The following is a 288,358-nucleotide window of genomic DNA, read 5'->3' as shown; positions in this document are numbered from 1 at the left end:
TACTGCAATCGCTGAGCAGCAAATGATCTCACCTGTGATGTATTTCAGTTTTCTTGCAAACCTGGCCTGTTAGTGTGCCCTGAGGACCGGAGTTGGGAAACACTGATCTAAGGTATGCCTGCACAGCTCAGAACACATTTAGGGCACTTGCTCTGTGCCATAGTGATATTATTCCTGTGCGCATAACACCCGAACCTCCCAAAAGTTCGGCCCGGATTTCAGAACCCCATTGAAATCAATGGGACCCGAACTTTGGTAATCAAAAAACACCATTTTGAAGCCCTAAAACCCATTAAATGCCCCTAAAAAGTGCCTAGGGTTCTGGGTCATGCCCCAGGGACTATCAATCACACAAAAAAAAGTTCTTAAAAATTGTCATTTTTGATAGAGAGCCAATTATTGAAAAAATTAAAAAAAAAAACAAATAAAAAAAAAAAATTCTTTGGATTTAGTATCTGGGGGGTCTAAAAAGTGTACCTGTGAAGTTTCAGCTCTGTAGCATGTCCAGAACCATAAAAAAAAGATTGTTTGTATTTTGTCACTTATAGAACAGGTTAGTGGCTTCTCTCTTTTCACACCTTGCCGGTTTAGTAGCAAGCGTTTTTTTGGCATTTTTTTGGGTTCTTTGGAGGCAGGCAAAACATCTGAACTTCTGTATACGGGTATATATACACACATACTTATATGTGTATATACACCTAGACATATATAGGTGTGATAGTAGCAGAAATATATGCTTGCGCTAATGAAATAATTAACACCAATATAGTTACGCTCCTATCACACCTATATATGTCTAAGTGTAAAATACATATAAGTATGTGTGTATATATACCACTATACACAAGTTCAGATGTTTTGCCTGCCTCCAAAAACCCCCAAAAAATGCCTGCAACAACACACCTGGGCGTTTTATTTTTTTGGCACTAGCGTTTTTTTGGCATTTTTTTGGGTTCTTTGGAGGCAGGCAAAACATCGGAACTTGCGTATAGTGGTATATATACACACATACTTATATGTATTTTACACTTAGACATATATAGGTGTGATAGGAGCGTAACTATATTGGTGTTAATTATTTCATTACCGCAAGTAGTGTTTTCTGCTCCTTTCACACCTATATATGTGCAGGTGTATATATACATACATGGGTGTGTATATATACCCCCTATACACATGTTCAGATGTCATGCCTGACTCCAAACATGTGCTCAAAAAATCCCTATAGACGCCTGCAGCCAAAAAGAATGCTGACGGGGGCGAAGCCATATTACTGCAGCAAAAGTGACTTCAGAGAAACTAGCTTTTCTCTATAGCGGTCACCCTGATATGGAAGGGTTTGGTCACCCTGCCATAGCGGTCACTGTCAGTTCACCCTACACTACACTACGGTCACCCTGGCACTTAACACTTTCCCTACAGAAACTGAATAATTAAAGCTAACTAAAGTGTAAAAGAGCACCCTAACTACACTAGATATCCCTTTCCTCACACTAATAAATGGTAAATGACACTTTGAAGCAGAAGTCCACGAACTGCTTCCACTCTCTTCCATGTCCCTGTATAACAATGCTAGAAATTTGGCGGGGGCTATCTTATATACTGGGGGGCGTATTCACTAATGATTGGTCTATGGACCCCCTGGTCACTCCAATAACATTCCTAGCATTCTCCTGCCCCCTCAATTGGCTTTTGCTAATGGTTCTGGTCCAATCATGGGCTTTTAAAGCCCATTTCCTGTACCATTGCATTTTGGTCGGTTCTGGTTGCCGAATTCCGAACTTTTTGGGCAAAAAGTTCTAAATTCGGCCGAACCTCGAACAGCCAATGTTCGGGTCAAACCGATGGTCAACCCGAACCGTTCGATCATCCCTATTGACAAGTAAGTCTGTCATAATATGCTAGTATGCAGTGTATATAAGTACATTATTGCATATACCTGCAGGGGGGCCATTTTAAAAAAACATTTTGGCGGCGTTTATTACCACTTTAACAACCTTGACAGTGGAAGAAGAACGCTGCCATATAGCAGGAGCAAAACCTGTTACAATTTATGAAGTTCTATTGTCATACAACTGAAAGTCTGGCATTCGGACTAATATCTGAACAAGCAAAGTTGCTGCGTCCTCACAGACGCCCAGTGCAGAACAGGATATGGTAAGCCAGTAATGGGAAAAAACATCAGCTGCAGGGAAAGAGTTGCTTCTGCAATACAGGTCCCCCTTAAGCAGTTCAACCCACTGGAGTTGATCTTTTAAAGGCAAATAGGATGTTCACTTTGCAAAGGAAGTTTCTCTTTGTAAGGGAATTTACCTCAGAGCTTAGCTCACCTCAACGGTGTGCAGTGGCCCACTTAGGATAAAGTAGATGAAATGGGATAATTTAATTCTTGGAATAGACTGTAAAAAAAAAAAATGTTTGTGGAGGAGTATTGTCGAGACGGAGAATCCACTTGTCAGGCCAGAATTCTGGTATTTTCCTTTAAACAGATTCCCACAACCTTTTCAGGTTTTCCAAGTAACAAAGTTGGTTGACCATTGTACTATGTTCTATGAACTCGTAGAGAACTATCTCCTTGTGATAAAAAACACACCAGCATGAGCATACGAGGGTTCACACTCTGTCCTCATTTGTACCTTTGCATTTTTGACCTCACACTCGTGGACATCTTCCTACCCCTCCTTAAACTGTCTATGCCATTCAAAAACACTTGATTTCTTTATAGAATGTTCACCATAAGCCTGTTGTAACAGAGCTAAAGTTTCACTCACACTTTTACCAATTTTTACGCAAAATGTTATGTTAATCTGCTACTCCAAATTCCTAGCACTCATTTTCCGCTAACAGTGCAACACACACACATGTTATTTCTACTTCTACTAGTGTGAACTGGTCTGCAACCCGGGAGAATGCAAATTAGAGCATGTCAGAACACACTCGAGTGCGAATGGCTGTTTGACTTACCACCGTAATGCTACACCCCTGGCATTCTGGGAATTGAATTGTCACACCTTGTATGTAGTATAAATGTTTGGTGAACTTATCCTCCCTGGTATGTATTAGGACATGTTCCATTGCTTGAAATACAGCCACCTTATAGTGAATAAAGCTCATCTAGAAGAGTTCCTGTGCGGGATTAAAACATTCCATATCTTAGACATAACAATTGCAAGACATGGGGTTGATTTACTAAAACCATAGAGAATGAAATCTGGTGCAGCTCTGCATAGAAACAAATGAGCTTCGACCTTTTTTTTTGTCAAACCTTTATTGAACAAGCTGAAGTTAGAAGCTGATTGGCTACCATGCACAGTTGCACCAGATTTTGCACTCGCCATCTCCACTCTCATTTGAGCCTATAGCAGTGTTTTGCGAACCTTGGCACCCCTGATGTTTTAGAACTACATTTTCCATGATGCTCATGCACTCTGCAGTGTAGTTGAGCAAAACAAATGGGATGACAAGGTTCGCCATCACTGGCTTTTGGTATAATCTACACATGGGCATTAAAATGCTGCTGAAACTAGCTGCAATTTAATAAATATGCTATAGAGTAGATTGAATGAACGCTTTCACTTTAGCATAATTATGGTTCCTGAATAGAATTAGCAGACCCCTGTTAAAACCCAGACTTATTATGTTTATTAGTATTTCCATTTGCAATGACTTTACAGAATGTAGTTGTACTAGAATGAACCAAAGTCTCATTTTACCAAACTGAACGCCTAGATTATCACAGTAAGGAAGAAATTGATAAGAACACAAAAGACCATGTGTACAAGCTTGACATACCTTATTTACTTTTCCAATCAGAAGGAGAAAAACGGGCTTGCTCAAGGCCGAAAGGGAAATGTCACAGGTCATTCTACTGATAGATCACATGAATTGCATATTACTTGTAGCCTCGATCCTAGGTTGCCACTAACCTTTTTATTATAAAATTAATAAGGAAGTAGTTGCATGTCAACATAATTATTATTATTTTTTTATTCAATAAAATATTCAGGTGTGACTGCCTACTTAAAAGCACAAATTATTTATTAATTATTTACTGTAATTAGTTACAGAAGTTACACAAGATAATATTTAATTTTAGTAAAAATAATACGTGTCAAAACAAAGGATGAAAGAACATTATAGTGCATGTGACATGTGAATATGTTCAAGGTTTTGTGCAAATAAATGATATTCTGTACTTAAATTGGTCAGTCCACTCAAAACTGATATTTCACATTTGGAACATGCTGGAGAATAAATCATCTGACAGTACTTTTTATTATTTGCACTGCTACATTCTGTACACCATGCTCTACATTACATAATTTGGCTGCTACATGCCCTGTTGTACCTACTATACTCCAGACTGCTGCGTTATGCATGTTGTGTTGTGCATTACATAATCGGAAACCCCTGCACCCTGTATTTCATGCTTAATGTTACATACTCTGAATTGCACTCTGTATACAATTCTTAACATTAGATGCCTTGAATTACTGTCTCCTGTTTACTGTGCTATACATGGAATACTCTGTACTTCTACACTCTTTACATCATGTTGTACCAGAGGCGTAACTAGAACCTTCAGGGCTCCAGTGCAAGAAACCAAGAAGGGCCCCCGGACACCTGGCTGGGGCCCTTCCCTTCAAGCCTGGGGCTCTTCCCACTGATCCTGGGGCCCTTTACTCTCGTTGCGGGGCCCTTTATTATGGCCTTCAACGGGACCCTTTCACAAGTTCTGCAGTGGGCCCCCTTCCTGCCATCTTGGGGCCTCCCCACTGTGGTGGAATGCCAGGGCCTGGTCGCAAGTGTGACCTTTGCGATCCTGGAAGTACATCTACTGGTGTCAGTAGTTTTTATTTTTTGGTACTTTAATTGTATTATTTTTTATCATTTTATTTTATTTTTTTACAATGTCACTGACTATGACTTTGTCCATTCAGAAAAGAAAGGAGCTGGTAAATTACATAATTGTATTCTATCCAAATAATACGTGTATCCACCACCGAGTGAAATTCGTCCTTACCAAACGGAAAAAAATAAGGTGCAAATATATTTTCTTGTGCTGAAAACCATCCAATCTCCTTGTGAGCAAACACCACGTGTAAATCACCAAGAATTAGCCTCTTACCAGATGGTAATAGGTATACACTTATTCAGTGAAGCCACTGCCTTGCTTCCTCTTTAAAATCCTGAAGTGGGATGTAGTAGCCGCTCTACCTTTCTTTCTCCACTAGATGACAACGAGTAATGCTTGTACCAGCAAGACACACAGCTTCCTCCTTCCTCACAAGCTCACAGAACCACCGTGTATTAAAGGAAAAAGGAGGACTAATAGTGTATTACCCTTGAGATTTATTCAAAACAGTTGATATTGCACTTACAATTAGATGTCTTGTATTCAGCATAAAACATAGGCATACGAATTCCTGCAAAGGCTTGCGGCCGGCTGCAGCACGGACCGCAAGTTGTGTGTGACGTCTGCGCCTCCTAATCTGACCGGTTTCATCCTGTCTCAGTAGAAGTCCTATTGGAAGAAACCGGTCAGATTAGGAGGCGCAGACGTCACACACAACTTGCGGTCCGTGCTGCAGCCGGCCGCAAGCCTTTGCAGGAATTCGTATGCCTATGTTTTATGCTGAATACAAGACATCTAATTGTAAGTGCAATATCAACTGTTTTGAATAAATCTCAAGGGTAATACACTATTAGTCCTCCTTTTTCCTTTAATACACGGTGGTTCTGTGAGCTTGTGAGGAAGGAGGAAGCTGTGTGTCTTGCTGGTACAAGCGTTACTCGTTGCCATCTAGTGGAGAAAGAAAGGTAGAGCGGCTACTACATCCCACTTCAGGATTTTAAAGAGGAACCAAGGCGGTGGTTTCACTGAATAAGTGTATACCTATTACCATCTGGTAAGAGGCTAATTCTTGGTGATTTACACGTGGTGTTTGCTCACAAGGAGATTGGATGGTTTTCAGCACAAGAAAATATATTTGCACCTTATTTTTTTCCGTTTGGTAAGGACGAATTTCACTCGGTGGTGGATACACGTATTATTTGGATAGAATACAGTTCTACTCACCTGCACATATTATTTATGGACATTCATGAACTTTTATGTTTATGCACCATTTGATTTGTATCATTAATTGGCTTCACAGATTGTTATATGTTATCTATTCACCTTTAATTGATTTGTATCAATATTTGGTTTTACAGATTGATATATGTTATATATTCATTATTTATTTGTTGTTTAGCGCACCCCATACCACACATACATTCACTTATATTCAAAAGCACTGAATACCGGGAGCAGCTTCAACACACTATCAGCGCACCCATCTCCCCTTACAAAATTACATAATTACTGACCCCTTCTTGGTTCTCTATTGTGACACAACCCCTGCAGCAGCCAGCAGGAGAGGGAAGGGAGCACAATGAGGGGGGGAGACCAGGGGAGCACACAGGGGCCCAGAGACAGCAGAACACATGTGAACTGGATAGGAGGAGTGGCGGGGGCAGGATACAGAGAAACCAATCTCCTCCATTTTCCCCCCGCAGCTACAAGAGGAAAAAGAAGGACAGTGATTTACATGCTGCCCCCACCGCCCCTCCTATCCAGATGTACAGGGGAGCTGCACAGGACCCTTGAGCATGGGGCCCGGTTGTAATTGCAACCCCTGCAACCTCTGTAGTTACGGCCTGTGTTGTACAATGTACATTAAATATCCTGGGCCATTATACCCTGGACACTTTCCTATATATTAAATACTCTGACTCTGCGCTTCTCCACAAAGTATACTGAAGATGTCTTTGCGACGAAACGTACATCGAAGTGGAGGTTCAAGAAGTGACGTTGCTACCCTGGGGACATCTGGAAGTGGTGAGATACCTGTGCTGATTGGAAGAACAGGTCGAGCTTGCACTAGCTATAGTGGAGCCGGCTTGTAATACTTTAAAGCTGTATAACCCAGGTGCATGGCAGAATGTACATACAAATGTGAGCATATTAGGTAGTGGTTTTTATTGGGTATAATAATTAGTAATTTAAGTAAAAAGGGTTTTATGCTATTGGAGTCTTTCTCTCCTTTGATTTTATGACATTCCTGATGGTATAGTGAGGAAGCAGTCTAGTCCTGGATGTTTAACCCTTTGGGGGGGGGGGAAGGGCACACAGACCTACCCCATTGTGGGGGGCACATATGTTTGGTAAGTTCTCAAGTGTGGTGGTGGCACACAGAGGTGGAATGAAGCACAGAAGCATTATTAAACTGTAATAGAAACATTTTGCACAATTTGCACAGATCACTTTATGCAGTGTTGAAAATTAGTATATGCAAGAGGATAATTGAAAGTTTCACTTCAAATGGACACTTCTGGATCGGAAGGTTTTACTGCTTTAATGACCAGGTCATTGTTTGCGATACGGCACTGCATTACTTTAACTGACAATTGCGCGATCATGCGGCGCTGTATCCAAATAAAATTGATGTACTTTTTTTCCGCACAAATAGGGCTTTCTTTTGGTGGTATTTGAGGTATTTGATCACCTCTGTGCTTTTTTATTGTTTGCGCTATAAACAAAAAAAATATATACTTTTTACTTTCTGCTATGAAACACAGCCCATAAAAAAAAATAAAAAAAATCTAATTTTAACATTTTAGGCCAATATGTATTTTGCCATATATTTTTGGTAAAAAAAAATCCCAATAAGTGTATATTAATTGGTATGCGCAAAAGTTATTGCACCTACAAACTAGGGGATAGATTTATGGCATTTTTATTTATTTAATTTATACTTTACTAGTATTGGAGGCAATCAGCGATTTTTAGCAGGATTGCGACATTGCGGCAGACAAATTGGACACCTAACTGACACTTTTGAGGGGACCAGTGACATTACTATAGTAATCATTGCTAAAAATATGCACTGTTACTGCACTGACACTGGCAGGGAAGGGGTTAACACCAGGGGTGATGAAAGGGTTAAATGTGTGCCTAGGGGGTGCTTTCTAACTGAGCGGGGGATGGACTCACTAGATGAATGTAGAGATCTGTGTTCTTGAATAGCAGGAACAAAGGATCCCTGTGTTCATCCGTGACAGAATGGCGGTCTGCCTTGTTAACATAGGCAGGCCACCGTTCTGTCTCTATGGGGAGCAATCGCCTCCGCCGGACCCACTGATTGGCGCTCCCCCTCTGGCCAATCAGTGCATGCCCCCACTGGCTATTACGCAAAACAACGTATAGGTACGTATTTCGCGTAATAGAGCCGACCGGCCACATTATATGTGCGGCGGCTGGTCGGTAAGTGGTTAATGGACACTTATATTGATGTTGCAGTTAAATGGACATTTATATCATATTGTATTAATTGCACTTTATTTATAATTTTGTTTTTTGTTTTTTATTTATAGAGTGCTGTAAATTGAGAATATTTCAACTAAACACAGAGTGGTTTACATACAGCTGCTGCCATTTTAGTCACTTAGCACGGGTGTTAATAGGTTAAAATATAATACTGTGCTATAGGTTGCATATTGTGGACTGCTGCCCATGTATACTGAACCATATGTGAAATACACTGGGCCCTGCACTTTTGTACACCATGTTATGTGTTATATACTCTGCACTACTGCACCCTGTACACTGTGTTGTATGTGAAATACTTTGGGCCCTGCACTCCATGCACCATGCTATTCATTATACTCCGGGCCATTGCACCCTTTACATTTTGGAAATTTGGAACTTGGGAAAGAGTAGTACTTTTGAATTTTAAAGATAAGCAACATGCCAAAAATGGCCATAGCTAAATAACACTGAATATTGTGTGCAGCTTAAGGAATTGTCTTAGTTTACATACTGTATACACTATATACAGTCTGTGGTCCTTGTAACCACAAAGTATTCCATAATTAAATGGTATGAGTGAAAATTTAACATAGGTCTAAAGGATAAACAATTTATAAATTTAGAGTAATAACACTTTGTTTGAGACAACCTTAAAGTAGAACTATAGGCAAAACATTTTATTTTAATTTGAAACGAGAAAGGGAGGGTTATAACCCCTGTCAGATTTTTTTTCACCATCTGTGTCCCATTGTGGAGATTTCCCTTCACTTTCTGTCCCATAATAAAACAGGAAGTGAGAGGGAATCCAATACAAATTAGAGTCCCCATTGGAAGATTGCCCCTCTATTACTTTTCTGGGGATAACCCAAAATTTGGGATTAACTTTCTCTTTCAATGATAATGGTAAACAGGACATATAGAGAGGGTGAATCTCCCTAACAGGGGCACAGACAGCAAAAAAACTGATAGGGGTTCTAATCCACCTTAACTATATTCAAAACTGAAAAAAAAAAAATTTTGCCTTTAGTTATATTTTAAAGAAGAACTTCATTAGTTGAAAATTACACAGCAACTAAAATCTGTTGTTACATTCCCTGGACTGTTCCACAGAATTCGGGACTGTTGGGAGGTATGACTGTGCTATTAATAAAATACTCTGAACCCCCGTTATTCTTTACTTGTTCCAAACTGCTGTATGCTCTGTAATAGGTTACATTCGACTTATTCCTTCACTGTATCTGCTGTGCCGTATGTTATATACTCTGGACTGATGCACTCTGTACATTGTGCTGCAAATTACATACATTCTGTTTTGTATTTTGCATTTTGCAGATTGTTGCCTCTGTATACACAGGGGAAGGGGAATTTACTAAAACCGAAGCACACAGAATCTGGTGCAGTTGTACATAGTAACCAATCAGCTTATAACTTCTGCTTTTTCAGTTAAGCTTTGAAATGAACACTTTGAAGCTGATTGTTTTAAAGCTGCACTAGATTCTGTGTACTTCACTTTTAGCAAATCATCCCAACTGTCTATTATGTTACATTGTCTGCGCTTTTTAATTCTGTATGTTGTACTATAGATTGCAGATTGCAGAGCACTGCAATTGGTTTGCTATACTATGCAAGATGTACACCAAACTGCTCCATTATAAACACTGCGCTATACAAGCCCAGTTCCAAAAATGGTGGATGCAATGGTTTGCAAAACTCATAAACCCATATTTTATTCGTAATAGAAAACATATCAAACGTTTAAAGTAAGAGAATGTGCCATTTTAGGGAGAAAATAAGGTCATTTTGAAATTTATGGCAGCAACAGGTTTTAGAAATGTTCGGACATGGCCATTTTTACCACGGTGTAGCATCAGTCTTCTTCAGTCTTTAACAACACTCTCTAAACACCTGGAAACTGAGGGGACCAGTTGCTCAGTTGCTGGGGTTTTGGGAGAGGAATGTTGTCCCATTCTTGTCTGATATAGGATTCTAACTTCTCAATAGTCCTGGGTCTTCTTTGTCATATTTTTAGTTTCAAGATGCTGCAAATATTTTCATTTGGTGAAAGGTATGGACTGCAGGCAGGACAGTTAAGCACTTGGACTCCTCCACTACGAAGTCACACTGTTGCCGTAGATGTAGTTTGAGGTTTATCATTGTTCTGCTGAAATATGCAAGGCCTTCTCTGAAAAAGACATTGCCTGGATGGGAGCATGGATGGATATATTTCAGCATTGATGGTGCCCTCCCAGATGTGCAAGCTTCCCATTCCATATGCACTAATGCACCTCCATACCATCAGAGATGCAGGCTTTTGAACTGAGCACTGATAGCAAGTCGGAAGGTCCCTCTCCTCTTTAGTCTGAAAGGTGTGGTGCCCATGTTTGCCAAAAAGAATGCAAAAATTTCAGAACAGTTTTTCACCTTGCAACAGACGAGAGAAGAGAAGACAGCAGTGTTTCTGTGTCATATTCAGATATGGATTCTTTTTTGCATGAGAAAGCCATTTATGGGTGGCACAGGGAACTGTTTTCACAGACGGTGATTTTTGGAAGTACTCCTGAGCCCATACATTGATGTCCATTACAGAATTTTGCCTGTTTTTATAATTGCAGTGCCACCTGAGGGTCTGAAGATTACAGACATCCAAAATTGTGTTTCAGACTTGTCCCTTGTTCCTGAATCCTGTATCTTTTGATGATATTTTGTACTGTAGATTATGGTATATTTAAAGTTTTTGCAATTTTACATTGAGAAACATTTTTCTTAAACTGTACTTTTCACAGATTGGCGAACCTCTGCCCATCTTCAATTCTAAGACACTGACTCTTCAGCACTTCCTTGTTAGTACCACTTTTTTCTAGCTTTTTGTTGCCCTGTCTTACCTTTTTTGACATGTTGCTGCAAACAATTTCAAAATGACCTTATTTTTTCTTAAAATGGTACATTTTCTCAGTTTAAAGATTTGTTATGTTTTCTATTTTTTTATTGTGAATAAAATATGAGTTTATGAGATTTGCAAATCATTGCATTCTGCTTTTATGTTGATTTTACACAGCATCTCAATCTTTTTTGGAATTGGGGTTGCACATGTATAGTCATGCCAATAGATTTTAGTTTAGAAATTAGGCATTTGGATTCTTTCCACAATTGAGGAAATCTTTGCTAGATTTAAAGGATAAAGAATGAAATAGAAGATATTGAAATACAAAAAGGTAGGTGGGAACAGCCAACATTCCCAAGTGGACAGAAAGCAGCAAAGGCATTTTAGTGTTGGCATTTCCAAGACATATGACTTAGCTCACTAGGCTCCTCCTATAATTAAACATTTGAGTGGACTGACCGCTTAAATGCAAGCACTTTTTGGCATGTTTTTTTTTTAAGCTGCAACATGACATACTAGGCAATACATTTAACAATGAGTTCAGATTTTAGTTTCGCTGGAAAGGAAAAGACTAGGACATCTTTACTAGATAAATAATATTACAGTACTTAATTATGTTATTTAAGTTGCAGTTCTTTGGCTCATTGTGGCTCTGGCCTGCAGAGGTTACAATCTAAGGCAGTCATCATACTTGCCTAAGTAACTTTCTTCTTTTGAAGTTATCGGATGGGCTGTCATTCAAAACCTTAGCTGTAGTAATAACAAGTCTGAAGTGTTATTAAAATCTGTGATAAATCTTTTTTGACCAGCTCCTTTCAATATTTTTTCATAAAATTACCTACAAACAGTTCTTTTATAATAAGGTTTTCTCAGAGTCAAGTGAAACTGAAGTTCTTTCTTTTAAATGAAAGTTAACATATATTCCAGAAAACAGGTTCCACAGAATCAAATAGACAAGGCATTTTTTAATTGATATTGAAAAGTGATTTTCATTTCTTATTTGAATGAAATTTTTTTCATCAGGCTTTTTTTTTCGTGCTATAAATAGCTTATGCCCAGCATATTTTCTTTTTCAGATGCCCCTAGCTCCTCTGGTAGAGCATTTTGTGATGATGGTCCAACTTCCTGTGGCAGAGATTCTTCAACTCCAGCTCTCTGCCCATTTTCATCAGCTCTGTCAACTCTTGGACTTCTTCTGTCTTGGGAAATGCCACTAACTCTGCTAAGGTCTGCTTGTGCTGTCTCATTGGGTCCATTCATTCCTCCATCAGCCACCCTTACAGATGTCCTACAGAGAACACGTCTCAAGCCTCGCTGAAATGGACGAGCCAGAAGGGCATAAATAATAGGATTCAGGCAGCTGTTAGCATAGGAGAGAGCTACCACAAAGGAATAAAGTCCATACAACCTTGGTCCTGCAGGTAGAGGCCACAACAGATTGATAATGTTCAAGGCATAAAACGGCAGCCAACACAGGATGAAGGCAGTCACTGCAAGGGCCACCATCTTAGTTACCTTACGCTCAGGACCCTGTCGTCGAGTTGGAGCCACCCTAACCCGATTTCCAGATATTCTTAGCTCAGCCACAATAAGTATGTGGCATATGCAGATTACAAGCAATGGGCAGAAGAACCCAAGTGCAGCAGTGTACAAGATAAAGCCAGTCCTCCAGGCCTGCTGTGGTTCAGGCCAAGCGATATGACACATTCCGGACTCCTTTGGAACTCCAGCAAAGAAAACTACTGGTAGTACAACCAAGAAAGAAGCAATCCAAACAGTTATATTGACACATTTAGCCACTTTAGGTCTTCTCCATTTTACTGACTTGATGGGACGAACCACAGCAAGATATCGGTCTATACTTAGTACAGTTAGGCAGAAAATGCTTGTGAATTGATTGACGGCATCCAGAGCCATTACGATCGTGCATACTGGTGATCCAAATGGCCAATAGGACATGGCACTCTGGGCAGCAAGAAAGGGCAACCCCAACATGAAAAGGTCATCAGCCAGGGCCAAGTTCAGAATATAGAGAGCAGTGACAGAGTTCTGTCCAGCAGGACTTCGCCATGCCAAGTATATAACCAAGGTGTTACCCCATAATCCTACCGCACATACAACTAAGTATACCAGTGGAATGAGAAGCCCTGGGGCAGCCACGTTTGGAGTAGATGAAACATTGGCATATAGAGTTGTGTTAATGTCTGCATAGGAGCTTGGTAGAAGGCTAGTTGGAGATGTTGGTGTCATTTTTGAGCACACGTCAGAACATGGTTGTTTTTGGTGGTTATTATTCTTTCATGAATATTGTCCCTCCTTATTTCTGTAAACCTTTTATTTTAATAATTATTGCCATATTCTATTTCTCTCTTTTGAAAAAAAATAAGCGTAAGATTGTGCATCTTACGCAATGAAATATTACCAGTTTTTAGTAGATGCCTGAATTTATTTTGTAATCACAACTGTTTCTTCCAAAGCCCTTTGGTTGGCCTTTGTCATCTGCCTTTTTTTTACTTTTTTAATATGTTGACTTTTTGTTGTTACAAATCTAACTGTAGTGAGGAACAATGTGGTTTTCTAGCATATTTGTTGACTTAACAGCATGCTAAAACATGTATGAGTAAGTTTTTTTTCTTCTCAGCAATATACTGAAATAGGGGTCTGTGGCTGTGCAGGTTGTCCATTTTCTGTTATGTCTTCTTGGCAGAGCGTGAATGATTCTCTTCAAATAGGCTGCATCCTCAGTAGGCCAAGAATCTAGCTGTCGATAATCTGACAAGACAATGAAAGCAAATCATATTATTGCAAACCTATCACATAATATTAAAACCACTACAATTAACGTTTACCAAAACTGTAGACACTGTTCCCCAATCAAAGTGAATGTTTACAGAATAAAGCAAAAACCTGTGTACTTCAATATCCAGTCATGTGCGTGTTTATATTTATTTATAATTTTGTTTCCCTTGCAGATGACTGGGTATCTAAAATGGACACAGCTTCACCTTACTTAGCTAAATGAACATTTATGTTCCAGAGTAACCAGTCTCTACTCCTTTAGTAAACCAGTAGACCAGACATTAATTAAAGAATTGATATTTTATAAATAATATTTCTATATACCATGGTATCTAGTGGTAGTCGGTTAAAGGAGCGCCCAATCTCAACAATAAGAATCCCACTTGGATCAAAGATCATCATTTTATTAGTAGCAGAACATGTTAAAGCCAACGAGTTTGGGGAAACAGAGACTCCCCCTTCTTAAGGGCTATTAGAGACAAAATTAAAACACATACAAAAAAGTATACAATAACTTGAATACAAAACATGATATGCATATATTATGATATTGATAAAAGTCTATAAAAGTCCGATAATTGCATAAAAAATAAGAATTGAGATACTTGCATAACGAAAAAAAAATGTTTAGAAATTTGTGGTGTTTCAATATTTCTAAACATTTTTTTTTCTTTATGCAAGTATCTCAATTCTTATTTTTTATTCAATTGTCAGACATTTATAGATTTTTTATCAATATTATAATATATGCATATCATGTTTTATATACATGTTATTGTATACTTTTTTGTATGTGTTTTAATTTTGTCTCTAATAGCCCTGAAGAAGGGGGAGTCTCTGTTCCCCCCAAACGCGTTGGCTTTAACTTGTCCTGCTACTAATAAAATGACGATCTTTGATCCAAGTGGGATTCTTATTGTTGAGATTGGGTGCTCCTTTAACCAACTACCACTAGAAACTTTGGAAACCACCACTAGGCCATACCCTAAGGTAGCAGCCCAGACCATTCAACAAGGGTCCATTGCCATATTTTCATCTAGTCAGGCCAGATTGATTGGAAGTCAATCTCCCCACATGGCCCTCTCTTATCACCCACCCACAGACCCTCTATTGAGCAGGTCAGTCGAGTGCAGTCATCAACCTTTGAAAAATATATACCATGGTAAGAACTTCTACAAAACTGTGCATGAGTGTACATTGCCATTCTGGAGTTTCTGTTGAAAATTGGGACACTTCTTTGGGTCCTTGGATGCACAGTGAGAATACTTTATACCAGGCACTCATCACAGATCAGCAGGGGGCTCTGTACTAACCATGGGAAAAGCCAAGTTAAAATAATCCCATTGGATGTAAGTACAAAGATTGTTTCATAAACCAAGTGCAGTAAGGCACTCTGTACCAGGATATGAATGTACTGCTTTTTCATGAGTATTTGCTTATATTTTTATCTGCCAATACCATCAGTAGTGTTTAATTATATGTGATGTGTTCTCAGGCTTGGTGCAGTGGGGATAACAGGTCCAGCTAAAACTCACAATCCTGCTTTGATAAGCCTCCTTAAGAACTATAAAAAATAAGCCTGAATTGAACTGCTCAAAGCTATCAGTTAAATACACAATCTCAGCTAAATACACAAAGCATTTGTTTTCTTGATGTGTTTAGATCACAGGTTATGTTGCAGGGTATCAAGAGCAGGTTTTGGTATGTAGTGTGTAAATAAGAGCCTAACATATTGTTGGTATGAAATGAAAATTCCCGAAAGATATCTTGGATAATGGTCCAAGAGAAGGCAGTTGGCACCCTTATGGCCACCTCCAAAGCATTTGAGGTGGCATGGGAACTGTGGAGTGATATGTATAACTAGTCTTCAAGTTGTTACATTGGCAGTAGGTTTCCTCCTTTGTTAGTATGGTTAATCTAACAGTTAAGCTGTATTCTGATGTTACTGGTGTTTATTCCTGATACAATGTCCAATTCTGTGACCTTCTCTGGTTACCTCAATAAAAAAAAAAAACATTGAAAGAAATGAAAATCAGAACTTTTAGGCTATTTGAGCTGTTTTTCTTTTCAGGTAAACTGTGCCTGTATCAAAGTTTAACTTTTACAAACTTGTTCTTGAATGAAATAGTGGGTAATTCAGGTGGCCTTCTTTTCAAAGCATCACAAGATCCCTAAATTCCTAGGAGCTCTGTTATACACACCGACTTCAGCCACAGAGCCAAAAGTTTTTCATGCCCTCTATGCCTCTATGTGATCCACAAATGTGATGTCAAGAGTTATGTACAGTGAGTGGGAAGAGGCAGGCCAAACTTCAGACATCTGCTTTTCCACACAAGAGCCTCTTAGCTAGGATAAACTTGGTAAATTTAAATTTGAATTACTACATTTACAGAAAATCCTTGTTTTAATAAACATTTATGCTACTGTAGCACCCTCCTAGGTAGGTGCTAGTGAGAGAGTATAGTTTTTGGCTCTGTTTGCCTATCAGAGGAGCAGCAGGGTAATCTATATTGCTTTCGGCCTACCAGAGAGCAGGATCTGTGAGTTATGTCTGCTCAGTGTGTTCAGTGTGTGATTCATTGGGTCTAGATAGTGTTTTCACACTGGTCCAATAGGGAGGTATGTTAGACAGTGGGAGTAAACATGACCAATGAGTACACAGGCCTTGATACAGTCCCAGTGATTGGTAGAGACTGGCTGTCTCAGTGCATTATGGGATACTGTATAAAAGCAAGGAGCACATGTGCTGTGGGGTCTTTTGCTGGTGAGCAGAGTCCCGGAGGGAGGGTGGCGGCTGCCCCTCGTCTGTAGCAGTGGCACGTGGTCCCAGGCAGTCGGCCTGGGAACCAGAGGAAAGGAACTGAACCCAGAGGTCCAGGAGAACTGACTGGAGGGGTAGAGACACTGGAGATGCTCGAAAAACAGTCGTAAATACAGGGGATGGTGTCTAGGGGCCGGACCTGAGGGAGGCCCACCCCAGAGTAGATTAGTCAGGGGATGGGTGTCAGTCTGTGGAGTGAAAGAGGATACTAGGCAGGTTTTCTGAAGATAATCTACCCAACTAAGTCGTCTGTATAGAGACTTAACCTAAATTCCTCTAGTGGCAAGGTGAATCTGCAGCCGGGCTTCATCTTCAGACAGGAGTCCTCATCCATCGTGAATAGTTTAATTTGGAGTATTCCACTCTTCCCTTTTCCCATCCCTAATTTAAATAAAACATCAAAAACAACCACATACCCCTGGATTAATCAGTGACTGAGCCAAGAAGTAAAGTGTTAATCTATGAATGCCAGTGTTGCTAACGGTAACCCAGTGGGGCCCGAGAGTATATTATCCAGCAGTCCTCAAGAGGGCAGTGCTACACTACTATAATATAATGTTTTCAGTTAATATTAGGCTTTCTAATAGGAAGGCCTATACATGCCATTGCACTTGTTTGCTGCTCCTACATATTAGAATTCTAGATAGGTACCTCCTTAGCTAGCAGAGAGGGAGAGGTGCATCTCTCCTATGAGTTCTTCCTTGCATGCGTAAATTCTGATTTCTTTAGAACTATTTATTACAAAGTAGTTCACAAAGCTCCTAAAAGCCTATTATTGGCCTGTTATTTGCCTGTTATTTGTCCCCTGCAGAATGGAAGTGGTAAATATGCAATATTTATATATCTGACTAAAACATTTTTTAAAAGTCAAATATATATATGGAAACACTACACATTTCTTTTAAAATGTACATGTAGCAAATGCAGCCTTAGTAAACTTGCACCTGAATGCAAACACGTACACTTCCAGAAAAATGACCTTCAAATTAAGACTTTTTGCCAGTGTCCCAGGAGCGCTAAACTCTTCTGTTTCCCTATTGTTCCACTGCTGTAATTGGCAACTTCAATGTTGGGGGATGAGGCATGGGAGCTTCATATGCAAGTTAGACTAAGGGGCTATTTACTTAAACTAGAGAGTGCAAAATCTGGTGCAGCTTTTCATGGTAATCAACCAGCTTCTAAAAATTCAGCTTGTTCAAATAAGCTTTGACAAAATAAAAAATGGGAAGTTCATTGGTTTCTTTGCAGAGCTTCACCAGCTTTTGCACTCTCCAGTTTTAGTAAATCATCCTCTAAATCAGGGATCCTCAAACTACAGCCCTCCAGCTGTTGCGGAATTACACATCCCATGAGGCATTGTAAAACTCTGACATTCACAGACATGGCTAGGCATGATGGGAATTGTAGTTCCTGAACAACTGGAGGGCCATAGTTTGAAGACCCCTGCTCTAAATGTTTAGTGTAATTTCCATATGGGAAGACCAAATCCCCCAAAAATGCAATCCAGTAGGGAAAGGAATAAATCTGCAATAAAGATTGCTAAAATCCCTGCAATAGATATAGTTCTATAGTGGAATGCCCATTTTCTCACCATGCTCAGATATAGAATGTAGGTCCTTTTTTCCCACAACTACATGGGTTCCTGAATATGCCCAGAGAAAATAGGTTTCTCTGCCTCCCTCAGAAGCTCAGAGAGGCCACACCAGATGGGGTAAAGGCAGCTAGGCAAGTGATATGCAGCCAAATGAGAGACAGAACTGGCATGCCAGCAGCTGGACAGAAGCCTAAAAAACACAGTTCCTCTCCTCCACTTAAACTTCCCGCCTCTTCTTTGCTCTATCCGCGCCCTACTGGACAAATGGACAATGGACCTTCACTCGTGGTTTGGTCGATGCAACATAGTAAAGATGTTCATTCTTCCGAAACCTCTCTTCTTGTTCCAAACCCTACCAGTGTTTATCCCGGCGACCTTCTTCAGGCTAGTAGATGCCGCCTTTGCAAAATTCATCTGGGCGGGAAAGCGTCCTAGGATGAATAGACGTATCCTCACAATGCCCAAAGCTTATGGCGGTGTTACAGTCCCAAAACCAGGCGCTACTACCAGGCAGCCCATCTGAATAGGTGGGTGGACTGGTGCAGGCATGCTCAGTTGAAGCTGTGGACGGCTATGGAGCTGTCCCTCTTTCCGCTCCACCTTCCTGGAGCCCCATGGTGTTATCGAGCCATACCCGAGGCTGTCAAACAGCATCCGCTTATTGGTCCGACTCTCCACACTTGTGCGTTGGTTCTCTCTAGACAGGACACCTCAACTCCTCATTCACCCATGTTCCCAATCCTGGGCAATCCGGCCTTTCCCCCGGGTTGTGAGGGGGGCAGGTTCAGGGACCTCTTAGATGCGGGACAGTTCCAGGCCTCGCACTTCAGTATCTCTGGTGCATGGCCATCCCTCTCGCAGCTGACGACACCGGATGGTCCGTTCGCTCTCTCGGTGGCAAGCCTTGCAGCTGGTCCATTTTTTGCGAGAATTGGGCTCTCCTTCACTCTTTGAGAGGGCACAGACACCTCTTGAGGATCTCCTTTCGGGGAGCGGTCCCCTCCCTCATGCGCTCTCACAGGTGGAAGGACACGACTCCTCCTTCAGTCTCATTATGGCTGATTAAGGTGGAACTGATCAACGAATTTGAGGATCTGGTGTTATCTTCGCAGGGCAGGAGAGAACAATATTCTAAGATATGGGATTGCTAGAACATGTCTGTCTTCTCGGATGAGGGACAAGCTCTAAATGGCAGCTCCTCTGGGAGTATAGCCTGGGTGCCGATTCCCCACACGGGTTGCCTCCCTTCTTCTTGCATGGCTCTCTACCTTCTACCTTTTTCTGCTCACTTGCCCACTCTCACTCTTTTCCCCCCCTCCACTCCCTCCCTTATCTCCCATTATCTCCCACCTCCCCCCCCCCCACTCCCAGTTGTGACCCCTGACTGAATATTTGAAAACTTGAAAATAAATCATATCTAGTACTTCTCCTCTCCACACTCTGGATTACATCTCATTATTCTCCATGTTATATCTGTTGAATGCAATAGAACGGATGGTGACTGACCCATGATTTACTTGTTTTGGTTCGTGATATTATGATGCTGTTTCCATTTTGCTCTGATTTTGTGTAATGCTGCACTGCACTCCTTCTTTTTGCATTATTATCTTTAATGTGTACCTGTTTATGTTGGACCGTATCAAAGTCCCATTGAGTGTGAACTCTGTACCTTTTCTTTTTGACTTAATAAAACATTTGAAAAAAAAAATTAGGGTGTCTCTTCTGCAGACTTTGGATAGAAGTGACAGGTGCAGAAAATTTGGTCTTTGGGTGTCGAAGGTGCCTTCACACCGTAACTCTATAGAGGTACTCTTGATGAAAGCAAGAATTGCCTTGCTGTCAAAAATTTAAATGATATACACCTGTCAAATAGGTGGGGAAAAATGGTCTTTGGGTGTTGGAGATGCCTTCACACTGTAACCGTATAGCAGTACTGCTAATGAAAGCAAGAATTGGCCTTACTGTCAAAAAATAAAATGATATGCACCTGTCAAACAGGTGCAGAAAAATTGGTCTTTGGGTGTTAATTGTGCCCATGAAACCTACACCAAAAAAATTCTTACCCACAACACTAGGCAGCCTAGAAGTCTTGCAGAGATTTTACATCCCAAAAACACTTAATCAATGGCATCGGCATCAGGTGCTTCATAGCTGCTGGTAATCCAGGACTGATTCATTTTGATAAATGTCAGATGGTCCATGGAGTCTGTGGACAGACCCGTTCTATTATCAGCAAAAAAAACTTCCAGCAGCACTAAATGCTCATTTGGAAAGCACGCTGGTTGCAGGGCAGCGTAGCAGCTCAATTGCATACTGGGCAAGTTCTTGCCAGTGGTCTATAATCATGACCAAGTAACCCAGTGGATCACGTTCTATTATCAGTAATAAAACCTCCAGCAGCACTAAGTGCTCATTTGGAAATCACGCTGGTGGCAGGGCAGCCTAGCAGCTCAATTGCATACTGGGCAAGTTCTGGCCAGTGGTCTAAAATCATGACTAAGTAACCCAGTGGATCGTCAACTGGAAAGCTATCCGTCTCTTTTTTCGCCCCTAGATAATCATCCACCATATGATGCAGAGGCTGCCGATAGGATGTGGAAGCTGAGAGCCCTGGGCAGCTATGACTAAAAAAGCTGTGAAATGCATCACTTAGATGGCCCCTTCTCCACCGATGCTCTCTTTACCAAAATAAGCCCCAAAACTGCATTTTCCATGACTGTAACCTACCAGATTTGGGAAAAGCATTAGATAAACTCCTCTTTAAAGTGTCCTCAAGAGATTTCATCTTCTGCACCCTCTGTGGGGACGGTATAAGTTCTGAGACTTTCTCTTTGTAACAGTGGTCAAGGAGGGTTGCCAACTATTAGTGATCCTTCTCCTTGATGCCACATATTCTTGGGTCCTTTCGCAGGCTTTGAAGCATGAAGGAGCCCATGCACGGCAAGTTTGCAGAAGCATGAGAAGCAGACTCCTCAGGGTCACTGAGAAATACAATATTTGGAACTGCCTCCTCCCAGCCACGTACTACTTCCAAGGGTTCTGGGGATGGAAAGAGGGTTGACGTATATCTTCCTCTGCTTCAATGCCTCCAAAACTGACCAGAATCCTCCTCCTTCCTCTCCTCTTGTGCATTCTGTGGTGTAGGAAGAATGGTGTCTGCATAAAGCTGACCTTGAGAGGAAAGGAAGTCCTCCTTTTCCTCCCGCTGCTCTACTTCAAGTGCCCTGTCCATAATGCCCCACAAAGTCTGCTCCAGCAGGAATACAACAAAGATTGTGTCACTGATGCATGCATTGTCATGGCTCACCATCCTTGTGGCCTCCTCAGATGGTGACAGTAGAGTGCTTGCATCCTTTATCAGCAGCCAATGGCGTGGAGGAAAAAAAAAGCCAAGCCAGCCTGAGGCTGTCGTTGTGCCATACTCACACAAGTACTCGTTGATGGCCCTCTGCAGCATGTGCATCCGCTGCAGCATTGCCAATGTCGAGTTCCACCTGTCGGGCATGTCACAAATAAGGCGGTTTATGGGCAGGTGGAATTCCTGCTGAATTTCAGCCAGCTGATTTTTGGCTGTTTATGACCACCTGAAATGGCTATAGACTCTTATGGCCTGCTTTAGCAGATCTTCCAACCCTGGATACCTATTTAGGAAACACTGCAACACCAAATTGAGGACATGTGTCAGGCATGGCACGTGTGTCAACTTTCCCAGTCTAAGGGTGGACAGGAGGTTTGTGCCATTATCGTACACCATCATTCCTGGCTCAACCTGGCATGAAGTGAGCCAGGCCATATACGGGCAAGTGGAATACCCACTAAATTGACCACCTGAAATGGCTACAGACTCTTCTGGCCTGCCTTAGAAGATCTTGCAACCCTGGGTACCTGTTTAAAAAATGCTGCACCACCAAATTGAGAACGTGTGCCAGGCATGGTACATGTGTCAATTTTCCCTGTCAAGAGTGGAAAGAAGGTTAATGCCAATATCACACACAACCATTCCTGGCTCAAGCTGGCATGGCGTGAAACACCTCTGGGCCTGCCCCTGCAGAGCTACAAGAATCTCTGCTCTGGTGTGGTTCCTGTTCCCTAGACACATCAACTGAAGCACTGCATGGCACTTTTTAGCCTGACTCATTGAATAGCCCCTTGAACGCTTAGAGGGTACTTGTGGTTCATAGGACAATTCAGCAGAGGAGGGCATGGAGGAGGAGGGGGTAGAGTTGACAAATCTCGCATCATCGCCACTAGCTGTATGAAGACGCAGTGGCACAAAAAGCTTCAGCATTGAGCCCTGTCCTGCATTCTTCTAAATTGCAAGCAGAGTTACCCAGTGTGCTGTGAACGAAATATAGCGCCCCTGACCATGCTTGCATGACCACATGTCAGCACTAACGTGGACCATGTGTCAGCACTAACGTGGACTTTGCAGCTGACTGCCTTGCTCAATGATGCCAAAACATTGCCTTCTACGTGATGGTACAGAGCTGAAATGGCCTTATGTGAAAAGAAATACCGACTGGGAACCTGCTATTGTGGTACAGCACATTCTGAAAATACATGGAAGGTGGCAGAATCCCCCGGATGGAAAGACAGAAGTTGTAAAGCCAGCAGCTTTGAAAAGCTTGCATTTAGACGCTGGTCTAAATGTTTTTTCTGCAATAGATGGGGCCGAGAAATTTGCTGGCTATAGTCTACAGCTGGTGGTGTGCTGCTGGCAAATGTACTGCAAGGACCTGGGACACCCTGTGCTATACCATCATCCCTGTCAGTGGAGGCTGCTGAGAGGTCATGAGGTATAGCAGGGGTAAACTGAGGTGAGTAAGGAGGAGGAACAGAATTGGGTCCCTTTTGTGTGGCTTTCAGGTGCTCTTGCCAGCAGGCTGAGTTGTGGGAAGTTAAATGCCTTGGCAAGCATGTGGTACCCAAATAGCTGGTGTTTTTGCCACACTTGATGTGCTTGAGACCAAGTTTGCAAATTGCAACAGTGCGATCGGCTGCACATGTGTTAAAAAAGGCCCATACAGTTGAGTTGTGGGAAGGGTGGCAGATGATAACTCCACAACGTGATGGAATAAGGTGACTGCTCTCTACTCTTCCATGATGGCTGCCTCATTGGGGTTGTGCCTCACCCTCACTTTCCTTCTCTGATTTATCCGGCACCCAAGTCACGTCAGTGAAATCATCATCATCATCTCCTCCATCCACATTACCACTGGAGACAACGTGGCTGGGGGAACATGATTGCCAATTTGTGTACCAGTGTTCTCCCCTCTCTGTATGCTCATGTTCCTACCTTCCTCAACTTAAGAACAAACATCTCAATCAAGTAATGGCTGTGCATTGTCAAGGAGCAAGTGGCTGATGCTGTGTTCAAATAACTCAGCTGACTCCTCCATGCCTGATGCTGGGGCTATAGCGAGAAAAGCTATGGAGGAGGCAGATTCAGCCACTCTGGCAGCTGCAGTGGACTACGCACTAGTCTCTGATTGGGTGCCGAAGGATGGGGAGGATGAGGATGGTTTAGTAAGCCAGTCCACCACCTCCTCTGCTTGCTGTGGCTGGATAGCACGGGCAACATCACTAAACAGAGGAAATTATGCCCTGCTTGAGGACTGACCACGTCCACTTTTGCCTGTGGACACATACACTGGTGGCCCCCTTACAGTGCCATGGGAACATCTGCCTCTCCTTATTGGCCTCCCAAACATGATGGGGGGGGGGGGTGCTTATTAACAAACTGTAATAAAGATGTGAAAATGTATACGTGGATGCACTTTAATCAATGGAAAGTGGTGTTTGATGCACTTTAACCTGAGTACTCACTACACAGACACATTCCACCAACACACTACAATATACTGCACTAAAACTGCACTAACGCACAGAAATATACTGCGATAAAAGTGCACTAAGGCACAAAAATATACTGAGTTAAACATGCAGTAATGCACTGAAATGTACTGCGTTAAACGTGCACTAACGCACAGAAATATACTGAGTTAAACATGCAGTTACGCCCTGAAATATACTGCATTAAACAGCATGTAATGCACTGAAATATACTGCGTAAAACACTTGGACACGCAATCCTGCCTCAGAGAATGCAAAGCAGATATTGCTCATTTGGGAGAAAGGGTTAATCAGGTTGAAATACAAATGAGTGAAGTTACATCCTTATTCAACTCTCTAGTGGACTCTCACTCCTCACACCATGAGGTTATTTCCTCTATGCAAGTGAAAATAGCAGATTTAGAAGACAGGTCCCGCAGGAATAACCTGAAAATCCGTGGAATTCCAGAGGAAGTCCTGCCGCAACAACTCCCCCACTTTGCCAAAGACCTATTCCTGGCAGTTCTTCCTTCCATTACCAATGCTGATCTCACCATTGATAGGATCCACAGGGTTCCTAAACCCTCTTTCCTACCTAAAGAAACCCCACGTGATGTGCTGCTTCGCATTCATTTCTTTCAAGTTAAAGAAAACCTCCTCTCTGCCTTCCGCCAAAGAAAGGACCTTCCACCCCAGGCTGCCAACCTCCAAGTCCTGCCCGATTTCTCCCAATACACCCTCCAAAGACGCCGCAATCTATCTTCCATCACGAAGGCCCTATGCAATCACAAGCTGATATACCACTGGAAATACCCGGCCAAGTTGGAAATCTCTCGTGAGGACTCCAAGCATTTTGTCACCACCATGGAAGAGGGACTACATCTCCTCAGAACCTTGAACATTTTGCCTGAGGAACACGATGGGCACAACATGGCTGCCCCCCGCCCCCAGCTCACTTGCGCCAGGAGTGGCAAACTGTATCCTACAAGTGGTCCTCAAAGAAGAACAAGGAGGCCAAGGAGGCCCGTTTCCTCACATCTCCTCCTTTTGACCCCTGAGTGTACGGCAGGTACTCACTGATGTACCCGTTACCCCCTCCACCTTGCAGTATCAACTGCTCTGGCCCATCAAAGGCCACCTTTTTACCTTTCTCTTTTTTCTTTTTTTCTGTGGTTTTTGTGTTTTTGTTTTTGACCTGCTTTTTTCAATGGGTCTCAAGTGCTCTTATGGTCAAGCGAAAATCTGAACGTTTTTTGTACTTATTGTGCAATCCTCCTCTGTTATGGATCAACTAATTGGCTCTGCCCCTACCTTCTGGCTACTAATCTACGCACCTGTCTTCTCCTCCTTACTTCAGTCCCTGATGTTCATCGCCCGCAAGGGTACCGCCTGTATCTGCTCTTCAGGACAACGCCCCCCCCCCCCCCCCGTCTCCCTTGCCTCTTACTCCAACTAAGGTACTTTGACTCTCCTCCTACCCACGTGCCATGGGTATAAAGTTTGTATCAATTAATGCCCAGGGCCTAAACCACCCTGCCAAGAGACGATCGCTATGGCAGGAGGCTTTACACCTGAAAGCGGATGTTCTTACAGCCCAGGAGACACATTTTAGCGCCCAGGCTTCTCCAAAATGCTCGCACCCGGCCTTCCCTCATGTCTTCCAGGCTTCGGCTAGTGAAAAGAAAAGGGGTGTGTTGATCGCCATTCGTGATACTGTCACCTTCTCTCTTACAGACTCCATGATTGATTCTGATGGTCGGTATATAGTTTTAAAATGCATTATTAACAATCTACCGCTTACCCTTGTGTCTGCATATGCGCCTAATTTGAGACAGGCTAAATTTCTCTGCAAACTTTTGAAAAGGGTGTCACACTCCAGATATGGTAACCTTATTGTATGTGGGGATTTGAATGCGCCAGTCAACCCGAGCCTCGACACATCTTCCACTCGCGGCAGAGGTGTCCCCTCCCTGGCGGTTCTGCTTGAGTCGGAGGACCTGTACGATGCCTGGCGTTGCTTGCACTCTACTGACAGATCTTACACTTATTACTCTCCATGTCACAACTCCTATTCTCGCCTAGATTTCTTTTTAGTGGACAAATCTCTCCTGCAGAGAGTTTCTGAGGCCTCTATACATGATATTGTGTGGTCCGATCACACCCCGATATCCCTCCTTCTAGAAGAAGGGAATTCCTTTGCCACGGCGAGAGTATGGAGATGTAACACGTCCCTCTTCCAAGACCCTAACACTCACAACTCATCTCCCAACATCTCCAACAATATTTCTCACTAAACTTCCCTTCTGATACTACTGTGTTTAACCATTGGTGTGCCCACAAAGCCTTCATTAGGGGTATCCTGGTATCCTCCTCAAGCTTAATGCCCAAGTCCGTAAAACCTTCCGCTCTAAATTAGACAAAATCCTTGCAGATATCCGCACCCTTGATGTCCAGAACCAATCCTCCCCCTTCCAAACCCTAGCGCATGAGATAGCCACTCTTTGCCACTCCCTCAGAGAACTCCTGTCTTCCCAACATGATAACTATATGCGTAAATTGAAACTTGATCACTATGCCAATAATAACAAGGCAGGCAAACTTCTAGTCAACCGCCTTAAATCCCGTAGATTCAAATCTAAGATTTCCATACCCGTGATACTCTGACTAACCCCCAAGCAATAGCTGACGCATTTTCAGACTATTACGGCTCCCTGTGCAACTTATCCTCCTGTGCATCTACACCTCAGCCCACTGAAGCCAACATTGCTGACTTCCTCTCCAAAATTTGCTTGCCTTCCCTCTCATCCTCCCAACTCGAGTCTTTGAATCTCCCCTTCACTGAAGACGAGATTTCCACAGTGGTCCGTTTCTTGCCCAATGGCAAGTCCCCGGGCCCTGACGGTCTGTCCTCGGAATACTTCAAAACCTACCTCCCACTCTTGTCCCCCCACCTCCTTGCAGTGTTACAAGCGGCAGCTTCTAGTAGTTCCTTCCCCAAGGAAATGCTCCTGGCCCATGTTGTCACCATCCCTAAACCTGGAAAGCCCCCAGACACCCCATCAAATTTTCGCCCCATTTCACTCCTGAGTGTGGACGTGAAAATCTACGCCAAACTATTGGCAAACAGCCTCCACCTGGTACTTCCCTCCCTCATAGCCCTGGACAAATCTGGCTTTATGCTTGGCCGACAACCCTCGGACGCCACACGTCGTATTATCAACCTCACCCACAACGCCAAATCTAGTCAAACACCTTCTCTCCTTCTTTCAATAGATGCGGAGAAGGCGTTTGACCGAGTCCATTGGGGGTACCTTACAGCAACCTTGCGCAAATTTGGCTTCCAAGGACCGATTCTGTCCTCCATACTTGCATTGTACTCATGCCCATCTGCCAAGGTTCTGACCAATGGTATGCTCTCTAAACTGTTCGAGATAACGAATGGTACGCTTCAAGGTTGTCCCCTTTCACCGTCCATCTTCAACCTAGCCATAGAACCTTTAGCCGAATCAATTAGGTCGCATCCACACATCACAGGTTTTAAACTCAACCAATCCCACGTCATCAACCTATTTGCGGATGATATCATCCTCTCCCTCTCGAACCCCACTGTATCCCTCCTCTTTGCTCACGAGCTCCTCCAAGACTTTAGTGCTATCTCCATCTAAAAGGTGAATTTTTCTAAATCAGTTATTCTGGATCTAACGCCCACGCTAAACTGCACCTTACCTCCTCCCTTCCCTATCCATGGACCGATCATAGTATAACATATTTGGGAATCTCCCTAGCCCCCTCTATTACCAAAATGTCCTCTCTAAACTTAGACCACCTTCTCCTCCAACTTTCTAAAGACCTGGCAGCCTTGGCCAATCATGAACTTTCGTGGGTGGGCAGGGTTGCTACGTTCAAAATGCTCCTTTTACCTAAAATCCTCTATCTCTTCAGAACGCTCCCTATCCCCCTTTCTTCTGTCCAACTCAACAAATTGTCTGTTTGCATGAGACGCTTTTTGTGGCAGGGGAAGAAAGCCAGATGTGCCATCAAATACCTTACACTCCACAGGCGAGTGGGGGGCCTAGGACTACCTGACATAGGGGACTACTACTCAGCCTCCATTTTGGCTCAACTACCCCGCTGGTTTGCTGCCCACAGCCTCTCCTGCTGGGCTTCCCTGGAAGCCGCCTGTTCGTACACATGTGACCTCTCCCTTCTACTCTTAGCAGATTCCTGGAAACCACACACTCTCACTAACCTCTCCCCTCCCACACGTGCCTCTATCTTGGCTTGGAGAGGTCTACTCTCCCAGTCCTTGAATAATGTTAATAACACTAAAATCAGGCTCCCCCTCAAGGTATTGGAGTCTCTTATTCCCCATCTCTCCCTTACCATGTTTCAGTCGGCTGACATTCTATGGATTGACCAGCTCTACGCAGGTGACACTCTGTTGTCCTTTGAGACCTTTTCTTCGAGGCATGGACTACCAAGTAAGGCCCTCTACTCCTACACCCGCATTTCATCCTTTCTTCTCAAACATCCCCCTCCTACTATTAAACTGGACTTCCATGCTTGGAATCACATATCGAACCCTAAACCCCACACCAAAGGCATTACCCTCTTTTATTCCCTGCTCAACAACAAAACCCAATTGTCTAAGACTCCCCGCATGAAGGCTTGGGAGACTGACCTTACCAGGGAATTCTCCCTTCACCAATGGGCTTCGGCTTTTAAACGAGCCTATACCTCATCGCACTGCATCAACCATTGGGAGACCTTTCAAAAACTTCTGACACGGGGGTATAGGACCCCTATTGTATTATCCCGCTTTTACCCCTCATTGTCTCTGCTGTGCTGGAGGGAATGTGGGCAACAAGGGACCATCCTCCATACGTTCTGGTCTTGCAAATCACTCACTAGCTTCTGGAAGAAAGTGTTTTCAATAATAGCTTGCATCACAAACATGAGTGTAACACCAGATCCAGCCCTTGCTTTGCTACTCCTGGGGATTGACATCTTCCCAATGCCCTATCGGACACTAATTTCCCACATATTTCTGGCTTCCACCCTTGCCATAGCACGTCATTGGCGTAGCCCTTCGCCTCCCAACCCTTCGGAGGTTATTTCGCAGATTCAACTTAATTGCCAATATGAACGTCTACTGGCCATGCGATCTTCCTCATACCGCTCCTTTGAAACCATTTGGGACCCTTGGTGGAAGTGGCCTCCCTCCCGCTGCTTCCAACACGGATCCCCCTTCCTCAATCATGTCTCCCCCCTCCTCTCCCCCCCCCCCCCCAAGCTGGTGCTCTCTCTATTAGATTCTCTGATTATGTAGCCTGACCCTACCTTAATGGTAATACATATGTTCAGTCCCTGATGATTGTTTAGTATTCCATGTTGCACACTGTATGCAGAATCTACGCTTAGATCACATTTCTTGTTCATATACCATTTTTGTCTGTTGTAGCTGTTGTGACCCACACTATATATCTTACCAGTTGCGATGCGGCTGCGACCGTATCCTTGTTTTCTGTTGCTTGATGTTTGAAAACCTTAATAAAAATCATTTGAAATAAACATGCAGTAATGCACTTAAATAAACTGCATTAAACAGCACGTAACACACTGAAATATACTGTGTTAAACAGCACGTAATGCACTGAAATATACTGCATTAAACATGCACTAATACACAGAAATATACTGTGTTAAACGTGCAGTAACACACACACAGAAATATACTGCATTAAACGGCACGTAAGTCACTGAAATATACTGCGTTAAATGGCACATAATGCACAGAAATATACTGGGTTAAACGTGCACTATTGCACAGAAAAGTACTGTGTTAAACGTGCACCAACGTACAGAAATATACTGCGTTAAACATGCAGTAACACACTGAAATATACTGCGGTAAACGTGCACTAACGCACAGAAATTTACTGCGTTGAACGGCACATAACACACTAAAATAAACTGCGTTAAATGGCACGTAATGCACAGAAACATACTGCGTTAAATGTGCAGTAATGCAGAGAAATATACTTAGTTAAACATGTACTAACTCACTGAACTATAATGCAGTAAACCTGCCCTGACAAAATAAACTGACACTAAAGTAAAAATGAATGGTCACTACACTCACACTGACTGAACTCTCATTAGATTCACACTAAAGTGACACTAAAGTAAAAATTAACAGTTGCACTACACTCACACTGACCGAACTATCACTAGATTCACACTAAACTGATATTCTACACTGACAATATAATCTGAATAGCACACTATAGCACTCAAACCCTCTAGTAGCACTGAACAGAGCCCTGTTCTATCTCTCTCCACACAAATGGCCGCTTATAAGGGAATACTTTTATAGTGTGGGGTGGGACTAAGAGCAATGAGCCATTATTGAATAGAGTCATCATTACTTTCTCCAATCATGGCTCTGACAGTGCTCTGTGCCCTGATTGGGCAAAGCTTTATTTGCTTCAGCCAATCGGGGCTTCCAATGCACTGTGCGGCAGTGCATTGTGGTAATTCAGTGGGCCGACCAAATGGTCAAACGCCCCGATAATTTCGGTGTTCTTTAAACAGGTTAACAGCCAATGTTCAGCCCAAACTCATGCTTGGGTCAAACTGTTCGCTCATCCCTACCCCCAAGTTTAATTCTTTTAAGAGTTTTGGCAGTCTTGGAATATCATAGCACAACATAAAAATCTGAGTTTTCCTTTTAGTTGTATCTAAAGCTCAAATGTATTTTCTCATTTTGCTTGGTAAAACCCCTGTTGGGTTTATTTTTTTTGCCATCTGTGGCCCATTGTGAACACAACAGGAAGTGAATTGAGATCTCTGATAATAATCTCTGGAATAATTGATCTATCGTTGATAAGCCGTTCAATCAATATCCAACGCACAGGGAAGTCGATTTTGATTGATCATTGAGATACAGGATTAAGATACAATATTTCATAATCTGATCGATCATATTCATAAAAAAAATTGTATCTCATTGCTGCCAACTGATGTAAAACAATCAATAATTTTCTGCCTTGATAAACTCAGTTTGAATGAATTCAATCGAAATTGGGTCTAAATCGATCAGAAGGGAAATGATTTGAATATTTATAGATTTAAAATATGATCAAAGCGCACATTGATCATTAATAAAACCAAAGCATGTGAGTGGCCATCATTATTCAACAACTGAACTTTACGTTTTAAAGACTGTTTAGAACTTGGTCAGGATGAATTCTTTTTAGCCTTTTTTTTTTGCTTTGTCTAATACTTTGCCGCACAGTGGGGTTTCTTTTTAGTAACTTTATTTATATCAGATACTCATCTGTACCAGTTAGCCATGCCTTACAGTTTTAAATAGTAATGGGTCGATTTAAAACCTTTACCTTTCCACAGTGATATTAGTTTAACATTTCAGCCATTTACCATTAAATGTACAACACAGCTCACCCTTATAATAAATGACATTTGATAGTTCAATGGGGCAAGATCTGACACCTCGAATACGGCTTCACTCTGGGGCTTTGGATGTTGCTATAGTGATGATGTTAGTTGTTGAACTGAGGCCTTGTGTATTTCAACAGTAAATAATTAAAAAGATAAGTGTTGCAAAAGCAATAGGTTTGACTGAGGAAACGACTGCCAACTGTTCCTAAAGCTCTCTATTTTATTGATAATGATAATAATAATGATACAGGTTCTCTTTTCCGTAACATTTTTAGCAGCTTCTACTGCAGTTGAACAAATATGTGAAAATAGATTTGATTATAACTTAATGACATCAGCTGTAAACATACTTGGTTTGAAGTGTTGCATGGAAATCATACTGATAATATAATGCAATCGCTGGTGCTGCAAAGGAAGTATTGCGCTATGTTTTCAAACTACAGATATAATGTCACAGAGCCTTATATTGTGTAACTGTTTTTAGATGTATAAGACTGTAGCAAAAGCTTAACTCCCTAGGGCTCTTGCAGATGGGCACCATAAAAGCTATGTTTTTAGCGATTCAGGCATTTTCTTTTTACTGATCTGAATGCAGACCTTTGCTTTTAATGGGCCTGTACATGTAGGCGCCTAAATATCAGTAAACTAGCACCGCATTTAGATCAGTAAAAGAAAAAAAGCTGCATTACTGGTCAGTAATATATGTGTGTACACATGTAAGGCATTCCTATCCCATTGAATAGTAGAATATAATAGTATATATATATATATATATATATATATATATATATATATATATACACAGGCAGGCCCCGGTTTACAAAAATCCGACTTACAAACAACTCCTACTTACAAATGGAGGGAGATAACAGGAAGTGAGGAGAAATCAACCCCTGGGAAGGGAAATTCACTCCTGTAAGAGTTCTCATGGGAAAAAGGTGTCTCCACTGAAGCTTTATCACCAATCCACCAATTTTCAAAATACAGTTGTCACAGGGACAGAAAGTGAGGTAATATCCTCTGAACAAGAGTACAGATAGCAAAACAAATGGTACAGGGGTGTTACCCTTCCCTATGCTATCCAAAAAACGTAAAAATTATTCTTTTGGCTGGAGCTATACCTCAAAAATTCACCTGTTCCGCCTTACAAAACAAATTTGACTTAAGAACAAACCTACAGTCCCTATCTTGTTTGTAACCCGGGGACTGCCTGTATATATGAATATATATATATATATATATATATATATATATAATATATATATATGCGCATTTAAACACGTGCACTATACAGACCATACTCATTTTTTTTGCACAACCACCTCCTGCCTGCATTCAGTACCCTGTGCAAAGACCCTTAGTGGAGCAAACACAGCAATCGAAAATTTTCACAGGATTAATTGCGTGTATTTTTACTTCAGAGCAGTATTAAATGCAAAAGTAAACATTCATTATATTGCAGCTTGCCAATTTTTAGATGTGATGTCTTCATTAGTTTTATTTCCTTTTTTTTTAGGCTTCCTTTATTTTCACTTGGTGATCCAGCCAGTAAATCGTTTTTTTAACAGACCAAGCTGTTCTGCAGATGTATCCATTGAAGAGTTGAGATAAATCATTTACCACTGACAGTGGTGCCTACAATGATCAGCTTTTTTTTTTTTTTTTTTTTATTTATGTAAAATCTCTATCCCAAAGAGGAAAAAAAAAACTGTTGCTCTAACTGCTTATAAAGTGTTTGCTGGAGTTTGACTTCAATTTGTTTAGTATATCTAATTCTGCTAGTGCAGCTAACACTGCACTCCTCCTAGACTTACAATGTTGCTGTCCAAAGGTGCACCATGTGCTCCTTCATCCAGAGTGTAGGCACTCTAATACAGGAGGTGCGTTACTGGCTGGATCACCAAGTGAAAACAGAGGGAAAAAAAGCCTAAAAAAGGAAACCGATGCCACCTCATCGAATAATTGGCAAGCTGCAATATATTACATTTTTGGTTTGGGGTTTATTTCTTCTTTAATTATCATGCCATATAAAAATCACATTTTTGCTTATTATTTCATCTGCACCGACTGGATGATTAAAGTGAATAGTCATACAATGTATTGTGTAAAGATTCTCAACTTCTTGTGTTAGGTTTGCTTGACATAGCAGTATAAAACTGCAAGATATGTAAGTGCGCTATCTCTCGGCAACCAGTCACATTTTAGTTACTTGACAACATTAGTGACGAATGATTTCTAATTGCTTGGGTTATTGCACTTTGTGCATTGGCCTTTTTCTAAATTGAACAACACTGGATCATTGGGTTTTGGCACACAGAATTAGGTGCAGGGTTTTTAGCACCTATACCTGATGCTTGGTAAATAAGTGTCAAAGCTTTCATTGCATTTTCTGGTGTGATACACTTATTTTACAGGGGTGATAGATTAAAGGAGAACTCCAAGCGAACAGCTGAATACTGTACCTGCCTACTATTGTCCCTGACAAAGGTTTTGTAATTTTAGGCAGTCATTCTTGTGATACAAATACCTCCATTGGTTCGAAAGATCTCTTTGCTACTTCCTGGCTTACCCTTAGGCATTGTACACATGGGCATAAAGGATTAAAGTATATTTCAACGTTTGCAGTCAAATTTGAGAAGACCCTATTACACCCTGGTAACAAATAACATATTTGCTTTGCATTCCCATTCACACAGCATACCAAAAAAACAACAAAACCATATTTCTTACCTTTTAGATGTTTCTCAGGACAAGGTGTCATGCCTTTTTTTTGGACACTGTTAGAGTGAGCCCATCCCAAGTCTGTCCTCATTACCATACACGTTAAGAAGCCTAGCACCTAAACCCCTAAAGTGTTTGTAAACCTAGTTATGGTTAAGCAAATTTGATTTCGTGAAACGCGTCAACCATGTCTTGTCTCCTGTCTGATAATTTTGTCTACCATGGATGTTTGGATTTACCAAAAAATTATTACATTTTTCGAGTCGGAGTGCAGTCTTCTACTTCAAAAGTTTACAGCTGCCGGGATTGCGATGCTGGCTATCATTGGGGCCTTTTAATCATGGTTGGTGCACTTGATGATAGTCATTTTAAGCCTCCATGCAGTGATATGTGTAAAGGTTAAATACAGTTTTAGCTCAGAATGACATGAATGCAGGCCATAAGTGGTAATCGTTTGTGGTAACCGTGGCCCAGAGTTTGTAAAAGTGCAGTATATGTTTAGCAAAAGGGCAGTATAGGCTTGGTGGAAGTGTGGTATATGTTTGGTAGAGGGGTAGCCTGGATCTGGTACACTAGGTGTTTTGCTCTCAGTGATTTAGTCTCTGCTAACACTGATAAAGGTGAGCCAGTGGCCCTTTCATCAACTTCCAGTAGGTGGCAAAGGGCTCTAACGGTGGAACCCCCCCCCCCCCCCCCCCATCAGTCTTGTTCTGGAAATTCTACAGTTTAGTCTGCTAAAATGAAAAGTGAGACAAACGCTCTAGTCTCTCTTTGGCAACCAATCAAAGGTAGATGGGCTAGCGGTGCTGTTGAACCTCCTGTGTTTTCACTCCCAACCTTGTTCTCACGTCTAGCTGGCTTATCCTCCTACTCGCAGGTCGATGCACTGGCAGCTGTGAAGACATGGACTCCCATGGTGCAGAGAGAGGATTTTGAGTAGTAAACATGTATCTCATCTGTAAATTTAGCTGTTAGCCCAGATTGGCTTTAAATTTGGAGGTATTAAAATGTTTACCAAATTATAGTAAAATCTTCCTGCTGAAATTTTGTATACTGTAATTTCTGCTACCAAAAACAACAAAGACAATTTTAGGATCCAAAAATTAACACTACCAAGGTTGTTCAGCTCAAATGTATCAAAGAGTGATTAGCTCACAGCGCCTAATTTATGTCTGCTCAGTGACCACTGCTACCTACTCTCTGAACCAAGTGAGGTATGCATGATGTGTACATGTGTGCATGAGACTGCAATATCCAAAAGCGCCAAAGCTGTGTTTTGACTAATGTTGGTGTGTTCAGCTTTGTGGACCATATGTACACTCTCTGCTACCTCTATTCAACCTAATACAGTGCTGCTTGAAACATCGAAAATCGGTCACCCGTGGGATTGTTTCTAGTACATATCCTTACAACCTAATAATGCACATGATTGCAAGCTTTAAGTAACAATGGCCATTCTGTCTTGAGAGACTTTGCAGTCAGCATCAGATTTTAATCGCTGGAATCCAGAATTGATCTTGTAGAGTCCTGCAATTTAGTTGTGTAGAGAAACCTTTATACAATTAATCACCTGTATAAACCAAAATGGGTTTGGTGATTAATCACTCATTCAGGAGATAGATGGGCATTTTCCCCTTTGCTTTGCACCACCTCCTTGACATTAAAAGAGACTTTTTCCCCAGTCATACTGAGAACAAAGCTATCTAACACAGTTGTTAATTCGGTTCTCACAGCTCCGGAGCAGAAAGCTGGTGACTGTCAGTCACCGGCTCTCTGCTCTGCCCCCCTGCGCTCACAGGAGAACTGGACTGTGGAGGGGGCGGGACAGCTGGCTCAGGCTCTTGGTGGCTTGCTGAGAGGCTGAGCTGGGTGCCAGGCATGTGGATGGATTCAAACTCCATTGTCGCGATCTTGCCCGAGCTTGGAGTGGCTCAGTGATGTCAGCAGACAGTGGACTTCATCTCGCTGTCTGCTGAAAACAGGTCACAGGAGTGAAAAACTAACTGCACTCCTGCAATCTATAGGAGAAGTACAGCCAAACAAGCTTTGGCTGTACTTCTGCTTTAACTTACATCAAGCACCAGGCATACTTGGCACACCAGGGTTTATGACTGTCTCAGTGGACGGGGTCTACCGCAATGCACCCTGGGATTGGATATAAATCTGTGGGGAGCATGTGACAGAGTGTCTTTTGGCGGGAGCATCAGTGCCAGGAGGAGGTGACAGCGGTCTCTCCTCCTGTCAGAGAGTAAAGGTGGTCCAGGCAGTCGGCCTAAGGGGACCTAGCTAATGGCACACCAGGGTTTAGGACTGTCTCAGTGGGCGGGGTCTACCGCAATGCACCCTGGGATTGGATATAAATCTGTGGGGAGCATGTGACAGAGTGTCTTTTGGCGGGAGCAACAGTGCCAGGAGGAGGTGACAGCGGTCTCTCCTCCTGTCAGAGAGTAAAGGTGGTCCAGGCAGTTGGCCTAAGGGGACCAGAGGTTGAGCTGAGCTGCAGAGAGGGATCCAGAGTGTTGCTGACTGAGTGGAGCTGCTGGGCAGAAGTCTTCAGGAAAAACAGTATCGTGAGTACTCAAGATCTGCCCAGGGGTCTGCCTAGGAAAGGGGACCACTCCAGAAGGTCAAGGGGATCCAGGAGCCAGCTAACCAGTAGTTGTGGCAGTGAAAGGGGGTGCCAAGTGTTGAAAGCCCTGAAGATAGGGAAGTGAAAAGGGGTGCCAGTGTGGAGCCTGAAGTGTTCAGCAGTACAGTCAAAGTGTACAATCAGCTACCTTAGGAAGGAGTACCTCAGGGAGCTAAAAAGGACTTCATTAGTCAAAGGCAAAGTCATAGTGTCAAGTCAGCGTTAACAGGCATTCAGCCAGCGTTAACCAGCAGTAAGTCAGTGTTAACAGGCATCCGGCTAGCGTTAACCAGCATCAAGCAGCAATTTTCCAGAGTCCCTGCCTAATTGTGCATAGTTAAGTTGTTGGAGAATCCCACTCATCCCTTCTCCCATCCAAGTTCCTAAATAAACCTAAAAACCCAAAGATACTGGACTGTTTTTTGTCTCAGTGCTCACACTTGGAGAAACATGTTCAAAGGTACTTTTGTGGCACCCGGTGACCCAGGGGGGCCCACAGCCAGCACCTATGCTGGGAATTCTGCTATATATATATATATATATATATAATTGAAGTTCCAGTCCTTGGATGTGGATTTACTTCCTTATTAAGTTTTTTTTGTTTTTGCTTTATTTTCACCAGGTGATCCTACAAAATAAGATAATTAAAGAGCACTTGTAGCATACCACTCACTTTTTTAAAATTTTAAAAGCTGCAAAAGTTAACACATTTAAAAAAACGTCTGGCTGGACAGCTTTAAAATTTAGAGAATGGGATCTTCTTTTGGAATACATTGAAGTAAAGGATTTGAGCAAGTGAGCACTGGATTTGAGCAAGTGAGCACTGAGCACCTTGCATTCTGCAGAGTTACAACACAGTGGGATCACCCAGGGAAGCCTCCCTGAGCTCTAGTTACTGTCTTTCTTAAAAAAAAGAACCATCCTGTAGGGCGGCCAACAAAAGTGAGGGATTTATAAGCTGAATTGTCTCTCAGAAAAACAATATTTAATATAAAAATCCAAAGTTTATTTTTTATGACCCAACATCAACAGCAGGTTGGTTGTGTTAAAAACATGAAAAATAAGTGCTAAAAACATCCATGATATGAGACACATATAATTAAGTAGACAGACCCCATTATAGTGCTTCATACAGATCACAGGTGCAATTTTCCCACATTACAGATTCACATATATAGCATCTATAATATCAAAATGAAGTAGATGTCAAAAGCTGTGAAAAAGTTCCAGAATATCAACGCGTTTTGCAGATGTGCTTCTTCAGGAAAAGGGTTCTGGAAACTAATGAGAAAACAAACATACTGCATAGATATTATTACAAACATGCACATTATGGTCTGGGGTGGTCAATATAAACTGTCCGTATAAATATAATTACCTCCATGCAAAGGGTTACTGTTAGGGTCACAAAATAAAATATTTACCCATATGTCAAATCTAGGTGTTAATCCAAAAAGGTCACACAAGAAACCACATGCCGTAAGCACAGGAGATGTGCTTTTTGTCATTTTACCTTTTTGGTCACCCCAGACCATATTGTGAGTGTTTGAACTTTTTCTTGTTTGTTTTTTCTTTACTTTCCAGAACGCCCTTCTCCTGTAGAAGCACAACTTGAAATACTGGAAATATGCATTGAAATATGGGAACTCTTCCACAGCTTTTAACATCTACTTCAATTAGATGTTATAGATGCTACATATGTGAATCTCATATGTGGGCAAATTGAGCCTGTGATCTACATGAAGCACACAAATGTGATTTATATGTGATTTATACTATAAGGGGTTCTGTCTATCTAATTATATGACTTTTCATATCATATATGTTTTTAGCACTTATTTTTCATGTTTTTAACATGATCAACCTATTGATGTGGTTAATACATATAGTATAAACTTTAGATTGTTATATTAAATATTGTGTCAGTTATAATTTTCTAAGAGATAAATCACCTTAAAAATCCAAAATTTCTGTCTGTACTATGAGATGGATCTGTATATCGGATGTGGTAACAGTAGCAAGTAAATACTTGGCAACATATTCTCCCTCTTTGAAGAAATAATGGTGACTACCACATTTAACATTGTGCATTGTTACTGAGGATGCAGAACTCCACAAAATGGCAGACACCCTCCTGTTTCGGTTCGCACCAGAACTCTCGAAAATGGAACATAGGAAAAGTTTAGGCCCAAACCCCGAACCCTAACAAAGTCTATGGGACCCAAACTTGAAAAATCAAAAGTCCCCATTTTGAAGGCTTATATGCAAGTTATTAGATATAAAAAGGGTATGCGGGCCCAGGTACTGCCCTGAGGAACATGTACAATGCAATTTTTTTTTAAGATATTTTTTTAAAGGAGCAGTGATTTTAATGATGCTTAAACATTAAACACTGATTTTTTTTTTTAAATATAGTGCCTGGGGGGTCCCCTTATTCTGCCATAAAAGTGGCACATCCGTTCGGTGTATAGAACCTGCTGCAGCAAAACTGACATGTAAAAAGAAATTACATTTAAATTGATTTTCCCTGCCTCAGGGTGCCAGGAAACCAGACCACACAGGGATGCCGGTAAAATAAAGCAGTTTATTGGAGAAAACCACAATAATCACACATGAAGAGTGAGGAAGAGAGAGCAGGAACAAGCCGGGATCAAGTCCAGGAGTGGGTAGTCTTCCAAGCTGGGGTTGGGTCCAGAAGTGGGTAGTCTGCTGATGCCGGGTCGTCTGCCAATGCCAGGTCATCAGCCAATGCCGGGTCAAGAGCCAGGAGAGTCGTCAACCAAGCCAGGTCATACACAGAGGAACACAGAGAACAGAAGACTGCTAGCAGAGATGCACCTTGGACACAAACACAAGGGCAAGGTGTGCAGCATCATCAATGTGCGACGCCCAGGCTGCAGGAAGTGAGGATGAAATCAGAGTCTATAAGAGGCAGCAGTCTGCACATGTCCAAGATGGCTGCCAACAGGAGGGCAAGGTAAAACCTTGACACTCTGCTGGCTGTCTTTATTTTGTAAACAATGGTTTGGGGAGCCAGTCTGTATGATGAGGCCACAATTAAGTGCACTCGGAACAAGTTGAGAGATTTTTTGGATAAAGCCTGGTTTCTCTTTTGTAGACTTTGGATACAAGTAACAGGTGCAGAAAAATTGGGCTTTGGGTGTTGGTGGTTCCTTCACACCTTACCCCTATAGAGGTACTCTTGATAAAAGAGAGAACTGGCCTTTCTGTAAAAAATGTAAACTATATGCACGTGTCAAACAGGTGCAGAAAAATGATCCTTGGGTGTTAATTGTGTCTATTAAACCTATACCACAAAATTACTTCAAGATAAAATCAACACCTGTGAAGCTAGGCAGCTGAGATTTCAGATCCCAAACATGTGTAATCAATGACATCGGCATCAGTCAGGGGCTTGCTAGCTGCTGCTAATGCAGACTGATTCATTTTGATAAATGTCTGCCGGTCAACAGAGCCTGTGGACAGACACACTTTTTTATCTGTCATAAAAGCTGCCCATTTCGAATGTCCGTTCAGAAAGCATGCTGAATGCAGGGCAACCCAGCAGCTCAAGTGCATACTGGGCCAGTTCTGGCCAGTGGTCTATTCTCATGACCCAGTAACCCAGTGGATAATCTACTGGAAAGTTCTCCATCTCTGTTTTTGCCTCTAGATAATCTCCCATCAAATGATTCAGATGCTGCTGATGGGATGTTAAGGCTGACAGCCCAGGGCACTGAGGAGTAAAAAAAGTATTTAAATGCATCACTTAGGTGACTGCAGCAGAGTATATCATCCTCTGCTTCTATGCCTCCAGAATTGCCACAACCCCCCTCCTCCTCCCTCTCTTGTGTGTTCTGTGGCATCGCAAGAATGGTGTCTGCATAAAGGAGGCTTGAGAGGAAAGGAAGTCCAGCTCTTCCTTCCTTTGCTCTGTCTTGAGTGCCCTTTCCATAAAGCCAAGCACAGTATGCTCCAGTAGGAACACAAGAGGGACGTATCACTAATGCAGGCATTGTCATGGCTCACCATTCTTGCCGCCTCCTCAATGGTGACAGTACAGTGCATGCATCCTTTATCAGCAGTCATTGGCATGGGGTAAAAATATCCCCTGGGCCTGTCCTTGTGCCATACTCACACAGGTACTCATTGATGGCCTTCTGCTGCATGTGCAGCCCCTGCAGCATTGCCAAAGTTGAGTTACACCTGGTGGGCATGTCACAAATCAGGCGGTTTACGGGCAGGTGGAACACCCACTGAATTTCAGCCACTGGCTGTGTATGACCACCTGAAATGGCTACAGACTCTTCTGGCCTGCCTTTGAAGATCTTGCAACCCTGGGTACCTGTTTAAAAAATACTGCACCACCAAATTGGGGACATGTACCAGGCATGGTACATGTGTCAACTTTCCCTGTCAAAGGGTGGACAGAAGGATAGTGGCATTATCACACATCATCATTCCTGGCTAAAGCTGCCATGGCGTTAACCACTTCTGGGCTTGCCCCTGCAGAGATGAAAGAATCTCTGCTCCCATGTGGCTCCTGTCCCCTAGACAGACAAGCTGAAGCACTGCATGGCATCTTTTAGACTGGCTTGTTGAATAGTCCCTTGAAGGCTTAGGGGTGAAGGGGAAACCCCAAAACTCAAGGGGTTTCAGTAACTTTGACTGCTGAAGCCAAATTAAAAAAATGATTTTACAAGCATGCAGGGAGAGCAACAAGCAATGCAGAGTATTGTTTTCAAAAATGGCTGCTCTGACTAAGGATTTTCTATTACAATGTATACATTCTGAAGTGGGTGGCACCTGGCTAACTAAATTTCTTTGAAGTCCCTTTTGAGTCTCTGGTGACATTCATTGATATGCAGATGGTCATTTACATAGGCTTGTCACTTCCAACGCACGTTGGCTGAACATGTCTTCAAAGGCTGAGATAGAAATCTTGCAAATGAAGGGGTGAGAAACTAATGGGAAACTGGTGGTCTCACATAGAAAAGAAGAAATACAAGATGTTAGACCATCTGCTTTATTACCAATGCATTTTATATCAAATATATTTTATTTATAAATAAAATGGCTGTTCCTTTTTCTCCTTCAGGGGGTACTAGAGAAAAATTCAGCAGATTAGGGCATAGAGGAGGAGGAAGGGGAGGAGCTGAAAGATCTTACATTATCACCACCAGCTGTATGGAGACGTGGTGGCAAAACAAGCTCCAGCACTTAGCCCTGTCCTACATCCTTTCTAGTTGCAAGCAGAGTTACCCAGTGTGCTGTGAACTAAATATATAGTCCCTGACTTTGCTTGATGGATCACATGTCAGCAGTAATGTGGACCTTGCTGCTGACTGCCTTGCCCAACAATGCCAAAACTTGCCTTGCACATGATGGTACAGAGCTGAAATGGCCTTATGTGAAAAGAAATAGCGTATGGTAACCTTCCATTTTGGTAAAGCACATTCTGGTAATTTACAGAAGGGGCAGAATCCACCAGATGGAAAGGCAGGAGTTGTAAAGCCAGAAATTTGGACAGGCTGGAATTTAGACGCTGGACATGTGGGTGGCAGGAAATGTATTTGTTTTTTAGCTGCAGCAGCTGGGAAATGTTTAAAAAAGAAAAAAAGGCGTGGGGGGAGGGGACACCAGCATCAGAGTATAAAAAACTGCAGTTGACAATTAAAAAAAGGGGTCAGACAGGGGACAAAAAAGAAAAAAAAAGACGCAGCAACCGAAAAAATACAAAAATAAAAAAGGGGTATACAGCACTGTATACAGCACTAAATGTAATGTAATGCTGTTAAACACTGCACTACACTTACAGTACACTGACACACTACATTATACTCACACTACACTAACAGACTACACTATACTCACACTATACTGAGTGACACATTATACTCACATTATACTCACTCTACTGACACTACACTATACTCACACCACACTGACACTTTACACTCAGAGTCATAATAACACTAATTAGCTATCACTGAGCCCTGCTCTATCTATCGTCACTTCAAAAACACACTGCAAAAGGTTCCTGTGGGAAGAAACCTTTTATAGTGTGGGGTGGGACTATGAGCACTGAGCCATGATTGGGCAAAGTCATCAAGACTTTGTCCAATCAGGGCTCTGACAGTGCTCTATGCCCTGATTGGGCAAAGCCTTGCACCTGACCAGTTCTTCCTCCAATTAGGACCCTAGAATGCATTGTGCAGCATGCAGTGCTTTGCGGGGCACTTGGTGGGTGAACATCCCGTTGAGTGCCTTGTAAATTTGGGTCTTCGCCGAATGGGTGATGCTCAGTCCGAACTGCTCGCCCAACACTATGCCTCACCATAGCCTTAAAGTGGATCTAACGGCTGAAGGTTTTTTACCTTCATGCATTCTATGCATAAAAGTAAAAAAACTTCTGTGTGCAGCAGCCCTCCCAATCCTTACCTGAGCTCCCCATCCGATCCAGCAATGTTCACAATAGCCTCGGCTGTCCCAGGACTCTGCCTCCTCATTGGTTGAGACAGAACCTGAGACACCAACTGATGTCAATCACAGTCAGTGAGCCAATGAGGAGAGAGCGGGGGAGGGGGGGCGAGCCACGTCTCTATATGTTCTATGCATGTGTCCCCAGGGCAAACTGCTTTCTCTGTCGGCAGTGCTCATGGGGGAGGAGCCAGGAGCAGCAGCAGGGAACCCGAAAGGAAGAGGATCAGATCTGTTCTGTGCAAAACCTTTGCACAGAGCAGGTAAGTATACTGTAACATGTTTGTTATTTAAAAAAAAAACAAAAAAAAAAACAAAAATGTAATACCACTTGACCTCTGGAAGATTTACCACCATTCATGACCAGGCCCTTTTTTTGTAATACAGCACTGCCTTATTTTAACTGAAAATTGCGCAGTCGTGCGACACTGTATCCAAAGAAAATGTATGTAACTTTTTTCCCCACAAATAAAGCTTTCTTTTGGGGTCTTTGATCACCACAGCATTTTTTATTTTTGTACCCCTACTCATTTACCAATAAAAGTGTCAATAGGAAATAAAAACATACACACACACAGTTTCTGACAATTCCTTTATTAAAAACAAAAAAAAAATGTCCCCCATTTAGATCCATCGTCGATCACGCCACCCGCCACCCCACCACCCCTTAACTATTTAAGAACTGTCAAACAGCGGAGCAAGCAGTTGGCGGTTAGCCCTCACGTAGCTTTTTTATTTTATTTTTTTCAGTGCGGCGGGCGTCGTGATGAAGATGGATCTACATCGGGGGACATTGTTTTTTTATGTTTAATAAAGGAATTATCAAAAACTGTGCGTGTGTGTGTGTGTTTTTATTTCTTTTTGACACTTTTTTACAATGTACAAAAACCCACAATGTAGTATACTGGAGCGCTAAAAGACAGGCTTGAAAGGGAATAAATCCACTGATGATCCTGAAACGAACTGAACAGGGACTGGAAGGAACTCCTCAATAGGTGTATTTATAAATCCATGTTTATTGAAGAAAGCTTCAAAATATACAGTTCAATTACAGTTCAATTAAAACTGTGGGGTAGTAACTTCAAGTAACCTTACTGTGTCCTCTGTATCCTCTGTGGTTTTGTCTGCATCCTTGCCCAAAACATTGGAGATGGATGGCCACACTTGTTGGTAGAAGGGCTCTGGCCGGGGGGACCCACCAGTCCTGGTGAGGGAGCCCGGATGGCCGATGGACAGGTGTCTGGGGTTGGATGGCAGGAGATTGCGTTCCACGTCCGTGGAACGCACTGGACAGCCGGCGGTAGACAGGGCACTTGGTGATGACGTCAATCACCGTGCCTGGAAACCGAAAGAACCAGAGGACAGAGGCACTGGATAGCAAGCTTTGGAAGATTGGTCCCGTCACTATGGCAACATGTTTCGCGCGCCTGCCCCTTGTCAAGCCATGTGACAGGATGGACCAATCCTCCTTAAATGTTGGACCTGGGAGGGGAAAGGAGAAGAAAATCACACCCCTGGGCCGGGCTAGAATTTTGGCAATTTACCCCTAAGCTTTCACATGGGGGAGGCCAGGATTTGGGGGCTTCCAGATTCAGATAAGCCCCCTGCTCTCAGACCCCCACTACCACCGCCCAGAGTTGTGAGAAAGACGCCCTTGTCTTGGGGACAAGGTGCTTTGGGTTGGGGACAGAGCCCCCCCTGCCTCAAAGCACTTCCCCATGTTGAGGGCAGGTGGTCTGGTATGGTTCAGGAGGGGGGCGCTCGTTAGCCCCCCCTTTATTGGCTTGCATGCTCGGATAAGGGTCTGGTATGGATTTTAGAAGGGACCCCACACCACTTTTTAAAAAAAAATTGGCATGGGAAAAAAATTTTCCCACATTTTTGTATTGCTGGCAATGTTTTCTTTTTTTTTTTTTCTTTCAGCTGTCAGCGGGGAAGGTAGGGAAGATTACCATGAGTAATGCCTACAATTCTTTAGTCATCTTAAAATAGAAAAATAACATAACATGCTAAATTTATTGCCCAGTAAAAAAAATTGGCTAACATCCAATTCAGAAATTGATTTTCTAGGCAGGTATCATTCACATAGGATGATTTGCTGAACCACCTTTATTATCCTTGTACGAACTTATTGAACCAATGGTACAAGCAACCAATCGTTCACTATTTCAACTAAATCTAGCAAATATCAATAGTTCTTAATCATTTTTATTAAAATATTGTGTGCAAATTCTGGTCAAATATTTAAACTGACGCACAAAATCTGCTTCACAGTAGCAGAACCTGGTTTTTCGATTAGCTTTCATTATTAAAGTGTTCATATTGCACAATCATTCCCTGCAACTGATCAGTTAAATGATTTGATCAAACAGTCAACTTGATAAAATAAACGATGAGTGTATGGTCAGCATTAACATAAAGAAATTGTGCAGTGCCACAACATAAAATAAGGTGTAAATAAACTACAATAGTTGTATGTGTACTCTTAGAATATACTGTATATAAACACTTGTGTGACAGTACAGTGATAACAATTATGCTGTAAATGTTTTGATATATTTTGCACCAAAGAACAAAGTCCATTTAATGTCAAAATGAAGATCATGTTGTATATAGAAAAACCATGTCTGTGTGTGTCTTCCACCAGCCTGGAATCTATTACACTGCGTGTTTCACTGCCTTCACCTCTAAAACACTCACCAACTTATAAGCTGTAAGAAAAGCAGCAAGCAGCATATACTGTATATTAAAGATGGTCACTCAGCTCAACCGCCTCTGGTCGTGATACTTCTCACCAGCAGCGGGTGAAAACATCCAGACCTAAGCACTACATAAAAGCGAAATGCTCGCTGTATGGAGCAACAAAGAAGCTGTATATAGTGTAGTATTTATTGATAAAATGGATCAAAAAGCTCATATACATTACTTAGGGCCAAACCTCTTTAATTCTAGTGTAGCACTACACCCGTAGAAGACCCTGGATGGGCCTTTTGTCCTTGCCTCAACCTCCTCAAGAACCTGAGCCCCTCTGACACAATATGTTGAATGTATAAACTTACAATAGCACAGAAAATCACTGAAAATAGCACTCAGCACTAATACCTTGTCAAAGAAGCAGACATTAAGCAAGTTAATAAAAGCATACTTGCTATTGAAGTGGGAAAGTCACCTCTCTGCAGTTCTATTATCACTAAACAAAGTTTGTTACAAAGCAAGAATAAAGTTGAATCAATGGTGGTAGTAAAACCTTTTAGTATATAGAATGATGAGTGACAAAGACTAAGCATAGGAGATGTTTGGTGTCCAGATCAACAATAACAGCAGCATGGCCACCTTAGGTGTACCAGTGAGCAGTAGTAAAATCTAAGCTACCAGAGTGCATTATTGGAGGTTATGCTAGGCCTAGACTGACTGGTTCACACTGTTCATGAAGAAATTATAGAAATGGATTTGTGGGAAGATTTAACAGGAGGGGCCGTCTTTTAAATTGTTCTTCATTCGGCTATAATTGGGGCCTTTTAAAAAGCGGTGGCGCACTTTTCGGTCATCCTAACAAATCAGCATACAGTATAGGGTGGTAATGGTGCAACAGTACTGTACAAACATGATCATGTCCATTTAGACCAGCCAGTGCCTTTAGAATGTGGCGGCTGGTGTGTGGTGCGATCCAGTGGGAATCACTGCTCTGTACCTCTTTGTTACTTTTTTTTTTTAACAAACTAACTTGACATGTCACACATTTCATAAAGTTCAATTGGCTGCCAAGTGGAGCGAGGCGTTGCCTCACACTGCACTGAAAAAAAATAGTGCTTACACTACTCTTTTTCAGCACACTATGCTGCATACCACTGCAACATAGCGGTGTATATCAGGCACACTGGGACAACGCATTTTGCCTTTTCATGCAGTGGGACTGCAATGGGTGGTTATGCATTCAGATAGCAAACAATTGAGCTGCAAGTTTGAAAATGACTTGCTAGACTTGCCAGGATTCAAAAGTTTCTTTATAAACATTCTGCAAGTCTGCTGCAAGTTCTGGTTCAGTTATGTTGTGCAATATTCATCCCACCACAGGGGTCACTGTGACTGAAAAAGTGTCAACTAGAGCTTGTGCTTCAAGTACAACTTGCCAGTGAAAATGCATAGCACGGTAACAAAACTTACAATTCACCACTGGCACAAATTTGTAGCAAGTTATCCTTGCTATCTGGGCATCTGGTGTGAATGGAGCCCTAGGCAGATGTGAAGAAATACTGAAAGTAAGAATGCTTTTAAAATGTATATTTTATTTGTTTATTTTGATTAATTTACAAAATGCAAATTGAGCAAACAGAAGAATGATCAAAACCAAATCAATATTTGGTGTGACTACCCTTTGGCTTCAAACCAGCATCCATTCATACACTTGCACAAATCAGGGATTTTATAGGATTAGAGTCAGGTGTATGATTAACCAAATATACCAAGCAGGTGCAAATCATCATCAATTTCATATGTAGGCTGAAACATGTAAAAATCATCATTAATTTCATATGTAGGCTGAAATACAGTTATTAACTTAAACAGAAACAGCTGTGTGGAAGGCTTAAAACTGGGTGAAGGACAGCCAAATTCTGCTACTAAAGTGAGGTTGAGGAATACAGTTTTATGTCACAGGTTATACACCATGGCAAGACTGAGCACAGGAAAAAGACACAAGGTAGTTGTACTGCATCTACAAGATCTCTTACATGTGAAGATTTTAAAGCAGAATGGGGTTTCAAGATGTGCTGTTCAAGTTCTTTCGAGGAAACTTAATGCAGCAGATGAAAAACACATCATGCTTACTTCCCTTCGACATCTGAAGATGTCCAGCTGTGCCATCAGCACAGAACTGGTGGAAACCAGTGGGACCCAGATACAACCATCTACTATCCAGAGAAGTCTGACCAGAAGTGGTCCTCATGGAAGGAGTGGGGCCAAAAAGCCATACCTCCGACATGGTAACAGGGCTAAGTGACTCAGCTATGCATGGACACATAGGAACTGGGATGCAGAAAAATGGCAGCAGGTGCTCTGGACTGATGAGTATAAATTGGAAATATTTATCTGTAGCAGGAGGCAGTCTGTTCACTAAAGGGCTGAGGAGAGGTACAATAATGAGTGTCTGAAGACAACAGTGAAGCGTAGTGGAGGTTCCTTACAAGTTTGGGGCTTCATTTCTGCAAATGGAGTTTGAGATTTGGTTATGATTGATGGTGTCCTAAATGCTGAGAAATACAGTCAGATACCTATGCATCATGCTATACCAGTGGGGATCTGTGGTTAGTTCTCCAAGATGTTTGGAATAGCTTACCTGCTCCTTCAAAAACTGTGCAAATGTACCTAGAAGAACTGATGCTATTTTGAAGGCAAAGGGTGGTCACACCAAATATTGATTTGGATTTCTCTTCTGTTCATTTACTTTCCATTTTGTTATTTGTAGAAAAAAACTATTAGCACTTTTCTTTCTAGTAGAGAATGATGGGCTATGAGCCCTCACCAGTCCTTGCGATGTGGCTGTTAGCTTTGCTGGAGAATGGGGTGTCCTGTTCTCTCCCTATGCAATGCATGTGGAATTCACAGTGGTCATTCATGTGCAGCCATGGCCTCTCTGTCTTCCTGGGCCCCCACTCGATCACCAGTTCAGCCTTGCTACAGTTTGTCAGCCGCTGCAGGTGTGCATTCCCGAAGTCTGTAGTGCCAAGAGAATGACGTTTTGCCAGGCAGTTCTGTAAAAGACCTTTCACCACTCTGCTGCTCCTCAGCACCTCCTGGGAACGGTAGTGTACAAAGACCACTGGCCCCATTGAACTACAGCTCCCACGATTCACAGTGCTTTGCATAGAAGTCTACAGGCTGGATTGACTATGCCTCTCCCCCTGCTGGTTGGAGTGGATAGTGCAGCATAACATCAGCTTTACAGGAGAAAGTAGAGCAGCAGAGGGCATTGGCTCATTCTCCATGTTGCTGTAGCCCAGACCCTGGCTACACTAGAAAAAACTGTGGCACTTCAAAACTTTACATTACTAAAAATTGCAACTTACCATGTTAAATTCCAGAGTAAGGAGCATTTCTTGACGTATTTAGCTCAACAGATCATGTAACGAAATGTAATTTATTAATAATAGGACACATTATTTTTATGTTTAAGCCACGAGGAGCCATAAGAAGGAGCAAGAAGACCAAATGCAGCCCATTTAACAACAGTTTGGTATGCCTAGACTAAAGCTTGCTATACACTATTTAATTATGGAATTAAATGCAGAACCCTGAAGAAAATAAAGATGTGTAATTTCAGTGTTTATTAGTCACCATTTTTCTCTTGGTGTCAGAAAAACCTTTCAGTAGTGATTCATGCTGATAGCAGAGGAATGAGGAAGCAGACAGAAATGACTCTTAGTGCGCTTAATTGAGACAAGTACACACTATAGAGGAAATGTGAAAATTAAATCTTTCGAATAGCAAACGTCACCATTGCTGTTTGTACTCCATCACTAAAATTGTACCTATGTGATTTGAAAAAGTTTGCATTGTAGCTCGGTTCAGCTTAAGCTGGCCATACACTTGGAATTTTGCTTAGTGGGAGACCCTGTCAATTAAAAAAACAAAGGAGCCAAGTGGAGATGTGTCTGCTGAACAGCAGCTGGATATAATCAGTTGCAGTTGCTGTATGGGTATTCTAATTATAGTGGCTGCCAGCATAAAATAGCCCAGGGGGGGCAACTGGTCCATCTGTTGGACAACTTTTGCAGGCTGAACAAAAAAGATAATAGCGTATAGCAAGTTCTAGACCAGGCATGCCCAACGGGTGTTTTATGGGCTACATTCGGCCGTCTTGATCCTTCTTTGTGGCCCTCAGGGGTTGAAACATAAAAAAATGCAGACCAGCAGTTCTATAGCTTATCAATTATACTTCTTTACGTGAATTTTGAAGCTAAATACATGGAATTAAAGTCTATGTGAACCCTTACATTGTAAAACAACCTAATTAGTTTAAAATAGAAATCAAAGGTAAATCATTTGTGTATACATATAAAAACATTACATATTTCTTTTTTTTTTTTTTTTATAAGTGATCACATAATCTATGTTCTCAGCTTCATAAAAGCCTAGGAGAGGTGGTGGTGGAGAAAAAGCAGTACACTGATGTTCCCAGTGAATGGCTGGGTGGGGGGCGTGTCAGTACAAATCTTTGCAATTTTAGAACAGGCAGTCTGTACTCCCAGCACAGCCAGAAAACCGACCACACTAGAAAGGATGTGCTTCTCTGCCTAACATGGAAAGAAGGGGGACTAGCAGGACTGGCTGAAACAGGGGAGCTAGATCACATAACCGGACTGGAGCAGGATGGTAAGTATATATAGGCATTGGGGGGGGGGGGCATTTCAAAGACTAGTTAGGTTTAGGCTGGAATTCTTCTTTAAAAGTGGTTGTAAAGCCTTACATATGCCCAGTGAATTGACTATCCTCAGGTGAAACAGAGATGAAACAAATCCTTCTACATATGTTGTACCTGTATGGCTCCTTGCACACTAGCATTTTTTATGAGCTCAAAAAAACACTAGAGAAAAAATACTGGAGGAAAAACTCTGATAATAGCGTTTATGTGCAGGCTTGTAGTAGCGTTTAGCTTTCATAGGATTTCATGAGCGTTATCGTTTTATTAGGGTTTTTACAGTACTGTACATGAAGAAAAACAAAAAAAAAAAAAAACGCTTGAAAAAAGCTGTTAGGAGCATTTAGTGTTTTTTTCTGTTGGGAAAATGGTCCCAAAAACTCTACAAAATCCTTTTATTTTTCTGTTCCTAACCTTGAAAAACGCTAGCATAACACTATTAGCTTCTAGGATCAGAAACAAAAATGGTCATAATAGCTTCTAGGAGCTTTAAAAAAAAAAACCACTAGTGTGCATGGAGCCTAAATCTGCAGTCTTTTTTCTGTACAGCTGTTCAGAGTGCAGAATTTATAAAGCTTGTCTGCGCTGTCAGAAAAAAAGGGGCAGAGAGCTAAAGTTACACTCTGCAGAGCTTAGTGAGGAGAGGTCTGAATGCTGATTGGAGGGAAGGGACACCCCTCCCCCCTCACACAGCACACAGGAACAGAGCTGAGGCTGTCAATCAGCTGGAGGTCCCTCCCCTGTCACCATTTTTCTCTTGGTGTCAGGAAAACCCTTCAGAAGTGATTCATGTTGATAGCAGAGGAATGAGGCAGCAGACAGAAATGACTCTAAGGGTCCTTTCACATGGTGGGCCGTCCGACGAGGTCTGTTCTCTGCTCAGTGGGGATCGATCCGCCGATCCCCACTGAGCAGGCGGATGACAACTCTGTCTCTGCTCTGTGTGCGGAGATGGAGCTGTCAGATCCCCACTGTCCTCTATGGGGAGATTGGATGAGAAGGGACCACCTGTCCGTTTTTATCCAATCCCATCCGATCCGCCAGACGGATGGAAAATAGGGTTTCCATCCATCCAGATTTCACGGACAGTATCAGAATCGGATAGGAGCGGACATGTCTCCGCTGACATCCGTTGCCCAATAGGGATGAGTGGAGCATCCGATCCGGTCCGCCTGAAAAACTGACAGGCGGATTGGATCGCCCGTATGAAAGGACCCTTAGTGCTCCAAATTGAGACAAGTACACACTATAGAGGGAGGTGCTTTGTTAAAATTTCATACCTGAGGTTTACAACCACTTTAGGTAGGTTTGGCCCTCAATAGACATAAAACGGCCCCTTAAAAACGTAGTCCTCTCAGGTTTGTCCTGTGTTTTATCTGCCTACTTTAGACAGAGGAAGGCCCATTTATTTTTGAAATACCTGTTTGCAAGACCCTTTTTCTTTTGATCAGGAGCGGCCAGTCCATAAGGGGCGCAGGAGCGTTGCTCCCCCTAGTTTTCATGCGGGATGCATGCGGGGCGCAGGATTATTAGGTTTCTATGAGTTTTTTTTTTTTTTTGAGCCCATGATGAGAGCCTGCGGCTCTAATTGGCTTGAAAAGGCTTGGGCTCGGGGTGCAGTCCACCTACTTGTGGATCAATATTCGCTATTGTCTTCCGGCTTCTCCTCCCAGCCAGTCAGGACAGGAGGCAGATCGGGCTGGCTGGGCGGAGAAGCCAAGGAAGCTGTGGAGAGCTTAGTGCAGGGGGACCATGGAGGGCTGAGTGCAGTGGGACTGTGGAGGGTTGAGTGTGGGGGGACCATGGAGGGCTGAGTGCAGTGGGATTGTGGAGGGCTGAGTGTGGGGGGACCATGAAGGGCTGAGTGCGGGGGGACCATGGAGGGCTGAGTGCGGGGGGATCATGGAGGGCTGAGTGCGGGGGGATCATGGAGGGCTGAGTGCGGGGGGGATCATGGAGGGCTGAATGCAGGGGGACCATGGAGGGCTGAGTGTGGGGGGGGACCGTGGAGGGCTGAGTGTTGGGGGGGACCGTGGAGGGCTGAGTGTATGGGGACCATGGAGGGCTGAGTGTGGGGGGGGACCGTGGAGGGCTGAGTGTGGGGGGGGACCGTGGAGGGCTGAGTGTTGAGGGGGACCATGGAGGGCTGAGTGTATGGGGACCATGGAGGGCTGAGTGTGGGGGGGGACCGTGGAGGGCTGAGTGTTGGGGGGGACCGTGGAGGGCTGAGTGCGGGGGGGGGGGGCATGGAGGGCTGAGTGCGGGGGGGCCATGGAGGACTGAGTGCGGGGGACCGTGAAGAGCTGAGTGCAGGGGGACCGTGAAGAGCTGAGTGCGAGGGGACCATAGAAGGCTGAGTGCATATCTGGGGGGGGGGGTTCCGCCCCCCCCCCAAAAAAGTTTAGCACCAGCCGTCACTGCTTTTGAAATGCATCATTTGATTCAAGCATCTCAGCAATTTCCCCACTGCTAAAAGTGGTTTCTAAATTTTTCTACACAATGAATAAAGAACAATGGAGAATTTAAAGGAAGGTTCTCTTTCTTATATGAAATCACTCAAGAATTCCCGTTACAGCTCTATGTGGTGTAAAACTGCATAAAAAAAAGTGAATCGTCCTCCTTTTACATGTAACTAAGTCCGGTCTAATCAAGGCTAATTATTCTTCATTAGCATGACATGCCGTGAGTAACAAAAACAAAAGTCTTCATAAGTCTAATCTCATCAATTATAGTTGTAGACTGGCATCACAAGGGTTATTTTCTTTCCTCCCAATCTTTATCAGTCATTTCACATGTATGTGTGTCCCATGGTTTGTGTCACTGTGTGACCGGACACCGATAATTAACTTCCTGACTGCTTTTAACTCTACCACAACTAGATTAGATGTTAAAGTACCTAATGTACTCATAAAGGGACACATGAAAATTCACAGGGAAGGCAATCCAGTGGCATACAAAGCGACATAGACAGGTTAATACAATGTGCAATATTACATAAAGAAGGCAAAAGAGATATTTCTATACCAAAGAAAACTCAAGGACGGTGACACATGCAGTGACGCAGACTGAGCAAGCAATGTATGCAAAGGCACAAAGTGCCATAGAATGAACGAGCGCTGTACAAAAGGACATACAGTATTATAATGATAAAAAGGCAGTAAGTACACGCTGTTCCCTATGATAACGATAAGTGGCCATGCATAACGAGATTCACCAAAAATAAAGTCTTATACTGAGTAAAAAGATGAAATGCTACAATAACAACGTGTATGGGGAATATAGGTTCCTACATACTGGCTTATTACATATACAGTAAAAAACAGTACAAAAAGTGCATTTATCCCAAAAAAAAGGATCATAAATAAAATTTTAATGAGCTTCCAAAAATCTGACCAGTCGCTATTGGTTACTTCACCTCCAGCATCATCACTGCACTTTGCACTGCCTTACTAAATCTGATATATTGTAAAGAGTAACGAGAGATACAAAGGCAGTGAATCACAGCATGTGTAAGAAAAATAGGGTCATGCAAATCATATGGGATCAAAGTGCAGCACACTAACGATCCCCAATCTCATTTTATGAGCAGGTTGCAGATACATGATGCAGACACAGATTAATATCTTTTATATTCAACTAGACTTTACAATGCAGATGCAGAAGTGTGTTGCCTGACAAATACAAGATTGGACAAAAAACTGACGCTTACAATCGTGGAAAGCATGGGAATACAAAGATCATTTAAAGACTGGCTAATATAGTAACAGATGTATTTAATGATGTGCAGTAACCCAAAGCAACCAATCCCTGAGCAGCCTGCATTGGTCTTAATGAACTTGATTGCTGCAAGCACATGAGTCTAATTGCTCTTTGTACTCTGTTTTAGGAGGATCCTAAATATGTAAGTGCAGGCAAGTGTATCAATATGGTGCAAGAATTTTATATATTACTTCCACATACCTGTGCAAGGTCTCTCGTATATCAGATGTGGCTCACTAATTAGGTAAAAAAAAAAAAAAAAAAAAACTGTTGGGTGCCTCTTGCAAGTAGGGAGAGGTGTTCTTTGCAGCCCCTGATGACTTGCTTGGGTCAGTTTCACCTGTACAGGTGCTTTTCCCAGGTGCCTCTACTGGCTCTGCTTCTCCTTTACAATTTCACGCTCCTTCTTTCTGTGCTTTTAACCTGTTCGCTCTGTTTCAGTCTCCCTGTGTCTCTATCTCCCCGTATCAAGGATTTGTCTGACAGTGGCACACAGGTTGCAAACCAATCAGGGGCTGAGAAGGTGGAGAGAGGGGGAGTGAGTGGGAGTGAGGGAGAGAAAGCTATAAATACATAGGGAGAGAGAGGGATGGACACAAAGAAAGAGTGAACATTTAAAAAAGGGAAATTGAGAAAAAAGGTGAAGAAAGAATGAAGAAGAGAGATGCATTAACTATTTTTTTCCTAGCTGTGCAGCATATTGTGTGCATCTCTGCACTGATGCTATCAGTGGATACATGTAATATTGCAAATCATTCATTATTGAGGCAGGGGAAATGTTATTTCCCCAAAGGGACCGATGGCATTGGAAAAAAAAAATTCCCTGTCTGTAACCCTTTCCACTGTAGCACTTAATATTAAAAGAGGTTCCCTGTTAAGTGGCAGATAGTGAGTTAATGGGAGTCATGGAGTGACCTCCCCCACTTCACTGCGTCATTCCTCACACTCATTCTCCCCCTCTCTACCTCATTCATTTTTCCGCATGCATCCATCCATTCCTGCCCCATTCATATCCCTCTCCTCTGCTAACCCCTGCTCACTGACACACATACCAATGCACACATAGCTTGTACTTATGCAGCAGCCATCTGGGGGGGGGGGGGGGGGGGGTACAGACATCATCCTATATAATCAATTGCATATCTATTACATGGTCCAGCAAACACTTTCTGCATATAATGCTGCAAGCCTCTGCCTTTCCAAAAATAGCCTATAGCATGTACATGTGCGTCCAGAAAAGTCATACAAAGTATTTTAGATGAGCAGCCCACATGACGCACAACACAGTAATTAAAAAATATTTATTTATATTCCAAACCGTATACAGGCTTACAAGAGAACAATGGATTTTTTTTTTTTTTGTTCAAATCGACAGCGAGGATAGCAATGAATAATATTAAGCAACTCAGAGAATGGTAAATCCAGGAAGTCAAATTTCCCTAGGTGACGGAAAGAACATCACGTTTGAAGAAAGGGGTTGGTGGCAAAGGGCTTGCAAGTGTCTGCGGTAGCAGGCTGGGGATTCCTCTTCCAAGATCCTGTATAAAACAAAAGACAGGCAATCAGGCACAGGAAGAATAGAAACAGCGAGACACTGTACTGTACATAGCAGTATCCAAGCCCCTTTCACCTCTTGTCAGAATAGAAATGATGCCATGACATGCATTCTTAGGCATTTGCATACTGACAGCCTTTGTTAGCGTTTTTGAATAATGTGATGAAAAGGAATAATAGAGATGATTTTACTAAAAAAAAAAAAAACTGGAAAAGACTTACAGATGTGGGATTAAAAAGAATTTGTCACCACTCATATCCAGGACTAGCATTTCCCCCCCTGAATGCAGTTTCTTTTTATTAGAAAACAGGAATATTAATAAACAGAACTTGCACACACAGAAAAAATAATCACTTTCAATACTGATGTTTCAGGGACACCAGAATCTTCCAAGTGATCCTGAACAGAATGATGAGTTATGACTGGCATAACAATCAGGTATGCCTCCGTGGACATTATGCCACAATTGAGAGTTTTATCACAACTGTAAGCCATGATAGTCTGCTGTGTGTCTGAATGGTGGCAATAGTTGGATCTCTCTAAGAGTGAGTGGAATGATGTCAAAGCTTTGAGGGATAATTGTATAATCATCATTATACCAACAGACAAGCATTCACTGTGTTGGATAATAATGTATATCTTACTTAGGCAGATCGGTATCTTCCGATATATAAATATCCAGTCTTGGACAGTGCTAAGGATGTGCAAATATGTACGGATTTCAGTGGATAATGGATGGATATCCAGTTATACTAACAATTTTTTGCCATTCAATAACCTATGACACTAGATATTTCTGGCAGCCTAAAGTTTACAGCACATTACGTTAATGGAATAACACACTGTGCACTGTGAGGACCTTCTTCAACATCTGTCATCTTTGTAATCTTTTATTCCTGACAATGGGCTCAATGCTGTAAAACGTGTTTTCAATATTTCATTATGCTTTGCCCAATATTTCTCCACTACTTTACATTTAAAATATTTTGTTTCTAGCAGGGGCGTAACTTCAGGGGTTGCAATTGCAACTGGGCCCCATGCTCCAGAGGGCCTATGCAGCTCCCCTGTACACCTGGATAGGAGGGGTGGAGGGAGCAGCATGTAGAAAAATCCCTAGCCTTCTTTTTCCTCCTGTAGCTGCAGGAGGAAAATGGAGGAGATTGGTTCCTCTGTATGCTGCCCCCACCACTCCTCATATCCAGTTCACATGTGTTCTGCTGTCTCTGGGCCCCTGTGTGCTCCCCTGGTCCCCCCGCCCCCCCTAGTGTGCTCCCTCCCCTCTCCTGCCGGCTGCTGCAGGGGATGTGTTACAATAGAGAACCAGTAAGGGGTCGGTAAATATGTAATTTACCAGCTCCTTCCTTTTCTGAATGGACATAGTCATAGTCAGTGACATTGTAAAATAAATAAATAAATAAAATGTTAAAAAATAATAAAATACCAAAAAAAAAACTACTGACACCAGTGGGTGAACTTCCAGGATCGCAAAGGTCACACTTGCAACCGGGCCCTGGCATTCCACCACCGTAGGGAGGCCCCAAGATGGCAGGAAGGGGGCCCACTGCAGAACTTGTGAAAGGGTCCCGCTGCATGACCATAATAAAGGGCCCCACAACAAGAGTAAAGGGTCCCAGGATCAGTGGGAAAAGCCCCAGGCATGAAGGGAAGGACCCCCTGCCCAGGGATCCGGGGGGCCCTTCATGGTTTCTTGCACCGGGCCCTGAAGGTTCTAGTTATGCCTCTGGTTTCTAGCATACCACTGTGAACAGATAAATCCACTCTGGGTACCACAACTACTTCAACAGCTAAGGGGACAACAATGGGCAAGTTGATTGTCCTGTTATCTGCAAACCTCATTATGGGTGAAGAAAGATTCATCTATATGGATGCCACCCATGTGTTTAGGTAGATGCCCTCTTTTAAAAACATTTTTCATTATTTGGAAATCTATACAACACCAATCTGAGAACTGCATCTGCATATTAAATGGTATATTTCCCTCTACTGTATTCAGAGGAAAATTGGTGCTGACTCGAATTCAGAGGATTAGCAGGTTGAGTTTTATGCATATGTAGAAAGAAGGTAGAAGCCTTAAAGTTCTTCTTCAGGCTGACCCCAAACATTAGTATACAAGCCTCTTTATGTCGATCTACAAATAATATACCAGATGGTATAAATCAGGGGTCTCCAAACTGTAGCCATTTGATTGCCTTTATCCGGCCCTTGGGGTACAATTCCTTCCACTGATATGAGCCACTATTCCTCCCACTGACACCAATGATGAGGAACTAATTCTCCCACTGATGCCAGAGATGGGGCACTTTTCCTCCCACTGAAACCAATAATGTAATTTTATTTACTCTCACTGACCACCAAGCCTATGGCATTGTTTACTTCCACCAATGCCAGGGCATTTTCTACTGCCCCTGGCCACAGTCCGCCCCCCCCCCCCCCCTAAAGTTTGAAGGGCAGTAAACTGGCCCTAGGGTTCCTTGAGAATTGAGCAACGGTAGATTGATCTCCCACCTTCACTGATCATCAGTGCAAGGCAGTATTTTCCACTACTTCTAAAGTAGCGTTAGAGTGGACACTAAGAACGCCACATTACTTATTCTGATATGTAAACCTTTCTTTGATGTATTATTCGCACTATTGTATCATGAGCTGTAAGCATAATCCTTTTTTAGCAGAGTTCCCAGAGAACCTGAAAATTATTTCAAGGGTTCCATAGTGGTAAAAACCTTGAGAAAGAATAGAGTCTTCAAACCTGTTCATGCAGTACGATTGTCAAACTGAGGAATAGTAAACACGCATTAGAGTGAATACAGTATCATGTCAAATTGCAGGTAAATTGCAGGTAAATGGTATAATGATGACATAAAATATGTGCTCTTTAATGATATGCTTTTCCCTTTAAAGTTCTTATAAAAATGAGTTCTTATAAAAATGATAAAGAATAGTGATGCTGTAAACATGTTTGCACTTCATTGGAATCCATGAATGACATACATACCGGTATATGGGAATTGTTTGACCTGATCTTTGCTTGGTCACCCACCTATCCACAGCCTGGAATTTTGACAGTAGTGGAGCAGCAGAAGAATAATGAGTTTACCTCCCCTTCTGTCAGCATGTTGTCAGCACATGTACATTGCAAATGTTATTAGACACATATCTGCAGTAACTGCAATAATTGGTATCTTCTTCTGTCTACCTGGAGGCAGATCAGAGTTAAAAAGAACCTGTAAGCTCAGAAGCATGGACCCCATCATGCCGTAGGAAACTCTGGGTCTGTCATCCTTATCTTTGCTTCACTATTTTGTACATCATTGAAACACTGGAACGAGCATGTGTATACCACCAATATTTTTGGTGGGGGGAGCAGGAGATGACTTTCAGAATGTCAAAAAGCTAGCATAATCCTCCATAATGAAATGTCAGAATTTTTTAATAGTTTCATAAATACATCCAATGGCTTTATAAAGCAGGTGTCAATGTAAATGAAGAAAAAGAGTCAGGATCGTTTTGAATTGTGGCTGATATACCCTTGCAAGACATCTAACCATGATTGGGCAGCAGGGTGCCCAAGTTGTTAAAAAGATATTTCAACTTTGAAGGCAGTTAGGCAAACCTTTTTTTCTAAGTGAGTGAATAGATCTGCTACGTTTTAGATCCATGGTGAACTGACCTAAATCACAGCCAGATGATATCTACAAATATCTCTAGATTCACCATTTTTCTATTTTTATAACCTTTATAATAATATGAAGACATCAAACATACAGGATAAAATTGTCAGCGCTTTTGGCTCAGTAAAGCCCTTCATTTAGCTGTAAAAGGAAGGTTTTAGAATTGGCTGTAGGTAGGCAGTTGGTTTATACTTGCAGCAGTTTTTTTATAGGTTCGGTTGTGTGTAAATGTTGTACTGCTCTGCTAATAACTGTGCCAGAGTGATCCTTTGTTGCTCAACTAATAACCACCACCAGCCACCATTAACCACTTAAGCCCCGGTAGATTTTACCCCCTTCCTGACCAGGGGGTATTTTGCAATTCGGCACTGCGTGATTTTAACGGACAATTGCGCGGTCGTGCGACGCTGTACCTAAACTAATTTGACGTCCTTTTTTTTCCACAAACAGAGCTTTCTCTTGGTGGTATTTGATCACCTGTGCGATTTTTTGATCATGCGCTATAAACAAAAAAAGAGCGTCAATTTTGTAAAAATAACAATATTTTTCAGATTTTTTTATATGAAATTCCCCCCAAAAAAATGTAAAAATCACATTTTTTTTACATTTTCGGCCAATTTGTTTTATGCTACATATGTTTGGTAAAAAAAAAATCGCAAAAAGCTTATTTTGATTGGTTTGCGCAAAAGTTATCGTGTTTACTAACAAAGAGAAAGATTTTTGTTGTTTTTTTTTTTTTAATGAGTAATGGTGGCGATCTGCGATTTGTTTTGCGGGACTTCGACATTGCGGCGGACAGAGCGGACCCTTGACTGACATTTTTGACACTTTTGGGGTTACCAGTGACATTACTGCAGTAATCAGTGCTATACATATGCACTGTTACTGTAAAAATTACACTGGTAGTGAAGGAGTTAACTGTATTGGAGAGGGAGGGGTTAAGTGTATCCTAGGGGCGTGTTTCTAACTGTGATTGGCTGTGGCTACTAGTGTAAGAACAGAGATCAACGGTCCTACATAGTAGAACCGTCTGATCTCCATTCTTACACAGGGGAGACTGACAGGCGGCTGTGTTTACATTAGCCGTCTGCCTTTCTCCCGCTCTAATGGACGATCGTGAGTGCCCGGCGGACATCAGGTCACGGGCCCCCCCGGGCATGTGCCCGGCGGACCTGATGTCCGCCGGGCACTCACGATCGTCCATTAGAGCGGGAGAAAGGCAGACGGCTAATGTAAACACAGCCGCCTGTCAGTCTCCCCTGTGTAAAAATGGAGATCACACGGTTCTACTATGTAGGACCGTTGATCTCTGTTCTTACACCAGTAGCCATGTCCAATCACAGTTAGAAACACGCCCCTAGGGACATACTTAACCCCTCCTTCCCCAATACAGTTAACCCCTTTATTATAGCACTGATTACTGTAGTAATGTCACTGGTACCCCCAAAAGTGTCAAAAATGTCAGTCAAGGGTCCGATCTGTCCGCCGCAATGTCGCAGTCCCCGCAAAAAAAATCGCAGATCGCCGCCATTACTCGTTTAAAAAAAAACAACAAAAATGACAAAAATCTTTCCCTTTGTTAGTAAACGCAATAACTTTTGCGCAAACCAATCAAAATACGCTTATTGTGATTTTTTTTTACCAAGCATATGTAGCAGAAAACAAATTGGCCAAAAATGTTAAAAATTTAGATTTTTACATTTTTTGGGGGGGGGGGAATTTCATATAAAAAAAATTTGAAAAATATTGTTATTTTTGCAAAATTGTCGCTATTTTTTTTTATTATAGCGCATGATCAAAAAATCGCACAGGTGATCAAATACCACCAAAAGAAAGCTCTATTTGTGGGAAAAAACATTTTTCCTTCTCAGCTCATGTTGTGGTCCTATGAAAAATCTACCACAATCTAAGTAAAACAGGAGTTGAAATCCTCCAGAGATCTTTCAGACCTTGCCTAGTCCACTAAGAAAGGAATATGTTTTAGTTCTTATAAGACTCAAAAGCATATTGCCATTGTGGTAAGTTAATTGGCACCCTAAAATTGATCCAACCATGTGCATATGCATGTGCATGGCTGTGATCTAGAACGCTATTGCTGTAGTACAGGGGACTCCACACTTTGTAAATAAAGTGTCAGTGGAAGGACATCGTTGGTGTCAATGAAAGGAATAGTGCCCCATTGTTGCTGACAGTGGGGAGAATGTTGTCCCAAGAACCGGATAAAAGCAAGCATAGAGCCGCATCCGGCCCCTTTTTCACAGTTTGGAGATCACTGCTGTAGTATATTAGAAGTTGCTCTTGATGCTGGTAACTGATGTTAAGGGTTTCGTTTTCTCCATAATGCACAGTGGATTTGTAGGTGTTACATACTTTTTCAAAATGCCATAATTATTTAGACAACTATAGCCAACACCCATTTGTTTTAGATAGAGAATGGAATGGTTAAATCCCTGACCATAAAATTTTGGATTCCAAGTCATGGATATAGATTCACTTTAAATGTGGCTTATTGTTCCATTTTTATGCTTGACATAATATTATGGTGACATTTTGGTTATTGCTTCATTTTTATGCTTGACATAATATTATGGTGAACATTTAAACAGCAACACATTGATAATAAATCTATGGCTTCCGCACTTATTGGGAAAAACACCATCTTTCTGTGCTTGTTAATGTGTTCTTCGATAACATTAGCATCTTTTTTATCAGCTGGACCGGCAAAACACCAGCCAGCTGGAAACTCTAAATGCAAGGCTGTCCACAGATTCAACTGAATTAAAGCAGAACTAAACTGTATCTGAGCACTACAAACTGGAAATGCTAATAAATTGAGTTTTAATATTTAAGGCAAACTCACTCATTCATCCATGTCTCTATGCTTTATTTTGTTGAGAAATCACTTTGATAAAACCCCCCTGGCATTTCTAGCTGTGGCCATCTTGAATAAGTGTTGATAGCATTTACTTCCTGGAATCCACCTGCCCTTAGATCAGGCATGCAGGTGGGAAAGTGTGCATAGCTGGTGCTTAGCTGAAAAAGCCCCTCCTCCAGATGGAAAATAAAATGCTCAGGAAGACGCCTGGGATGTATGACATCTAAAAACTACTATAGCCATCACATATTGGCATCGGTAAACAACATATTACGATTTTGTTGTGGGGTACCCTGTGCTGAGCAACACAAAAAATAAATGTCAGATGACCACAGCACCTTCAGTAAATCTGCCATCTGCATAAATGTCAGATGGCCATAGCAGAAGATCAGAGTGGGAGGAAGTCTCCTCCCCTGCTCTGTCCATCACTCTCATGCCCTGCTCCAGACTTCCCCTCAGTCTAAGTTCTCATTGTATATGATCTTCTAATGAGTAAGTTGAGAGAGGAGGGAGAGTTGTTCTGGGTTCTGTACCTTGGGGGAGGGAATGGGGGTTGTCTGTACTGAGGTTTCTCTATCTGTGTGTGTGTGTAGGGGGGGTAGGTGGTTGGCTGTACTGAGGGTTGTGTTTATGGTGGTGGTGTCTGTACTTGTAGGGCATGGCGATGTCTGAACTGGGGAGGGGGTAGAGTTTTATGTACTGAGGGTTCTGTACTGGAGAGAGAGGTGTCTGTACTGAGGTATCTGTACTAGAGGGAAGGGTGTCTGTACTATGTGGTCTTTAGTGGGGAAGTCTCTACTGAGCCAGTGGGCTGGAAGGGAGATTAAGGCACATCAGGAAGGTTAGTCTATACTGAGGGGGTCTGTGCTGGGGGCCAGTCTGTCCTGAGGGGTCTGTGCTGGGGGGGGTCAGTCTGTGCTGAGGAGTCTATGCTGGGTTGTCAGTCTGTACTGATGGGTCTGTGCTGAAGATCAGTGTGTACTGAGGTGTGTGTCCTAGGGGAGTCAGCCTGTACTGAGGGGTCTATGTTGAGGGGGGGGGGGGGGGTCATTCTTTGCTGCAGGGTCTGTGCTGAGGGGGTTGATCTGTGCTGACTGGTTCTGCTCTAGGAGGGTCAGTCTGTGCTAGGGGTCGGTGTGTACTAAGGGACCTGTGCTCAAGGGTTTCCGTCTGTGCTGGGGGGGGCGGGGCTCAGTCTGTGCTGAGGGGTTGGTCTGTGCACAGGGAGTTTGTCTGTACTGAAGGGGATCTGCGCCAGGAGGGCCAGTCTGTAGTAAGGGGTCTGTCCTGAGGGTTGGATCTGTACTACGGGGTCTCACTGACTACCAATCTTTAGTCAAGTCCAAGAGCTGTGTTTGATAGCACGGTCTTTGTGCCGGGAGCATGCAGTGCACATATAGAACACCGCCCAGCAACATATGTGTGGTGTGTGGGTGTTGGAGCCCACCCTTTTGCCACTGCATATGTGTTGGGTGGTCATATAGGGGTAAAAGCATATTTCGTGGGTGAAAGGGTTGTAGCATATATTTGATGAGTATAGGCTGAGTAGACTCAGGTATTAGGGTTAATCCCCTCCCACTGTTAATGCAATTTAACCACACCCATAATTTGACACAGTGGATGAACCATACAGGTTTTTTTCTTTAGACACTGTTTTAGAGGGGGAGATGAAAAAAAATGACTGACTCCGGGTGCCAGATGTGCTACGTATGCCACTGAGTGTAAGTTCACCTTTTTAGAAAGAGGTGTATTTACCCCCATGGGTAATGAGCCATCAGTATTCATGCAGCTAGTGCAGCTGTCCAAGGATTTGAAATCCCCACTCTTCTCCCTCTTCTCTCTGCAGTGCTTCTAGGATGAATCTGTGCCAGCGCTGACCAATCTGAATCGTTCTGATCTTTCCCAGGAGCGGTATAAAGAGAAGAGGGAGAAGAGCGAAAATTTCAATTCCCCAGATCACTGCACCAGCTGCGTGGACTTAGGCAGCTCATCACCCATGAAGGCAAATACAGTTGGGACCATGGGGGGTGGGGAGTGTGTAGGGTGTTAGTTCACCTTTTCATTTCTCTGATGAATTAACCCTTTAAGGGCCAAGCTAATTTCTTTCACAGTTGTCCGTCCTGTTTTGAAGCTAATGGACTGTGAGGACTGGATAGAGAATGGGCAGTTACAGCTTTGAACTCTGTTAACTTAAAGGGAGAGTTGCTGCTCTTGTGTGATGTCATGGCTGTAGCAGTCTCTAATTCATAACTATTTATGGAAGGGCTCCAAAGAAATTTGAATATATACTCTCCTAGATGTTCAAGCTGCTTCTGCAATACAATCAATATGAATGAACAATACAAAGGGTTCTGAGATCAAAGAATATGTTCACAGTTAGAAATGTTTTTTTTTTTTTTTGTCCAGCAGTGTTCATTTCATTGACGCTAAAACTAAAACAATTCAGATAACTAAAATATGACTAAAGCTAAAATAGAGTTTTAGTCAAAAGACTAAAATATGACTAAAACTAAAATGGCATTTTAGTCAAAACACTATGGCTAAAACTAAATTGAAATCGGATGTCAAACTTAACACTGCACTACCATATAATAATACATAGGGGGGCATCTACTAAGCAGCTGAAAATAAAAAATAAAAGAAATGAAGAAAAAGGCTTTTTTTTTTTTAAATAATTAATGTTAGTAAGCAATATGTACAAAGGCATTTCAGCCAGTAGAGTCTATAGTTTATATATATATATATATATTTTAAAGTTGCACTTCTGTTTATCAAAAAGCAATATTTTTGTTTGTTTAGGAAACTTGGTTTTATTTAACTACTTCCGACTGCCCGTCGCAGTTTTACGTCGGTACTTTGACAGTAGCTGCCATAACCCCGGTATTTTCTTTTCTCACATGAAAGTGGTCCCAGTGGCGAATTTGCCGCAGGATCGCTTTTATGGGCAGTGGGAGAGGTGCCCCCTTCCCGCCGCTTCCTGGTCATTTATCCCGCCAACTGGAGCCGTTGGTAGCAGGGAAAACGATCCAGTCCATTGCAGTCACAGGCAGGAAATCGAGTGAGGGCAAGATGGCCCCAACTCGACTCTATGGCCTTGGAGCGATGTCATAAGTTGCTTCCGCCCAACGGCCTTATTGGGGCCCATTTTTTTTTTTCGCTTTTAAGGGTAGATGTTAGATCTGAGGTCTTTTTGACCCCCGATCTCACATTAAAGAAGTGTCCTGCTTATTTCTATTACAAGGGATGTTTCCATTCCTTGTAATAGTAATAAAAGTGATAACATTTTTTTTTTTAAAGGTATAGTATAAAAGTAAAAAATAAAAGGTAAAAGAAATAAGAAAAATAAAATTAAAGCTCCTCTGAGCTCGCATCCACACATGTAAACGGTGTTTAAACCACACATGTGAGGTATTGCCACAATTCTTAGAGCGAGAGAAATAATTCTAGCCCTAGACTTGGCGTAACATTATCTTTCACATTATAGAAAAAAATTGGGTGGCTAACTTTACGGTTTTCTTATTTTTTAATTTAAAAAAGTGTATGTTTGTAAGACTGCTGCGCAAATACGGTGTGGCATAAAGTATTGCAACAATCTACATTTTATTCTGTAGGGTCTCTGCTAAAAAATATATATAATATTTGGGGGTTCTAAGCAATTTTCTAGCAAAAAGTACTCGTTTGAGTTTGGCAATTCTAGAGAAATACTTAAATAATGCATCACAATTTAACTAAACCCATTAGATTTTAGTCAACTAAAATGTACTGGAGATTTTAGTCAACTAAAATATGACTAAAACTAAAACAATTCAGATGACTAAAATACGACTAAAACTAAAATGCCTTTTTAGTCAACAGACTATGAACAAAACTAAATGGAAATTTGACATCATAATTAACACTGTTGTCCAGTAATTTAAAAAAAAAAATAAAAACACACACACACACACAAAATAGATGTATGAAAAAAAAATATAAAGAATAAGTAAGAAAAAGAAAGAAAGGTGGGGGAGGAAGGTAAAGGGGAGTGCAAATCAAAATCAAATTCTAACTTCAGCTTGTTCAATTAGGCTTTGGCAATAAAACCTGGAAGCTGATTGGATTCTGTGCAGAGCTGCACCAGATTTTGCACCCTCTAGTTTTAGCAAATAACCCCCACAGGTACTAAGCCAGGTAGTCTTATCAGCTCTAGATTCAAGTAAGCTGGGTGATAAATAGATCCCTAAGGTAGGTGCTTTTTAAAACACCACTCCACTCCCTGTGTGGCTTGAAGCCAGGGTCCTTGGTCAGTATAAGGAGATATCGTCTCATAATCCCGTTATTCATTTATTCCTACCACTATATTTGGTAGCACATACTTTACTCATTTTTAATAATTACATCATCCCACCTCTCAATAATTCCTCTATTTGTTTGTTTTTAGCATGTTGATATGTACATTTTATATTGTCATAGTTGTAACCACTTACAAACTCTTGTAAGGTCGTAAAATCTGTATAATTCTGTCTTCTTCTTATAAATTGCTGTTGTGGTATGGCCCTAATTACATGTTTAGGGTGGCAACACCTGGCAGGCAGTAATGAATTCTCAGCTATAGGTTTCCCATATGTCTCCACAACTACCCTCACCTCGACTGCCCACCTTATCATTGTCAGCTTCAAAAAATGGATCTCTACTTTCTCTCCCCCCAAAGTAAATTTTAAATGTTGTTGTTGAAATGTATATTACTACACCAATGGAATCCTTCATCCTTCATCAACTATAAACCCTAACACACAGGTTATTAATCCTATTTGCAAATATTATGCCCCGTTTCCACTGAGCTTTCTGGTACGGTTCGGTACGGTACGCTATTTATGCTGTTTCCATTGTGAATGGTACCCTAATTCCGAACCGTACCGTACCACTTTTTTGGTACCCTTTGGTTGGGGTACCAAGAACATTAGTACCGTACCAACTGGGTGGAGCTACACTCTGCAGAACTTTGATTGGTTGACAGAGAATTCTCTATCACAGCTTTCCTGATACACCACGCCTATCATGAAAGGGTACTATTGGCAGTGGAAACGCAATGTGTACCGTACCGAACCGTACCGTACTGAACCGAACCGTACCGTACCACTCAGTGGAAACGAGGCATAAGAATTGTATCATGCAGCCAAATATTGCTTGGAACCATATGCTATATTTGAGCCCTTGAATCTTTTATAAATCCTAATCAAGCTATTCTACCAAACTCTTCACTGTACTACATTCTCTTTTGGATTTATTAAAAAAAAAGTATTTAGGATAATATGTAGTTTATGATATGACAATAAAATAGTTAATCAGCCTAGAAACTCAGTTTAAATACAGTATTTGTAATTGCTCTCCTATAATAAGGGTGTACTGAGAAGACGATAGCTCATTTACGGCCTTTTCTAGGTCATCTCACCAGGCTTAAGCAGGTGATAAAATGCGCTGGGATGATGATTCATATACTAGCGTTAAACTATTCCCCCTGTGTTCTCTCATTATTAATAAGTTATTCTTATATGCCAAATTAAAAAGCTTCCCAGACATCACAAACAATATCCCACCAAAAAAAAATATTAGCGGGTTTTCTTTTTTTTTAATTCAATCTGCCTGGAAGATATTCTTATAAAAGAAAAGAGGATCAAGCTCAGAAAGAAGGAGAATGCAGAGACTCCTCTGCGGATGAGGGAAGGGAATGGTGATTTTTTTTTAATCTGACTATTCTATATTTGGCCAAGAAAGAAGATTATGGATCAGAAATTCATTGAAAGTAGGGAATGATTGCAGTCACTGCTTCAAGTATATCTTCACAACATGAGAATCTATTTTATTGAAACACCAAAGCAAAAATTCTGATCCACTGAAAAAAAATACTGTTGTCAATAGCAACCACGTTGGTCACATTTGCTTATCCCAACTGGAATAATAATGTGTAAAATATTACTGGTTGGTTTGGGTTTTAACACTACCTACCCTCAACACCTGAAAGAAGCTCCTACAAGCTATGTCTAACACTAATCTAACCTAACTCTGTTTCTAAGCCCTAACACTAATCATTTCCTTATCTGCATACTCACCTTATCCAGCAACCTTCTCAACAAATAATGATATGCTCCATATATTTCAATGTACAGTGTACTAAAAAAATAATGAGACTGTATTTTAGTCTATTTTATTCTTCCCTGGGAATCTATGACAATACCTCTTAGTCCAAAGACAACAGTACCTTGGCTTTTCATGAAAGTGATAGGTAGGCCAGGATGACAAGTAAACTCTCCTCCACTTCAAGCTAAATGGAAATATATGTTGTAGACTTGTATGGAGTCATATTCCTGAAGACACTAATGCCTCGTACACACGCAACGATTGTTGGCCGTGAATTTTCGGCCAACGTCCGATCGGCCGATTTTCGTCTTGTTAGTATGATGCTAACAACCGACTGCGACTTTTCGGCCGAACAAAATCTGGTGTGCATGCTGTAAAATTTTTGTTGGCCGTCAACAGAACGGCCGATTTTCCGTCAGTCAGTACAGATTTCGGCAGACAAAAATCAGATGAGCAAGACTGGGCATGCTCAGAGAAGAAAAAACACGGAAAGTAAACCAGCACATGACATCACTTCTGAAGTTGGTTGTTGTTGGCCGAGAAAACTCGTGTGCAGTCTAGAGCACATTTCAACCAACACAACAACACTGGACAAAAGACGGCCGATCGGTCGGCCGATAATCGTTGCGTGTGTACGAGGCTTTAGAGTATAGTACCATTTAGATCTACTGGGGCTCAAGTGCAATAAGAACAGTGTTTAAGGTTTCTGCCCCTAGTATGTAAACAGTGATGAGGGCCATGGCTGTCAAGCTCAGGTAAGCTGCTGGATGGGGGTTGTTAGGTTAGTTCAGATTAGAGGGCTAGAGAAGATTGACTAGTGCACCTTTATGGCTTGCGGACACAGACATCCAACAATACTTTGAAGTGTGAGATACTGTAGATTCTGCCGGATTCCTTAGCTCTTAAAGAGAGGAAGCATTCCAGTGGGCAGTGAAATAATTTTTACATTTTTTAAAATAGTGATATATTAAAAATTGTCATATAGAAAGGAGAAAAAAACAACCATAGAGATTAATGTACAATATCAAAACTCAGACACTACTGCTCCCTCTTGTGGTGCTTGTCAATATGAAACATTGTACATAATTAAATGTGCTAAATTATCAAGTATATTTCCTTCTTATCTCAACGCCTGTTAAAGTATATATATATATTTATATATAAAATAAAATACTAGTTTTCACCTTATTTTATCCTTTATTGTATCTTAATGTTGCAAATCTCCTGAAACCATTTCGTGTCAATATGAACATACTGGAGATATAGGCAAACTTCCTGTTGGTGACAACAGTGGACCATGCTTGCACATTGTGTGTTGAAATGGCCATTTGTAATCTTCATTAGACACCCATATGACAGGGTGGCAATGCAGGGGCATAATTAGGAGAAAAGAACAGGGTGTTGTCCCCCAATAACAGAAAGTGCATGAACAAAGACATTTATGGCAGGATCTCCGGGTAATATTTAACAAAAGCTCTAGATCCAAGAGCAATGACATTGTTAAGGCTTATATGACATTGTATGCAATATTCCTTGTATGAGGATAATTGCACAGAGAGGTCAAACAAGAAATAAAGGCAGCAACAGAGCAGATTCTATGTACAATGCAATCCGTAGCTCACCTTTTACACCAAGACACACTTGGGGCTTTTGGTCCGGGTGGGTGGTGGACATAGTACAGCTCTAATAGCCTCATCAAACACTGTCTTTAGTCCACGTTGTGTGAGAGCTGAGCACTCTAAATACTTCACAGCCTCTGCAGACAACAAGGGAAAAAAATGTTAATAAAAGAGCAACAAAGCTTTTGGATCATAAAAGGAATGCTGAGAGACAATACAAAAGACAAAAACAAAAAGCGATGCAAGGACGGTGTCAAGAAAGAAAGAAGTAGATATGTGATCAGGATAGACAGCAGTCTGGTTGCTTTTCGTCATTCATTATGGAAGCACGGTTGTTTTCTTGGTGTATTTGTATTCAATCCTTGTCTTTACTGAACCCAAAATAACATCATTAACCATTCTTCTCAGCAACATCATCACTCTCTCAATTTCTAATGTTCACAATAGGTTTACAGTCACCACTTTGGCTTGTCCTTGATGCTAGCTAACAATTAAATATATGTAACAAACACATAATATTTTCTTGACATCTTTATTGTTTCAATTTCAGGTTAAAACTAGTTGTCTTCAGCAGTAGGCTTAAAATGTCAGTCCACAGTTGATATTTTATTTGTGGGTGGACTTAATATAGATGTTTATGCAGCCATGAGATATCCCACCACACATCTTGACTTTTTCTTATTTTCTAGTTGGGGAATTGATGCCATTTCAGAATACAATATTCCTTTACCTATGTTTCAGGTTACTACAGGAAAGTTTAAACTACATGCTTAAAGGGTCAGTTTACTCGAAATAGCTGTTACGGTTGTTACTTTTTTTTGACTCTTGGAGACTCCAGCAGTGGGTTTTTAACCCCATCATTTTTTTTCCTCCACACATTTGGAGTTGATGCCATTTCAGAGTACAATATTCCTTTACTTATGCTCCCATTTAATACAGAAGGTACAAACTGCATGCTTAAAGGATCAGTAAACCCAAAGCAGCTGTTACAATTTTTAAGCCGGCCATATGTGGTTGAAATCTTGGCCACCAAGTTCCTGCTGAAGTGGCCGAGATTTGAAACATGTATTGGCAGGCTGAATGTACCCACGTTGTTCGACTGATCAGCTTGGGTGCAATCAGCCTGCCAGATTTTACATCCGATTATTGCTAGTGGCTGTTATAGCTGCTAGCAATAATCACTGTGCTCTCCTGGTGGGGACAGCTTCGCCTGCCTCCCCCCACCGGGAGAACACAATGGCTCCACAGGAGGGATTCCCCAGTAACGCTGTCTATGTGCAGAACCCGTGGTAGCAGGAAAGAAATTTGCTCTGTCTATGGCCAGCCTTACTTTTTTTTTAGCTCTTGGAGGCTCCATCAGGGGGTATTTACCCCATCATTTCTTTTCTCCACACATTTGGAGTTGATGCCATTTCAGAGTAAAATATTCCTTTACTTATGTTTCAGGTTAATACAAAAGGTTCAGACTACATGCTTAAAGGGTCAGTATACCCAAAACAGCTGTTAAGCCGGCCATACGCATTTCAAATTATGAGGAAAGACTACAAGCACTGAACCTATTCTCTCTGGAGAAGAGATGATTGAGGGGGGATATGATATCAATGTACAAATACTGTACTGGCGACCCTAGCATAAGGAACAAACTATTCAGAGAAAGGAAATACAATAAGACACGTGGCCACTCACTAAAACTAGAGGAAAGGCGGTTTAACCTTAAAGTGCGTAAGGGGTTCTTCACTGTAAGAGCGGTAAGGATGTGGAATTCTCTTCCACAAGCAGTCGTATCAGGAGGGAACATTGATAGTTTCAAAAAACTGTTAGATGGGCACCTTAGAGACAACAACATACAGGGGTATACAATGTACGGTTAAAAGCAAACACACACACACATCATAGGTTGAACTGGATGGACTGATGTCTTTTTTCAACCTCACTAACTATGTAACTATGTAACTAAATTAGCAGGAACTGGCCGAGATTTGAACCAAGTATTGGCAGGCAAAATGTTTTTGATCGATCAACTTGGGTACACCCAGCCTGCCGGATTTTACATGCGATTATGGCTGTTATAGCTGCTAGCAATAATCACTGTGTTCTCCCTGTGGGGATGGGTTCCGCCGCTCACCCCCCACTCCCACCAAGAGAACGCAATTTCTTCACGGGAAGGAATTTCCCTGTCAACACTGTCTATGTGCAGAGCCCATGGTAGCAGGAAAGAAATTTGCTCCGTCTATGGCCGGCCTCATTCTTTTATAGCTCTTGGAGACTCCAGCAGTGGGCTTTTACCTCCATTGTTTCTTTCCGTAACACATTTGGAGTTGACGCCATTTCAGAATACAATATAACTTTCAGTTATGTTTTTAAGTTAATATAGCAAGGTTCAAACTGCATGCTTGAATGGTCAGTTTACCCAAAACAACTGTTACAGTTGTTACTGTTTTATTGCGCTTGGAGACACTGGCAGTGGGTTTTTATCCTCATCGTTTATTTCCCATAACACATTTGAAGTTTCATTTTAGCTGCTGCATTTCCCATAGTTTAAAGTTTATGAAAATCTTTCAGCCAGATGACTTTCTACACAAAGGAGTTGACCAGGGATCTCAGGTGCATAGATCTCTCTCATTGTCTTTCTCCACCCTTTATTCCCCAAGGCCCTAGCATAATGACTGACAATTATTAGAATCGTGTGTATTGCGGTACTATGACTCCCAGCAGCTGAAAATTCACTTGTTGCCTGTCACTTTCTTTACAGATATAAAAAGGCAGCAAGTGGACTAACTCGTTACACATAAAACAGAATCATTACATGTGCTTAAAGTATTTGACTAAATAATGCATACAAAGATGAGCCATAGTAGAACTAACAGCATGACATGTTTTAAATACAATTAAAGGGATCCCTTACACCAGTACGGACCATCTGGTCACACATTTGCTGCATGTAGCCCCCATGCACTGCCTCTGGGACTTTCCTGTGTTTCAGAAGCATATTGCAAATATTAATGAATTTTGTTAATATTGATTTTCTTCCCTACCTACACCCACAGAATTTTGCAGGAGTGGAAAAGAGAGTAGAGTCAGAACCTGCAGCAACTCTGCAATTTTCCTTTTACTGTAATATGGTACATCTCCATTTACTAACATCTTATCCCTTATTAATGTGCCACAGTGTTCTAGGATCATAGTCACCGTGGCTAATGTGTGTATAATGTGCTGTGTTAATTCATGTGTTACCGCAACATAAAAACAAATTGATAGGTGTGACTGGTAATCTCAAATGAAGAAATATCCAGTATGTCTTAATATAAAATATTAAAAAGTCATATTTTTTAAGACTTCCGCTCAAAGGCTTTCACAAAAAAAAACAATATATCCATTGTAATTATTTTGGCTCCTGCTTCTGTAAATCAAATTCTGTGAAGAGAGAATGGGGAACAAAAACAGCCTGGCTCGGGAGTGAGCTCACGCTTGTGCCCCCATAGCAAGTGGCTTGCTATGGTGGTGCACACAGAAGAGGAGGAGACTAGAACGCAGGCGGGGGACCCCAGAAGAGGATTTTCAAGGCTGCTCTGCACAGAACAGATACGTATAACATGTTTGTTACTTTTTAAAAAATATATATTTTACAACCGCTTTAATATGCAGAAAAAATGGTCATAAACACAAGTGCTTTTTTTTCCTCTATACTTTTTTCAAAACAACAAATTTGATAATTTTGAGGTTAGATGAAAGGTTTAGTGTAATATAACACTCTTAGTAGTTATATAGTAAAGTTTTCTGATGTCTAACATGCAGCCCGCAGGCTGACTATATATATGCAGCCCAACACAAAATCGTAAACTTACTTTAAAAAGTTTTTTTTCGTAATTATTTATAAAAAAAGCATTTACACTTAGCAAATATATGCAGCAGAAAAAAGAATGTGAAAGTGTCTCTTTACTGGACTTTTATACATTTTATTTTCCGAAAGAAAAATATCCCTCTGTTCACAATCACAACTTATTCATGTCATCAGTTTTCCGCAGCATCTAAATCTGTGAGCATCTACTATCAAGGATGAAACACACGAAGGTCAAAATTAAAACCAAGACTTCCGGTTCCGGCGCCTGATGAGCTAGACGTGTTAGCGGCGGCTCCGGTGCATATCGGCATATTAAACCCGCTCTACAGCCTCTCTGGATGGCGAAACTGTGCAGACCTGCTTCCCCTTGCTCCCCGGTCTCCCGCAGCATGGATCGTTTTGTAATCCACAGGACCCCCCCGCCCAGAGATCCCAGCATAGATGCTGCCACAGTCACATGCAGTGCAGCCAATATGTCCGCCGCTCTACCTGGCCACGCTGCGGGACTGCAAGCACCAGCTCTGCCCGGAAACTTTTCACCTGCCACACCGCAGGAAGAAGAGCAGTATGCCCGCATCGCTCATGCTGTGGCTGCCCTACTCTCCCCCACTATCACCTCAGCTGTGGATAATGCAGTCAACGCAGGCATTTCTCAGCTCCGCAAGGAGTTAGGGGAGCAATCCAAAAGAATCTCAGAGCTGGAACATCACCTCTCTGATGTGGAAGATGAAATCCAAGCTAATATGGCTAATGATCAGAGATATTCCCAGACCCAACAATATGTCCTGGAAAAACTGGACGATTTGGAAAACTGTTCCTGCCGGAACAATCTCCGCTTTATTGGGGTCCCTGAATCGTACCATAATGCAGCCCTAGATGAAGTCTGCTCCATCAGGATCCCCCAAGCCCTGGGAATCACCACCCCATGTACAGTGGAAAGAGCGCACCGCCTGGGCCCTCCTTCCAATGAACGGCGCACACTGAGACCGGTCATAGCCCGCTTTTTGAATTACGCTGATAGGGTTGCTATTCTAAAATCCTTCCGCAACGCTAAATTGCTACAACCGGATGGCCACATGATTCTTCTGTTCGCGGACTATTCGCAAGAAGTCGCAAGGCGACGAAAAGCCTTACAACCTACTTGTGCCGCACTATTTCAAAAAGGGATCAAGTTTACACTGGCGTATCCTGCAATTCTGCGATTTACTACTGCGGCAGGCGAAACAAAATCCTTTTTGTACCCGGAAGAAGCGGCAAATTATTTGCAAGCTTATATGCAGATCCCAATGTAGACCCAGGCGTCCTCACCTGCAAGATCCCCAGGGATCAGAAGCCTCAACAGCCCGAGGAAAGAATCCCCTAAAAGAGTCCGTTGCTCCCGCAAGTCTGGGAAGTAACCTACAGAACAAAATCACTTATGGCTCATCCTTTCGAATCGTCTTTGGTGTCGATGACACCCCTTCTATCTCTGACCTCACGTCAGTTCCAGCTCTTTAGGTCTACGTTCTGACCTCACCTCTGCCTCCACCCCCCGACTGAGTTGACCACAATAACATATTTGAGTATTTGCTAAATATTGTTGTCTTAATACTAAATCTTCCTCTTCTTCAATATATTGAACGTTGCCAGTATAGGCCTGATGTCATGCTTTGTCTTATTTTTTTCTTTTGCAGACCTACACGGCCTTGCCGGAGTGATGTTTACCGGTCCTTCCTGGTACGTGATCTGGCGGTTTCCATATTCATGACAGGAATATATACACAACAAAACCGTTTACTCTCATCCTGAGCGGGGAAATGCTATGCTAAACCCTGATGTTTTAACACGCTGTCCCAGGAGTGCACAGCAACTTCTCCGGTAACGCCGTCTAGGTAGGATGGTGCTCATTGGGAAAAAAGAGAAGTCCAGGATGTTGCTGGTATGTGGTTTCTATGTTTATTTTGTTTTTCTTTTTGCTGTAGTGTTAGGTCCCCCCACCCTCTTCCTGGGAATACCGTCCCCATACCCAAGAATGCCATATCCCCCCATGATGCTTCAGAGCTTTAGGCTCTTATATCAAAGGATGTTTTCGCCCCAATCATATTCACTACCTATAGAAATTATGCTATTTCTCATATCCCCCTCTGACCCTCCATAGCATGAAAATAGTCTCTTGGAACGTTAAGGGTCTGAGATCCCCTAATAAGAGAATGGCCATTCTCCGTCATTTAAAAAGAATGAAGGCTGACATTGCACTACTGCAGGAAACACACCTTGCAGCCTCTGATTTCCATCGCATGAGAAAGCTCTGGGTGGGACAGGTCTATGGTTCACCTGCAGTCAAGCAGAAAGTAGGTGTCCTTGTGCTCATAAACAAAAACTTGTCATGTGAATTACTCTCCGAAGATGTAGATGTCCTTGGTAGACTGTCTAAAATAACGCTCAAGATTCACTCCTTCACTCTAGCTATAGCAAACATTTCTGCCCCCAACTCTCCAACCAAAATAGCTCCCTATATCCACCTCCCACTTCTCTTTGGGGGTGACTTCAACTCTATCATGCACCTCGCCGAGGACAGGTCAAGGGAATGTCATTCCCTACCCCCTTCCCCCATCCTCAGTCCACCCAGTTAGCGACATTTGCGACCACCCTCCACCTCAAGGATGCCTAGAGGGGGTTGAACTCCTTGGAAAAGGAATACACCTTTTTCTCCCACCCCCATGACAGTCTCTCTAGAATCGACAATTTTTTCTCGAATCCCCCCATCCTCAATTTTATTTCTAATCCCTCAATTGCCCAAATAGCTACAGTATATCGAACCATGCCCCAATTTCTGTTGATCTATCTCATCCTGACACCCTTCCCTCGACACATATATGGTGATTCCAATCCTATTTGTCCAACAACGAGGATCTCCTCCATCTGCTGGAGGATGCATAGACATCTATTAGAAACAATCTTCTTTTACGAGATACTGTGATAGCATGGAGGGAAGTGTCAAAGATATTAAATCTGTAACCCCGTTTTTCCAAATACCTCCCCATCATGGGTCACCCCTTGTTTCCTCAAGCCAGACAATATTTGCCCTTTTCTACCTGGCCCACTAACGGTCTTTCCCTTGCTCATCAATTATTTGACCCTAAGTCGGGCTGACCTCGCCCGCACTCAGAACTTTGTGAATCTTATAATATACCTTCTCACCATTATCTGCATCTCCAACAAGCTACGACGTTCGCTGAGGATCTGTGCCCGGATAAAAGCAAGCAATTCCGTGACTCTTTGCTGGACTCCCTGGTTCAAATTATGAAATGTACACTTTCAGATGTCTACAAACCCCTCCTAAGCCAACGTCTCCAAATGAAAGACTTTGACCCACCAACACCCTGGAAGAAAGTTTTTAACCATCCCCACTTGCTCACCAACATTATCCGCGGATATAACACGATATGCAAATTAATTGAAAATGAATTCTGGAGAGAACAACAACTAAAGATTATACACAGGGCCTACTCTCCTTTCGCATCCTCTGCAACCTCACCCACAGCACAAGCATGTTCTTGGTGCCTACTACATAGACCGACCCTATCTCACAGACTCTGGGACTGTCCACATATCTCCAAATTCTGGCTAGATGTGCAGCAACTAGTATCAACCGTTTCGGGACTACCCCCAACAAACAATCCTCTCCTCCTTCTGTTTGGAAACCTACATGGTCCTACCCTGGGCCTGGACCCAACACATGCCCTATTATTATACCACAACAAACCCTGGATATCAACATGTCTCATGATAGCCAGAAGGTCCATTCTGAGAAAATGGACCACCCACAACCCCCCTAAGATTCAGGAGGTTCACGATGACCTTAATAAACTATTGGTCAAAGAACTACTAGATGTAAAGCTACTATCTGGTTTCCCCACACGCTTCCAATCCAAGTGGAACTCTTACCTAACTTATTTGCCCCAGCCTACATCTGGAACATCTTGAAATGTGAATTATTGTGAAATACTGTGAGCATCCTGTCATAATGCGCTAGGACCTATGCATTAGCCTAAGCCTCTATTTCCCATGACCTTCTTCCTGATTCCTTTCTCAATTATCTATCCCTACCCCACCCCTCTTGGTATTCCTTCCCCCCCAGTTACTCAATCCCCCCATCCCCCCCCCTCCCTGTTCCGCTTAATCCTTACACAGTACCATTTGCAGATACTGTCATTTCCTCCCCTATGGAATATTATGGTTATATTGTTTTATTGTTATGTTCATTTGTACTTCATGTATTTTTGTTTGCATTGTTTTTTAAAACTCCAATAAAATTTTGTTAAAAAAAAAAAAAATTAAAACCAAAATATCTACTGAATACCTTGAGAATTCATTGAGAATTGCTTCTACGTCCATCCACCCAGAATTTGATGCATTCGTTTATCAAAAACAGTGTCAAATATCACACTAGTTTTATTTTTCCCTCTTTTATTTTTCTTTTAAAAAATCACAAAAAATGAAATTTTATTACTCAGATAGGTACGTTATCAATATCAGTGATTGTTAACTTGTAATTTCCCTGACTTTTTCTGCTTATCAGCAATCCTTATTGTTAGTGTTTTTTTATATGAGGCGCAGGACAATTCCTCTTCTTTCAATGTGGCCCAGGAAGGTCAAAAGGTTTGACACCCCTGCATCAGGCTAAAAAGAGGGACAACTGAAGAATAAAGTGGGATGAAGGGATTTGGTTCCAAAAGAGGGACAGTCCTTCCAAATGAGGGATACATGGAAGCTATGCCTAGGAAAAGGGCTCTAAATAGATGTGTGTAACATATGTTATTTAATTTGTTAGCGACCGTAAAAACCAAAATCTCTTGATGAAAAAAAACAGTTTTGATTGAAGATGGCCTTTATTTATTTATTTTTTCTTTTCGTCACCAAGCTGGAGATAAAGGGTTAAGGATCTACAACAAATCTGTAATATATAGGGGTTTAAGGGTGCAGATAGCCCATAGTAACTGAGTTACTTGAGGGTTTCCAGCCCTTTAAAAATATGTTTTTTAAACAAACTAACACTTAGGGCTCTTTCACACGGGCGGTCTGATCAGATCCGCCTGTCAGTTTTTTAGGCAGATCTGATCGGATCCTCCATGCAGCTCTATGGGGCAGCGGGTGTCAGCGGAGACACCTCCGCTGACACCCGCTGCCATCCGCATCCGATCCTGTGCTGAAATCTGGACGGATGGAAACCCTATTTTTCCATCCGTTCAGTAATCGGAGCGGAGCGGATCTGATGAGAGCGGACAAGCGGTCCGCTCTCATCCAATCCCCCATAGAGGGCAGCGGATGCTGAGACACCTCCCTCTCCGCTCTGCAAGCAGAGACGGAGTTGTCATCCGCCGGCTCAGCGGGGATAGCGGATCGATCCCCGCTGAGCAACACGGATCCGCCTATGGAGGCAGACCGTGTGAAAGAGCCCTTAAAGTGTTTGTAACCCTAAAAGAATAAATAATAAAAAAAAGACATCCTGTTCCATTATAGCAGATTAAACAGCACAGTGTTTGTGGTGTCTCACCAGCCCCTCTCTAAACTATAAAAAAAAAAACCTGGCTGATCCTGCCCCTTCCTGTGTTCCCCTCTGTGAGTTGACCACAATAATCATGGCCGATGAGCCCTGACTACTGTGGTCAGCTTGCGTTCCTCCGTCATAGGCAGGTCTCCTGTCCTCCTCACCCCCTCCCTCCCTGTCAGCTCCCATGTCTGTGTGAGCTGTCTCTGCACCCCCCCCCCCCTCCTGTCACTATTCGTAGTAAACAAAAACCTTTACAAAACATCCTGGCACCCTCTCTCCTTTATCTGGCGATAACTCACTGTATAAGTGTTTGTGGAAATAGATGCCTCTAAATACCTTTTTCCGGTTATCTTCAGGCAGGTCACGTGACTCTGGGCCACTCTGCTACTATGATCCAGGGCTACAGTGGGAGGTGGCAAGTGGCCAGCATGGTGGTCACATGACTTCCCGGCCGACATCAGAGAGAGATCTCGGTCCTCCCACTGTAACCGTGACCAGCCTGCAACGAACTAGAAAAAGGTATTTAGAGGCATCTATTTAAACAAACACTTATACAGTGTGTAATGACTGGATAAAGGAGAGAGGCTGCTGGTGAAATGGGGTTTTTAGGGTTACAACCACTTTATCCTCCCTGGCGGTATTCCCGAGTTTGACTCGGGGTGGAATTTCAGTACCATTAGTGGTAACCCAGAGCCACACTCGGGGTACCGCCAGGGAGAAATCGCTGGATCCTGGAAGAGTTTACTTACCTTGTCCCCGGGATCCCGCGATGTATTTTGGCAGCGTGCAGCAGCCGGATCGCAGGGGGGTGGAACCGGCGGCAAATTCAAAAAGTAAAAGACACAAACACACTGATAAATTACTAAATAAAATAAATTTACCTTAGTTTGCCCCCCAGTTCTTTCTCCAGTGCCCTTTCCTGCAGTTTTACTTTACTTTATATATATATATATGTATGTGTATATATGTGTGTGTATATATTTATTTATATATATACACATGTGTGTGTGTATATATATATATATATATATATATATATATATATATATATATATATATATAATTTAACTTATTTATTATATTATAATTTATGATTTTGTGTTTCAAACTTTATCATACCCGAGATGTTATAAAGAAGAACGCACAGTTAAAAAAAAATCATATGTAAATAGTTGGTTTGGGCTACTCGTCCTTAAGAATTACATGCAAAATAATGGTACCGCTTTCAGCACCTAAAATCTGAAATAATCATACCGCCAGGGAGGTTAAGGGGATCTGTCTTCTGACGTATGCCTGACAAAAAAGTGGCCCCATTTTATATTTATTGTGATTGTCACAAAACGAATGTATGGCCCATGGCTCAGACAGGGTTTCTTCAGTCAGAGGCTTCTCGGTCAGCTATGTATATAATGACACATTCTCTTGGGGTTTCCACTATAAGCACTATATTGCTGATTTGTATTTTACAGAAAAAAAAGAAAAGGTAAGCATTTTCATTTTCAGTATGATATTCCAGATGCAAGACAACCAGTCTGTAAACAACCATTTTAGCGTTGAATAATGAAAATAGTGATGAGCTTCCGTTTCGGTCCCAACGCAGGTTTAACACTTTCAGCTACTTTGGTAGGAGCTGAACATCATACATAATAGTGGCTTTTTCTACCCCTCTACTATACTGTTTATGACATCTTCCTTGTTCCACTGTCAACGTTGTTAAGGAAGTTGCAGGTGCCAGCAACCGCCGGGTCATTACCCAGTGGTGTCATCTGGCCCCATTCATTTTCTGACAAGGCCAAATAAATGTGGCTGGGGTATTCTTAATTGGCTGGGATAGGTAAAAACAAGTATCATGTTTCCCCATATCTCATACCAAGTCCTTCAGGTCCGATATGAAGTTTAAGGGGAACCCATGCCATGAAGAAGAAATGGTGTGGGGTACCCCCAAATTCCATACGAGACCCAAAGGGTTTGGTATAGACTTTAAGTAGGAACCCCCAAAAAAATGAGGGGAAAAAAAGCATAAACTCCTGTCCAAAAATTCACATCAGACCCTTATCCAAGCACCCTAGCACAGCAACAAAGGGGGAAGTTGAGCATGCCAGGCTACATACCCAAGCATGTGGCCTAGTATAGTTCTAGAGGGAGTTGCATGCTCCCCCTCCTTATGTTTCTGGTCTGCTAAGCTGCATAAGGGTCCTTTCAGACGGCCGCTCCACTGCTTTAGTCCGCTGCTGGACTTTTTTTTTTTTTTTCACGGAGCGGATGACATTTGTGTCATCCGCTCCGTGTGCCCGCATATCATCCCATCCGTTTGCGGATGATATGCGGACATAATGTAAGTATATGGCACTGCGGATGTCAGCGGATGATACCGCTGACATCCGATTTTCCTTCCTTTCCGTTTTTTACACGGATGAAAAAATAGGGTTCTGTTCCATTCGAAAAAAACGGAACAGAACTGAAAGGAGGAAAATCGGATGTCAGCGGATGGTATTCCGCTGACATCCGCAGTGCCATTCACTTACATTATGTCCGCAAATCATCCGCAAAAAATAGGATGATTTGTGGACACACGGAGCGGCCGTGTGAAAGGACCCTATGGGATTTCATGCTTTTTTTCCCTGATCTTTGCATGGAGTTTCCCCCTTAAAATCTATCCACTTGGGGGAACCCCACATTTTCTTTTGTGTGGGTCCCCCTTAAAATATATAGCAGATCTGAAGGGCTTGGTGTAAATCACGGGGAGAACCCCATGCCTTTTTTTTTTGTGGGGCCTCAAATTAACATCTATACCAGATCTTATCTAAAATAAGGTTCTAGAATAGATAAAGGGAATCCCTTACCATTTGTTTACAAACAGAAGTAAAGTGGCTGAAGCTGTCAATTGCTGCTAAATGAAACAGCATTTTTACTTCACATGCTTTAACTTTACGCATTACTAAAATCTCTGTTCTCTGCCATATGATTTTTTTTTCTTTTTTGCAGCTCCCAACCCCACAGTGTCATTTGTTTAACCACCCTTTGCCTATTTTTCTTTTTAACAAATAATCTTGAAGAGACGTAAAATTGAACACAGTGATGTCAAAATGCTCACTGTGGATATATGTGCTTATTATACTCAGGAATTTTTTTCAGTAGGAACGTGAGGGAACGCAGTTCCGGGCACCTCCAGCACTGAATGCATATAATAGCAAGAGATCCTGAGGTGTGTTGGAGGGTCCACTGATGCTGGCTGCTGGGGATATATTGTTGAGGGAGGGGTATTTTGCTGCTGGGGATCAATTGTTGCTGGGAGGCATCTACTGTTGAGGAAGGGGTCTATTGTTGCTAGCTGCTGGAGGATCTGTTAATGCCGGCTGCTTGGAGATCTATTGTTAGTGGTGGGGCTCTCTTGTTTCTGTGGTGGATCTATTGTTGCTGGGGGAATTAATGTGTTGCAGGGGGTCTATTGTTTCTTGGGGATCTATTACTGCTGGGGGATCTATTTTTGCTGTGGGATACAGTGCTGCTGGGGGGATCTATTGATGAGGGAGGGGTATTTTGCTACTGGGGGCCAATTGTTGCTGGGAGGTATCTAATGTTGAGAAAGGGGTCTAATGTTGCTAGCTGCTGGAAGATCTGCTAATGCCGGCTGCTTGGAGATCTATTGTTGGTGTTTCTGTGGTGGATCTATTGTTGCTGGGGGAAATTTTTTGCTGCAGGGGGTCTATTGTTTCTGGGGGATCTATTACTGCTAGGAGATCTTTTGTTACTGTGGTGGTGGGGGGTTGATGCTGGCTGCAGGGGGTCTATTTTACTGCTTTTCTTTTTATCATTAACAATTCCATACAAATTACTTAGCACCACAAAATAACACTTGGTCCTGTTTTATTTAAAATGGGTGGTGTTGTTTGGTGGTGGGTAGAGAGCAGAGACAATGGGGTGACTCAGAAGGGGGAGTATCTGTACCTATTCTCTGTGAAAAAAACCTTGATTATACTACTTTATAATGTTAAAACCTATTAAAATGTCACATAGAGGATGGCTGGCATTTTCTATGTGAACTTGTAGGTGCTACTATATTAGAGTATCTTTTTTATTTGCAATACCTATGTGTCTCATATCAACAACATCATAGTAAATTAAGATTCTTTGTCCTGCATCCTCTTTTAGGTTGGCTTAGCAGCATCTTTTTTTACAAAATCCACATTAGAATAAACTAATTTGGAGGGTTGAGTAATGTAAAGTTACAAAAAATATGTATTGTCCAGGCCAGGACTGGCAGTCTGGCAATTCTGATAATTCCAGATGAACTGTTAGCTATTAGTGGGTTTGTCTATAAACTGCTTGGACTCATCTTGTCACTCTTGCAGTCCATATGCATACTTGGCTACTTTCATAGCAGGTAATCCCATGCTGTTACAATCCTTGCAGACAGGGCAGATGTAGTAACCACTATGCTGTTGTGAAGGTTATCAAACATATTGACTGGCACTCTTTGCAGCTTAGAATCTATCTATCTATCTATCTATCTATCTATCTATCTATCTATCTATCTATCTATCTATCTATCTATCTATCTATCTATCTATCTATCTATCTATTATTCTTTACTGGTCAGCACTTTCAATGATATATCTTCCCTTTAAGCATACCAATGCTCATAGTAAATCCTGTGGCACCACTTGTAGGTCAGAAGGTGTTACTACAACTAAAGATAATGCTAATCAAGCATTTATTGTAAACATATCCAACAGTAGATCTGCCTTCTGATAGTAGACTGAAGGTAATATCAATGGCAGACTTCAAGATCTATTGTGATATTCCTATCAGTATTTGCTGATAAGTGCAGGTCAGGTCACAGAATATTTAACTTGCTAGGCTCCTTTTACCAAAGAGCAGTACATTAGATGCCTTGTGCATGACTCTGGGCATAATCACTTCTGCACAATCACAAACCTTTAGATACTTGGGGGACTATTTAGAAGAAAAAAAATGCACAGTTACTCAGCCAGCAAAACTACATGTACATTCATTTTGCGAGAAATTAACCAGCATTCGTTTATTAATTTTGGGGATCTTTCGCACCATGTAAAAAGATGTTGCTGTTCTGTGAATGGGGCAAAATCATGTACTTGGGCTATTAACTCTTCTGATCTTGAATGTTATTAGACTTTTTTATTTTAGGATCAAATGTTCTTAGGCTATTTTCTCTTCTGATTGAATGTTCTTAGGCTATTTTCTCTTATTAAATGTTTAGGATTGAGTGCTCTTAGGGTATTTTCTTTTCTAATCAAATAGTCTTAGGCTAAGTTTCCTTAGGATCACAAGGGGAATTCTCTCTTAGAAGAGAATGTCCTTAGAATATGTTGCATTTAGTACAGCATATATTCAACTGATAAGTCCATAGACTAACAGGTGTAAAGTTTTAATTCTAATTACATTTGATTTGACCACTTTGGAAAAATAAATGTCATTCTTGTCTTGTGAAAGTCAACTTAATTATCCAAAAACAACATTTCACACATGTTAAAAACATTTACAAGTGCATTGCTGATACATTTACACAGCATATTTTTTAGAAATAGACCCCTTGAAGTGAGTGTCTATGATACATAATAAACAAACCAAACAGTGGGCTGGTGCTGACCTGACTAAATATTGTACCTAAGAGCTAATTTTTTGAAACTAAATTATTGAGCTATGTTATGCTTTTCAGATTTATGTAAGCACTGTAGACAATAATCCATTTGTGCGGCCTGCGACCCAAGGCCTTTGCCACTTTTTCTGTAGCCCTTGGGGCTCCTGCAGACACTAATCTGTGTTTTCTTGTTGCCCTGTTAAAGTGGTGATTTCTAACAGCCTCATGTAATATGTCTCCAGTCTACGAATGTCTCCTGAAGGATTGTCTGCAATAAATCCTAACGCATGTTCACAGTCTCTGGCAGTCTATTGCACCCATATGCCTGCGTATGGGGTGTGTTTGTAAATATTTTATTATATCTTTTCATATGACAACACAGAAGAAATGACACTTTGCTACAAAGTAAAGTAGCGAGTGTATGGCTTGTATAACAGTGTAAATTTGCTGTCCCCTGAAAATAACTCAACACACAGCCATTAATGTCTAAACTGCAGGCAACAAAAGTGAGTACACCCCTTAGTGAAAATGTCCAAATTGGGCCCATAGTGTTAATATTTTGTGTGGCCACCATTATTTTCCAGCACTGCCTTAACCTTCTTGGGCATGGAGTTCACCAGAGCTTCACAGGTTGCCACTGGAGTCCTCTTTCACTCCTCCATGACGACATCACGGAGCTGGTGGATGTTAGAGACCTTGGGCTCCTCCACCTTCCCTTTTGAGGATGCCCCACAGATGCTAAATAGGGTTTAGGTCTGAAGACATGTTTGGCCAGTCCATCACCTTTATCCTCAGCTTCTTTAGCAAGACAGTGGTCATCTTGGAGGTGTGTTTGGGGTCTTTATTATGTTGGAATACTGCCCTGCGGCCCAGTCTCCCAAGGGAGGGGATTATGCTCGGCTTCAGTATGTCACAGTGCATGTTGGTTTTCATGGTTCCCTTAATGAACTGTAGCTCCCCAGTGCCAGCAGAACTCATGCAGTCTCAGACCATGACACTCCCACCATTATACTTGACTGTAGGCAAGACACACTTGTCTTTGTACTCCCCACCTGGTTGCCACCACACACGCTTGCCACCATCTGAACCAGACCGTTATTCTTGATCTTTATGGATAGCCCACAGATGGATATGGTGCCAGCTGATTGGAAAGAAGCCAACCTGGTACCAAATATTAAAAAAAACCTGAGATATATATATACCAGGTAACTATAGGCCGGTCAGCCTAACATCAGTAGTCTGCAAGATTTTGGAGGGGATGTTAAGGGACTATATACAAGACTTAGTAATAAAAACGGTATTATTAGTAGTAATCAGCATGGATTCATGAAAAATCGTTCTTGACAGACCAATCTATTAACCTTCTACGATTAAGTGAGTTGCCATCTAGATAAAGGAAGGCCTGTGGATGGTGTGTATCTGGACTTTGCAAAGGCATTTGACATAGTTCCCCACAAACGTTTACTGTACAAACAAAGGAACATAGGTATGGACCACAGGGAGAGTATCTGGATAGAGAACTGGCTCCAGGGGCGAGTCCAGAGGGTGGTGATAAATGGGGAGTACTCGGATTGGGCGGGCGTGGAAAGTGGGGTCCCCCAAGGATCTGCCCTGGGACCAATCCTGTTTAATTTATTCATAAACGACCTAGAGGATGGGATATCCAGCACAATCTCGGTATTTGTGGACGATACTAAGCTAAGCAGGGCAATAACTTTTATGTAGGACGTGGTAACCTTACAAGCAGACCTGAACAAAATAATGGGGTGGGCAACTACATGGCAGATGAGGTTTAATGTTGAAAAATGTAAGTTAATGCACTTGGGTGTCAGAAACATGAATGCAAGTTACTCACTAGGGGGGGACCTCTGGTAGAATCTAAGATGGAAAAGGACCTGAGGGTCCTAGTCGACAAGAGGCTTAACAGTGGCATGCGATGCCAAACCGCTTCAAGCAAAGCCAACAGAATACTGGCATGTATAAAAAAAAGGGATTCAATCCAGAAAAAAAGAGATTATTCTCCCACTCTACAAGACTCTAGCCTGGCCACATTTTGAATATGTCGTCCAGTTCTGGGCACCGGTCCTCAGAAGGGATGTGCTGGAACTGGAGAGAGTCAACAGAAGGGCAACAAAAATAATTAGGGGAATGGAGGACATCAGCTATGAGGAAAGACTGCAAGCACTGAACTTATTCTCTCTGGAGAAGAGACGCTTGAGAGGAGATATGATATCAATGTACAAATACTGTACTGGTGACCATAGCATAAGGAACAAACTTTTCAGAGAAAGTGAATACAATAAGACCTGTGGCCCCTCACTAAAACTAGAAGAAAAGCGGTTTAACCTTAAACTATGTAAGGGGTTCTTTTCGTGTCAGAGCAGTAAGGATGTAAAATTCTCTTCCACAAGCAGTGGTATCAGCAGGGAGCATCAATAGTTTCAAAAAACTATTAGATGGGTACCTTAAAGACCACAACATACAGGGGTATACAATGTATGGTTAACAGCAAACACACACACAATGGGTTGAATTGGATGGACTGATGCCTTTTTTCAACCTCACTAACTATGTAACTATGTAAATATGTAACCAATTAAGTTTATCTTGGTCTCATCAAACCACAGGACATGGTTCCAGTAATCCATGGCCTTAGTCTGCTTGTCTTCAGCAAACTGTTTGATGGCTTTCTTGTGCATCATCTTTAGAAGAGGCTTCCTTCTGGGACGAAAGCCATGCAGACCAATTTGTTGCAGTGTGCGGTGTATGGTCTGAGTACTGACAGGCTGACCCCCCATCCCTTCAACCTCTGCAGCAATGCTGGCAGCACTCATACGTCTATTTTTCCAAGACAACCTCTGGATATGACGCTGAGCACATCCACTCAACTTCTTTGGTCGACCATGGCAAGGCCTGTTCTGAGTGGAACCTGTCCTGTTAAACCACTGTATGGTCTTGGCCACCGTGCTGCCGCTCAGTTTCAGGGTCTCTGCAATCTCCTTATAGCCCAGGCCATCTTTATGTAGCACAACAATTCTTTTTTTCAGATCCTCAGAGAGTTCTTTGCCATGAGGTGCCATGTTGAACAGTATGAGAGAGTGAGAGCGATAACACCAAATTTAACACACCTGCTCCCCATTCACACCTGAGACCTTGTGCCACTAATGAGTCACATGACACTGGAGAGGGAAAATGGCTAATTGGGCCCAATTTGGACATTTTCACTTAGGGGTGTACTCACTTTTATTGCTAGCTGTTTAGACATTAATGGCTGTGTGTTGAGTTATTTTGAGGGGACAACAAATTTACACTGTTATACAAGCTGTACACTCACTACTTTACATTGTAGCAAAGTGTCATTTCTTCAGTGTTGTCACTTTTGCTTTGAGGTGCACATCCAAATGCAATGGACTGCGCACCCCTTGATTGAAGCATATCCACGGTCTCTGGCCATCTCTTTTGTATCATATCTGCAAGCTCTCCTTTGTTTTATGTCCACAGTCTCTGACCATCTCTGGTCATAGTCATTGACTATATATTGCAGTGTGTCTACTGTCTCTGATAAAGAATATTCACTGATTTTTTTTTTTTTTGTTCCACAAATACTTATTCACTGAATTTTATTTGTGGCCCTTTGGTGATGTACATATCAAGAAAGTTGACCACCACTGGTGTAGACTTTGAACCAACTGCAATCTATCTACCGCATTTGTGCTGGATTTGCAAAGAAATAAATAAAACTAAATGCCTTATTAAATATTTTTGGCAGATTTTAATTTTACTTTATGGGCATTTGTAAATGTTAAATCATATTTCTTTTTCTATAATGGTTTCAATTAGTCATTTTTTAATCTAAAAATGTTTTAGTATTTTATATGGAATTTTCTAAGTAGAACTCAGTCAAGCTGTCTAAGGACAAATACGCTATGAATCTGTTTATAAATGTCATACAAAATGATTAAGTGTTCTAATTTTACCTAATATCTATCTGTCTGTAATTTTAAGGAAATTAAGCCCATATTTATCAGAATGTGAACAATTTACAAAGTAAGATTTTTTTTTTATTTAACAACAGATTTATAGCTTTTTTAGCTGACTAAATCTACCACATACAGTAAGTGCCTATTAGAAATCTATGCTGATCAGTTAATTGACAGAGCTATTATTACTGTCCTTGTCTTACTAAAAAAAAAAAAAAAAAAAAAAAAAAAAAATGGAGAACTATGACTGATTAAGAGAGGAGTGTATGCTATAGATGCAATGCTGCAAATTCTTAGTAAGTACTAGTTATATGATGTAATGAAGGCTTCAGCAGCATGCCTTTTGAATGTTCATCTGTACCCTTCTGTCCTGCAGTCTGTATGTGTCACAGCTTTGGAGGTTGGTTATTTTGTATCTTTCAAAGTCCTGGTGAGTTTATTTTTGAAAATGTTTGTAATTCTAATCCTCTGGATGGCAGTCCCATGGTTTTGCCTAAGGGGTAGACAAGATTTTTCTTTATTTCTGCTTAATGAAACTGCACGCTTATCCTCGCATGCATATATGAATTAATCTGTGGATTCAAGTAGATATTTATTCCAGGTTATGTTTTCTTACTTTATGAATATACAGATCCTTAGGCAATCATGAGATATTTTATATGGGGTTTAATTACTGGTTGTCCCAATAACTATTTTGACCTGAGGTCAGAAGCTCAAAAAAACCTTTATTTAGCTTCTTTAATCTTTCAAAGCCTGCATAGAAAAAAAAATAATAATAATCTTCTGTCTTCCCTGTTGCATGTTAAATATTATGCATGTTAATATGTGGCTTTATGTGTTTGCATGGCTAGTGTATTACTATTATTACTGAGGATACGTGGTTGCGAAAAAAGGGAAATTAAGATATGTTTGAATTGGATATTCCAATCACTCCTATCAAGAAGTGGTCTATGTGAGCACTTCTCAATTGCTTCCAAGCAATTGTTTTTGAGGTTTTAATAAAAAAGCAAATGATCAGACAGAATGGAAAATGTTTAGTTTCCCATGAGGTTGTAGCGCATGAAATATTTTATTACACAGTAAAAAAAATGATCTAACAAAGAAAAGTAGAGTCAAACACTAACTGCCAACATTTATTGCTACAGGCACAAATATATGCCACATGTCCCTTCCCTTTTGACATATTTTACCCCTTCTGGGGCTTAAACTTGGATTAAGCTGCAGAAGGGTATACGTTTTGCAAGCATAATGAGGAGGCCCAAGGTTTGTCCAGTGCCTACGACTGGAGTGTGGCATGAAATTTAGAGTGGTAAATAGGACTGCAACAATTTTTTTGAAAATTATCCTACTTTCGATTCTAACTCTGTCCACAGTTTGAGTCAAACCCCAAAAAATGCAAACATGTGCTTCATGTTGGAAGAAAAAGCTTTCAAATATGATCAAAAACTACAATGAAATCTGTAACATTTAATGCAAAACTGATATGTATGGCTGCCCCAATTGACTGAGTACTTGGTGTGTTTCCAATGTCCCTGAACTGCTGGATATGTTAAGACTGATGGGAATGATTAGATTCTAGCTGTACACAAAGCAGACAATCAGTGAGTATGTACAAGGCTAGCAGACTTATCTAATAAGGCAGTCCACAGAGCAATGATAATGCGCATTTCACAGGCACATTTAACTTTCATCAGTTTGTGGTTGTCTGGAGAATGAAAAATGATGGTTAATTGTTTTCTATAGCATACTGTTTTTTACTTGTCTCTCCTTTGCTTTTTAAATAAGAACTTTTGCTTTATGGAATTTTTTAAATTGAGGTTGTAAAGCAAGGAGCTGCTGTAATCACTAGATATAAAAGATTATTGACACTTTTATCATCTGCTTTGTACTGGGAGAGAAGTTATTATGCAACCAGCCCCTAAAACGGCTGTAAGCCCTTACATATACCCACTAAAGTGACTAGCTTCAGGTGATGTACAGAGATGAAACAAATCCTCCTGCATAGGTTTTCCCCGTTTATCTTCAGCTCAATCTACGCTACATCTGTTTAAAATCCAGAATTTACACATCTTTTCTAAGCCTCCAGAGGCAGGGAGCAGGGATTTCATGTCACACACTATACAGTTCAGATAGGAAAGGTAGTGTAATCTGAGACCTGAGTGGAGAGAAGGGACACACCTCCCTCTACACAGTCTCATAGGGAAATATGCACATCTGAGGCTGTCCATCACAGGCTGTGTGCTGAAGATTCCCATCCCAGTCCCCCTCAAGCCCTTGAACTTGGCACAGGCTGTCAGTAATGACTCATGCAGATAGTAGAGGAACCAGACTGCTGACAAAAAATAACACTTAGTGCTTTAGATTGAGGCAAGTACACACTATTAAAGGATATACTTTTGTATTTTAATGTCAGAGGATTACAATCACCCTAAACCCTAAAATTGTGTCTGTGTCTACCTCCTTCACTATATGCTGCTGATTGAAAACACGGCTTACATAGACCAAACAAAACAAGAGAAACAATTCTGTTGTATCTAAGTTTTTTTTTGTCTTTTCAGTTATGATTTAAGGAAAAACATGAGAGGCCTATTTTTCCACATGTGCCAACCTAACCCATTGCTGTTTTCTGGCAATTTCAATTGGCTTTTAATCACAAAAACAATCAAAAAGATCAAGTAAACCGACCAATAAAAGTTTTGATTGTTTCATAGGTTCAGTATTAACTGTTGATGATGGGTTGTATTGCTTCATATACTCGTGGCATATTATGCCGAAGACTGACCATATACATATTAATGCAGTCTTCAAATGATTTTGCCTTCCATATCAACCATTTAATATCCAATCAGACATCTTTTGCCCTTAACAAATGATGGTAATCAGTAGGCTTGTTATTAATAGAGATGGTTTAAGACATCCTTTCTGTACAAATTGCCCACTTACTGTATATGGACATTTTAATGCAGTCAAAATGTTCTTTTGAATATACTAGTACAGTGATGGCGAACCTTTCTGAGCCCAAGTGCCCAACTGCAACAGGGTGGGGTGTCAGAGGTCATGTGACTGCGTCCAGAGAAGGAGGGGGAGGACAGAACTCCGCTCACCCCACCATATGTCCGATCCCTGGGAGGAATGTAATGGCACCTCCAGTAGTCCCCACCCTCCCCGGCAGGTGCAGTGCCACCTCCCCTCTCACATGTGCACACCTCACTCTAAGCCCCCAATAATCCCTATCCTCCAAGGGCACAGTGACACCCAGCACTGCTCAGACTGCTTAGGGGTTGAGAGTGACGGGGGGGGGGGGGTGAGAGAGAGAGAGGTATGTAAAAGAGGGAGAGGGATGTGAGAGAGGGGGGAGGGGTGTAAGAGAGAGACAGGGGGACAGAGAGAGGGGGATGAGAGAAAGAAAAAGAGGGGTACAGAGAGAAAGAGGGACAGAGAGAGTGAGGGGGGCTAAGAGACGGGGGGGCTGAGAGAAACTGGTGGACAGAGAGAAACGGGTGGACAGAGAAAGACGTGGGGGGGGATGAGAGAGAGAGGCCCCTAGCTCTGTCCCTATTTTTTTCAGTCCCTGCCCTGCCCCCCCCCCATCCCAGTCTCTGTCTGCAGGCATGTCTGTATATGATCTTGCCCAGTACCTTCCATGCCAGTCTCCGTGTGCTCTCTGCTCTGTTCCTTCCAGCGGCTCCCTCGCAGCCTGCAATTCCCGCCTGTCTTCACCTTCCATTCCCCAAGTCAGCCTATTCTATGGGCCTCACTGTTGATGTTTTAATGGAGAGGAGGAGGTTTGAGGAGTCCAGGGTCTGGATGGTGCCAGGGATTCAGCGCCCGCTGCTCGCCTCTTTGGGGGTCAAAGAGGCAGCAAAGATTTTTTCTCCCTCCTGGGCTATAAGGCCTATCTTTTCACCTTCCTTACGAAGACTGTCGACTCACTCGCCTTGTGCACATACCTCACCAAAGTTTGCTGCCGTACTCCCACCGCCACAAACCTGGACTCTCCGTGGATCTTCCTTGACCTGCGATTACTGGAATGCTCGTGTGCCCACAGAGAGGGCTCTGAGTGCCAGCTGTGGCACACGTGCCATAGGTTCGCCATCACTGTACTAGTAGATAGGAGTTTTTTTGTTACTTGCTTATATTTCTGTTGGGGAGAGTTATCCTTATTTCCTGTTCTGGAAACATGTCAACAAAAAATAGGAAACCCCCTTTTAAGGCCAACTGTTACTGAGACAGGAAATGAGGAGTAATCTTCCCAATCGGAACACAACAATAAAAAGCTGAGGTTCAAACAAGTCTACACTATTATTAGACTAAAATGTTTGCCTATAATTTTACCTACCTCTGTTCTGAAATTGCATTAGGGTTAGGTGACCCGTTTTAGGTACAAGTAGGACTAAGTACATTTTTCTTTTAATAAACTCTGTGAGTGCATACTAACAAATAATGATTTTTAGGTGTCCTCACTGATAATTTCACAATGTTTTAGTGCCTATACTCACCAATCTCCTTGGCTAATGCCAAGCCCTGGGGGTAAGAAATTGGTGCCAGCTTCTTTTCTTTAAGCTTCTCAATGGTTTCCTTGTCATCACGCAAGTCCAACTTGGTGCCCACAAGAATTATAGGGGTGCTGGGACAATGGTGCCTCACTTCCGGGAACCACTAAAAGACAATATATGGATACAAAATATAAGCCATTTTACAGAAAAAGCCTCACGATAATTATTTTGTTTCTAGCAATTCATTTTATAGGAGTGCTGGGACAATGGTGCCTCACTTCTGGGCACCACTAAAAGACAAAATATGGATACAAAATATAAGCCATTTTACAGAAAAAGCCTCACAGAAATTATTTTGTTTCTAGCAATTTGTTTTAATGTATTTGTTTATTCCCTTCTAGAGTAGAGACATTTTCTTGCTTTTCTGTCGATACCATGCGTAGCACATAAAACACAGTATACAGATTGATACAACTTTAGATTGTTGTTTTTTATTGTTACATCCCAGAAAAAAAACTTGCACAAATTAGCTCTTAGAATTTATATTTTCAGGTTGGTAAAGAATAAATAAAAAAGTTATCATTGACAATGACGGACAAAAGAGTACACAACAATCCATATACATAGGTAGTAATTTTTCTTTGATCCCAGGGCAGTCCCATTGGCAGTCTCTGAAGAGCGTATCTACCTTTATGCTCACCTTACCAGTGCATCCTCATTCCTTCTTCCTTCTCCATAGCTGACTTTGAAATCAGCTGTGTCAGTGACCCAGAGGAGCAGTGACGTTACTCCTTCAGTCACGTGACAAGCTCAGGCCTAGCGATTGACTGCTAGACCAGGGCGATGTCAGAGAGGAGCAGAATATATGCTTCCCCATACGCAGAAGTGCTTATTATTCTCATTGCCTGCAGAGGAGGAATGAATGGTGAAGGATCTTAGGCAAGGTAAGTGCAGGGGATGGGGAGATTTTTTTTCAGAAATACTGTCACTTTGTAGTTGATTGCAACTATGCTAAAGACTGAAAGTCCACTAAATTTAAAGCAGTATTCAACCCAAAAGCAAACATTTTATTATATTATTATATTGTATATATATATATATATATTATATTGTATTATATATATTATTATATTGCAGATAACCAATTCATTTTTATTCTTTCTTCTTTTCATCTGGTGATCCAATAAAAATGTGTATAAACAATCCACGCTAGGTCCCGAAAAATTATAAATAAATATGACACAACTGGCTATAAATTGTGATATCAATTCGTGATAAATATTAAACATAAAGCAGCGCTATAAATATATATGATCAGCATTAAAACGTTTTTACAAAAGTGCTACCAATGCAAAAAATATTAATTCATAAATGAATAAGGTGCATAAATGTTAACGATCATAAAGTGCAAAAATGCAATCAATATGAAACATCAAAAATGGGATGGCAAGCAACTATTCCTCCCATAATAAAGTGCAAAGAAATATAAAACCATCAACAAAATGCAAAAAAGTGCATATGAAGACATGTATCTAAAATTCATCAAACATTACATGAAAGAATATAGTCTGTAAAAAAAGAGTCCCATCATAAGACATCCACAGTGTAAGATGCTCTAGCAAATGTCATCTGTGTATATAGAAGAGTAACCTTCACCACCAGATAGTAGTAGTTACAATTAGCCTCTTACAAGAACAGTTGGGGCAAAAGCTATAAAAGTGCATGGAATGATCACAGGTACAACTTCCACTGGGAAGAGGTGATCACCACTCAGCAGTCAATAGTGTGATAGGACCAAAAAACAAAAGCATACTCTTCCATCGTGAAGTCTGTTTAAAAGAGATGCCTTTATTTAAAGACTTTTGGAGCTTAAACAGCATTCCAATATCCACATCAGGATCCGAGGAACTGGCTGATAGTTAAAAAGCACAGACAGTATTCAGCAAGTGGTGTGTTAGGACACCGTACTTGGCCACGCCCTACGTGTTTCGCTAGCAGTGACGTCTTCGAGGGATGGGCCATTTGGTGATTCAGCCATCAAGTCAATCCATTTAACAATGGCAGGGGTGCTTAAAATGATCAGCTTTTATTTACTTATGTAAAACCTTTATCCCAAAAGAAAATAAACTTTTTGCTGTAACTGCTTCAAAAATGTAAGCTGAAGTTTGGCTTCAATTTGTTAGTGTATATAAATCTACCAATATATTTAAAACTACCCTCCCCCTCCAGACTGACAATGCTGTTGTCTGCTATGCCTCCTGTGCCCATTCATCCAGTAGGTGTGTTACTATCCAGATCACCAGATGAAAACCGAGGGGAAAAAGCCAATGAAAAGAAAACAAATGCAGTCACCTAAGGATTGATAAGCTGCAATATAACGCAATTCAGTTTTGCTTTGGGGTTTAATACCGCTTTTTGAAAACATTGATCTAATCCACTGCAGTCAGATTCCAGAGTTCTCAGCTCATATCAATTAGTGTTTATTTACACATTTTGTGCCCATCATTGCTGCCCCTCTGAATTATCATCTGTGGTGCACCACTTTTAAGAGGTATTTGACAGGAAGTTTAGAGACAATATGACCCATGAAAGCCTACAGCACTGCACCGCAACTACATGCATTACAAACAGTTGCAGGGCAGTTGCGGTGCAGCCCCATTCACTTGAATAGGTTGCACTTTCCAGTGAACATTCTGTTTTGCCATGCCAATTCCCACCATGACCGCGGCAGCTATTTCATTCAGAACTTCTTCATTCATTCCTGGATGTCCATTCTTACCTTTGCTCGAACGTTTTCATAGGATGCTGGGCTCACCAAGGAAAAGCAAATCAGGAAAACATCCTGAAAGGGAAAAGAAGATTTGCTGTAATTCTGCAAAAATAATTTTGTCAAAAGTAAAGTTGAAAGACATCTGCAGAGGCCAGACATCTTAATACAGGTTATGATCAAATCAGAGCCTTTCATGTGGGTCCCCTAAGGCCCCTTTCACACAGGCGGACCGTTCAGATCCACCTGTCGGTTTTCCTGAACGGATGTCCCATGCATCTCTATGGGGCATCAGATGTCAGCTGAGACATGTCTGCTGACATCCAATCCGATCCATCAAATCTGGAAGGATGGAAACCCTATTTTCCATCCGTCCAGAGGATCAGATCGGATGAGAACGGACAGACGATCCGTTCCCATCCGATTCCCCCATAGAGAACAGTGGGACCTGACACAGCACGGAGACACAGCTGCCATCCGCCTGCTCAGCGGGGGATCGGCGGATCGATCCCCTGCTGAGATAAACTGAATCCGCCGACGGACCGGAATGTGTGAAAGGGGCCTAAAGGTGCTCACAGACTTGGGAAGGCTCTGTACATGTATACACAATATGAACATCCACAGGCATTAGTATTAGCGCACCCATAAAAACTCACATTAGGCTTGGCAGAACGGGGATAGGCTTCCAGCCTGGATATACTTTGCACAACAATATGGTAGACTTGAGAATTCCTGATATTTAATGTTATATGCGTAATCGGAATAACCCATTGATTGCCATTTAGTGAAAGCCGCCCAGGCTATTGTTATCCAATGGAAGTATGCTCTGTGTAGGATTTAAAATTGAAATGGCCTTCCTAGCAGGGACTAATTGTTTAAACGGCAGGTCCTAAATGTCAGACCAGCCCTTATTATCCATATCTAGTATGTCCCTGAGGCACTTGTTCCAGAGGGCAGAGATATCAGGCAAGGTAGTGAAAATCTGTCCCTGAGGCACTTGTTCTAGAGGGCAGAGATATCAGGCAGGGTAGTGAAGATCTGTCCCTAAGTCACTTGTTCCAGAGGGCAGAGATATCAGGCAGGGTAGTGAAGATCTGTCCCTGAGGCACTTATTCTAGAGGGCAGAGATATCAGGCAGGGTAGTGAAGATCTGTCCCTAAGTCACTTGTTCCAGAGGGCAGGGATATCAGGCAGGGTAGTGAAGATCTATCCCTGAGGCACTTGTTCCAGAGGGCAGAGATATCAGGCAGGGTAGTGAAGATCTGTCCCTGAGGCACTTGTACTAGAGGGCAGAGATATCAGGCAGGGTAGTGAAGATCTGTCCCTGAGGCACTTGTTCCAGAGGGCAGAGATATCAGGCAGGGTAGTGAAAATCTGTCCCTGAGGCACTTGTTCCAGAGGGCAGAGATATCAGGCAGGGTAGTGAAGATCTGTCCCTGAGGCACTTGTTCCAGAGGGCAGAGATATCAGGCAGGGTAGTGAAGATCTGTCCCTGAGGCACTTGTTCCAGAGGGCAGAGATAGCAGGCAGGGTAGTGAAGATCTACTTCACTTACTTTTAATGCAAATTAATTAGCTGCAAATTAAAGCAGTAATTAGCCGCAAATGATTGCAGCTCGGTAATCAATAAAACATTGCAGATCACATTTCTGTGGTGCTGTAATGCAAGCGTGTTATCACCCACTACATAATGCATTAATGTGCTTGGTGAGAGAACAGCCAATTAATTTTGTAAACACAGCAAAATGCACTGACCCTTTTCTGGGAATGTGACGCACAGTAAAACACTACTGATCTTTGTGGTGCGCTGAAGTGCAGGTGCGTTGGGGTGCAGTTTAAAATGTAACATGTATTACCTCTCATTGCTAATGTTACTGTAGTACATTCGTGTAAACTGGCCCGAGGCATTTTTTTTTTTTTTTTCCATTTTTTAAATACAAGTAGGGGGAGATTAACTAAAACTGGTGCACAGAGAGTCTGGTGCAGCTGTGCATAGTGACCAATCCGCTTTTAGATTTTAGCCCTTGTTCGCATTGAACGTGCCTTTAAATTGTGCGACTTCATTTAAACTCACACAGTTTTTAAAGCTGCATTTCAGTCCCACTATGGGTGCGGCTTGAAAGACATCTGTGCGGGTTCATGCACAGAAGACTATTGAAGTCGCCAAAAGTAGGGCAAATCCTTTTGGAAATCCGTGTGGCGCCACATTGGGACAGTGCCATTTCCAGCAATAGGCTGCGATTTGACATGCATTTTGACCTGTCAAATTGCACTGATGTGAACATGGGCTTATTGTCAAAGCTTAAGGTGGAGATCAGCCTGTTTTTTTAAGGTCCGATTACTCTCATGACCATCCTGAATGCTGTAATAAATGGCAAAATATTTTTTTATTTGTACAAACCTTTTTTAACTCTTCTTCTGCAGCACTTCCGGCGGCAGCCACCTAGGCAATTACGTCACTAGGCAATTTGAAAGGGCTCCTGGGATAGCCATGTCATGTATCCCAGTAGTCCTTGCAAATCACATAGTGACAAAATCTTGCATTATTTCCAGACCGGAAATGAAGCAAACCAGAGGATCGGAGTGTCATGATTGACAGGTTGCTATAGCAATGGGGCGGGAACTTCCGCTGATGCGGCCATTGTTGGCAACCTGTTGGGAAGAGAGAGAGCCTCTTAGTGCGCAGGCTTGAGATCGGGAGGTGCCTGCTGGGTAGCCAGCTGCACCGAATCTTGGAAATCAAGAGAAGAGGGCTTCAGATGCCCACAGATGACATGGAACCTGCCTGCTTCCGAGATCTGGTTAGTCTTCAAATATTTTAAAACAAACTAAGGAGACTACACATAGGAATTGTTGCTAGATATGTTTAAACAAGTACATAGGAGTGTTTAACAGAAAAGTATTTGGGGACTGGAAAAAATAAAAAGCCCTGAAAACAGTATCACCTACACTTCAGCATATACAGTCAGGTCCATAAATATTGGGACATCGACACAATTCTAATCTTTTTGGCTCTATACACCACCACAATGGATTTGAAATGAAACAAACAAGACTTTCAGCTTCAATTTGAGGGTATTTACATCCAAATCAGGATTTACAACAGTTTGTATATGTGCCTCCCACTTTTTAAGGGACCAAAAGTAATGGGACAGATTACAATCATAAATCAAACTTTTACTTTTTAATACTTGGTTGCAAATCCTTTGCAGTCAATTACAGCCCGAAGTCTGAAACGCATAGACATCACCAGACGCTGGGTTTCATCCCTGCTGATGCTCTGCCAGGCCTCTACTGCAACTGTCTTCAGTTCCTGCTTGTTCTTGGGGCTTTTTCCCTTCAGTTTTGTCTTCAGCAAGTGAAATGCATGCTCAATCAGATTCAGGTCAGGCGATTGACTTAGCCATTGCATAACATTCCACTTCTTTCCCTTAAAAAACTCTTTGGTTGCTTTCGCAGTATGCTTTGGGTCATTGTCCATCTGCACTGTGAAGCTCCGTGCAATGAGTTCTGAAGCATTTGGCTGAATATGAGCAGATAATATTGCCCGAAACACTTTAGAATTCATCCTGCTGCTTTTGTCAGCAGTCACATCATCAATAAATACAAAAGAACCAGTTCCATTGGCAGCCATACATGCCCATGCCATGACACTACCACCACCATGCTTCACTGATGAGGTGGTATGATTTGGATCATGAGCAGTTCCTTTCCTTCTCCATACTCTTCTCTTCCCATCACTCTGGTACAAGTTGATCTTGGTCTCATCTGTCCATAGGATGTTGTTCCAGAACTGTGAAGGCTTTTTTAGATGTTGTTTGACAAACTCTAATTTGGCCTTCCTGTTTTTGAGGCTCACCAATGGTTTACATCTTGTGGTGAACCCTCTGTATTCACTCTTGTGAAGTCTTCTCTTGATTGTTGACTTTGACACACATATACCTATGTCCTGGAGAGTGTTCTTGATCTGGCCAACTGTTGTGAAGGGTGTTTTCTTCACCAGGGAAAATATTCTTCGGTCATCCATCACAGTTGTTTTCCATGGTCTTCCGGGTTTTTTGGTGTTGCTGAGCTCACCGGTGCGTTCTTTCTTTATTTGGCCACACCCAATGTTTTTGCTATCTCTCTGATGGGTTTGTTTTGTTTTTTTCAATGATGGCTTGCTTCACTGATAGTGACCGCTCTTTGGATCTCTTATTGATAGTTGACAGCAACAGATTCCAAATGCAAATAGCACACTTGAAATGAACTCTGGACCTTTTATCTGCTCCTGTAAATGGGATAATGAGGGAATAACACACACCTGGCCATGGAACAGCTGAGCAGCAAATTGTCCCATTAATTTTGGTCCCTTAAAAAGTAGGAGGCACATATACAAACTGTTGTAATTCCTACACCTTTCACCTGATTTGGATGTAAATACTCTCATATTAAAGCTGAAAGTCTGCAGTTAAAGCACATCTTGTTTGTTTCATTTCAAATCTATTGTGGTGATGTATAGAACCAAAAAGATTAGAATTGTGTCAATGTCCCAATATTTATGGACCTGGCTGTATATATATATATATATATATATATATATATATATATATACACTATATTATCAAAAGTATTGGGATGCCTCCCTTTGCATGCACATTAACTTTTTTTGGCATTCCAGTCTTAGTCCATAGGGTTCAATATTGAGTTGGCCCACCCTTTGCAGCTATATAACAGCTTCAACTCTTCCGGGAAGGCTGTCCACAAGGTTTAGGAGTGTGTCTATGGGAATATTTAACCATTCTTCCAGAAGCGCATTTGTGAGGTCAGGCACTTGGAGAAGAGGGCTTGGCTCACAGTCTCCACTCTAATTCATCCTGAAGGTGTTCTATCAGGTTGAGGTCTGGACTCTTTGCAGGCCAATGAAGTTCATCCACCCCATACTCGCTCATCCATGTCTTCATGGACCTTGCTTTGTGCGCTGGTGCGCAGTCATGTTGGAACAGGAAGGTGCCATCCCCAATCTGTTCCCACATAGTTGGGAGCATGAAATTGTCCAAAATGTCTTGGTATGCTGATGCCTTAAGAGTTACCTTCACTGAAACTAAGGGGCCAAGCCCAACCCCTGAAAAGCAACCCCACACCATAATCTCCCCATAACCAAATGGTTTGGACCAGTGCACAAACAAGGTTTGTTTCTGGAAGAATAGTCAAACATGCCCACACACTCCTAAACCTTGTGGACAGCCTTACCAAAATAGTTGAAGCTGATATAGCTCCAAAGAGTGGGCCAAGTCAATTTTAAACCCCTACGGACTAAGACTGGGATGTCATTAACTACATGACCCCCGCGCCAAAAAATGGCTACAGTGCGGACCTAAATTGCCGGGAGGGCGTACATTGACATACTCCCGTGCACAAGCGGCCTGCGTGCTTTCTGCAGAGCGACCCGGCTCGCTCTCTGATCAGCGAGTCCATGAGACTCGTCTGATCACAGATCGGAGTAAGGGGGAGATCCCGCCCCCTTACCACGTGATCAACTGTCAGTCAATGACAGCTGATCACGTGAAGTAAACAGCAGCCGGTGATCAGCTGTTTTTTCCTCCTCACACTGAAAAGAAAACGATCACCGGTTGCTGTCAGAGGGACATTGGTCCCGAAGAGGAGAGGGCACCAGTGCCATCTGCCAGTGCCCACTAGTGTCCACCAGTGCCACCTACCAGTGCCACCTATCAGTGCCAATCAGTGCCCCATCATAAGTGTCACCTATCAGTGCCTATGATTGCCCATCAGTGCCACCCATCAGTGCCCCTATTAGTGCCCATCAGTGCCCATGTGTGCTGCATATTAGTGCCCTTTAGCACCACCTAACAGTGCCCTTTGGGCCTATCAGTGCCCATCGGTGCCACCCATCAGTGCCGCCTTATCAGTGCCCACCAGTGCTGCCTTATCAGTGCCCAGCAGTGCCGCCTATCAGTGCCCAACAGTGCTGCCTATCAGTGCCCAACAGGGCAGCCTATCAGTGCCCTTCAGTGCAGCCTATCAGTGCCTATCAGGGCCCATCAGTGCCGCCTCATCAGCGCACATCAAGGAAGGAGAAAAATGACCTTTTTGCAAAATTTTATAACAATTATAACAAACTATAAAAACTGTTTTTTTTTTTTTCAAAATGTTCGGTCTTTTTTTGTTTGTTCAGCAAAAAATAAACAACCCAGTAATGATTAAATACCGCCAAAAGAAAGCTCTATTTGTTTGAAAAAAAATGATAAAATTTTCATTTGGGTACAGTGTTGCATGACCATGCAATTGTCATTCGAAGTGTGACAGTGCTGAAAGCTGAAAATTGTCCTGGGCAGGAGGGGGGTTTAAGTGCCCAGTAGGCAAGTGGTTAGAGTTCATGTGCAAGTAAAGGCAGGCATGACAATATAGGGTATATACAGTATATGCATTTAGTTGTTTGCATGGAGTTCAGGGCAAGTGCAGAGAGCTCCCTCCAGTGGCTAATCCTCATATCTCTATAGATTTAATACAAAAGCAAAACTATGGCAGAGCAGATTTGTAAAAATGATGAAGGTCACAATAAAACATACATTGAGGATAACACTGCAGTAATAACTCGAAGTTTATGTCCACTGAAAATACACTATATTTTTCCTTTATAGTTGCTGAACATGGAGTAGCATGCTAATGAGTTTTATACTATTTCAGACCTCTTTGTAAAACCACTGATTATGAACAGTAAAAGGTTCTATAATCTATTCATACAGAATATGATACATAAACCTTATTTAAAATAGTGCTTAATTTAGCATACACAGCAAAACCAAGGCACTGAACCATGTTCTGAACTAGCCTCTTTGCACCTCATTTTATTATCTTGGCAGCAAACAGAATTTCATTTTACTGATTAGGGCATGTAATCAAGCACGTGTGATAGTGACAATAGTTATGTGTAAGGGACTTTCTTAACAATAGGCTGGCTACCCATTATAAAGAATAATAAATTGTTCCTACACAAATTACAAAGTTTCATTGTGCAAATCAATGCACAGGGTTTAAACCAAGCACAGCGAGCATATAAGCAGTGGGGTGAATGATCAGCGAGGAAAAGAGACAATTACTGAACTCAGAAAGCGACAACTCAAATTATTAATGACTACCTGCACAATCTAATTAAAAATATGCATTTTTTTTCTGAACACAACGACTGAAAAGCTCAATTAAATTTAGCTGTTCACATCATTAAAATTAAACCTTCAGGATATTTCCCAGCTGAAATATACAACAGTGGGAAACCCTCTTAGCAATATCTGGTTACATTTAACATCTAGATAAAAGCTTAATCCTGGCATTGTAGTATTTTTAGATAATAAAAAATATACTTTTACCTATTAAAATGTCTCAACACATGCATTGTGTTGTATTTGAAATGTGGAAATTAATTAAACCTGGAAATATAAAGATTTTTTTTTCACTTTAATACTTTTTCTGTTATATGCACAGGAACGTTTAAAGAAGAAGTATGACCAAAGCTCTTTTGGGTCACAAGAGTGCACTTAGTTCTGCTCTCCTGTGACCCAGGGTAAGTGACCCTGATAGCAGGCTAAAGTCCACTGTCCACTGACATCACAGAGCTGGTCCAGGATCTGCAGGGATCCCGAAAATATTGTCAGTATCTACCCAGATGCCTGATCGGCAGTTGGCTCAGCCTCTCAGTGCACCACTGAGAGTCTGAGCCAGCCGCTCCCGCCCCCCCCCCCACAGCCAGGCGCTTCACTGAGGGATGGAGGGACAGGGAGCAGTGTTCTCAGTGTAGAGCCAGCAGGGGAGAGATTCAGCATTGGATCGATGCTGCAGCCATCTAGGGGAGTGTAAATGTTTATTATTTTAACCGGTTCCGGACCGCCCACTGCATATATACTGCGGCAGGCTGGCCCTCCTGCGCAAACCGGCTACGTCGGTCGCGCGCCTGCAGCTAGGGGGGCAAAAGCGCGCTGCCAGCAACGCACCCCCGCCCCCAATCTACAGTGGGGACTCTGATGCACCGGGCAGACGGCTCTGATTGCTGCCTGACACCCGCGATCACTCCCCGCTGTGAGAGAAGAACGGTCAGCTGTTGTAAACACAGCTGACCATTCTTCTCTCTGGAATGATCACAGAGCTCCTGTGATCCTTCTATATAGGATCACATGTCTCTGTGATCATTTCACAAGCCCCACCCCCATACATTTTGAATCACTCCCTAGGCTCACATTTAACCCCTTGATCACTCACAGTGTTAACCCCTTCCCTGCCCAGTGTCATTATTACAGTAACAGTGCATATTTTTAGTAGTAATGTCACTGGCCCCCCTAAAAGTGTCAAAATTGTCAGTTAGGGGTCTGATCTGTCCGCCGCAATGTCGCAGTCCTGCTAAAAATAGCAGATCGCCCCCATTACTTGTAAAAAAAATAATAAAAATGACATAAATCTTTCCCGTAGTTAGTAGACGTGATAACTTTTGCACAAACCAATCAAAATACGCTTATTGCAATTTTTTTTTACCAAAAATATGTAGCAGAAAACCAATTGGCCTAAAATGTTAAACAAATTGGATTTTTCATTTTTTTTTTTTTTTGGGGGGGGGGGGGGGGGGGATGTTATATAGCAGAATGTAAAAAAGATTGTTTTTTTTTTTTTTTTTTCAGAATTGTCACTCTTTTTTTGTTTATAGCGCAAAAAATAAAAATCACAGAGGCCATCAAATACCACCAAAAAATGGACATCATGGATTTCTCAATGATCAACACCAGGAGGACACCAGCACTCTAGCTGGGCAGTGAAATCAGAAATCGGAAAGGAGTGGATCCAGCATAGATGGCTATTTTCAATCCTCCACTCATTAGAACTCACTGATCACACAGAACTTACCCACAAGACAAATGGGAGGCTCATAGTGAAGTATGTTAGGCCATAAACAACATTTATTGAAATTGTACTTACAATAACATTGTTAAAACAAGCATAAGGATATCCAATACTGCGGCTCTAGCGTGCTTGTGTCTCATAGGAACCATCTGATGCGTTTCAGCCAATGGGCAACCGTCAGAGGCGTGACCTACTGACACAAGCACGCCTTCTTAACCTGACAAACTGGAATTGGCGTCAGCGGCAGGAACTTACGCCGACAGCTGGGACTATCTGAACTATCGTGTGATGTGTTCCAAAGACTGGAAGTACTGAGATATTTCGATGCCACAACTGGTCAACCAGAATACCGTAATTGCCAATAATATAGACCAAATCTAAAATTAAATAGACGGATGCTAAAAGACCTATTAAAGTGCAAAAGGTAATGGAAAAACATAATAAAACATTTCTGTTGATCACCTCAATAGAAACATCGTAAAGACCTATACAAATGTACTAAACCATCTCTTATATGGCACTTAGAAAAAGCTCCATCTAGTGGATAAAAAAGTAATATGTATTTACGTACTGCTCTAAAAAATAAAAATGTACATAATACCATAATTAAAAAAAAATAAAATTGGAGAATAAAAATACAATACAAGGAGGATCAACAAACTAGAATGGATGAGGAAACAATCAGATTATAATACATATAAGTATCCATATCTAGTCAGCTATTATTGATAAAACAGTTTATGTCCCAATCAACATTGAGTCCAAAACACTTTAAGTCATAAATCCAGCGGGTCTCTAACCTCGATATTTCTCGCCTGACAAAATTATATTATAATTTATTATTGTCAGTTTCTCAGTGGTACCTTGTTTTGCAATAAGTGCCAATTTGGAATAACGGGCGGGCAGAGCTGCTGTATGTGAGAAGACAGCGTCTCATCTCTCAGGGCCCCAGAGTGTAGCAATAGCTATCCTCCCAGAGCTCCATAAAACTGTCAGATGTAAATAAAAGAGATAAGTCCATAGTTACATAGTTACATAGTTACATAGTTAGTGAGGTTGAAAAAAGACATCAGTCCATCCAGTTCAACCTATGATGTGTGTGTGTGTTTGCTTTTAACCGTACATTGTATACCCCTGTATGTTGTGGTCTTTAAGGTGTCCATCTAATAGTTTTTTGAAACTATCAATGCTCCCTGCTGATACGACTGCTTGTGGAAGAGAATTCCACATCCTTACCGCTCTTACAGTGAAGAACCCCTTACGCACTTTAAGGTTAAACCGCCTTTCCTCAAGTTTTAATGAGTGGCCACGTGTCTTATTGTATCTCCTTTCTCTGAATAGTTTGTTCCTTATGCTAGGGTCACCAGTACAGTATTTGTACATTGATATCATATCCCCCCTCAATCGTCTCTTCTCCAGAGAGAATAAGTTCAGTGCTTGTAGTCTTTCCTCATAGCTGATGTCCTCCATTCCCCTAATTATTTTTGTTGCCCTTCTCTGGACTTTCTCCAGTTCCAGCACGTCCTTCCTGAGGACCGGTGCCCAGAACTGGACAGCATACTCCAGATGTGGCCGGACCAGAGTCTTGTAGAGCGGGAGAATAATCTCTTTATTTCTGGAGTGAATCCCCTTTTTTATACATCCCAGTATTCTGTTGGCTTTGCTTGCAGCGGCTTGGCATTGCATGCCACTGCCAAGCCTGTTGTCTACCAGTACCCCCAAGTCCTTTTCCATCCTAGACTCACCCAGAGGTTCCCCCCCTAGTGAGTAGCTTGCTTTCTGGTTTCTGGCCCCCAAGTGCATTACTTTACATTTTTCAACATTATATCTCATCTGCCATGTAGTTGCCCACCCCGTTATTTTGTTCAGGTCCTCTTGCAAGGTTTCCACATCCTGCATAGAAGATATTGGCATGCCTAATTTAGTATCATCTGCAAATACTGAGATTGTACTCGATATCCCCTCCTCCAGATCATTTATGAATAAATTAAACAGGATTGGTCCCAGGAAAGAACCCTGGGGGACCCCACTTTCCACACCCGCCCAATCCGAGTACTCCCCATTAATCACCACCCTCTGTACTCTCCCCTGGAGCCAGTTCTCTATCCAGATACTCACCTTACGGTCCATACCTACCTTCCTTAGTTTGTACAGTAAGCGTTTGTGGGGAACAGTGTCAAAGGCCTTTGCAAAGTCCAGATACACCACATCCACAGGCTTACCTTTATCTAGGTGGCAGCTCACTTCATCGTAGAAGGTTAATAGATTGGTTTGGCACGAACGATTTTTCATGAATCCATGCTGATTACTACTTATAATACCGTTTTCATTACTAAAGTCTTGTATGTGGTCCCTTAACATCCCCTCCAAAATTTTGCAGACTACTGATGTTAGGCTGACCGGCCTATAGTTACCCGGGATATATCTCGGCCCCTTTTTTAATTTGGTACCACGTGACATGCACCTCATTGGACCTAACTCATAGTATGCCTGCAAATTTTACAAAGTGGCTGAATTCCCAGACTTCAGCTTTAAAGCAAACCTGTGTTTTACTATTCAGGGCAAAGCAACAGGTTTTCTTAAACCCCCCATGCTTACCTTTCTTTATTCCCCAAGCACTCTTTTGAGCATTGAAAGCCAAGCAATGCTTGTTACTTCAAAAGTGCAGCATTCCACTTACTTATGTTATCCCAACATTTCATATTTTTTCATATGTGTCTGATGTACCATATGCTGTACTTGTGTTAAAAAGTATCCTGTTCTCTTTGCATTGCTTCTTTTGTGCAAAATACCTGGTGATACTTTCCCTCTGCTTTCCTATTTCAAATTGACCAAGCTTAGCCATAAGAGCACATCCATTTCAGCATGGTAACTTTTCTGGCTGTGCTGTCCACCAATAACCAAGAATTGTGCTGACACTCCCCCTGAACAACTGCTAACTGGGAAGATCAGTGTGCTGCTGTCTTCCCCCACCTCTCTAAGCTCATTATGCCGCTGAGAAAAGAGATTGTGATCAATTATAAAAAAAATAAGAAAAAAATATTTATAATGTTTTTTTACAGCTATACACACATTTTTTGCCTTTTATTTCTATTTGAACCACTTCTGGCCTGGAAGGATTTGCCTCCTTAATGACCAGGCCATTTTTTGTTATTCGGCATGTTATTTTAACGGACAATTGCGCGGTCGTGCACCACTGTACCTAAATAAAATTCATGTTCTTTTTTTCCCACAAATAGAGCTTTCTTTTGGTGGTATTTGATCAACTCTGCGATTTTTATTTTTTGAGCTATAAACAAAAAATTGTAACAATTCTGAAAAAAAAAAACAATATTTTTCACATTCTGCTGTATAACATTTCCCAAAAAATTTAAAAATCTAAATTTTTTAACATTTTAGGCCAATTTTTTTATGCTACATATTTTTGGTAAAAAAAAAAAAAATCGCAATCAGCGTTGAGTAACGATTCATTGAGTAATGATTAAGCACAAGAAGTACTGTATGTGTGAAACGTGCCTACGTGACCCTATGTTGGTGTCATTGGTTTCATCACTTTGTCAGCACTTTGGAAATTAAAGGCAGTTGGAACTCCTGGATGTGCGGCCGTTTTTTTTTTTTACAAGCGTATTTTGATTGGTTTGCGCAAAAGTTATCGCGTCTACTAACTACGAGAAGGATTTATGTAATTTTTTTTTTACTAGTAATGGCAGCGATCTGCGATTTTTAGCAGGACTACGACATTGCGGCGGACAGATTGGACCCCTAACTGACATTTTTGACACTATTGGGGATACCAGTGACATTACTACAATAATCAGTGCTAAAAATATGCACTGTTACTGTAATAATGACACTGGAAGGGAAGGGGTTAACACAGTGGGTGATCAAGGGGTTAAATGTAAGCCGAGGGGAGTGTTTCTAACTGTATGGGGGTTGGGCTTTTGAAATGATCACAGAGACCTGTAATCCTACATAGAAGGATCACAGGCGTTCTGTGATCATTCCAGAGAGAAGAACGGTCAGCTGGGTTTACAATAGCTGACCGTCCTTCTCTCTCAGCAGGGAGCGATCGTAGGTGCCCAGAGGCAATCAGAGCCGCTGGCCCCGTGCATTGGAGTCCCTGCTGCCGAGTGGAGGCGGGAGCGCGCCCCCTAGCTGCAGGCGCGCGACCGACGCAGAGTAACGCCGGTTCGCGCAGGAAGGTCAGCCTGCCACAGTATATCTGCAGTGGGCGGTCCGGAAGAGGTTAAACTGAATGTGTTGATTTACAAGGTAAGAGTCTTTATACTGTATACTTTAATCATTAAACAGCGCTGGGCCAATAGGAGTAGTTTATAGTCCTGTATACACTACAGCTCTAATTACTTTTAGCTTACACAGGATTTGTCTTTCACTCTTGGCAGCTGAATAGAGAAGTGCAAGGTCAAAGCACAGGTTCATTTTATGTTGACAGCTAACCGAACTGTGATATGTCATGTCGAGCAGCTAATATTTAGACTGAACCAAAACATCCCATACAGCATAGCCCAATTAATTCGTCTTGATGCTACCCATCTAATACATACAGTTTGTGGGTAGGAAAGTGGTCTCAGACGGTCATAGTCCTCTTGTCCCGCTGTATCCCATAATCCAAGGTTCACAGGTTTACTGTCCACCATCACATTAGCCGAATAGTTATCAAACCTGTGAAAAACAAATACATAGATTGCACAATGTTGTAATTACAATGATGTCCATAGAAAAATTCTTAAAGTGTTACTAAACCCAGGACCCTGTATTCACTATATCTGTTCTCCCACAGTACATGGAAATGCATATATTTTAATAAATACCTTTTCTTATCAGCAATATATAGCAGTCTTATGACTTCTATCAGTGTCTGGTTAAAGCTTGTAGGAGGAGCTTTCATTCTACTTTGACTGTCCTATGAGGCTGCAGGACCCCTGACCCTCTGTCCTGACAGTGGTGATTGGCCCTGTGGCGATCACATGCACCCTCCCAAGAAAAAAAAAAAACACCAAACTGAGCATGTGCAGAGTGACTGCGAAGGCTCTGTCTTATCAGGAGTTGGATTGGAGAAAGTGGAAGAAGGGGAGGATCAGAGAAGACCGGATCAAACAGCCTTTTTACACAATGTAGAAGATTAACCCCTTAGGTTCCACAGGTATAACAAGCAAACCGTTAGGTAACCCAAGCATACTTTACTGATATTACTGTTGTGGGCTTAGTAACCCTTTAAGATGTGTATCTGCCATACTGTATGTTTTGATTGTCCATGAAAACTTTCCAAAGAAACAGTAAGATGATTCATGGAAAGCCTTTCTTCTAACCTCTGCTATGATCTATAAAACAAGTCAATCATATTTTTATGAAGTAAAATGTTGCCTCATCTCATTACCATAAAATGATATTTTTGGGCCAGTGCCTAGGGTAGTGCCTCAACATTTCCTAATCATAATTCGATTTTTATTATTTTATTTCCCTCATCTATTCACCTCTGCACATTTGTGGCTAAATTGAGAACTGCACTGGAAAGGGCATGAAGGGCATGTTGTGAGGAGGACCCTTTTACATGGGCACTATTAGACAGCAAAGCCAGGTGGTTGAGGTGCATTTTTAACTCAACTTAGCTGCCTGCCAAAACCAAGCAATGGATGCCAGACAGCCCAACCAATGCCACCTGCCACTGCAGCCCATAGAGGCGAATGGAGCTGTGCTGCAACTGTTAGCAAGCACGTCAAATGGATGCAATTGCAGTAAGGTGAAGAGGGATTTTAGTGTCCCTCTTTAACCACTTCAGCCCCGGAAGGTTTTATCCCCTTAATGACCAGGCCATTTTTTGCGATTTGGCACTGCGTTACTTTAACAAAAAATTGCGCGGTCGTGCGACGCTGTACCCAAATACAATTGATGTCCTTTTTTCCCACAAATAACTTTTGGTGGTATTTGATCACCTCCATGGTTTTTAGATTTTGAGCTATAAACAAAAAAATAGCAACAATTTTGAAAAAACACCATATTTTTTACTTTCTGCTATAAAACATTCCCAATAAAAATATTTTAAATTTTTTTTTTTTTATCAGTTTAGGCCAATTTGTATTCTGCTACATATTTTTGGTAAAAAAAAAAATCCCAAAAAGCGTATTTTAATTGGTTTGCGCAAAAGTTATAGCGTTTACAAACTACGGGATAGATTTTTAGACTTTTATTTATTTATTTTTATTAGTAATGGTGGCGATCAACGATTTTTAGTGGGACTGCGACTTTGCGGCAGACAGATCGGACCCCTAACTGACATTTTTGACACTTTTTGGGGAGCAGTGACACTAATAGTAATCAGGGCTAAATAATATGCACTGTTACTGTATAAATGACACTGGCTGGGAAGGGGTTAATACTGGGGGTGATCAAAGGGGTTAAATGTATGCCTAATGTGCTTGCTGACTGTGGGGGGGGTGGTTCTGTGACAGGCACAGACAGATCACAGTTTCAGCTTAGCTGAAAAACTGCTGATGTCTCCCTGCTTGTCTGAGAGAAGATCCGCCTGCTTTGTTTACATGAGCAGGCGGGTCTTCTCTCGGTTTCTCGGACGATTGCGGGAGGGTAAAGGCAATCACCGCCGCTCCTCCCGCCGCCGGCCTTCTGCTGTGTCTAAACACATGCACTCAGTCACGTAGCACTACGTGACTGGACACAGCCAAGCCGCCCTGCCGCAGTAAAAAGGTGGCTCGGCCCTCCTGATCATCTGCTAACTGAGGGCCAGCCGCTGCTGACAATGCAACCCTCTAAGGATCGCAGGTCAGCAGCTAGGCCAATGTAAAAGAGGTCTAAGAAAGCTCCTCATTGTTTAGGAAACCTGAAATCATCTTTCTCTCCTCTTGTTTATTTGTAGGTTAAAAAGTAGCTGTGAATATAACACAGACAATATGCTGCCTCCAACAGCGTATTTTACTCTTAGTTTTTGCTATAATAATTGCATGACACAAGGGATGTAGGTTTAAAAAAAAAGGTGTCTCCAATCAGGTATTGTTAGAGCTGCATGATGCCTAATTATGGCCCTTACCACAAGCAGAGCTTTCCAGGCCAGACTTTAATTATATGCCTATTAGGCCACTTAATTGTGCCTCCTGTAATTGCAGATCTCTTTGGTTACACAATTTTGTACATTTTAGATTATATAAACATTTTCCATAAATGGTAAAATATTAATTTTCAATATTGTCACCCCGAAGATATTCATAAAAAGCCATATAAAAAATGAGAGAATGGAAAAGAAAACAAGAGGTAGCATGGGATCACTGATCAGTATAGGGATCAGGGTCACCAGTGGAAAGAATTGTACAACATTACACATGGTGTTTCAGGTCTAAGTAGAGTATAATATTTTTTGGGACTTCAGCAATAGGATCTTCATGTCATTGTCAGGGCCTTGTTCCTGTCCACCTTTTTTTTTTACAATATAAAATGAATGAAAAACCCCAAAGCAAAGAATGGGACCCTTCGTGCATGCTTCAGAGGTACCTACCCAAGCAACCAACAAAGACATTTCACTCTAAGATTATTCAAAAGATAAACATATAAAAAAAAAATACAAATATATAAAATAAAAATATATTTCTAGTTGAATGTTCCAGCATTTGCCAAATTGGATACATTTACTTTGAATTGATTAGCCCAACTATGCTCAAGAACATAAACAGCATAGCTGCCAACAGTCCAGTTTTTCCCAGGAAAGTCCCGGTTTTTAGACCCATGTCCCATCTGTTCGTGTCCCGGGGCTTTGTCCCGGTGTAGCATGAAAAACGATCTGCCAGAGAGAGGCGTCTGCCTGCCGCAAATGCGCATGCGTCGTGTTCTCTGGCTGGGCAAGCTGTCAGGTCACTGATAGCCGACGTTTCCGGCTTTGAATACATGACCGCAGGATCTCCCTCCAGCTAGCAGGTGCCTCTGACCCAAGCAGCTAATCAGCTTCTCTATTCAGTGTACAAGCAAAGCAATTCACTTGTAAACTGAAGCCGATTAGCTGCCGGGGTCAGAGGCCCTTCCCCTCTCCACTGTACACAAGGAAGTGACCTGCTAGCCGGAGGGAGATCTCACGTGGGCATCAGAGCTGCACGTAAGTCTGAGCTTGCAGTGATTTCCCCTCCCTCCTCCTTCTGGACCGTCGGGGATCTGTAGTGGAAGGATAGACAGCACGTTGGCTCAGGTAGTGAAAGTACCCGCAGCACACTCAGTGCTGCACCAAGTCCAGTCACCTTAAGTAAAAAAAAAAACTTTGAGGCTGCTGTCAAGTTTATAGTGCATGATTGTGTACAAAGGGGACCAGATGTGCAGGGGGGTTTGGGGGTACAGCAGGTAACAGATGTGCAGGGGGGGAGTGTTGGGGGGTACAGAGGGGAACAGATTTGTGGGGGGTACAGAGGGGAACAGATGTGCAGGGGGGTTTGGGGGTATAGCGGGTAACAGATGTGCAGGGGGGAGTGTTGGAGGTACAGAGGGGAACAGATGTGCAGAAGGGGGGTACAGAGGTGAACAGATTTGTAGGGTTGGGGTACAGAGGGCAACAGATGTTCAGGGGGGGTGAGGATACAAAGGAGAACGGATTTGTGGGAGGGAACAGAGGGGAACAGATGTGCAGAAGGGGGTTTGGGGGTACAGGGGGGGAACAGATGTGGGGGGGGGTACAAAGGAGTACAGGTGTGGGGGGTGGGCTTGGGGGTACAGAGGGGAACAATTGATAGCTGTGCTGCGAAGTATCCCTGGAAATTTTTTCAAATGTTAGCAACTATGAAACAAGTGTTTATATTATTACTTGGTCTGCAGATCTGATCCCAGGTTCTGATCCTTTAATGGAGCAAGCAGCCAGACACATGGCGTTTTCAGCCATATAAATAAAATCTCACTCAGTCCCCAGACAATAGTTAGGAATCAATTACTAAGGCCTACTCACTGTGACCTAGGCAGCCTGAAGACCTCCTCTCAGCTTCAGCTTCACTTTGCATAAATTCTCCCTGGAAGATCCATATTGCCTTAACTGTTCCTATGATTTTAGGGCTGATTATATGGCTCCTCATTGAGCAAGAATCATCCAGGACTTCTCCTAATCCTTGGAAGGTTTAACAGCATTTCCAGGCCGATGTAACATTAAAAAAAACTGCCTCGTGAAAATTCCCTACCCTCGTCACTTCCTGTTGACATACGTCATGGAACAGCTGAGCAGCTTACCACTGCGCATGCTCACAGCTCCGGAGGGTAGCACCTACGTCATGGAACAGCTGAGCAGCTTACCACTGCGCATGCTCACAGCTCCGGAGGGTAGCACCTACGTCATGGAACAGCTGAGCAGCTTACCAGTGCGCATGCTCAGAGCTACGGAGGGTAGGGAATTTTCACGGGTAGCGTTTTGTAACGTTACACCGCATCAGCTGTTGCCGCGGGTACATACAATCATCTCTGCTCCTACCCCTGTGACATCCCTGATCTAGGCTACTAAATGTAAAAGTGGCGGGAGTATGAAAATATAACTCACAGAGATGTCGGCTCTGTGATTTATATTTTCATAGACCCACCGCCGCTTTTACATTTATGAGCCGAGATCAGGGAAGTCACAGGGGTAGGAGCGGAGATGATTTAATGTAAGCGCGGCAACAGCTGATGCGGTGTAACGTTAAAAAACACTACCCGTGAAAATTTCCTACCCTCCGGAGCTGTGAGCATGCGCACTGGTAAGCTGCTCAGCTGTTCCATGATGTAGGTGCACCGGAAGTGACGAGGGTAGGGAATTTTCACGGGTAGGGTTTTTTCACGAAACACCGGGTCACTCTCTGCTCTCAGCCTTATATACACCTCTCAGCCCCCTGCTGGCCATTCTTTCTCAATCAGGGATTGGCTGAAGCTGTATCCAGGACCAGCTCAGACTCTGCCCACTCATCTCACTATGTTTCCAGAAGATTCTGGAAAGACAGGGGGAGACAGACAAGCCTGAAGCTGCAGAACTCAGAGTAGGCAAAACACAATCAAGTCTCCACTTCTAACAGCAGAGCCAAAAACGACATTTGCCTCACTTCTAGCACCTGACCTATGAGGGTACTACACTCACCCCTTGCCAAAAGAGGCCCTGTCCTCAGGAGCCATCTACAAAAAAAACTGCTTGGCATCCCAAAATTAACTGGGTGGGGTTAGAGGGAAAAGAACTATGTACAGGTTACCTGTGGCATTCCGCAGCTAGCCTAGGAGGGTGTTACATAAAGTAAACAAATACCTAATATCCAACTACAGGACTACTCGTGCAAACAACAAACTAAAGAAAAATACACAATTTGTGGCTGTTACAACTTGCAAAAAACATGAAGAGGAAAATGGGAGTATTCCTTTATTAGAACAGACAAATAATAAAATCCATAAAAAACACATGACTATACCACTACCAGGGTGATAAACTGAGGATAATACAAAGACAGATCAGATCAATATTTGGCTTGTTTATAAATATTTCAGTTAATTGATCATCTCCGTGGTGGTACAACCACATAGGTAATGGGTGTTTTTATCACTGACTTTATTATTTTTGTTCTAATAAAGTTATACTTTCATGATGCATTTTTTCTTTTATTTGCATTTGCTTTTATGCATCATATGACTAAAAGTTTCGTCAACCTTGGTCCATTAACCTTTCTAAATGAGAACACAAAACTGTTTTTATTAACAAACAAATAAATTACATCAATTAAACAATTCACCAATCAACAATGTTACCAGGAAGGGGTCTTTGGGTGTCCTTAAGGCACACTTTCTAACTGTAATCGCCCATGTCCTCAGCTGCACCCTGACCGACTCAAAGACATTAAGATCTCACACATATTTTCCCCCAGGGGACCTAACTCCTGGGATAACCATCAATAACCAACCAGGTGGGAGCGCCATACCCTAGATGGTCTCCAATTGTGTAACAATATAGTTACAGACTGACCCCCAAAAGACCCTCTGACCCACTAAACTGCTGGGACAAGTTTCCCCCTTTTTCTTTTTTCTTTGTGATAAGGACTTGCCAATAAATTTGTAACTCAAAATAGTAACCCAGACCCAGGGGCGGCCCGTCCATTGGGGGCGCAGGGGCACCGCCCCCCCTATCCATGTGTCCGGCCCCCTAATCTACATGCGGGGCGCCGGATGCATGGGTTCCCATGGGGATTTTTTTTTTTTTAAGCACGTGATTAGAGTCAGAGGCTCTAATAGGCTTCAAAAAAGGGTGGGCTCGGGGCGCAGAGTACTGCGCCCTGAGCCAACCCAGTTGTGTGACAAAAGCAAATTAATATTCGCTATTGTCACACTGCCTCTCCTCCCAGCCAATCATGAAGAGGGTTGTGAGACCCCTTTCCTGATTGGCCAAAAGGAGAAGCGATCTTACTGGCCAGTGGCCAGGAAGAGGCAGAAGAGACACGGCTGGAGGAGAAGGACAGCAGCTCAGCCATCCAACACTTCCTGGCTCGGTCAGGAGGAAGGAGGAGGTAAGGAGGCAGACCATTGGGGGAGGGGGGGGGCGTGTCGCCTGCCCACTGACTGAGACTGACGGAACGACCGACCGGGGAGGTGTGCATTGGTTTGCCACCTCCCCCCCGAATTACCGAGCACCAGCCGCCTCTGCCCAGACCCCCAATAAAGGGGGGGGGGGGAGGAAAGAAGTTTCCTCTTCGTCTGAACTTTCGGGAATGAACACCCAGCATCCCTTACATGAACCACCCTTTGCGGCTCTGCCCATCTGACCTTAATCATCCAATAAGGTAAAAACTTTGCCCCTTCACCACTAAAGGATCAAGGTTTAACCCTTCCTGGACCTGATCCTCACTTTAGTTATGCCGACCTTCTGTCTATTCTCCTTTCTGGGTCGCACTATTTATTTTGTTGTTTACAGGATCACTACTTTTCTTTTATACTTTTAAAATAATCAAGGACCAAACCTAACATTTAAAGAAAGAGAAGTAAAAGGATTGGGGCTCACAATAGGGACACTAGATGGCTTATACTCACACAGTTGGGATGTATTCCCCTGGAAAGGCATTAGTTGTGTAACTGATCAGCAGACATGTCTTACCGACAGCTCTGTAAAAGACAAACAAAAGAAAATTAGATATATTTGTATCTTGGGCTTCCAGTAAAGTTAGGCTTCGTGCATTTTTGAAGTTTAAAGCTTAAAGGGAATCTATAACCATTCAAATAAATGTGTACATTTACTTACATGATTTAAATGATCTTATCAATGCTTGTTTACATTTTAAAAAGGTATCTCTATGTATAGTGTGTAAATGTATATGTATATGAGTGCCACCATATTTTGTTATATTTGTGGTTTGCAAATCTACACAACTGTAATGCATTATTGCTTCTTCTCACAATGAAAGTTTTCGAATCTGCTGGCCTATTGAAAACAACGCATGACCCATGTGGCTAATATCTTACCTCAACAGTTTCTAAGCAGGAAGATTAAATGGGTCTGAGTCAATTGTGAACCCCATTTAGTGATTAATTAGAAATTATTTATTAAAGTGTTTTTTTACCCCAACATTTCATATTCCTGATATATGTCTGTTATACCAAGTACTTATGTTAGAACACATCCTGGTCTCTTTGCATTGCTTCCTTTGTGTAGAACAATATCCATCCCACCGTGGTCAGTGTTCTGGCTGTGCTGGAAGCATAGCCTGTCTGTCCTCCAATGATTAGACTTAAGCTGAAACGACCCCCCCCCCCCCCCCCCCGCACAGTTCTTCACTGGTAAGATCAGTGTACTGCTGTTTTTCTGCCTCCTGCTGACTGACACTCCTGTAGTCTTCACCCCCAGTTCTCTAAGCTTCCCATGCAGAGATTGTGTTCACAACAAAAAAAAAAAAAGCTATTTATAAAATATATATTTACACACAAAGACTTTGCCTTTCAGTTGTATTTTAAACTAAATAGGTTGTTTTACAAGTTGAGGGTTCACATAAAATACAAAAAAAAAACATGGATGAACGAGCATGTAAAATGTATCAAGAGATTTACAGTGAAAGTAAGCCCATGCCCCAATATATACAACCACAACTATCTAGAGATAAAGTAGGGGTTTCTAGGCTCGTTTGGGAGAAGGAAGACCAGATAACCAATACATTAAAATTGAATCGTTTATTGAATGTGTTTAAGAATTAATATACACACGGGGATGTATAAAGGCACATATAAAACATCCCTCATATGCAAAACATATGTAAAATGTAAAATTCCCACAAAAAATAAGTCTGTATTGTAATGTTACCATCCTTATAATGAGATCAGCGCACAAATCAAGCAATGAAGCCCAAGGAATTGTCTGTAGACTCCTGAGAAAGGATTGTATCAAGGCACAAATCTGGGGAAGGCTACAGAAAAATGTCTGCAGCATTGAAGGTACAATGAGCACAGTGGCCTCCAGGATTTATAAATGGAAGAGATTTGGAACCACCAGGACTCTTCCTAGAGCGGGCCACCCTGCAAAACTGAACCATCGGAGGAGAAGGGTCTTAGTCAGGGAGGTGATAAAGAACCTGATGGTCACTCTGACAGAGCTCCAGCGTTTCTCTGTGGAGAGAGGAGAACCTTCCAGAAGAACGACCATCTCTGCAACACTCTACCAAACGAGCCTGTATGTTAGAGTGGCCAGACAAAAGCCACTCCTCAGTAAACGGCACATGACAGCTCACCTGGGGTTTTCCAAAAGGCACCTAAAGGACTCTCAGACCATGAGAAACAAAATTGTCTAGTCTGAGGAAACAAAGATTGAACTCTTTGGCTTGAATGGCAAGCATCATGTCTGGAGAAAAGCAGGCACCGCTCATTACCTGGCCAATACCATCCCTACAGTGAAGCATGGTGGTGGCAGCATCATGCTGTAGGGTTGTTTTTCAGAAACTGGGAGACCAGTCAAGATCAAGGGAAAGATGAATGCAGCAATGTACAGAGACATCCTTGATGAAAACCTGCTCCACAGCGCTCTGGACCTCAGACTGGGGCGAAGCTTCATCTTCTAACCGGATGAGGACCCTAAACACATAGCCAAGATAACAAAGATAACTAAGAAGTGGCTAAGGGACAACTCTGTAAATGACCTTGAGTGGCCCAGCCAGACCCCAGGCTTGAGCCCAATTGAAAATCTCTAAAGAGATCTGAAAATGGCTGTGCACCAACCCACCCCATTCAACCTGATGGAGCTTGAGAGGTCCTGCACAGAAGAATGGGAGAAACTGCCCAAAAATAGGTGTGCCAAGCTTGTAGCATCATACTCAAAAAGACTTGAGGCTGTAATTGGTGCCAAAGGTGCTTCAACAAAGTATTGAGTAAAGGCTGTGAATACTTATGTACGTGTGATTTTTGTTTTTTATTTTTAATAAATTTGCAAAGTTTTCAACAAACTTATTTCATGTTGTCATTATGAGGGATTGTTTGTAGAATTTTGAGGAAAATAAAGAATTTAATCCATTTTGGACTAAGGCTGTTACATAACAAAATGTGGAAAAAGTGAAGCGCAATAGTCATCCCACCACAGGGGTCAGTGTGACTTGCAGAGCTCTTGCTATAGCCTCACCACTGCAACTTTGCTCTTGCTAGAGACTTGCCACGCAAATTTGCTACAAATTGGAAACGTGTCAACTAGAACTTGTGCTTCAAGTGCTCTGCAAGTGTACAACTTGCCAGTGAAAATGTGCAGCAAGTTAACAAGACCGACACAGACACAGATCGCAGGTTCAGCTAAGTTGAATCCTGTAATCTGTCACTGTCTGTCACATAGGAGATCCGCCTGCTTTGTTTACACAAACGGGCGAATTTCCTCACTAGATCCCCGACGATTGAGGAAGAGCGGCGGTGATCACCGCCTCTCCTCCCCTGGCCCGACTCCCGCTGTGTCTGAGTACAGCCGGAGCGAGCCTCCGGCAGCGCACGCGCGTCGCCGAGAGAGGGGAGAGTCTGGTGACATAGGTCTACGTCGCCAGACGGTAACGAGCCACTTTGCTGCAGTACCAGCCCAGTGAGCGGTCGGCAAGTGGTTAAATACTACCAAAAGAAAGTTCTTTTTGTGTGAAAAAAAATGATAAAAAATTTGATTGGGTACAGCGTTGCATGACTGAGTAATTATCATTCAAAATGTGAGATTGCTGAAAGCTGAAAATTGGTCTGGGCAGGAAGGGGGTATAAGTGCTCTGTATGGAAGTGGTTAAGTATGCCTCCAGAAACCCAGTCATTTCCCCTAGCTGAGTGCTGCCATATTGATCCTTGCACAGCATTGAGAAGGTGATACAAGAATTCCAATCCCAGCCCACACTAAAGACCTCTCTGTCCTTCCTATGACAGTCATGTGTCACTGTTCTCTGTGTACATCAGTAGTCAGGAGAAGCCATTAGAAAAGCTCATGAAGTCTTTGCTGTTGTTATAAAAATGAAATCTGCATATCAACAACTGCTTTGTTTAGTCCGCATGTTTTGGAGACAGAAACAGTTGATGGAGCAAATTATGAGGGCACCACTATATTTATATGGTAATGGAAAGGGTAAATTGAAGGACAGATGTCCTAACAGTTTGTTCACAACCGATAACAGCGATGAGTCATTGATATGATATTTACAACTGATAACCTCAACGAGTCATTTATGTGATATTTATAGAAGTAAATTAAAAAGGAAGACAAAAGAGGGGGACCAAAATCAAATATTAAAAATGAGACTAAAGGCCAGTATAAAAGTAAATTATTATTATTATTATTGCTACTATTTCGGCCCACAACAGGCCTTATCTTCCATTTGTAGCATTTGTTTAAGCCTGGTTCACACTTATGCAGTTTGCATATTCCAGGTGCATTTTGTGCTTTTCAATACACGTTTTTGATCCATTAAAGTCTATGGAACCAAAAACCCAACCTGCTGTTCCCTGGCCCATTCCTTAAAATGCATAGACGTGAACGTGACCCATAGGAAACCATTTTCAATGGACTGTAGTGTGTTTCTGCAAAACTGAAAATGCACTAAAAAATGAACCAGGCCTTAACAATTTGAAAGTAGGACCTGTTCCGGCCTATCACTTTTTTGCCAAGCTAACAGAATCAAAATCTCTTTATTGAGTGACCAAGGCTTTATTTACCATAGGGTATTAGTAGGCCAGTACCTAGACCAGGGATCCTCAAACTACGGCCCTCCAGCTGTTGCGGAACTACACATCCCATGAGGCATTGTAAAACTCTGACAATCACAGACATGACTAGGCATGATGGGAATTGTTGTTCCTAAACAACTGGAGGGCCATAGTTTGAAGACCCCTGACCTAGACAGTAAGGTTAGATGTTTCAAGGGTTTCTCTGTAATGAAAATGTTAAAAGGCTGACACAAGCACATGAAAAAAGGGTAGCAAAGCCAGAGTCACATCACAAGACAAGGGCTCTAATTGTTTAGCCACTATGCTGCTTTACACAGTTTGAGTCATTAAACTGAATGTATGATAAAATATGGCAGTTGGTCTCACATGGAAATTGTAACAAACAAAGTACACATGGATATGATGTGAAGATATGACATTTCCTGTATTTCAGATTAGATTCTCATGAAATGAATGGTTATTTACAAGATCAAAATATTCTTAGGGAAAAGTTAATAACATTTTTAAAGAGAAAGCAATATGTATTTCACTGCTTACTTTGAAATATTACTACAGGGTTAAGCAAACATGTTTTTTACACAACATTTATAAAATTTTGCTCATCATTTTTGTTGTAATATTAATCATGAAGATTTGCAGATTAGTCCCTAGAGCAGACGTCTTCAAACTCCAGTTGTTCAGGAACTACAATTCCCATCATGCCTAGTCATGTCTGTGAATGTCAGAGTTTTACAATGCCTCATGGGATGTTAAGTTCCGCAACAGCTGAAGGGCTTTAGTTTGGAGATCCCTGCCCTAGAGAGAGCTACCAGTAAAACTGGAACGCTGGATATACAGGTACAGTTTTTCAACCAGTGGGTTGAATTAAAAAAAAAAAAACCTGACAGATGCTATATCCACACAAGAGACTGGGACATTGAATTCTGACATTTTCCTCGGCAATGACTGGTGGTGACTTGGGGTTAAGTGTGGTGCATTGCAAAACAATTGCAGCATGTCTGCAATTTTGTTTTCAATGATTTTTATTGAAAATTTTTACAAAGTACACACAAAATGAGTGCAAAATATACACATAAAAAGCAGTGCATAATAACTGTGAGCAGTGGTACATCAGTAGCAAACAATAGCCAACACGGCTATAGGAGGTCAGCACAATAACATGGCAAAGGCCTATAACAGAAAACAGGAACCATAAGGTATCAGGAGAGACCATTACCATGGATAGACAGGTCCAGCTAACCCAAATATTTGGTCTCTCTTGGTGTAAGTCCCAGGGCTAGTGGCAAAATTGTGACCCTGCAGAGTCCTGCCCTAGCCTGAAGCCGGGAACAGGAGGTACAAAGCCGTTAGAAGACATTACCACTGAAAACCTCATAAAAGCAACGGTAAGAAGTTGTACAGAGAGAGTAATGGAAAGAGAGCCAAGAGAAAAAGGAGGAAAAAAGAAAAGAAGAAGAAGTAGTAGAATCGGACCCGACCCCGCCCCCGCGCCCCGCCCCCAGACCCACCGAATCTCTCAGGCACCCCCTGTGAGATAGGTAATCCACGATTCCCATACCTTGTCAAAAGCATGTCTGCAATTTTACACCATGCACTGCAACCCACTTTAAGGTAGCTCTGTGCTGTGAACAGGACATGTTTCCTTTGTGAGCCGGCATTGAGCCTATGTTCATCTATGTGGATCAACGCATTTCAACTAAAGTAGTTTGAATGAGTCCTTACCGTAAAAGGTTTATTGCATCCAGCCAAGTGATTGATTTATGCCTTGTACACACATTCAGATAATGGGACGACTTATCATTCGCATTTTGTTGCATGATACTAATATCGAATTCAACAATGCATATAAACGTAGGATTTTTTCGTACGTTTCTGGAAAAGCTTCCTGGCTGCGTAGCTACGTATGAGATGGTGCAAAACAAAAACAATGGCAGCCAGGCATTTTCCATGCTATTTTAGTGTTTCTGATCATGCGAGGTCTTTGTCGATCGATTTTGAGCGGACGTATACTGTACTGATTAAGCGACTGGCGTTCGCTAGGCTATCGTAGGACAGAAGTTTTCATGTTTGTCCCTTCGGATTTTGTTGGACGAACTGTCGTGATCGCTGTGGAAAGCTGTGTACTAACGATCAGATTATCATGCGATCAAGTCGAAAGCAATTATTTTCATCCGATTATCTGAACGTGTGTACGAGGCATTACTAAAACCGGCGAGTGCAAAATCTGGTGCAGCTGTACATGGCAGCCAATCAGCTTCTAATTTCAGCTTGTTCAGTTACACTTTGACAAAAAAAACTAGTTGCTCCAGCTGAACTATCAGCAAAGCACCTTGGCACTAAGGGGAATGTGGGTCTGGAGACCGAAATGTGAATGCCAGTTCATTGTGGAGATGGCATGTGTCTCCCAGAGGGGTTGAAGCCGCAGCATGCCCACACAGAGAGCCCCTAAGTGCTGCAGGTGAGCTTGGCCATGCTGAGTTTTCTGGTCCTAAGGATTCCTGGTGATGGTAAGTGTCACAGCTCTTTAAATCTGTGGCCTAAAAAGAAAGCGCAGTCACTACCACATACAAGTATCTAAAAAAAGATACTGCAGGAGATCAGCAGCAATAAAATGACTACAGTAGTGCCAATTAAGACAGCACTGATTGATTAAAATTGCTTTTGTTATGTCAAGCGACCTGGGGCAACACAAGTCGCCTCACAAGTCGTGCTAGTGTGAATGGGCTCTTAGTCTTTTTTTTTTCTTTTATTTACTAACTTTTTTTTTTAACTATTTCCCGACCGCACACTGTACATTTACTGCTGGCAGGTGGTACAGGCAGTCTGGACCACGCACATGTACATCATTCAGTCTGTTCTGGACACAGTGGACATCGCAATTCCATAATAAGAATGTGAACAAAAAATTATACTAATTTTATTTCTGTACAGTATTGCATGACCACGCAATTGTCAGTTAAAGTAGCACAGTGCTGAATACCAAAAAAAAGACCTGGTCATAAAAGGGGTAAAACCTTCGGAAGGTCAAATAGTTAAAGAAAAGGTCTCGAGGCATTTAGGCCAATTACGTCAGGGCCCCCGGTGCCTCTATGGATATGTGATGTGTATATCCCAGGAGGCATCAGTAGCAGTACACTCAATTCCATTTACCTAAGCAGGAGGAGGCGGGTCCAGTGGCGCATCAGTGGGAGGTGGTTACTGAATCCAGAAGAACCTCCCTACAACCCAGGGGAAAATGGTGGCACGGGACTCAAGCGCAGACAACAGATACTTAGTGGGACAATGTTGGAGTATATTTTCTGTGCAGAACACCACATCAGGTAAGCAGGAGGAAAAAATATTTATTGAGAGGAACCAACTAGACTGACTCCAGATCATGTGACCACTGTGACAGCCAATTACAGTGGTCACATGATTAGGCAGACCTTCCAACCCCTTGGTCAAATTGGTCCAGTAAAGGGACACTGAGGTGAGCAGGCATTGGTTTCAAAATGGACTTTCACCCAAAAAAAAACAAGTTATTTCCACCTGGCTCCACCCCCCTTGTGCTTTGACCTTTTTGTGCTGCACTTCCGCCTTTCTTGCCTAGGTGAGAATGATGTTGCACTCCTGGTGCCTTCACAGCACATGCACACTGCCAGATTCCATGCTTGTTCAGATATGCTGAAGGGCTTTATCCAGCCTATGGGACCTGTGGGGGAAACTCAGGATGTTGCACAAATGAACCACAGGTCTTTGCCAGTTCCCAAAGGCAGAGCCCTTTAGCACATATGCACATGGATTTTTAAAGATGGCAGTGTGCCAGTGAGGTTGGAGCCAGCATTACTGGACTGAAGTTCCTCTTTAATGTCAGTTAAATCCACTGAATTCAAAAGAATGGAAGGGGGTGGGGGCTTTCTCTAAACCCAATGTCAACAAGTATTACTGAGAAACTACTGCAAACCTTGAAATAGCGTCCAAATACAATTTCATGCAGATATATTCACTAAGTGTTGTCATTACTGCTGCTCTCCTTACCTTATCCCATCACTTTTATCCATGTACTGTATATAAAGTGCATTCCATAAAAGACAATCTGTCACAGCATAATTTATCTTATCTCCGCTGTTATGATCACTATAATTAGGTGTACATTGTCTTCATTCTGTGCCAAATTGTGACCAGAGAGACTCAACATGGTAATGGCATCAGTGTCAAAACTGATGCAAACAGTATTTATAAGGAATACAATCCACCTACATATATGTAATTTGCATACAAATGAAGCTTTTGCATTATTTACATTATGTTCATACTGCAAAGCTGAGGTGTATGAAATATGTCTTATTAGCAATAGCAATAGTGGTAGAATGGAAGATAGACAGGCTCCTGTAATAAAACATCATTAACGTGTAGCAGTTGAAGTGATGGTCTGCCAGTCATTTACAGAGCGCTGAATGCTTTCATAATCACTGCCATCCATTACAATGCATAAGCCAGAATATACATATCTGAAACACAAAGCCTGTTATTGCGTTTAAATGTTCTACATTTTTATGGAATCTCCCACCTGCTGACAAGGTTAGTATATTTCCTGCTCATTGGTGGTATGACGTTACTACTGCCGTGAAGCAGTGATCCCTTCATATTCCATATACTGTACACTATATTACCAAAAGTAAGTGTGGACCAGTTCTTTATGTTTACATTATTAAAGTTTTTTTCTAGATAAGTCTATGTGTGTCTTTATTTGTTTTTTGGGAAGTTGGGATGGAGAGAAAAATTGCATGGGGGGGCTTGAAAATCTCAGACTCTATTTACCCACACCCCCTTTAAGCCATGCCCAATATTCAGCACTATTTAAGTCATGTGCACATTTCACCACAGTGCCGCAAAACATTTGCACTTCATCCACACCAACACAATGCATGCCCCACCCCTAACTAACATACTACTCCACCTACACTGCCTTTCGGAAAAAAGTGTCCATAATTTTCTTTTTTTTAAATGTTGGGAACTATGTATATGGGATGAGCATATGGTTTTTGGGACACTCCCAGAAGATGATTGCACCAGGCTTTGCCTCCCCAGCACTTGTGGCCATGTGGCCGGAGGGCCTGAATTGCTGACATGGAGCTTTCCAATGGGAGATTTAAGAGTCTGAAGTCTGCATGGCAACCCTGGTTCTACCATAGCTGACAGAGGGAGAGTTTACAGTGCATCTGGTCTGGTATCACCGAGAAGGTTGAGAGTGGTGCTTCAGGAGCCTTGTGAGTACAGACATCCTAAGGATCCTTTGGCATTAAGCCCCCTCTTGTGCTCTAAGTCAGCTGAGGGCCCACATTAGGAAGAACACTGGCCAGTGTTCTTAGAGCTTTGTCCAGAACTGTCCACTACTTTTGTAAGGGACATTGCTCTATTCTGAAAATAGTTTGTTGCTGTGGTGCGAAGCCAGTGCATAGAGCCTGCCATTTGAACGAAAGGGTCACCAAGAAACTGACTGCTGAGTGAGTGCAGAGCCGAGGGCTCTTCCCCTTCTCCCCATATCTACTGTATTTACTATGCGGGCTGAGTGCACTTTCCTGCAGTTAGACACAAGCTCTGTCCAGTGTGGGGCTTCTCATGCTTCCATTTCCAGGGACAGGGCTGATAATTGGGGACCTCAGTCTAGTCCCATCCTGGCATAATTACTGCATTGTCCTGTGCTCACATGTGAAATGTTCCAGCAATTTCAGCCATAGAAATAAGTTGTATGAAGGTGGTGTGCACTCAGTAGCCTGCATATCTGATATCTTCATCTCTATTTGTGGTGTGTCTGTGGGTTACATTGAACCTTTTTGGCACTTTTGTAATTAAAAGGTGAGTGAAAGGGTCGTAGAACACACAGTGCCACGTCGTCAGCAGTTTGGATGGGGTTGGCTTTAGCAGAGCTGATGGTTTTTGGATATTGATGCCGTACACTGTTCCACTGACACTGTCCACTGACCTACTGAAACCTTCCTCTGCCCTACTGGCACCGCCCTCTGACCTAACGACACCATCCTCTGCCATCCTCTAAAACCATACACTGTCCCACTGACCCCTTCCACTGCCCTATTGACACAGTCCTATGCCCCACTGACACCATCCACTGCTCTAAAAACACTGTCCACTGCTCTACTGACACCGTCTACTGTCCCACTGACACCGTTCACTGCCCTTCTGACACTGTTCACTGCCCTTCTGACACTGTTCACTGCCCTTCTGACACCGTTCACTGCCCTACTGACACCGTTCACTGCCCTACTGACACCGTACACTGTCCTACTGACACCATTCACTGTCCCACTGACACTACACTGCCCTAATGACACCATCCACTGCCCTAATGACACTGTCCACTGTTCTACTGACACGCTTCACTGTCCCACTGACCCTGTCCACTGCCCTACCGACACTGTCCATGGCCCTACTGACACCGTCCACTGCCCTACTGACACCATCCATTGCTCTACTGACACTGTCTACTGCCCTACTGACACTGTCCACTGCTCTTCTGACAAAGTCCACTGCTCTACTGACTCCGTACACTGCCCTACTGACACCGTCCATTGCTCTAATGACACTGTCCAATGCCCTACTGACATCGTCCACTGCCCTACTGACATCGTCCACTGCCCTACTGACACCATCCACTGCCCTACTGACACTGTCTACTGCTCTACAGACACTGTCTACTGCCCTACTGACACTGTCTACTGCCCTACTGACACTGTCCACTGCTCTATCGACAAAGTCCACTGCTCTACTGACTCCGTCCTCTGCCCTACTGACACCGTCCATTGCCATACTGACACTGTTGAATGCCCTACTGACACCGTCCATTGCTCTACTGACACTGTCCACTGCCCTACTGACACCATCCACTGTCCTATTGACACTGTCTACTGCCCTACTGACACTGTCCACTGCTCTACCGACAAAGTCCACTGCTCTACTGACTCCGTCCACTGCCCTACTGACACCGTCTATTGCCATACTGACACCGTCCACTGCTTTACTTACACTGTCCACTGCCCAACCGACACTGTCCATTGTCCTACTGACACCATCCACTGCTCTACTGACTGACACTGTCCACTTTTAAGGTAGGTTAAGTTTTGACAATGCTATAGTGTATGCTACAAAAAACAAAATTACAGTGTGTTGCTAAAGTGTCCAGGTTTGGCTTAAAGAAAAGATGGCAACCCTAGGCCTTGTGTGAAATATTCTGTGAGTGGCTGCGCATTAAAAAGTGGGACAGACCCGGGCAAAATACCAGGGGCTCCTGTGGGGGTAGCGCTACACTGATATGTTTTGTTTGCAGGTTCAGATTTGGGACATCAAATTTGCTTACTGACAATTTTTGAGATTTAGGGGAAATTCAAGCACAGAAGATGGGTGCAAGGAAGAAAATTATAGGCATTTAGCAGATAGATTACCTTCCTGGGACCAAACATTTTTGAGTTTAGCTGAAGTGCACCTTTGAATTAGCTCTGAACAAGCTGCAATCTGTTCTCAAGAATAAAAGGAATTACATAAATTAACCACTTGCTGACCGCCCGCCGCAGATATACTGCGCGACGGTCTGCTGTTGTAAACACAGCAGACCATTGTTCTCTCTGGAATGAACACAGAGAGCCTGTGATCCTCCTATTTAGGATCACAGGTCTCTGTATTGATTCCAGAAGTCCCTCCCCCATACAGTTAGAAAACACTCCCCTAGGCTCACACTTAACCCTTTGATCACCCATGGGTTAACCCCTTCTCTGCCAGTGTCATTTTTACAGAAACAGTGCATATTTTAGCACTGATTACTGTAGTCACTCATCCCCCCCAAAAGTGTCAAACATATCAGTCAGGGGCCACAATGTCGCAGTCCCGCTAAAAATCGCATTTGTAAAAAAAATAAAATAAATATAATAGCACTGCCCCCTTGAGGACTGCTGGATATCACACTTATCAAGTCCCCCTGGGTTACTGTTAGCAACTGCAGCCTGCACAATTTAACTCCTCTCTTCCTGACTCAGTCAATAAACAGTCTACGGTTTGTAGTGTATTTTTTTTTAAGTAGGGATGGGAGAAGGGAAGAGTGGGATACTCCACAATTGAACTATTCACAAAAGATGAGGACTCCTGTATATAGATGCCACCAGGCTGATGATTCACATTGCCACTAGTTGAATTATAGGATTAAGTCTCTGAGTGCATGACTTGATTGAGTAACTATCTTCTGGTTACTCGCCTAGCAACCCCTTTCACTCCACCAGCTGACACCAGTCATCTGACTATACTACTCCGGGGTGTCCCCCTCTTAGGTCAGGCCCCTAGACACCATCCCCTGTACTCACAATACTGTTTTTCTAGGGCCTCCAGTGTCTCAAACCCTCCAGGCAGTTATTTTGGAACTCTGGGTTCAGCTCCTTCCTTCTGTTCCACCAGGCCGTCCGCCTGAGACCACACACCAACTGCCACAGAGGAGGAGGCAGCCGCCACCCTCCTTCTGGGACTCTGCTCACCAGCCAAAGACCCCAAGCACATGTGCTCCTGGCTTTTATACCACACCCCAGAATGCACTGAGACAACCAGTCTATGCCAATCACTGAGGCTGTATCCAAATCTGTGTACCCATTGGCCTGGTTTCCTCCACTGTCCAATATGCCTCCCTATTGGACTAGTGTGAAACACTTCCTAGACCAGATGAATCACACACACTGAGCACCCTAAGCAGACCTAGCTCACAGATCCTGCTCTCTGTTAAGCAAAAAGCAATAAAGAAAGTGCCTGCTGCTTCTCTGATAGGCAGACAGAGCCAAAAACTATACTCTCTTTTAAGCACCTACCTAGGAGGGTGTTACAAAAAAAATGACATAAATGTTTCCCATAGTTTGTAGACACAATACCTTTTGCACAACCCAATCAAAATACGCTTATTGGGATTTTTGTTACCAAAAATTTGGCGCAGAATACAAATTGGCCAAAAAGGATGAAAAAATTAGATTTTTTTTTTTTTGGGGGGGGGGGGGGGGGGAATGTTGTATAGTAGAACGTGAAAAATATATTTTTTTTGGTGCTCTTTTTTTGTTTATAGCACAAAAAATAAAAATTGCACAGGTAATCAAATACCACCCAAAGAAAGCTAAATTTGTGGGGAAAAAAGGACTACAATTTTAATAGGGTACAGCGTTGCATGACCGCGCAATTTTCAGTTAAAATAATGAAGTGCCGAATCTCCAAAAGAATGGCCTGGTCATTAAGGTGGCAAAACCTTCCAGTCCAGAAGTGGTTAATTTGAAAATCTTTGTCCCTCTCATTCTCTTACTTGGTTGTCAGGATTTACTCTGAAACATCTTGTTTTTCTAATAATCTACTAATCACATTTTATAGTGTTGGACAAAGTATAGAAGTGCTAGAAAATCTGTCTGTTTTTTTTTTTTATAGGTGTTTGTGTCCATTTCAGTCCTGGCAATCGGTAACAGAGAAGCAGAATTAAACCCTCCTATCCTTTATAACCAAAGAGGTTGCTTTTGTTTAACCACTTAAGGACCGTTCCATGTAGATATACAGTGGCAGGGCGCCCCTCCTGTGCGAAATCACGTACCTGTACGGTATTTTGTGCAGTGGGTCTTGGGCGCGCGCCAAAGCGACCCACTACCGCTGTGTCCAATCAAAAAAGACACGATGTCCGCCGGGACCCGCTGATCTTTCTCAGGAGAGGCAGAATAGCGGTCTGCCTATGTAAACAAGGCAGACCGCCATTCTGTGAGAGGGGAAGATGGAGATCATGTGTTCCTGCTAAACCGGAACACAGATCTCTGTCTTCCTCAAGTCAAAACATCCCCACACAGTTAGAAAGCACTCCTTAGGAGCACACTTAACCCTTTCATCGCCCCTGATGTTAACCTTTTCCCTTCCAGTGTCATTAGTACAGATCACTGTAATAATGTTATTGGTCCCCAAAAAGTGTCAAAAGTGGCAGTTAGGTGTCCTATTTCTCTACCGCAATTACACAGTCCCACTAAAAATCGCTAATCACCATGATTACTAGTAAAAAAATAAATAAATAAAAATTACAATAATATATTAAATAGTTTGTAGACGCTAAAACTTTTGCGCAAACCAATTAACATACGGGATTTTATTTACAAAAAATATGTAGCAGAATACATATTGGCCTAAACTGATGAAGAAATTTGATTTTGTAAATTTTTTTAATGGGTATGTTGTATAACATAAAGTAAAAAATATAGTTTTTTTTTTTTAAATTGTTGTTTTTTTTTTGTTTTTTGTTTATAGTGCAAAAAAATAAAAACAGCAGAGGTGATTAAATACCAGCAAAAGAAAGCTCTATTTATGGGGAAAAAAGGACATCAATTTATTTGGGTACAGTGTCGCACGACGCAATTGTGAGTTATAGTAACGCAGTGCCGTATCATAAAAAGGAGATGGTCATAAATCCAGCCCTGTCCACCATCCCTGACCACCTGGGGAGAAGATGCTGAGTTCTAAGAGAGTGCCTGCTGGCTCCAAGCCCCAGGGAGCTCTTTACTGGGCACTAACAGGGAGAATACATACTGTATAAAATAGAAAAAAACAACTGCGCTAATCCAACCGAAGTATATGTGTGAAGCAGCGACTTCAAGTGTGACCAACACCCCAAAGAACAATAATAAATAAAAGTCGCGCTAAAAATGATCAAACATTTAGATGAAAGATGTGTTTCATACAGTGAAAATTGATAAATAAATTGTCCATAAAGTCCATGAAAAACCAAATATAATGAACGTGACTGGGGATATCCGTGTAGATGAAAGGCTTACCAGAAATCAATAAAAACCGTGCCAAATGATAGCATCGACTCCAGAGATTCGGCAGAGGCTGTACACGATAGATCTCGCAATCTCAAACGATCCCCTCAATGGTATTGTTGTATGTGAAAAAAAATTCATAACGCCATAGCGTAAAACCAAAATAACAGATGGTAAAAGATATAGCACTCTATATATATATATATGTAACACCAAAACTCCAGTGATAATAAAGTGCTCATAAAAAATGAATTAACATGAAATCCAAGTGTTATGGTATGGGGTAAGTGAGACATCCACCACCAAGACAGACCAATAAGATACTCCTTACCAAATGTAAAAAGTGACAGGCTAAATGATAAATCCAGACGCCTCCACCGATAGGAATGCAGCTTACCGGAAAAGAGTAGTGTAAGCGCTCATAGAGAAAATCCACAAAGGATCCCAAACATGCTAAAGCTGTATCCTCAACACCAACACTAAATATCCTTACCAGATGATGGTATAAAGTAGGCGGATAATGATGGTAAATGTATGCAGAGGACTGAAGACCGGATCTCTTATACCAGCCAATAGGGGCTCAAGATTTGAGAACGATGTACACAAGATTTCAACCATGAAATGAAAGAAGGGGCGCCATAGCATAAAATCCCACAAAATGTATTAAAAAGAAGAATCACACTTACAATGTTGGATGAACACTAGGCAAGGGAGAGAAGAAACAGCCGCCGGCCGGACGGCTCCACTCGCCCATACTTCCTGAACGCTGGTGAGGGTGACGTCAGCACGCCGTGACCCGACGCGTTTAGTCAGAGATGACGATATCAAAGCGACCAGATTTTCAGCTGTCATTTTATGTATGGATGAAGGTATTGTGTATTTTTGGGAAGCTGTGGTTTACAACACTTCATTACTTGAAGATGCTGCTGGAAGAAAAACACTTTGTGATGATCCAGGAGCAGAAGAAGGAGTGTTTCTGGAATGAGAACTTTGGAGGGAAAAGCTATTTGCACTTTCACTTTGGTCCTCATCATGTCATTCCATAAAGTATTTTTTGGCACCTCTGGCATGCAAGAATGTGTTTTGTCATCCTCGTAGCATTTGGAAAAGAATATTTATTTTTGCAATATCTGAAAATTGCAGCTTTGCTCTCAGCAGAAATTGCACTGTGGACATGTTTCTAAACTCTAGATGTTTGTCTCACCAGTTTAATAACCAGACTATAGGTAAACATTATGCTATGATGGTGGAGAACATTAATAGGAATCACCCAACTGTAGGAGGTATATAATTGAACCCACAGGCAAACTAAACTGGAGCCTTTCCCCTGCAGTGCCCCTTAGTGGCAGAAATGCATATACACTATATTACCAAAAGTATTGGGACACCTGCCTTTACACACACTTAAACTTTAATGGCATCCAGCCTTAGTAAGACCGTCCACAAGGTTTAGGAGTGTGTCTATGGGAATGTTTGACCATTCTTCTAGAAGCCATTTGTGAGGCCAGTCAAGTTCCTCCACACCCCAAACTCACTCAACCATGTCTTTATGGACCCTGCTTTGTGCACTGGTCCAAATCATTTGGTGGAGGGGAGATTATGGTGTGGAGTTGTTTTTCAGGGGTTAGGCTTGGCCCCTTAGTTCCACTGAAGGGAACTCTTAAGGTGTTAGCATACCAAGACAATTTGGACAATTTCATGCTCCCAACTTTGTGAGAACAGTTTGGCGATGACCCCTTCCTGTTCCAACATAACTGTGCACCAGTGCACAAACAGAGTCCATAAAGACATGAATGAGCAAGTTTGGGGTGGATGAATTTGACTAGCCTGAACAGAGTCCTGACCTCAACCCAGAACACCTTTGAGATGAATTAGAGCAGAAACTGCAAGCCATGACTTCTTGTTCACATCATTGCCTGACCTCACATATGCGCTTCTAGGAAAATGGTCAAACAATCCCATAGACACACTCCTAAACCTTGTGGATATCCTTCTCAAAAGATGTATGAAAAGACAAAGAGAGAGGGATGAGAGGGTCCCACAGCAAACTAGGGTCTCTACAATCTCTCACATGGCAATGGGATCCCATTGCCATGTGAGAGATTGTAGAGACCCCAGTTTGCTGTGGGACCCTCTCATCCCTCTCTCTTTGTCTTTTCATACACATTTTTTAGGGATGAGGCAATAGTGGTATCCTTAGTATGTCTCATTCATCCTTTATCCTTCTCAAAAGAGTTGAAGCTGTTATAGCTGCAAAGGGTGGGCCAACTCAATATTGAACCCTACAGACTTATACTGGGATGCCATTAAAGTTCATGTGCATGTAAAGGCAGGTGTCCCAATACTTTTGGTAATATGGTGTGTCTCTTGTTTGAGAACTGCATTGAGAAATACAGTGTTGCTTTAATTGTAACCCAGGATTTTCTTGAGAGAACTTATTCAACATTTAATAATTGAAGACTTTACATACATTTTTAGAAATCTTTAATTAGGTTTTTCATGTTATATAGTTTGAATACCATGTCATAGATATATTATTTATCATTGTAAAATAACATATTCTGTACATTTTTCAATTTCTGTGGCTTTAAAAAAAAAAACTGAATTTTTTTCTCCCCCAATTTTTGTTTTTTTCTGGGCCTTTTTATTTCTAGACAGGACTGCCTGTGTTCTCCATTGGTGGTCCTGTGTATACCACTTCTGTGGCGTTATCTGACTGAATTTGGATTGTATGACCCTCAAGTCAAGATGTCCAGCATTATGTGGACAACTAAATCACTTGGAACTAAAAAATGTAATTGGACATGATTCAGACTTCTTCGAATTCCCCTGCACTAACAGATGTCTAGCACTCCTCCCGAGCCCTTCAGGCTAGCATTCATTTTTAAGATTTTCCGAAACATTTGGAGGAAGGATTTCTAAAGCAAGATTCTTGAGCCACCAGGCTATAGACAATCTAGTGTTTGGTGTCAGAGAAGTTGATTTGTCTACAGACTGAATACATTTTCCCACAATGAAAGAATGTTGTGCTGTAGGGATCTGGAGTGGAATTGAACAAATTGAACTGACCCAAAAAAGGTTACCATTAAACCCAGAACTTTCATGCACAATTGCAGAGTGGGACAGCCACTGGATTTTAGAGCCCAAGTCTGGGGTCAAAGAGTTGGACAATTTTCTTGGAGAAGAAAAACTGTTCTTTTTACACTGTGGTTGGTTTCTATGTAACATTGTATCTTTCATTTTCTTACTAAGCATTTTCATTATGCAATGTCTGGGTTTGTGGACACACTTATACCCCCCACTTATACCCCCGGCACCAGCAAAGCAGCCCTTAAAAAATTGCCTGGAGCCACCTCTGTCTGGAGCTATCTATAGTTAAGATATTAAACACTGCTGCGGATACAGATTTAGCTTGGAGTTACAGCAAACAGTCTCTAAAAAAAAGGTTAGAAAAACATACAGTATATTATAGCTACTAACAATGATTTTATCAAAGTTTGTGGTTGCTAATTTAAGAAGCCAGAACCCCAGTATCTCACAAAAGTGAGTACACCCCTCACATTTTGTTTATTATATCTTTTCATGTGACAACACTGAAGAAATTACACTTTGCTACAATGTAAATTAGTGAGTGTACAGCTTGTATAACAGTGTAAATTTGGTATCCCCCTCAAAATAACTCAACACACAGCCCTTAATGTCTAAACCGCTGGCAACAAAGTGAGTACACCCCTAAGTGAAAATGTCCAAATTGGGCCCAAAGTCTCAATATTTTGTGTGGCCACCATTAGTTTTCAGCACTGCCTTAAGCCTCTTGGGCATGGAATTCACCAGAGCTTCAGAGGTTGCCACTAGAGTCCTCTTCCACTCCTCCATGAGGACATCATGGAGCTGGTGGATGTTAGAGACCTTGCGCTTCTCCACATTCTGTTTGAGGATGCCCCACAGATGCTCAATAGGGTTTAGGTCTGGAGACATGCTTGGCCAGTTAATCACCTTTACCCTCAGCTTCATTAGTGTCAAGGTCTTACCTTGCCCTCCTGTTGGCAGCCATCTTGGACATATGCAGACTGCTGCCTCTTATAGACTCTGATTGCATCATCACTTGCCTGCTGCCTGGGCGTCGCACAGTGATGATGCTGCATGCCTGACTATATCTATCACCTGATGAATTGTGGGTCCCGACTTGCATGACTACCCGCTTCTGGACTTGACCCCGGCTTGTTCCTGCTCCCACTTCCTCACTCTTGCAGTGCGTTTATTGTGGTTTGTTCCAATAAACTGGTTTATTTTACCTGCATCCCTGTGTGGTCTGGTTTCCTGGCTCCCTGACATTTATCAAGGCAGTGGTCGTTTTGAAGATGTGTTTGGGGTCGTTATCATGTTGGAATACTGCCCTGCAGCCCAGTCTCTGAAGGGAGGGGATCATGCTCTGCATCAGTATGTCACAGTACATGTTGGCATTAATGGCTACTGTAGCTCGCCAGTACCAGCAGCACTTATGCAGCCCCAGACCATGACACTCCCACCACCATGCTTGACTGTAGGCAAGACAAACTTGTCTTTGTACTCCTGATTGCCGCCACACACGTTTGACACCATCTGAACCAAATATGTTTATACGTTATTTTGAAGGGAAAGCAAATTTACACTGGTATACAAGCTGTACGCTCACTACTTTACATTTTAGCAAAGTGTAATTTCTTCAGTGTTGTCACTTGAAAAGATATAATAAAATATTTACAAAAATGTGAGGGGTGTACTCACTTTTGTGAGATACTATATCAGTCCTGGAAATTTCAAATGAAGCTTTTTGTGATAAGAGAGGGTACATGGAAGCATATATAAGAGCACAAAGCAAACCTACCTACGGAGACAAATAAAGATTACAAAGCTCAACGTACTGAGCATAGATGGTGATCAAATTGTTACATATTCTAGTGTGAATCTGCAAAAGAAATGTGGGAGGATCTATAGAAAGTACACAAGAGAGAAAATCTTAGCAATAAACTGTACTGAATTATAAAGCTGTACCTGACTAATCTAAGCACGTGCTGGCCGAATGCCTGCATGGTATAGGAGAAGAAAAGTCAAGACCTTTAGTAGCACTGCTGCTCAGGTCTCCCAGACAGTTATGGGACACCTGTTACAGCATGTGGTGCTCACCCAGATGATGATCCCACCCTGGAATATGTTAAATGCAAGATTATGGATGAATATTAGCAAATGCTTCAAAGGCAGAGCCTGCACTAAGAACCAAATACCACAATAATAGTAAAATGCAGCTCTAAACACAAATTCCTTGTGTGAAAAAGACAGGTATAAAGACTGTTTGGGTCGTTCCCTTCAAAGAGGGGCCTCATCATTTCTCATCTGGTGCACTGACCGTAGAGCTACAATGACTAGTGAAAAAAATGTCTTCACTCAGCTCTGTTTCCCTGAAAATAAGTCCTACCCCAAAAATAAGACCTAGCGTTATTTTCGGGAATGGCTGCAATATAAGCCCTACCCGAAAATAAGCCCTAATTAAAATTGTTGTAAAAACATGTAATCTATTTTGTAAAAAGTTTATATAATGTGCAGTGTGTCTCCCTCTGTAACTTTATTGTAGCAAATACTTTATTTATCGCGCCGTTGGGCGCTCACGTAAATCACCGGAGATTTAATCCTCTCCTCCTAGCTGACGTCAGTGGACTCTCCTTCTTCAGGGAAAAAGAGCTCTGGCGGATCAGGTGAGCACCCTGCAGCGCTGTAAATAAGGTCTTTTTCACTATAAAGTTTCAAGAGGAGACACACTGCGCATTATATAATCCTTTTACAAAACCGATTACATGATTTTAAGATGCGTTAAACAAGGTTTATTTTTGGGATTACAGAATATCATAATGCTGACCCCTAAGCTGATGGGGAGAGAAGAAATGTTTATTAAAAATATTTTATTATTTTATTCCAGGTTTTTTAGAACATAGAGAGGGGTAAATGGCACAGCACAAGCACTGTGCTGTCTATCATGGTTTAAAGGATCGGGATTTTTTTCTTTTTTTTTTTTTTTTTTAGGGTTACAACCAAATTAAGATCATCATGATGACATAACTGTATTTGAATAAATGTAGATTATTGTACATACTGTAAATAAATAAGACATCCGCTAAAAATAAGCCCTAGTGTGTTTTTTGTAGCCAAAATTATTATAAGACCCGGTCTAATTTTCAGGGAAACACGGCATCAAGGCAAGAAATAAAGAATTGCAAAACCTAATACTCAGCATATGGGCTCAGAAAGAAAAAGAAAAGGCTAAATACACTGTCTTCTATTCCAAACAGTTACCAGAAAGATACTTATCAATGATGTGCTCACTCTTGAAAGTAACCACCTGTTAGTAAAGAAGCTCTCCAAGCAAAAATATCACATTCAGAGGTAACAGCTCTTTAGCCACAAAACAAAGTTGCATACGAGCTAAAGGAAAAATCATACACAAACTGTATCAGCTGAAGTGCACTCAATTGGTTAACATTGTTAAAGAGGAAAAACATTTGAACTGTGTCTACATCTGTCTTAAACACAGGAATCCTAAAACTATTAAAAAGTAGTCTGAAGGGTGGCATAAAAAATGACCAATGCAGTCATATAATGAAATGAATCAGTTGCATAACAGTAAAAAATGACTGGGATTTTTTTTCCCAAAAGTAGCAACTGCAGAGCTCAACAAATCCAGGAATTCACTCTATGTGGTCTTATGAAAGCTCAGACTCCAGGAAAGAAACGGCATACTGTGCTCTGCCTGTTACACAGAAAATTTGTAGTTCGAGATAAACATAAACAATATCTTTTTTTTGTATACAAACTTTTTTATTAGGGTGAAAAAATTGTGGTACAAAAGCGTATATTAACAGTGAGGTAAACAACAATAAACAATAGTCATTGTAAGGGCTCTTTCACACGGGCGTTCCGTATGTCCGTTTTTCATCCCATCCGTTTGCGGATGAAAAATGGACATAATGTATCTCTATGTAAATACGGATGTCATCGGATGATCATCCTCTGACATCCATTTTTTGTCAGTTCAGTTCAGTTCAGTTTTTTTGAACGGAGGAGAACCCTATTTTTTCTTCCTTTCAAAGAACGGAACTGAAGCAAAAACGGATGTCAGTGGTGTCATCCGCAGACATCCGTATTTACATAGACATGCATTATGTCAGTTTTTCATCCGCAAACGGATGGGATGAAAAACGGACATACGGACCGGATGACACAAGTGTCATCCGTGTCCGTTACAAAAAAAAAAAAAAAGGACCTGATCGGGCAAAAAAAAAAGGAACGCCCGTGTGAAAGAGCCTTTACAGAAAGTATGTATAAGTTCTTGTCAGATATAATTAAACAACAGGATCAAGAAAAAATAAGACTTCGTATGAGTGGTGCCGAGTAGCGGACCTATGACAATTTCCATAATACTGCATAAAGCAGTAAACATACAAGAGTATATAGAGAACATATCGTTAAGTACAAAATGAATACAAATTACACAAATATATCTTTACGACGTGATTGTGAAAGATGTAGTTGGTAATTTGTAACATAAACAATATCTTGACCAAGAAAGTAACACATTTAGCAAATGCATAAAATACTCTTAACAGATAATGACACAGAGTATACGATTGGCAAACACAATCTATTTTGGAGAAGCATGGAAATATGTTCCAGACTACTGTACCAGAGAGGGGCCAGGTGCACTGGATGATACTGATCCCCTGGAGACCTCCCCAATTCCAACCCCAGATATTTTCAACATGCCCACTGATGAAACTATACAACCCACACTGAGTGATATATTACAAGCAGTCCATAAATGCACAGCCTCAGTGGTTGACCTTAAAGAGCAATTTGGGGGGGGGTCTTAAAGAAACAGTGTCACTTCTCCACCAGGACATCCACAGAATCAGGGAGAGAACCATGGCAATGGAGGGCCAGGTCAGTGATTTGGAGGATCAGCTACACCCCCTTGCCAGAGATGCCAGAATGGCTGCACAACAAATTACACAAGCCAACAGCAGAGCTGACGCCAATGAGAATTGCCTCTGGCGCAATCATGTCCAGATCATTGGCTTGTCTCAGAGGGTAGAGGGTCATGACCCCACTGAATTAGTGGAACACTGGCTGAAGGAAATATTTGGCAAAGAGGCCTTTACTCCCTTCTTTGCAGTGGAGCGGGCACACCGCACACCACTTCCCCCCCCCCCCCAGGTAACCCACCAAGCTCCATGCTTGCTCACCTGTTAAATTATAAGGATCACAAGGTTATCCTGTGCTCGCTCGAGAGAAGGGTATGGTTTAATACAATGGGACCAGGGTCTCCTTCTTCCCAGACTTCTTTGCAGAGGTCCAACACAGGAGGTCCAATTACATTGATGTGAAAAAGAGATTGAAGTGCCTCCAATTAAAATATGCTATGCTTTATCCTGCCAGGCTATGGTTGACAGCTGAAGGCCAAACACATTTCTTTGAAACAGCTCCTGATGCAGCCACTTTGCTTGACCAGCATGAACAAGACCTCTGATGTCGGCGACCTGACAATGACAAAGATTGACCCCTGTGGGGACGCCTCCCCAAATCAGTATGGCACATCTTTGATAGCAACAGGGCAATGTTTTCTTAATGAGGGACAGTACTCCTTTCCTACACCCAGCTAAGAGCAAATGACTGCCTATCCCTAGCTCGTTAGTGCTCTGAGCTAGGTAAATGTGTATGCAATCTCTCAGAATGGTTACAAACCACGGTTATGGTGGCAACTGTTTCCGTGGCGGTTGGCACAAGACAATTCTACCAATTACAGCTCTCAAAGGCACAGAGAGGTCTAATCATTTTTTTTTATTGTCGTAATGCCTCTAGTTATTGCACTAATCCCTCGGTGCCCGGCCTTACTGGGTGTGCTTCCTGTGCACTTGCGCAAATATATCACTTGTTCGATCTCACCAGGTACCTTAATTCAGTATGACACTCAGTTTGACTTTTTTTCTCTGGCTGCACTGTATCCTATTGTCTCCCTCGGACCCCTTGTCCATGAAGGCATTATCTCAGTGGGGCTCCGTCCTCAGGGTGCATGTTACATACTTGTAACATCTGTAAAATTGCTAATGCAACAGCTACTCCACTGGTCTCCTGGAACGTGACCCACTAAAACATACTATGATCGCCTCCAGAAGTTCCACCCAGCCATTATACGTCTCCAGGAAACCCATCTGACAAGAGACACGGTCAACTGTTTGCACTACCCATGGAGTAGTAAGGTGTACCACTCCACTTACTCCTCCTTTTCCCACGGGGTGAGTGTATTGATACACAAAGCCTTGATGTACCAGGAACTGGACTCATTGGTGGACTCATTGGGCCACTTCATATTTTTCCCATGCAGTTATACTGCATACAGTCCACTTTGGGACAAAATCCAGCAGGGGCCCAGATGGCGTGCCTGGGGCGGGGGGGGGGGGGGTAACTCTCCTCTCCTAGGTGTTCCAAAATGGGAGGTTAATGTCTTTTCTGGACCTCCAACGCAAATTTTCCTTACTAGCTTACATGTCTTAATATTACCTACAGCTATCCCATGCAGTTAAGCTCAGGGAGAAGCAATGTATTGGTCACTTTCACCCAGCCCTATTTTTTACCTACTCCAGTCTGCGACCAAAACGAAAGGTTTCATATCCCAGTGTTATCACATGCTTTTAATGGAGTACCTGTGGGCTTATCCAAACAGGGCAATGCCCCAATGGGAGGAGGATGTGGCAACTTTGACAGGAGACCAGTGGGAGGAGGCTTTTCAGTCGGCTAACATGTGCTCTCTTAATGTCTCACAGAAGGTGTCACAACTTTATATCTTACCCAGAGTACATTACATCCCAGTGAAACGCCACAGGATGGGTAGACTCCCTGACCCGCTATGTGGTAGATGCAGACAAACATCTGGGATCTTATTTGTTTCCTCTGGTGATGCCCTAAGTTACATCGCTACTGGAGCAAGGTTCTCTCTACGCTCAATAGAGTCTTCCAGGTGAATGGTCCCCTGAATCCTATCCACTGTTTACTTGGAATCCTTTAGGAATTATACCTGAGGAAAGGACAAGAGTGGCTTTCTCTAGGGCCTTATTTCAGCCAGGGAAGGTCATTCTTTTAGGCTGAAAGTCTATAAATCACCCATCGGTTAAAATGTGGGTGACCCATAAGGGGAACATGCTCCTCTTGGAGAGATAAATATATCAACATAGGAATCGACTCAATAAATATGAGAAACTCTGGTCTCCGTGGCTTAATGTCCCTGGGTGAGGGTATTGCAGTCTCCCACAGGCTGAGTATGCTCTGGGTGATCACCGGAAATGTATGTGTGATGTAGGTGAGACATTTAGCATCACACAGGTACTTCAAACCACTTACTCAATTCCTATCTGTTTGGGAGTATGGACAGGGTAGGTACATCTGACAATAATGGCTCAGTTTAGGAGATGTCTTTTTAGAATTTATTACTGAGGAATTTTAACAGAAGGGGAGTTTAGGGTCATAGGATACTCCAAATTGATCAATAGCACCAGTCAGAGGACAGACCCCTCTCTCTCTAATCTTCTAGAGGCAACTTTTTGGAGTTAACAGGGAATGGCTAGGATGTATTCAGCCCTGCAGCCGTAGTCCATGAAGAAGCCTCTGGCAACTGGTTCTCTTCTGGCACTTGCTCAACTAGCAGTCCTCAGTAAGGTCTTTACTCACAGTGTCCCAGGAACTGTCTGTGGCCACCCAGCCTGTGCAGGTAGATCCTTAGTGAGGGAGATAATAATGTCCTTCTTCAGTCCAGGAATTAAACACAGTCCCCTTTAGCAAGGGTACTTCTTTAACCATTTTTCCCAGCAGCTGCTGAGGTCCAAACAGCAGGCTCTAGTCTCAGTAAATCTTCTCCTAGTGGCAGCAGCTCCGCTCAGGCCTCCTGCACATTTATCACCTCCCCAACCACTGTCTAGATGCCCCCTTCCAGGGATTGAATAGGGCATGATAAATATTCAACTGATCATTTGAATTTCCCTCCCTATGCTCTGTAAGCTTCTTCCAGAGGAAGAGGGAAGCAATCAAACTCTCAGCATAGAAATCAGGCCAAACCAATCAACAATCACTCCACTCGCTACAGTGGAGCCAAAGACTAGATTTACCAAGCAGCCTAAGTAGAAGAGTGCTACACAAACAATGCAGAACAAAAAGATTGTTGCAGATAGAATAAATAGCACTTTATATGAAAGTGGCAGAAACATGCTTTTTGATGCAAATATTGCGGACAGGCAAATATAACAGTCTGATAATTCCAGAACTGCTTACCCAGAGAAGCAAAAGAAAATAACCTCATATGGAAGCCTGACCTCAAACACATTAAAACTTTAGGAAACAAAGTTTCCAAAGCCTCATAAAGTTACACAGTCAGAACCGTCTAAAAACTACCTAAGAAAAAGGAACAAAATATCATTGACATTGGCATTAGTGATTTATCCTCTGAAAAAAAAAAGCGGAACCACCTGCAACCTCAGTCATAAAATTTGTGAGATCTACTAAAAGAATACCATCTAGATTCTTGTCATTTATGATTTGTACAGCACCGCAGCTTAAGCCAGCATAATGGGAAGAAAGGCAAAAGCTACCAGTTAACCAGTTCTGGACCAGAAGGATTTGCCCCCTTAATGATCAGGCCATTTTGGGATTTGGCACTGAGTTACTTTAACGGAAAATTGTGCGGTCGTGAGACACTGTACCAAAAATAAAATTCATATCATTTTTTCCCCACAAATATAGCTTTCTTTTGGTGGTATTTGATCACCTCTGCAATTTTAATTTTTTGCGCTATAAACAAAAGAGCGGCAATTCTGAAAAAAAAAAAACTATATTTTTCTCATTCTGCTATATAACATTCCCCCCCCAAAAAATGTAAAAATCAAAATTATTCATCCTTTTAGGCCAATTTGTATTCTGCTACATATTTTTGGTAAAAAAAAATCGCAATAAGCGTATTTTGATTGGTTTGCGCACAAGTTATCACATTTGCAAACTAGGGGAGAGAATTATGTAATTCTTATTTTTTTTTTGTTTACTAGTAATGGTGGCAATCTGCGATTTTTAGCTGGACTACAACATTGCGGCCCACAGATCAGACCCCTAAGTGACAATTTTGACACTTTTGAGGGTCCAATGACATTACTACAGTAATCAGTGCTAAAAATATGCACTGTACCTCCTTACAGCGGTGCCTTGTCTCCCTAGCTATCACTCTCTTCTTTCCCCTCTATTCTCTCCCAACGAGTCTACACTACGCCCTGGGTGGCACGTACTTCACAGCCCCAGCAGCGATTGATACGCTCACCACTTAAGTTATGTTCAGAGTGTGCAAGCTTGATCAACCTGGCGAGCCCTAACTCAATCCTCAGTGGTATCGCTGTGGTACATATTTCGGATCCAGCACTTCCCAGTTGGTCGACTGCCCACAATTGTCATGATCGATATCCTGTCTATTTTTGTTAAGTTTTCAACCGCTATTCCCTACATCAGCTAGACCTATACACTTCTCATGGTTTACCCGGATGTTGTTTATTTCCATGTTGATGCTCGTTGGTTTCTTTCATTGTATCCAAAGCTTTGTATTTATACAATAAATGCTTGTTGTTGCCTCATTCTCAATAAAAAAAAAAATTTTAATGGAAAAAAAAAATGCACCGTTACTTTAATAATGACACTGGCAGGGAAGGGGTTAACCTAGCGGTGATCAAAGTAACCCTTTAGCATTCTGTTTGCACAGACACACAGTAGGCGTGACAACCATTCTCAGATATGATACAGTTGAATAGTGGTCCTGCCACTAAGTGGTAGTGTTGTGTTTGATGTAAGGTTCCCTCTTGTGACTCTTGTGACTACATGGGTAAAATGTAATTTCCTGTCTCTCTGGGTTCCTGTTGTTTTCCCATAAAACAAAAAATGCTCAGCAACATCTTGATTGTTGAGAGTCATATTTACAGCAGCTTTCCAACAATGGGAGGGCTACAAAGGTAAATGTAAAGGGAGGCACGGAGCGGGAGCGGAGCGATAGCATAGGGCCAGCATGACTAAGTGGACAGGGGAGTGTAGGGGTTAAGTCAGGAAACAAGTTAGACAGTGGTCATGGGGGGAGCCTAAGTTGTTTAGCTAGCTTTAGGGGGAGGTGGGGCTGGCAGGCAGGAAGAGGTGGGATCTGCTGGGGGGCGCCAAAATCCCCTCACTCGGCAGAAGAAACGTCCCTACCTCCCTCCCTATTGTTTAACCTCTATTTGTTGGTTCCTTGGTGGGGGGTTTGTTCTTTTTCTTTGTTTTTTGACAGGTTTGCCTGGGATGTCGTGGCAGCTGTGGCGTCTTTTTGTTGGTCTTTGCTGGCAGGTGCAAGAACCTTTAAGTCAAGATAATGGTTCTGGACCCACTGGTGGTAGGTTCCCTCTGGTGCGTTCCAGTTGAGGTCAGTTTGACTGGAAGGAAACATGGGTACACTGCGGGTAGAGTGTTGTCTCAGAGCTGGAGTTTTGCGGCTGGAGGCCTATTATGTTTAAGTGGGCCCGCAGTGCAGTATTTATCTGAACATTAAAATGGGGGGCCTCAAAGACCAACAAAAGCTTTAACTGTTTTTGATGTTTCTGTTTTAAGGAATGTTTTTTTCCTTTATGTTAATTTATGTTAATTTAATTTGAAATTGGTTAATAAAAGGGCTGCTATGGCCAATTTTATTCCACTTACGGTGTCGTCTCGATTATTGGGATAAGGTAAAGGTGAAAGGGTGCAAGTGGGTGGTGGGTTGGCCGTTCAGCCAGGTTTTATAGTGACATCTGTTCTACGCTAGTCACGTGGTTGGGGTTTGGGTTTGGGTTTTAATGCTTTTGCAAAATTTTGTAGGGAGAAATTACAGTAATTACGCAGCTGGGTGACTGTTAGGAAGGGTAGAGGGAGGAGTGCCAGGGAGGCCAATCCTGAGTTGATAGACCCTAACAAATCTGCCAAGTTGCAGGTTGAGGGGGATATCAACTCAGGGGTGGCAGTGCTGGAGCATGCACCCTCCCCCAGCTGCCAAGGGAGGGACGGCTCCAGGAAGAAGGGGGGCTGTAACTCAGGAAAGGTTAGAAAGGTTGTGGTAGTTGGGGACTCAATTATCAAGAGGACAGAGAGGGCAATCTGTAAAAAAGATCTCGTGAACCGAACAGTATGTTGTTTACCGGGCGCCCGAGTTCGGCACATCGCAGATCTGGCAGACAGATTGATGTGGGGGGCTGGGGATGACCCAGCGGTCATGGTGCACGTGGGCACTAATGACAAAGTTAAAGATAGGTGGAGGATCCTTAAGAACGATTTCAGGGACTTAGGTAATAGATTGAGGAAAAGGACCTCCAAGGTGGTTTTCTCTGAAATACTGTCTGTACCTCGAGCCACACCAGAGAGGCAGAAGGAGATTAGGGAACTTAACAAGTGGCTGAGGAATTGGTGTAGGAAGGAGGGGTTTGGGTTCCTGGAGAACTGGGCTGACTTCTCAGTCGGCTACCAGCTCTTTAGTAAGGATGGGCTGCACCTTAATGGGGACGGTACAGCTCTTTTGGGGAGAAAGATGGCCACCAAGTTGGAGGGGCTTTTAAACTAGGAGACGGGGGGGAGGGCTCAGAAGTAGAATCAGTCAGGAGGGAGCAGAGGACTGAAGGCAGTTGTAGGGTCAGCAGCGACAGTAGGTCCACAACGCCAATCGGTAGGTCTGTGCGGGAAAACCTCAGACCAAACAGGAATAAACATAACCACCAATTGCGCTCAACTTCCGTAAAACTAAGAGGGGTATATGCTAATGCCAGGAGCCTAGCTAATAAAATGGATGAGTTGGAAATGTTAGTACATGAGGAGGACATAGACCTTGTGGGAATAACAGAGACTTGGTTCGACCCCTCACATGACTGGCTGGCCAATGTCCAAGGGTATTCGGTGTACCGGAAGGACAGGGTAGGAAAAAGAGGGGGAGGGGTATGTCTCTATGTCAAGAACAATATAAAGGTGATAGAAAGGAGTGACATTACGGATGGGATGAGCATGGAGTTAGAATCTGTGTGGGTTGAACTCCATAGGGAAGGAGAAAAGGGGAAAGTAATTGTGGGGGTTTGCTATAGGCCACCTAACCAAGGGGAGGAGGTAGAGCTGGAATTTTTAGCACTAATGAGTAAAGTGGCAAAATTGGGATCAGTCATCATATTGGGGGACTTCAATTATCCTGACATTGACTGGGAAGAGGGGACTGCACACTCACAGAAGGCCCGTCTATTCACAGAAACCTTACTGGATAATTACATGTCACAGTTGGTGGATTCTCCGACTAGAGAAAATGCAGTCCTGGATCTATTGATCACTAATGACCCAGACATAATCTCGGAGGTAGTAGTTCAGGACAACCTGGGCTCTAGCGATCACAGGATGATCACATTTAGTATAAATAACAATATAACAAGGCAAGTGGGGAACATAAGAACCCTAAACTTCAGAAGGGCAAACTTTCCAAAATTGTACTCATTGATGGAAAGGGTAAACTGGGACCAAACCCTGGGATCCCTGACCACAGAGGAAAAATGGGAATGCTTTAGGAACATATTAGGCAAAGGCATCTTGCAGTGCATTCCTATGGGAAATAAATTTAGAAGAGACAAAGCCAAACCTGGCTGGCTAAACCGTAACGTTAAAAAACGTATTAGGGAAAAAAAAATGGCCTTCAAGAAATATAAATCAGAGGGCACTGTATTGGCTTTCGAGCAATACAAGGAGGCAAATAAGAAAAGTAAACACGAAATCAAAATGGCTAAAATCAACTTTGAGAGACAAATAGCGGAGGATAGTAAAAAAAAACCCAAAGAAATTCTTTAAATATATCAACAGCAAAAAAACTAGGGCAGAGCATATTGCACACATAATTAGCGATGATGGGGGGATGGTTACAGAGGACACTGAAAAAGCAACCGTGCTGAATGCTTTTTTCTCGTCAGTCTTTACACAGGAAACGGAGGGGTACACTGACCATGACTGTATGGTTAGTAGTAATACACAGGATTTGCCACTATGGCTAACAGAGGGTGAAATCAGGGAAAGGCTGGATAAACTTAACACAAACAAATCACCAGGCCCGGATGGCGTACATCCGAGAGTACTCAAGGAACTCAGTAAGGTTATATCCAGACCACTGTTCCTGATCTTTGCTGACAGTATTAGGACAGGAGATGTACCAGGGGATTGGAAGAAAGCTAACGTGATTCCGATATTCAAAAAGGGCCAGAGGCATATCCCGGGAAATTATAGGCCTGTCAGTTTGACATCAATAGTATGTAAACTTCTGGAGGGGATGATAAGGGACTATATCGTAGAGTTTGCTAAAGACAACAACATCATCAGCAGTAATCAGCACGGGTTTACAAATGGGCGTTCTTGTCAAACCAATCTCTTAGCATTCTACGAGGAGGTGAGCTGTGAGCTAGATAGGGGGAGACCAGTGGATGTGGTGTACTTGGATTTCGCTAAGGCGTTTGATACAGTTCCCCACAAGCGCTTAATTTATAAAATAAGGTCTGCAGGTATCGAAAGCAGGGTTTGCTCTTGGATACGGAATTGGCTTAAAGGGCGTGTCCAAAGGGTGGTAATAAACAGCGCATACTCAGACTGGTCTGAGGTTGTAAGCGGGGTGCCCCAGGGCTCAGTCCTGGGACCAACCTTGTTCAATTTATTCATAAACAGCATTGAGGACGGGATCAGTAGTGCGTTATCAGTTTTTGCAGATGACACAAAATTGGCCAGGGCAATAACTGCACAGCATGAAGCAGATATCCTACAGAATGACCTGGACAAAATTACAGAGTGGGCAACGACATGGCAAATAAGGTTTAATGTGGAGAAGTGTAAGGTTTTGCACTTGGGGACTAAAAACATAAAAACACAATACACGTTAGGAGGGGAACCCTTGGGGGAATCAAAAATGGAGAAGGATCTGGGAGTCTTGGTTGATGATAGATTAGGCAACAGCATGCAATGTCAAGCGGCAGCTGCCAAAGCGAGCAGAATATTAGCATGCATAAAGAAAGGGATGTATTCCAGAGATAAGACTATAATCCTTCCACTTTATAAAACTCTGGTCCGACCGCATCTGGAGTATTCTGTCCAGTTCTGGTCGCCAGTCCTCAGGAGGGATGTGTTGGAGCTGGAGAGAGTCCAGAGAAGGGCAACTAAACTAATTAGGGGATTGGAGGACCTTGACTATGAAGAGCGTCTACAATCGCTTGATTTATTCTCCCTGGAGAAGAGACGTCTGAGGGGGGACATGATAGCAATTTATAAATATCTTAATGGGGATCCCAGCTTAGAAAAAAAGCTGTTCATTCGAAGGGATTGCATGAGGACTCGAGGGCATACAATGCGATTAGAGGAGAAGCGTTTTAACCACAGGCAACGTGGGGGGTTCTTTACTGTTAGGGCTACAAGATTGTGGAATTCTCTACCACAAGAGGTGGTTTCTGCGGGTAGTATGGTGGCTTTCAAAAGACTCTTAGACTTACATCTCAAGGATCAGAACATTCAGGGGTATGTGAGATGAGTACAGCCACACACACCTACACAGGTTGAACTGGATGGACTATTGTCTTTATTCAACCTCACCTACTATGTAACTATGTAACTATGTAAGTAATTAGTCACTAGCGATGGGCTCGGGTGTGTTCGGATTGAGCCCGCCAGGAAGCCGGCATTGCACACCGCTAATCATAGGCAACGTGTGTATGTGCACCTGCTAGATGGGAAAAACCTCACTGCCTATAATTGGCGGTGTTCAGTAAGGGCTTCCTTGTGGGCTCGATCCGAATACACCTGAGCCCATCGTTTTTAGTCACATGCAGAGCTGGAACAGTTAAGAGGCAGGGAAACTTATGAACTCTAAACAGATCTTTTGTCAATAACCATGAAGGAACTGAGTGCTCTGAAGCAATTGATTTGCATCTAGCAACACCTCCACTTCCCCTTTTTATTTCAGTGAATCAATCTATTGTAAGATATACCGGGGGACTTTTTTTTTTTTTTTAATTATTTTGTTGTGGCAAGCTTCTCAAATACACCATGTCAAGCCATCACAAAACATCTTCATATCCAATAAAAATGCAATAAATCATCAAATACTGGGGATATAGAAATACCATGTAAGATAGCTTTACATAGATTATCATAGTACAGTATAATGCCCATGAGAAATAGAAACAACATCTGTCAATGAGATCAAAACTCATCTAACACAGATATTACATATATAAAAAAACAGGTATGCTGACAAAATCAACTCATATGCTCCATGAGATTGTCAAAAGGAAATGTCATGAGACTTGAACATTATTGAGAAGTTGACCAGTTTTCATGGTTCAAAAGAGAAGGGATGGACACAAAAGGGGAAAGGAAGAGGATAGGAAAGGGGGATCAGGAGAACCAAAAAAAAAACATTGAAGAACCGCGGCACTGTGTCTGAATGGCCACTCAGAGCAGTGGTTTGACTTGGTTGCCCCCTTAGCAAGCTGCTTGATAGAGGGGCCAGATGCGCAAGTGAGGGACCTAAGAAGACAAGGATCGGGGCTTCTCTGTACAAAACCACTGCATAGAGCAGGTAAGTGTCAGGGACATGGTGGCCCTAGCACAGCTTAAGTTCCTAGGCAAAAACAGATACACATGTGCAGGTGCAGTCCTGCAGGTGCCCGTCTTGCCAGGCACAGGCAAACGCCGACAAGCGTAAATATTTGCACGCAGATGCGAATGCATTTGCGCATGGACACACATGTTGGCCATTCATGCTGGTGCCAAATAGGCTATATAAGGGCAGCAGTGGCAATAGTGCATTGCTGTCTGATCTTCAGCTTTACTCGTGTTCCTGTGCCCTCTATATTGATTCATGTGTTTGACTCGGCTTATCCTGACCACGCTTGCTTCCACCGGTCTTGACCTCGGCTTGCCTTAAGACTTTGTTATATCTGCCTGTTGTCTTGTTGCCAACCCCTGCCTGCATCTTGACCATTCTCTGCCTGCTGTTTATGCTTATATTTGATCATCCATTGCTGACCTGGCTTGTCTAACCCTGCATCCAGTTATCCTTCTGTCCTGCTCTGCATAGACCCTGGTGATGCTGGTCCTCCATCTGCTGTGTGCCTGCATCTGCTGTTCCTGGTGCCATCCGCTGCTTCAGCTACTGTATCTAGTCCACCTGCCACACACCTTTGCAACCAATGGAATATCTTGCAGGCACTCTTACCTCACTGCGGTATCTTGACTACTGTTTCGACACCAGTAGCCCTTGAGCTGGGACAGTATGAGTGGTCTCCCTCTACACGTCAGGCTCTGCCACAGAGAATGTGACATAAGTATAACATGTTTGTTTTTTTTAAACTCTTTAAGCTGGGACAGGACCAAAAAAATATGGGACATCCTGTCCTTTTCCTTATTGCACTGCCAGGGACTGCACTTTCTATTTTATGTAGTACTAGTACAAAAGGAACCACCTAGAGAGTATTTTGTACTTTACTTATTTATACTGGTCTGCTATGGATGATTTGTGGACTAAAGCCCCGTACACACGCACCGATTATCGGCCGAACGATCGGCCGTCTTTTGTCCGGTGCTGTCCTGTCGGTCGAAAAGTGCTAAAGACTGCACACGAATTTTGTCGGCCAACAACAGCCGACTGCAGAAGTGATGTCATGTGATGGTTAACTTTCCTTTTTTTTTTTCTTCTCTGAGCATGCCCAGTCTTGCTCATCTGCTGTTTGTCGGCCGAATTCTGTACTGACTGAGGAACAATCGGCCGTTCTGGTGTTGGCCAACAAAAATTTAAAGCCTGCACACCAGATTCTGTTTGGCCGAAAAGTCGCAGTCGGTTGTCGGAAGCATCATACTAACAAGCCGACAATCGGCCGATCGGACAGTGGCCGAATATTTAAGGCCGACAATCGATACGTGTGTACGGGCCTATAGAGGAAGATTTTTTTTCAACTTGTAATGGTGTAAGCTTGAAATCCAGATCCGTTTCCCAATGTGGGACAAATGCTGGTACAGGTTAATGAGAGGGACCGCCAAGTAGGAGTAGTATAGCAGGAACAGTGTGTGTTTAGAGGGTTCCACTTTCCTGCAACTGGGGGACATTTATCACTAAAATCGCACCAGTTGCATCTGTAAATGTGCCGAAGGTTTGTGTTTGATCATTTTCAGGTACACTGTACAGTAGTTTGAATCCCTAATTAGATTGGGTGCTGGAATGAACACTATGACAGATTAAGTAAATAACATTGATTATCTTGTTTCAATGGCATCTGAAAGTCAGTGGTATATATTAGGTAGCAGGTAAACATGTTGTCCATGAAGTTGATGTGTTGAAAGCAGATAAAAAGTGCATCGCAGATTGTTGTGTATAAGGCTGCATAGCCAGAGACCAGTCAGGGTGCCCATGCTGACCTGTGTTCACAGCCAAAAGCCCCTATAATGAGCATCAGAACTGGACCACAGAGCAATGGAAGAAGGTGACCTGGTCCTATTAATAACGTTTTCTATTTACTCATGTAGAAAATGGCAAGTCAGCAGTGGCAGTGTGATGCTTTGGGCAACGTTCTGCTAGGAAAACTTGGGTCCTGCCATTGATATGGATATTACTTGACCCTTACCACCTACCTAAAACATTTTTGCTGACCACATATACCCTTCCATGTAATCTGTATTTCTTCATGGCAGTGGCCTTTTTCGGCAAAATGATGCGCCCTGCTACACTGCAAAAATGGTTTAAGACTGTTTTGAGGAACACAACAACACGTTTGAGGTGTTGCCTTAGCCTCCAAATACTTTAGATCTCAATTAAAATGAGCATCTGTGGTATTTGCTATAAAATAAGTCCAACATATGGAGGCCCTTCTTTGCAACTTACAGAGCTTAACCACTTAAGCCCCGTAAGATTTTACCCCCTTCCTGACCAGGGGGTATTTTGCGATTCGACACTGCGTGACTTTAACGGACAATTGCACGGTCGTGCGACGCTGTACCTAAACAAATTTGGCGTCCTTTTTTTCCCACAAACAGAGCTTTCTTTTGCCGGTATTTGATCACCTGTGCGATTTTTTGATCACGCGCTATAAACAAAAAAAGAGCGTAAATTTTGCAAAAATAGCAATATTTTTCCCTTTTTTTTATATGAAATTCCCCCCCAAAAAAATGTAAAAATCAAATTTTTTTAACATTTTCGGCCAATTTGTTTTATGCTACCTATGTTTGGTAAAAAAAATTTGCAAAAAGCGTATTTTGATTGGTTTGCGCAAAAGTTATTGCGTTTACTAACTAAGGGAAAGATTTTTGTCATTTTTGTTGTTTTTTTTTTAACGCGTAATGGCAGCGATCTGCGATTTTTTTTGCGGTACTGCGACATTGCGGCGGACAGATCGGACCCTTGACTGACATTTTTGACACTTTTGGGGTTACCAGTGACATTTCTACAGTAATCAGTGCTATACATATGCACTGTTACTGTAAAAATACACTGGTAGTGAAGGGGTTAACTTTATTTGAGAGGGAGGGGCTGTGTGTGTCCCTAGGGGCGTGATTCTAACTGTGATTGGCTGTGGCTTCAGCTGTATGCAGAGTGATCAACGGATCTACATAGTAGATCCATATGATCATCTCTCATACAGAGGGGAGAATGACAGGCAGCTTGTTTACACAAGCTGCCTGACTTTCTCCCTCTCCCCCGCCGATCGCAGAGTGGCCGGCGGACATCGGGTCCGCCAGTCACACGCGCGGGGGGGTCCGTGACCACGCGGGAGCGGGAGCGCGCCTCCGGCGGCGCTCACTCGCTCCCTAGACCCTCACAAGCTAGTGACGTAGCCCTACGTCACTTTGCCTGTGAGGGGCTGACCGCCGCCGTAGATAGTCGTGCGGCGATCGGCAAGTGGTTAAAGGATCTCCTACTGAAGGCTTGGTGCCAGATACCACAGCATACTTTCAGAGGTCTAGTGGTGTCTATGCCTCAAAGGGTCAGGGCTGTTTTAGTGGCAAAAAGTAACCTACTCAATATTAGGTGGGTCAGTCACCACTCTCCACTCTGCTACTCCAGCACTCACTGGACAGCCAAGCTATAGAGGGGGTGGGTGCAGCTGGTTTACGCTCTATGAGCCAGAGTCAGCTGTCAAACAGGCAGTTGGGTGGATCCTATAGCCTGCTGTCAGCTGATTCTGGTTTGCAGGAGAGCAAAGTAAGTGCACTCCTGTCACCCACAAGAGAAGTATGCCCAAAAAAGCTTTATCCTTACTTCTCTTTGAGGGCCATTTACACAAACTGACATGTTGTGTGTCCATAACGTGCACTATAACACATTACAGTGCTTGCTTTTTTTCTAATTTACTTTATTTAAATGACACTTCATTCAACTTTATGCATGGCTGCACCTTGTCACACACTGTAGTTCGCTGCACTGTTAGAAATGTATGCCTTCATCAATTTATCACATTGAACACCAATGCAGCATTTTTGATGTGAACTGGTCCCATACAAAGCAAAGATTTTTATGTCTTTTTGTTGGGACTGTGTTGGGCCCCCATAGCACTGCTGTGAATGAGCCCTTTATCAGGCAAAAGTAATAGCAATCACAGTGGTCCACCACATTTCTCCTTAATTACGTGTGTGTGCGAAAAGCTAACTCCCTATTTCTTACCATGTTACATGTTACATCCATATTTAGCGGGGCAACATGTAACACATGGGAGTGGAATTTACTTAAACTGGGGAGTGCAAAATCTGGGGCATGTGTGCTGTAGCCAATTAGCTTCTAACTTAATCTTGTTCAATTAAGTTTTGACAATAAAATGGAAGCTGATTCATTTCTATGCAGGGCTTGACCAGATTTTGCACTCTCCAGTTTTAGTAAATCAACCCCATTTCCTTTAATTCTGCTGCTATGTAGTTTAAAACGCTTGTGACAAATGTGCATAAACAGGCATACATTTGCATTTCACAAAACAGGAAGTGGTATTATTACTGACATGGCATTGTTAGTATAAGAAATCCAGATTTTATTTTATTCAGGATCTTGTAATCACATTTTGGTGGTCCAAGGGGTCATACTAATTACCCCTTTTATGATACAAGAGTCTGAATAAATTTAAATCTGGACTTTATTTTTTTTCTTTCTGCACTTTCTTCCTTGCACACCCTTTTCCTGCTCAAGCAAAGAGCCATTCTTTGGGCACCACTCTTGGGAGGGCTGCCTAAGGATGTTATTCCCACTACACTGTTTAAGACTTGAGTGAATTAACCTATTTGTTTGGAGATCTAGCACCCACACCTCTCCTCTACTTCCAGAACTATTAGTGTAAGGCAGAAGTCTCCAAAAGATGGGCCGCAACACGGTTTTACATTTTCCAGCGACTCTGATACAATGCAGGGCTTCTTATGTGAAAGGAAGACTCTGATTAAAAGTGAGGGGGTCCTGATGTGATGGGGAGAGGGGCTTCTGATGTGAAAGGGGGACTCTAATATTAGGGAGAGACTTTGATGTTAAATGGGGCCCTGATGTGATGGGGAGTATCTGATGTAAAAGTGGAGACACTGATGTGAAAGGGATATTCTGATTGGAAGGGGCTTCTGATGTGAAAGGGGGGACTCTCATGGAAAGAGGGCTCTGATATAAAAGCGTCTTCTGTGAAGTTATTTTTTTTTTTTAATTTATTTATTCATTCATTTTCATTTTAATAATTCACATATAAAACTGATTTTTTCGGCCCACAAATATTTGTTAAATATACAATGTGGCACTTGTACTGAAAATATTGGAGGCCCCTGGTGTAAGGGCCTGTGTGGATGGCTTTTGTTCAGATAAGATGGGATTTTTATACCCATACAAATCAATGGGAATACAAGACATATTCTAACAAGCTATAAAAAACATTACCAGTTCATGCGCTGATCTTAAACTTGAATGTCCAGGCTGGTGATTCCTTTGAAACAACACTCATGGTGATAGAAATGGTGGGGTCACGCCTGAAGAAGGAGGCCACGCCTCCGAAAACGCTTAGTTATAGCAACCAGAAGTGTGGTGTGACGTCAGGAGGTTCTCCCTCTCTGAAGCCTGTCAGACTGTGGTCTCTGCTAGTTCTCCTTTTGCGTCATTTGGCACTCGTGCGGTGCCGGGTGGTCTGGGCGCAGACGTACTCTGACCTGCTCACCTCAGGCGGATGTCATCACCTCGGGAAGTCCCAGTCTGTAGGAGGTTGAGAGCGAGCGGATGGCGAGCTGGAGTGCGGGACTCTCAGGAGAGAGTTGTTGACCTCCTGGGGATCTGTTAAGACCTATTCTAAGTAGGTTATACAGAGGTCAACTGCAAGTCAAATGCAACTGTCATTTAATTCTGAATGATCTCTGAAGTATCTCAAACTGATGTCAAACTGATGCCTTCGGCACAGGCCTCTGGCCACTTTGCATACTTTTATTCGGAGCTCTTGTTTTATTAGTAATTAAAAAAAGACACCCTCGGACCCCCAACAGTTTTAGCAGCCAAATTGCTATTCTACGTCCAAGCTGGAGAGCTGGAGGTTGGTAGTCTTTTCGATATATATTATATAAACATTGATATATATTACATATGTAGGGCATCCCCTAAGGAGCTGCAAGTAGAATGGGAGTCAGAAAACAGTCCAGAACTTTGTTTTTTTGTTTTTTTTGTTTATTTGAGGGATTAGAAATTGGATGAGAAGTAGGGGTATTATGGGATGCTCAGTTGACTTTAAACAACTCCAGGGACAACTTCCCCTATATACAGTCTATATACACTCCTCACTTCCTCCACCACACTTTCTTGCAGAAAAACAATTCAGCTGAGACACTTTAGTGGATCTGACAAGTCACTCAGCCATATTAAAGCAAAAGCCCTTCACAGGCAATGACCCCAGGCCCCTTGGTTATGTAGCAAAGTCCAGTGTCCAGCTTACATCCGTGTGGCTACTGATACCAGCACCACCTCTTCAGGCACTGCCAGCCTGCCTGACTGCAGCTGCCTCTTTCACTAGCCCTCCTGGTTAACTTCCCAGCACAGTCCTCCCAGACTGACACTTTTCCCACAGTTCTCCCAGACTGCACACTCACCAGCCCATCCGGCTGACTTCACTGGAGAACTGGACGTGCTGAGTGACCTTCTCCTGCTGTTCTCTCCTTGCTCCCATGCCTCCAGGAAGGATTCCTCCTTGTTTTGTAGAGGGTCAATCCAGCACCTGAGCCCCAGGCCCAAAGTCACCCACCCAAGTAGACTCCACACTCCACACTTTTGGAAGCTTCTCCAAGGTTCCAGGAAGCAGTTGGAGTCACCAGAGATGGTGCTTGCTGAGTCATCCAGTTTCCCTTAATCACTCAGTCCTGACTCAGATTCAAACCAGGCCTGGCTCTCAGCCAAGCCAAATGTACCTACACTACAGCTATGTACACCTAATCAAGCACACTAGAGGTTACTACACATACAAACACACGTCCATGTCATCTATTACAGCCTACAGCACTGACAAAAAGTGTCAGTGGGTGGTGGCTCTGCCTGTGTTCAATAAATAAGTATGAATGGTGATATGATCGTCTGTGCATTCCACGGACAAGAACGGGAAGTGACGCAATGATGCTTGGCTCTGCCCTATGCCTTTCATCACACCGCTCCAGATGATGTCGGTGTGACGAAACGCGTAGGACGAAGCCAAGCCTCATTGCGTCACTTCTGGCTCTTGTCTGTGGAACGCACAGATGATCCTGGACTTTCTGTTGCAGCCTGCACCAACGCAGAAAGTCTTGTATACACATTTAAGTGTTTGATTTATAATAAATAACAGTTTTAAAGCTACTGCACTATGAAAGTTTTATTTTTTATATCCATGTGGAACAATTCTTTATGAGTGAAGGTGTGGGGAGAGGAGTCACTCGTGGGAGAGATACCTACCTAAAGCTGGTTACCCCAATTCAGGGGCCCATTATCTGGTGAGTGTAACCCCAAAGTGGAGCACGAGTGAGAGCAATGGGAACTATCGCACAACAGGGGTTTGTTTTTGGACCTGCTGGCTTATATAACAAGATATTGCCTTTTGTTCTGGTTCTGCTGCATTGTATAGAAAGATATTGCCTATTGTGCAGAATTATTAAAGGGGCAGTGGCATTTTTGAACAATGGACTCCAAAAAGGACATTGAGCACAAGTGTACAACTATTATATCACTAGGAGTAGAATAACAATTCTGCTCACCCAGCGCTTCCAAAACTTATTTATAAAATACTAGGTACATCAACCTGTACTCTAAAATTGTGAGCTGTCACTATGTAATAAACAGGACATACAAAAATGGTGCACTCTTTTAAGGTTTAACCACTTGCCTTCTGTGCACTTAAACACCCTTCCCATCCAGGCCAATTTTCAGCTTTCAGTGCTGTCACACTTTGACTGACAATTGCGCGGTCATGCTACACTGTACCCATATGACATTTTTATCATTTTTTTCACACAAATAGAGCTTTCTTTTGGTGGTATTTAATCATCTCTGGGTTTTTTATTTTTTATAAAAAAAAAGAAAAAAGACAGAAAATTTTGAAAAAAAAAAAAGTTTTTCTTATTTTCTGCGAGTAAATTTTGAAAATAAATTTTTCTCCTTCACTGATGTGCGCTGATGAGGCGGCACTGATGGGCACTGATAGGCTGCACTGATGGGCACTGATGAGGTGGCACTTATGGGCACTAATGGGGTGGCACTTATGGGCACTGATGAGGTGGCACTTATGGGCACTGATGAGGAGGTACTAATATGCCGCACTGATGAGCACTGATAGGCGGCATTGATAGGCGGCACTGTTAGGCGGCACTGCTGGGCACTGAGAGGTGGCACTGAGAGGTGGCACTGCTGAGCACTGAGGCAGCACTGACGGGCGGCACTGATGGGCACTGATAGGCAGCACTGATGGGCACTGGCGGATGGCACTGATGGACACTGACGGGTGGCACTGATGAGCACTGATGGGCGGCACTGATGAGCACTGATGGGCAGCACCATCAGTGCCCACACTCAGTGCCCATAGTGCTGCCAGTCAGTGCTCATCAGTGCCGCTCAGAGATGAAAGAACACAAAGAAAGCAATCCAACACATGACATCACTTCTGAAGTAGAATTCTGTCATGCGGGATAATTCGTGTGCAGTCTAGAGCACATTCCAACCAACAGACACGCACTCTGGACAAAAGACGGCCGACCAGTCGCTGGAAATTCGTTGCGTGTGTACGAGGCTTTATTCTCTGCTCTCTCAGACTGTCTCTGTGCAACCCTAGTGTTGGTCTCAGATCTTCATGCATCATACTCCTGAGACTGGAAGAGAGCATTGTGGTACCATTCACTCCAGGGGAGAATTGTGGGTAAGACTACAAAAGGATCTGCTGACCAGGCCCATGATCTCTCGCTTCCTGGGATCCATCATGTATGCATCAGTCTGCCACATCAGGATTGGTGAGAGAGCACCTGCTCAAAGTCCAGTTGTGAACTGCTACTACCTCTCTTGAACACTGTATACAGACACCCTACATTTGGATCAGTTAGTGGACCATCATTAATCAGAACCAGCCATCTTGCATTGCTTGTCTCACACTGTGCTACATTTGGGAATCATTTGTTCATTGAGCTCCAACTGACGGTGAAGATAAAAGCAAGGCTATGCATTCTGATAATTGCTATTTTATTGCTTTTAAAGGGGACAAGCTACTGGTATCTAGACAACCTCATCTCTCATTAGGATACAGGTACTATAGGCTGGCCTGGGGTTCTCCTTTAGTAGGAGTGTTTCATATAGCAATACATAGCTTTCCTAGAGATTAATTCACTTACTGTCAGATACTGTGTATATTGGTGTTATTTGCTTGTAACTACAACTGGTTATTTAACTGTTCTCTTAGTATTATTTAAACTCAGTCCTGGTGGTTTACCTAGAGCTTATTTAATTATTACCTCCTTTAAGTCTTCCTTTTGAGTAATGTAAATCTAAAAGAGTTAAAACAGATCTGCATTGTGTCAGTGTGTCATTTAGAGGTATACACAACATGTCTGAACCTAGTGTGTCAGAAAGGCTTGACGGTTCATAGGGTGAAAGCAGCACAGAAGAACATGCAACTACAAGAAACCCCCAAGAGGGCTGTGCTACATTGACTTATGTATAAAGTGGCCTTTATCCAGAGATTTGCAGTGTGCACAAACATGCAATGAGGTTACAAGCCTTTGGCTTGGCTACATGATCCTTTCTTTGGCGCAGACAGAGACCTGCATCCTCGTATGCTCCTCCATGCAATTCAGTACAGGGGTTTACTATAAATCCCAGTGCAGGTGCCATAACACTTTTTTGTGCTTATGTGCTCTTTTTGGGACCTGCACCCTGTGATTCATTTTTTTTTTCTTTTCTTAAAGGCACGGAGTCCAGTGAGCTTGGGGAACATGGTTCCCTGGTTAAAAGTGTGCCCAACCAGCCGATCAGTAATTTTTCATAATTAGTTTCATTAAGAGGTGTATTTAGTTCCTTTTTCAGGAATTTTTAAAGTCTGTGGGTGAGTTGCAAGACGTGTTTTATAAATTGTCAAAATAAATTTAAGAAGGGTGGATTGTTGCCTTCTTTTATAGTTACACATTTGGTTAATTTTAAGTTATCACCTTTAAGCTGTGGTCCCCAAATGAACCCAGTGAATTTAGGTTAATCAATCTTTTGTCATTTTCTAAGGGCTCTTCTTTAATGACTCAATTATTGATACCCTATTCTCAGTGATATACCTACATTTAAATCAGGTTCCTTTTGTAATTAGATAATTCTGTCAAGAGACCCTGTTAGCCAAATCTGACATCAAAACTGTCTTTTCCCCTTTTAGCCAGGATCTTCTAGTTTAGTGGCTGCTTTTTCTAAATCAGATATCCTTCTATAGGGTGTTCACTGTCTTGCCTTCATTTAACATCATTTTCTGAAGTGTATGGTAAGATAAAAACACCCTAAGGGAACAGTATTTCCTTATTTAGATGATTTTCAGTTTATTGGGAATAGGGACTCTACTATCTGTCACAGCTGTGGGTGTTGTTCTGGTGTAATGGTCAAAGCTCCCCTCAAGTGTACACAAGGTGATGAGCTTTAGATAGTACATTGGTATTTTTTTATCTACTTTTAGCATCTAATGCTGTGAACACCTGTGTCACTTTGGCCACTAAAACACTGTTATTTATATCACCACATTTGATTTCCTGGATATAACTTTTGATTCCACTACAATGGAATCATAGACTCCTGAAATAGATACTGTAAATTTAGAAACTATCTTAATGCCTAACTCTACTTTCAAGGGAAAAAAATAGCGAATAAAAGAAAATGAATATAGCGTATACAATGGCAACACAAGTCATATTGTAATTGGATGTAATTAAAAATGACCTTTCCCTTTCAATCTACAGCCCTGTAATGTTCTGTAAATGCAATGCAATATGGCTACCTAGAGACACAGAAGGTGTACAGAATGCCCCCCCTTTGCCAAGGCACCCCTGAAGAAACTTGAAGGCACCCTGGTTGAAAAAGCCTGCTTTAGATAACCAGCATTGCCTATGCAAATGGATATTTCTGCTTTTGAGTAATCTGCAGAACTCTTTTGGTTTTTATATGAAATGTATCAAAGTGGTTGTTTTCACACTCATTATCAAAGCTGTTAATAAGAGTTTCCTTTTTATAAAAATACACAATGCCCTTGCATGTATTTCTAACTTTTGGTTGAGCAGTTCCTGAAAGGTCTTCAGAAGAGTTTCCATATATTACACATTGAAAATGGATCCCATATTACATTCAGCATATCATGTGATGTACTACGGCTAGAAAATCAATTTGTTCTTCTGCATATGAAACACTTTATTCAAAACTGTCTTCCCACAGATTATTTCTTTTTATTATGTTTGTTCTGGTAGAATAATATTAAGACAATAACTGGATCAGCAAGGTAAAGCTTGGTATGCACAAGTAGAAATTTTGTTTGAAAAATATCTATTTGGTTTTCTAATCGTAATTAAATCAAATTAAGATTCGTTTTGACCGTGATGATATGAAAATTTGAAGGAGCAGGATGAAAAAATGTTTTCGAATAAACACATTTTTCACAGTGTATGTGGTTTTCACTTTGTCCATTCTTTTTGGAATTGAATGTCGAAAGCAAACAAAATGTAAGTACCTTCAAACAACATTCATCAAGTCGTTGAATGTACTGAGAATTATTGTGCGAATGTTCTTTAGAAAATTACGAGGTTTGTATGCCAATGCTAGAAGTCTGGCCAACAAGATGGGAGAACTGGGGCTGCTAATGTATGAGGAGGATTTCGATTTTGTGGGAATTTCAGAGAATTGGTTTGACAGCTCTCATGATTGGCTGGCAACCATTCAAGGGTATTCCCTTTATGGCAGAAATAGAGAGGGTAAAAAGGGGGGAGGGGCATGCCTGTATATCTAGAACAATGTGCAAGTGAATATGAGGGACAATAGCACAAGGGAGGAGGTAGAATCCCTATGGGTAGTGTTTCAAAGGGAAGTTACCATGGGGAAAGTAATTTTGGGCGTATGTTATAGGGAGGAGGGGGAGGCGGCCCCCCTTTCAAAGCTTGGAATGGCAGCAAGGATGGGAAATGTTATTATAAGGGGGGGGATTTTAATTATCCAGATATGGACTGGGCAGAAGGAATTGTGCATTCATCTAAGGCTCGCCATTTCCCAAATGTTTTGCAGGACAATTTCATGGATCAGATGGTGAATGCACCGACAAGAAACAGTGCGTTACTAGACCTACTGTTTACTATAATACTGACCTGATAACGGATGTAGAAATATGAGGCAACTTAGGAAACTGTGACCATAGGTCAATTCGTTTCAGTATAAATCATAGAAATAGGAAGCACATAGGTAATGCAAGGACACTGAATTTCAAAAGAGCCAACTTCCCTAAATTGCGCTCTTTGTTAGACGATATAAAATGGGATAAATTCTAGGAACAAAGAACACAGAGGAAAAATGGGAATGCTTTAAGAACATACTAAATAAAGGTATTGGCCAGTGCATTCCAGTGGGGAATAGGTGTAAAAGAGCTAAAATAAACCCTGGGTGGCTAAACTCCAACGTACAAATGCATATAAAAACTAAAGAAAAGGCCTTCAAAAAATACAAGGCTGAGGGGTCATTGGCAGCATTCTAACATTACAAAGAATGCAATAAGAAATGTAAGAGCACAATCAAGGTGGCTAAAATAGAACACAAAAGGCACATAGCAGAAGAGAGTAAAAAAAAAAAAAAAAAAACCCTTTATGGAAAAAAAAAAAAACCCCAATAAATTCTTTAAGTATATAAATAGTAAGAAAATGAGGCCAGAACACATTGGCCCCATAAAGGATGACCAATGGAATCTGGCTACAAAGGACAGAGAGAAGGCGAAGGTGCTAAATAAATTCTTCGCCTCAGTCTTCACAAAATAATTGGGGGGATACAGTAACCTAGACTGTAATGTTAAAGTTAATAATAAGTTAAACATGAAAAAAAGGGGGGGGGATCTGCGCTCAGGATAATTAGTGGCTGCTGCCTACCTCCTAAATATAACCCTGTAAGGGGTATATGTAGTACGTATGAGAGAAAGAGGTAAGGTATTGGTGCTGCCTATGTAAGGAAGTGCTCTAAATAAATGTGTACAATATGTGGTTAGAGTGTCAAAAATGCAAATATAATGCTCAGCAATACATGAACTTAAATAAACAGAAATAAAATTTTAAATGACTCAACTAAAGAAATGTAAAAGATATCTGTTAGAAAAAGTGCAATGATTTTGTGGGGCAATGTGCACAACAAATTGAGTTTGTAGATCTTAGATTACAATACATAACATGAATAAGTATACATTGATATGATATGCATATAAAGAAGGAGTGATCCAAAAATAGTGGTAAGTGCTCTCGTGCAATATGTGGTATCCTGGTATCACGGAAAGGGCACAGTGTACCACGTAAAGTGCAATGTGCTAAATAAATAAATATTCTTTAAAAAAAGTGATGATATAAAATGACTCCGCCGAAAAACAAATAAATTAATTAAATAAAGTGAATATATAAATATATATCATTATATGTGATTGCAAGAATATGCAGTGATACAGTAAATTGTCCAGCGTGACTATATTTAGGTTCATGAACAGAAAACTGAAATATATGGACCGTGATATAAGTGAGTGGTCCCCACAAATAAATTGGACCAAAGAACTGATGATGGGGTATTGGAAATTCAAATTATTTCAATAAATAAAGTGACTGGTGCATAAATAGCCAGGTGCATGTAAAACAGTAGTTCATCAAGTGAATGATCTTTAGATATTCTGAGTTAAGGAGATCTTAGGGTGATCCTTAGGGTGGTTGTGCTCTTGCAATCGCCGTGGTGTTCCCTTTCCAATAATATCCGCACTCACCGGAAATCAGTACCCCTACAGGGGTAACGAGCATGATAAACTGGGGGTAGTCACATCCAAGCACACCGACGATCATCAGACGGGTTAACCAATAGGATCCACCTCGGAGTAATGGGGCAATATCCTCCAGTAAATTCCTCACTCAGAATGGCATCAATAGGTGTTGTATATAGGGGGGGCGATAATGAGAGATCTGGACCGTATGAAAGAAATGGAATGCCTCACATAATGAAGTATTATGTTGCACGCCATTTCCGCTTTCAGCTGACACACACTTCCGGCGGCTGGAACGCACTGCGTTCCGGAAGAGTGCCGAGGAGATGAAAGTTGCTGTTTACTGTTCTTAATACAACGCCTTTTTATCCATTTCTTTCATACGGTTCGGATTTCTCATTAACGCCCCCCCCATATACTATACCTATTGATGCCATTCTGAGTGAGGAATTTACTGGATGATATTGTCCCATTAACCCGAGGTGGATCCTATTGGTTAACCCGTCTGATGATCGGTGTGCTTGGATGTGACTACCCCCAGTTTATCATGCTCGTTACCACCTGTAGGGGTACTGATTTCCGGTGAGTGCGGATATTATTGGAAAGGGAAAACCACGGCGATTGCACCAGCACAACCACCCTAAGGATCACCTTTATTTATTGAAATAATTTGAATTTCCAATACCCCATCACCAGTTCTTTGGTCCAATTTATTTGTGGGGACCACTCACTTATATCACGGTCCATATATTCCAGTTTTCTGTTCATGAACCTAAATATAGTCACTCTGAACACTTTACTGTAGTCACTGCATATTTTTGCAATCACATATATTGATAGATATTTATATATTCACTTTATTTAATTAATGTATTTGTTTTTTTCTGAGGAGTCGTTTTATATCATCACTTTTTTGCAAGAATATTTATTTATTTAGCACATTGCACTTTAGGTGGTACACTGTGCCTTTTCCGTGGTACCAAGATACCACATATCGCACGAGAGCACTTACCACCATTTTTGGATCACTCCTTATTTATATCCATATCATATCAATGTATACCTATTCATGTTATACTGTATATTGTAATCTAAGATCTACAAACTCAATTTGTTGTGCACATTGCCCCACAACACCATTGCACTTTTTCTAACAGATATCCTTTACATTTCTTTAATTGAGTCATTTAACATTTTATTTCTATTTATTTAAGTTCATGTATTGCTGAGGATTATATTTGCATCTTTGACACTCTAACCACATATTGTATACATTTATTTTAGAGCACTTCCTTACATAGGCAGCGCCAATACCTTCCCTCTTTCTCTCAAAGTTAATAACACGTCACAGGAAGCACCCTCATAGTTAACAGAAGACAGACTCAGAACTAGACTTGAAAAACGTAACATAAATAAGTCACCTGGACCAGATGACTTACACCCCAGGGTCCTTAAAGAACTCAGCCAGGTGATAGCCAGAAAATTGTTCCTAATTTTTATGGATAGTCTACTGATGGGAATGGTACCAGCTGATTTGAAAAAAGCCAACGTGGTACCAATATTTAAGAAAGGCCTAGATATATTCCTGGGAACTACAGGTTGGTTAGCCTAACATCAATAGTCTGTAAGATATTGGAGGGGATAATAATAGAATATATACAAGACTTTAGTAATGAAAATGGTATCATTAGTAATAATCAGCATGGATTCATTTAAAATCGCTCTTGCCAGACAAACCTATTAACCTTCTTTGAAGAAGTGAGCTGCCATTTAGATAAAGGAAGGCCTGTGGATGTGGTGTATCTGGATTTCGCAAAGGCATTTGATACAGTTCCCCACAAACATTTACTGTACAAACTAAGGTACATAGGTATGGACCATAGAGTGATTACCAGGATTAAAATCTGGCTTCAGGGGCGAGTCCAAAGCGTGCTCATAAATGGGAGTACTCAGAATGGTCTGGTGTGGAAAGTGGGGTCCCCCAAGGATCTGTTCTGGGACCAATTCTAATTTATTCATAAATGACCTAGAGGATGAAATAAACAACTCACTCTCCATATTTGCAGATGATACTAAGTTAAGCAGGGCAATAACTTCTATGCAGGATGTGGAAAACTTACAAGAAGTTCTGAAAAAAACAATGGGGTGGGCATCTACATGACAAATGTTGAAAAATGTACGGTAATGCATTTGGGTGCCAGAAATACAAACGCAAGGTACTCACTAGGGGGAGAGCCTTTGGGGGAATCTAAGATGGAAAAGGACCTGGGGACCCTAGTAGATGAAAAGCTCAGCAATGGCATGCAATGTCAAGCTGCAGCAAGCAAAGTCAACAGAATACTGGCATGTATTAAAAAGGGGATCACTCCAGAGATAAAATGATAATTCTCCCACTCTACAAGACTCTGGGCTGGCCACATCTCGAGTATGCCGTCCAGTTCTGGGCACTGGTCCTCAGGAAGCATCTGCTGAAACTGGAGAGAGTCCAGAGGAGGGCAACAAAGCTAATAAAGTGACTGGATGATCTCAGCTATGAGGAAATACTACAAGCATTGGACTTATTCTCTCTGGAGAAGAGATGCTTGAGAGGGGATATGATATCAATGTACAAATACCGTACGCGTGACCCTAGCATAGGGAACAATCTATTCAGCAAAAGGGAATACAACTGACCATTCGCTAAAGTTAGAAGAAAAGCAGTTTAACCTTAAATTGCGTAAAAGGTTCTATACCATCAGAGCGGTAAGGATGTGGAATTCTTTTCAACGGGGAGGATCGATAGTTTCAAACAACTTTTAGATGGGCACCTTAACGACCACAACATACAGGGATGTACAATTCACTATTGACATGAACACTTATACACACACTCATCATGGGTTAAACTGGATGGAATGGTGTCTTTCTTATTATGTAACTATGTCAAAATCTACCAATATATGGCCAGCTTAATGACAGGGGATTATAATTTAATGCCTTAGGGGGGTCAAACTCAATTTCATCGAGGGCCGCATCAGCATTATGATTGCCCTCAAAGGGCTGGTTGTATCTGTAATACAAGACTTCCAGAGTATCCCAACCCTCTTACATCAAATGTCAAAAGTCCCCCCCCCCCCCACTCTCCCTACATCAAAGTGCACCCCCTTACCTTGTGTTGCTGCTGGGAAGAAGCTGGAGGCAGAGCTGGGAAGCAGAAAGTGCAGGGTCTAGAGGAAGCTCAAAGCAGGGCCACATGAAATGGCCTGGAGTGCCGGATTCGGCCCGCGAGCCTTGTGTTTGACACATGTGCCTTATGCAATCCACATTGCCCAGTAGAGCTAATTCGGCCATGTTTTAGTATTTGTAAGGCTTTCCCTTCTTTTTTGTCACATGTTGTTGGCTTTCCTTTATCAGCATGTTAATTTAAATCTGTCCTTAAATAATATTTGGATCATTTAGGTCTTAGCTCTGCAAAATAAACTTCTCACTCTTTTCAAATTGGTGCAACATTTGCAGCTGCTAAGTTGGGAATACATAAGGCCTGCATTTAGTGTTTGGGTAGATGGGGCTCTGAAAGATTCAAGCCTTTTATCCATCCTGCTCTTTGCATTTATTATGAACATCTTCCCTTTTTAAACGCTTAAGCCTCGGAGGATTTGGCTGCTAAAAGACCAGGGGGTATTTTGCGATTCGGCACTGCGTGACTTTAACGGACAATTGCACAGTCGTGTGACGCTGTACCTAAACAAATTCGACGTCCTTTTTTTCCCACAAACAGAGCTTTCTTTTGGTGGTATTTGATCACCTGTGCGATTTTTTGATCATGCGCTATAAACAAAAAAAGAGCGTCAATTTTGCAAAAATAACAATATTTTTCACATTTTTTTATATGAAATTCCCCAAAAAAAAAGTAAAAATCAAAATTTTTTAACATTTTCGGCCAATTTGTTTTATGCTACATATGTTTGGTAAAAAAATCGCAAAAAGCGTATTTTGATTGGTTTGCGCAAAAGTTATCGCGTTTACTAACAAAGGGAAAGATTTTTGTCATTTTTGTTGTTTTTTTTTTTTAACCGCGTAATGGTGGCGATCTGCGATTTTTTTTGCGGTACTGCGACATTGGGGCGGACAGATCGGACCCTTGACTGACATTTTTGACACTTTTGGAGTTACCAGTGACATTACTACAGTAATCAGTGCTATATATATGCACTGTTACTGTAAAAATACACTGCCAGTGAAGGGGTTAACTTTATTTGAGAGGGAGGGGCTGTGTGTGTCCCTAGGGGCGTGATTCTAACTGTGATTGGCTGTGGCTTGAGCTGTAGGAACACTGATCAACAGTCCTACATAGTAGAACCGTATGATCGGTGTTTCTACACAGGGGAGAATGACAGGCAGCTTGTTTACACCAGCCTCCCTTTCTCCCTCTCCCCCGACGATCGCAGAGTGAGCAGCGGACATCGGGTCCGCCGGTCACACGTGCGGGGGGGTCCGTGACCGCGCGGGAGCAGGAGCGCGCCGCCGGCGGCGCGCGCTCGCTCCCCAGAGCCTCACAGGCTAGTGACGTATATATACGTCGCTTTGCCTGTGAGGGGCTGACCGCCGCAGTATATCTACTTGCGGCGGTCGGCAAGCGGTTAAAGTGTTTGTAAACTTACATGAAATATGAACAAAGCATTTCCCTTTATTGTGTGTGCTTATCTCAATCCAATGTGATTTCTCTCCGCTGCCTTATTCCTCTGCTTTCTGAATGAGTGACTTCTGCCAAGTTTTCTTTCTGACACCAAGAGGTAAAACGGTAACAGGGGAGGGGACTCCAGCACACAGCCTGTGATTGACATCCTTAGCTCTGTTCCTGTGCACTGTGTGAAGGAGGGTGTGTCCTTTCACTCCAATCAGCTCTAAGCTCTCCTCACTGAGCTCTGCAGAGTGTAACTTTAGCTCCCTGCCTCCTGCTTTCTGAGAGCTCAAGTTTAGATTTTAGTATACATTATGTGCTTTGAATGGGTGTAGAAAATAGTTTGCTGCAGATAAAAGGGTACAACCCATGTAGGAAGATGTGTTCCATCTCTGTGAATCACCTGGGGCTGGTTACTTCACTGGGCATATGTAGGCAGGCCCGGACTGGCCAAAGAGCACACTGGGCATATGCCTGGTGGGCCAGGGCCACTAGACCACATGTCCTGGCAGTAGCAGCCTGTTGGGGACTGGGCTGTGCAGCGGGAGGTGGTTGACAGCCACAGTCCGAATGGGGCTGACACAGGTGCGGTCTCCGCCAGCCACCCACTGTGCAGTCATGCCTGTGTCTCCTCTCCCGGTGTAGCGTAAAGATCTGTATCCTCTGCAGCAACTGCGCATGCACCAGATTCAGGCAAAACAAACCGAGCGCCGAGCTGCACCCAAAGAGGCAACTGAACTCAATTAACTACCTACATGCCGAATGGTCGGCGGGGACACAGACATGACCCAGGCTCAGGTACCTTGACAGCCAAGCAGGGACACAGTCATGAGTCATCATTACTAACAGTGGGGATACTTGGGGGATACAGGGTTTCACAGTGGCTGTAGCATGAAGATCTGGTGGGGGTTAGGGGGTCGGTATTTGGGTGGTGAAGGTCTGTAAGCAGGGAGCAGTATTTGGGGTAGGGGATCTGTCAGTGGTGGAAGGGGCGGTAGTTAGGATGGGGGGCAGGGTGGTTGGTCTATCAGTGAGGGGGTAGGGGTCTTTTGGGGGTATTGCAGTGGAATGGAACGCTTGTCCCAGTCGGGGCCTGTATGTACGGGTTTACAACCACTTTAATAGTTCAAAGACAATAGTTTGGGTAGTCAGACTTTCATATGTTTTCTGGCAGGGATAATCTTGTTTTTCCTTCTGATTTGGGCAGGTTCAAAACCTTAGACCTTCTAATTACAACACAACTGTTCTGTCTGCACATACAGTAAGCTGCAACTGCCCCTAACTTCTATGTTTTCTCTAAACTGGTACCACAGTTTTTGTGTTTTTCTACGTCTTGGCTTCAGTTCATGGTAAGATTACAATAAAATGTGAATTGAGCTCTGTGCTGATCTATGCCCAGTATTGGTGGTATCTCATTTCATCATAGTATATAGTGTATAGGCCATGGTGGTGGTGGGGTAGGGCTAGGCTGGAAGCTAGCTTTTGGGTAATGTCACCCATTTTGTGGGTGGACAGTGGTTGGTAAACTGTAATTTGGTTAGTGTAAGAAATTGATACTTGAGTCTTGTTGACTAAGCATGTTGGTCTGATAATGGTTTACAGTGGTTTTGTTTGGTAATAAAGGTTAAAGTTTATATAATGGCTAAAATTTATTTAAACCCAACAGCCTAAAGGTTTTTTTTACAACCTTGTTTTGTGTTTACTTTATTATTTTGGTTTGTTGTTATGGTATGAGGAGTATTAATGGGGTAGAAAATCTCATGCAATCACAGGAATCACAGGGGAAATTATTGGATGGCATCAGTGGCTGAGTAATACAAAGCATACATGAAAAGAAGATCAAGTATAGGAGCAGTGCCAGGACATACATGATCATCTAGCGCCCAGGGCAAAGATGGCAAACTGCGCCTCCCTCCCTATGATGTATGAGCATTATGTGTCAGCAAAAATACCCCCCCCCCCCAAAAAAAAAAAAAAAATCAAGCACTAATCTGCACTCTAACCACCTAAGCAATTATTCCCTATGCAAGCTAAAATGCTCCCCAAACAAAAATCCCCCCCTTTCCAGAAAAAATCCCCCCCCCACTGAAGCCCCCATCCCCAGCAAAAATCTTTGACCCTCATCCTCCCTCATAGCTCAAATCCTCTCCCTCCCCAAATCTCACCTCCTAGTACACCCCCCCCCCCAAAAAAAAAACACCCACCCTAGCATGAATTCTCTACCCCTTAAACTTCCCCTCTGAGCACAAACCCTGCCAAGCGCAAAATTCTCTGATCATCCCTACTAGCAACAATCAACCCCCCCCCCCCCCAATCCCCCTGACACAAATCCCTCAATTTTTCCCATGAACAGAAATCCTCCCACATCTCCCATCCTAATACAATGCCCCCCCCCCCCCGATTTCTGATTTCGCCTCCTAGCACAAATCCCCCCACCCCAAATTCCCCCCCCCCCCAGCACAACCGCCTCATCCCTCCTAGTACAAATCCCCCCTAATGAAAATTTACTTTACTAGCAAATATCACCCAATCACCCCTCCTAGCAACCTCACAAATCACCCCCTGCACGAAACCTACTCCCTGTAATTCCCCCTCCTAAGACATAACCCCCCTCTCCAAACCTCCCACCTACCCCAGAACAAATGGTTCTTACTCTAGTGCAATTCTCCCATCCCTCAAACACACAGACTTCATATACAGTGCGGCAGTTGGCTGTGTGATGTCCTTCCCCATAGGCTCCTCATCATCTTGACACGTCAGAGTTGGGAAGGGGCCTAGGGCAAACAGACTTTTAACACTTTTGCCAGGCAGCCAGCAGGAATAGATTCCAGCTGCTGCAGAGGTATGAGATTGCAGCTAAGGGACACCACTGACTGTCAGACCGGGAATTTACAGAGTTTGCTTACCCACATCTATCCATATTCTTTGCTGGGAGGAGATTGGGGCAGGTAAGAAAACCCTACACAGTCCCAATCTGACAGTTCTGGTGCAGGAGCGCTGTATTGGCATGAGGAGGAACTGGAGGGGGGAGAGAGCACAGGCCAATCCTCCTCCCAACTCCCTTCTTGTCACTTCCCGCGCTAAGCTTACAGGAGTAGAGATGATGCTGTCAATACTCCTATCAGCTTGTAGCGGCAGGAACTCTCTACACAGCATACCCTACCTAACATGATGCCAGCACAGCCGCTCCTCCTACGCTCCTTGCCCCGGGCCTGGATGGAGTCTCATCCCCATCTACTAGTTCAGATAAGTAAAATCATTTAAATTGGATTTCCACTTTAGGATACTTTCCTAAATAAGTGTGCTTGGACATAAAGAAAAAAAAGACATTCATATTTTATCATGAAATCTACACAGTTTCTTTATATGTTGTTAAAAAGTAAAAATATTTATCCATAAAGAAGCTTATGTAATGTTGCAGGCCAGCACATTGCATTGCTTAGTAATATATTTCTAACCGAAAGAGAACAATTTGAGAGCAGCTTCCTCTTGGGTGGGGTGTGGTGCTCTGGTGTTACTTGTGTCCTCCACCAACTCATTCTGATCTGCTGTTAGGAAGTGGTTGCAATTTTTATACCAATCAGAGTGCTTATCTTGTAGCCAATGTCATTTACAGTCACACGCCATTGCAAATAAGTGCAACTGCATAATCCCCCCCCCCCCCCAAAAAAAAAATGGTATAATGAAAATGTAATATTCAATGTTTAATTTTTTTTTTTAATTTGCATGTTAAACAGATTTGGCTCTAGGCTTTGCAAATAAATCTACACATGTCTAAGGCTGGTTCCACAATCCTTCACTACAGGATCACTTTCACAATCATTTTAAAAAGGGCTGCCAACTAGGGTTGCACCTCATCCCTTAAAACCAGGACACCCATTAATTACACAGGTTCTGTGGCTGATTACAGTGGTAATTAAACGCACTACCCGTGTCTGATCTGCATTATATTAGCCTCAGAACCTGTGTGATTAATATGTGTCCAGGTTTAAAGGGATGACGTGGCAACCCTACTGCCAACACATCTAAGCATGACCATAAAATGCACCTGAACTTCTTTCAGGAATGCATTGAACCACCAATTTGTGTTGTAGTGAGCTGCGGGGCACGTGTGCTGCATTAGTGTGTTGTGGTGCAATTCACAATAAATGCCTAGAATTTAGCTTTAACAAAACCTGAAATGTGCCATTGCATTTCTTTCATTTAGGCCCCCCTGTGAGGACCAATGCAGTGCATTATGTTACGCTTTGAAATGCGTTGTTTTAAAGATGTCCTTTCTTTTGAATGGGCTGGTAACACAACACAGTGTTTTTTGTTTTGTTAAAATCCTTTATTGCAATTTTGCGCTGCTTATCTCCTGAAGCTTCCTTGCAACCACTTCCTGTCTACATGCATGAAAGCCAGTGGTGGTTTCATGGAATTTACACAAACTGTTTTTCTGATTGTGACAATGTGGGGGCATGGTTGCAAAATGTGTTGAAATATCCACTTGTAGTTTACATTGAAAGTTCATGTAACATGGTGACAAAACAGAAGCACAATTGGAAGACATGGACAAAGCGTTGTCACTGTATAAAATTATTCATGGCAAAATCACCAGGTATTGATTTAGGCCGAATTGAAGTCTGAGAAAAAATAAGCTAGATCAACAGGGGGTTATAGTGGAAGTAAACCCTCCTATGATTTTCAGCCAAGGAAGCTGCCATCTTGGCCTCTGTTTAATCTTCAACTGCCATGATGCTGCACATGTGATCAGTTTTTACACCAACTATTGGATGGTTTGACAGTTTCATTGAAAGCACAACCAATGTGATGGTTACATTTCTGGCACATGCCGGGAATGTATCAGTTTTTTTTTTAAACTGTTAAATCGATGGGTTTACTTTCAAATCATAGATTTTGAAGTGTCTTTTGTAAATGTTTTTTGTTCTGCTCCAGTACCAGCCCCAAAAGTCTGTTTAAGTGTATACTGAAGATAAGGCCTGCTCTCCTCAGTAGGAGGGTAATGGTCTATCTCAAGTGGTTTGACACTCAAGCCACACAGTTATGTGTACTACTCACCTATCAACAATGAGTTTCCAGTGTTATGTCATAATGTGCTAGTATGCACTTCACACTAGCACATTATAGCAGACTTACCTGTCAAGCAGAGACCTCCAGCTTGACTCACCCAGTGGCACTCACTATGCCAGTCCTGGGCCCGCAGATGGGCAAGCGGAGCCCAGGATACATGGCAGGGACGCCGCTACTGGGGGGGCTGGAGGCACCAGACTGCTTTTATCAGACAGGGGGCAGTCTAGGACAGTGTTCCCCAACTCCAGTCCTCAAGTACCCACAACAGGTCATGTTTTCAGGATTTCCCTCAGATGAAACGGCTGTGGTAATTACTAAGACAGTGAAACTGATCAAATCACCTGTGCAAAATAATTGAAAGCCTGAAAACAGGACCTGCTAGGGGTACTTGAGGACTGGAGCTGAGAAACATTAGTCTAGGGGTTACAAAAGAAGCTCTATTGCTTACCTTTTACATACTTGCTCCCATGGGGTCCCTCAGTCTGTGCGATTGGTCCTCAGCAGAATTCTCTGTAAGCTTCTGCTAGCACCACAAACAATACAGGCTTAATAGCCCTGCATTGTACATGATGTCTCGCAGACAGGAGAAGAGAGCAGTGCCAGAGCCTCTTCTACAATCCCATTGCTTAACAAGCATTTAACACTTACAGATCAACTCATAGGTCGTCAGAAAAGGTAAGTATAGTTTGTGTTCTTTTACAGGGTTTTACTCAAGTAGAGTTGACTCTTGGGTGATCGGATCTCTTTAAGGTTTAAGTCAGTGAACCACCTAACCCAACCCTTATTAACTTATAAATAAAATTGTAGGCAGCCCCAGCATGAAGAAAATTTAATTCGGCCTACTTGGACAAATATGGCCAATGTGGCCTGAGATATTTTGCAGCATAGAAAAGGACAAGTAGAAGTTACAAAAGTGACACGTGTTGACTGCAGTAACATCATCACATTACCGGGGAGCAGGAGAGCAAAAGTATACTGCTAAATGCATATATCTCAATTTCATCTTTCATTGCCAGACAGGCAAAAACAGAAAGCTCAGTCTCACTTTGTGTCATCCTAATTTCACACAGCAGGGACAGGCCTAATTAAGCACACGTTTACATTTGGGCATTTTTTTAGCTTGTTTCACTATGCCTGACTACTCTCAACATGAAGACCTTCCTTTTTTCTAATTAACCCTGTCAGTCAAAAAAGTACATGGTCATTTTTCAGCATATTTGGGCCTTTTTATGAGCCCTGTAGACTTCAATGGGTGCCCCTGTGAACAGTTTGCACATGTTTTTGCTCCTGAAAAATATCTCTCCTCTTATAGAACTGCTCTTAAACCCCCCCCCCCCCCTTGTGCAGCCCAGGTAAGCATGAAGTTTAATACATGTGCAAAAACACTTGCACAAAGCGTTAAAAAAAGCAAAAAAATAAAAATCCCCAGGAAAATGCTCTACAAGGGTGGGAATGAAGGCTATATTTCAATGGAAATGTCTGATTTGAGCAGAAAAACGCGTGTAAAATGCTCAAATAGCAGCTCTGAACCCTTATTTCCTCTTCCCCTTCCTGAAGCTGTTAAACGCTTGTATTACACTTCTAAAGTTCTTTAAAAATAGCTTGTAAAAAGCTGCCATAAAAGCTTAAAAAAAAAAACAACACTAAATCGATATTCTCAGGTGTGATTGGAGCCTCAGGATTAGGGATGGGCTCAGGCATAGTCCCAACCCACCTAAGCAATCCCGTCAGGAAGCGGTCACTGTACACTGCTAATCATAGGCAACCATAGTTCCAAACTGTCCCTGATTTCAAGGGACTGACCCTGATTTGGAACAATGTCCTTCTTTCCTCCTCATTTGTCCCTCATTTTGGTCTGATCTATATAGTTGCATATAAAATGCACTTTTTCTCTTTCAAAAAGTGTTTCCCAGTGCTAAACCTTTCATCCAATTTCTAAATTGCTGCATTTGTACATTTCAAAGCCAGTATGAAGGAATAGTAGTGGCAAATAAAGCACTTGTGGGTTTAACTAATCATTTTTTTTTTGGCATAATTTTCCTTTAAGGGGGTGTGGCAGGGTGTGTGTCCTACATACTTTTGCTAATAGGTGTCCCTTGTTCTTTTCTCAAAACGTTGGGAAGTATGTAGGCAGTTTGTGTATGTGCAGCTGCGGGCCGGGGAATGCCTCACAGCCTATGATTGGCGGTGTGCACTGACAGCTTCTTGGCGGGATCGCTCAGGTGGTTTGGGACTACAATCCGAACATACCCAGTGGCGTAGCGTGGGGGGTGCAGGGGGGGGGCGGCCGCAACGGGCGCAACATCTGGGGGGGCGCATCCGCAGTGTCACTCTGTCTGACTCTGACATACACAGTTCACACACTGTCTGCGGCTGCCTCCATCTTTAGGCTGGGATATGTCCAGCGCGGCTGCCCTATGGCTGAAAATGGCGGGTCGGGGCGGGGCTAGACTGTGTCTCACCTGCCCATTGGTCAGTGGCAGCTGGTGCGTTGGGGGCGCAGGGGCGCTACCCCCCCATCCATGCATGCCTTCGGCCCCCTAGGGCACGCTGGTCATTCTGCATTGAAAGGGGCACGCTGGTTATTCTGCATTGAAGGGGGCACACTGGTCATTCTGCATTGAAAGGGGCACGCTGGTCATTCTGCATTAAAAGGGGGCACGCTGGTCATTCTGCATTGAAAGGGGGCACGCTGGTCTCTCCTCATTGAAATGGGGCACGCTGGTCTCTCTGCATTGAAAGGGGGCACGCTGGTCTCTCTGCATTGAATGGAGGCACGCTGGTCTCTCTGCATTGAAGTGGGCACACTGGTCTCTTTGCATTGAAAGGGGGTATGCTGGTCTCTCTGCATTGAAGGGATACACTGGTCTCTTTGCATTGAAAGGGGGCACGCTGGTCTCTCTGCATTGAAGGGGGCACGCTGGTCATTCTGCATTGAAAGGGGGCACGCTGGTCATTCTACATTGAAAGGGGGCACGCTGGTCATTCTGCATTGAAAGGGGGCACGCTGGTGTCTCTGTATTGAAAGGGGGCACAATGATCTCTCTGCATTGAAAGGGGGCACAATGATCTCTCTGCATTGAAGGGGGCATGCTGGTCTTGCTGCATTGAACGGGGGCACGCTGGTAATTCTGCATTGAAAGGGGGCACGCTGGTCATTCTGCATTGAAAGGGGGCACACTGGTCTCTCTGCATTGAAAGGGGGCACGCTGGTCACTCTGCATTGAAAGGGGGCACGCTGGTCACTCTGCATTGAAAGAGGGCACGCTGGTCACTCTGCATTGAAAGAGGGCACGCTGGTCACTCTGCATTGAAAGGGGGCACGTTCGCACTCAATAAAGTATTTGAAAATAAACTTGCATTTAGATCAATTTTACTTTAATTACATCAGTATTTTCATAACAAACAATATATGTGCTTAGGGGGTAAGGGTTTCTTTAACTAATTTAGTGGAAGAGACTCGAGTGCTAAAATCCCACGGGTTAGGGGGCGCAAATTACTTGTCTTGCCCCGGGTGCTGACAACCCACGCTACGCCACTGAACATACCTGTGCCCATCCCTAGCTCAGATGATGTATTTATTATGCTGTATTAGTAAAGGAAGCTGTATTTGCACTTAGTAATTTCTACCTCTATTCCAAAAGGTTTAGGCCTCATGCACACTGGGCATTTTTGACGCTGGTCTTAGGGGCGTCTGGTGATTTTTTTTCTGCCCCTAAACGCCCCTGCATGTTATCCTATATGTCCATGCACTCATAGGTATTTAGAGGTGTTTAGAAGAAGGGCCATTCAGAGGCACAAAATAAACCCGTTGTCAGTTCATCCAGAAGCAGCGGTGTTTCGGCTGGAAAAAAGCTTGCCGTGTTTAAATGTGTGTTAACATTAGGCTCATTTAGCCATGTGCATCAATTCATTTTAATGACCAGAATATATTACTATTCCAACCCGTGAAATAAATGAAGGCCTAAGCACATAACGTACCTAAAAACACATTTACAAGTGTCAAGATCAGGCCTGTAGATGGAGGCGAAGCCTAAATGGAGGGCCTACAGGACTGGGTTTGTCAGTCTAGGCTCAGTAGTACAGGGGGTTAATTGGTAAGAGTAAGTAAGAAAATAAATATAAATATAAGCTGTACCTTATTCGTGGAGGACAGGGTGGGGTCGGGGGGGGTCTCCTGATGGGAGGGGGTGCTCAGGGCATCAGCTGCAAGGGGACAGAACAGGGAAAAGATTATCCCTCCCGCACCCCCTCAGTTGTGTTTCTGGGGATCATGGTTATGGGGTGAATCATTTTTTCAAAGGGTGGAACAGTTTTTTTGCCATAGCAGCAGGCAGAGGTTGATGGGTTTTGAAGGCAGGGGATGGTTACGTTCTTTGGAGAACAATGGGTTGGGCCCATCTTCGGTATGGGTGTACCTGCCCTGTTAAGTGTCAGAAGTGACAGGTGATTGATTATTTGGCTGTATCGGCTGGTGTGTTGTTAATTGTCCCCGAGCCGGTGTAATTGCGGCTGGGGGCCATAGTGATGCGAGTGGGTGCCAGATACAGCCGGTTGGTAATTCAAGGGGTGCATTCAAAATCCTAAGACATAGGGGAAGTGCAGATAGTACATCAGGCTGTTAGTTATGATATGTTTTTTGAAGAATGTATTTTTGAGATTTCATGGTTAAATTATGGTTGTTTAATAAAAAGGTTGCTATGGCCATTTAAAGCCCAAAGTTGAGTTGTGTGGTCTGAGTCATTACAGTGGGGGGTAAAGAGGGAAGTAAAATGTGGTGTCCTCGAGGGGGTGTTATGGCAGCCGTAACATGGGCAATACCCCAGTCAAGCGTTTTTAAAGCCGAAAAACGCAGCTGGCAGGAGGAAAGGCATCTAGGAGAGATAGCAAAAATGTCCAGAATGCATGGGGCTCTAAAGTTAGCACTAAAGCTGGGCTTAAACTTTTTTTTTTGTTCAGCTAGATCCACACAAGCGAGATGGATGGAGGAATCCTTCTCACCAGGATATTGTTTTTTGCTAGCATACACTGCATACAGTATACTCTGATCAATGGTTATAGCCGCCGATCAACAAAAAAATTCCAGTATCTATAATCTACAGAACTCAACCTAATGATCAACTTCTGTTAAAGAGGGAGGGCCACACACAGATCAACAGCGGCTTGCCTATACCCAGCTTAAAGTGGTTCTTTTTCTCTAAAATAATAAACATGTTATGCTTACCTGGTATTGCACAGAGAGGCTCGAGCCTCCTCTAGGGTCCCATGCTGGTGCTCTTGGCTGCTCCACTTCTGTGTGTGCCTTTATAGCTAGCCGCTTGCTATGGGGGAACACTTAGGGGCTCATTCCTAAGCCAGGTTTTGTGCATCTATAGACACATATAGTGCATCTCAGCCCCGCCCATTCTCTGCTTGCATGATTTGATTGACAGCAGCATGAGCCAAAGGCTCCCGCTGCTGCATCTGCATCCTCTGTGAGCAGAGCGAGAGAGGAGAGAGCTGATTCAGATCCAGATAGGTAAAAATCAAGGGACGTGAGGGGGTAGTAGAAACACTGGGATATTCTTTAAGTTAGATGTTATTAAACCCAAAACCAAAAACCTATTATATTGCAGCTGACCAATCATTAGATGTGGTGGCCGCATCCATTTTACTTTTTTAGGCATTTTTCCCTCTGTTTTCACCTGGTGATCTGACCAGTAACACATCTTCTGTATTAGAGTGCCCCCACTCTGGATGAATGAGCACAGGGAGCACATTTGGACAGCAGCATTGTCAGTCTGGGGGGAATGGGAGTGTTAGATGATCTAGCAGATTTAGATACACTAACACAATATTTTATTTATTTATTACAGGTACTTATATAGCGCCTTAAATTTACTCAGCTCTTTTACATATACATTGTACAGTCACATCAGTCCTTGCCCTCAAGAAGCTTACAATTCAAGGCACATGTGTCAAACACAAGGCCCGCGGGCCAAAGCAGACCTCTCCTAGAGCTGCAGTAGAGTTCCAGCCCTCCTTTGGACCCCTCGTGACCCTGCACTTACTACCTTCCAGCTCTACCCCCAGCTTTTTCCCAGAAACAACACAAGGTAAGGGGTGCACTTTGATGTAAGGGAGGGGGGGACTCTTGACATCTGTTGTAAGGGGGTTGGGATACTCTGGACATCTAGTGTTACAGATACAGCCGGCCCTTTGAGGGCAATCATAATGCTGATGAAGTTGAATTGACACCCCTGATCTAAGGTATCTAACTCACATTCATACATACACATACTAGGGCCAATTTAGACAGGAGCCAATTAACCTACCAGCATGTCTTTGCATGTTCTCCCTGTGCCTGCGTGGGTTTCTTCCCACACTCCAAACTCCAGGCAAGTAGTTCCATGGCTGAGATTTAAACCAATTAGGGCCGAACTCCAGCTCAAACTTTATAATCATTTACAGCAGTTTTTTGTCCTTTTGGGATAAATATTTTACATGAATAAATAAAAGCTGATCATTTTAAGCACCCCTGGTTTATCTTATTCGTGTAAACAAATTCTGCTGGCGAGCTTGTGCTTTTGAAAAACAACAGACTTGCTGACGGATCACCAGATGAAAATAGAAAAAAGAAAGCATAAAAAAGAAAACCAGTGCAGCAATCACAACCGATGATTGGTAAGCTGCAATATACTAAATGTTTGCCTTTGGGTTTATTACTACAGAGAAACATAAAACATGTAAAACATGTATAGCTGTTGGAACCATTACTAACCAGTTTTCAGTACACAGTGGCCTGGAGCCCTTTCTATAGTAAAACTGTGTTTATAATGTTACATTCATTTTGCATTTTATTAGGGGATTTCATTTGAAACACGTCTAAATCAACTAAACAATTAAAGCAAGCTATTGATTTTGTTTAATTGTTAAATGGACAGTAAGCCCAAAATGACAGTTTGCCTAAGATGAAAAACATAAAGATTGCATGCGTGCCATTCACTTACCGAAGGACACCTTGGGTGGCTCCTAGTGAGCCACTTTTAGCCTAAAATGGCTGACTATATAGAGCAGAAAGCTTCATTTAGCATTGTGATGAATATAAAGTGAATAGTCCAAGTGTTGGACAGATATAGAGACATTTAGATGCATTAATCTGGATTGTATTAGTAAATTTTCACTGAAAAGAAGAAAAAAAAATGAAATCTGTAAAGACGAAAAGCACAGCCTATGCCGCCTAGACAGGAAGTAGATCGGCATGGCGTCAAAAAGCTACCTGGCTTTCAAATGTGACAACTGTAAATCATTGTACCTTCTAAAGCTTCAATGTCATTTATTTTTTATGTAACAAAAAAATCTTTTACTTACCCATCACCAACAACGACGCACTTTATGGCCTGCATGGCTGTAGACGACGGTGATCTTGTCCTTCGAGCACTTGTCACTGAAAAAAGGAACTAGTAAGAGAGGGAGATGGAAGGATGGCTACACAGAGCGCAGACCACAACTGTGACATGCTATGAAACCGGAAAAGATATTTACTCAACTATAGAGGAACTAAAGTTGTAACCCTCTGAGTGCCACATACATCTCATGTTTACTTCCTCATCAGTCATGCTAAATCCTTAGCAATGGTGTACAAACACCAGAAAATAGTGTTACTTTATGTTTGTTTTGTTTTTGCATATTTGCAGCATTAAAAATCATTTTTTACAGCATTTTGCTTGTTGAGGGCTCAGAATGCTTAACAAAACAGGTTAACAGTAAAAAGAGTATTGTAAAAGCCATGACTAATCACCATAGGCGTGAGTAAACAAGTATGTCTTTAGGTTCCTTTTGCATGTGCGTTGATCTGTATTTTTACCACCAACAATCCCCCAAAGCACCCAACTACAAGAGAACATGGTGCCAATTGTGGCAATTTATGCCGAATCTGACAGGCTGCATTGCCTGGTAAACTCAATGCATGTTTAAATTCACTTAGAGCTTGTTTGCACTTGCGACACCCTCTGAAATGCGATCTGCAGGTGGATCTAATCAGGGGGTGTTTGAAAGGCAGTGAGGGGGCAATATGTCACCCCCTACTTACCTGTTTTAATCGTTAAAAACCTGCACCATCGCACCCCAACTCCATGCATGTTGTGCAGTTGAATGGGTTGCGTTAGTGCCCGCTGGATGCAAGAGCGGGGAAAATTCTTACCACGCCGCAATGCTTTGACAATCCCATTTGCAACCTGTTGGATGCAGGCCTGCAGGACTTGGGGAGTCCGTTTATACTTGGGGGTTTACCCCCTGATGATCTTCCCTACACTGCATTCCACATTAACGGGGTTTTCTACTAAGATGTAGTTGGACTGTTCCTTTGGCCTCTACATTTATACCCTCTGATATTTTCCTTTAAGGATTACTGTCTACGGATGTGTCCCCACCCTCGCTCGGTCCTAAATTTTCCCATGTGGAAGCTCCTCTATCATGCTCACTGACAGGCCCCTGAGGAAGCGTGAAAGTGCGAAACATGTCGAGCCTGAGAGCCTGAGCCAGAATACAGATGTTCAGCAGTGGAAGTGCCCTACCACCAGATGTTACATTCTGTTATGTTACCGACATTTGTTGGTGAAATATATAAAGGGAAGTTACTCTGTGTATCCACAGTACTTGAGTGGTAATTGGGCATCCATTGACATCCAGTGTTGTATATATGTAATAGACCTATCTCTGTCTCTACATTTTGAAAAAAATATGCAAAAAACTCTTTTATGTAATTGTGTTGTTTATAAAATGAAATCGATTCTAACATGAACACTTTCATAAACTATTAATTGATTTTATTTATGGCCACTTGATATTATGTTCCAGTCCACGCCAATTTATCCCTTCTCTACGTTTATAAGCTTGTCTGAGAGTTCAGAATAAAAAGGGGACAGAGAGCTGAAGTTACACCCTGCAGAGCTAAGTAAGGAGAGTTCTGAAAGCTGATTGGAGGGAAGTAACTCACTCCCCTTCACACAGTTCACAGGAACAGAGCAGAGGCTGTCAATCAGCTGGAAGTCCCTCCCTTGTCACCTTTTTTCTCTTGGTTTCAGGATCCCTTGTCAGAAGTGATTCATGTTGATAGCAGAGGAACAAAGCAGCAGACAGAAATGACAGATGGTGCTCCTAATTGAGACAAGTACACACCATAGGAAAATGCTTTGTTCATATTTCATGTCTGAGGTTTACACCCACTTTAACTGCAAGTGTAAACGAGGCCTTTCTGTGGACTGATTTACTCACTACTTGTGCTAGAAGTCTTCTCTGAGCATCAACCTCACCTACTCTTACTTTTGTTTTGTGCTTTAAATTGTATAGCTCCCAGCTGTCTCTTTTTTTGGTTTAATATGAGAAAATCGATAAAAATGTACTATTTCTCTACCAAAGATGTTTTATTACACTGGACCTTTCATCCAACTTCTAGATGATTGTTTTTGTTATTTTGAAGAGCCAATCTAAAGGAAAGGTAGTGGCGATGAAAAGCAATAGTTTTTCTGTATTAAAGTGATTATAAAATCTAATTTTTAAAAACAAAAAAAAACAAACATGTTATACTTACCTCCTCTGTGCAGTTGGTTTTGCAAAGAGCAGCCCGGATCCTCCTCTTCTCGGGTCCCTCTTCACTGCTTCTGGTCCCTTCCTCCCATTGAGTTCCCCCACAGCAAGCAGCTTACCATGCGGGCACCCGAGCCAAGCTGCAGCTCAGTGTGTCCATTCAGACACAGTGCTGCTGTTCGGCCCCACCCCCTCTCTCTCCTGATTGAATCACTGACTTTGATTGACAGCCGCGGGAGCCAATGGCCCCCCGTCTGTGTATCAGCCAATCAGGAGAGAGAGTCTCGGATGGCCGAGGGACTCCTGGACATCGCTGGAGAGAAAAGGGGTTCAGGTAAGTATTAGGGGGCACTGGGGAGGCTGCTACACCCAGAAGGTTTTTTTATCTTAAAACAGAGTTCTGCCTCCCCCTCCACCCCCTCCACCCCCTCCAAAAATTAAAAGTCAGTGTAGCTGCTTAATATTAGGACACTTACCTGTCCTGGAGTCCAGCGATGTCGGCACCGCAGCCGGTGTCCATCGGCTGTCGGATGATGCCGCCGCCATTGGCGGTAAGGGAACCCGGCAGTGAAGCCTTGCGTCTTCACGGGCAAGTCCCTACTGTGCATGCACGAAGCGTGCTGCGCATTCCTACTGGCTCGGCGGCAGAGGAGGGAGGAGGAGGCCGAACATCCGAGGGACGGCGCCACGGCGCCGTATCCCGGAAGTGGGGAAGGGTACCTGTCAAAAACAGGTACTCGTTCCCCCCTCCACCCTGAAAGGTGCCAAATGGGGGAGGAAACAAAAGAGCGGAAGTTCCACTTTTAGGTGAAACTCCGGTTTAATGTATAGAATGTATTAGGATAAAAAACCTTCTGCCTTTACAACACCTTTAATTCTTCCTGGTGCATGTAACTGGAGGTATAGTGGGGGTCAAGGTGTGCTTTACATAAATACTTTTGTGCTGAAAGTGTCCCTCTTTTTCATCTTAGAAAGTTGGGATATATGAATATGTTATGAGAGATTATTTACACTATGGGCGGAGACCTGCGCTTTTCTACGATTGATCGACACAGATTTTTGCAAGGACCTATCGAAAACAATTCTTTTTTATGTGCCCTGTTCACACTACAATGGAACAGGAGGTCTGGAAAATTGCAGCAGGCCTCCATTCATCTCTGCACTGCAGTCCGGCTGTGGTGCATAGAAATGGATAAAATGTCATGTATAGGGATGATCAAATGATTCGGGTCGACCATCGGTTCCACCCGAACATTGACTGTTCGAGGTTTGGCCGAATTCCGAACTTTTTGCTGAAAAAGTTCGGAATTCGGCAACCAGAACCGACCAAAATGCAATGGGACAGGAACTGGGCTTTAAAATCCTGTGATTGGACCAGAACCATCAGTAAAAGCCAATTGAGGGGGCAGGAGAATTCTAGGAATGTGATTGGAGTGACTAGGGGGTCCAGAGGCCAATCATTAGTGAATACGCCCCCCAGTATATAAGATAGCCCAGCCAAATCTCTACCATTTTAATACAGGGCTGTGGAAGAGAGTGAAAGCAGTTCTGTTACTTCTGCTCTCTGTCACGGAACCATGAACCAGACGTACAACAACAGATAAGTGAAAATAAGAAAGCTTTATTGAAAAACAAGCTATAAAGCAAAAGTCCAAACGGATGGCGAAACCGAAGCAGAGTCTTTGCGAAGCCAGGGGTCAGGAACCAGTAGGGTAGTCAGACGAAGCCGGGGTCAGGAACCAGCAGGGTAGTCAGACGAAGCCAGGATCAGGAACCAGCAGGGTAGTCAGACGAAGCCAGGAACAGGAACCAGGAACCAGCAGCAGTCTTAGAAGCATGTGAACACAGGAGGACCAAGCAGGGAACTGAAGCCACAGACCTCCTATATATATGAGCTAGGCATCCAGCTCCTCCCAGTGGGAAGGAGGAGCCGCAGGGTGGGAGGCTACAAGAAACCCAGAAACCAAGATGGCCGCCAGCACATGTCAAACGAAGGAGAACAGCAAGAAGGTAAGACCATGACAGTACCTCCCCCTCAAGGGCCCCTCCTCCGCGGAGTAAAGAACGGTTTCTGAGGGAAGCGTGCGTGGAAGGCTCGGAGCAAGGCAGGAGCATGGACATCTGCGGAGGGAACCCAGGAACGCTCCTCTGGACCATAACCACGCCAATGAACCAAAAACTGCACCCGACCGCGGACCAGGCGTGAGTCCAGGATATTGCTCACCTCATACTCCTCACGATTGCCCACTTGGACCGGACGAGGCCGAGGAACCGAGGAAGTGAAACAATTACACACCAGTGGCTTCAACAGGGAGACATGAAACACGTTGGAGATCCGCATGCCAGGAGGAAGTGCAAGGGCATAGGCTACCGGGTTTACCCTGCGAAGCACTCGGAAGGGACCAACAAAGCGAGGCGCCAGCTTGGGAGTGGGCACTCGAAGGTTGAGGTTGCGGGTGGACAACCATACACGGTCTCCGGCCTGGTAGGAAGGAGCAGGCGCTCGTCTGCGATCAGCCTGGAGTCTCTGGCGCTGCGCAGAGACCTCAAGAGACTTCTGGATCTGTACCCAAGAAGCACGTAGGACAGAAAGGTGATCCTCCACAGCCGGAATATCCTGGGGAGAGAATACCTCCGGTAACACGTCAGGTTGGAACCCATAGTTGGCCATGAAGGGAGACGTCCCAGAGGAAGAGTTCACCGCCGTGTTCCTGGCAAACTCAGCCCAAGGCAGGAGGTCAACCCAATTGTCTTGGTGATCGGAGACATAGCAACGAAGGAATTGCTCCAAGGCCTGATTGGATCGTTCTGCGGCCCCATTGGACTGAGGGTGGTAGGCCGAGAAGAAGGAGAGATGAATCCCCAACTGGGAGCAAAAGGCACGCCAGAACCTGGACACAAACTGACTCCCCCAATCCGACACAATCTCCTTGGGCAAACCGTGCAACCGGAAGACCTCTCTGGCAAAAATCGTGGCCAACTCCTGTGCAGAGGGTAACTTCTTGAGAGGAACACAGTGGCACATTTTGGAAAACCGATCCACAATCATGAGAATGACCGTATGGCCTCGGGATGCAGGGAGGTCCACAATGAAATCCATCCCCAGGTGCGACCATGGGCGCTCCCCGGTGGCTAAGGGTTGCAGAAGGCCCAACGGAAGGTGCCGAGGGGACTTACTCTGGGCACAAACGGAGCATGCCGCTACATATGCGGCGATGTCGGAACGTAGGGAAGGCCACCAGAACAGACGTGAAACAGCCCAGGACAGCTGATTCTTTCCAGGATGCCCCGCGGTCTTGGAGTTATGGTAGGTTCGCAACAACCGAGTGCGCAACTCCTCAGGCACAAAACATCTGCCGTTGGGTCTCCCAGAGGGAGCACCAGATTGAGCCGCCAAAATCTGCTCACCCAGGGGAGAGGTCAGGCTGGTGCGAATGGCGGCCAGGATCTGATTCGGAGGTATGACCGAAGTCGGAATCGACTCCTCCCTGGACAGGTCGGAGTACTGCCGTGATAAGGCATCCGCCCTGATGTTCTTGGAACCGGGTAGGTAGGAGACCACGTAATTAAAACGTGACAAGAACAGAGCCCATCTGGCCTGACGTGGTGTCAATCTCTTGGCCTCAGAAAGGTAGGTCAGATTCTTGTGGTCCGTCAGGATGAGGACCGGAACCACCGAACCCTCGAGCAAGTGCCTCCATTCTTTAAGAGCCTGCACGATGGCCAATAACTCCCTGTCACCAATCTGGTAATTGCACTCCGCGGAAGACAGTTTCCGGGAGTAAAACCCACAAGGAAGCAGAGGACCCTCTGGTGTTCTACGCTGAGACAGAAGGGCGCCTACTCCCGTCTCAGACGCGTCCACCTCGAGGACAAAGGGCAACCCAGGGTTGGGATGCGACAGAATCGGAGCCGACACAAAGGCGGACTTTAGAGCCTCAAAAGCTCGGATGGCCTCGGGCGGCCAGACCTGGGAATTACTGCCCTTCCTGGTCAGATCCGTGAGAGGCTTGGCTAGCATGGAAAAGTCCCTGATGAACTTCCGATAATAATTGGCGAAGCCCAAAAAGCGCTGCAGGGAGCGAAGACCACTGGGCTGGGGCCACTGTAAGACAGCCGAAACCTTCTCAGGATCCATGGAGAACCCCTCAGCGGAAATGATGTAACCTAAGAAGGTTACCTGGGATCGGTGAAATTCGCATTTCTCAAGCTTACCGAACAGCTTGTTCTCTCGTAACCGTTGCAACACTCGTCTGACATCCAGAATGTGGGTCTCCATGGACTCAGAATATACCAAGATGTCATCCAAATAGACCACCACACACTGCTGCAACAGGTCACGGAAAACATCGTTGATGAATTCCTGAAAGACTGCGGGCGCATTGCACAGCCCAAAGGGCATAATCAAGGATTCATAATGACCGGTCCTGGTGTTAAACGCGGTCTTCCACTCATCGCCCGCCTTGATCCTTACGAGGTTATATGCCGCCCTCAGGTCGAGTTTGGTAAAGACCGTGGCCCCTTTAAGGCGATCGAACAGCTCGGAAATCAAGGGAATCGGGTAAGCGTTCTTGATCGTAATGCGATTGAGACCCCTGTAATCGATGCAAGGCCTCAACTCACCGCCCTTCTTTTTCACAAAGAAAAATCCAGCCCCTGCCGGGGACGAGGATTTGCGAATGTGTCCGCGTGAAAGCGCCTCCCTCACGTACTCCTCCATGGCCTCATTCTCCGCTACCGACAGTGGATAGACTTTGCCACGAGGAGGAACGGCACCAGATTGTAACTCGATGGCACAGTCGTATGGGCGGTGCGGAGGTAGGGCAACCGCGCGCACCTTATCGAATACATCCCGGTACTCCTCGTATTCAGGAGGCAACAGAGAGTCCGAGGAAGTACACAGCAACTTGACAGGCCCATGGATGCAACTAGCCCCACACTGCGGTGACCACGAGAGGATCTCGGCCGATCTCCAATCGAAAATCGGATTATGCTCCTGGAGCCAGGGGTACCCCAAGACCACCGAGTAGTGTGGAGACGAAATAACCTGGAAGCAGACCGACTCTCTGTGGACGGCACCAATGGCTAACCCCACTGGAAGGGTCTCATGAGTCACGTGTGGCGGCAGAAGGGGTCTGCCGTCTATCGCCTCAAGAGCCAGAGGAGAACCTCGGGCCTGCAGAGGAATGGAATTGGCGGCAGCGAACACACTATCAATGAACAAACCACCAGCACCAGAGTCCACCAACGCCTGGGTCGTCACCGAGCCCCCGACCCAGGAGAGGACAACAGTGATCAGTGGTTTGTCAACACGGGAAACCGGGGACGAGGAGACTCCACCCAAGATCTGCCCCTGACAGGATCTCAGGTGCGAGCGTTTCCCGGACGGTTCGGACATGCCAACCGAAAATGCCCACCGAGACCACAGTACATGCATCGGCCCTCGCGTCTCCGGAGTACCCTCTCCCCCTCGGACAGGCGAGCAAAGCCCAGCTGCATGGGTTCACACCCAGACAAGTCATCCCCAGGAGGCGTGGGAGGAGAGGGAGGCACGGGTGGGACAGCAAAGGTAGGCGCCAATCTGTTAGGAGGCCTCCGCAGACTCTCCTTAAAGGAAGGTCTCTCCCTGAGTCTGGTGTCAATCAAAATCAGGAAAGAAATAAGAGACTCGAGCTCCACTGGTAGGTCCTTAGCTGCAACCTCATCCTTCAAGGCATGAGAGAAAGCAGCGACCAGAGCCTCATTATTCCAGGCCACCTCTGCTGCCAGGGTACGAAACTCAATGGCGTATTCAGCTACGGATCGTGAACCCTGTCTGATGGACATAAGGAGCTTCGCAGCAGAGGCAGCATGAGCCGGCATATCGAATACCTTCCGAAGAGAAGCAACAAAACCGGAAAACTCGGCAACCACCGGATTGTTGTTCTCCCATAAAGGGCTGGCCCAGGCCAAGGCCTTGTCCGAGAGCAGCGAGATTAAGAAGCCCACCTTTGATCTCTCAGTAGGAAAGGCATGTGGCAGCAACTCGAAATAAATGCCCACCTGGTTAAGGAAACCTCGGCACTGAGTTGGCTCTCCCCCAAAGCGCTGTGGAAGGGGGGCAGAACCGGACATACCCCGAAACACCGCAGGCGCAACAACAGGTGTCGGGGTAGACTCTGGCGCAACAACCGGAGCGGCAGTAGGAGCGGGCCCAGGAGCGACAACCGACCCATCGGCAACGGGAGCGAAATGAGCCGTGCGTTCAAGCAGGGTTTGCAACGCCACGGCGAACTGACCCAACAGGTGATCCTGCTGATCAAGTCTGGCAACCAGCGTGGGTAGTGAGGATGGCCCTGTACCGTCAGAATTCATGGCCTGTGGTACCGTGCGTTCAAGCAGGGTTTGCAACGCCACGGCGAACCGACCCAACAGGTGATCCTGCTGATCAAGTCTGGCAACCAGCGTGGGTAGCGAGGATGGCCCTGTACCGTCAGAATTCATGGCTTGGTCCTAATGTCACGGAACCATGAACCAGACGTACAACAACAGATAAGTGAAAATAAGAAAGCTTTATTGAAAAACAAGCTATAAAGCAAAAGTCCAAACGGATGGCGAAACCGAAGCAGAGTCTTTGCGAAGCCAGGGGTCAGGAACCAGTAGGGTAGTCAGACGAAGCCGGGGTCAGGAACCAGCAGGGTAGTCAGACGAAGCCAGGATCAGGAACCAGCAGGGTAGTCAGACGAAGCCAGGAACAGGAACCAGGAACCAGCAGCAGTCTTAGAAGCATGTGAACACAGGAGGACCAAGCAGGAAACTGAAGCCACAGACCTCCTATATATATGAGCTAGGCATCCAGCTCCTCCCAGTGGGAAGGAGGAGCCGCAGGGTGGGAGGCTACAAGAAACCCAGAAACCAAGATGGCCGCCAGCACATGTCAAACGAAGGAGAACAGCAAGAAGGTAAGACCATGACACTCTCAAAGTGTCATTTTGCAATTATTAGTGTGAGGAAAGGGATATCTTACATAGTTACATAGTAGGTGAGGTTGAATAAAGACAATAGTCCATCTAGTTCAACCTGTGTAGGTATGTGTGGCTTGTAATCATCTCCCATACCCCTGAATGTTCTGATCGTTGAGATGTAAGTCTAAGAGTCTTTTGAAAGCCACCATACTACCCGCAGAAACCACCTCTTGTGGTAGAGAATTCCACAATCTTGTTGCCCTAACAGTAAAGAACCCCCCGCGTTGCCTGAGGTTAAAACGCTTCTCCTCTAATCGCATTGTATGCCCTCGAGTCCTCATGCAATCCCTTCGAATGAACAGCTTTTTTTCTAAGCTGGGATCCCCATTAAGATATTTATAAATTGCTATCATGTCCCCCCTCAGACGTCTCTTCTCCAGGGAGAATAAATCAAGCGATTGTAGACGCTCTTCATAGTCAAGGTCCTCCAATCCCCTAATTAGTTTAGTTGCCCTTCTCTGGACTCTCTCCAGCTCCAACACATCCCTCCTGAGGACTGGCGACCAGAACTGGACGGAATACTCCAGATGCGGTCGGACCAGAGTTTTATAAAGTGGAAGGATTATAGTCTTATCTCTGGAATGCATCCCTTTCTTTATGCATGCTAATATTCTGTTGGCTTTGGAAGCTGCCGCTTGACACTGCATGCTGTTTCCTAATCTATCATCAACCAAGACTCCCAGATCCTTCTCCATTTTTGATTCCCCCAAGGGCTCCCCTCCTAACGTGTATTGTGTTTTTATGTTTTTAGTCCCCAAGTGCAAAACCTTACACTTCTCCACGTTAAACCTCATTTGCCATGTCGTTGCCCACTCTGTTATTTTGTCCAGGTCATTCTGTAGGATATCTGCTTCATGTTGTGAAGTTATTGCCCTGCCCAATTTTGTGTCATCTGCAAAAACTGATATCGAACTACTGATCCCGGCCTCAATGTTGTTTATGAATAAATTGAACAAGGTTGGTCCCAAGACTGAGCCTTGGGGGACCCCGCTTACCACCTCAGACCAGTCTGAGTATGCGCTGTTTATTACTACCCTTTGGACACGCCTTTTTAGCCAGTTCCGTATCCAAGAGCAAACCCTGCTATCGATACCTGCAGACCTTATTTTATAAATTAAGCGCTTGTGGGGAACTGTATCAAACGCCTTAGCGAAATCCAAGTACACCACATCCACTGGTCTCCCCCTATCTAGCTCACAGCTCACCTCCTCGTAGAATGTTAGGAGATTGGTTTGACAAGAACGCCCATTTGTAAACCCATGCTGATTACTGCTGATGATGTTGTTGTCCTTAGCAAACTCTACGATATAGTCCCTTATCATCCCCTCCAGAAGTTTACATACTACTGATGTCAAACTGACAGGCCTATAATTTCCCGGGATATGCCTCTGGCCCTTTTTGAATATTGGAATCACGCTAGCTTTCTTCCAATCCCCTGGTACATCTCCTGTCCTAATACTGTCAGCAAAGATCAGGAACAGTGGTCTCGATATAACTTTACTGAGTTCCTTGAGTACTCTCGGATGTATGCCATCCGGTCCTGGTGATTTGTTTGTGTTAAGTTTATCCAGCCTTTCCCTGATTTCCCCCTCTGTTAGCCATGGTGGCAAGTCCTGTTTATTACTACTAACCATACAGTCATGGTCAGTGTACTCCTCCTTTTCCTGTGTAAAGACTGACGAGAAAAAAGCATTTAGCACGGTTGCTTTTTCAGTGTCCTCTGTAACCATCCTCCCATCATTGTTAATTATGTGTGCAATATGCTCTGCCTTAGTTTTTTTGCTGTTGATATATTTAAAGAATTTCTTTGGCTTTTTTTTACTATCCTCTGCTATTTGTCTCTCAAAGTTGATTTTAGCCATCTTGATTTCATGTTTACTTTTCTTATTTGCCTCCTTGTATTGCTCGAAAGCCGATACTGTGCCCTCTGATTTATACTTCTTGAAGGCCAATTTTTTCCCTAATAAGTCTTTTGACTCTACAGTTTAGCCAGCCAGGTTTGGCTTTGTCTCTTCTAAATTTATTTCCCATAGGAATGCACTGCAAGATGCCTTTGCCTAATATGTTCCTAAAGCATTCCCATTTTTCCTCTGTGGTCAGGGATCCCAGGGTTTGGTCCCAGTTTACCCTTTCCATCATTGAGTACAATTTTGGAAAGTTTGCCCTTCTGAAGTTTAGAGTTCTTATGTTCCCCACTTGTCTTGTTATATTGTTATTTACACTAAATGTGATCATCCTGTGATCGCTAGAGCCCAGGTTGTCCTGGACTCCTACCTCCGAGATTATGTCTGGGTCATTAGTGAGCAATAGATCCAGGACTGCGTTTTTTCTGATAGGGGAATCCACCAACTGTGACATGTAATTATCCAGTAAGGTTTCCGTGAATAGGCGGGCCTTCTGTGAGTGTGCAGTCCCCTCTTCCCAGTCAATGTCGGGGTAATTGAAGTCCCCCAATACGATGACTGATCCCAATTTTGCCACTTTACCCATTAGTGCTAAAAATTCCAGCTCTACCTCCTCCCCTTGGTTAGGTGGCCTATAGCAAACCCCCACAATTACTTTCCCCTTTTCTCCTTCCCTATGGAGTTCAACCCACACAGATTCTAAATCCATGCTCATCCCATCCGTAATGTCACTCCTTTCTGTCACCTTTATATTGTTCTTGACGTAGAGACATACCCCTCCCCCTCTTTTTCCTACCCTGTCCTTCCGGTACACCGAGTGTATATCTAGTGTAGTTAGGGTACTATTTTCCACTATAGTTAGATTTAATAATCTAGTTTCTGTAGGGAAAGTGTTAAGTGTAATTGGACCGTAGTGTAGTGTAGGGTTAACTGACTGACTGCTATGGCAGGGTGACAAAACCCTTCCATGTCAGGGTGACCGCTATAGAGAAAAGATTGTTTCTCTTAGAACACTTATAGAACCGGATAGTGGCTTCGCCCCTGTCACCCTGCTTTTTGTTGCAGGCGTTTATAGGGCTTTTTTGAGGACATGTTTGGAGTCAGGCATGACATCTGAACTTCTGTGTAGGGATATATATACACACACACGCATGTATGTATATATACACATATATAGGTGTGAAAGTAGCAGAAACCTATGCTTGCTCTAATGAAATAATTAACACCCATATGGCTTCTCTGCTATAACACCTAGATATGTGTATGTGTATAAATACATATAAGTGGTTTTTTTTTGGGCATTTTTTGGGGGTCTTTGGAGACAGGCATAACATCTGAACTTCTGTATAGGGGTATATATACACACACACTTATATGTATTTATACACATATATAGGTGTTATAGCAGAGAAGCCATATGGGTGTTAATTATTTCATTAGCGCAAGCATAGGTTTCTGCTACTTTCACACATATATATGTGTATGTGTATATATACATACATGTGTGTGTGTATATATACCCCTACACAGAAGTACAGATGTTATGCCTGCCTCCAAAGACGCCCAAAAAATGCCCAAAAAACGCCAGCTACAAAAACGCCCAGGTGTGTTTTTGCTGCAGGCGTTTTTTGGGGGAATTTTTTTCGGGTCTTTGGAGGCAGGCAAAACATCTGAAATTCTGTATAGGGGTATGTATACACACACACTTATATGTATTTATACACATACACATATCTAGGTGTTATAGCAGAGAAGCCATATGGGTGTTAATTATTTCATTAGAGCAAGCATAGGTTTCTGCTACTTTCACACCTATATATGTGTATATATACATACATGTGTGTGTGTGTGTGTATATATATACCCCTACACAGAAGTTCTGATGTTATGCCTGCCTCCAAAGACCCCCAAAAAATGCCCAAAAAAACGCCTGCTACAAAACCGGCAAGGTGTGAAAATAGCGGAGCCACTATCCTGTTCTATTGCAATTCTAATACAAACAAACTTTTTTTATGGCTCTGGACATGCTACAGAGCTGAAACTTCACAGGTACACTTTTTAGACCCACCAGACACTAAATCCAAAGAAATCTCATTTTTTTTTTTCAATAATGTTTTCAATAATTGGCTCTCTATCAAAAATGACAATTTTTAAGAACTTTTTGTTGTGTGATTAATAGCCCCTGGGGCATGACCCAGAACCCTAGGCACTGTTTAGGGGCATTTATTGGGTTTTAGGGCTTCAAAATGGTGTTTTTTGATTACCGAAGTTCGGGTCCCATTGATTTCAATGGGGTTCTGAAATCCGGGGCGAACTTTCGGGAAGTTCGGGTGTTCTAGTCGAACCGAACTTTTGAAAAGTTTGATCATCCCTAGTCATGTAGCACACCCCACGTAGGAGCCGCTGGTGAATTGGGATCCCCCACCCTGCACAGCCAGGTACACTGAACTTTCCCAGACACACTCAAAGCCAGTGAGAAGTCCAGCACTTTGTTTTTGTGTTTTATTGAGAGGATGCCACTTGGATAGGGATTAGGGAGAATATGGAATGCCCACTTGACTTTAGCAAACTCTTCAGGGGCAACTTACCTATATACAGTCTATATACACTCCTCTGCTTCCTCCAGCACACTTGCTTGCAGATATCCCAGCTGGCACACTGATAGTTAATCTGACAAAAAGGCAACGGTCAGTTTTTCTTAAAGCAAAAGCCCTTTACAGGCAGGGAATGCGGGCCTTTTTGGTTGTTTAGCAAAGCTCAGTGTCCAGGCTACTTTCCTGTGGCTACTGATCCCATCCCCACATATTCAGCCCGCCTGGCTGCAGCTGCCCCTTTCACTAGCTCACATGGCTAACTTCTGCCCAGTCCTCCCAGACTGCACACTTACCAGCCCACCCAGCTGACTTCTCTTGGATACTGCCTGGACGAGCTGACTCTCTCCTGCTGTCCTCACACTTACTCCTGTGCATCCAGGACAGGATTCCTCTGTGTGTTGTAGAGGATTCCTCCAGCATCTGAGCCCCAAGCATGAGGTCACCCCCCCCCCCCTCAGACTAGAGGGTGCCCTCAAGGGCCAACAACAGCCTCCTCAGCACTTAATTTCCATCTTCCACTTGACTGCCCCTGCTGGCATGACCAAGGATTATTTAACAGGTGCCCACACCTGCCAGCCCACCTGCTGGGGATTGCCTGGGGCCCTCCTCAACACTCCAAGCAGCTCCTCCTAGCCTCCTACCCATCCTTCTGCAAGCTTCTCCAAGGTTCCAGTAAGTAGGGGGAGGTACCAGAGGTGCTGCTTTCTGAGTCATTCAGCCCTAAACCAGATTCAGCCCAGACCTGGCTCTCAGCCAATTTACACTTACAACTATGTACACTTAACGTATGCACACAAGCTAGACGGTGATACACTCACCCCCAAACCCCCCCGCCCCTCCAAAAAAAGCGAGCCTGTTCCCATGGCTGGGAAAAACAAAAAGAATGACTCCTGGGGCAATGGCATCCCATAAAAAACAGTGGGAGAGGAAAAGGGAAACAACTTGGTTGGGGTTATATACAAAAAAGCAGAAATGCACTGAAATTTTAGCAGCCAAAACATATCAGGCAAAAATGGTGATATCTGCATTTTGCCGATAAGAGAAAAAGTACCAATGAAACTGAAAACACACACAATTTTGCTGCGTTTTTGCAGAAATTTTACTATGATTTTGCCGCGTTTTTACCGTGATTTTGCCGAGAGTTTACCACAATTTTACTGTTTTATGGTTTGTTTTTTCATAGGTCATATGACTCAAAAACTGCATCAAAAAGTAACACAGGTGCATTATTGGTGAGTTATTGAAGCGTTCTTGCTGCGTCATTTTCAATGGATTGCAATGGGGAGGTGGGTTTTTGGTGCGGTTTTTGTATCTGACCAAAAATGCAGCAAGTAGGATTTTTATCACCACAATGGAAGCACAACAAACCAGTGTAAAGGCATACATAGAATTTAAAGGGATACATTTTTCTTTAGTTTTCTTGCACTTAAGGTGTCAATAATGACCGACAATAAATTCATATATATTTAAGTTCACAATATTAATTAAAAAGTTGATCATAATACAATTATATATAAACATTTACATTTTTTATTTCAAAACTGTCATTTTCGGTTTTGGTTTTGGGCACCAAAATTTCCATTCGAGCACCTCTTCAAACAAATAAGTTCACAAGCATCAAAAATAGACATTTCTTCAAAATCACATATGTACATTACAAATCATCAACATACAGGATATTACCAAAAGTATTGGGACGCCTGCCTTTACACGCACATGAACTTTAATGGCATCCCAGTCTTAGCCCTTTGGGTTCAATATTAAGTTGGCCCACTCTTTGTAGCTATAACAGCTTCAACTCTTCTAGGAAGGCTGTCCACAAGGTTTAAGAGTGTGTCTATGGGAATGTTTGACCATTCTTCCAGAAACGCATGTGTGAGGTCAGGCACTGATGTGGACGAGAAGGCCTGGCTAGCTGTCTCCGCTCTAGTTCATCCCAAAGGTGTTCTATCGGGTTGAGGTCAGGACTCTGTGTAGGCCAGTTAAGTTTTTCCCCCTAAACTTGCACATCCATGTCTTGATGAACCTTTTTTGTGCACTGGTGCGCAGTCATGTTGGAACAGGAAGAAGCCATCCCCAAACTGTTCCCTTAAATTTGGGAGCATGAAATTGTCCAAAATGTCTTGGTATGCTGACACTTTAAGAGTTCCCTTCACTGGAACTAAGGGGCCAAGCCCAACCCCTGAAAAACAACCTCACACCATAATCCTCCCTCCACCAAATAATTTGTACCAGTGCACAAAGCAAGGTCCAGAAAAAAATGTATGAGCGAGTTTGTGGTAGAGGAACTTGACTGGCCTGCACAGAGTCCTGACCTCAACTTGAAAGAACACCTTTGGGATGAATTAGAGCGCAGACTGCGAGCCAGGCCTTCTCTCCAACTAGTGGTGTACCCAAATTTCGGCAACCAAAATTTTCGGCCGAAAATGGGCCTATCCCATTTTGGCCGAAATCGGGTCAAAGATGCCGAAAATGAATGGCCACCGTAAGGAAGGGGGGCCCAGCACAGGGGAAGTGTATATTAACTAACACACCAGGCGGGTGGGCAAGCGGCCGCTAATAGCTGTAAGAAAGTTAGCCCTTCACTTCCCTGTTAGACGGGTTTTGTAGTAGAGCTAATTTGAAGTGTGAGACCGCACTCAGGGTTTTTGATGAAACCAATAATTTTCTTTATTCCTCAAAAGTATAACAGACAGACAGTGTACAGGAACAGACGTGTCAGGTTGACGCGTTTCACAACATGACCAGTCCCTTACTCATAACCACACTGAGAGATAGCAGAGATCGGCTGGTATTAATAGATGGACAAGCCAACAGAAATAAATTGGTGTGATTGCACACAGGTTGTACCACTTGAATTAATGAAGAGTAACAGAAAGCCGGTCTATCTGCGATCGCACAGCTAGGACAATCAATGACATTGATTGTCCTAGCTGTGCGATCGCAGATAGACCGGCTTTCTGTTACTCTTCATTAATTCAAGTGGTACAACCTGTGTGCAATCACACCAATTTATTTCTGTTGGCTTGTCCATCTATTAATACCAGCCGATATCTGCTATCTCTCAGTGTGGTTATGAGTAAGCGACTGGTCATGTCATGAAACGCGTCAACCTGACATGTCTGTTCCTGTACACTGTCTGTCTGTTATACTTTTGAGGAATAAAGAAAATTATTGGTTTCATCAAAAACCCTGAGTGCGGTCTCACACTTCAAATTTGCATATCCCTGGATGGCGGATCTGACCTGCACCGGGTCCTGATACATACACCTGAGCGGCTTTCCCTTCTCTCCTTCATTATCTCCGGGTTTTGTAGTAGTGACATCACTAAGAGGTGGGCCGCCGGCCAGAGGTTGGATTTTTTAAAAGAGGACCCAAGACGAGAGGAGCAGAGAGTTTGCCTGCCTGTGACATAGAGGAGCCGGCGTTGGGGAAGAAACAAGCACATTGTTAATCCCACAAGTAAGCACTAAGCAGATTGCCATCAATAACTCTTTTGGGGTGGTGGGGGGGGGGCTGAGGCGAGGTTAATTACCAATGGTATTTGTATTATGCAGCATTAGGGGGTTAATGTATTGCCACTGCTGTTCACTGATGCATTAGTGACCATCCAGTGGCAGTTAATTAACCCCTTTGTGCTGCATTAGTGCAACCGGTATCAGTGTCAGTGCAATCAGTGTTAATTTATACTGACACTGGTGCCACTAATGCAGCACACAGGGGTTAATTAACTGCCACTGGTCGGTCACTAATGCGTCAGTAACCAGTGGCAATACATTAACCCTCTCATGCTGCATAATACAAATAACATTTGGCAATTAAATTAACCACTTGCCAACCCGTCACAGTACATATACTGAGACAGGGTGGCAGCTACAGGTGTACGTCTCTGCTTGTTTCTGGTGTATGTCCCTGTTCTATCTATTTTAAAATAATTTGGGGGAAAAAAAGTAATTTTCGGTTTCGGTTTTCGGCCAAGGGCATTCTACATTTTCGGTTTCTGTTTCGGCCCAGAATTTTCATTTCAGTGCATCCCTATCTCCAACATCAGTGCCCTACCTCACAAATGCGCTTCTGGAAGAATGGTCACACACTCCCATAGACACACTCCTAAACCTTGTGGACAGCCTTCCCAGAAGAGTTGAAGCTGTTATAGCTGCAAAGAGTGGGCCAACTCAATATCGAACCCTATGGACTAAGACTGAGATGCCATTACTGTTCATGTGCATGTAAAGGCAGGTGCCCTAATACTTTTGGTAATATAATTGTAGCACCTTCCTAGGTAGGTGATAGTGATCGAGTATAGTTTTGGGCCCTGTCTGCCTATCAGAGAAGCAGCAGGAAAATCTATATTGCTTTCTGCCTACCAGAGAGCAGGATCTGTGAGTTAGGTCTGCTCAGTGTGCAAATCATTGAGTCTAGATAGTGTTTCCACACTGGTCCAATAGGGAGGCATGTTGGACAGTGGGAGGAAACCTGACCAATGAGTCCCAGTGATCGGTAGAGACTGGCTGTCTCGGTGCATTATGGGATACTGTATAAAAGCCAGGAGCACATGCTGCAGGGTTTTTGGCTGGTGAGCAGAGTCCCAGAGGGAGGGTGGTGGCTGCCTCCTACTCTGTAGCAGTGGCACGTGGTCACAGGCAGTCGGCCTGGAGACCAGAGAAAAGGAACTGAACCCAGAATTCCAGGAGAACTGACTGGAGGGGTAGAGACACTGGAGACCTTCGAAAAACAATATCGTGAGTACAGGGGATTGTATCTAGGGGCCTGACCTGAGGGGGGCCACCTTGGTGTAGGATAGTCAGAGGACGGGTGTCAGTCTGTGGAGTGAAAGGGGATACTAGGCAGGTATCCTGAAGATAATCTACCCAACTAAGTCGTCTGAACAGAGACTTGACCTAAATTCATCTAGTGGCAAGGTGAATCTGCAGCCTGGCTGCATCTCCTGACAGGAGTCCTCATCCATTGTGAATAGTTCAATTTGGAGTATCCCACTCTTCCCTTCTCCTATTCCTATTTAAAATAAAACACCAAAAAACAACTGCATACCCCTAGACTGATCATTGACTGAGCCAAAGAAGTAAAGTGTTAATCTATGCATGCCAATGTTGCTAATGGTAACCCAGGGGGACCCAAGAGGGTATTATCCAGCTGTCCTCAAGGGGCTCAGTGCTACGTAGTGTATATACATCCTGGCTACAGGTCCCTGCAGCTAGCTCTACCATAATATAAGTATTAGGCTGGAGCACCTCTTCCTAAAGGGAAGCCGTCTCAGCAAGCTGGAAAATGTTAAGTCTATCACACAGCAGGGTGAGCGGCTGTTTACAATGGTACCTGCAAAACAGAACAAAGGAAGAACACATTCCTATACTAGCTTGCTATCTAACCTGTACAGTCTGTCAGCAGGGGGTTATGAGCCTGCTGACAAAAATAAACAACCTGCAGCCCATATTTTTTCTCTCAGAAAGTCTCTGGTAGGAGGAGCGCCTCCAAAGTTAGCAAACAGCGCTAGGCCTTACCCAAAGTTCTTCAGTTGGGAATGGAACATCCATTTAGAACAGGCCAGGGTGTTAAGCCGGCCTAGTCAGTGAACAACAAAAAAACACAGGCAGCTATCTTCCCAGCTATCCATGCAACGTTTACCAGTGGCTGAACACTTCCACATCAGTCCTTCACAGGTAAATGTGAGGATTTGGCAATCTCTTTAGTCTCTTGTCAGCTTCTCTGACAGCATCACAGTGGCTCTTGGTGGGTTGTCCTGCTCTAACAATTACCACCCTGTCCTTGTAGATTGCCCTCCCCAGCCTTCATTCTTGATGGATGTTCTGGAATAATCCGGCACTCGCAGAGGCTTGGGAACATGTAAACACTCCCACACCAGGTCATACTCCCACATCAGGTCATCCTTCTACTCTCCCCAGGAGTTCTCAATGATGTATATGATGTCAGGAGGGACATAGGGATTGTCCAAACCCCACTCCAGAGCTGTTTTGCGCTGCACTTCCCACTGGAATCTGGAAAACCTGGGTGGTTCTCTTGGCTTTCCCTTTCCCAGGAAGAACACAGGCTTTGGGTGGCCTCACTACCCACTGCCTGTACTCAGCTGCTCTGGTCTGGGTAGTAGAGGGTCTGTTGAGGAAAGCCAGTCTGACACTCACTAGGGTCTGTGCGACTCCTCCGGTCCCTTCAGCTGGATCTGATATATTCAACACCCCAGGCAGGACTTCCATCTTCTCCTGAGAGGGTCGCCGCTCTCACTCTTCCTCCGAGCTACTGTGCGACGACCAAACTGCAAACTCATTATCCAAGGGCCCCAATTTTGCCTGCAGTCTTAGTCTATGTACCAACCACTACCACTCCCGACTGGCTCACCTGAAGGTGAACTGTCTTCCTGCAGAGGCTCCTTCCTAATGGGGCTGGCAAGGTTAACAGGCACGGCCGGCCCTTCAGGAATGTCATCTAGCTCCTGCTGGGCAGTACTCACAGGCGCCAAGTTCCAGACTAGGCTGCAGGCCATTGCAGACTTCCAACTCTCTTCCCTGATGTCACTTTTCTTCACAGGGGAGTCACCAGCCTCAGACTCAACCCCACCTTGAGCAGTTGCTTGTAGGCCTGCTCCGACCTTCTGGGACTTCCGCGGCTGATTCGTGCAGAGGCCTGACTGCAGGTCCATACTGTAGTTCAGTGGCTCCTGTTCACTGGGTGACAGCCTGGTGAGTGACTCACAGTGCCCACACAGGATCCAGGCACTAACTACTGCGGTTGGTATTCTGCAGCCTGGACATAGTAGACACAGTTGCTCCAGCCGGACACCAGCATCCACTAGTGTCCTCTTCTGCATACCAGGCAACCAGGTCAGCGCTGGGTACACACGTGCACCTTCCGCCATCTTGCTCCCCTCTCTCTCTCACTGCAAGCAGAGCACCCTGGATCTCCTTCGGGGCATGGCTCTACCCCCCCCCCCCCAGCTTCCAGACTGGCTAAGGCCCTCAACACTGATAAGCAGGCCTTTTCCCGTGCGCTCTGCTGTAACTCCTTGTTAGCTGTACTGAAGTTTGCAGGCACAATGATATAATGATGCACACAATGGCACTTGCAGAACTTGGACAAGCCACTTGGCACCAATTGTGCCCCGAGCAACTGAGAGCAGGTGGCAGCAAGCATTTACTGTGGTTGCCATGAGCAACAGCAAAGTCTGTAGCACACATCACACTGTAGTTAGCATAGTTAGGACAGTCCCACTCCTGCAAACATCCACTGGTTTACTCTGATCACCAAGGGAAACAGCAGATATTTGTGTGCAGATTTTACTGTTCTCAGCAGGCAGCAGGACATCGCAGCATACAGTCGCTTTTTTCCATCTGCAAGAAGACTGTTGGACATTTTGTAATCCGTGGGCATGATCGCCCACCGTGGTTGCCACAGATGACAGCACATAGCACAGTTCTCACTGAATAGCAGGTTATTAGTACAAGTGCAAAAAAAAAAGGGAACATAATACCCCGGATCACCACAAATAGAGCACCCTAAAATAACAGGGAAGGTCAATGACCTTTGCTACTCCTTCTCCTATCACAGCAGTAAGCTGAGCAGTCTCCAACCTGGGCTAAGTCATAAACAAGGATTGGGATCTATATAGGAAAGGACCACTGAAAAATAGGTTGAACTATGGACACATGGAGAGTAGAAAACATAGCTTTCTTGAGAACAATGTTAAAAATAATAACCACCACAAGGCTGTGCGTGCAACCCAGACAATTAAAAGCAGACAATGTTGTCTAATCAACCAGGGGAGAGACCGGCATCTGCTCATGCATTACCCTCCACCATACATACAACATTCACTTGGCCATAGATTGGTTGAAATCCCAATGGTAATTCATAAAGTGAACAAGGTCACAATCTGTAGCGGCCCCTTTGGAATCGAGTGAAAAACGAGAGGAGAGCTTCTGACGGGTGCAGTACTTTTATTCTTTTGCATCAAAAGGTGTGCAGGAGGGTTGAACGTTATTCTCTTTAACACCTTGAGCACCGTAAACCGTAAGAAACCTATTGGTGTTAATTATTTCATTAGCGCAAGTATAGTGTCCTGTTACTTTCACACTTATATGAATGAAGGCCTTCTTTTCATCGATGGTCTTTGCTGCAAAAGTCGCACATTTAGCGACACCGTGTGTTTCGTCTTTACAGACTAGGCAAGGTGGTTTTGGTCTTGAAGCTGAGATCTCTGGAACGTTGAAGGTAGAGGGCTTCGTTTGAGTGCTTGTGTTGAGCGCCTTGGCTCTCTTGGGAATTCTGTCATCTGTAGTCTTGGTACTGAGGAGGAAAGGAGAGGCAATGGGGTTGCATGCAATCTTAGCTAACCTTTGCAGGAACTCTGTGAAGCGAGCAAAGGTTGGGTATTCTTGAGATTTGTCTAGCTCATCCACAACTATGTGACTCCATCTCCTCACGATCCATTCAGGCAGTTTCTTGAGAAGCTTGTGGTTTTCTTCACAATCATTTAGAATAGCTAGGCCTTTAACATGAGGAATAGCCTCCACACAACCTTGAAGGAAATCCGCAAACTCTCTTAATGCTACAGGGTCGTTTGCTGATATCTTTGGCCATTTAGCCAACCTTTCTCTGAAACCTGTTTGCACTATGAATGGACCTCCATACCTGTCCTGTAGGATTCCCCAAGCACCTAGATAAGCGTCTTCTGAATTCCGATAGAAGAAACCTTCCACTGCCTTCTGAGCTTCACCACCGAGATACCTCTTCAAGTACAGCATTTTTTCGCACACAGGGAGTGGTTTCTGATCAATCAGCGCCATAAAGGATATCTTCCAATCTATGAACTTCAAAGGATCACCTGTAAATACAGTTGGTTCAGGTAAAGGGAGGTTGGTTCAGGTTGGAGATGAGCAGACTTGCAAGTTCTGGGGTTAGACTAACTTCTTCTTTTGGTCTTGACACCCCAAGTGGTGTATTTGAAGGTTGAAATGGCACAGCCTTTTCAAAGAGGTTTGAGGTTCATTAGTTTGGCAGAGGTATTGCACCTTGTGGTCTGTCTCCTGTTCATAAATTTCAAGACTATCAAAGGCGTGGTAGGCTTTCACCCTTGCTGCAGCTACTTTGACTTCATTTTCTGCTTGTAGCTGTTGCAGTCTTGTCTTTTCCTCTTCTAACTTAAGTTTAATTTCTGCCTCCAGTTTGCTCAGCTTTGCCTGTTCTATCTTGGCTGAAAGATCTGTTTCTGCGTCTGCGCGTTTGCTAGATCTGGAAGTGGCTCTCAAGCTTTCGTTGGAGTCTGGTAATGACTCTGAGAGGACAGTTTCTGTTTCTGAGTTTCCAAAGACTGACTCATGCTCTTCCTTATTAAGCACCATCCTCACCTTTTCCTTCTCAAGTTGATCGTTAAAGATTTCATCTACATTCTCTAGCCGCTTGCTAATGAGGTTGCAGATTTCAGCCGTTAACGCGGTGCATGCATCCATTCTCTTAACAATGTACGGGGTAGTGGAATTATTTCGGCACATGGACTCATACTGTTGGTGTACTAATGCTTCTTTGGCTTTAACCACTTCCATACCGAGTCATAGTAATATGACGTCGGCATGGTGGTTGTACGGATCCGGGCGGGCGTCATATGACGTCCGCCCGCTCTAGCTGCTACTGCGCGCCCCCGGGCAGCGCAGCGATCGGGGGTGAGGCTCGTCCCTCGGACATAGCCCATCCCTGATCAAGGTAAACAGCCAATAGAAATTGGCTGTTTACCACGTGATCGGCTGTGTCAATCACAGCCGATCACATGAGCGGCTCCAGCACGAGCCGCTCGTTCTCTCTGCAATGTGCGCCCCCGGGGCGCGCAGAGCAGCGATCGGGGACGAGGCTCGTCCCTCGGACAGAGTCGATCCCCGATCTAGGTAAAGAGCCAATGAAATTGGCTCTTTACCACGTGACCGGCTGTGTCCAATCACAGCCGGTCACAAATGTCAACAGAGAACACGGTAACTAGCTGTCACCGTGTTCTCCTCCTCACACACTGATCCTGTGTGAGGAGGAGAGTGTGGTAACAGCTAGTTACCAAGTACAGTGCACCCCAAACACACTGATTGCCCCCCCCAATAAAGAGCACCTGTCACTAGCCCATCAAAGTACCCGAGTACCTGTCACCAGCCCATCAGGTACTCTGATGACAGGTACTCGGGTACTCTGATGGGCTGATGACAGGTATTCAGGTACTCTGATGACAGGTTCTCGGGTACTCTGATGACAGGTACTCGGGTACTCTGATGACGGGTACTCGGGTACTCTGATGACAGGTACTCGGGTACTCTGATGACGGGTACTCGGATACTCTGATGACAGGTACTCGGGTACTCTGATGACAGGTACCCGGGTACTCTGATGACAGGTACTTGGGTACTCTGATGACAGGTACTCGGGTACTCTGATGACAGGTACGCAGGTACTCTGATGACAGGTACTCGGGTACTCTGATGACGGGTACTCGGATACTCTGATGACGGGTACTCGGGTACTCTGATGACAGGTACTCGGGTACTCTGATGACAGGTACTCGGGTACTCTGATGACGGATACTCGGGTACTCTGATGACGGATACTCGGGTACTTTGAGTACCTGTCAACGGAGTACCCGTCATCAGAGTACCTGAGTACCTGTCACCTACCCATCAGAGTACCCGAGTACCTTCCACCTGCTCATCAGAGTACCTGACGCCTGAAGTACCCGAGTACTTGCCGCCTGCTCATCAGTACCCATCACTACTCATCAGTACTCATCAGTACCTATCACGTATCAGTATCACCTATCAGTATCAGTACTACTCATCAGTACCTATCACCTGCCTGTCACCTGCCCATCAGAGTACCTGAGTACCTGTCACCTGCCTATCGGAGTACCCGAGTACCTGCCACCTGCTCATCAGTACCAGAGTACCTGTCACCTGCCCAACAAAGTACCCGAGTACCTGTCGCCCCTTCATACAGCCACCATGTCTAAGTCCAAAAAGGTTTATATACGTCCTCCGTTTAAACCTAAATACCGGTGTTATGGCAGCAGATAGCTGCCATAACCCTGGTATTTTTTTAAATGGTGGACGGTTGGCTTTCCGATAAGGGTGGTCCCAGCGGCGGATTCGCCGTGGGATCACCCTTCCAGGATGGCGGAAGAGGTGCCCCCCCCTCCCGCCACGTCCGGTCCTTTTCCCCGCTTACCGGACCCGCCGACAGCGGGGAAAACAATCCGGTCCCGGATCCTCACAGACAGGATGTCGAGTGAGGGCAAGCTTGCCCTCACTTGACTCTATGGTCTTGGAGGACCGGAGCTACGGAAAATGTTGTTGCCTAGCAACCGGTTTAAAGGTCCTTTTTTCTTTTTTTCATTTTATATAATAATTATTTTTTTTTTCTATCTTTTAGTGTACTTGTGAGATCTGAGGACTTTTTGACCCCAGATGTCACAAAAAAGAGGTCCTGTCGTGCCTTTTTCTATTACAAGTAATGTTTACATTTCTTGTAATAGAAATAAAAATGATCCTTTTTTTTTTTTTTTGTTAAACGGTGTAAAAATAAAAAATAATGAATAAAATAAATAGTAAAAAAAAAAAAAAAAAAAAATTAAAGCACCCTGTCCCCATTAGCTCGGGCGCAGAAGCGACGCATACGGAAACCCCGCCCACATATGTAAACGGTGTTCAAACCACACATGTGAGGTATCACCGCGATCGTTAGAGCAAGGGGAATAATTTGAATAATTTGAGCCCCTTGGCAACCTGTAGAAATTTTTAAATTGTCCCCTATTGGGATTTTTAAGTACCAAAGTTTATCGCCATTCCGTGAGCGTGCGCAATTTTGAAACATGACATGTTGGGTATCTATTTACTCGGCGTAACATTATCTTTCACATTATGGAAAATAATTGGGCTAACTTTACTGGTTTCTTATTTTTTAATTAAAAAAAGTGAATTTTTTCCAAAAAAAATTGCGTTTGGAAGACCGCTGCGCAAATACGGTGTGATAAAAAATATTGCAATAATCTCCATTTTAATCTCTAGGGTCTCTGCTAAAAAAAAAATATATAATGTTTGGGGGTTCTAAGCAGTTTTCTAGCAAAACAACTGATTTTAGCTTGTAAACACCAAATGCCAAAAATAGGCCTAGGCAAGTGGCTAGGATGCATGATGATGCTCCTTGGATGTTGGGCCCCTCTATATGGCTAGGCTGTGAAAAAGTCTCACACATGTGGTATTGCCATACTCAGGAGGAGTGGAAGAATGTATTTTGGGGTGTCATTTTTGCTGTGTACATGCTATGTGTTAGGAATATCCTATAAATTGACAACTTTTTGTAAAAAAAAAAAGTTTTCATTTTTTTCCCACATTTTCCAAAAACCTGTGGAAAAAAATGATATGTTCAAACGACCCATAATGCCTCATAGAATATACGTTGGAGTGTTTGCTTTCCAAAATGGGGTCATTTTATGGACTTTTCCATTGCATTGGTGCTCTAGGGCCTTGAAAAGTGTGATAGGTAGTAAGAAAGTTTTATGTGTATTTATGCTCCTAGAACGCCTGAAGGTGCTTCTTGGACGTGGAGTCTCTTTTTGTGGCCAGGCTGTGTAAAAGTCTCACACATGTGGTATCGCCATACTCGGAAGGAGTAGCAGAATGTATTTTTGGGTGTAATTTTTGCTGTGTACATGCTATGTGTTAGAAATAGCTTATAAATTGACAACTTTGTGGGAAAAAAAAGAAAAAAAAATTTTTTTCTTCATTTTCCCAAGAATTGTGGGAAAAAATTACAACTTCAAAAAACACACCATGCCTCTTACTAAATACCTTGGACTGTCTACTTTACAAAAAGGGGTCATTTGGGCAGTATTTGTACTGTCCTGACATTTCAGGGCCTCAAGAAAGGAGATAGGCAGTCAGTACATCTGGTGTGATCAATTTTCAGTAATTGGTACCATAGCTTCTAGACTCAATAACTTTCACACAGACTAAATAATATACACTAATTTGGGTTAATTTTACCAGAGACATGTAGCAGTATACATTTTGGCCCAAATGTATGAAGAAAAATTTATTTTTTGCAAAATTTTATAATTGAAACTAAAAAAAAACCCCAGTTGTGATCAAATACCCCCAAAAGAAAGCTCTATTTGTGTGAAAAAAATGATAAAAATTTTGTTTGGTTACAGTGTAGCATGACTGAGCAATTGTCATTCAAAGTGTGAGAGTGCTGAAAGCTGGTCTGGGCAGGAAGGGTGTGTAACTGCTCTGTATGGAAGTGGTTAATCTCTTTCAATCTTGTATTAAGGTCTTCAGTTGAGCAGAAATCCTTTAACTTTGTCCTAAATTCTTTTGCTAGCTCCTTCCAGGAGTTGTACACCTTGTTGAATGCCTTTTCATTTTTCTTAAAGGAGTAGTCTGAAGCCCCATTACACAAAAAGCCAGAATTTAGCCAATTGAAATACCTTTTCAATGTCGCCACTTTTAAGAAAATCGGCCCAGCGGTTATTCTTTTATTCCCTCCCGAAGTTTTCAGCACTTCCTGGTTTTCTTCTATGGCAGCCATGATAAAACTACCTCTCCCAGCATGCCCACTCATCTCTTCCTGTAATCTCCTGCCCTCCCCCTGTGACTCCTCTGCTCGGCCCCCTCCCTAAATTATAATATTACACGCCCCCTTCTCTCGAACCTATTTCCCTATCCCTGCCTCTTAAAAAACGTCCTATTCTATTGGCTTGCCGAGCTCCAATGAGCTTTCGGCCGCCTCTGCGTGTGTCATTTGCTGAGCTGAGCCAATGACAGCTCAGCTCAGCGCATATATGAATAAATTAGCTAAGGGGGAGTATTCGACTCCGGGTGAGGAGGCCGGCGCAGCCCGCAGTGACTCCTGGGAATCGATGAGTCACTGGGCAAAGAAAGAAGTCGTGAGTCATGAAAAGACCCAGCTTCCTGCCAGAGAGAAAGTCGAGGAGAAGACCAGGAAGAAGACCATAAGGAAAACGTGAGTATATTTAAATGTGTTATAACTTTGTGTGATGCTCTATTTCCCCCAGAAAAAGTTTGCTTCAGACTACTCCTTTAACTGTTCCTTCGTGCATTTCTTTGCCCTTTTCTGTTAGGCTTCGCTCTCTGGAGCTGGACCGCACCTGTTGTGACTGTGTGGGTTTGTCTGTTTCTTCAACAGGTGACAACATTTTGTTCTAGTGTGCCTTTGCCTTTCAAGTGTGTGTGCCTGAAACCTAACTTGAATGAGTGTTGCCTCAAACTTGCTACTAAGGCCTATGACAGAAAACAGGCATTTACACTTGTAACTAAGGATTAGCAAACAATGCATACAATACGACAAAATGTTTTTAAACGAATATACTGCTGATACTTTCTAACCAGACAATTTAACCCTTTACGTAACTAGCTGCAGTTTAGTGGATTAGGAACTTGGAAGATAGCGTTGCTTTAAATCTGACACTAGGCCTCTAAACACGAATATAATAACTTAAAGAGGAAGTAAACCCTCCTCAGGAAGTTGTACCTATAGGTAAGCCTATATTAAGGCTTACCTATAGGTACTGTAAATATCTCCTAAACATGCACCGTTTAGGAGATATTTACCTTTAATGCAGCCAGTGACGTCACTGGCGCATGCGCTCTGAAGGAACGGCAGATCGTGCCGTTCCTTCAGAGCCCCGTGCCGTGACCGTCGGCTCCCGCGCGCGTGCGCGGGAGTGACGTCACCGCGGCTCCGGCCAATCAGATGGCCGGATGCCGCAATCCCGGAAGACGGGCGACTATACATGTCGCCCGTCATACAGGTAAGCGGACGGCACGGCGGGGGCTCGTTCTAAGGTAAGTATTTCATAATGAGCTACTATGCGATGCATACTAGCTCATTATGTGTTTCTCTTTCAGGATGTAAAGAAGAGAAAATTTTTTTTTCTCGGTTTACAACCTCTTTAATCACTGGTTTAGCAAAATATTAACTATTTGGCTCGCATACTAGTTAAGGGCGGCTTCCGGATCACGTATAAAGAGCCCGCTATATTTAAAAGTCCACGTGACATGTTTACTTTTCAGCCAAGTCTCTGTTGCCAAGATGGTGTCCGCACGTGTCCTGCGAGGCGTTGGGAAGCCTTTACTTACAGTTTGATGAAGACAGCGACGCAGCCGGTGATGTCGAGTCTCCACCGCAGCGACGAGTTTTCACTGGCAGTGACGAGTTGTTACTTCAGCGTAGAGTTTTCACTGTAGCGGCCCCTTTGGCATCGAGTGAATAACGAGAGGAGAGATTCTGACGGGTGCAGTACTTTTATTCTTTTGCATCAAAAGGTGTGCAGGAGGGTTGAACGTTATTCTCTTTAACACCTTGAGCACCGTAAACCGGAAGCATCATAAACACCATAGCACCGTGAAAACTGTAAGCGACATACAATACATTTGTTTACAGTGATCACCAAAAAGGGGGTTACAAGGTTAATTACAAATGTGAAATTACAAGGTGGAATACAGTTGTCTGCGCACATATCTAAATAACATTAAACATCTAAAGAAACATGGCCACATGCAAGATGCTTTGGATTATCTATAGCATATTTAAACTAACAGCATGGACACAATTTATGTTTAACAACATATATACTTCTATATATATATATGCACATTTACTGCATACCTCGCTCCGCTTGCCAATGGGTGCTAAAACTTTAAACTTTAGAAGTCCTCTCTTTAGCAATCGCCTTTCCATTAAATGCTGCTGACATGCTCTGTATGAAATCTGAGTGCAGAAGAAAGTTTACCTCAGAGCTGAGAAGGAGGAGTAGGAGGAGTGGTCTAGTGGTTCTGCTGATTAAACATTCCTCAGGGAACCAAAAGGAAGGCAGAAAGGTTCCACCTAGCAGTAAGTGCTGAACACAGATTTACAGTGATAAGCGGACAGTTACACAATCCATTAATACACCTGAGAGCCTTGTAGAAATGTCATATAAGGTGCATATTGACTGTGCAGTTATGGGAATATGGGAGGAAAGGCTTATCACTGAAGCAACAGTGTATTTTTAGCGTGGGTTAGACACTGCCCGTGTCAGAGGAGTCATTCAATAGTCATGCCATCAGTGGCAAGAGCTATAACGGTGTAACAAGCCAATAGCAGGGTCCGATAACAGGAAGTATTCGTTCAGGGCATGCTGGCCACTCACTCACCACTCTGGATACCCGCAATTAGACAGCCGTCTGATGATGTAGATTGAGTCACCACACACGTGCGGATGCCGCTGCACCAGCTAGGAGTTACGGGGCACATGGATGCCGGTTGCCTCCTGAGGTGAGGTCAGAGATGATGACGCATTTCGTTAGCCTATCATTTTAACTTAATCAGAGCCAGAATATTAGTACAAGTGTCAGTTGGGGCAACTGAGTATGCAGGGCATCACTAGTTTCGAAAGTAGCTCCAGCTGGTTGCTAAGGAATAGTAATGGGCCGAACACCCCCCTGTTTGATTCACACCAGAACATCTTGAACAGGGAAAAAGTTCTAACGAACATGCAAACTCTAAACTATTAAAGTCTATGGGACACGAACATGAAAAATCAAAGTCCTCATTTTAAAGGCTTATATGTAAGTTATTGCCATAAAAAGTGTATGGCAACCCGGGTACTTCCCTAGGGGACATGTGTCAATGCAAAACATTTTTTTAAACTATTGTTTTTACAGGAGCAGTGATTTTAATGATGCCTAAATAGAAACAATAAAAATGAAAACTTCCTTTAAATATTGTGCCTGGGGGGTCCCCTAAGTCTGCCTGTAAAGTGGCGCATCTGTACGATGTATGAATACTGACATTTCTAAAGGAAAAAATGTCATTTAAACTTGCTCGCAGCTGTAATGTATTGTCGGCTCCCAGCAACACAGATAAAGAGAAAAAAAAACTGAAAAAGAAAAATTAAATGAAAAAAAAAGCGGCGTGGGGTCCCCCCCAAAATCCATACCAGACCCTTATCCTAACATGCAGCCTGGCAGGTCAGGAAAGTGTGTGGGGGGGGGGGGGAATGAGCGCCCTCCCCTCCTGAACCATACCAGGCCACATGCCCTCAACATGGGGGTGGGTGCTTTGGGGCAGGGGGCTCTACCTCCCCCACCCCAAAGCACCTTGTCCCCATGCTGATGGGGACAAGGGCCTCTTCCGGACAACCCTGAGCTGTGTTTGTTGGGATCTGCGGGTGAGGGGCTTATCAGAATTTGGAAGCCCCCTTTAACAAAGGACCCCAGATCCCAGTCCCCCCTAAGTGAATTGTTATCGGGTCTGGTACCCATACCCAAAGGGTCTGATATGGATTTTGGGGGGGGACCCCAAGTCCTTTTATTTATTTTTTTATTTTGGCGTGGCATTCCTCTAAAAACTATACCAGACCCTAAGCATACAGGTCAAGTGCATGCTTTGGGCACTCATCAACAATCAATGCACTGCAAAAGCGCAGTGCATTATGGGGCGCTCATCGGTGGGCAGACTTTGCGCTGAGCACCCCATATGTTTGTGTGTTCTGCAAACACACAACAGCTGTTGTGTTCGAGTCGAACATATGTTTGACTCGCATATAGAACCCATCTCTACTAAGGAAAATGGCACTTGGTTTTAGGCAATACAGTCACAAATAGGCAGAGCACTTAAGTCCTTCTCTCTGGTTTCAACCCTCTATGGTCCTGGAACAGGTCCAAATGCAATATTCCCTATGCAAGCATTAATGGAAATGGCTGTAATAATGCTGGGTGCTGTAAGGACCACCCGCTGGAAACCGCAGACAATCTGAGTGGGGAAATGTCATCTTACCTGACGATGGGGCCCTGCGTGGCCCCAAAACATTGCCGTGTGTGTACCGTGTGACCATGTGAATAAAGCTTTTGACTCTTCTGAGTAATCCTTGGTGTGCAGATGACTGAAATGGTCCTGGAACAAAGTACAGTTACCCAGCTCAATGAATCCTCAGTTGCTAGGAGCAATGGCTGTGCAAGTTATCGTGGGATATATCCTGGATGATGCCCCCAAATTTAGCGCACCCCACATAGGAGCCACTGGTGAATTGGAATCCCCCACTCTGCACAGGCAGGCAAACTGAATTTTCAAAGGGACACTTAGTTAGTGAACAGTAGTGAACAGTCCAGCACGTTTTTTGTGTTTTATTGAGGAGATACAACTTAGATAGGGATGCCCACTTGACTTTAGCAAACTTTTTAAGGACAACTTACCTATATACAGTCTATATACTCTCCTCTGCTTCCTCCAGCACACTTGCTTGCAGATATTTCAGCTGGCACATGGATAGGTAATCTGACAAAAAGGCAACAGTCAGATTTTTGAAGCAAAAGCCCTTTACAGGCAGGGAGCGCGTGCTTCTTCGGTTGTATAGCAAAGTTCAGTGTCCAGGTTACATTCCTTTGGCTACTGATCCCAGAAACACCTTCAGGCACTGCTAGCCTGCCTGGGTGCAGCTGCCCCTTTTACTAGCCCACCTGGCTAACTTCTTCTCAGTCCTGACTGACTCCACAGTCCTCCCAGACTGCACACTTACCAGCCCATCCGGATGACTTCGCCTGGAAACCTCCTGGACATGCTGACCTTCTCCCACTGTCCTCACACTTACTCCTGTGCATCCAGGACAGGATTCCTCTGTGTGTTGTAGAGGATTCCTCCAGCATCCGAGCCTCAGGCCCGGGGTCACCCCCCCAGACTAGGGGGAGTCCTCAAGGGCCACCAACAGCCTCCTCAGCACTCCATCTTCTACCTGACTGCCCCTGCTGGCATGACCCAAGAGTATTGAAGAGGTGCCTGCCCCCTTCCAGCCCACCTGTTGGGGATTTGCTGGGGCCCTCCTCAATACTCCAAACAGCTCCTCCTAACCTCTCACCCATTCTTCTGGAAGCATCTCCAAGGTTTCAGCAAGTAGGGGGAGGTACCAGATGTGCTGCTTGCTGAGTCATCCAGCCCCTCTGAGTCACTTAAATCTTGACCCAGATTCAGCCCAGTCCTGGCTCTCAGCCAGGTCAATTTACCTACACTAACAACTATGTACACTTAAAGTAGCACATTAGCTAGAGGGTGCTACAGTCACCGTGTGACATTTCAGTAAAGTTTAAAAAAAAGAAAACAGTGCCTTGCATTGTAAAACACACAAGGCACCTCCCTGCACTGCCAGCACATAACGGATACAAGCCTGACCGCTGATTGTTTTCATATGCAGCTAGAGTAATTGAGCCCTAATATTCAAGTGATGAAAAAATTAGGGACTCTAAGGGTTCATTCACATGGGCAAAAATAAAAATAAAAAGCTGCGTTTAGATGGGCACTGAGCTCAGTTTTGTGCCCACTGAAACACAGCACTATAAATCAATGAGCCCATACACACAGCTGCACTTTTCTGCGAATATGTGCAGTGCGTTTACTTGCACAGAAAATAGTAGGAAGCCTCTGCATCCAGGGCTGCACAGATCGGCAGATTTTACACGTGAATGCACATAAACTTGCGTAAATGTGTAGTTATTCATTTTAAATTAAAGAAGGATTGTACACATATAAACCCTGTATCCATCTAAACATGCCTTTCTGTCGTATCCTCTGCCAGATGTGCTAGCCAGAACCTGCATTTATATGCAAATGCTCATGTGAATGGACCCTTACAAATGTTTCATTTCGACTTTTGCACATACGTTTTTGATGTGTCTACCAAAAGTGTTACATTTATGCTTTGAATTTTTTTTTGAAATGCCTGTATAAAGTATAAGTAGTGGTAGGAAAATGTACTTTGTGGATTTAACTGGTATCTGTGTCGCCACTGGGGATATTTCCCTTACTTCTTGTTCTGGTGAACACATGCACTTGAAGAGGAAATTAAGTAAACTTCTTCATTATTATGGTAGACAGCAATACAAACTGATGAAAAAAAAAAATGAGGGTGGGGGCCAAGCTACAATTAGCTTAGGGTCACAGATACTGACTTACTGGTATTATTGTGTAAAGACTTCCCATGTGTTGCCTATTTAAGGTATGTTTTAAAACTATTACCACATTTTCAATATTGCAAATAACCAATCCTTAGACGTGGTGGCTGCATTTGTTAACCACCTCCTTCCCAGGCCTATTCGGACACTTCCCTCCTAAATGTAAATATCTACTTTTTTTTGCTAGAAAATTACTTAGAACCCCAAATATTATATATATATTTTTTAGCAGAGACCCTATAGAATAAAATGGTGTTTTGCAATTGTTTATGTCATATGGTATTTGCACAGCGGTTTTTCAAACACAATAAAAAAAAAAAAAAAAACACACATTCATGAATAAAATTAAAAAAAAAAAAAAAACCAGTAAAGTTAGCCCAATTTTTTTGTATAATGTGAAAGATGGTGTTTTGTCGAGTAAAAGGATATCTAACTATAAGAGGCCTATTTAAATGAGGGGCCTATTTAAAAAAAAGTTTAAACCCAAGATTCACATTTTTCAAGTCCGTAAAATGTCACTAAACTCACATCATAAGAAACTATCAATAAATGGTGTATCACATGCTGTTATTACTCACTCAGCCACTATGAGATTCGTTTTCTGTATTCTGCAAAAAAACTGGTTGATCCTGCTGCTCTCTATCTCCACCTTCTGTCCATATCCCCAATGCAGTTTTCAGCTGTGGTGGCAACTCTGCACATGCTTAGTTTTCAGTGGGTTTCTTTCATCGCTATCACATCTGAGCTGCCCACATGATTATAGAGTCACACATGTTGGCGTATAAACAGTGGTAAATTACAGCTCCACTACCTCCCTCCTCCATTCTCACTAATTAGTTAAACGCAATGGGGGCAGGATATTACGTGTAGATTAATGGAGGCTTTGCCTCCCTCTAATTCTAAGACACAGGCTGAAGAGGCCTGACACGGCCTATGACTGGCAGAAATCTACCCACACCATGTTATCACCAAACAATTATAAAGATTTGATTTCACATACCGTATACAGTATGTTTGTATGCCAATTTAAAACAGTTTGTTGATATTCTCTCTTTATCTTTACTCTATATTCCAAAGGCTGCTTTTTTTAATTTAAACTAGAAGCTCCTCTTGCTTATGTTTCCCTGCAGACAGACTAGGAAAGATCTGGGTCACATGACAGCTGTAAATGTATTAGGAAAAAGGTACTTAGATGTTATTTTTTTAAATTAAAATAATTACAGTGCCATAATCCACATACAGATGTAACCAGGTGCTAGCTAACTTTGCCTGTGTCATCGTGGGACATTCTGTAACACCAGCAGCAGTGAGCCTGTTTCCCTCTAATGCTTAATCTGAACACGGTGTCATCATCTCCTGAATGCAGAGCAAGCAGAGATCACAGCTGAGAGCCAGGGATCATGGGATATGTGGTCCGATGAGCCAGGATTTGCTTTGGAGCCAGACTGCCATTCAAAAGGTATAATAAAATGAAGCTGCTGCCTACCTATCTACCTCCCCCAAAAGGAAGTATAGTAGTAAGATAAAGGAACAATGGGTTATGGTGCTGCTATAAAACTGATGGTTAATAACCCCACTCCTGTGGTTCAGTTAAAAAATAAATGTCCAATAAATGGGTAAATTTCTATGGTAAGTATACTATGATGGCCTATTCTTTGTATGCATATACATATATACAGTGCTAAAGCTGGTGTAAATAAACCCAAAGGTTCCTAGTGTATAAATGTGTTTACAGCATTGGCTGTTTAACCACTTAAACCCCGGAAGATTTTACCCCCTTCCTGACCAGGGCCTATTTTGCGATTCGGCACTGCGGGACTTTAACGGACAATTGGGCAGTCGTGCGAACCTGTACCTAAACAAATTTGACATCCTTTTTTTCCCACAAACAGAGCTTTCTTTTGGTGGTATTTGATCACCTGTGCGATTTTTTGATCATGCACTATAAACAAAAAAAGAGCGTAAATTTTGCAAAAATAACAATATTTTTCACATTTTTTTATATGAAATTCCCAAAAAAAAAAATGTAAAAATCAAAATTTTTTAACATTTTCGGCCAATTTGTTTTAAGCTACATATGTTTGGTAAAAAAAAATCGTAAAAAGCGTATTTTGATTGGTTTGCGCAAAAGTTATCGCGTTTACTAACAAAGGGAAAGATTTTTGTCATTTTTGTTGTTTTTTTTTTAACGAGTAATGGGGGCGATCTGCGATTTTTTTTGCGTGACTGCGACATTGCGGCGGACAGATCGGACCCTTGACTGACATTTTTGACACTTTTGGGGTTACCAGTGACATTACTGCAGTAATCAGTGCTATACATATGCACTGTTACTGTAAAAATGACACTGGCAGCAAAGGAGTTAACTGTATTGGAGAGGGAGAGGTTAAGTGTGTCCTTGGGGCGTGTTTCTAACTGTGATTGGCTGTGGCTACTAGTGTAAGAACAGAGATCAACGGTCCTACATAGTAGAACCGTCTGATCTCCATTCTTACACAGGGGAGACTGACAGGCGGCTGTGTTTACATTAGCCGCCTGCCTTTCTCCCGCTCTAACGGACGATCGTGAGTGCCCGGCGGACATCGGGTCCGCCGGGCACACGCGCGGGGGGTCCGTGACCGCGCGCTCGCTCCCTAGAGCCTCACAGGCTAGCGACGTAGCCCTACGTCGCTTTGCCTGTGAGGGGCTGACTGCCGACGTTAATAGTCATGCGGCGGTCGGCAAGCGGTTAAAGTGCCTACGTGCTTTACAAAGTGTCCTTACCGTGATCAGTGCTAAGCGTGCATAAGTACTTTATGAAAAATATTTATGAATCTATATAAAGTGACTGGGTGCGTTTATGAATTATTGCTATATTTTAATATTATACCAGTGATTGGAACTCTCACGAATTATAAGAGACTTCCTGGAAGCTCTCTGAATAAACAGTTCCCAATTAAAAAAAGCAATGATAGTAAATAGATGCATATAAATATAAATATATAAATATATATAAATATACGGTAGGTAGTGTTAATAGTCCATCTATATCTTCAAACAAAAGTGACAAGTGCTCTTCACAGTCCTTCAAAAAATATATATTCTGGGCTCACATTAAACAACCAGTCCCAAATAAACAATAATGGTAAGTATAAATAAATATAATTATAAGTGGTGTTGATAGTTCATCTATATTTTCAGATAAAGTGACAGGTGCTCTTCGCCGTGCTTCAAAAAATATATATCCTGTGCTTGCAGTGAACAACTGGTGCTCCCCCGATGGTTTCACACTCCCCAGAAAGCAATCCCCACAAGGGGTTCTCAAGCCTCTCAACAAGGGGGTGGTGCCTCCTCTCAGGGTCCACGCTCATCGGGTTTTACTCGTTTGCACGGAAAGACAATACCAATAGCCCATAGTGTACCAGTTTAATTACTTGCCGACTGCTCACATGGAGAGTACTGCGGTAAAGTGTCTCTCCTGCGTCCAGTGACGTAGATCTACGTCGGGGCACGATCACGACTCGCAGGGCGTGCTCCCGTGCGCCCTGCGAGCCGATCCTGGTCTGATTCGGCTGAGAACCGATCAGTCACCAGATGCAGACCAATGATTTTTGGTCTGGATCTGGTGATCGGTTCTAGCCAATGGCATTGTGTCCCCTGCCTGTGTAATGTAAACACAGGCAGGGGAAGTGATGTCATTTTCCCTCCTGGAGCCCTTTCGGTTCCAGGAGAAGAAGGAGGAGCATCAAAAACGTGAGTTCCCCCTAACACTACACTGACACTACCTCACATAGGCACATTTAACCCCTTTATCACCCCTGATCACCCCCACAAACCCCTCACAGTGAACACTATATACAGTGGTATACAGATCTTTTACTGATCACTGTATTAGTGTCACTTGTGACCCCAGTTTGCGATTGCGCTAGGCCCCAATAGGTTTAGGCCACCCACCATCTATCCCCTATAAAGGTTGAACCCCTTGATCTCCCCCAGTTAACCCCTTCACTGCTCTGTCACAGTGTTCACTATATACAGTGATTACCGATCACTGTATAAGTGTCACGGGTGACGCTACTTAGGCTAGTTAGCGTCAGGGTCCCACCACACCACAGTTATTTAGCGTCAGTTAAAGTCAAGTACATTAACAAACATACACACACACACACCTCCATTACTAGTATAGTGTTTGAACAGATCAATATCTGATCTGATCAGAACTATACTAGCGTCCCCATAGTTTAGTGTTCCCAAAACGTGGTGTTTGCATAATCAGCACTGATTCCTGCCAGCACCTGCGTTTAGCCCCTCCTCCCAGCCCACCCTACCCAGGCAAGTGCAGTAATCAATAGATTACTGTCACTTCCAAAAAACACAAATCACACAAAACCACTGCGTTAGCAGAGTCAGGCCTGGTCTCTGCTAGCACTAGCAGTTTTTTTTTTGTAGCGACTAAATAGTCCTTGACAACCAGGTGCTTTTTTACCTGTTAGTCACACTACTATACCGGTAAATTTAGTTGATAAAATGTCCAAACGGTGGTACAGTAGTGCAGAGGCCTACAGTATACTGACCATGTCAGATGAGAGTGATGGGTAAGCCTCACTGGCAGAATCAGGGTCAGTATATGAACCTGTAGACAGCAGCGGCTCCCTGACAGACAGCTCAGACGATGGATGGGTCCCTGCTAAGGTCAGGCGTACCCGACTCCATTCTGGAGTTGCTGAGATGCAAGAAAAGGATGTTTCTCGTATGAAGCAGAGTGCCAGTACTAGTGCCACTCACACTTCTCCTGATCTGGCAAGCACGAGTGGCCTAGTACACCCTGGACCTAGTACAACCAGCACTGCAGTAAGACTTGGTGACATGGCGAGTCCCATAAATGCAGTTGAAGCTGGTGCGGTGGCTAGCACGAGTAGTGGCCCGAAGCCACCGCGTATTCAAAGACAGGCCCGTAGAGCCCATAGTGTCCTACCTGAAGTGCTGGCATTTCCTAATTGGCAGCCCACAGATTCTACATCGCCCGTACTTCCCCCATTCACTGCCCAACCTGGAATTTGAGTGGAAACAGCTGGTTTTAATCCCCTTAATTTTTTGAGCTGTTTTTCACTGAAGATCTTTACAGATCTATTGTGGATCAATCAAATTAATATGCATGTCAATTCATCGCCGCCAACCAAAATTCACCCCTTGCCAGACCATTTGCCTATAATCCTATTACGGTTCCCAATTTTAAAATCTTTCTTGGCCTATCCTTCAACATGGGCATTACAAAAAAGAATGAATTGCGGTTATATTGGTCCACTGACCCAATTCATCAAATGCGCGTGTTCTCTGCTGCTATGTCCAGGGCTTGATACGAACAAATATTTTGGTTCATTCATTTCAACGACAATGAACTCTGTCGTCCTTGGGGAAGCCCTGAATATGATCGGCTCCACAAAATTCGTCCCCTCGTAGACCACTTCAATCAGTGGTTTGCAGCCTTGTTTACCCCCGAACAAGATGTCTGCGTTGACGAGTCCCTGATAAAATTTACTGGCGCCTTGCTATGAAACAGTATCTCCCTAGCAAGCGTGCGAGATACGGGGTCAAACTGTACAAGCTCTGTGACAGGGCCACAGGCTATACAGTTAGTTTCCATGTCTACGAGGGAAAAGATAGCCCTGTGGAGCCCCCCGACTGCCCAGACTACATAGGGAGCAGTGGTAAGGTAGTTTGGTAATTGGTGTCACCCTTATTCGGAAAGGGGTACCACTTGTACGTAGACAATTTTTATTCAAGCGTGCCACTTTTTAGACACCTCTTTCAATTACAAATTGGCGCTTGTGGCACCGTGTGATCTAATCGCTGGGGCTTCCCCCAACGGCTAGTAAATACCCTACTGAGTCCGGGGGGAGAGAGCCTGATTGAGGTGTGATGAATTGCTTGCAGTGAAGTGGCGGGACAAACGGAACGTTTTCGTTCTGTCCTCCATTCACCCAGACACGGCAGTCTAAATTACAACGGTCACAGGTGTTGTTGTTGAGAAGCCCCTCTGTGTCCATGACTATAACCGTAAAATGGGAGGGGTGGACTTCAACGACCAGATGATGGGACCGTACTTAATTGCCCGTAAGGCCAGACGCTGGTACAAAAAAGTGTCTGTATACCTATTTCAATTGGCTATTTACAACGCTTTTGTCTTATACAAAGCGTCTGCCGGAACATTATCCTTCTTTTAGTACCAAGAAGAGATAATCAGAGCCCTTCTGTATCCAGCTGGTGCTCCTGCCTAACTTCCCCAATCAGATAAAGTGAGGCGGCTGAAGGAGAGGCATTTTCCGGAATTCCTCCCGAGTACCCCTACCCAAAGATACCCCCAAAAAAGATGCCGTGTCTGCAGCAAGCGCGGATTTAGGCGTGCCACCCGTAATTATTGTCCCAACTGTCCTGACCGACCTGGTCTTTGCCACGGTGACTGTTTCCGTCGCTACCACACACTAGTGGATTATTAGTGTAGGGTACAGCACAGTTTAGGGCACATTTACAAGATGGCTATCGTCATTTTGAGAGACCCTAACCTGGAACTTTAACGTTGAAGAAAAAAAAAGTGTAAAAAAAAAATACATAAAAACATAAAATAAAAATTACAAAAAAAACAAAATTAAAAAGTCAAAAATAGTTGTCGTCTAAGTTATTTTTATGTTCTTCTACTCTTCCTACTGTACTTTTGTTGTACTTTGTTTGTTTTTCATTCTTTTGTTAACCTGTTTCTCTTGCAGGTACCCGTCGGCTGCCACACTGATTTTATATATTCTGACACAAACAGCGTTTGCGCTCAGCATATATGGATACCTCTGATAGCAGCAGCTGTGGTAGGTTGATTTCACCACTGAAGTTAAAATACCTTTATGTATACGTGGAATATTGTCATGCATACCCACCATTAAATAAGTGGGTTTGGTTGTTGGGCAGTTAGTGGTGTGTATACTACACAATATTCCTGTGGCGATTTCTGTTAGGTTCTCTTTTTTTCATTCAGCCCACAGGCTGCATTAAAAAAAAAAAAAAAAACATACACTATATGCCAAACAAGGACCAGCAATGTACTGGTACGTTGCTGGACTTTGAGTGGTTATACCAGGATGATGCCTGCAGATTTAGGCATTACCTTGGTATCATTTTTTACAGCCAGCGGTCGGCTTGCATGTAAAAGCAATCCTAGCAGATAATTGACCGCTAGACTGCTTTTACATGCAGTGGGAGTGGACTGCCCCCCCTCCCACCGCCTTCCGCAGTTTTTCTCGGCCTCTCCTGTCCCACCGGTTAACCCGAGAGTGCAGTCGGTGCTTCAGTTATCTAACCATAGAGTTGATTGGAGATGAGAATGGCTCCAATCATCTCTATGGCCTAAGATACCGGAAACTACGAGCATTTCATAACTTCTGTTTTGCCAGAAATAAACAGCGCCATTGGGAAATTGGGAAATTTTGGTGTGGTCAGATGCGTTAAGGTCAGAGGAGAGATCTAAAAGACCCCAATTTTTTAAAATAAGAGTACCTGTCACTACAGATTGCTATCATAGGGGATATTTAAATTCACTGTGATAACAATAAAAATGCTTTAAAAAAAAATAAAATGAAAGGAAAGGTGTCAAAATAACATAAAAAAGCATAATAAAAATAATAAAAAAATCAAGCCCCCCTGTCCCCCCGTGCTTGCGCCCAAATGTGCACGCAAGCGTTGGTCTAGTGTCATATGTAAACCGCAATTGCACCATGCATGTGAGGTATCGCCACAAATGCCAGGTTGAGTGCAGTAATTCTTGCAGTAGACCTCCTCTGTAAGTCAAAAGTGGTAACCTGTAAAGACTTTTAAAGGCTTTTAAAACCATATGTATGTTTGTTGCCGCTGCACAGGCGTGCGCAATTTTTAAAGCATGTCATGTTTAGTGTCTATGAACTCGGCATAAGATCATCTTTTACATTTTACCAAACAATTAGGAATTATATAGTGTATTTCTGCTTTAAGTATAAAAAAAGTGTTTTTTTTTCGCAAAAATTGCGTTTGGAAAATCTGTGCGCAAATACCTTTCAAAATGTAGAGATCTGCCCCCCCCCAATGGAGTGAGAGTGGAGTGAGAGAGGAGCAGCAGCAACCAGGACATTTCAGCTAATAAACATACAAACAAAGGAGGTGAACACATGGACAGCGCCATGGGCTGGTGAAGTACTCCTCTTTGTACTTGTTGTATATCAGCATGTGCAGGATTTGTCCTTTTTGATTGTGCGCAAATACCGTGTGACAAAATCAATTGCAACAACCACCATTTTGTTCTGTAGAGCCTCTGCTTTAAATTTTTTTTTTTTTTTCATGTAAACAAAAAGTCACAGAAAAGGCTTGGTCTTCAGGTGGTTTGAAGAGTGGGTGATGTGTGGCTAAGATTGAGCATAAAATGCCAGGACAGTTCAAACACCCCTCAAATGACCCCTTTTTGGAAAGTAGACACCCAAAGCTATTTGCTGAGAAGCATATTGAGTCCATGGAGTATTTTATATTTTGCCCTAAGTTTCAGGAAAATGACAATTTGTTTTTGTTTTTTTTTTGTTTTGTTTTTTTTTACACAAAGTTGTCACTAAATGATATATTGCTCACGCATGCCATGGGTATATGTGAAATGACACCCCACAATACATTCTGCTGCTTCTCCTGAGTACAGGGATACTGAGATTTCAAGATAGCACAAACCCCCCCAAATGACCCCATTTTTCAAAGTAGACACTCTAAGCTATTTGCTAAATGATATATATCTCACACATGCCATGGGTATATGTGGAATGACACAACAAAATACATTCTGCTGCTTCTCATGAGTACAGGGATACCCCATGTGTGAGACTTTTTGGCAGTCTAGCAGCGTACAGGACCCCGAAAATCAATCGCCCCCCTCAGGCTTTCTAAGGGCGTAAATTGTTGATTTCACTCCTTACTACCTATCACAGTTTGGAAGGCCATGAAATGCCAAGATAGCACAAACCCCCCCCCCCCCCAAATGACCCCATTTTGCAAAGTAGACACTCCAAGCTATTTGCTGAGAGGCATAGAATGCAGCTCTCATTTATTTTGGAAAATGAAGAAAAAAAAGGAAAATGCATTTTTTTTCCTCTTTTTTTTCAATTTCTAAAACTTTGTGACAAAAAGTGAGATCTGCAAAACACTCAACATGCCTCTCAGCAAATAGCTTGGAGTGTCTACTTTGCAAAATGGGGTCATTTGGGGGGGGGGGGGGGGTTGTGCCATCTTGGCATTTCATGGCCTTCAAAACTGTGATAGGTAGTACGGAGTGAAATCAACAATTTACGCACTTGGAAAGCCTGAAGGTGGCGATTGGTTTTCGGGGTCCTGCAAAAAAGTCTCACACATGGGGTATCCCCATACTCAGGAGAAGCAGCACAATGTATTTTGGGGTATATACCCATGGCATGTGTGAGCAATATATCATTTAGTGACAACTTTGTGTAAAAAAACAAAATAAAATAATAGTTTTCCCGGAACTTGTGGCAAAATATAAAATATTCCATGGGCTCACCATGCCTCTCAGCAAATAGATTGGAGTGTCTACTTTGCAAAATGGGGTCATTTGGGGGGGTTTTGTGCTATCTTGAGATTTTAGGGCCTCCGAAACTGTGACAGGTAGTGCGGAGGCGAAACGCACAATTTACGCCATTAAAAAACCTGAAAGTGGTGGTTGGTTTTCGGGGTCCCGTACACAGCTAGGCTCCCAAAAAGTCTCACACATGTGGTATCCCCGTACTCAGGAGAAGCAGCAGAATGTATTTTGGGGTGTCATTACACATATACCCATGTCATGTGTGAGCTATTTATGTTTTAGTGACAACTTTTTTTTTTTTTTTTTTGTAATTTTTCAAACATCTGTAACAAAAAAATTAAATATTCAATGAGCTCAACATGCCTCTCACTACATTCCTTAGGATGTCTACTTTCCAAAAAGTGGTAATTTGGGTGGTTTTTGTACTGCCCTGCCATTGTAGCACTTCAAGATAGGCAGTCAGAAATTAAAGCTGCGTAAATTCCAGTATTTACACCATAGTTTGTAGACACTATAACTTTTGCGCAAACCAATAAAAATACGCTCATTGAGATTTTTTTGTCAAAGACATGTAGCTAAATACATTTTGGCCTAAATATATGACAAAAATGTAATATATTGGATATTTTTTAACTGTCAAAGTAGAAAATGTAAATTTTTGGCAAAATTTTCGCTCTTTTTTATTAATATCGCAAAAAAAAAAATTGCAGAGGAGATCAAATACCACCAAAAGAAAGCTCTGTTTGTGGGGAAAAAAAGGACTTAAATTTCGTTTGGGTACAGCATTGCATGACCGCGCAATTGTCAGTTAAATTTGCGCAATGCCAAGTTGAAAAAAGTGGTCTGGTCATTAAGCAGGAAAATCCTCCGGTTTTAAAGTGGTTAATTCAATTTATTTAAGTAAACAAATACACTTACTTAAAAAAAACAGCAGTATTCAGCGGTCTGTAGTCCGTAAACAGGATATCCCGGTTCTGTGCATTCCACGACCCTTAACCGGAGGTAGCTTTCCATGCAAACGAGTAAAACCCAATGAGTGCGGACCCTGTGAGATAGACCTGGACACCACCACCTTGTTGAGAGGTTTGAGACCCCCTTGTGGGGATTGCTTTCTGGTGAGTATGGAACCATCGGGGGAGCACCACTTGTTTACTGCAAGCACAGAATATATATTTTTTGAAGCACTATCTATATAGATGAACTATCAACACCACTTATAATTCTATTTATTTATACTTACTATTATTGTTTATTTGGGACTGGTTGTTGACTGGTTGTTCACTGTGAGCACAGAATATATATTTTTTTGAAGCACTGTGAAGAGCAATTGTCACTTTTTTTTGAAGATATAGATGGACTATTAACACCAGTGGTGTATTTAGGTTTTGTGCTGCCCTAGGCCTGACTATACTCATGCACCCCCTAATTTAAATATGACCCACTGGCAACACCCCTTCCCGTTTAAGACTTGCCCTGTAATCTGTAAACTACACCCCTTCCTCTTTAGGCTCCATCTTTTTCTCTTAGAGCTCCACCTCTTCCTCTCTGTACATTAAAAGTGCCCATCAGTGCAGCTTATCAGTGCCACCTCACTAGTGCCCATCACAGTAGCATTATCAGTGCAGCTTATCATTGCCCATCAGTGCAGCCTTGTCATTGCCCATCAGTGTCACCTCATCATTGCCACCTCATCGGTACACATCAGTGCAGCCTTATCAGTGCCCATCAGTGCCGCCTCATCAGTGCTGCCTTATCAATGCCCATCAGTGCCACCCCATCAGTGCAGCCTAATCAGTGCCCATCAGTGCCACCTAATAAGTGCCCATCAGTGCCACCTAATCAATACAGCCTATCAGTGCCCATCAGTACAGTCCCTTCAGTACCGCCTTATAAGTGCAGCCCCATCAGTGCTGCCTTTTCAGTGCTCATCAGTGCAGCCTGATCAGTGCCCATCAGTGACACCTTCTCATTGCCCATCAGTGTGGCCTTATCAGGGCTGCCTCATCAGTACCCATCAGTGCTGCCTCATCAGTGCAGCCTTATCAATGCCATCACATCAGTGCAGCCTAATCTGTGCCGCCTCATCAGTGAAGGCTATCAGTGCCCATCAGCACAGTCCCATCAGTGCAGCCCCATCAATGCCCAACAGTACAGCCCCATCAGTGCTGCCTATGAAGTGCCCAAGAGTTATAACAATTGTACCTGTCCTGGGCTGCGGATTCCCCTCATCGTCCTCTCTTCTATCATTAACACAGAGCCTGGGCCAAGAGGGGGGAGGAAGTTGCGATAGATAGGATGCCGCTGAGAAGGGTAGGCAGAGCTTTCTGCTCCACCAGTTGCTTTAAATGCAGCCAGTCTGGCCAGTCACCAGCCACTTTATGGGGGCTCCATTTCCTGCCCCCCCAGCCAAGTACACCTCATAACTGGCACCAGTCCCTGCCCAGCTTTTCTAATGCGGGGACAGCTTTGCTGCTGCCCCCCCCCCCCCCCCCGCAAAGTGCTGTGCTAGGCTTGGGTCTTGTTGGCCTAGGCCAAAACACTGTGCCTTTTTAACACTACCTATATTTAAATGTATATGCATCTATTTACTATCATTGCTTTTTTATTTGGGAACTGTTTATTCAGAGAGCTTCCAGGAAGTCTCTTATAATTCGTGAGAGTTCCAATCACTGGTATAATATTAAAATATAGCAATAATTCATAAACGCACCCAGTCACTTTATATAGATTCATAAATATTTTTCATAAAGTACTTATGCACGCTTAGCACTGATCACGGTCAGGGCACTTTGTAAAGCACGTAGGCACTTTAAAACAGCCAATGCTGTAAACACATTTATGCACTAGGAACCACTGTATATATATGTATATGCATACAAAGAATAGGCCATCATAGTATACTTACCATAGACATTTACCCATTTATTGGACATTTATTTTTTAACCCGGACCACAAGAGTGGGGTTATTAACCATCAGTTTTAAGGACATAAATAGCCTGGTCTAGGGAAGAGTCTTCCTCTAGGGACCACGGCCTTTAGCTGGACACAGTTTGATTATATCGAAATATTTAGCTAGAAGGAATCTAAAACTTGTCTTTAAAGTGTTGTAAAGAGTATAGTTGATCTCCTTTGAGGTAATTACCAATTCCTGATAACCACTTATTAAGCCATCATTTAAATGATTTTGGTACCATCCCAGGTGGGAACTCCAGGCTGCAGAAGATGGGAGCTAACAGTGTGTGTTAAGGACTTACGGTGGCACACTCTGTCCCAAACTGCTAATGAATGTGATAAAGTAGGGCATAATATAGGAGGTGTAGACGGCTAGTAAGTCACATCAATGATCCTCGGGCAAAGGGGTGCCTCGCGAGAGACCAAAAGAGGTACAGGACCTGTAGCCATAGTGTAGGCAAATTGGGCAAATTTAGGGGCCTAAAATAGTTTTGTAGATTGGAAAGACTAAGACAACCCTTTAGTTTTGGGGTATATATTATCTGTTTTAGCATCCGAGATCTTCTATAACCCCATATAAAGTAAAGAACCTTGGCTTGTAGATGTTGTAGATCTCCTCTCAGGACTGCCATTGGTAAAGTTCTAAAGTAGTAAAATATCCTGGGTATAAACATAATTTTGACGCAGTTGATTCTGCCAAACCATGATAGGAAATAGTCTGCACACTGACGAAGGTCTTCCCTAACTTTTTTTAAACAATGGGGATAATTAGCCTTATAAAGAGTCTCAATTGAAGATGTTAATTGAACCCCAAATATGGAAGAGAGTGTTGTGCCCATTAAAAATTGTAGATAAAGCGCATGCGCGGAGGACTCCAAGATGGCCGCTTAGCCTTGGAGCTCCACAGCGCTCCGGGTTTCTGATCCCTGCCACAGCCTTAAAAGCACTAGTTTCTATCCCACTCCACCAGCGATGGACCTGGGAACACCCAGGGAATAATTTGATGGCCGGAGGCTCTGCTAGGAGGAACCTGTCCAGTCAGCTGGACCACATTCCGCAGCAGGCCTGTCTATCCAAGATGGCGGCCGCTACCACACGAAGAACAGACTGTGATACAGAGGAATCGATAGCTGACCAAGATGCCTTGAGCCCTCCAACACCTACTATAGTGCATGTCATGGTGAGTAATCAGCCCCATGCTGCTCCTTCCCCAAATTCTACTGAATGCTTGATTGGAAGGACATGTGAAGACTTTATCCTGACACCTATGAGTGACTTTCTGGCCACCCCAGATGCATGTGAAAAGGGGGCCACAATCCCCATATCACCCCTACTGATTTCCCTTCCATGATAGCCGCTTTTTCCACAATGCTATCCAGGGGTCTGGCCCAAACAGCTGCACAGATCACCTCCTGTATCCATGCATTTGGGATCACAGAGGGAAGTCATGGAAAAGAAGGCTAATCAATCTGTAGTCGGAATTAACCCAAACCTCTAGAATACAGGATATCCAGGATCAGTTGGAAAATGCATTGTCCAAAATAGATGACCTTGAAAACCGTTCAAGACGATACAACCAGTGCACAAAGCAAGGTCCATAAAGACAAACTCAGGTCGATAATAAAACCAAAAAAAAATAACATTTTCAATTTTGCTTTCTTTGTTTTATAAACAATGGCTTGGGGAGCCAGTTTTTATGATAAGGCCATAATTTAGTGCACTCGGAACAAGATTAGAGATGTTTTGGATAAATTCTTGTGTCTCTTTCGCAGATTTTGGATAGAAGTAGCAGGTGCGGAAAAATTGGTCTTTGGGTGTCAGTGGTGCTTTCACACTGTAACCCTATAAAGGTACTCTTGATGAAAGCAAAAATTGGCCTTGCTGTCAGAAATTGCAATGATATGCACCTGTTAAACAGGGGAAGAAAAATTGGTCATTGGGTGCCGGTGGTGACTTCACACCATAACCCTATAAAGGTACTCTTAATCAAAGCAAATATTGGCCTTGCTGTCAGAAATTGCAATGATATGCACTTGTTGATGAAAGCTAGAATTGCCCTTGCTCCTTGCTAGAATTGTCCTTGCTGTCAAAAATTGCAATGATATGCACCTGTCAACCAGGTGAAGAAAAATTGGTCATTGGGTGTCGGTGGTGCCTTCACACCATAACCCTATAAAGATACTCTTGATGAAAGCAAAAATTGGCCTTGCTGTCAGAAATTGCAATGATATGCACCTGTTGATGAAAGCTAGAATTGCCCTTGCTCCTTGCTAGAATTGTCTTTGCTGTTAAAAATTGCAATGAAATACACCTGTCAAACAGGTGTGTAAAAATTTGTCTTTGGGTGTCGGTGATGCTTTCACACTGCAACCCTATGTGGGTACTCTTGATGAAAGCAAGAATTAGCTTTGCTGTTAAAAATTGCAATGATATACAACTAGAACAAGCCATGTCAGCCCCACCTTTGCACCAAATCTCTTAGATAGCTGATGTAGCACCCTACAGGTAGGTGCTAGGTAAAAGTATAGTGGGCCTTGGCTGCCCAGGAGGGCCATGATTTGAGCTGGCTGTCATGTCTCCCAGGTGTGTCTGCTGAGAGGGGAGTCTCCCCACTGGCTCCATGAGAGAATTCTTATTGGACACTGGAGGAAACCCAATCAGAGACACACTCAGTCCTGCATCTACCCCAGAAGGCGGATTGAGACACAGAGGATTCTGGGAGTGGGTATAAGTTCTGAAGGAACACATGATGCAGCATTTTTGGCAGGAAGCAGAGTCCCAGGAGGGAGAGTACAGCTGTCTCTCCTCCTGTCAGAGGAAGCAGGTGTCCCGGGTGGCGGGCTGGGAATCCAAAGAGTGCGGAGCTGAGCTGCAGAGGGGATCCGGTGTGCCGAGAACCAGCGGAGAGAGAGGGGTCCAGTTCCAGGAAAGCCTACAAAGGTTGTGAGTAGAGATGGCCTTGCGGTTCGCCCAGTGGTCGGTTCATGACAAACTTTGCTCGTTCGCTGTTCGCCGATCATGTGAACATATGGCGATGTTCGCGACCGCCATATTCTTTTACAATTTGAAGAACTTTGACCCATGGCACATCCAGCAGGTGGTACAGGACAGCCAATTGAGACATTTCAGCACATGGACATACCCCCTACCTTATAAATAGACCTGATCTGGCTGCCATTTTAAATTCTGGCTTTTGTCAGTGTAGGGAGAGGTTGCTGTGTGGAGCAGGGACAGACTGTTAAGGACTGGTATAGGTGTACTATTGTTTGGTGTGCAGTATATAGGGGTGTAATACACATATAATATACTTTCTTATATAGAAAGCATATTATAGTGGATTTGTATTGTCAGTGTAATGAGAGGTTGCTGTGTGGAGCAGGGACAGACTGTATTGTGACACAAATCGCTAGCTAATAGGTCCACAAAAGTCCTTTTAAGGACTGGTATAGGTGTACTATGGTTTGGTGTGCAGTATATAGGGGTGTAATACACTTATAATATAGTTTCTAATATAGAAAGCATATTATAGTGTATTTGGGTACTGCAGAAATTTTGCCTCTTTTGCTGCGTTAGCTCTGCTACACACAGTGACAAAAGTTACATGAAATTTTTTTTTTATAACTGGTGTGATAGACCAGTGGCCCCCCAAAATGAAAGATTGAAGCGGGGTGTTATATAACAATATACTTTCATAATAGTGTCTTTGGGTACTGCAGAAATGTTGCCTCTTTCGCTGCGTTAACTCTGCTACACACAGTGTCAAAGGTTATTGGAAAACTTTTTATAACTGGTGTGATAGACCAGTGGATCCCCAAAATGACAGATTAAAGCGGGGTGTTATATAACAATATACTTTCATAATAGTGTATTTGGGTACTACAGAAATGTTGCCTCTTTCGCTGCATTAACTCTGCTACACACAGTGACAAAAGTTACTCGAATTTTTTTTTATAACTGGTGTGATAGACCAGTGGCCCCCCAAAACGACAGATTGAAGCGGGGTGTTATATAACAATATACTTTCATAATAGTGTATTTGGGTACTGCAGAAATTTTGCCTCTTTCGCTGCGTTAACTCTGCTACACAGAGTGACAAAAGTTACTGGAAATTTTTTTTATAACTGGTGGGATAGACCAGTGGCCCCCCAAAACGACAGATTGAAGCGGGGTGTTATATAACAATATACTTTCGTAATAGTGTATTTGGGTACTGCAGACATTTTGCCTCTTTCGCTGCGTTAACTCTGCTACACAGAGTGACAAAAGTTACTGGAAAACTTTTTTTATAACTGGTGTGATAGACCAGTGGCCCCCCAAAACTACAGATTGAAGCGGGGTGTTATATAACACTATACTTTCATAATAGTGTATTTGGGTACTGCAGAAATGTTGCCTCTTTTGCTGCGTTAACTCTGCTACACACAGTGACAAAGGTTATTGGAAACTTTTTATAACTGGTATGATAGACCAGTGGCCCCCCCAAAATGACAGATTGAAGCGGGGTGTTATATAACAATATACTTTCATAATAGTGTATTTGGGTACTGCAGAAATGTTGCCTCTTTCGCTGCGTTAACTCTGCTACACACAGTGACAAAAGTTACTCTAAATTTTTTTTTATAACTGGTGTGATAGACCAGTGGCCCCCCAAAACAACAGATTGAAGCAGGTGTTATATAACAATATACTTTCATAATAGTTTATTTGGGTACTGCAGAAATGTTGCCTTTTTCTCTGCGTTAACTCTGCTACACACAGTGACAAAAGTTACTGGAAAACTTTTTTTATAACTGGTGTGATAGAACAGTGGCCCCCCAAAAACGACAGATTGAAGCGGGGTGTTATATACCTTCTTCCACATATACTGCGCTTCTCTAGAGACTTTTGTCACAGGGTAATTTAAAAAATGACAGGCAGAGGAAGAGGCAGGTCCTTCTGCAGGGGTGATAGGGGTAGGGAAGGAGCACCAGGCCGGAGCCAAAGTGGGAAGTTGCACTAAGAAGGCACCTGGACTTCCATCACTGAGCCCAGTGGGAGCAATGCCGTTAGAACCCACAAAGCCACACTCCAGGCTCTCACCGTCCAGCCTCTTCTCCTTCTCCTCCTCCTCTCTCCTCACAATTGCCTCCACTCCACCTTCTATCATGCCGTCCTCACGTTGTTCTGGAAAAAGGCAGGCTTCCGTGGCCCAAATGTTGGAGCGTAAAAAAATGATAACTCCGGATAACCCTCTTGCCCAACGGTTGACTGCTGGCTTGTCGGAACTGATAGCCTGCCAACTACTGCCATATCAACTGGTGGACTCGGAGGCCTTTCGGAAATTTGTGGCCATTGGAACACCACAATGGAAGGTCCCAGGAAGGAAATATTTCTCGCAGAAGGGCATTCCAGAGCTGTATGGCCATGTTCAGTGGCAAGTGAATGTCTTGGCACACAGTGTCGGTGCCAAGATACATCTGACCACAGACACATGGTCTAGCAAACACGGCAGGGAAGGTATATAACTTTTACTGCCCACTGGGTGAACCTTCTGACGGCCGTCAAGTATGTAACCCGTGGCACCCGTGTAGATTTGGTTGAATCTCCTCCTCGGCTGACTCCTCCTTTTCCGCTGCTACCGTCTCTTCCGCTGTGCCACCCAAGATCCCCAGAACCTATTCGACATGCCAGGTGAGACGTTGCCATGCTGTGCTGCATCTGTTGTGCCTGAAAGCCAAGAGCCACACTGGTCCTGCACTCCATTCAGCTTTGCGTTCACAGGCAGATCAGTGGCTGGCACTGCTCAATTTTACAGTTGGTAAAGTGGTGTGCAACAACGGTGCCAATCTGCTGAGCGCGCTGAAACTGCTTACACACGTGAAGTGCATGGCACATGTCCTGAACTTGGTCGTGCAGTGTTTTAAGGGGGACCCCCGTATAAAAAGCATAAAGGGCAAGGACCAGTACTGGGTGGCAACGTACTTAGACCCCTGGTACAAACAAAAAATGGCGGAAATGTTACCATCATCACAGATGGCGGTCAGAATGCAGCACTTCCGGGCCTTGCTGTGAGAAATGCTGCATTCTGCTTTTGCGTGCGCTGGCAGAGGAATTTCCACTCACAGAGAAACAGTTGCGGGTAGCAATCCAACAGCACCTGCAAAAAGAGGGTGGTTTGAAGATGTGTTGGTCACTTCAGATATGATATCCTTCTTTCAGCCGACCCATCGACAGCTGTACCCCGGATCCAGCATCAGGGAACACCTAGACCGACAGGTGTCCGACTACATCGGGTTAACGGCCGATGTGGACGCTCTGAGGAGTGAGGAACCCCTGGAATACTGGGTGGGTGGGCTTGACCTCTGGCCAGAGCTTGCACAATTTGCAATGGAACTGTTGGCTTGCCCCCCGTCCAGTGTCCTGTCCGAATGGACGTTCAGCGCAGCAGGGGGGATCGTGACCGATAAGCGTACTCACCTAGCTCATGAATAGCTTTGACTACCTCAAATTTATAAAAATGAATGAGGCATGGATCTCTGAGGAATTCAACACATGTGACCAGTAAACCATGTTTGATTACAATTCCTCATGACAGGCCACAAATATCCGCCAGACTGCCATCCACCCACAACAATTCATGGTCCTTGTCTTCGGTAAATACAGCGGCATAAAAGGCATTTCATGTTCATTGAATGCCTAATTTTTTAGGGTCTTTCATGGCCGACAATTATTTTTTCTGTCAATGCCTAATGTACCTCCAGCCAAAGAATACAACGTTCTTAGCTTGTCAGTTAAACCCAAGTGGACTAATTTTTGGGGCCTATACTGGCCGACACTTACTTCTGTATCCTGTGAATGCCTAATGTACCTTCAGCCACAGAATACAACATTCTTAGCTCTCAGGTAAACCCATGTGGGCTAATTTTTGGGGCCTATACTGACCGACACTTACTTCTGTATCCTGTGAATGCCTAATGTACCTTCAGCCAGAGAATACAACGTTCTTAGCTGTCAGGTAAACCCATGTGGGCAAATTTTTGGGGCCTCTGCTGGCCGACACTTACTTATTTATCCTGTGAATGCCTAATGTACCGTCAGCCAGAGAATACAACGTTCTTAGCTGTCAGGTAAACCCATGTGAGCTAATTTTTGGGGCCTATACTGGCTGACACTCACTTCCGTATCCTGTGAATGCCTAATGTACCTCCAGCCAGAGAATACAATGTTCTTAGCTGTCAGGTAAACCCATGTGGGCTAATTTTTGGGGCCAATACGGGCCGACACTTACTTCTGTATCCTGTGAATGCCTAATGTACCTTCAACCACAGAATACAACGTTCTTAGCTGTCAGGTAAACCCATGTGGGCTAATTTTTGGGGCCTATACTGGCCGATACTTACTTCTGTATCCTGTGAGTGCCTAATGTACCTTCAGCCACAGAATTCAAAGTTCTTAGCTGTCAGGTAAACCCATGTGGGCTAAATTTTGGGGCCTGGATTGGCCGACACTTACTTCTTTATCCTGTGAATGCCTAATTTTTCAGACTGGAATTGAAATTAATGGGTCTGTAAATGTTCCGCCAAATTGTGGAATGGATGGGGACCCATTGGAATGGACCCTATATGTATTTGACATGTATTTAACAGGTGCTGTCAGTTCTGGCTGATTTAGGGAAAAAAAAAAAAAAAATTTAGTGTAAAAAAAAAAAATTTTTAGGGCAACTTTTCCAATTGCAATACTTCTGTTATGACAGTGTCCATGTGGTAGGACTATTTGTGCACAGCTAGTAAGTATTTTGTGGCTGCAAATATGACCTAAAGGTTTTTAAAGTTCACTTCCCATTAAAGTCAATGGGGCCCGCCGCGAACTTGCCGTTCACAGACATTTGAGACAATTCGTGGCTAACGTTCGCGAACCGCCCCGGCCGATGTTTGTCCATCACTAATGGCCACTATGGGGAGAATATTTTTAAAGTGTGAGGCGAGACAAAGTCTTTTACTTTCTCCAATCATGGCTCTGACAGTGCTCTGTCTCTGATTGGGCAAAGCTTTCATTGCTTCACCTAATCAGGGCTACCAATGCACTGTGCAGCAGTGCAGTGCATTGTGATCATTCAGCGGGACGAGCAAACGGCCGAATGCCCCAATAATTCAGGTGTTTGGCTGAACCATTTGCCCAACTCTAATTGGCAATAAGGAAAACTCCTGAAGTTCTGCTTTAAAAACATGCTCATCTTTAAAAGTCACAATATATGAAAAAAAAAAAAAAAAAATACAGATCATCCATCTCATCCAGCTCCTAATTTACAGGTGCATAAAACTCATCCTAAAACAAACGTTCAGTGTATAGTAAAATGAATCCACTGCTTTGTTGTTGGATTCCACATAAAACAACTCCGTTATACTTCCCAGGATAAAAGCATTGGATTTATGCTGATGCATAGATATTGATGCTTTTCAAACAAAAATGTTCTTAGTCCAAGCAGTTACGTTAAATCAAAAAGCTTCCATTTATCTACAAACAAAAATCAGACCAGAGCCAGAATGCTCAAACTTTTTATTCATGGAAGTGTTGTTTTCATAGGAACCTAACATATTCCCTGTAAATGATAACAGATGACAAATAACTTTTGTAGCCATGTAGCCAACTTTACAAAGCTTTGCACTTCGTTTGCATAAACTGAATTATATTGACTGAAATTCTAATGGAAAAGTAATTATTTCCCGCAGAAAGAATAGTTAGTGCTAGACTGCCACCAGCAGGTGGAATGGGAACATTGCCTTTGTAAATTGAAAAGTGATGTTAAAATGGTATTAAATCCAAGAGCAAACATTTATTATATTGCAGCTTACCAATTCTTAGATCTAAAAGAAAAAACTGTTTGCTGTAACTGCTTTGGTGACTTTGGCGCATGTGAGCTGGAGTGGGATTTTAGGTTGTTAGTGTATCTAAATCTGTTAGTACATCTAACTCTCCCCACCCCAGACTGACAGTGCCGCTGTCCAAAGATATCTCTGTTGATCCTTCATCAAGTTTGGGTGCATGCTAACACAGGAGGTGTGTTACTGGTCAGAACATCAGATGAAAACAGAGGGGAAAAAGTTTAAACATTAAAACTAATGAAAACAGGTAAGAATAAAAGGAGAAGAGGGGCAGTATAAACACTGGGACATTTTTTTACCTTTGTTGGTAAACCTAAAACAAAAAAAAGTATTATATTGCAGTTGACCAATCATTAGATGTAATGGCTGCATCCATTTTTTTTTTTTTTAGGTTTCCCCCTCCCCCTCTGTTTTTGAGCACAGGGAGCACATTTGGACAACAGCATTGTTAGTTTGGGAGGGGGGGGGGGTGTGTTAGAAAAACTAGTAGTTTTAGCCTCTTCCAGACCTCTCGCTGCCTTTTTACTGCGGCAGGGCGGCCCTCCTGCACAAACCGACGTAGCCCTACGTTAGTCACGCACCTGCAGCTAGGGGGCGTGCCGTCCCCACCCCCACTCGGCAGCGGTGACTTTGATGCAGCGGGCAGCCGTCTCCGATTGCCGCCTGCGCGATTGCTCCCCGCTGAAAGAGAAGAATGGTCGGCTGTTGTAAACACAGCTGACCGTTCTTCTCCCTGGAATGATCACAGAGCGCCTGTGATCCTTCTATATAGGAACACAGATCTCTATGATAATTTCACAAGCCACGCCCCCCCCCCCCACAGTTAGAATCACTCCCCTAGGCTCACATTTAACCCCTTGATCACCCACAATATTAACCCCTTCCCTGCCAGTGTCATTATTACAGTAACAGTCCATATTTTTAGCACTGATTACTGTAGTAATGTCACTGGTCCCCCCAAAAGTGTCAAAAATGTCAGTTAGGGGATTGATCTGTCCGCTGCAATGTCGCAGTCCTGCATAAAATCGTTAATGGCCGCCATTACTTGTAAAAAAAAACAATAGAAATGACATAAATCTTTCCCGACGCGATAACTTTTGCGCAAACCAATCAAAATACGCTTTTTGGGATTTTTTTTTTTACCAAAAATATGTAGCAGAAAACAAATGGGCCTAAAATGTTAAAAAAATTTGATTTTTAATTTTTTTTTTGAGAATGTTATATAGCAGAACGTGAAATATATTGTTTCATTCAGAATTATCGCTCTCCTTTTTTTTTTATGGCGCAAAAAATAAAAAATATCGCACAGGTGATCAAATACCATCAAAAGAAAGCTCTACTTGTGGAAAAAAAGGACATCACTTTTATTTGGGTACAGCGTCGTAGGACCACGCAATTATCCGTTAAAGTAACGCAGTGCCATATCGCAAAATATGGCCTGGTTATTAAGGGGGGAAATCTTCCGGTCAGAAGTGGTTAAATACACTAACACATTAAAGCCAAACTCCAGCTCACACTTTATAATCAGTTACAGCAAACAGTTTTTGTCCTTTTGGGATAAAGATTTTACATGAATAATAAAAAAACTGATTATTTTAAGCAGTGCCGGGACAAGGTCATCCAGTGCCCAGGGCAAGGATGCCAAACTGCGCCCCCCCCCCCTTCCTTAGGGTTAGGGTCAAGGTGCCCCCTATCCCTGCAATAAACCATTTCGCCCAGGGCAACTGTCCCTCTTGCCCACCCCTTGTCCCGGCCCTGATTTTAAGCACCCCTGCCAGTGTAAATTCTGATGGTGAGCTTGTGCTTTGGAAAAACAGACTTGCTGGCTGATAACCAGATAAAAATAGAAAAAAAGAAAGCCTAAAATAAGAAAACCGATGCAGCCATCACATGTAATGTTTGGTAAGCTGCAATAAATGACATTTTGGGTTAGGGGTTTAATATCTCTTTAATTATTTTTTACAGATTAAAATAAACTTGATGGAAACAGGATATGGTGAAAATGACTAAATAGAAGTAACCTTCAATGAAAACCACATCTAAAAGGCCATCAGAAAAATTCAAAGACAGAAGTAGCTGAAAAATGACTTTTTTAGGGTAATTTTGGATAGATTATGAAAGGGTTAAAAAAAACTGTATGTGTCCCCCCCGTGGAAATTTCTATTTGCTAAATGATAAATAGAAATACCAGTTTTAGATGAGGGGAGTTTGAACCTCTGTTGGATTTTCACTGATGTCTGTGTCCACACAGGGGGATTTAACAAACTTGTCAGCAATAAAACCTGACAGAGGTTTCTATCCAAAATTAGGCAAAATTAATTGGCTGGGCTAGGCAGTGGAATTTTTTTTTGTGGAGTTGGGGGGGGGAGGGGGAGCATGATTAAGGAGATTATTTTTCTATCGTTTCCACTTTAATTTTGATTCACAGTATTGAGCCCAATAGTGGCTTCCAAATTTGTCCACTGCTGTGCGCTGTCAATCAAGAGTTAAGTGGACTTGATGGGGAACTAGTCTCTCAGATCCCACTCAGGCTCCACCCATCCGGTGACAAGTTATTTCCCAAATATGGACATTGCCGTATTTGGTTAATGACATCTAGCTTACATCTAAATTTCAGCTTGGAAATCTCATGCCTGGGGTTGTGAAAAGCTGTTATATACAGTGCATTCGGAAAGTATTCACAGTGCTTCACCATTGTTTGTGCTACAGCCTTATTCCAAAATGGATTCAAATCATTATTTTCCTCAAAATTCAACAAACAATACCCCATAATAACAACATGAAAGAAGTTTGCTTAAAATCTTTGCAGATTTATTAAAAATAAAAAACGAAAGTATGGAATAAAAAAAATAAAAAACAAAAATAAAATCACACGTACATAAGTAGCCACAGCCTTTGCTCAATACTTTGTTGAAGCACCTTTGGCACCAATTACAGCCTAAAGTCTTTTTGAGTTTGATGCTACAAGCTTGGCACACATATTTTTGGGCAGTTTCTCCCATTTTTCTTTGCAGGACCTCTCAAGCTCCATCAGGTTGATAGGGAGTGTTGGTGCACAGCCATTTTCAGATCTCTCCAGGGATGTTCAATTGGGTTCAAGTCTAGGCTTTAGCTGGGCCACTCAAGGACATTCAGAGAGTTGTCCCAAAGCCACTCCTTTGTTACCTTGGCTGTGTGCTCAGGGTTAGTGATGTCGCAAACCTAAAATTCGCCGTTCGCGAACGGCGAGCGCGAACATTGGCAAATGTTCGTGACCCGGCGAACCGGGCGAACTCTCTGCGTTGCCACAGGTCCAGCAATTGACAACGACAAGGCTGCTTCTGGTGGTGATGGGGAGTGGACCACAACTCTTCCTCTTCATGCTCATCTACAGCCTGATCCAGTACTCTTCGCAGGGCACGCTCCAGAAAAAACGCATATGGGATGAGGTCGATGATGTTGCCTTGGGTTCGACTGACCACCAGGGTTGTCACCTCCGCAAAAGGACGCATGAGCCTACAGCCATTGTTCATGAGCATTCAGTAACGCGGCCAAAAAATACCCAGCTCCGCAGAAAGAATGAAAGAAAATTAATGTTTTTTCTATGAAAAATTATCCTGCGGATCGCTTTTGGTCTGTTCACAATGAAGCAACGACCTTATCATCTGGGGTGTGCCAACACACTCCTAGAGGTGATCGCTTCATTGTGATACGCAAGCCCCTTCACCACGACAAGGTAACGATCACGAAGGGGAATTGACACATGTATGTGCCTTTTTTTTTGTTTTTTGTTTTTTTGCAGCCACAGAGGCCAGAAAAATTAGGCATGTACACATGCATGAAAAAGCAGGTATTGTTGCAGCCGCTGCTGTAGCAGCGGCCTGAAAAATTGAGGTTTTCAAGGCAGAAAGTGCACTAAAACATTGCGGCTTGAACCGTAGTTGGTGGCGGAGACGTCACGTAAGTCATCCGGCATGCAGAGAATGATTAAAGACAGCAGCGTGTGGACCATTTTTAGGCCAAGTCATCACCAGGCCTTTTTTAGTCAAATGCATCCCCCACTGTCAGTCCCTTCGGGATCCATGCCTCATTCATCTTAATAAATGTGAGGTAATCAAGACTTTTTTGACCTAGGCGACTTCTCTTCTCAGTGACAATACCTCCTGCTGCGCTGAAGGTCCTTTCTGACAGCACACTTGAAGCGGGGCAGGCCAGAAGTTCAATGGCAAATTGGGATAGCTCAGGCCACAGGTCAAGCCTGCACACCCAGTAGTCAAGGGGTTCATCGCTCCTCAGAGTGTCGATATCTGCAGTTAAGGCTAGGTAGTCTGCTACCTGTCGGTCGAGTCGTTCTCTGAGGGTGGACCCCGAAGGGCTGTGGCGATGCATAGGACTAAAAAAGCTCTGCATGTCCTCCATCAACAAGACGTCTGTAAAGCGTCCTGTCCTTGCCGGCGTGGTTGTGGTGGTAGGAGGAGGATTACTTTCACCTCTTCCCCTGTTGGATTCCCGTTGTGCTGTGACATCACCCTTATATGCTGTGTAAAGCATACTTTTCAACTTATTTTGTAGCTGCTGCATCCTTTGCGACTGCCGGTAATTGGGTAACATATCAGAGACTTTCTGCTTATACCGGGGGTCTAGTAGCGTGGCCACCCAGTACAGGTCGTTCTCCTTCAGCCTTTTTATACGAGGGTCCCTCAACAGGCATGACAGCATGAAAGACCCCATTTGCACAAGGTTGGATGCCGAGCTACTCATGTCCAATTCCTCGTCCTCACTGATGTCATTGAAGGTGTGTTCTTCCCCCCAGCCACGTACAACACCACGGGTACCAGATAGGTGACAACGAGCACCCTGGGATGCCTGCTGTGGTTGGTGTTCCTCCTCCTCAAAGCCACATTCCTCCTCTGACTCCTCTTCCTCACACTCCTCTTCCAGTGTTGCCGCAGGTCCAGCAAGCGATGGTAAGGCTGTTTCTGGTGGTGGTGATGGTGACCACAACTCTTCCTCTTCCTCTTCACGCTCATCTACGGCCTGATCCAGCACTCTTCGCAGGGCACGCTCCAGGAAAAAAACATATGGGATGATGTCGCTGATGGTGCCTTCGGTGCGACTCACTAGGTTTGTCACCTCCTCAAAAGGATGCATGAGCCTACAGGCATTGCGCATGAGCGTCCAGTAACGTGGCAAAAAAATACCCAGCTCCGCAGAGGCTGTCCTAGCACCCCGGTCATACAAATACTCATTGACCGCTTTTTCTTGTTGGAGCAGGCGGTCGAACATTAGCAGTGTTGAATTCCAACGTGTCGGGCTGTCACAAATCAAGCGCCTCACTGGCATGTTGTTTCACCGCTGAATATCTGCAAAGTGCGCCATGGCCGTGTAGGAACGCCTGAAATGGCCACACACCTTCCTGGCCTGCTTGAGGACGTCCTGTAAGCCTGGGTACTTCTGCACAAAACGTTGCACAATCAGATTCAACACATGTGCCATGCACGGCACATGTGTCAACTTGCCCAAATTCAATGCCGCCAACAAATTGCTGCCGTTGTCACACACCACTTTGCCAATCTCCAGTTGGTGCGGGGTCAGCCACTGATCCACCTGTGCGTTCAGGGCAGACAGTAGTGCTGGTCCGGTGTGACTCTCTGTTTTCAGGCAAGTCAACCCCAAGACAGCGTGACACTGTCGTATCTGGCATGTGGAATAGCCCCTGGGGAGCTGGGGGGGTGCAGTTGGTGTGGAGCAAGACGCAAGAGCAGAAGAGGACTCAGCCGAGGAGGTTAGCAAAGAGGATGGAGTAGGAGGAGTAGAGGAGGTGGCAGCAGGCCTGCCTGCAAGTCGTGGCGGTGTCACCAACTCCTCTGCAGCAGAGCCACGCATTCCATGCTTGGCAGCCGCCAGCAGGTTTACCCAATGCGCAGTGTAAGTTATATACCTGCCCTGACCGTGCTTTGCAGACCAGCTATCAGTGGTCAGATGGACCCTTGCCCCAACACTGTGTGCCAGACGTGACATGATTTCCTTTTCCACAATAGAGTACAGGTTGGGGATTGCCTTTTGTGAAAAATAATTTCGGCCGGGTACCTTCCACTGCGGTGTCCCAATAGCGACAAATTTTTTGAAGGCCTCAGACTCCACCAGCTTGTATGGTAAAAGCTGGCGGGCTAAGAGTTCCGACAAGCCAGCTGTCAGACGCCGGGCAAGGGGGTGACTCTGTGAGATTGGCTTCTTACGCTCAAACATTTCCTTGACAGACACCTGACTGTGGGCAGGTGAGCAGGAACTGCTGAAGGTGAGAGGCGGAGGGACGGGTTGTTGATAGGGGGCATGGAGGACAGCAGTGGTTGACGTGGCTGAAGATGCTGGACCAGGAGGAGGATGGTGGCTTTCAGTTTGTGTGCTGCTTTTACTCATGTATTGATCCCATAGGCGTTTGTGATGTGAGATCATGTGCCTTCGCAAAGCAGTTGTACCTAGGGGGGTGTTGGACTTCCCACGACTCAGTTTATTTTGGCACAGGTTACAAATGGCATCGCTGATATCAGAGGCAGACACACAAAAAAAATGCCACACTGCTGAGCTTTGCAAGGACGGCATTCTGGTGGGGGCAACAGCTTGCGTTGATTGGCGTGCTGTCTGGCTGACCCCGGGTGCCGAATCTACATGCTGTCTGACTGCGCCACTAGCTCCTTGCGATGACCTCCTCCCCCTGCTTCCAACTCGTCTCCTCCTCCTCTCTGTCTCCCCATCTGAACTTTCCCCCTCTTCTTCTGCTCTTCGAGCAGGCACCCAGGTGACATCCACAGACACATCGTCATCATCAGCCGCTTCACTTGACAACTCAGCAAAGGCAGCAGCAGCAGGTACAACATCATCATCATCACAATGTACGTCCATGTGTATAATGCTGCCTGACTGAGACATATCCCCGTTATCTACATCCTCTGGCACTAATAGTTGCGCATCACTTATTTCTTCCAACTGATGTGAAAATAACTCCTCTGACGGATCAAGTGAAGCGGCTGTGGTGCTAGTGTTGGTGGTGGTGCCGGCCGGCTGGCGAGTGGTAAATTGAGAGGTGCCCGAAGCTGAGCTGGAGGAGGATGGTGCATTAAGGTTCCGAGCGGAAGCTGTAGACGATTGGGTGTCCTGTGTAAGCAAGTCAACTATGGCCTCAGAATTTTTTGAGTTCAGGGTCTGTGGTGGCCTCTGAACACTGGGCATTATTCTAGGGCCTAAGGAAATCACAGCACCACGACCACGACGGCCCTTGCGGGGTGGCCTGCCTCTGCCTGTCATTTTTTTTTTAATGTGTTGTGTACTATGAGTGCAAGGTGCTGTGCCACCCTATAGGAGTGTTGGGCAGTGGGTACAGTACACTCTGTGGACCTGACAGCAGTCACTGGCACCCAGGCAACTGCAATTAAAAAATATATATATTTTTTTTTACTTTGCAAGCTGCTGTGCCACCTTATATATCAGTGGTGGGTGGGCAGTGGCACAGTACACTCTCTGTGGACCTGACAGCAGTCACTGGCACCCAGGCAACTGCAATTAAAAAATATATATATATTTTTTTACTTTGCAAGCTGCTGTGCCACCTTATATATCAGTGGTGGGTGGGCAGTGGCACAGTACACTCTCTGTGGACCTGACACTGACAGCAGTCACTGGCACCCAGGCAACTGCAATTAAAAAAAATATATATATTTTTTTACTTTGCAAGCTGCTGTGCCACCTTATATATCAGTGGTGGGTGGGCAGTGGCACAGTACACTCTCTGTGGACCTGACAGCAGTCACTGGCACCCAGGCAACTGCAATTAAAAAATATATATATATTTTTTTACTTTGCAAGCTGCTGTGCCACCTTATATATCAGTGGTGGGTGGGCAGTGGCACAATACACTCTCTGTGGACCTGACAGCAGTCACTGGCACCCAGGCAACTGCAATTAAAAAATATATATATATTTTTTTACTTTGCAAGCTGCTGTGCCACCTTATATATCAGTGGTGGGTGGGCACACAGTGGCACTGCAGTGGGAACAGTACACTCTGTGGACCTGACAGTCACTGGCAGCCCAGGCAACTGCAATAATAAAAAATATTTTTTTTTTTTCAATTTGCAACAAGATGCTGTGCCGCCGTATATATATCAGTGGTGGGCAGTGCACTGCAGTGGGTACAGTGCACTCTGTGGACCTAACACAGCACTCACTGCAATTATGACAGAGGAAAAAAAAAATATTTTTTAAAATGCAAGGTACTGTGCCTGTGCCACCCGAAATGAGTGTGGTGTGCACACAGTACAGTCTGTGGTAGGTCTGTGGCCTCTCACACACAGCGGGCAGGCAACTGCAGTGTACAATAGATATATATATATATATATATATAAAGAAAAAACTCTATTACCTTACCAGCCCTTAAAAGGGCTTTTGGGGACACTAGATATATATATATATGTATATATATAAATAAAAAAAAAAATCCTCAATTACCAGCCCTTAAAAGGGCTTTTGGGGACACTAGATATATATATATATATATATATATATATAAAAAAAAATTACACAAATACCAGCCCTTAGAAGGGCTTTTTGGGGTGCTGTCCTTACAGCAGTAGTGGACCAAGAACACTGCAAGACCAGGAACACTGGCTAACTGTCACTAGCTTAACAGCAGCAGCAGCAGCAGCAGCAGCTCTCCCTACTCTCACTACACACACTGCTTCAGAATGATCTAAGATGGATGCTGCCCTTGCTTATTTATAGGAGGTGGGAGGGTGTGGGAGGGAGGTATGCTGATTGGCTGGAAATGTGCCTGCTGACTGTAAAGTTCAGGGTCAAAGTTTGCCTCAATGATGTATTATGGGGGGCGGACCGAACATCGCATATGTTCACCCGCAGCGGCGAGCGCGAACATGCTAAGTTCGCCGGGAACTGTCCGCCGGCGAACAGTTCTATACATCTCTACTCAGGGTCAGTGTCCTGTTGGAAGATGAACCTTCGCCCCAGTCTAATGTCCAGAGTGCTCTGGAGCAGATTTTCATCAAGGATGTCTCTGTACATTGCTGCAATCATCTTTCCCTCGATCCTGACTAGTCTCCCAGTTCCTGCCACTGAAAAACATCCCCGCAGCATGGTGCTGCCATCACCACAATTCACTGTAGGGATGGTATTGGCCAGGTGATGAGTGGTGCCTGGTTTCCTCCAGACATGATGCTTGCCATTTAGGCCAACGAGTTTAATCTTTGCTTCATTGATTTTTTCATTTTTTATTTTTAATAATTTTGCAAAGATTTCAAACAAACTTCTTTCACGTTATCATTATGGGGTATTGTTTTTAGAATTTTGAGGAAAATAATGAATTTAATCAATTTGGAATAAGGCTGTAACATAACAAACTGGAAAAAGTGAAACGCTGTGAATACTTTCCGTATGCACAGCCATGCCCCACTATGAGTACTAGAAATCTCCTTTTACAGCAGGTAAGAGTTGGTCTTCAAGTGGTTCCAAAGCCTAAAGGTTCTTTACCTTAATGTATTATACTTATCCCTAGTATTTCTAATACTTACCTGAGCCCATTTATGATCCAGCACTGTGAATAAGAACTGAGGCTCTCCCGGATCTGTCCCTCCACTCTGGGCAGATTGGTAGCAGCAGGAGCCATTGGCTCCCACTGCTGTCAATCAAATGCTGTTACAAGGAGTGGGGGGGGGGGCGGTACCGAGCTGTCTGGTCTGTGCTAATAGACACAGGCAAGGCTGCTCGGAAGTGAGCCCACACTAGTGCCGCCATATGAAGCGACCTCCTATAGGGACACTTGCCTAAGAGGAGGGGCCAAGAGTACCTTCGGTGGACATCAGAAGAGGGAGCACCATCAGGGAAGCCACAAATGGAAGGTATGGGGCTAAAGGCTGCAGGGCTTGTCTACAAAATCCACTGACCAATATTTTCCAGGCTGCTGCAGGAAAAAATGTATTAAAAAAATTATAATTGTTTTTTTTTTTTTTAGTAAATTGTTTTTTTTTTTTTTTATTCTTTTATTATTTTAATGGTGAACATATCCTTTGAGTATCTGTAGCTGCCCCAGCTAGCTGGTTGCTGAATAGTAGGTTCTTAAAGTGGCAGTAGTAAGACCAATCTAAATTTAAAGCTCTGGATACTGTCGTATGTTACGTATTAATGACTGTTAGGCTGACCAACTGAATGCTGTACTCAGTACAATGGGTTATACAATACATATTCCTGAGCTCTGTACTCTTTACATACTCCTAACCACTGCTCCCTGTACACATGGCTTTACGTTACATAATCATGAACACTCTGTATGGTGGGAATGCCACAAGCAGGAAAGAGCAAAGTCGTGTACAGCACAGCTGGTAGATTGCAGTTGGGTATATAATATACAGCCTAGTGGAAAGAGTAGGGGTCAAGAATATATTATGTATAACACAGTATACAGGGGTAGTTGTCAGAAATGTGCAACCTTAGGCACAAAATACAGATTTCAGCAGTCAGAATTACAGTAAGTAATGTACAGTGTGCATTACATTCTCCTGACCACACTCTGTATGCTGTGCTGTGTGGTACATATAATTTTTTAGTTGTATCTTACATACTTATGGCTTGCGCACCGTGCAGTCTGAACTGTACATCAGGGATGAATGTAGGGGGGTGCTGGGATGGCCCTCCCCTCCCCTACCATGACCAGTGTCATCAATAGGGTGTGCCTTATAATGAGGCATTGAATCCCAGCCCATTGACCGCGGTGCACATAGACACAAGGATAAAATGTTTTAATGCTTTGCCCCACCAGATCAGACAACCTAGATCCAGCCCTGCTGCACATTACATATCCCTGACCACTGTACACTGGGCTGTACATGAAATACACTATATTACCAAAAGTATTGGGACGCCTGCCATTACACGCACATGAGTTTTAAAGGGCATCCCAGTCTTAGTCCGTAGTGTTCAATAATGAGTTGGCCCACCCTTTGCAGCTACAGTATAACAGCTTAAACTCTTCTGGTAAGGCCGTCCACAAGGTTTAGGAGTGTGTCTATGGGAATGTTTGACCGTTCTTCCAGAAGAACATTTGTGAGGTTGGGCACTGATGTTAGAGAGAAGGTCTGGCAGGCAGTCTGTGCTCTAATTCATCCCAAAGGTATTCTATCGGGTGGAGGTCAGGACTCTTTGCAGGCCAGACAAGTTCCTCCACCCCAAACTCGCTTATCTATGTCTTTATGGACCTTGCTTTGTGCACTGGTGCACAGTCTAGTTGGAACAGGAAGGGGCCAACCCCAAATTGTTCCCATACACACACAGTTGGGAGCATAAAATTGTCCAAAATTTCTTGGTATGATGAGGCCTTAAGAGTTCCCTTCACTGGAGCTAAGGGGCCAAGCCCAACCCCTGAGAAACAACCCCACACCATAATCCCACCTCTACCAAATGATTTGGACCAGTGCACAAAGCACAGTCCATAAAGACATAGATGAGCAAGCTTGGGGTGGACCAACTTGACTGGCCTGTGCAGAGTCCTGACCTCAACAGAACACCTTTGGGATGAATTGGACCGCAGACTGCAAGCCAGGCCTTCTCTCCAACATCAGTGCCTGACCTCACAAATGCGCTTCTAGAAGAATGGTCAAACAATCACATAAACACACTCCTAAACCTTGTGGACAGCCTTCCCAGAAGAGTTGAAGCTGTTATAGCTGCAAATGGTGTGCCAACTCAATATTGAACATACTGACTAAGACTGGGAAGCCAATAAAGTTCATGTGCGTGTAAAAGAAGGTGTCTCAATACTTTTAGTAATATATTGTATTTCTGACCTCTGCACTCTGGGTGGTGATATCATGATCAAATGATACTATATAGCTTCAGATCTACATTAAGGCCCCTTTCACACTAGTGCGACTTGTCCCGCGATTTTGGACTGCAAAATCGCATGACAAGTAGTTTTCCATTATTTTCAATGAGCCCCATTCATATCAGAGCGTTTTGAAGTCACACCGACTTCAAAGTAGTTCCTGCACTACTTTGCCACAATTTGCGTTTTGAGCCATAGCCATAGCCATTGCTTTCAAAATCGCGTCAAATCGCGGCAAAATCGCGGTAAAATCGCGTTGCATAAGTGTAAAAGGGGCCTAAGATCTTGGGGAAAAATTTAATATTGCAACTTAAAGGGTAGCTCCACATTCCAGGGGAAAAAAAATTGAAAAAAATATATATAATATAGCATATACAATTGCGACACAAGTCATATTGTAATTAGATGTTATTAAAAATTACCTTTTCTTTTCAATCTGGAAATCATGTCTAAATGGATGCCGACCCTGCATTTTTCCTGATTAGTGCCCTGCAGATGCAGCACCTGTTGATAATTAGGAAACCATTCCCATTAGATTACCTTACCACATGGGCACAGACAAACACACAGGGATTTCTTCAGAATAACAAAAGGTAGAAATTGCAACAAAGTTTGTTAAATCCTTACAATGTACAGAGATCACTCAGAGGGGAATGTTTTTTTTATCTCAATAAAAGTGGGGTTACTCTTTAGCATATCTTTCAATTTTCTTAGATGGGAAAGGGGAGGGGGGGGGGCACCTATTAGCAAACAGTATGGAGACAAAGGACCAAAGGACACAAGCCTGTTAGGCCCCATTCACACTAGTGCGACTTGTCTCGCGATTTTGGACCCCAAAATCGCATGACAAGTCGTTTCCCATTATTTTCAATAGCCCCATTCACATCAGTGCGTTTTGAAGTCGCACCGACTTCAAAGTAGTTCCTGCACTGCTTTGCCACGATTTTAATGCGTTTTCATGTCCATAGACCTCAATGTAAACCCTCCAAAAATGCATGCAAATCGCACATGAATAATACAGACGCGATTTCAGCGCAACTTCTGTCCGTCTTTGTATCTCAAAGCTAAACACAAGCACCTTTTTGACCCTTGCCCCACCCAATCCTAAAGTTGCACAAAAGTCGGAATGACCACAAATCGCATCGAAATCGCATCAAAATCGCAGTACAATCACGGTAAAATCGCGTTTACAAATCGCGGCAAAATCGTGCGACTTTTCAGTCGCACTGGTGTGAAAGGGGCCTTACATAGAGAATTAATATAGAAACAATGATTGGCTAAACCCACTTTTTTTTTTTTTTACCACTACTATTCCTTTATATTGGCTTTTGATATTGATAAATGCAACATTTTAGAAATTGGATGAAAGGTTTAGCACTGGGAAACACTATTGATGGATAAATAGTTGATTTTTATACAGGTATATACATCAGAGTAAAAATAAGGCACAATGCGGAGGAAAGAAGGACAGGTGGGCTTTGTTCCAAAAAAGGGGATAGTCCCTCTAAATCAGGCACAGGCTATGACTTATAACAGTTCCTATATGGGGTAGCTGCATTCATTTCCTTTTTAAAGCTCATTTTCCTGTTGTTATTTTTACAACATTACTGTATTGTATCTATAGAGGAGCAGTGTTGTCACGCCGGGAAAGGAAGTGTTAAGATGGCCATACACATTATACAATTTTCTTGTACAATTTCAGTGTAATCTACTTTAGATTTACCTTCAACTATGTAGCGCAAAGGCCTGCCTGATTTTATTCAAATGGAAAGTGTTGTTTAGGTTTGACCTCATATGGATTTTGGAAAATCTGAAGGAACGTTGTACAGTAAGACTGTATAATCTATAGCCAACTTCAGGACACCTCTCACTCTCCTCTCTGTACAAGATAGGAGGAGATGTTTTGTAGCTTACAGAAGATACCGTATATACTCGAGTATAAGCCGAGTTTTTCCAGCACATTTTTTTTCCGCTGAAAACGTCTTTCTCGGCTTATACTCGAGTCAACAAAAAAAAAAGTTCCTGGCCGCTCCGACGTGTTTAAGATTTAAAAATGGCGCCGCCCGGCGTATACATGTCACCGCGCACGCGCCGCCACCGCTCGGGACAGGCCGGGAATAGCCGAACGTATACCAGCTGTCCCGAGCGGCGCGTGCGCAATGACGTGGCGGCGCCATTTTTAAAATGAAGGCGCCTCTGGAACAGGTAAGTGAGACACAGCTGCACTTGTATGCCCGCAACCCCGCATCCTTTTGTACCATGCTTGCCACCCTGAATTCTCCTGTACATGCCAGCCACACTGCATTCTCCTGTACCATGCTTGCCACCCTGAGTTCTCCTGTACCATGTCAGCCACACTGCATTCTCCTGTACTATGCCAGCCACCCTGCATTCTCCTGTACCATGCCAGCCCCACTGCATTCTCCTCTACCATGCCTGCCACCCTGAATTCTCCTGTACCATGCCTGCCACCCTGCATTCTCCTGTACCATGCCCGCCACCCTGCATTCTCACCCTAGGCTTATACTCGAGTCAATCATTTTCCCCATCTTTTTATGGTAAAAGTAGGGGCCTCGGCTTATACTCGGGTTGGCTTATACTCGAGTATATGCGGTAGCTGGGAAGGCTGACCACATTTTAATTTTTTACAATGTACCGTATTGCCCTTTTCAACAGTTCTCTAAGCTATCTATTATACTGTATGTAGCACCCTCCTAGATAGGTGCTAGTTAGTGTAAATAGTTTGCTCTGCCTGCTTATCAGGGGAGTCTGATTAGTAGTTAGGACTGTTGCATGTGTCCATGTGTGATTAATCTGGGCTGAGAGAGTTTCCCCACTGTATCCAATAGGGGAGCATGTTGGACAGTGGAGGAAACCCAGCCAGTGACACACAGGCTTGTATGACTATCCCAGTGGGTTGGCACAACAGTGGTGCATCCTGGGATATGTTATAAAAGCCATGGGCACATGTGACAGGGTTACTTTGGGCAGGAAGCCAGGTCCCAGGAGGAGGGTGACGGCTGTTTCTCCTCCTGTCTGTATGGAAGGTGGTCACAGGCGGTCGGCCTAGTGAGCCAGAAGTGTGGTGCTCCAGGGGTCCAGTGGATACTGACAAGTGGAGCTGAAGGCAGACCAACCTTGGGAAAAACAGTGTCCATGAGTACTGGGAATCTTGCCAGGGGTCTGCCCAGGAAGGGGCCCACTTCAGTGAAGAGTCAGTGGACAGGGGCTAGTACGCACAGCAAGTGAGAAAGGGGGTACCAAGTTAGGACCCTGAAGAGGAACTAATTCAGGATCATATTCATTATCTTCACTTCAGTGGCAAGGTGAAGCAGCGGCCTTGCCGCACACACTTCAGTCAATTGTCCTCAAGATTTGTGCATAGATCATAGTTGGAGTATCCAACTCATCCCTTCCCCCATCCCAGTTCTAAACTAAAACACAAAAACCAAATCCCCTGGACTGTTCATTGTCTGAGCCAAGTGTCTAAAGTGATGCGTTTCTACAGACTGTTGCTACGGGTAAGCCAGAGGAATCCAGAGAGTGCAATTCTCAGCAGTCCTCTAGGGGGCAGTGCTACATATATAAGATGTGGGATTGGGAAAGTGTGTCCATAAAATTTCATAGCTTGTTTAGCGTAATCATCTGCCCGATAGTGATCTGGAGCACAGATTTGGTTGTCACATGAGATTGGGAAGTCAGTCCTCAGCTGCACTCACACTCACTGAACTTTAAAGGGTAACTCCACTTTTGGAGGGGGAAAAAAATCAGCAAATAAGGAAAAAATAATATAGCGTATACATTTGTGACACAAATCATATTGTAATTGAATGTTATTAAAAATTACCTTTCCTTTTCAATCTGCAGATGTGGTAATGTTCTGAAAATACAATGCAATATGGCTACCTGGAGCTGTTCTGTACACAGAATGTGTACTGACCACACCCCAGAAACATAATTTCCTGCTTGTGTGATTGGCTCACCAATTTTCCCAGAAGTCTGCACTAAGATACAAGTCAGATTTCTGGCATCCCCTGCAACAAAAATTTAATTTTTGGCGAGATACTTTCAATAGGGACACATCTAAAGAGATGCAGGCCCAGCAGATTTCCTCAGAGCCCTGCAGCTGCCACAGCTGATTGATAATTATGAAACCACTCCCATTTGACCCACTCAGCACAGAGGCTTAGGCTGGCCATACACTATACAATTTTCTTGTTCAACTTTCCTTTAGATTTACCAAAACCATGTAATATAGGGTCAAACCTAAACACTTTCAATTTATATGCAGTCAGGCAGGCCCTTGCACTACATAGTTTAAGGTAAATCTAAAGGAAATTGAATAAGAAAATTGTATAGTGTATGGCCAGCCTTAGAGGAACAAACAGTGATTTTTTCAGAATAACAAAAGGTAGGAATCTGCAACAAAGTTTGTTACAATCCCTGCAATGTACATCACCCAGAGGGGAATGTTTTTTTCTTAACAAAAGTGAAGTTACAGTTTAATTTTACATTGAAGCTTATTGACCTCATCATTGTTTGTAGAATAAACTGATTTGCAGATATATCCTTGCACATCGGCATCTAGAGTGTTTAAATAATTTAAATGATTCCCTTAGTGTGCTAATTAAAAAAAAAATACAACTACATATGATTGTTATAAAAATGTTTTTATGTAGTACTAAAAAACTCCACAAGAGGTCCCACAAAACAAGCAAATAATTCACTTATGAGGTTTTCTTCCAGGATGATTTATATCTCATACTGTATATAGTGTCACATATGTACATATAGGTGGATAATATTCAACATAAGCACTGCAATCCATGCACCTTAAACCCCCTTCACACCCTTAAAGCGGAGTTCCATCCTGCAAAACATTTTTTAGATAAAAATCCCCCGGGACAGTCAGGGCTAGTGCATTTAAGCAACGATAGCCTCTGAACTGTCCCCTGTTTCACTTACCTTTTAGAAGAAATACTTACCTTGAAAATGTCTTGTCCAGCGCCGCCATCTCAGGTGTGGGCAGCTGAACCCGGGGCGTCCTCTTCGGTGACGTCGGAGTCCCAGAATGCCGGTGCAGGCGCATTGACTCCTGGGATCGATGACGTTCATCTCCCAGGAGTCAATGCAAGGAGGAAGTGACGGCGTGGGCCGCGGCCGCAGAGGGAGGAAGGGGAAGGAAGGTAAGTATATTTTCTTTAAAAACAAGGTAAGTGAATAAAAAAAAAATGTAATTATTCAATTGTTTTTCAGGTAAATTAAAGCAAGCAGACCGTGAAAAGTTCATTTTGAGGGTGGAACTCTGTTTTAACTTCCAGATCTTTTTTTTTTTTACATTTTTGTAAATGTATTTGTTGGCTTTGCATATAATACATGTTTTGCAATTGTAGTCCATCCTAACATATTGGCATTTTAGCATTTTACATAAATATGGCAACCCCAGCTATTACAAAATATAATCAACCAAGCCTTCTGCCTTTAAAGATACCATGCAAATGGGATTTTGTTTTTTTTTTTTCTTATGAAACATAACTGTATTAAATCCCCAAAATGAAAACCTAATGCTCAGTTTCAGAGAGCTTTTTAACCCTTTGAAGTCTATATTTCAGCATTATTATTATATATGAATAAGCTGAGTTTGCACAGATAAGAACTGATGCAAGGACCTGTGCCAGCATTTACCGCTATGTTCACTATAATATCATGCTGCTGGGCAGGGCAGCCATCAGAAGTTTTGGGGCCCCTTACACAGCTGTTCAAAACTTTTCACAGGTATACAATTGCATAAAATACAACTTGTATGTAATCAATGCTGCAGTATGTGAACTTGCAAGTGAGGCAATGATTAATGAGGAGCCGGCCGGAGCTGTGCTGGCCCACCCCCCACACCCCAGCTGGGCACAAACTGTGCGGGGGGCTGGAGCACAGGTCCATGCCCACTCATTTTGTTCAATAAATTTTCAATAGTAAGAAGCCAATAATATGAGAACATATTACAAATCCAGAGCATCCATAGAAGAAATAAGCAATGCAGCTATCAAACTAAAGTCAATACAGTGATTACAAATACCCGTAATAGAGCTGTTGGAAGGTAAATGCATAAAAAACAGCATAGGAATGCAAGAAGAAAAATAGAAGAGGAAAATGAAAGGTAAAGAGAGGGTGGGAGGTGAGAAAAGGAGGATAGTAGGAAAGGGCGAGTAATAAGGAGAAAGGGAAGAGAGGAGAAGAAAGAAAGAGAGATACAGGGCGAGGATATTGGCGTCGGGGACTCATATTCAAGCGGATCTATAAAAAAAAAAATAAAAAGGGCAAAAGAAAAAGTGCACAATGAAAACCCAAGTAGTGGACAGTCTATGCGTGTCCACTCAATGGGGAGGAGGCAGAAAGATCAACAAAGGCAGGGGTGGTCTTGAACTGAATCCAGGTGGCCCAGATTTTATAACCTCGGTCAACATGCCCCTTGGAGATAAAGGTTAAATCTTCCATAAGTGCAACTGAATCCACTCTGTGAAACCATTGGCAGTTCAGGTTGCCCCCATTTGGCCAGTATCAATGATTTCGCAGCATTCAAGAGATGAGGTATGATGGAACGTTTATATGACCCTAGAGGATCTAGAGTGCAGTGAAAGAGGACAGTCCATGGATCCCGAGGTAGAGTGAGACCTGGACCACCACCATTCCCAAGGGCCGTCCCACCAAATCCTTCAGTGCGCCCACTTTTATTTTAACACTCTTACAACCTTATATATGAAAATGAAAAGTGTTTTCCAAGTCATCAGTGCTTTCAAGATTTAACAGTAAGGAATTATATTTAGGCCAAAAAATGTGAAGCCTGCCACCACGACAAGGTAGACTCTTTTGAGCACGACCCTACACTAACACTAACTGCACTACCTTTTCAAGGCCCTCCCAATCTATACTCCCCTAGCAGATCTAAGAAACATCCCAATCCAGCAAAGAGACAGCCCCATATATTTAACAAAGAGACATCTCTATCCAGCAAAGAGACATCCCAATCAAACAATGAGACATCCCTATATAGCAAAGAGATAGCCCAATCCAGCAAAGAGACAGTCACAGCAAAGGCCCACATCCAGCAACATTGTCAATTGATTTACCATTGTGATGTCTAACAACTTGTCTTCAGACCAGTTAACAGTGAGCACTGAGCAGTCCTGAGCAGTCATGCAGCGCAGCTCTTCCATATGGCTGAGCTGCAACTGGTGTGGTGCCCAAACGAGCATCAGGTCTGCAGTGAGAGGCAGAGTGCAGATAATATCACTCTACCTTTTCCCTGCAACCAGAACTAAGTGAGCTGCATCTGCTCACTCTGTGGCTGCCCTGCATTATCAATTTCTAGTTACCACAGCAGCAACAACTCGGGATGTCCGGGCCCCTCGTGACACCTACATGTGTATTGGCTGTCCCCCCCCCCCCTGATAGCAGCCCTGATGCTGGGTAATATTCTGTTTATGTGTAATATAATGGGTATTATAGGACTTGCTGCATGATAACATATGTTGCCTCGGTATGATATATTGTTGCTGCCTGATATAATAAATTCTTTCAAAGTAGCATGTTACCATTATTGTGCAATAAACTATTTTGCTAGATATACATTTGCTGCAATGATACAATATTGTGGAACTAAACTCCCAGGTATATTCACTTCCAACTTCCAGTAATGTGTTACATCCATAGCTAGCTGCCATCACCTTCCCCCCCCCCTCCCGGTGCTGGGTTTTCAGCCTCTTGATTGTGGAGGATGACGACATCCCGCTCATAAGAACAGGAGTCCATCATTCCGGCACAGCAGAAGTGTGCCGGGAAAGCTCGATGAGCTGTGCATGCACAGCTCAGTGTACATTTGGTGGAAAACTATGAACAGGCAGGTAAGTTTGTATTACTGCGGAAAAGAAATAGCATGGCTTAAAAGGGTTGTAAAGTCAGAAGGTTTTATATCTTAATGCATTTTGTGCATTAAGATAAAAAGCCTTCTGTGTGCAGCAGCCTGCCTCAGCCCCCCCTAATACTTACTTGAACCCCATCTTGATCCAGCAATGTCCATGAGTGCCTTAGCCATCCGGGACTCTCTACTGAATGGCTGAGACACAGCAGTGGTGCCATTGGCCCCTGCTGCTGTCAATCAAACTAGGATAGCCAATCAGGAGAGAGAGGGGCAGAACCGAATGGCAGCTCCGTGTCTAAATGGATACACAGAGCTGCAGCTCAGCTCGGGCGCCCCCATAGCAAGCTGCTTGCTGTGGGGGCACTCGACAAGAGGGAGAGGCCAGGACCTCCAGCCAGGGACCTGACAAGAGGAGGATCCTTGCGCAAAACCACTGCACAGAGGAGGTAGGTATGACAGGTTTATTATTTTAATAGAAAAAAAGCAAGACTTTACAATCACTTTAATCATGAAGAAGTAAAAGAAGTATTTTAGTTATTTACTAACCTAGAGCTAGTGGGCCTATACTTGGTGTACCAGGTGCTTACATGAATTTGTGGATGTAAAAAACATGAAGTACATATGACATAGACGTACTAGTACAAATATGTAATTTTTTCAAGATTTTATAGTCGAACTGTATTGCACCTGAACACCACATACAAATTCATTTTTAATATTTAAAGCAAACTCACCCATCCATGTTTCCATGCTTTATTTTGCTGAGAATCACTTTGAAAAGCACCCCTAGCATTTCTGGCGGTGGCCATCTTGAGTAAGGGCAGATGATTCATGTAGTATTTACTTCCTTGAATCCATTTGCCCTTAGCTCAGGCATGCAGGTTTTCTGTCGAATTAACCAACTCCTCAAAATCTCTCCATCCACGTCACTTCTAGTTTTGCAGAGTCACGATCAGCTAGCATGATGTCAACACTGTGCATGTGCAGATCATGGGAACACTGCCATGTTGGTACACCTAAACATTTCTGATTCCCTGTCCTATTGGTAAACTCGGGTAAACAGTGGCCGCTCACTGGAATTTTTTTTGTTATAACATGGCAGTCTGTTGGCAAAGACCCTTTCATGGAACCATAAAGGAAGATCAGCTGGTCCTTAGTTTACCAATAGGATGGGAAATCAGAAATGTTTTAGGCGTACTGCCATGTTAGTACACCCAAAACCTTTCGGTTTTCCCCTCCTATTCGTAAACTCGGGAGCAGCTGATCTTCCTCCATAGTTCTATGAAAAGGGTATTTGCCGATAGGCAGCCATGATATAATAAAATTCCAGTGAGCGGCTGCTGTTTACCCGAGTTTACCAATAGGATGGGGAATGAGAAATGTTTTAGGTGTAGCAAGATGGCGGTGTTGTATAATTTTCCTCGACCTCTGACAATTTGCGCAGTGTTGACATCACGCCAACTGATCATGACTCGGCCGCACCGGAAGTGACGTGGTTGGAGATTTTGACAAGTTGGCTGTTTCGACAGAACACAGGCAGCAGGGTGGGCTTAGTTGAGAAAACCCTTCCTGAACACTCCTGGGATGTATGACATCACTTGCCTGGGTCTGGAAACCAGGAAGTAACTGAACAAGTGTAAAAAAAAGTTTAAAACAAGTTAATATACTTTCCTATCTATTTACTAATGCGAGCAGTACAAAGATTAAAAATAGTCAATGTTGAATGACAGAGTGAAGTCCCACTTTCAGTGGCGGCTGGTGCTCAGTGATTTGGGGGGGGCAAACCAATGTGCAAACCCCCCCCACCCGTCGGTCAGTCGGTCGGTCTGTCGGTCGGGTCAGTTAGTCAGGCGACACATTCCTCCCCACCCCCCCTGCCTCCTTACCTCCTCATGTCCTCACCTCCTTTCAGGAGCTGGGGAGTGCTGGATGGCTGAGCTGCTGTCCTCCTCCAGCCGCCGTGTGTCTTCTGCATCTTCCTGGCCACTGGCCAGTAAGATCGCTTCTCTTTTCAGCCAATCAGGAAAGGGGTCTCACAACCCTCTTCCTGATTGGCTGGGAGGAGAGTCATTCGCTATTGTCACACAACTGGGTGGGCTCAGGGTGCAATGCTCTGCGCCCAGAGCCCACCCTTTTCTGAAGCCTTTTAGAGTCTCTGGATCTAATCACTTGCTTAAAAAAAAAAAACCCCTATTGGAATCAATGCGTCCGGCGCCCTGCATGTAGATTAGGGGGACAGACGCATGGATAGGGGGGGGGGCATCGCCCCTGCGTCCCCAATGGACGGGCCGTCCCTGCGTATGAGACCTATTGTTTTACGGAAAATTAACTTCCTTGAAACTGCATTAAATATGCAGCAAAAAGGATTTTTAAAGCCACAGTAACATTCATGAGTGGGAATACAGTACATTCCTCTCAACTTCAGAACTTCTGAAAAAAGCCTGTAGAAGATTTTTGTTGCATCTGCAATACCAAAAGGAGGCTACGTTACATTGGATATTTAGAGTCTGAGCCCATGTGCAGTATACACGCATACTCACACCATACATATTCTGTAGTCCTTGTACCCATAAAATTGCTTTAAAAATTCAGCAACATTTCACAGGTATTGCAACACCGCATTGTGAAAAAATCTTGCAATCTCTGCTGGTTCCATTCTAGTTACAATGATTGTAAACAGTAAACGAATGGCGTTAAGCGCCAAAAGTACCTGCGCTTATTGGATAAAGTGCAAACGTGCTGTATAATGAAGTTGAATGTGCAAAAAAGGGGATTTGTTGGTGAATATGTGAACTATTTCATTTTAAATAAGATAAATGTAATAAATATAATGAAGTATAAATGTGCACGGTGTAATGGTGTGAACCAAATAGGTGAGGGAGCTGCAACTCAATCGTAAAAACGTATGATAGGTATATGATACACACAAGGTGTACTAAGCTGCGCTCACCATTTATCGTGCAAAATTAATGATAATACCTTAATATTATTAACATATAAAGTGCATAGTGACAATCCATCAACTATAGGGATGAATAGTAAATCATTTGAAGTCCAAAATTACAAAAACATACAAAAAGTAGTAATATAGTGCATCAAAAGTTCATGGTGATAAGTCCCAATAAGTGAATAAATAGCAGATAAAGCTATCCAAGGAATAGACTCTTCACATGGTATAATCTCAATCCCTTCACCATATAGGCACCCAATGTGTGAGTGTGCATACCAGAAAGCACAGACCCCTTATTACAGGGGGTCAATGCAAGCAGGATCAACCAATGCGACCAAAATCCAGGTATATAAGACCTAGCCCTCTAAAGTGGTCCTCTTCACAGCCTCCTGTAAATCACAGAACTCCACAATCCTCCTCCTTATGCTCCTCAGCAATATGCAAACAAAGGAATTGACCAAGATAGTGAAGTACGTTTGAAACAGTTTAATGTAAAATAAAGAGGGCACACTTACATCAGGGTCATAAAAACAGGCATATAAAGCTTGAGATCCGAATATTGGACACAGGACGGTGGGCTGCCGTATATACTGGTCCTCTCCAAACGGTCTCAGGTTGGCAATAATAGCAGGGTGATCGTGTCTCAGTATTCCCGACCGGTTTCGTCGGCTCGTGGGGCCGTCGTTTTCAAGGGTCATGTCTTGTGTCATGCGCACATGACCCTTGAAAACGATGACCCCAAGAGCAGTGAAGAGTCTATTCCTTGGATAGCTTTATCTGCTATTTATTCACTTATTGGGACTTATCACCATGAACTTTTGATGCACTATATTACTAATTTTTGTATGTTTTTGTAATTTTAGACTTAAAATTTTTTACTATTCATCCCTATAGTTGATGGATTGTCACTATGCACTTTATATGTTAATAATATTAAGGTATTATCATTAATTTTGCACGATAAATGGTGAGCGCAGCTTAGTACACCTTGTATGTATCATATACCTAATGATTGTAAACGATCACCTTGTAAAACAACCCATTCAGTTTAAAATAGGAATGAAACGCAAAACTATTTTGTATAGATATAAAAAGACATTATAAATACTTTTTCCCCCATTTTTATAAGTGATCACATTCCCTCTGGTCTCAGCTGCATAAGAGCTGGGGGTGAAACAGCAGCACACTGAGCTTCACAGTGAATGGGAGCATGTCAGGACAACTCTGATCATTGGAGGAGAGTAGACTGAGTTCCCAGAATATTTAGAGAACTGACCACGGTGAGCTCTCTTGCTTAGTGTGGTCAGTTTTTAATAGGAAAGCAAGGGAACTAGCAGGAACACCAGGGATTTCACATAAAGGAAGCAATACAAAGAGAACAGGATACTTTCTTATAGTACATGATACAGCAGGCAAATACACTATATTAATAAAAGTATTGGGACACCTGCTTTTACACGTACATTAATTTTATTGGCATCCTAGTCTTATTCCGTAGGGTTCAATATTGAGTTAGCCCATCCTTTGCATCTATAACAACTTCAGCTCTTCTGGGAAGGCTGTCCACAAGAGTGTGTCTATGGGAATATTTGACCGTTTTTCCAGAAGCACATTTTGTGAGGTCAGGCATTGATGTTGGAGAGAAAGCCTGGCTCACAGTCTGTGCTCTAATTCATCCCAAAGGTGTTCTATTGGGTTAAGGTCAGGACTCTGTGCAGGAAAGTCAAGTTCCTCCACCCCAAAATTGCTCATAGATGGGTGCACGCTGCGCATGTGCGAGTGGCGCCTTGGTTGGCTGGCAATATCCTGGGACCTCTGACCTGTCCCAGAAGATTGCAGGAAGGGAGGGGGAGAGGAGAACTTCCGCTCAGGGCGCCGTGGGACTTCCGAGCGGAAGTGGGAGCGGGTACCTGTCAAAACTAGATACCCACCCCCCCCCCCCAAAAAAAAAATGACATGCCAAATGTGGCATGTCAGGGGGTTAGGACTACTTAAAGCTGAAATGTTTCACTTTTGGGTGGAACTCCGCTTTAAGCTTTGGCACTAACAACCTGGAAGCGGATTGTTTCTATGCAGAAGTGAGCCTGGTATTGCACTCTCCAGCTTTAGTAGATAAACCCCAGTGTTTCCATGAAGGGGTGTACTTGGTCAGCAACAATGTTTAGGTAGATGGTATGTATCACAGTATCATTCACATGAATGGCAGGACCCAAGATTAACCAGCAGAACATTGCCCAAAGCATCACACTGCCTCTGCCAGCTTACCGTCTTCCCATACTGTATCCTGGTGCCATCTCTTCCCCAAGTATGCAACACACACGCATATGGCCATCCACATGATGTAAAAGAAACTGCAAATCATCAGGCAAGGCCACCCTCTCCCATTGCTCTGTGGTCCAGTTCTGATGCTCGCATGCCCATTGTGGGTGCCTTTGCTTGTGGACACAGGTAAGCATGGGCACCCTGACTAGTCTGTGTCTATGCAGCCCCATACACAACAAACTGCGAGGCCCATTTTTTTCTGCATTCAACACATGAACTTCAATGTCAGTGGTCTGGTTGGCTGATCAGTGTGTGTGTGTCTGTGTATAATTTTGTTCAGTGTATATACAGTATCTCACAAAAGTGAATACACCCCTCACATTTTTGTAAATTTGCTGTCCCCTCAAAATAACTCAACACACAGCCATTAATGTCTAAACCGCTGGCAACAAAGTGAGTACACCCCTAAGTGAAAATGCCCAAATTGGGCCCAATTAGCCATTTTCTCTCCTCAGGGTCATGTGACTCGTTAGTGTTACAAGGTCTCAGGTGTGAATGGGGAGCAGGTTTTTTAAATTTGGTGTTATCGCTCTCACTCTCTCATACTGGTCACTGGAAGTTCAACATGGCACCTCATGGCAAAGAACTCTCTGAGGATCTGAAAAAAAGAATTGTTGCTCTACATAAAGATGGCCTGTCAGTGCTCAGACCATACGCTGCAGACTGCATCAAATTGGTCTGCATGGCTGTTGTCCCAGAAGGAAGCCTCTTCTAAAGGCGATGCACAAGAAAGCCCGCAAACAGTTTGCTGAAGACAAGCAGACTAAAGACATGGATTACTGAAACAAAGTCCTGTGGTCTGATGAGCCCAAGATAAACTTATTTGGTTCAGATGGTGTCAAGCATGTGTGGTGGCAACTAGGTGAGGAGTACAAAGACAAGTGTGTTCTGCCTACAGTCACGTATGTTGGTGGGAGTGTCGTGGCCTGGGGCTCCATGAGTGCTGCTGGTACTGGGGAGAACCATGAATGCCAACATGAACTGTGACATACTGAAGCAGAGCATGATCCCCTCCCTTCGGAGACTGGGCCACAGGGCAGTATTCCAACATGATAATGACCCAAAACACACCTCCAAGATGACCACAGCCTTGCTAAAGAAGCTTAGGGTAAAGGTGATGGACTGGCCAAGCATGTCTTCAGACCCAAATCCTATTGAGCATCTGTGGAGCATTCTCAAACAGAAGGTGGACGCAAGGTCTCTAACATCCGCCAGCTCTGCAATGTCGTCATAGAGGAGTGGAAGAGGACTCCAGTGGCAACCTGTGAAGCTCTGGTGAACTCCATGCCAAGGGGGGTTAAGGCGGTGCTGGAAAAAATGGTGGCCACACAAAATATTGACACTTTGGGCCCAATTTGGACATTTCCACTTAGGGGTGTACTCACTTTTGTCGCCAGCGGTTTAGACATTATTGGCTGTGTGTTGAGTTATTTTGAGGTGATAGCAAATTTACACTGTTATACAAGCTGTACGCTCACTACTTTACATTGTAGCAAAGTGTACACATGAAAAGATATAATAAAAAATTTTCAAAAATGTGAGGGGTGTACTCACTTATTTGAGGTACTGTCTATCTATCTATCTATCTATCTATCTATCTATCTATCTATCTATCTATCTATCTATCTATCTATCTATCTATCCATCGAACAAAATTATAAACCCAACACTTTTGTTTTTGCCCACATTTTTTCATGAGCTGAACTCAAAGATCTAAGACTTTTTCTATGTACATAAAAGGCCTATTTCTCTCAAGTATTGTTCGCAAATCTGTCTAAATCTGTGTTAGTGAGCACCTCTCCTTTGCCGAGATAATCCATCCACCTCACATGGGTGCCTGGATCGTCTTCCATGTGGTGGGTGTGTCACCAGGGTGGACCAGAAGGTTAAACGGCAGGCGTTAGCAGGCCAGCAGATTCCGGGCTGGTAGCAGCAGGCAGCAGGACCAGGCAGGTACATGCAGAGTAGAAGAGACACAGGATGCGTGGCCAGACAAGCCAGCTTGGTAACAGACGATTAGATGCAGGCAAAGAATGGTCAGGGTACAGGCAGAGATTGGCAGCACAAGTTAATGTAGATGAGCAAGAGACAAGAAGCAAAGTCCAAATACAGGCCAGGGTCAAGGTGGGATTCAACAGAGATTCAACAGAGCCAGAGGCAAGCCGGGTCAAACACAGGAAGAACAGGTTTAGGTTTCAGGCACACAGGTACAGCTGCAGATCAGGGAGCAGAGCATCGGTGCAACTGCTTCACTTATTTTTGGCATTTAGCATGCAGGCACAGTCGTGTGCCTGGCACGATGGGCACTTGCAGGATTGTGCTTGCGCATGCGCATTTGTGTCCGCCCTTGAGCATTAGTATCACTATGGTCAGCACGTCCCTGACTTATTTAAATTATATGCCTCATGCATACGGGTGACTTGAGCCATGCTATGTACAATTTTGCTGTATTTCCCATTCCAGGAGCCACATGTGCTGTGTATAGCTGCCCATAGAAACCAATGGCTGTATGTGGAGTTCCTGACCATTTTCCAATATGGTTCAGTCTAGTAAGTATCCAAAATTCTCTTATTAGTTTTGTAAAACCAAAAAAAGGCCATAAAACATAAATTAGCATTATTGCTACATATAAGAGTTGAAGCACATGTATAAAGCAATAAATACGATATCATGCAAATAAGTGAAGTATTGTTGATTAATTTTGGGATGTTCATACCATGAGGCAATAGAGGAATGTCCCAGGCAGCATCTTCTGGGCATTGAGGAAATTATGCAAAATTGTCAGATTTGCATCTCTGTACTGTTCCCAAACACCAAAAATTGCTGCTGTCAGTGGAGAAAATAGCATAGCAATAAGTTTTACAGCAGAAGATGGGAATTTCAGTAACCTGCCATATCACGATCATAATCCTGTCTTTTTTCAGTTAATATATAAACATTTTTCCACCTGTACCTCAGCACCTCTGTCTTGCATTCATCTGAATCTCAGAAGTCATAGACAAGGATATGACTTCGATCTAAATCAACTTTCCTGCTAATGCAAACAAAGATGCCATAATGGGCCATTTTTTAATTTGCACTTCCAGAGTGTCCCTCTTACACAGATTTTAAAAGTATTGTACAGTATATAATAAATCAGTATAAAAGTGTATAAAGGTATTTCTGTAGATTGCTTACTTTCCTCAAGTTAGATGATACTGGTCACTCATTCCATCAAAAATAAGGGCATAGAAGATGTTACCAAACTGCTTAAGAGCAAATCAACACACACTTAAAACATCTATAAGTATAGAATAGTCACCTCTCTCGAGTGACTTGGTGGGCATCAGGGTTACTTGTCCCCAATGTGTTGCAGCCCTGTTTAAGGATTTTTTTATATTAGGCATGCACCACTCTGGCACAAGTTCCCACCCTGATGCATCCCCCCAACCCCTCCTTTTTCCTGTAGCCTCCTCTTCTTTCACCCTTCCTCCTCTAAGGCCTCCCAATATGTTGTTTCCTAATTTTCTACTTCTATTTTTCTGCCCATACAAGGCCCACCTTCCCCTAGCCCTCTAGGACCATCCCAATGCATTTTTGGGTGTTGGTATCCCTGTACCCATAACAGTCCAGAACAAGAAATTATTATAGCTTTTATACAACATTACAACATACAACATTGACATTTCTTTAGATTGATCATGTTAAGTACAATCACTTGCGAAACTGTATGCTTGGGGCAGGGGTTTTGAAACATGTATTGTTAGCTGTATGTAAATGTTTCTCTATAGAATTGCATATTGTTGTTATACCAAGCTGCATCTGTGAGATTTCCGTGGTATACCTATATTTGAACTAGAGCTAAACCCTAAATAAATACATTACAAATGTAGAAAGGTGCTGGCAAGGTTGTTCTCACTAACTGCTTGGAGCCACTCAGCACCGGAAAGCTGCGGGTCTCAGTCCCGCTTGCATTGTGTGGATCAAGAGGAAGACTACAGCTCCCAAAAAGCCACAGGACTGTGGAGGGAGGAGTGTAAGGGTTCATATCAGACAGCCCAGTAAAATTCAGGGCAGCTGGCACTAGGACAAAGGAGAGTCAGCATCTCTGTGCAGCGTCATACAGGGACCTAGCCAACAGGAGAGCCTGTGCCCTAAATCATTGTTATGAGAGGGCAGTGTACCCTCGCTTCATCCATCCCACTGCAGTGTAACAGCTAGAGAGAGAGCTAGTGAGACAGGGGGGGGGGGGCCTTACTGCTTCCCCCACTAACACTATGCTCAGGGTTGGTGAAACGGTTGCTAACCTGCTATCTACACTTTTGGCAGAAACTGAGTTATTCCATAACTGCTTAACCACTATACCTCTTACAGATACACTTAGTCCCACTGCATACAGCCTGCCATAGGACAACTTTTAAACATTTTATTCAAGTTTACACTGTTCTTTTACTTGACTTACACAGCCTATATTTATTGATCTATTTCACATTTGATCCAAAGACTACACAAGTTTTCTAGCATGTCATAACTGGACGCAGATTCTATAGACACTTCAAAGGACCCCAGCAGTAGCCGGCAGAAGAAGCAACCCAAAGGACTGCCCATGTTCATTCAATCTACCCACATATCATCTTATGTTTATATCTGGGTTTGCTAGGGTCTTAGGCCGAACATAGCTACCCTTGTATACATGGGCTTTATAGCTCTGAGTGTTTAGGCATATCTGTTACATTTGCTGCTCATTGCTGCACTCTGGATGACAGTGTTACTGTTTAAGCTGACCACAAGGTGGCTTGTGGAATTTTAGGATACATAGGTGTCAACTGCTCTGTATAGTAACCTCTTCCTGCCGACAGTATGCATATATGCGGTCCCACTGGACTGGGCTTTTTTCCTTAGGGCCACATATATGCGTATCTGTCTTTGTGCTATGAGAGGACCACACAGTTCACTCCCAGCACAGAGACCGGAGCCCCAGGTAAAGTACTAACAATCAGGACCTGGAACTCCCAGTTCTGGGTCACCTGATCACTGTGATAGCCTCTGATTGGTTATCACAGTGACCAGTCACTGTGAAGCCTGCCTCTATGTTTCTCTCTCTGTGAATGGAGAAAAGCGATATTGTATCGCTTTCTCTCCATGCAGAGAGAGAAAAACAGACAACAGTGTGTAAAAAAAAAAAAAAAATTATATTAATAAAAACTAAAGAAAAAAATACCTAGATCAAGGTTTGATCTAGCTCCATACCATGGTTAGTGTATTGGTCAGGTAAGGGTCAAATGTCATGGTCAGTATAGTTTGGGAAGGATTTTTTTTTTTTTTTTTTAATTTGTGTCAGTGTCAAATAGTGTCAGTGTGTTTTAGGTATGATAAAAAAAAAAGCAAAACGTGCACTATTGTTTCTAGGCTGTACTACGGGTACAAACAACAAAAAACATACACATACAGTATCTCACAAAAGTGAGTACACCCCTCACATTTTTGTAATATTTTAATATATCTTTTCATGTGACAACACTGAAGAAATGACACTATGCTACAATGTAAAGTAGTGAGTGCACAGCTTGTATAACAGTGTAAATTAAGCCATTAATGTCTAAATCGCTGGCAACAAAAGTGAATACACCCCTAAGTGAAAATGTCCAAATTGGGCCCAATTAGCCATTTTCCCTCCCCGGTGTCATGTGACTCGTTAGTGTTACAAGGTCTCAGGTGTGAATGGGGAGCAGGTGTGTTAAATTTGGTGTTATCACTCTCACTCTATAATACTGGTCACTGGAAGTTCAACATGGCACTTCATGGCAAAGAATTCTGAGGATCTGAAAAAAAGAATTGTTGCTCTACATAAAGATGGCCTAGGCTATAAGAAGATTCCCAAGACCCTGAAACTGAGCCACTGTGTGATAAAAGTTAAATCTTACTACACATTACCGCAATGCAATCATAAAGCTAGCCTCAGAGAGGCACAGCAGAGGCTTTTCTGGGTAATAGTAGGTAATTTGTGGTGCCTGCTCATGTGCAAAATGTCTAAACAGCTTGAAACTTTTGTGAAAATCCTCAGACAGAGTATGTCTCTTTAGACAAATGAGAAGCTGAGTTCAGTAATAATTTCCAGAAGATGAGTGTTGAAGGAGACTGGCTTTTCCATTTTAGATTACATCTACAATTTGTTTATGACCCACTGTCTGATAAATGTGGAATTAAATATTAGAGCATTGACATGGCTGGTCCTCCTGTTCTAAAAAATCAGTACTCTAGAAGACAAATACATATCAGAATAATAAGATGACTGGACTGTTTGTCTCACACTCTCCTCCAGTCTATTCTGAATATCGATTAACAAAATTATATATTGGAATGTTACTCAGTGCTTACTTTTCAATTAATGCAGCAAAATCTCCATTCAACCAGCCTCTGGAGCCTCAGGGAATGGTTTAGGGAGGTAGACTGGGCAGGAAAACAAGAAGGAATACAATACAGAATAAAATAAAAACACTGATTTAGAAGAATATGGATCAATAGCAAAGTAATTCCAGTTTATGATGGCATCAATATTAACATTGTGTTTGTAATGACAAATATTAACAATTTAATACAGCAAAGACCAATGCGCAAGTGCAGTAACCTATATCAGTAACCTTTATATAGATATTTGTACTGCTTTAAAAAAAGTTTAGAAGTTCTTTTGGTTATACTTCTCCTTGGGTTCACAGGAGTGCACTTAATTCAGCACTCCTGTGCCTCTTTCTTTACGGAGCCGATTAGGACTCTGGAGAGATCCCGACTTTAATGTCAGGATCCACTCAGGTGCCTGGACCGGTAGCTGGCTCAGCCTCTCAGCAAACCGCTGGGAGACTGAGCCAGCTGCTCCCACCCCCACCACAGCCCAGCGCTTCAGTGAGTACTGGAGGGGCGGGGCAGAGAGCCGGTCTTTGATTACTCAGTTCTCAGTCTTAGGAGTGGTTTCATCTGACCAGAGCACCTTCTTCCACATGTTTGGTGTGTCTCCCAGGTGGCTTGTGGCAAACTTTAAACAACACTTTTTATGGATATCTTTAAGAAATGGCTTTCTTCTTGCCACTCTTCCATAAAGGCCAGATTTGTGCAGTATATGACTGATTGTTGTCCTATGGACAGAGTCTCCCACCTCAGCTGTAGATCTCTGCAGTTCATCCAGAGTGATCATGGGCCTCTTGGCTGCATCTCTGATCCGTCTTCTCCTTGTATGAGCTGAAAGTTTAGAGGGACGGCAGGGTCTTTGTAGATTTGCAGTGGTCTGATACTCCTTCCATTTCAATATTATCGCTTGCACAGTGCTCTTTGGGATGTTTAAAGCTTGGGAAATCTTTTTGTATCCAAATCCGGCTTTAAACGTCTCCACAACAGTATCTCGGACCTGCCTGGTGTGTTCCTTGTTCTTCATGATGCTCTCTGCGCTTTAAACGGACCTCTGAGACTATCACAGTGCAGGTGCATTTATACGGAGACTTGATTACACACAGGTGGATTCTATTTATCATCATTAGTCATTTAGGTCAACATCGGATCATTCAGAGATCCTCACTGAACTTCTGGAGAGAGTTTGCTGCACTGAAAGCAAAGGGGCTGAATAATTTTGCACGCCCAATTTTTCAGTTTTTTATTTGTTAACAAAGTTTGAAATATCCAATAAATTTCGTTCCACTTCATGATTGTGTCCCACTTGTTGTTGATTCTTCACAAAAATTTACAGTTTTATATCTTTATGTTTGAAGCTTGAAATGTGGCAAAAGGTCGCAAAGTTCAAGGGGGCCGAATACTTTCGCGAGGCACTGTATATGGCTATTATATTGAAGATCTATCACTATAATTTTTGACAGTTCTGTCCCCTTATTGTCAAAATTCATGTAGTATTTTGTCCCATGTTTCTGAGTGCTTTCTAACCCTAGGTCCAACCTGCCCCCCTTCCCTCCTTCCTGGGGCATTCCAACAACAGCTATGAAGGAGACGGCTGACTCAGAGCTGCAGCTTGTCTGTGAGCGCTACCCTGAGACAAGCAATAGTTAGAGGGTGCAGAGGGAGGGGATGGGAGACATGCCAGCCTCTGAATTCCTCTTGCTGTTGCTTGTCTCAGGAATGTGCTCACAGCCAAGCTGCAGCTATAAATCATCTGTCTCCTTCATAGGTGTTGTCAGATCTGCCCCAACTTACTTTAACTCATTTTTCAGTTTACGTGTAACTGAAGATAAATTGGATTTCTGCTTAAAAGGAGCCTGTCAAAAAGCAACATTACACATAAGAATTTTTACCTGGTAAATCAGCCAGTTTGTTATCTTTTAACAGAATAAGCTGTCCTGCATATGTAGCAGTCTGAGGGCTGAGACAAACCATTTACCTCTGACAGGGATACTTACAATGATCAGCTTTTATTTATTTATTTAAAACCTTTATCCCAAACGAAAAAAGAAAATCTTTTGCTGTAACTGCTTAACCGGTTGCCGACCGCCGCAAGTACATATACTGCGGAGGTCAGCCCCGGCCAGGCAAAGTGACGTACCGGTACGTCACTAGCCTGGGAGCCAATAGCGGGCGTGCGCCGCCGGAGGCGCGCTCCCGCCTTGGCTCATTCACGGACACCTCCGTGCGTGTGACCGGCGGACCCGATGCCCGCTGTGAAGGGAGAAAGGCAGGCGGCTAATGTAAACAAAGCCACCTGTCATTCTTCCCTGTGTAAAAGCACTGATCTAACAGTCCTGCTATGTAGGACCGTTGATCTGTGCTGTTACACACACAGCCACATCCCTGCACAGTAAGAAGCACGCCCCTAGGGACACACATAGTTACTGCATCTCTAATAAAGTTAATCCCTTCCCTGCCAGTGTCATTTTTACAGTAACAGTGCATATATATAGCACTGATTACTGTAGTAATGTCACTGGTACCCCCAAAAGTGTCAAAAATGTCAGTCAAGGGTCCGATCTGTCCGCCACAATGTCGCAGTCCCGCAAAAAAATCGCAGATCGCCGCCGTTACTTGTTAAAAAAAAAAAAAAAAAAATGACAAGAATCTTTCCCTTAGTTAGTAAACGCAATAACTTTTGCGCAAACCAATCAAAATACGCTTATTGTGATTTTTTTTACCAAACATAGGTAGCAGAAAACAAATTGGCCAAAAATTTTAAAAAATTTTGATTTTTACATTTTTATGGGGGAATTTCATATAAAAAAAACGTGGAAAATATTGTTATTTTTGCAAAATTGTCGCTCTTTTTTTGATTATAGCACATGATCAAAAAATCGCACAGGTGATCAAATACCACCAAAAGAAAGCTCTGTTTGTGGGAAAAAAAGGACGTCAAATTTGTTTAGGTACAGCATCGCACGACCACGCAATTGTCCGTTAAAGTCACGCAGTGCAGAATCGCAAAATACCCCTTGGTCAGAAAGGGGGTAAAATCTTCCGGGGCTTAAGTGGTTAAAAAGTGTTAGCTGGCGCTTGACTTCAATTTGTTAGATTAACAAGTCTGCTTCCAAAGGTGCCCCTGTGCTCCTTTATCCAGGATATAGGCACCCTATAGCAGGAAATGTGTTACTGGCCAGATCACCTGGGAAAAAAGCCTCAAAAACAAAAGCAGCCACCACTTTTACTGATTAGTAAGCCGTATTATGGTAAAGTGGTTGTAAACCATGTACATTTTAAAATCACAAAATACAATTTAGGCAGCGCAAATTCCACAAATTTAAATATAATATCACTGTGTTATAAAATATTATATTTAAATTTGTGGAATTTGCGCTGCCTAAATTGCATTTCGCGATTTAAATTTTACATGGTCTATTACCATTAGGGTCTTGAAGCAGCAGCAGTTCCCCTTTTTGTGTTCTTTTGGTTTCTACACGACATTTGTTTGGCACTAAAGTGGTTGTAAAGGCTTAAGATTTTTTTCATTAAAATAAGGTAAAATACCTTCTGTGTGCTGCTCCCCCCACAGCCCCCCCCCCCCACAATACTCATCTGAGCCCCCTCTCAATCCAGCTATATGCACAGGAGCCTCAAAGAGCAACAGGAGCCTCAACTGTCCCGGCGATCTCTCCCCTCATTGGCTGAGACACAACAGCGGGAGCCATTGGCTCCCATTGCTGTCAATCACAGCCAGTGAGCCAATGAGGAGAGAGTGAGGGGCCTGGCCGTGCTACAGCTCTATATGTCCTATGGACACACAGAGTGGGGCTTGGGAGTGAGCCCGCACCAATGCCCCCATAGCAAGCGGCTTGCTATTAGAGGCACTTGTCAAGAGGGAAGTGCCAGGAGCGCCAGTGGGGGACCTAAGAAGAAGAGGATCAGGGCTGCTCTGTGCAAAAACATTGCACAGAACAGGTAAGTATAACATGTTTGTTATTTAAAAAAAAAAACCTTTATCACATTTTTGGTTTTGGGTTTAATAATGCTTAACCACTTCTGGATCGGAAGGATTTGCCCCCTTAATGACCAGGCCATATTTTGTGATTCGGCACTGTGTTACTTTAACGGACAAATGCGCGCTCGTGCGACGCTGTACCTAAATCACCTGTGCGTTTTTTATTTTTTGCGCTATAAACAAAAAAAACCGACAATTCTGAAAAAAAAAAAAAACATTTTTCACATTCTGCTATATAACATTCCCAATAAAACATTTTTTAAAAAACTAAATTTTTTTAACATTTTAGGCCAATTTGTTTTCTGCTACATATTTTTGGTAAAAAAAATCGCAATAAGTGTATTTTGATTGGTTTGCGCAAAAGTTATCATGTTTACTAACTACGGGAAAGATTTTTTTTTTACTAGTAATGGCGGCAATCTGCGACTTCGACATTGCGCCGGACATTTTTGCCCCTTTAGGGGGACCAGTGACATTACTACAGTAATCAGTGCTAAAAATATGAACTGTTACTGTAATAATGACACTGGCAGGGAAGGGTTTAACAGTGTGGGTGATCAAGGGGTTAAATGTGTACCTAGGGGTGTGTTTCTAACGGTGGGGGGCGTGGCTTGTGAAATGATCCTATATAGAAGGCTCAGAGGGACTCTGTGATCATTTCAGGGATAAGAACGGTCAGCTGTGTTAACAACAGCTGACCATTCTTCTCTCACAGCAGGGAACGATCACAGGTGTCAGGCGGCAATCGGAGCTGCCTGCCCCGTGCATCGGCTTCCCCGCTGACGAGCTAAGTTCAGCAGCTCATATAGGTTAGACTCAAGGCATAAATTGACAGGGTGCTTCTTGTTTCAATCTCCCCACCATATATAAAGAAGCAAAGGGACATACCACGATATAATCAGCAATAAAGTATTTTATTCAATAAAACAGGATGATTCTCACTTACATAATGGTAAGCAGCTATCAGTGATTCCTATCACTCTTCAAGGCTTTCTCCATATCTCAGTCTGGCCACATACCCTGCCTACGCCGAGGAAGTCACATGTCTGCGACGCAACGCGTAGGCGGAGTTGGTGACGTACGGTCCGAGGCTCGTCTGCTGTGTGTAGAACAGCTGTGAGTTTGGCTGGCGGCCAGGCTGAGATACAGAGAGAGCTCTGTAGAGTGATAGGACTCACCGATAACTGCTTACCATTATGTAAATGAAAATCATCCTGTTTTATTGAATAAAATACCTTATTGCTGATTATATCGTGGTATGTCCCTTTGCTTCTTTATATATGCTGGGGAGATTGAAACAAGAAGCACCCTGTCAATTTATGCCTTGAGTCTAATCTATATGAGCGGCTGAACTTAGTAGCAATCCGTGCAAAGGCTAATTACACTCTTATATGAAGCACAGTTTATATGTGCTGGAGGTAAGCGCATATGAAAGCCAGAAGATATTTTTTTGGTGGAAGAGTTTTGTGAGATTTTTCATCATCACTCTGCACGAATTTTAGCACTTTCACTGTGTGCACACCAATTTTTTTTCACTATTAGATTTATTAATTAACCACCTGCCTACAGTGCACTTTCACCCCCTTCCTGCCCAGACTGATTTTCAGCTTTCAGCGCTCTCACACTTTGGATGACAATTACTCAGTCATGCAACACTGTACCCATAAAAAATTTGTGTCCTCTTTTTCACACAAATAGAGCTTTCTTCTGATGGTATTTAATCACTACTGGGTTTTTTATTTTTTGTGCTATAAATAAAAAAAGACTGAAAATATTGTGAAAAAACGCATTTTCTTTGTTTCTGTCATAAATTTAGCAAATGAGTAATTTTTCTTCACAAATTTTGGCCAAAAGTTATACTGCTACTTATCTTTGGTAAAAATAACCCAAATAAGTATATATTATTTGGTCTTTGTGAAAGTTATAGAGTCCACAAGTTATGGTGCTAGTCATTAAAAATTTATCACACTTGATCACACCTGATGTACTGAAGGCCTATCTCATTTCTTGAGACACTAAAAAGTCAGGAAAGTAGAAATACCCCCCAAATGACCCCTTTTTGGAAAGTAGACATTCCAAGGTATTTAATAAGGGGCATGGTGAGTTTTTTGAAGTTGTAATTTTTTCCCACAACTCTTTGCAAAATGATTTTTTTTTTTTTTTACAAATTGACGAATTAACAGGTTATTTCTCTCACACAGCATATGTATACTTGCAACTACACCCCAAAACACATTCTACTACTCCTCCTGAGTATGGCGATACCACATGTGTGAGACTTTTTCACAGCCTGGCCACATACAGAGGCCTAACATCCAAGTAGCACCGTCCGGCATTCTAGGAGCACAAATTACACATATAATATCCTGAAAACCTATCGCACTTTTGAAGGCCCTGGAGCACCAGGACAATGGAAACCCCCATAAAATGACCCCATTTTGGAAAGCAAACAGCCCAACGTATAATTTTTGAGGCATAATGAGTCTTTTGAATGTGTCATTTTTTTCCACAAGTTTTTGGAAAATGTGGAAAGAAAATGAAAACGCATTTTTTTTACACAAAGCTGTCCATTTATGCAATATTTCTAACACATAGCATGTACATAGCAAAAATTGCACCCCAAAATACATTCTGCTATTCCTCCTGAGTATGGCGATACCACATTTGTAACACTTTTAAACAGCCTGGCCACATACAGAGGCCTAACATCCAAGTAGCACTTTTCACAAAGTTGTCCATTTAACCACTTTAAGACTGGGCCTATTTTTTTTTTTCAAATATATGATTTTATTGTAAAGGTTGAACCAGATAAACAGTACAATACAGTGTAATGTAACCAAAACATGCAAATCACCGAGGTAAATAACACATAAGTAGAAAGAAAGCACGCATGTACGTGCTGCTAGTGCAAAGGTCAGGACAAATACTGAAACATCAACAGAAGAAAACAAGTGCGTCATGTAAGCATCTACAAATACAAACTACAAATAACCAAGCTTCCGGGGCACTAGGCCCATGTGAAGGTACTCAAGGTTGTCGTGTGCCAGCACCAAAGAAGTGGTAGTGACCAATGCGGACTCATCGTCTGCGCAGCACAGTTCCAGTTCAAGGTTCAGCAAGTAAGGCTAAGACAGCAATAGAGAGATAAAGGGAGAACAGGGAAGAGAAAGAGGAGGACATGCAGAGATGGGGACAAACACACATCAACAGGGGGGGCAAGGGGATAGGGAGGGAGGGGGGGGGGGAGGAAAGGGAAAAAAGGGGGGGGGTGGGGGGGGGGGCGCTCCGCCCTGGTTCCCGGGGACCACTCCCTCCGCAGATGACGTTCTCGTCCGGATTCAGGAGCCCAACAGAGATGTTCCCCGTTCTGACAGGACGAAGACCTTCCAGTATCCCCATACCTTCTCATATTTCTCACGTTGGTGGAGCGCCGTGAGGGTCAGATCCTCTAGTCTATTCACCTCGACCAGCCTCCGCATGCAGTCCCTGATGGTGGGCGGTCGGGAGGTCTTCCAGTACTGCGGGATGCAGGACTTAGCCGCACAGAGGACATGGGGCACAATAGAAAGTTTATATTTCCTCAAAGGGATGCTGGTGCGATGCAGGAGGAAAAATTCCGGCGTGTCTGGGATAGTATGTTCGGTCAGATCTCGTAGTAGGGAGCCCACCAAAAGTCTCGCAGTTTCGGACAGGACCAGAATACATGAAGCAGAGTACCCCTGCCTTCCTGACAGCGCCAACAGGTATCGGAGGTCCCCGGGAAGATTTTGCTCAGACGGGAAGGGACCCTGTACCACCTGGTGAGCAACTTATAGTTGGACTCCTGCAGTCTGGTACAGGTCGGCGTCTTTAGAGCTATGGTGCAGATGTTGAGCTTCTGCGCCGGCGAGAGGGAAATCTGGAGATCCTGTTCCCATTTGGAAAGGAAGGGAGGGGTGAAATCCTCCGGCGGGGAGACCAGAAGGTGATATGCCTGAGACAACGTGTGTGGGAGCATTCCCTCACCCTCACAAAGTACCTCAAAAGGGGTCAATTCCCTGTTGAAGAGGTCAGGTTCCGGTAGGGAGAGGAGAAAGTGGTGCAGTTGCACTGCCGGCCAAAAGGTGAGGGCAAAGCGCCCTGTCGGGTCCGATAGCTCCGCTATGGAGGGCCAGCCACCTGGGCACGTAAAGTGAGACGCCACTCTCTTATCACGGTCTACCAGCGGTTGGAATTTTTGACCCGTCAGGCCCGGAGAAAACGCCGGATTCCCCAAAATCGGAAATAGCGGAGAAGTCGCAGAAGAAATAGCAGGGTTAAGGAGGACCGGGGCCAACACAGAGAGGGTAACCCCAATCGTAGGGTGGGATACTAGAGCAGGTGGCCAGTGCCCCTTACACCAGGGGGCGCCCCCTAGGGGTATCGTAGATTGCGCCAATTCCAGGCCAACCCACAACTTGTACGCTGAGTGTCTGCGCCAGTCTAGAAGGCGACCGAGGTGTGTCGCCAAGTAATATTTGTGCACATCCGGCAGGGCCAGGCCGCCATAGTGCTTGGGTAACGTCAATAGTGCCCGGGACAAGCGTGGGGCGCCCATGGCCCAGATGAACCGCACAAAGAGAGAGTGCAGCTGTTTAAAAAAGGCAGACGGAAGTTTAATTGGGAGAGCCTGGAGCAGGTATAAAACCTTAGGGAGGACCGTCATCTTCAGCAGATTGCACCTCCCGAACCAGGAATGAAGGCCGGTGGACCAGGCCTCGAGGAGGCAGCGGACCGTGATGAGTAATGGGGCGAAGTTGAGCTCGTAAAGCTTCGAGACATTTGGTGCCATGCGGGTACCCAAGTACATGAGCGCCCCTTGGGTCCAGCGGAAAGGCAGCGAGGAAGAGATGGCGGCCAGCAAGGTCGGGGGGGATAGCGACCCCCATCGCCTCCGATTTACCAAAGTTAATTTTCAGGTTAGCGTGTGTACCGTATAGCGCCAACTCCCTGAGAAGGTTAGGCGCAGAGACGACAGGGTTGGTCAAAGAAAACATCATGTCGTCTGCGTACGCAGAGACCTTGCATTCAATGTCCCCAACGGTAAGACCGGTAATGTCTGAATTCGCTCTCACCCTACACAGAAAAGGCTCCAGGGAGAGGGCGAAGAGAAGGGGGGAGAGAGGGCAGCCCTGGCGAGTGCCATTAGACTGGGCCTATTTTTGACACTTGGTGTTTACAAGCTAAAATCATTTTTTTTTGCTAGAAAACTACTTAGAACCCCCAAACATTATATATATTTTTTAGCAGAGACCCTAGAGAATAAAATGGAGATTGTTGCAATATTTTTTATCACACCATATTTGTGCAGCAGTCTTCCAAATGCAATTTTTTTGAAAAAAATTCACTTTTTTGAACTAAAAAATAAGAAAACAGTACATTTAGCCCAATTTTTTCCATAATGTGAAAGATAATGTTACGCCGAGTAATTAGATACCCAACATGTCATGCTTCAAAATTGCACATGCTCACAGAATGGCGCCAAACATTGGTACTTAAAAATCCCCATAGGCAACATTTTAAAAATTTCTGCAGGTTACCAGCTTAGAGTTACAGAGGAGGTCTAGGGCTCAAATTATTGCTCTCACTCTAACGATCGCGGAGATACCTCACATGTATGGTTTGAACACCGTTTACATATGTGGGAGGGACTTGCGTATGCGTTTGCTCCTGCGCGCGAGCTAACGGGGACAGGGCGCTTTAATTTTAATTTTTTTCCTATTTATTTTATTTATTATTTTTTTATTTTTACACAGATTAAAAAAAAAATATTTTGATCATTTTTAATCCTATTACAAGGAATGTAAACATCCCTTGTAATAGAAATAGGCATGACAGGTCCTCTTTATTGTGAGATCCGGGGTCAAAAAGACCTCACACCTCACAACTACACTAAAAAAGAAAAAAAAAATTGTTGAAAAAGGAAAAAAAAAAAAAGCGGCCCTTTAAACCGGTTGCTAGGCAACGACTTTTGACGTAGCTCCGGTCCTCCAAGACCATAGAGTCTTCCCCTGCACTGTAAGGGTAATCCCGTGGCAAATCCGCCACTGGGACCACCCTTATCTGAAAGCCGACCGCCCGCCGTTTAAAAAAAATACCGGGGTTATGGCAGCTATCTGCTGCCATAACCCCAGTATTTAGCTTTTAATGGCCGATGCATATAGTCGTTAGGTGGTTGGTAAGTGGTTGCATGTATATGGCAAACAGGTGACGATGACTGATGGGGTGACAGGTGACGATGACTGATGGGGTGACAGGTGACAATGACTGATGGGGTGACAGGTGACGATGACTGATGGGGTGACAGGTAACGATGATTGATGAGGTGACAGATGGCAATGATTGATGAGGTGACAAGTGACGATGATTGATGGGGTGACAGATGACAATCACTGACAGGGGGACAAGTGACGATGATTGATGGGGTGACAAGTGACGATCACTGATGGGGTGACAAGTGGCGATGATTGATAGGGTGACAGATGACGATGACTGATGGGGTGACAAGTGGCGATGATTGATAGGGTGACAGATGACGATGACTGATGGGGTGACAGGTGACGGTGATTGATGGGGTGACAGGTGACGGGCGATGGTCACCGATGGGTGACAGGTGACGGGCGATGGTGCACGGCGGTACTAATGGCAGTCTCTGGTGACAGGTGCACTTTAGGCTATGTTCACATGTGACGATCCAGAAATCATTGCAAATCGCGGGACGCCTGTGCGTTGCCCGTGATTTGCAATAGCACCCCAAACGCTGTGCGATGTTGCCGCGATTTCCGCCTGCCGAATCACGGTAACATCGCGCAAACAACGCATGACGCCCCAAAGAAGCTCTTGTACCTTTTTTGGGCATCATGCGTTGTTTGCACGATGTTACCGCGATTCGGCAGGTGGAAATCGCGGCAACATCGCACAGCGTTTGGGGTGCTATTGCAAATCACGGGCAATGCACAGGCGTCCTGCGATTTGCAATGATTTCCGGATGGCGGGCAGAATCGCAGTGATTCTGCCCGTGATCGCTACGCTCACATGTGAACGTCGCCTTATGGGTGTCAATTTCTGGGCACTGATGAGGTGACTGTTCGGTGACAGGTGCAATTGGGGGGGGGCTGAGGACTGTGTGGGGACATTTATTTTTGTGATTTTACTTTTACAGGTGTACAGAGCAGTAACTCACTGTTTCTAGCTCTGCTCTCCTCACACTGGAAAATGTGTGAGGGGAGAAGAGCTAGTAACAGTGAGTTACTGCTCTGTGTTTACATTTTGTGATCGGCTGTGCATGGATTCACAGCCGATCACATAGTAAACAGTCACTGTCAGTGACTGTTTACTACTGCCGGTGACTAGCTGTGTTCCTAGGGAACACAGCGCCACTGACATGACCGTGCTGCGCGGTCTGATTCCGGGCTTTGCTATTGTGATCGGCTGTGTCATTGGAACACAGCCGATCACGTGGGAAACAGCCATGCCCATTGGCTGTTTCCCCCTGCCGGTGACGGGGTGTGTCCCGGGGACACGCCGACACCGGTAGTGCAGGGCGGCGCGCACATGATCGCGCGCCTGCCCTGCTTTAATGGGATCACGTCATATGACGTCCGCCCAGAACAATGGCCGCACCATCCCGCCGTCATTTGAAGGCGGGCAGGCGGCAAGTGGTTAATTAAGTGAACTTTATTAAAGAGGTTGTAAACCCTCTCTTGGAAGTTGGAAGCCTTATTAAAGGCTTACCTATAGGTACTGTAAATATCTCCTAAACTTGCACCGTTTAGGAGATATTTACTTTTAATGCAGCAGATGACGTCATCGGCACATGCGCTCTGAAGGAACGGCCACCTGTGCTGTTCCTTCAGAGCCCTGTGCCATGAACAGCAGCTCCCTCGTGGGAGTGATGTAATCGCGCCTCCGGCCAATCAGATGGACGCGCCTCCAAATTTGTCGGCCGTCCTGTCACTGCGCGGGCGGCACTGCAGGGACTTCATTCTAAGGTAAGTATTTAATATTAGTATTTTTTCTAATTTTTTTTGTGCAGGGTTTACTTCCTCTTTAAGACAATATTGCACTATTATTGTGTTTCTTTTTTTCTTCTATATATCTGGAATCATGGATATGGGATTCATCAAGTAACAGTGGATAAAGATTGTCTAATATTTATCAAACTTTTATCAAAGGCACATTTTATTTTTGTTTATACACACACTTTTCTGACTATTTTTATTGCTGGAATCTTATCATTCATGAACTTTTATATGAACTGATATTTATTTTAATTCTGGATTGAATTGATTGGTTTTTCTTCATTTGTACAAGAGTTGCTATTTTTCACAAGGTTGAGATAGGATTGAATCACTGATTGAATTTTTACTGAAGAAATAATTTAGAGATCGATGGATTTTATATATATTTATATTGACCATTTGCACATTATTGGCTATCTTTGCACAGCAGATCCACGTTTTTATTTATTTATATACCATTTATACTTATATACTTAACCCTCAACAGACCAACACAATCAATTACTGCTCCACTCACTACAGTGGTGCAAAAGAATAAATGTAATCCTAGCAGCCTAACTAGAAGAGGGTGCAACAGTAATATTTTTGAATTGACTTTTAGATTGATTTTATCATAAGATATGTTTAAATTAAAATATTTTATATTGGCACTTTTATATTAGTAAAACACCTCTACCTATATAGCATGCTAAAATACGGTTGGTATGTATCTTTGTGAATAGAGCCTTTAAAGATATATACTATGTAAGGCATGGTATCAAGAAAAAAAATAAAATAATCAAGAGTAAAAAGACGCTTGTGAATTCATCTTCTTCCTCTTAGCAGAGGAATTCATTCCTCTTAGCAGCCTTTATCCAGTCTAAGTAGTTCAATTTATAAGAGCCAAGGTTATTCTATAGATCACAAACATAGTCATTTATAACAGATTGTGGATAACGCTATCAACTGTCTGCTATATACTGCAATGTTGGTCAATACCATGACCCAGACATGGGAGTAAGTCACACATGTGCAAGTCACAAGCAAGTCTCAAGTCTTAACCTTCAAGTCTCAAGCAAGTCCCAAGTTACTGTGGCGAAAAGCAAGCAAGTCAAGTCGAGTCCCTGCTAGAAGTCAAGCAAGTCAAGTCAAGTCATTTATTTTGGCCAAGTCACAAATCAAGTCAAAATACTGATCTACCCCAATTTTCACCTTTAAATCAGTTAAAAGTCAGTGGTCAGGAAAGGTTTTTTTTTTTTTTTTTTCCAACATTAACAAAACTGCTTAGTGCTTTTTTCTTGGCATATTAAAGAACACTTTGAATGCCCAAATAGCTCAAAATCAAAAATATGTTAAAGCGGAGTTTCGACCTCAAAAATATTTTTTGCAATAAAAATAACCCCGGGACAGTCAAGGCTAGTACATTTCAGCAATTATAGCCTCTGAACTGTCCCTGGGTTCACTTACCTTTTAGAAGAAATACTTACCTTGAAAATGTCTTGTCCAGCGCTGCCATCTCAGGTGTGGGCAGCTAAAGGCCGAAGTGTCCTCTTCGGTGTACTCTTCGGTGACGTCGGAGTCCCAGAATGCCCTGCACCGGCCCTGCTCTTCATCCCTGCACAGCTTCTAGGCATGCCCAGAAGCTGTTTAGCAGGGAATGACGCGCCTGCACCGGAAGTGACGAGCAGGGCTGGTACAGGCGCATTGACTCCTGGGAGTGATGATGTTTAGCTCCCAGGAGTCAATGCAAGCAGGAAGAGACGGCGTGGGCTGCGGCCACAGAGGGAGGAAGTGGAAGGAAGGTAAGTATATTTTCTTCAAGTACAAGGTTAAAAAAAAACAAATCGTGATTATCCAATTCTTTTTCAGGGTACTTAGAGCAAGCGGATGTCAAATTTTCGTTTTGTGGCTGGAACTCCACTTTAAGTATTTCCATTGTTAAACAGCCAGTGTCCTAAAAATCAGAACACACTGAGGTGTTTTAAGTGACTGTGATGTCAGAAACATAACAGGCACATTCATTTTGCTTCAACACATCTTGAGAAAATGCAAATATTTAATAACTTAAAAAAGTAAAGTCATTTTGAGTCATATGTCTCGAGTCAAAGTCAAGTCTCAAGTCATGAATACAAAGTCAAAGTCAAGTCGAGTCTTTTATTAATTTTAGTTAAGCAAGTCTCAAGTCCTCAAACTGGTGACTTAAGTCTGACTTAAGTCAAGTCATGTGACTCAAGTCCCCCACCTCTGTCATTACCTACATTTCACGGGACATTTATAAAATGTAGGCCATTATGTGATGGAGCCTACAGTGTCCAACTGAGTTTTTTATGCCCATTGCAGCAATGAGAACTCTATGTTTGGAGGAGAGGCAGGTCACATGAATTTGACAGTTCGCATGACTGGGTTCACCTGTCTGACCAAAAGTACAGTTATCATTTAAAGCGGTAGTAACGTCCGCTTTGTGATTTTTACCTACAGGTAAGCTTATAATAAAGCTTACTTGTAGATAGAATGAATAATAAATATTCACTCTTTTGGCAGCCGGTGACGTATGTATACCTTTACTGTTCCTTCATAGTGCTGCCATTATTCTATTCCTTGGAGGGCATTTTTTTTATTTTTGTTTTTTTTAATGCCACGATTTCCTACCGCTTTAAACTTCAGGATCACATTTTAGACAAAGATATAATGGATATAACCGGATATTTTTGGAAGTTTGCTGATGATCAGCTAAATTTAGAATAAAACTTTTATTATAACTATATTAAACCAGATATTATTATTACAGTATAATTTGTACTTGACTTGTCAAACCTATTTCATTTTTTCTTTTAGGTTTCAGTAACTTCTGTAAGTTTGCTAATATTTCCAGAAAAACTATTAACCTGTGTAAATCAAGGTGATATCTGAACAGGCTAGTTAATTTCATATTCCAAAGTTTTGTGATGAGACAGTAATAGCTTTACAAATTCATAAAATGTGGGCTACAATGTTTAGTCTATGAGTTTTTTCTGCTTAAAGCGAAGATTCGCCCAAAAGGGGAAGCTCTGCTTGTTTGCCTCCTCTCCCCCTCTGCTGGCACCTTTTTTTTTGGGGGGGGGGGGGCTTTGACAGGTACTTCGGCTCCCCTCCTTTCCCCGCAGCCTAAGCAGCATGTGCAGTAGGAAACTGGCTGTGGAGCTTTAGTCAGGATGGTGGCGCCAATACCCGATAGCCCATTAAAGAAAAGGCTTGGATGAGGACACCGCTGGATGCCTGGACAAGTAAGTGCCTTAATATTTAAAGTCAGCAGCTATAGAATTTGTAGCTGCTGATTTTCATTTTTTTGGGGGGAGCCTGGAGCTCCTCTTTAATGCAGCAGAGAGAGCACAAGCCTATCTATTTCTATTGCTCTTCACCCATTTTGGTCACATGAAACCACAGGAACATACCACAGATTTATAAAGCAATATAATGTGTTTTTTTTTTTTCTTTCACCCCTTTATGACTGCCCAACACATATGTGCTGTGACAAAAGGATTGGATTTATTGCCCACATGCCGCACATATGCGTAGTTGGGTGGCCATTGCTTATGTACTGAGATCACAAAGACCAAGCTGTCTTGATCTGGCCTACAGATTGGTAGCTGGCCAATGGCTCCTGCTGCTATTAATCTGCCCAGTGAGGAGAGAGAGTGCAAAGAGAGTTTAAGGCTCCATTCACACTACCGCGACTTGTCAGGCGACTTGTCAGCCTGACAAGTCGCGGTCCATCGCGGTCCATGCAGTGCTACAGGAACCGTTCTAATAGGAGCGACACAAGTCGCTCCGACTTAGAAAAAGGGTCCTGTACTACTTCGGGGCGACCTCGGAGCGACTTGCATAGACATTCATTATATGAGGTCCGTGCAAGTCGCGCCGAAGTCGTGGTGCAAGCGACTTCACAGGTCGCCCCCGAAGTCGGAGCGACCTAGTGTGAACCGGCACTAAATGTAATATTATTATTTATTTTATTATTATTTATTATAAATTATTCATATTATTATTATACAGGATTTATACAGTGCCAACAAGTTTATGCAGTGCTTTACAATGTGAAGGGGGACAGTATGATTACAATACAGTTCAAAACAGAAGGAATAGGAGGGCACTGCTCATGGAGCTTACAATCTAAAGGGAGGGGGAGGTTATACAAAAGGTAAAAGCTTTGTGTGGGATGATCTTTGTTTTACAAAAAAACATTTAATACAGGTTACACTTGTAAGGGACCTGGGTTGGACACAAGATCAGGGCAAGAAAGCCCATACCTTGCCCTGCCCCGCTTATTTTTGGATGAGATAGACACATACCTGTTTGTAGAATTTCTGCCATAGTGTGTCACACCTCTCCTGGTTTAAGGCCTGCTACTCACATATTTCTGTCCTAAGACTTAATACCCAAAATAATCGAATGTCTAATCCAGTTAAATTTTTAAAGCTTTACTGCACAACATCACTGCAGCACACCTCTTTACAGTACAGGTAACATTAGCTTGACTCACTGTGTACAGTGTAGAACACTGTCTGTCCTTATGACTTCCCTCATGTGGTCTTTCAAGTGCACAACACTCCAATACTTCAGAGAAAAAAGATGAAGGACAGGTCATAAAATGTACCTGTCATTCATTTGTGGGGACGTAGCATGACAGTTGGTATAAAAAAAAAAAAAAAAAAAAAGATTTAATTACATGTTATTAAAGACAGTCTATTGGTTGATAAGACAGAATATATGATTGCTCATTTAACTCTATTATTGATTGGACAATGACAATGTAATATTACTGGTTACTTTTTTATTACCTGTTGTTGGTTGGTCCAAAAGTGACAGAATTTTCACCTTTACTGACCTGCTATGGAATCCCTTCTCCAGCAGATCTTGAACCGGGCCGGGGAAGCCGATGGTGTCGAATGGATGCGGCGTTGCCTGTCCTTTTCTTCGATCCCGGAGCCGGTGGAGTCTTGCCGATCTTCTTCGGCTGTTACTGATGACGTTTCTCCTGTGTCTGTGGCGCTCCCTGCTGACGCGGGTCATGTTGGCCGAGGTCGTCCAGTCAGAATGGCTGCCCGTGACCCCGGTGATGCAATTCCTGCCTGTCGGGACCGTGACCACAGTGACGCATTTCCGGATCATCAGGTCTTTGACCCCGATGACGCAGTTCCGGATCGTCATTTCCGGGCGACGGTCGCAAGGAGGCAAGATGGACGCCCGCTCCGCTCGGTGAAGCGTCCGTGTCGTTTTGGAGATGATGTCGCCGCTTCCTGCAGGAATTCCGGAAAAAAGGGAAGGCCCGTTCGAGGTACTAATATCACTCCTTCTTTCCGGGTTGTCGGTCCGGAAGTATCAGCGGCTCGGCATACCATCCCGGTTCCTGTCGTTCCAGTTTCCTCGTCTGACAGCTCTGCTTCAGGGATCCTGCCTGGGTGTTCTACTGGTACTGTGGTCGTTAATGACGCAGTACCTGAAGGTCAGTCTCATATGCTCAGGAATTTCTTTGCTATGTTGACTGATTTTTGTTCTCAAATGTCTTCTCCTGTTGCTGTGGGTTCTACTATGCCTGTTGACAAGGTTATTGTTTCTAATGTGCCTGTCCAGGGGCCATCTGTTGCGGACCCTCTGACCGAAGTTTGGTCTGAGGCGTTGCTTCCTACAGATCGCCCTGCTTTGCATGATGTATCTACCCCCTCTGTTCCTGTTTCTTCACCTTTGGTACCTACTGTTTGCATGAAGGAGAGTATACCATGCGAAATTTCACCTTTAGGATTTCATTTACCTTCTTCTGTTAAAGAACGGATTTGGAGGGGGGAATTTGTTGATCTTTTGACTTTATTACCTCATTACAGAGCTGCAGGTAAGGATGGTGAGAAGCAGTCTGAGGATAGACTTAGGAATATTCCAAAGTCTTTTAATAATTGGCTGCAGGGCTATTGTATTTTTGCGAGTGTTTTAGGTGAAAGGCGTCCTGAATTATGTTCAGGACTTTTTCAACATCTCGACTGTCCTGGAGGCTTACAAACATTTTCAAGGATTTGGTTGGTACAGTTATGATGAATCTTTTAGACAGAAGCTTTCTATTCATCATTCCTTAAAGTGGGGAGTAAAGGATGTGGGGTTGTGGATTAATTTGTTATTGCCACAAAGATCATCTGCCCCTTCAAGATCATCTGCCCTTTCTTCCAACTTTGGGCAATTAAGAAAGGGAGTGTGCTTTGCTTTTAATGAAGGCATGTGTTCTCGTTCTAATTGCAGATTTAGACATGAGTGTTCACATTGTGCAAATAATCACCCTATTTCTCGTTGTTTTAAAAAGAATAATCCGCCTTCTGTCCCTTCAGCTAAGGATCAGCTCTTTCAAAAGAGCGGCAACTCCGGTGAGCTGGGAAAGAATGCTTCCCTGGCTCATGGTGTACCCAGACAGTGACAAAGCTTTGATTTTGTATGAGGGTTTTAGATTTGGTTTCTATTTGCCTCCATATTCTGGTTCTGGATGTTTTGTCGTTGAAAATTTGCCTTCTGTACGTGAATTCCCAGAGTTGGTTCGTGAAAAACTTTTTAAAGAAATTGATGCTGGTAGGATGGCTGGCCCTTTTTCTTCTCCCCCTTTTCCAGATTTCCGCATTTCCCCATTGGGGCTTATCCCAAAGAAGGAGGTCGGCGAGTTTCGCCTTATCCATCACTTGTCCTACCCTGACGGGCTGTCTCTTAATGATGACATTGACCCTTCTCTTTGTTCTGTATCCTATTCCACATTTGAAGATGCATTGAAGAAGATTAGGGGTGTTGGGGCCTCTGCTTTGTTAGCCAAGTCTGATGTGAAGTCTGCGTTTATACTCTTGCCTATACACCCTTCTGCGTTCAACTCCTTAGGAATTTTTTTTTGTGATCAGTTTTTCTACGACAAATGTTTGCCTATGGGGTGTTCGCTGTCCTGCTCTTATTTTGAGCTCTTTTCTTGTTTTGTTGAATGGGTAGTATCCTGTAGGGCGTCTTCAGGTAATGTTTTACATTACCTTGATGATTTCTTGTTCGTTGGGGGTGCTGATTCTCTGGATTGTCTGAGAATCTTTACTGAATTCAAAATTATTTGTTATGAGTTTGGGATCCCCTTGGCTACTGAGAAGACTGTATTCCCTACCACCAGGCATGAATTTTTGGGTATTGAAATAGACACTGTATTGATGGAATTTCGCCTCCCAGCTGCCAAGATCTCAAAGATAAAATTTTTGTTGCAATTCATTTTGTGTAGGAAAAAAGTCCAGTTGAGGACTATTCAGTCTCTTCTGGGACTTTTAAATTTTGCCTGTCGAGTGCTGCCTATGGGCAGGGTTTTTTGTAAACGTTTGTATAGAGCCATTTCTGGTTTTTCATCCCCTTTTCATTTTGTGAGAATTTCTTCTGCTATATCTGAGGATTTGCGGATGTGGTTAATGGATCTTCAGTTTGGCAGGATGATTTTTGTTCTGCTTCT

The 288,358-nt window shown here is 43.2% G+C and overlaps 2 protein-coding genes across 2 annotated transcripts; both read right to left on the bottom strand.

Annotated features, from left to right (window-relative positions):
- Positions 1-11,504: 11,504 nt before the first annotated feature.
- Positions 11,505-13,563, bottom strand: SSTR3 (somatostatin receptor 3). Its single transcript, XM_082264842.1, has one exon. The coding sequence runs from the start codon at positions 13,482-13,484 to the stop codon at positions 12,273-12,275; it is 1,212 nt and encodes a 403-aa protein (XP_082120968.1). The 5' UTR covers positions 13,485-13,563; the 3' UTR covers positions 11,505-12,272.
- Positions 13,564-56,033: 42,470 nt separating this feature from the next.
- RAC2 (Rac family small GTPase 2) lies at positions 56,034-182,471 on the bottom strand. Its single transcript, XM_082265418.1, has 7 exons — positions 182,320-182,471; positions 117,752-117,823; positions 110,290-110,407; positions 96,852-96,914; positions 94,076-94,235; positions 70,606-70,739; positions 56,034-56,285 (listed from the first exon to the last, which is right to left on the bottom strand). Exons 1-6 carry the CDS (start codon positions 182,352-182,354, stop codon positions 70,609-70,611), a joined length of 579 nt encoding a protein of 192 aa, XP_082121544.1. The 5' UTR covers positions 182,355-182,471; the 3' UTR covers positions 56,034-56,285; positions 70,606-70,608.
- Positions 182,472-288,358: the final 105,887 nt, after the last annotated feature.

This window comes from Pelophylax lessonae (genome assembly GCF_965119305.1).
Source record: "Pelophylax lessonae genome assembly, chromosome: 8".
Taxonomy (NCBI): Eukaryota; Metazoa; Chordata; class Amphibia; order Anura; family Ranidae; genus Pelophylax; species Pelophylax lessonae.
The sequence above is the reverse complement of the archived record's forward strand: the minus strand, read 5'-3'. Positions and strand labels throughout refer to the sequence as shown.

Bases quoted from the DNA above. Each gene is read 5' to 3' on its own strand.
- RAC2 (XM_082265418.1), bottom strand. From the start codon at position 182,354: ATGCAGGCCATAAAGTGCGTCGTTGTTGGTGATGG. The intron at 110,408-117,751 runs GTGAGTATAAGC...TGTTTTTCACAG, and splicing joins GGGGAATACATCCCAACTGT to GTTTGATAACTATTCGGCTA. The intron at 94,236-96,851 runs GTAAGAATGGAC...ATTGTCTTTTAG, and splicing joins ATGAAAACGTTCGAGCAAAG to TGGTTCCCGGAAGTGAGGCA.
- SSTR3 (XM_082264842.1), bottom strand. From the start codon at position 13,484: ATGACACCAACATCTCCAACTAGCCTTCTACCAAGCTCCTATGCAGAC.